Raw genomic sequence first — 218,983 nt, forward strand, 5'->3', positions numbered from 1 at the left:
GAAGGGGTGAAAAATACTGCAAATCTGGAGAACCTAAAGATACGTTATGCAAGTGTACTATTACAGGCGTTCTCTATTTCCACACAAGGTTAAGCGGCCTGGCTTAAGTAGTGGATAGTAGATCTAGCCATCCGAATTAGTGGGTCTTTTAAAACAGTGACTCTAAACACTAATGTTTAGCGTTTGCAATAACTCACATAATGCTGAAATTTGACAGCTCCTGTGAAAATAAGTCCTGTGTTTTATTTTATGTAATCTTTTATCCAAATTGACTGCCCTCAGTGTTGTCACAAATTAGAAATAAAGAAATTTTTTCTGGTAACGCACAAATTTTTATCATAGCAGATGAAATACTAGTATTGCAGTGAACGGGGGACGGACTGAGGAAAAATACACACCATCATGGCTGACAGCTTGTTGGTAGCATCTAATCGAATCACGGCTGTCGTCAGACCCGTTTGTAGATTGTAAATCTTAATATGGCTGCGTCCTCTAGTGAAGGTAAAGGCTTCTGGAGAACGATATAAAACATGCAGAAACTGTAACATTATCAGCATCCCTCATTGCACCTGAGGCATGTGTTAAATGTCACGTAAGCTTATCCATTTACGGTTTTCCAGATTGTGTGGTAGTTTGGGGGTCAATTGTCCACTTTATTGACGATGTCTGGCTATTTGTAGCCACCAGTCTGATCAGACGTTCGTATACCGGCCATCAACCAATATAGACGTTCAGGCTCGTTTCACCATGTGCTCTCGTGGTGTCAGGCCTAGTCTACACTTGTAAACATTTCCAAACATTTAATTACAAAAAACTGCAATAACCGAGTTAAATTTGCCAATGTTTTGCTACGAATTGGTTATACGTCCACATTAAGAATCGCGAGCAAACAGTCCAAACGATGCCAAATGAATGATGGCAATATTTTTCCAATATAAGTTTCCAATATTTTAAGAAAAGAATTGGATGGAAAACCTAGGCTATTTCCCTCCATTTATCAAAAAGAATGGATAGCCACAGAAAGAGAGAAATTTTTGGAACCTCAGCACCACTTACTGCAATTGCTATTTAGCGTGGCAGTAGCCACCAAAGCCAACAAAAGACTAGATGGTGCACAAACAGCATGGGTTCTTAAATTTTATTTATTTATTTGATTGGTGTTCTACCCCGTACTCAAGAATATTTCACTTATACGACGGTGGCCAGCATTATGGTGGGAGGAAACCGGGCACAGCCAGGGGGAAACTCGTGACCATCCGCAGGTTACTGGCAGGCGGGTTCTTAAAAGGAGACAGTATATGGTCTATTACCGCCTTTTTGAAGAACTCACGGCTCATCCCTGTCTTTGCAATCTTTTATTGTAGTATTTGTTTTTGTAGTAAGGATATTTTTCATAATCCTGAATTAATTTAACGGACTTCTCAAATGTCGATTCCCCTTCCTCGTTTTCAAGAAGATGCATGTTTTCAACAATATGCATGTTCAAACACCTCAACATGATAAGATCGAGAGACGCTTCTTAGGCAGTTTTTCCAAACATGAATCCGTAGCTAGAAGTGGGAATTGATCGCTGATAACTGGTAAACAATGTGCTGATGATATGGTTAGTGGTGTACTCTTCAGGTGACTCTTTGTTCTGATGCATGGTATGATACTATAACCAGAAAGCAAATGGCAGAAGATAGATCAAGAAATCTATATTAAATAGAGTATCGGTAGGTCTTTACTCATTACTTTTTATGGAGGAAAACCAGACGACCATTCAACATTTCTTTCCAAGCCACACATTTGTTTTCCGAAACATTCGTGTAAATTTTTTTTGCAGGATAATATATCAACTTTTTTCATAATATTATGCATCATCTGTTAACATGGTCAGTTCAAGTGTTTTAATAAAATTTTTCACGTTGATTTGAAAACAAAAGAAAACAAATGATATAACCTTAGTCATCTTAACGACCACAGAACTTTGTTCCGACGTGCTTTGGAACATGTAACTCTATAAATCAGCTTTTAATCTGGAATTCTTGCCACTCTGTTGAACTTCTAGTGTTAGAAAAACCGTAAACACAATGTCCCGTACGAATGTATCATATAGCTAGAAGGCAGAGCAGTCACCGCGTGACGTTTGAGGCAACAGATGCTATCCCAGTGGGTACAGAAATTGTTAGCGCCTGACTGGTTCACATTAATAAAATAGTGGCGCTTTCGATTTTCTCAAAGTTCATTTACTTTGAACTGCGACATCTTAGTTATACAACATCATAAACATAAAGAGGTAACGTTTTAATGTGAGATACTTTCAGATGTTATCCTCTCTTTTAAGTTCAGTCTGATGATGTATGCTATGGAAATAAATTCTGCGGAAATTTCATAGTCATTTCAGCAGGACAGGGTAGATACATGCACATACCCTTCTCTTTCTTTCTGACGACCATGTCCGAGCCATACTGGGACATGGTACCCTGGAACTTCCGTGTTATCGTCATCGTCGTCAGATCTATGACGTAAGCTTTACGTATTCCCGTCGTCAGGACGACCGAGGTCGTGTCTATCAGAGTGACGTCACAAGCCGTCATAGCAGAGTCCTGAAATCAGATTTGTAGAGCAACATTAGCTACAAATGATTTATTTATTTATTTGATGTTTTATGCTGTAATCAAGAATATTTCACTCACACGACGGCGACCAGAATTATGGTGAGAGGAAACCGGATAGAGCCCTGGGGAAACACATGACCATCGGGAGGTTGCTCGCAGACCTTCTCACGACCGGAGAGGAAACCAGCATGAGCTGGACTTGAACTCATAGGGATCACATTGGTGAGTAGCCCATGAGCCATTGTGCAGCCTTGGCACGCTAAACACTAGGTTACTAAGGTAGACAAATGTTTTGCAATCGGGTGAAAACTATGACTATTTTTTTGGAAGTATGAGTTAGCGTCATCTGCATTATTCAAGTGTGCACTACCTTATATTAGGATGGGTGTGTACCCTACCGATGACCATCATATATAACATATTACAAGGTGAAGTTTTATCAGTCAACAGTTCAGCCAACAATTTGCAGCGCCTCCTAGTGTTTGGTTTGGTAACAAATGACTCCGTGAAATAGGTTTTGTCCTATTAGCAATAGTCGCGAGTCAATAATTTCCTCTATGTAAGAATTATTAATATACTCCGTGTTAAATCTTGGTAAAATAAATGCATTCCTGTCTTTGATTTTTTTAAATTGTCAACCGATGATATGACCTGAATTAAGCGTGCTCGGTAATAAGAATTGGCTATATGGCAGAACATGAAAGGCGGTCAGCGAATGTTAGCTACCTCATTAATACCTATGGAACTGTGGTCGGGGCCTAACTAACTAAAGCTCTCTAATAATCAAGGAAACTGGACTCATCTGGATTACAGGAGCAAATCGCATTGCCAGACAGGTTGTGTTAGGTCGTAATGGATACTTAACCTACAAGACTCCTATGAAATTGAATATACGCCTACCCGAAATATCGCTGCTCAGTATGATGGCATATTGCCAAAACTGATCATTTTCACCAGATGCGACCGTTACCCAGATAACCCAAGAATAAATCATAAATTGCCTTTTTATGTAAGCTATGTGCAAATCAAAACATATGGTTCTATTAGTAATTTAGGATGTCATTTGTCATTTAGGATGTTTGGTCAATAGGCGTAGACCTAATACTGCCGTTCTCATTCCTCACGTTTCCGGGAAGATGGCTGGCGATACATATATGCACGCTTTACATCAGTTTAAGACAATTGGGTGTTACTTGTCCCTTGTTCGATTTTTCACCGGAAAACTTGGAACTACTGACATACATGTAGCTCACAAAATAAAGTCATATTCGTTTCCTTTCTTACAAACCAAATTTATTTACAGCTGTACAAAAGTCTCAGGAACGGACTTTCAAATTGTCTCTTTAAAAGTAATGAATGAAAAATCAGCATGTTTATTTTTGTGCCTACCGACAATAACCTGGCATTGCGAACAGGGCGTCTCTTGATGACGTCATAGACTTGGAGGTTTTCGTAATTAACGTCCTCTGACTGCACTAGGGCATAGCGGAAATTGGGAAGCGGTCGAATTTGTCTGAGGAACAGAAAAATATATTTAACTGGAATACGTGACTGTGCATACACAGATATTGTAATCATCTAAAATTTGTCTTCATCTAAATACCGAGCAACCAATTGTCAAATGAATGACACAATAGCATTTTGCAAGAGCTGTATCCTAAACTGTATGTTGATTACAACAACCAAAACTTCCAAAGCAATACTACAACAAGTACGCCACTGTGAGGCACACAGTTCACGTGTGTAACGCATGTGGGCTCGTGATGCTTAGTCTCACCACTGGTGTCCTTGCGCGGACCTACAATAGCAAGCATCAATAAAACTGTGCATCAATAATTAATAGAAAGAGTAGTTGAGAATAAGATTTTGTATTTTCTAACATCACACTCTGTGTCATCTGGCGTCGTTCAAGATTTCTGTACAAACTTTGCTAGTGGTGGCTGTGATGTAAATTGCACATTACACGCTTCATTCTTTGCCATGTGCTGTGAGGAGTATGACCATACAGTTGCTGATTGCAGCTATAAATGTACCTACCTGAACATGAACTCTGTGATCGCTCGAGTTTCTTCGCCGCTGTCTGCTTTCACGGAAAGAAACGTGAGCTCTTTGACCCTCTTTCCTGTGTTCGGAATATCCAGGTCGTCTGATGTGTCGTCGCTGAAAATGTCACTATTGTCGTTAATTAAATTCCATACCCTGACAGCGTTATCACTGGAGGCGGACACGACTGTCTTCAAGTCACGCGAGATGATATCAGTCACTTTGCATGGATGAACAAGTCTGTCTTTTAGTTTACCACTGACTAGATTCACACAGGTTAGCATGGAGCCGTTTGGGAAATATAATATTCTACCATCGGCTGTGAAGTTGAACTTTTGGAAAAGATCCGTGTTTCGTCCTGAAACAATAAACACATGCATGTTTCAAAGTACTTTGGGAGATTAAACCCTTTGAGCTTATTCACAAGGTGATACTAGGAATGAGTGAATTTGTGCATTGTTTGTTTCAAGTATATGCGTGAAATGCCTATGACTGTAAAAGCTTAGTGTTTCGAAGTTGAGTACAAGGCGAGGCATGCATTCTCTTGTGAGTTTAGGTAAGACCATGGGATTGGAGCTATCATTACTGTGCTCGACTTTGCTTTGTTAAAAGGTTAAAGTGGCTTGAAACTACAAGGGTTACTAACCTACACCATGTACACACCAGTACATTAAACGTCTGCTTTGTGAGACTGGCTTTATTTTACATCGGGAGTTCAATTTAGAAGCGATTCGTTTTAGTTAATTAATAGCTTTATTCTCTGGTACTGATATGCAAATATTGGCTTTGGTGAGCCTGACCTCTTTAATATTACTCCAAGGACGAAGTTAAGATAAGGCAATGCTAAAATGACTTGACCATTCTCCTAATTTTTGGGAGTGTTAATTAATTAAAAAAATTAAATAAAGTAGGTAAAGTAAGTAAATTAAATAAATTAAGTCACTAACACCTCGGCGAGGCTGATCCCCCCCGCCCACCTCCACTCACCCCCGATGACCCTGAGTGTGTTCAATGACACCAGGTCACAGATATAGATGTCATTCTCCATGGAACTCGAGAAAACAATGGTGGCCTGATCAGGGGATATGGCCAAGGCGTATATACAGACATTTTCGTGGTCTGTGGGATCCATCGGATCCAGCATGTCCCGGTTATGGAGAAACTCCCCGGATACAATGTCAGCCACCCGTAAGACTGGAGATCCGTATGTTGCGAGGGCAACCAAATGACCCTGGGCTGAAAATGAAGAGAGCTGATTTCAATCTACAGAAGGAAATAAAATACGGTTAAACTAATGTTTTAGAATCTTGGTGCATATTTTGTCCAGATCTTTTGTAAACATACCACATCAGTGCACAAAAATCAATGCAACTGTAGAGACATCAAACATTTCAATGCAGTGCTGCTATAGTCACGTGGTAGAAGATATGACGTCAATTCGCTGATTCGGACTTTCTTATGAAGAACAGGTCAACGACAAACAAAGGCAGCATGCACCATAACTGACTTTCATTGGAACAGCGTGGCTTGTACTCTGCAAGGCCTAGATTGCTCTCCTTTGAGACTTGTGTTTGCACTTTCTTACAGGATGATGCTGGCAATTTTCTGGACTTGAATAACACATTAACAGAAGTACTGGTTGATTAAGCATCCCCGAGCTCTGGTCCCTATTTTCGCGTTGCTGTTTACACAATGTGATGACAACACAGAGTACTTCTAGATAAGTGACTCTAATAATTGCAAGTAACATCAATGCATTTGTTTTACCAAATTCTGCTTACCCCATTGTGCAAGGGACATGGTGATTTGCTACGCTACCTAAGCATTTACTTGAACAGATAGAATAAACCTTTAACTGAAGGGAATTGACAAGAATCTGTATTTCAGCGGTTAGTGATCCGGTCGCTGTTTTGGTTTTACTCTCCATGCTGTGTCTTTGATATTATTAACATTCCCAGATTTACCGACTGCATCACTCAATTAGCTAAATCTCACTTGGCCTGCAGTATAAATCTAAGAACGTGAAAATGAAAACAGATTTCACTGCAAAACACAAGCAAAATTGTTACAACTGCAAAAGGTTTCATTTCAAAGTCATTTGTCTTCTTTTTGGCTTCCAACATTGCGACGAACTGTCAAATTTCCGACAAGAAATGCATAGCAGAATTTATGTTTTACCCATGCAATGCTGCATTTCATCGGATAGGATGGATTGCAGAATATCTGAAGTACCTCAAAGCATACAATTTGTTGCCCAGCCATGCTTTATTGCTAGAAAAATAATATCCCTTAGGAAAATGGAAATGATCACATTTATAGGGAAGGCTTTACACAGTTCAAATACAAAGCTGACTACCTGATATTGGGTCAAAGCACTGAAATTTCTCATCGCCCATAACTTGATTGTCAATCTGTAGGATTTTCTCCCCAGTCTCGGCCAGAAATACGTGGAGGGACTGGTCACATGGTACAACCAGTTTGTCTCGCAGATACCCGCAAGCCACGAAATTCTCCTGAGAGGTGTTTCCGTAGTTGTCCACGATGAAGAGCACCTGTCCCGTGTTAATGTGCAGCCCCAGGATGCTCAAGTCGCTGTTCACGGCGACGACCCTGTCCCCCGAGCAGATGAACAGATGTTCCGGAAAATGTACAACCTCCTCCGCCAACATGTGGAGAGTACCCTTATTTGCATCCCATACGCGAACTGATTCGTCATGAGATGCTGAGAACAACAACACGGATAATGGTTTGACAATGATTTGACTGACCGATTTTGATTGGTGTTTACGTTCTCACATATTTGTCATTATAAACAAAGGCTGTCATTGTAGATGGGGAGTAAAACACATGCTCCTTACGATCTTTCCCATGTGCGTGATGCACTTTTTGTGCTCAATCTGTATACAATGTTGGTGGAATGAAAATGAACTGTAACGGACTTTCTGTTAGACCAACATCCTTATTAGCAATCTCAACCCCGCGGTGCCACAAAGGCCCCCAAATAGGATTTGGAAGAATATTGGCGATTTGAAGGCTCGATTACTATAACGCCATACTAAAGAAGTTAACTTTATAAGATAGCGTTCGTTTTCATGGTTGGAGGAAATACTGGTCAACGACTTATCAGACTTGTCAACGGGTCGCCAATCGCCTGCTGTCACCGAGGCCCCATAAGAAGAGAGAGCTGGAGAATCTAAAATTTCCCTCTTCAAAAAAAAAAAAAACAAAAAAAAAAACAAAAAAAAACCGGGATTGAACCCCTAACCTCCCTTGAATACTGTCCAACCCATTGGAAGACAACCATCTTCAAAACTTTTCCACGTGACCACCCGTGCTTTAAAAATAAATGAACATATACATGCCCATACTAGTATTTATTTGTTTGCTTGGTGTTCTAGGTCGTACTTAAGAATATTTCACTTATGCGACGGCGGCCAGCATTATGATGGGAAGAAACTCACAACTACTAGCAATTAGCTGGAAGACCTTCCGACGTACGATATTGGTATTAGTTACGCCAAATTTTGTTTTATGACACAAAGGAGTTGTTATCTCCAAGACATTTTTTTTACGAATGTTAATGGGCCTCTCCGGAGTTATCGATTTAATCAAGCCTATACTTACCCGTAGCCACGTAGCGTCCGTCTGACGTCATGTCTAAACATGTCACTAACTGGGTGTGGCCAGCTAGACAATGCACTAGCTGACCACCGGGAGGAATGAGAATTTTCTTGTCTGGCATCAGGTATTTCACAGGAAGGTCACTCGGTTCACCTAAAATGATCTAATATGGTCAAATGCTTATATATATGTCATCTGTAGAGTAAAATAGAACTGCACGTATTTTTTTTTACTTTAGCTTAGTTTTACGCTGTACGCTCAAGAATATTTTACTTATACGACTGCGGCCAGCATTATGATGGGAACAAAACGGAGGACTTGAACTCACAGCGACTACATTGTTCAGTGTGTTACGCTTGAGCGCTAACCACCTCGTCAGAACTGCATGCACTATTGATCAAATCGTGAACGGTTAATGGTTACATCTGAAGTGTTTTGATTCATTTTTAGTGTATGTTCCTCATGATATGCTAGTTAATATGCTTATATTTGTCATTAGATGTTAATAGTGGAGAGAATATGAAATGATGCACACTTCACACGAAAGGATGAAAAAAGTTATACGTATGGTTTTCAATTTTTATCTTCTCGATTTTTCTTAAAAGTGAAAAGGACATCAGAAGCTAACATTTGTATGCTGATATTTAGGACTACATTTTGGCATAATCGATATCCAATACATTTATGCATGAATATGCTCTGAGGAAGGATGCGATGCAAGTCTAAATATTTATTGTTGCTCAAAAGTGGTCTTTTCCCCTAACAGATATGTTTAACCAGAATTAATTAATATTTTAATACAATCAGAAACATTTTCGCGATAAAGATTTAAAGGATGGGTGTGGGTATCAATAATAAATGTACACTTATAAACTAAATAAACTTATTTCGACTTGAGCTATGCACTTTTCATAGCGTTCCATATGTTCTTTAAGTCATTTTCTTCCTCCTTTTTATTAATTGCCTTTGTTGTAACACGACCAATGTGCCAAATTTAAACAATAATTTAAAAGCAACAGTATTTTAACACTAACGCCGTCCATGTGGAACATAAAGTATATTTCACAGGGTATCTGGAATATGCATATATCTACTTCAGGGATATGTTAGAGGAAATGAATGCTTTCGAATGAGAAAAATAGATGATCCTGGTTTTAATTCCCCATCAATAAAACGTATGTGAAATTAAAGGAAACCCACATATCAACAGTGTACTGGTATTTCTTAGCGTCCAAATTGTGTGCCACTTTTGACAGATCTGCACTTGATGGCGCATGAATACGAGAATATCATGTATAAGCTATTAGAGACTGATCTTTATTAAGCTGGATCCTTCTTATTAACCAGACGGTATATTGATGATCCGCTGACTTTAAATAGCCCTAATATACATGTAGCAAACGCTCTCAGAGAAACAGATCCACGCTTTTTTGTTTTAAAAGGGTCTAGAGACTGTCCAGATGGTGCATCTTACTTAGACCTGTATCTGTGCTAATACGACACCAGTTTCTTGTCACACAGCCTGTAGGACAAGCGGGATGGTTACAATTTACTCATTGGTAATCATAATTACTTAGATAGAGTGTAATATACCAGACGATATTCCATATGGCTTGCACATATTTCGCCTTCTGGCGATCGTTAGATCTTATGTGTGATGTTATTGCAAAACTGGCGAGTCGCCCAAAATTCTTAATTTTTGTGGCATAATCCCTTATTAGTAAATATGGACGGGATGTCTAGAATCTCCATGTATAGAATAAAATTGTCACAATAGATATACATAAGGATATAGTCGAACAGCGAGTCAGATACGTGTGTTTCATTGGCGAAAACTTACAAACTAGCATAGAACATGATTCTGGATCCTGAGTAAGTCTACACGTCTAAAGGAATTCTAGCGATATTCAAGCAGCATTAAAACCGTTGATTGCTTCCCAGGCGTCCTATTTGTTTATTTCTTTATTTGATGGTTGATACCACAAATCCTCGCTCTATGTATTATCTTAGTTTTTGATGGTTTCTCTGTTGGACTGTTTCTGGAAATTGCTCTTGTGATTATTGACCTGACACGGTCGTAATAGTGGACGATTGGTATACGAATATCTGTTAAAAGACCTAGGATATTGCCTTATCGGCGACATTATAGCCATGTAGTGGCCATATGAAGTAGATATGTAGGAACGAACGATTGTATGATTATGGCATATTACGCCATATATGTAGTTATTTATTTATCTTATTGGTGTTTTACGCCGTACTGAAGAATTTTTCAGTTATAGGACTGAAATATCAAAACTGTTAAATATGTTTTCTGAGATTATGTTATTGTTAGAAACTATTACATTATACATAACAGACTTGTTCTGTTATATGATATAACGACAGAACACTTTTGCTAGTTTAGTGGGATTATGTTGTAGCAACATGATCTATTCTAGCATTACTAAACAATTTCCTAACTTTATATAATCGTTCCTAATGTGTATGTACAAGCAATCCATTACCTCCTTCTCCGACGGAAATCGCCCAATCAGATGGCTCGGTAGCTGATTTTCATCGTACAGCAGAGCATTCTGGGAAAGCTGGAGGGCTTCCTGTACGAGTTTAATCTCTTCATCATGGGGGAATTTCTCCCGAGCCATGGAGAAATCTGCGAGGACGGAGCTGAAATACAAATAACAGTTGTGTGACAGGCCGTGAAATAAGAGGGATGTATCGTGTGAAATTGTCTAGTAAGTCATTCAATGCATTGCGGTGATTCATCGGTTAACGGCATGTCTATAACAGATCTTCATCGACTTAGCACCATCTGCGACCTACAGGTTTAATCACCAGGGAAATCAATCAAGAAGATTGGGGTTTCGGTTGCCAGAATGGTATAAAATAAACGATTTATCCTCATAAAGATTTAACGACCAGACATGAAGGGACAGGGAAACTTGTTGTGGGAATATTTCAGAAACAATTTCTATATTTCATCAAATCTTTTATATGTCTATCACTATGTATGACGAATGAAGTTACTCCGAAGGTGTTTTTTTTAAAAATTAACTGAATCATTTATCTGACTTGTTTTATGGACACCAAATCATCTATTTTTGACGGCGATCAGGTTTAAGAGTTGAGGAAACCAGACAGAGTCTTGGGGGAGGTGTGGAGGTTGGTGTGTTGATCACCGCATATCGTGTCGCCAAACTTCATTCTGTTCTTAGACATAGCGCTCAGGTGTTTTCAGCATAATTACACCCCGTTATATTTTGATATTTTGGTATACAAGCCCTAATGTGCGAAGTGTACCATACAAAGTGTTGCGGAAAGCGTAATGGATCTGATGTATTGAATATTACACATATATGTCCCAGTTTCTTTCATTATTAGAGACTGTTAACTTTATCATTCTCCAGGAAATTCTGTCTTCCCTTTAAACTTATACATGTATATCATGTTCAGAGACTGAAAAAACTCGTCTTTTGGTAATTTGACTTTTCATGTACCCTGCTAGGTGGGTTGGGAGGGTCCGCACAGTTTCCTTCACCGATATAACCGACTGGTATCTTGCATGTGGATTATTCCTGAATATGGCGTGAATAACCAGTTTAATTAATAGGTAATTATATATTCCTTTAAGTTCGCCAACGAAACTGATCGCTATCGTATAAGTGAAAATTCTTGAGTATGGAAAGCCTTTAACGCCAAAAAAACAAATAAATAAATACCCCTAAATAAGCTTAATGCGTGGTGATGTCTTACTTGAGAGAACAAGCCTTGAGTTTGGTCAGCAGGAACTCTAGGTTTATGAGCGTGGCTTTCTTCAGGATGTCCCTCTGACCGGCGTTGATCAGGTGATACGGCAGATTATTTAATTTGCGAAGGTTGTAGGAGGAAGAAAACTTTAATGGTTGAGCGCTAACCAGTCTGTCCGCCTTACTCGCACTGCCGGAGTCTGAGTAAGGTTTGGAAACTCCTTGGAAATCAACATAAACATTTATACTACTTTAAGGCTAGCCTGGTTAGCCGCTTACGACATATCGTAATCACGTTTAACTACAATTTTTTAAACACTTTTAACACAAACACAGAACTCTGTTACAGGTGAAACTGCGGACGGTACAAATACACGACTAATGTAAGCTCGTCTCAGTTCTCTAGCAGATGTTTAAGGTTTAAGCCACAAAAAATTTCATTTTATAAGACCGAAACCGCCAAGTTTTACGATTGTCACTTTGTGAAGCAATATCAAAAAAAGCAAATCGCACTGAAAGCATATGTGTTTAGCATTTATCACAAGGAATAGAGACCGGCAAAGTATCTGCTAGTAAATGACTCTGATCATACCTGCCCACGTGCCACGGAAGTATTCCGCCAGAGCCACGTGCATGTCACGTGATTTCGTCACGTGACTGCAGTAGCGCTCAAACGCTGCCTCGGAAAACTGTCTGTGAAACCATGTTATGACTCGCACCTCGTCTTCCCCTCTGACCGCTGTATAGAACAACGCATATTCCGTATAAATCATAACACTACTGTGGCTAAAGTGTGACTATATAACAAACCGATAAAATTCACAAATGGATTCATATTTCAACTATACATACTGTATATATAATTCTAAAGGAAAGTTCCTTAAGGCTCTTGTTTATTAAAAATAATGTTTCAATATATATATGGATTTATGGCATTTGTTGTGCGGGAGCATGTTTATTTCAGCATGTTCTACCTATATACGGCTCTATGTCGGCTCTCAGACGTACAAGCAGGTAAGGGGGCACCCGTCGAAGTGGCGGTGTCCAGTACTGGAACATTTCATTGAGAACACCTTCATCACATGATAGCACATCTTCGAGCTCTGTCTCCGTCAAACCTGTCTTCGCTGAAGAAATTAGATAATGCGAACGAATAAGTTGTTACAGTTAATATGCTTGGAATTAAAAAAAAACGAACACCTTTTTTAGCGTTACATTTACACTTGAGGTATTCAGTTTTCGATATTGTTTAAAAGTCTTCAAATCCGCAGGAGCAAATTGAGAATGTAGCTTTAGTTGTTAACTGGATTTATGCTTTTATGTCATACTTCTAAACAATTCAGATGATTACGCGACGAACAGCATAATGGTGAAGGAACCGACCAGGTAATTGGAAAAACTGTTTTAAAAACACAGTTGAAGTTACCTGCGACATCTTGATTTAACTAAGCAACACAATTTGTCAAGAATTTGCGGACATTAAAGGAGCCAGACTACAAAGTATTATCCCCAATACCAGCAAGGTCATGTGTTCATCACTCAGCTTACACAAGGTCAAATATCCCAGTGTCCTTGACATGAACAAAATCCCGTGTTTCTCCTCTAGTCGGGATAACAGAGCATTGATACTCTCCCGAACTGTAGTCTGGAGAACGGTGATCTCCGGTGGGTCATGTGACCGCCATCGTCGCGTTTCCTCGAAGCTAAGCTTGAGAAAAAGTGGAAGCTGGCATCTTTGAAAAGCGTTCATTAAAACATGACGCTGATTCGTCGTCAAGGTTCGTTTAGCCTCTTCCAACCAATTGTCGACAATTGATTTTGCTTCTGACGTATTCAGCTCCGGAATCATCACAAACTGTTTCTCGTCTGTGATTAGCACCTAGCGGACGACAAGCATATAAAAACAAGTAAAAAAAAAAAAAACAACCGTCAGAATAAATTTGTTTACGCCGGTTTCGCAAGAGTTTAATGGAGGCCTATTACGTGTTATGTAAAATTAGAAATTTAAACACAGAAGGCACCAATCTAGTGGGTGATATACTGGGTAAAAGTACAGAAGCATTTGGTATAAAATGTATTTGATTACAGACATCCCATAACTCTCTCAAAAATGCCAAGGTTACATCTTCCTCCGTGTTATGTTTGCTTCGTTTTAGCTTAGTTTTCTGACGAACCCATGACACTTGCGAAATAACCGGGTCTACAGGTATGCTAGACCCTGGCAGAGTTAATGTCCGTGGCAATATTCGTCAATTTCAAGTATGGCTGCCGCCCACGAAGATCTCAAGGAAATTTCTTTAACTATCACAGCATATGTCTCTGTTAACAACTGGCACATTTTTTTGGCACAAGAATATCGTGTATTAAATATATAATGGATATAAAATCCCATGTTTGTGCGACTGAGAGCCATTTATACATGACGCAACCATAGAGATAGTCCATTTAACATAACTTTAGAGATTTTTAGTTTTTCTTACACTGGAGCAAGTTGTACGCATTTACATGGGAACGTAAAGTTGACGACAGTTTTAAGAAAACATACCTTGAGATTGTCATAGCACTCTTCGTCTGGCAACGTCGAGACGACGACTTTGACGTGTGGTGGCAAATGGCGGGGGATCCAGTTCAGGTCTTTTGTCTCCCCACTCCAGTGAAGTTGATCCAAGGCGTCAAGGAAGATAACAACTGGACGGTCCGCACCCGCTTCGGATAGCCGCTTCTTCAGCATCTCGACCAAAGCCTTTGTTCTTTTGTGAGACTGATAAGGTTAGAACAAAAATGGACTTTTCGATTTGCTAATTGCTACCTGAAACATCTTTAACACCTTTTTTAAGCCTATCAACGTATTCGGAACACGCTGATCTATACGAAAAAAAACGGGGTATGTATATGGACGTATGTCTCCATGTTTATTTGAAAAAAAAAAGCGTTCAACGGAAGGCATTATCCCTAAAGAATTGTACATTGCACATGCCATACATACTGATGAATACAAAAAGCTACTTTCACGAAGCAAATGGTGTCCATGTTGGAAAGTACAGATTAACAAAAGCAGCTTTTTGAAGACATCACCTGTTATTGCAGATTCTGTTAAGAAAACCACAGTGCGTTAAATCGTGACAGTGTGTGAAATGTTACCACATATATGGACGTTGTCTTTGTGTGACTCAGGGAACAGTTCGTAAAAGCTTTTTGTGCATGTCTTCTGTCCATTCACATGGTGTAATGGAAATATCAATATGGAAATATGAAATTCTCTATTCCATTTAATAGACTGAAATCGACTACATTAGCATGCTGGTTCTCAAGTGACAGGTTGGTTTCACAAATGGGCACTATGTAAACAAAGACTTTAGGGTATTTCGTCACCTCATGTTCAAATTAATGTTTATATTATGAAAAATTAAGTCTTATACTTCAAATAAAAAGAATCTAACAGGCATTAGACTGTGCTCTAAAGCTTGTGTTAATGGGCCAGAGGACACGTTTTCCAGTGCATCCCTGTGAGACTGTGTTAAATGTAAAAAAATCTGGTCCACAAAATGATCTTTTTACTTCCGATCAATAAAACAAGGAAGGCTTTCCCCTAGAGAATATCTTGCGAATTTGGGCCAGAATCTAAAAGCCTTTACCTGAGTTGGAATAGATTTAGGTCGGAACACATGGTCCATCTGCTGAATCAAACTACGTAGGAGACTGGCCACATTTGAGCTGTCGGTTGTGGTTCCCAAACACCTGGGGGTAAAAGCAGAAGTGAATATGGAATGATGACATCAGTGACGCACGAGTACTCCAGAAATTGCAGCTTTTAGAGCCTTGCAGATGTTCAGTTAAATTTCAGTAATCAAACTGTTGACAGAAGAGGTGATGAAGTAGTACTTGATTGTATTCTGAAAGGGCAGATAAATTGGTTAGTTCTAGGATCCTCTTTGGCGCTGAAGATAAAATGTTTCCTCATGTGGGCATCGAAAACACGGCACGGCTCTTCAAATGTTTTACCGGTCTTCAAAAAAAAAAAATAATTTGTCGCCTACCTGATGAGAACAAAGGCTTTGGGAGTTAACCACTTTCGAGACAATTTAGCCGCCATTGCCATAATTGAACTCTTGCCACATCCTGATTCACCACATAGAACCAACGGAGATCGACTTTGACCTTGAATGTACTGTTTTATGGCCTACAAAAAGAAATGTTCATGAATTTCGCCCGGATATTTCGAAAGAAACTGTTACTGATGTACTTACAAACAATTCACATAACAGTGACCTGAGCTGCATTAGCCTATTTCTTTGACAACATGTAAACAATTAAGTAACAGGACGATTATAATAAAAGCCTTTGTCAAATACAGAAATTTTTAAATGAATGTGAACAGCAGTAAAAGTTGCGTTGCTCTGAATCAATTTAACACTGTCGCTACGTGACGGAACTAATTCTGAAGGCGACGTTAAATATCATGCAAACGAACAAACAAACGTTTCAAGGAAATGAAACTTACGTCAAGAGTATGAGTTCTCCCCCTGAAACTATTACACATTGTCTGGCACAAGAAAGCATGCTGGGAGACCTCAGTGTACAAATCGTCTTTTCTCTCCGAGGTGGGCTTCCTTTCCACTGCTGACCTAATCAACATTTTCATCGTTTGTTCGAATTCCTCACAAAGTTTGTTCATGTACTTCCGGTGATTTTCGTTGCGATCGGGGTCAATGCCTGCAAGATATTACAAGAACTGATCAACTGACGATCAATGCCTGTGAAATATTACGAGAACATGTCAACTGACCATCAATGTCTATGCGATATTACGGGAATTGATCAACTGGCAATCAATGCCTGTAAGATATTATGGGAATTGATCAACTGGTAATCAATGCCTGTGAGATATTATGGAAATTGATCAGCTGGCAATCAGTGCCTATGAGATATTACGAGAACCGATCATCTAGCAGTCAATGCCTGTGAGATATTACAATGCTAATAATGCATATTAGATATCACAAGAACTGATCAGCTGTGTGGCAGTACCTTTAAGATATAACCAGAACTCAGCAACTGACGATCAGTGCCTACGTGATATTACAAGAACTCATCAACAGTTTATGTGATGAGACTGCCCTTCGCAGGACGAATTCCACCCATGCTAAAATTAATATTGTAAACTCTTAATATACCTCTTATTCCGTAGACACAAATAGCCTATGCATGTATGAATTGAAAACGTTGAATTACTTCTCTTGACCGGCATTTCATGCTGTTTTTTTTTCGGTTTCAAGATGGTAGTCATTGCGTTATGGTGGAAGGGTGGATTACAACACATTAATCTGCTGGAACTGGATTTAAACATATGGCGTCATACGTCAATAGCTGATCGTCTTCCAAAAGAACAGAATAGACGGCTAAAAAATTTTCTTTACATGTACGTGTACATGTAATCATAAGGCCAGTCATGGGGATGCCTTTCAAAGGTGAGATGAAACCGTCTAACTTACCATATTCCGTCCAGGGAACCATGTATGTAAAGATGTGATCAGGAGGTAAGATCGGCTTCAGGACGTCCTCCTTAAGACGCTTGACTAGACCCCGAATCTCTCTATCCTTGACGAGATTCCCGGTATTGTCTGTGGAGGTAAATGAACAAGCGTTGGTTAGTAGTAACAAGGGTTTGACCTGTTGACTGATATTTAAAGCATGTTTTACTTATTGACGGCGGTCATTTTCTGAGGTTGGTGCTGGGGAAAGGACGGGAGGTCCGAAGTAAACGTCAGGCCTTTTGCAACAAAGCGACGAACTTTATCAGATCTGTCACCCACAGAGTGATATCAAAGTATAAAGCATATTGGTGGGTGGCAAGTGATTTTCAACAAACTTCATGTAAGAAGGCGTCAAGCGGTGCTATGTGTACGTCTATCGCATATTATTGTCGAGCTGGTCAAGTCAGTAAACAGTTAAGGCAGACGAATCTCAAAAATTCTCTGTTTGATACTGGGACTGAACCAAGATCTTGTATGACCGAGGATTCAAAGATAGCAAGTGAAGAGCGTATATGTGTTCCTCCTTTACTGTGGACCATGCTCCATCTTCATGGAAAGACCCGCAAGTAAAAATATTTTTTAACTCTAGGCCTCCGTCGTCCTGTTCCCTAGATGGTTTCAAGTGTACAGACGCTGAGGTGGAACAAGCTTCATAGGTCTTACATCTTCTTGGTGTTTATTTGAATATAACATGTTTGAGAAAAATACGTCCTGCATGTACAGTAAGCTTATTTATTTATTTGTTTATTTATTTATTTGGTGTTTTACGCCGTAATTCAAGAATATTTCACTTATACGACGCCGGAACGAAGCCGGGCAGAGCTCTGGGGAAACCCATGACCATCCGCATGTTGCTGCAGGCTTTCTGACTTACGGCCAGAGAGGAACTCCACACGAGCTTGACTTGAATTCACAGCGACCCCATTGGTGAGAATTGGTTATTGGCTATTGGGTCAACTACCTAGGCCACTGAGGAACCGTTTAAGTTATAAATGTAGTTGGCTTTAAGTGTATGTAATGTTTACTGGATGTTAGTGAACATTACCCTGTCACTCATCACTACTGTGGTGCATTTAATTTGCTTTGTACAGTAGTCGCTTTGTGATTTGGGGTTTCTTTGATTGATTGAAAATCGGACATATGTGTGTCTAAGTTTGTAGTCTTGTTAAAAGGAAGGCAATAATCATGTCTAGATTCAAAAATTCTATTTACTAGGAAGAGCTTCAACTTACTGGTAGTTATGTAGCTTGGAATATAGAAAACGTATTCTTCGGTGTATAAAATACTTTCAGTTTTAATTAAATTATGTTCACTACAATAAATTAAATTATCTTTTTATGCTATGGTTTAACACTGAATTGTTGAAATTTTTATTGCGACTATACTTATCACACACAAGGTAAACATCTTTACCTAAGAACTTGGCAAGTTCTGGTGTCTTTTCTTGGTTGTTGATGTCTCGTATGACACGATGGAACCAGACGCATCGGCTACCCATGTTACGCATTCCACCTATGGCATTCATGATTTCCTTCTCCGTGACTGTGAAATAAAAATGACTAGTGCTGGTCAAACAAATATGGACTTGAGTACTCAAGATGTGGGTTGTGGTGTTCTCAGGGATGTGGATTGTATTGCCTTTAGGAATATACACTGCAGTGTTGTCAGGAATGTGAATTGTGCGGTTCCCTGGGATGTGGGTTGTGGTGTTCTCAGGGATGTGGATTCTGGTGTTCTCAAGGATGTGGATTGTGGTGTTTTCAGGGATGTGGACTGCAGTGTTCTCAGGGATGTGGATTGTGGTGTTCTCATGGATGTGGATTGTGGTGTTCCCTGGAATGTGAGGAATGTGAATTGTGGTTTTTTCAGGGATGTGGATTTTGGTGTTTTCAAGGATGTGGATTAGGTGTTCTCAGGAGTGTGGGTTGTGGTATTCTCAGGGATGTGGACTGTGGTGTTCTCAGGGATGTGGATTGTGGTGTTATTAGGGATAGGATTGTGGTGTTTTCGGGGATTTGAATTGTGGTGTTCTCTTGGATGTGGATTGTTGTGTTATCAGAGATGTAGACTGCAGTGTTCTCAGGGTTGTGGATTGTGGCATTCTCGCGGATGTGAATTATGGTGTACTCTTGGATGTGGATTGTTGTATTTTCATGGATGTGGATTGTGGTGTTGTCAGGGATTTTGATTGTGGTGTTTTCAGGGATGTGCGTTGTGGTATTCTCAGGGATGTTGACTACAGTTTTCTTAGGGATGTGGGTTGTGGCGTTCTTCTTTGGGGGTGTGAATCGTGTTTTTCTCAGGGATTTGGACTGTGGTGTTCTCAGGGATTTGGACTGTGGTGTTCTCAGGGATGTGGATTGTAGTGTTGTCAGGGATGTGGATTGTAGTGTTGTCAGAGGTGTGGATTGTAGTGTTGTCAGGGATGTTGATTGTGGTGTGAATATATTATTATTTCAATTGGAAAACAAACTCCAATAGGCAGGCTAATGTTCCGGGTGCACTCCACACATTCTTCCACACATATATCAGTATATGACACAATATTTCAGAGTCTTTCTGGTAAGCCTACGGTCCATATGTCTGGTCTGTCGAAGGACTCACTTGATACTCTAATCATGTCTGCCTGTGTTTTTCCCAGAAGCTGGTCTGCTCCTCTGGTAAGCGCAGCCTGTATGCCCCGGCTCTCCGAGTGCCACTTTTTCCTCGCTGCCTCCCGTGTCTCTTCCTCCTTAGACAATGTGGCCAGATGGGTGCTTATAGGTTCCAGAATATAGCACGGTGGAACGATATTCTCGTCTTTCTTGTACCATCTATAAGGACATGTCAGAATACGGCGAATCCTTGTTTATAACAGTGTGTGCTAGACGAGAACAGTCAATTTGTACGTAAAAACATTATTTACAATCCTGAAAATGCACACATTATTAGACATCCACGACATGAAGTCAGTGATAAATCGCACTGCTTTGAAATACATTAGTGTTTTCGTCGATATGTTAGCCAGTTGAGTTTAACAACTTTGTTGTAGAAAGTCAAGGTCGGCTTTCGGCGAAGTGGGGTTTATGTAGATTTCCTAGAATTCTTGACCCTGTGTCCTTATGGGAGACTCCAGCTGGTTGTATAAGGCGATTGAAAATATATATTTTTCTAATACATTCTTATTCCCTTCCCACGTCCAGGAAGGACACAAACATGGGACACAGCCTCTGGCTAATTCGCTAAGCCTGAAAGACATCCCTTGACTTCGTGATAATAAATATTAACATTTCGCTTCGCCGTCAGATAGTTACAAAATTACAATGTTGCATCTGTGGATGAACTCAGATAGTTACACACTTACAATGTTGCATCTGTGGATGAACTCAGTTACACACTTACAACATTGCATCTATGGATGAAGTCAGACGCTAATATTTCTACTACACCATATGTCGCATAATCGATCAAACCCGCAGGAATTTGAACAGGAAGCAAGATCTGTTTACTTCATAAGGATTTGGTAATCTCTCTATTGAATCAGTAGGGTGCAGGATGAAAATAATTCAAATCGGCAACACGGTGTAAATGGCATAGCTTGTGTGATTCTACAGATGAGAACATGCATGACGTCATCGTTGCCAAATGTTCTTTCTCATTTCTTTTCAGATATTCGACACAGCATTTCCTCCAGTAAGCCTACCTAACACTACATCTGATACGTACAAGTCAATTTTATAGTAGGAAAAATTGATGTGCAAGTCGAATCCAGGATTTTGCACCAGTGAGGTCAATGCAGTCTGGTCAGTTTTTTCATATTTATAAGAAACCTTATTGAAGCAGTTCTGTATACACACATACGCGGACGAAAGAAAATGACGAATACAATTATATTCACGCTATATTCAGCATCTCTTAAAAATAACAAATGTAGTTTAAAATCTCGCCAAAGCAAAAATGCTTGACTTACATGCATGTATAAACTTACTTATGTATCATTGCTTCAATGCCGTCTTCTTCAGAGGCCAACCCTTGAACCAGGGCTTCAAACGTTTCCGCATCAATAGAACGGGGTAATGGTCTGTAGCCGTACTTGTGAGATAAGAATGTCTGTAAAATAACCGTTATGTAGCTACATTGTGTGTATACGACATGGTGGGAAATAATAAGGCTTTGCGGAAGGACAGAATGTTTAATGATGCAATGACCCGAATTTAGGATACTTGAAAATTATAAAATGAAAAGCAAGCGAAAAGCGCCAGTTTCTGGTAAACATCTGGTAATAGTCTGTAACCATAGATGAGTGGAGAGCCACCCAATAATATGACAGGAATACGCTTTGGACTTACAACTTTGAAAAACTTACAACAAAGAAGGGTCCGGTTGAAAGTTGTTTACACTGTTCGATTTCCTTAAGACACAGCTCCGTGGCCATGTGGCTGTCTGTGGCATGGTCTCTCACTCCCCACCTCATATCCACCACCTGGAATTCGTACCCAAGCTCGTGACAAAACGTCCTCAGCCTGGGGTACGCCGTCATACATAGCCTATTCCGCTCTTGATACGTGTCTGTCAAACAAAATCAAGAAACCAGTCACCACTGTGCCTGTTATAATCTAGGACGCATGCGCATTTAAAAAGCACACCCAGTAGTAAAAGCACAACCAGTGAAAACAACAACAACAGCAACATTTCCCCCTTTTAAGCTCATCGCCTTGCAGCTAAAACAATGAAAAAATATTAGGGTTATATTAATGAGTCAGCTTGGTGATGGGTGTCTTGCAGGCTTCAAGTAGACTGTCTTTCCTAGACTGTTCTGGTCTTAGTAAAACGTTTGTTAAATAAAACAGTGAAAAATAGGAATGTTTCTTGCTGAAGTTTGATACTAACACAAACATCTGCTGAGTAACACAGTGAAATACAAGGATCGTTATTCTAAGGGTGTGAGATAGGAATAAAATGAACGATCTTGATAAATCTTGTCGGCTTGTAGTGGGCCACCTTTCTTAGCCTGTTTTGTTCTGTTATGACAATATAATATTTTGAGTAATTCTAAGCAATTTCTTTGACTTAATTCTGCTTAAGCCATGGTGCTAGATGGCATGTAATGTGCAACTATTGGATAATTTACATGAACGTTGAGAATAAAGCCGTTATTGAGCTATATTGATCATATTCGACCGGTTACGTGCAACCATTTGCCAACTACTACAATGTGGTCGCTCCTCTGGTGTCGATTTCTGTATTTGAAGTCTTTGCATTAGTAAGTATCCTGTTAAACATAACAAATGACCATAGAAGATTTCTTGGGTACGGTTTGATGGCGTCATAGATTCCTTAAAGAACTTAATGCCCTACTCAAGTTTTCCTTTATACAATGGCTGTCAGTTTTATGTGTGAAAGAATCAGTGTCCGAAGTAAACCACGCGGCTTTGGTAAGTTACTGACTAACCATCCCATAATTCACGTATAAAAAGGTCGACTTCGGGAGCGGTAGATCCAGGGTCAGTCCTGGGTCGAGTCACACCTAAGACCTTAAAAGGAAGTTTTAACCTCGTCGCTTGGCGTTCAGCATGAAGTGATAGTGCAAAGACTGGTTGACCCGTATTAGTGTAATGGCTCGGGTGGGGCTGCTTACTTGCCTTCGGTAAGGCGTCTAAGTGATGCAGCACTAGATAAAAGAGCGGTGGAAATCCGTCCTGAAACAAGGAGGCACATTACATGCACTCTAAGGATTCTCTTCGTCGTCATATGACTGAAAAATTGTTAAGTACGACCTTAAACCCCAAGCACTCACTCACTCACGTACAGAAATGAACAACGTTGACTGCTTAGCGTCATAAAAGACAAACAAGCAGTGTGAAGCGGGAAATCTGCAAATGCTCTTTCCAGTATCTACAAATGCCCCTTTGAACCCGTATCTCACACTCGCGTGTGATATTGGAACACGCATGAAACAGCTTGGTACTGTATCTTACGTTATCGCGTCATTATTAATATTATAGGAAAGATTTACATAGATATACAAGGGATCAATAACGATTAAATGAAAGCTACAGGTGACTGACTGCATGGCCTACTGTATTTCTTGTCTAACTGGTCACAATCTTAATTGTATCATCAATGGAAATCATAGGTTAATTAAAAGAGAAGTTTTAAAACGAGACGTGGTAGCAAGTTCCAATCAAATAAATAATATTCAATATTTAAGTGAAACATTATTCAAGTAAAGCTTGCGATCACGAGCAAAACAATGGTTTTAGAAAGAGTTTTAATAACACTACTTCAATAAATAAAACGTATATCAATACAGGCCTAATGCAATGTTTCGCGCAATCAGTGTTATGGTAGGTTTACAGACTGAATTTAATACTGTTATATGTGCACTATTAATTATCCGACTACAGAACTATCAGAGTATTTATCACTTGATATCGTGAGATCTCGTGCGAGACTTACACGCTTAAAGTTTAAATAGCAAACGTTAGTCGAGAATCCCGCTGAACATTACACTGCTAACCTGCATCTTGCTGAACATTAGACTGCCAACTTACATCTGGCTCAACATTACACTGCCAACTTACATCTGGCTCAACAATACACTGCCAACTTGCATCTGGCTCAACATTACACTGCCAACTTGCATCTGGCTCAATAGTACACTGTCAACTTGCATCTGGCTCAACAGTAGACTGGCAACTTGCATCTGCCTCAACATTAGACTGCCGACTTGCATCTGGCTCAACATTAGACTGCCAGCTTGCATCTGGTTGCTCAATCCTAGTAACATACACCTACTCCACATTCGCAACAATGCTATGGTTTAACAAAGTACATCCCGCTTACTATAAGTTACATACTATATTAGTACCTTGAATAATTCATTGCAATCAATGCTCCGCCTAAACATTTCGACAAACTACTGTTGTCTTTGTACTCAATTATAGATCTAAAATGTTAGGCTAGTGTGCTGAAAAAGGCTACATCCGTGTTAAACCAAGTTTGAAAAAAGCTCTCTTTGATAATATTGTTCCTCAAGTTAATCTTTAAGAGAAAATACCTACATTCAAAACGATATAGCCCTTAAGAGAGAAGAAAACAAATATAATAGTAATAAATCAGATGAAAGAGGTTGAAAATGTATTTGCAAATATGGTCTTTAATATTCTTTTCGATGTTTTCTTTCAAAGGTTATTTGAAAATATTTTTGTATGGTGGGTATTTGGGATCACTTCTTGATATATAGCATTTTTACATAATAATAATGTAAATAAGGATCTGATGCATGTCTAATAAATTTATTTGAATGTAAATTTGTTTATATCTAAACACATTCATTCAATTTGAACAACGATAATATTTATGATTATATTAAAATATAAATATTGTCAAAATCCAGGTTGAACACATATTTCAGATGAAGAGACTAAACTCTGGTACAAATGTGTTTATTCAACATCTGTTACATCCTCATTATATCAAGAGGTGTCACCAATACCCACCATAAAAACATCATTTTCAAGTGTATTTTTCTTTTGAAAGAAAAAACTACTGAAGACGACTAACTAACTAAATAATTTAACTACATTTAAACTATGCAATTTAATATTCGCACACTTTCATCTGAACCTTGCGTAATTTTTATGTTTTCTCCACCTAAAAAAAGCGACGTATTTGTCCATGGAAATTGAGGGGTTAAATGAAGCATTTGAAAAATCGTACCGGGAATGTTTGGCGTACAGCAAGGCCAACTGGCTATGTAAAGTAAACAGGATGTTGTAATAACCTAGGCTGTGTTTAGCTACCTAGTTAATCTAAATTTGCCACATTTATGTTTGAAATGGCTATTTTAAGACTATTTTGAACATCAACATTAACAACGATTGGAAATAAATATGAAAGTACCTTTAGATTCGTGAATGAGACCAGCAGATGGAATACGTCCATTTTGGAGTTGGATTTGCAGTGAAGTCAATAGTGACGAAAATCACTTCCTACTGGTCGTGTTAAATATTCAGGAAGTATTCAGAACCATATTTCTGCTCGTTATCGCGAAGAACTGAATTTATGTGAAGAATTCTCCACGATAATCGTTTAATTTGCGGTTTTTTCCTTCTTATGTCAATTATGCAAACTGTGGGGCCATGTACTTCTCTCAGTCAATTAACAAAGAGAAATTCGCCAGAAATGACAAAATTAGATGTAGTAAAGGATGGTAATGTGAAACAGAAAGGCAAATTACTTGTGACCTCATTAAAAACGAATTTGATCTACTGGAGGAGTCTGGCTTGTGTTTTTTTTCCGTTGTCGTGTTTTTTTTCCGTTGTCGGTTTTTAGTAATAAAGTTTAGATATAAAGTTATGTATAGTTTTCCAGGGTTAAATTGACAAATTTTAGACCCATCAAATAAAAAGATAAATAAATAAATAAATAAGCAAACAAAATTTCCAGATTTTCAGACTAACCGGATAGGTTGACAAATATCCACCAATATCACGTTGCAAGGACATTCAACAAAAATTTCTCGTCGACGTGATCGTTTTTTTTTTTGCTACATGATTGATTTATTCTACGGAAACATTATAGTCATTGGAAGTTTGGTCTTACTTGAGCAACAGAAATGTCTCAAGACTTTCCGTTGACCTTTGAAAGGATCGATTTTGTTTCTTTTAAAAAAGGTAACGTGGCTGGAAAACAGAGGAAATTGGCCGCTGAAGATAATGGCCTGATAAATGCGCAGACGGGAACACACGGATATGAGAGTAAACACCTTTCAAAACGGGACATTGCCCAGATGAGATCGATACAAAAATAGACCATTCTGTTTTTTCTTCTTTTTTTACAATTAAGTCGGTATTGTAAATAATATATTTTCCGCGGATTGTCGATGGCGCTGATTTAAGAGATCATTACAAACAGGTATATGTGAAAAAAGCAAGGGGTTTCTGCAATCATAATGCTGACTGCCTTCGTATAGGTGAAATATTCTTGAGTGCGGCGTAAAATACCAATCAAATAAATACATATATAAATAAACAAAAGCAAGACACATTACAAACAAATTGCTTTGTCTGAAAATTATCGTTGAATAGATATTTGTGTTATGAAAATTCAACTTTAAACCATATTAATATATTAATCTGCTTTTAAGACACCATTGAAAACTACATCTTTTATTTTTCTGCGGGATGACTGGGCAGTTTTAACAGGCTACCATTCTGAGAAAGCAACACATTTTATAATGTAAATTGGAATTTGTTAGCAAAATGTAAAGATCCTGAGCGGCCCTTACATGTTACATTGTCAGGAGCATCAATATATTGGATATATACCCAGATACATTTTATGTGGGCTAAATGGCCAGGCTTTTGTAACCAATACAAACATTGTCAAGCTTGATATGCGAGTAGAGTCCCGAGCCCATAACTCACCAATGTTACCCACATTTTGTGTATTCTGGGCCCCGAAAATGTGGCATTAGGACATCCCTAAGGTTACCTTAAAGTCTTTCTGCAGAAGACATTGTCAATAGGGATAGAGTCATAAACAGCCCTGGCTTTGCTTAACCTACTATTTTCTTCTCAACAGAATCTCATTGCCACAGTGGTGTGATCAACAGAAGAAACAGTGGTCCATAAATGTAAACCACGACACACCTTTAAGCGGCGCATTTGACCATAAAAGTGAGGACAAAGCCATTAAATGTGGAAGATTGCTTCCGCGTTGATACAATTACCTATGATAAAAGGTATTTGCTTTTTTTAACCGGAGTTGCATCAACAACAGAAAATCGAACCTTTCGTTCGTATGTTCAAGCACGAGGACAAAGACAGAAAACAGAACTGTATTTGTGAATATTTTTATCGTAAATTTTTTTACTACAATACTTAATTATTATATGATATCATACATGGTGTATATGGTAGGATAAAACCATAAATCTAAAAACGATCGTGGTAATGAAAACAGAACCTAAGCAACCTTAATTGCATTTTCTGTTTATTCTGTCGGAAAACTAATGATATTAGTAAATCCCTGGAAGTGTCTTTCTTTCAACGTCAACTGTTTCTTTGAGTATTGTTTATGAATTATGATAGGGTTTTAACAAACTAGGCTAAAATTAAACTAAAACTAATTTAACTAAAATTTGCACCAACGCCTAAAATAATTACAATTGACAACATCTCCTTAACGTTTCAAAGCCTACCATCTGTGACCCCTTGAGCTACTGCAAGTCTAGCAGTAATGAATACAAAGAAATCACGTTTGATTTTAAAGTTAATACAGAGTGTATTGTGTAGTTTGTTTAAGAGAACAGAAGCTACAGCTTAAAGTTAAAGACAACTCAAGGGATGTTTGTCAGCACAAGTTTGCAATTGTATAGCGATTATCTCATTTCTGATATTTGTTTGTTCGGCATGGGAGTTATTAGGCCTATTGTTTTCTTTTTCTTTTTAAACTGAATTCTTGTTGACAGCGAAGAAGAACCATACAACCACCGTAAGATAAAAAAAACAAAAGATGGAGGGAACTTTACCTTTAGCCTTTTGTTTGCTGTTCCCTCGGCTTTGAATACAAACGGGTTGCCCTCGCTCAGTAATACATGTATAGAAGGGTCTTTGCCTGTCAAAGGGCGGTAATTTATTCTCTTTAAGGCCACTACATGCCCGAGTCCTCTCCATCACTCAAGTCTTGAACACGCGAGTAACACTAAAACATTTATGACAGGATGCAAACCACCCATGAATTAATCAGATAAATTATTATATACTCGGCAGACCGGAAACACTACTGATATATGTTTTAATCACCAGCCATAGCTCTTTTTATATAGGATTGTACTAATTTTCTAACAGTATGATTTTAATACTCGACTGAATTGTTCTGTAGCTCCTAATTTAGGCCCATTTTTGTCAGTTGTACAGAGACTACTTCAAAGCTCAGTTGAATTTTATACCTCTTTGAAAGTGCCAGTAATGTCTATAATATAACAGTAATTTGGCAACTTTGTGGGTGGAAAAATGATGGAGTCAGAACAGCTATTCAGAATCGGAGACTGAAAGGGTTTGAACGATACAGTGCCATTACAGGGAATAATCAATACAAAACGCCCAGATACGAATTTTCAACCCTCAGACTAAAACAGTACAGTTTGATTTAGTGATCTCAGTTTGCTGCCGATAAAAAGAACTTTGTTCTGCATGAGTTGGTCTTTGAATTTTCATTCCTCACGCTCCTTTCTCGGTGAAGAAAACTCGGAAATAGACAGTTATTGAGAATCTATCTATTTATCTATGGGTTGATAATGTATCCCGATCACGTCGACTATTGTATGGTGCTTAAAGCGGGTGGAATCGACTAGAGACTGGCGCTCAACAACCTAAGCCATCACACGGACCGAACAAAACTGTCTTGACCAATTCATCATTGTTTGCTCGGGGCCTCCGTTTCCGGTCTGGTGCCAGCTCCTCTGTGTTGTAAACTGCTTTTGCCGGACTCACCGAAGCAGCTGGCTTGATACACAAGCAGTTAGATAAAATCTCTTGAGAGTTCGGCATAAAAATGCAACTGACATACTCAAACAAGGACATTCAGAACGTTTTTAAAATTGATAAGGAACGTGTCAAGTCATCCTGCCAGAGAGCTGACCTTACCTACCTTGTTGAATCACCTATTGTCTGCCCATATTCGCCAATTAGACGACCATCTAACGATGGGGCGTCAGGACGGCGGAATACGACGCCTGAAGAATAACAAGTAGCTATGCCGGCAAATCGAGGGATCTTTCCTTCAGGGAATGTTACACATAATACATTCGGCTTAGATGCTAGGAGATGAATCTTCTAAATAGATTAAAGCAATGGAAATTACTTTTCCTTGATACCGTGGGTGGTTGCAATCACCGTGTGGGAATAAATGAAATTTGATATAATCTCATACACTGATAAATCAATGCCGGTGAAACCAGACAATCTTTACGTAGTGGCAAGGTTATTTCATATTATTGCTATTATTACTGTTTCAGATTCGTGCGTAAGTATATGCGCGGGCAATTTTCGGAATATTTCGCCAGGATTCAAGTTCAGGCTAATGCTTTTGCAACAGGGACCCATGTCCTGTTAAGTCTCAAACTCAACCAAACAATTATACAAGTAGAACACATTGGGATTTTTAAATTAGTTCAAACAATCATTAATATGTAACTAGAAGCCAGGAGTGTTCCTGGTTGAAGTTCAGCCAAACACTTTTGCAACAGGAACTCATGTACAGATTAGCACACTTTTGGAACTAGATGCCAAGGTGCTTTGTGTTCCAAGTTCGAACAGACCTTTATGCAACTAGGACAAATGAGGTTATCAGGTTCACTGTTGCTGATAATACATAAACTGGTCAATATATAAAAGTCTAATCCTACTGTTTGACAAACATTTTCCTGTTCATGGTACATTCCTTTTAAGTCTTGAGTCTGTGTGATTGCAATTGGAACTCATAGCAAGGATATATTCATTTGGTACCTATGGTACTTACAATATAGGACAATATATAAGGACGGAAAACTACAAAAGAAACTAATCTGTAACATCTGCGCATGAATTATACTAGTTTCTCTAGTCTTCAAAAAGCCGTTGTATAGGTAAACATATAGGCTGACATTGATCGAAGACGACTAAGCCTTTAAGTAGCTCGACAGACATCTGTCAGAAACGACGCCAACACTTTAAAGTTTTAATATTAAGTGTTGGGTGCCTAAAAATGATAGCATTTGTAGTATTATTACGGTACATGTGCAAATTGATATACACTCCAAAAATTAAAGTGTTAATATTAACAGAAAGTCTGTTGTTTGAGTGATGATAGAATGTATTCTGTTATTTTAACGTAATAATGTGTCACATTCAACATAATTTACAGTTAGTCTAATAGAATCTTTATGATGAATTAATTCAATATGTGTGTTATATTTAACAGAATAGTCTGTTGCAATAGCAGAATACATTCTATCATCACTCAGACAACAGACTTTATGTTAACATTAACAGATTGATTTTTTTAGTGTAGCACCAAATTCTCATCGATGCATGGTTGGTGACTCCATACCATAGATGATTACCGTAGCATGACGGAATATTTCATCTTCCAACAAGTCAAACAAGAAAAAATGTGTTTCTTTTTGAGTAGACAAGCATATAGAATCCACGTAAACTCTTATGTTGTTAAGGTGTCAGATGCATGGCGTCAGTGCAATCCAAAACAACCATCACAAAAATATGAAAGTCCTGTGCTGAAGATTTAGTGTTACAAGATGTAATAATGCGGGTAAGTGCGTTTCACGGGATAAATTCTAACGTTTCTGTCACCACTCTTCAAAATATAATGGAAGGGGATTAATTTCACATACATAGATACTTTCACATAAACACTCGGTACTCCTGTGCCATGTAGCGATTTACCAGAAGTAGAAAGTATAAAACACAAAAATCATCGTGGTTGAAACCTATATTTTCGCAGCCGAAGAATCCACGATGACACGGATAAAAACTACTGACATAGAACACATGTCATAAATACAGGTGCCTTACTTTGTCGCTGGAACAAACTGTAGACATCTGTTGTATTTACATACTACTGTTTAGAAAACAAATCGTAAGTACCACTAACCAAATATAGCAAGTTGTTCTTGTCAACTTATCCGAAATCTGATAAAACTACATCACCGTATACGGTCAAAATATTCAGCCCGTATCTTAGTTATCAGAGTTCAATTTTGTGTTGTCAAGGTTTGAACGATCACATTTACATAAGCAAAATCAAACTTCGTGCATATTCAATTAAGCCCTAATTAAAACATTAAGACACATCTGGCTATAACCTGCTTTCTTAAACTTTTAAGTGAGCGTTAAGTTTTAAAATTCAATTCATGTCAAATATGGCTTTGCTGAATGGACTCCACGCAGTGGCTTGTCTTTTACAGGACCTTACCAGTAAACGTACTGCTGGTGAAAATGCGGACAATCTTCGGATCAATGCAGCAGTCAATATCAAGGTTTCCTCTCAGTGTTTCTCGCCGTTTCTCCTCTTCGCCGTATGTAGTTTTCAGGGAAACCTCCTGGAAACGGGTATTGATTTTCTTGATTTTTACTCGCACTTCACTGTCGCTTGTTTCAATATCGGCCTCGTGAGGTGAGTCATTGCTGAAAGATCACAAAGAGAAAAGAGATTCGTCTTCATAATCATGTAAACGGACATCGGCGTGTTTTTTGCCCTGGGAAAGAAAAAAACCATTTAACTCGAGGAATGTTTATACGATTTCAAGATATACATATAATATATAAAAATGCACTTTAAACAGTTTGAAAGGGGAATGGTGTGATCTAGTTATAGAGAATTCGTAGAAGAAAGGTAAGTATTATCTGTTGTCTTTGCCATCACAAACTCCTAGTTGCGCTGTGTGACGCAGATATGCATGTCTTGAAATATAGAAGAGCACAGCATAGTGATTAAAACTAAAGCACGACCGATACTGTGATAGTTGGCAAATGGTCACAAATAACAGGTCAAATACAGCATCGTCAATTGTCCTCAGTTAAGGTTTTATTCTAACTGCTCATGTAACTGCTCCGACAGTGACAATTTATACGGCCATTAGCACAACAAAAATCGCAAAATTGAGTAAAAAATGCAGTGTTATTAAAAACGTCACTGAAGTTAAGTAGCAATCTGCAATGCATTCACCGTCTTATTGCCCATGGTTTTTAAGAATTACAACACAATAGCCTTTGAAATTCTCCAGGAAGCAGCCATGGCATTCTCAAATCACACTCTGACATTTGCCCAACGCTCATGTCTAGTGTTTAGAACACAGTAATTTGAGGCACTTTCAAAAAATATCTCCAGTACTTTCACGGCAAACCTTAACTTTCATTTGAGTGAGTAAGTGCGTGCTTAGGGTTTAACGTCGTTCTTATATTTAAGGACTAGAGATCACTTTTGTAGGGGACAGTCGTATGCCAGCCTTCAACGATAACGGATGTTCCGGGTTAATAATCGCAAGATCGCAAGATTTATTCATCGGAGATTTTGGCCACTCCATCCATATATCGGGTGGGCATAAAAAAATGGGCCGTACTTTGATGCTGTATTGCTCCATTATCCTTCGTTCAAACCCTTTCAAACTTCAGACATTCAAATAGCATGATTTTGTCAATATACTGACCAATTTCCAAGGTCATAACTTGAGCAGTCTGTGCACAGGGTTAAAATGAAAACACAGCCTCAAAAACGCATCTTCCAGTGACCCAGATTGCATCACCGCTCAGATGTCATGAGGGTCGCACGCAAAAATTCACCTAGGATGAACTAAAAGTACGCATCAAGGACTGCTGGAAAAATTACTTTTAAGGAGATTCGGGACTCAATCAGTTCATGGACGAAACGTTTGCGCGCCGTCTACCGAGAAGATGGAGGGCCAGTTGATCACCTTTTCAAGTAAAGCAAGGTAGAACATCATTTTGAAATGTCCGGAACGTACGTTTTTGACTTTTGGTTCCATGAACAGAAATTTTAAAGGATGAAATTGAAATTTGGTCTGTATACTTAGGACATAATGGCTTTTGAGTGTGTAAATTTTTGGAAGAGGAACGTAGGGTTTCGGAGATATTGAGTGTCAAACTACTGCCAATTTTTTTTGTCAACCGATATATATTATGAAGCCCTTTGACGAAACAACCAATGAAATGATGATACGAGTTATATTTTACATAGTCAAGGGAAAAAGCGTTAAAAATTAAAACGGAAGATATCATGTCCTGAAAGAAGATAATACTGAAATGCATAGATACTATTTTTGCGATTTTAATTTACCAGTACAGTTGAACAACAACAGCAACACACTAGTGTTTCCAAAATGTAACCCCGGTAGAGCTGCATGCACCAATCCAAATCAGGTTCAGATTTCAGAACTATCTGTGCTTATATTACCAGACTAGACTTACACTTTGGAGTAGCTTTGAGTTTAAGCCTGACCGATTTGAGTCGAAGGTTTAGATATTATTAGGTGGTTTTTACACTCCCGCTCCTAAATTACTCTAAATCAGGTATGGCGCGCAGATAACATTACGAAAGCCTTGTTCTTACCTGAAAGCGATATTTTTGCGGCGAAAATGTTGGAGTCTGACATACTTATGTTTTCCATTACTGTCAGGGGACATCAAAGAACCATCGGCTTTAGTAGACGCGCTACCCATTTTGGGTGTGAGGTTCAGTTGGAAATGTCTTCCGTATAGCCCTTTGGTTGTATTGGGACAAGAAAGAACATGGAAAATGACGTCTGTGCTAACACGTTAAGGCCAGCCTCACCATTAACCGGTAGTATTTTGTGCATTTTCAATGGTCCTGTGCTCTGAACTAATGCCTTCTTAATACAAACTGAGGTGGACTTAATCGCATTGACTTTGTGGCCTTGCACGAAGTTTTTCGTAACTGTGGCGTGCAAGATTATACCTTGGACGATCTGGTATTGTTTACCACCAAACCCTCGGTTTGTTCGTTCAGTCAAATGTCACGCTTTAGTGAGCAACTTAGGGCCTTCAGCCACCTACCCCACCGTTTTGAGATCAATAGTACTACCATACCTAGGTTAGAAACCTGTAAAGCCTTCTACATGTACACAACAGGGTTTACTTGCTAATCAATAGCGGGATATCCTACAATATTTTATGTAAGAAAGGGTGCATTATTTATTGAGTTGAGCTTTATGAAATAGGTAAAAGTTTAGTTGGATTTGTCGAGGCAGACAAAAGTAGAACTGACCTGATTATATCGTATTCAACCTGATGTTACTGTGAATGGTATTGCTTTATACTATAATGTTGTTTGTATGTTCCTGAAACGGTTTCGAAGTACATATATACTTATGCAATCAGGGTGTGAAGTCAACAACTGATTACGTACATACGTGTTTTATGATGTACTTCATTTACCCAGGTATGCACTCCCCGGGAAGGCATGGCTGACACGCGAGGCTTTTGATACATTACGACACAAAAGGAAAATGGAACAGAGAGAAAAGGGGAAGCAAAGAAACAATGGAAGCAATAAAAGAGAAAAAAACTTCTACCCATAGTGCATGATTCTTTTACCTGCAAGGAATACACGGGCTGCACTTACCTTTAACGAATACACGGGCTGCACTTATCTGCAAGGAATACACGGGCTGCACTTACCTGTAACGAATACAGGGGCTGCACTTATCTGTAAGGAATACACGGGCTGCACTTATCTGTAAGGAATACACTTATCATATGTACACTTGATGTCCAAAAACTCGCACAGACAATTTCCTGAAGCTTAAAACAAGACTATGGCAGACAATGGATTCTCTATCACCATAAAACCCAACAATGGGAAATGACTGAACCAGGGAATATTGGTAGATAAATATAAGCGTCAAGTCCGACATTCATATACCATTCGTATTCCTTAAAAGGCGTTCCAAGTCGATAATCGCAAGATCCATTTTCAAAACAACGTTTAACACTAACTCCCAAAGATACAGGTATGTAAGAAATTATACAAATAAGAAATAAAGCCGGTAACACACAAGAGAGAAGCGGTCATCAGTTTTCAATGATGCCGGGCAGACAATGAATATTCCAGGCATGAATTCCATATCCAAGTTCAAATTCGTAGTCCCTGAATGAGTTCCATGTCAAATAACAATTAAACAAGTATCTCAGACGCGCTTTAATTGCAACTGTTCATAAAGGCATCATGCTGATGTAATGAGCATGGCTACCTTTACGGCCCCTAGCCCCAGTTTAAGCGATAGTAGATACAGTTTGAAAATGACAAGCGTTACAGACCCTAAACGATCAGAATGTGGTTCAAAAGTAACGGACGATTACGTCTTTCCCGTTAATATGTAAAGATCTCATGCTACAAGAGGCGCCGTCTATGATGTTACACATGACATACAAGATAGAGCCACACAGGCTGTCTTACAGGTATGTAATATCCGCCACAACAGTGAACGTATAATATCGCCAATGAGTTACGACAATCCTTGAAATGACAGATGTACTTATATACTTGTTTTTCCATTCACCTGGCACATATTTATTTACCAAAAATGTGGGTGTTATCTGGCGGTGATGCTAAAGTCTCATCTGGCAGAAATATATAGGTGTGCTGGGTGGTAACATGAGGAGCTTTATTCCAGATGTGAGTGTTTTATTCAGGGTGTCCCAGAAGTCGCGCATCATCCTGATCTTCATTTTTTCCCTGTGTTTCAGATTTAATACTGATTTTAAAGTTTTTCCTTCTTTTAGAGTTAATTATGGCTAATAAAACTAACAGTAGAAGAAGGAGATGAATTGGTTTTTATGTTTGGAGGAGATGGGGCAACACACCGCTCTGGATGGTGCGCGATTTTTGGGACACCCTGTATATTCCCGTTAATGGTACATGAGTACTTTAGACCATACAGAAAGAGACGAAACCACACCATTTAGCCCAAATAATGTTGAAAGCAGCGACAAACTCGAACACAGACGACAAGAGCTACAGACGCTACCAAACCATCTTTCGGAACTGTCAATCAACAGTACGCGTATGACCAATCAGAATCAGTATTGTTACAAATGAATCTACCGGATGTCCAACATATTGGTTGCAAATGCTAAAACAACAGACAACACATGTATATGTGCGCCAAATAAAAGTTTAAAAATCAAGACTGCTATGATGTTGCATAATCAAGATACAAAAGTGTTATGTGCACAACTGCCGTCAGTTTTTAATTTAGCTTGCCACTGTTTACATATGCTGAGTTCAGGTGTTATGTGCACAACTGCTGTCAGCTTCTAAATTTAGCTTGCCACTGTTTACATATGCTGAGTTCAGGGCCTGCTGTCAGCCTCTGCCTTAGAATGTTCCGGATACCCTCAGTTCGGGGCCTGTTTGTTTACAACAAGTGTTCAAGAATTTTCTATTCTAGACAATTCCACCGGTCTATGTAAGACCTATGAAAGCAGGTCAAAGGAGGAGAAAGGAGAGTTATTGACAGTTTTGGATGCTTTCGCTGTGTGTTACTTTAGTAGGCCTTTTGTGCTGAATTTTGGTGTCTTTATAGCCTCTGGCTTTGTTATATCCTATCTCCGCCGAGCACCTGTTCAGTCTGAACTTGTATATTTAATTTGTGCTCTTGTGTACACAGTGCTTATTAGTACATGGACCCTGTTTGTGGAATTTTGTGTATATTTCGTCATACACTCAGTTATACTGTGGTTTTTCCCTCTTATGAATATTGCCTGTGTGTAATTTTTAAGCATTTTGGAATATATGCGTCCGTTTGGACTTCACACCATTGTACATGTGAGTACTTTGTATTTGTATAGATACTGCTATCCTTGCTTGTTAAACTTAACTACTTTAGTATTTGTAAAAGTCTTGTTATCTGTTTTTGTTAAACATAATAAATTGTTGTAAAATAAAATCTGCTGGTTTTGGTTACTCTTTTGTGCGGCTAAACTGTCGTGTATTTCGAAGAAGCCATCTCTTTATCATACAGACAGTTTGGGTCGTAACAAAAGTTTGAAAAATTATCGAGATATAAATTTTAAGATATATAAGTTTTCCAAAATTGCTCACATTTAGGACATCCAACGAGCCACCATGCTATCAAATTTAACCTATCAGATGCGAATTATATCCATAACCCTCGTGAACGTGGGATACGAGTCACCCAACGTCGTATTTCCGGGTTCTCTAACATGGCGTATCCGATAGCCTAGTAGGAATTCCAAATTAAAAGTTGAATTCAGTTACCAAGCACATCAGAACAAAATGTCTGTGGCTGTTTAGGTTTGTTTCTATCCCTCTTCCAAAATAACTAAGGTTATATTGTTTGTTGTCTTTTCTTTTCATCCTTAACGTCACAACTGCTTTCACCAAAAATGGAACGAAAAAGAAACTCTGGTGAGATATTTGGGTGACCGATCCAGCCATTTTCAGCAACATGTACCCTATCATCGGCAGGAAGGTTATCAAGTTACTACACGATATGCAACATCATGGAGCATGACGTGCCTGGCCATCACGAATCATGCATTCAATATTAAACTGTTACTCAAGATAACTCAGGCTAACGCAATGCAGCTTTACGTAATAGCGCTGCAATAATGCCCGTTTTAGAACGTTATACTATTTCCGTTCTTATGCCAAGTTTAGGTTTTCAATCCCATTATTGTCATTGTAAACATATAATAAGCAGGTAAGGTTGTCTTCATAATTATTTTATTCTCCATTTCCATCTGATTTGGTGATATAAAAAGCTGTGGTATAAATAGAGTCCTCGTAAAGCTAAAAAATAAAAATAAAACAACCTTACTGGGTTTTGATTCATTGCTTCCATGCAACGAGCTATTGTGTAACCGTCTATCATCTTGACGATCTGTTTAATTGTGTTTCATGCGTTCAAAAGAATTTTCTTTTGAGTAAAATGTTCGAAAATGAGAGAAAGAGAAACTGTTCCTCCTTTTATCCGATCACATTTTTTTCCTTCCATCAACCACGAGCTATGTCTTCTTCATTCTGTCGAAGAGAACGCCTGTTCCCTGTGAAATACAGTAAAGAAATAAGTGCCTTACAGGAATGTGGGCTTGCCCTGTGGAATGCAAGACGGGGACAGAATTCCTATATCCACCGGACTCAATACTCGGCATAAGCTTTGAAATATTTATACCTTGGTGGTAGACAGATGCGGACTATTTTTACGCTCTGTTCATCTGTTTTTTTTTACGTCTAGTTTACTTTTTATACGTACATGTATATGAGACAGGAAATACATTGCTCTGTTATCGATCCATATCAATTCATGCGCACAGCTCTGATATGCAACCTCCAAGTAAGTTGACTGTCCGAAGGAAACTAAGTCGTACCATGTAAATTCAGTTCTGCCGTACAGATCGTTGGGAATTACGCATACTTTATCATATATTTATTTATTGATTTATTTATTTGATTGGTGTTTTATGCCGTAATCTAGAATATTTCACTTATACGACGGCGGCCAGCATTAGGTTGGGAAGAAACCAGGCGGCGCCCGGGGAAAACCCACGACCATCCGCAGGTTACTAGCAGACCTTCTCATGTACCTTTATAATATATTATGGATAGAAAGAAGATCGTATTTGATTTTCCAGACTTACAATTCGCTTTCCATTTATCATATTGTTTACATGCAATGAACGAGCGAACATTACATTGTGGGAATCTTTGCTCTCCCTCATTTGAATGTTATCTCATCGGATGGACAGTTTCGTCCAGTGACGGATTTCCCTATAAAATTTTTGACTGGCATTATTTGGAAAGTATGAGCCCAGGACGTTTAGTTAGGAGACAAACGCAACTCATTTTTCATTTAGCTGAACCGACTAAACATTCTGAATTTCTTTTGGAGGTATGTCATTTTAAAAATTTGTAGCGAGACTTTCCGTGAATACATAGACATCAAGCATATCCTGAAAAGACACGTCCCTGAAAAGGCTCTGAGCCAATATATCATACATAACATGATTTGCCTTCAACTGCACTGGACTACCTGACTGCCGCCTAGTGCCTCTAAATGATATAGTAAGAGAGTATGATAGTAATTCAGGCATCTAATGGGGCAAAATATTATGAAACATTGTTTACACGACACGGCAGCAAACATCAAAGAACACATATTCGACGAAAACATTGGCTTTGTCGATTGACTGTGATCGGTGGTTTACCCCGAACACTTCCGTTACCTCTACCCTTAAAGTCTAAGTCGGGAAACTTATAGTGGGTAGTTCGCAAAACAAAAGTAAAACGAATAAATCTGATGATGTCACCTATAACTCAAACCTGTCTTTACTATTCAAAGGAAGAGTAAATGTAACTATTTCAAAAGAAGAGTAAAAGATACAACGTAAGGTTGAGTGATACGAGCAGCCATATGCAGCATGACTATGGAATCTTAAGATTTATTTAGTAACTCATTTTACTGCCGTTTAACGCCGTAAGAAAAACTCTTTAGCTTAAATATCTATTCACGGGGCGTTGGACAAATGGTTAAGGCGAAATGTGCCAGAGAGCTCACTTCAATCTCCAGGACGCACAAGGTTCGGAATCGGCTTTGTACATCTCCCCTCCCTGACTATTCGGGCGGTTGGGGCTACAATAAGCGGTCGACGACACTCTTGTGGCTGTTAGTAGAGTCTTACGCTCGATAAGCATCACTTGTCTTCCAGCCGAATGGCGTGCATATCTGTACGTCATATGGGAGTGAGTGAGTGCTTGTGGTTAAACGCCGTATTTAACAATTTTTCAGTCACATGTTATGTGCCTCCTTGTTGCAGGACGGATTTCCACCGCTCTTTTATCTAGTGCTGCTTCACTGAGACGACGTACTCAGTGAAAGAAAGATATATTTTGAGGTTGAAATTGGCAACTTTACTAAGGCAAGTAAGAAAAATCAATGCGCGAATGCAATTTACGCTATGCCTGCACAAAGACTGAAGGACCAATAACTTGCATTAAGTTATCATTCAAGATAATTACAAGCAGGCGATTTTTGGCCATATTTGCAAGAAACATCCAAGTTCGTCTATCCTGATGAATTACCGCAAAATTGTCCGCCTCTTCTAAAACGACGGTCATAGTACTCGAACCAGTAAAGATAATATTCTCACGCACTTGATATCGATCGTGTAATATGGACGATCTATGCAGTATTTTGATAAAGCGGGGTTTTAGCAAACGGTATCGCGCCAGCCGTTTCGAGGTTATCGACCGTACTGTTCTAAACCAATGCGGAAAGTCAGTATAGTGGAGAGTAGTGTCATCAGCAGCAGCCGGCGCGCTGGACCCGAGCCAGCTCCTACAACCAGCGCGTCGATTGGTAATGGGGGCGGCTTTGGCAGGGCAGAGCCCGACATAAAACAGTTTCTACTTGTGCTTGTCCAATACAGACTCACATCAACGAGGATGGTCTATATGGTCTGGCTTAGTTATCCTCCCTTGGCGAACTTGTGAAGCTCGTGAAGCAATCGATGTGAAATTGGGTGCTTTCAGCCCTGATTAATTTGATGGTAACTGACTGACTGTCCGCAACGACGAGGGCTCTTACCTTTGGACAGGCAATTTACTCTGTCCCGCTCTTTGAACCCTGATGCTCAAAATGTGACAAAAAAGAAGAATGCAGTGGCGTCATTGAATTCGTTGATTTTTTGTATGTCAGAGCAGAAGAGTGCATGTCGTCAGACGCGAAGGACTCTCTCGTGTAATGTGTACTGACTGTGCTATGTATCTTCGTGACACGCCAGGCTAGACTTGTGATGGATATACTCTGGCCAGTTCTCTGGTTTTTACTGATAAACTCTGCGAGGAGTAAACGGTCGGAGACAGGTAAGTTCCAATTTCATCTGGCAAATCTTACTCTCTTATTTAAAGTCTTTTAATCTGTCGCTCTATTGTATTGAATGTGAAATCAATGATATTCGGCCATTTTTCACTGAATCTTTTTAGTTCATTGTTCTTGGCAACCGGAGACCTACTGTTTTGACACAAGTGTGGAGAGACCAGCGAGTACTGAATTGCACTTTTTGTTCGAATACATCACCAGTTTTGTACAGATGCATAAAAATTCTCGTTCGGAAAAGTGAAAACCATTTATCTAAGTAATAAACGAACCGCCTCGGCATAGACTATTTAAGCATTGATGTATTTGAGTCTGTCATAACATCTGCATTTTTGCTTTGTTTTTGATGCCTTATCTGCTTACATCAGCAATGTGAATAAAACATTTCAGTAATTACCACATTGTGCTTGAAAGAAAACCATCACGCAAATTATCCAAACTGACCAAGAATTAGAATCAAATTAGCTATTTTTGTTGAACATCAGAGCAAAAATACAACTGAACAGCCATTAACTTCGATCAATATTTCATTTTCATTTTACTTTTTAACATACTGGAATTTTTAAACAAATATCTCCAATTATATTAAAGTTCCACCATGATAATTTTTGAGTTTGCAATTGCATCTTTATATTTGCAGCACTCAAAATGCAGTTTTCGGCCAAATGTTACTTGAAGTGTTTCTTTTTACAATTATATCCCAGTGGCAATGTCGTGTCAACGTACGGTTACAGTACAATGTAACTTTCAGACCAACTGGTGTATCGGACTAACTGATGTATCGAGTTGACATACTACCACATCTATACTACCATAAGTTATGTCCAACTTCAGGTTGTCCTAAAAACTGTGCACCTTCTTCTTGAAAAGAAATCTGTGAAAAATTTTGTCTTCCTAGAATCTAATCGTGGCTTTGATCTTGGTCAATTTGACGCCAGTGCGTTATGAAAGCCCAGAGCAATATACACGTAGAACGATTCTTGCCGTCGGTCTATATATGAGCGAAAACTTGAGGTGATCGAACAAAGACAAGGGGAGAAGCAGTATATAAACCTTTCGTTTATTTGGTCTGGATAACTCTTCGGACTTTCATGTACTTCCCGTCAACAGGGAGTATTGTGTGATGTTGTCGATCCACAGAGGAGTATTGTATTGTATTGTATTATATTGTACTGTATTGCATTGTATTTATTCATCAAAAGTATAATTAGAAAACATGTTTACAGAAAAGAAAGCATGACGGGAATAAATTCACAAAGGGCTTGATCTATCCCGAGGAAGTACAAGTATAAAAGATGGCGCTGGTTGTAAGAGAGTAAACGTTTTACATATTTAAGAAAAACACAAAGCAGTTTCACGTGCCAAAAGAAATGCTGTGATTCAGGGCTATGAGACATTTAAATGTTTGAAAATAAGTCAGAATTGTTCATCAAGTCATCTTTTATTTTGGACTTGAGTCAATAGATTTGAGAGAAATAGGTAGCCCGTTGCATTCCCCGGGGATCATATTTCGAGTTGATTAGAGAAGCGAGTTGGAAGACTGGAGGGGTCTAAATAGGTTAAGACCCTGTGTTCTGGTTGGATAATTGTGTATATCTGAGTGTATTCGAAATATGTTACGGCGGCTGAAGAGGATACTAGTCCAAAGACCAGGTTTTGTTAATGTTTAATGATATCCTGTCCAGTCAAGAGTCTTTTCGAGTTCAGCAGACATGGTAGTGACTGCTTCGTTTATATTTCTGGATGAGATACACACTCTTGTGTCGTCGGCGAATAATACATATTTCAACACAGTGGTGACATTAGTTATGTCGTTGATATAGCAAAGTATTATGTATTAATTAAGTAAACATATTTCATCACATCGTAACCACAAGTAAATATGTATCAACTAAGCAAACATCTTTCATCACATTGTAACCACAAGTAAATATGTATCAGTTAAGTAAACATCTTTCAGCACATCGTAACCACAAGTAAATATGTATCAATTAAATAAACATATTTTATCACATCGTAACCACAAGTAAATATGTATCAATTAAGTAAACATATTTCCATCGCATCCTAACCCCAAGTAAATATCTATCATCATATTAACCACAATAGGTAAACATATTTCATCAAATCGTAACCACAAGTAAATATCTATCATCATAGTAACCACAATAGGTAAACATATTTCATCAATAAGTAAACATATTTCATCAAATCGTAACCACAAATAAATATCTATCATCATAGTAACCACTGTTAAGAAGACAATCACATTATAACCACAAGTAAATATCTACCATCACATTAATCAGAAATAAATATCGTTCATCACATTATAACCACAAGTAAACATTTAGCGTCAAATTAACCACAAATAAACACCTAGCATCTCATTAACCACAAGTAAACATATAGATAGCGTCATTTTACGAAAAGTAAACATCTAACATCACATTATAACCACAAGTAAACATCTATCGTCATATTAACCACAAGTAAACATCTGGCATCGCATTAACCACAAATAAACATATATAGCATCAAATTAACCATCTATAACATCACAACATCTATGGCAACACAAAAAGCACACGTTACGTCACACTATCGGCAATAGTAAATGTAACGTCAACTAAAAATGCATCATTACATTAACGGTAAGTAAATATTAAAACAGTTAATACCCGTTCCTGATATTTCACTGACCATAAGTTGTGTATGTTTGCTGACCATCCCATGCATCGGAAAGAAAAAAAGTGGTCAGTGCAGTATTGGTCGTGGAATGTCAAGGGTCTGACTTGGTGGTACAGAACAGAGCTGTTCAATTTGGGATTAAGACATTCTATCTTAAGATATTCTATCTTAATCCGAACTTCAATACATGGGTTTGTAATATAATCTGGGAACAGAAAGCCAAACAGGACTCCAACTTTACTTCTTTCGTGCTTGTGTCCACATCAGATGTTCACAGGAAGCACCAGTCCACATCAGGTATATTACATTAGTCAAATCGGTCCTACTTATCCCGCACACCCTATGTTAGATATTTCCTTATATTGTTGTGGTATTCAAATGTGGATGAATTTGACAAATATATCAGGTTACTTTTAAACATCCATTTATTAAGTTATATGTGTGAGCACTCAGAGCGGATTGATGGATATTTTTGCAAATGTGCAGCCCAGAGCCATAATTGTAGACACCTGCAGTGTTCTCCACTATAACCAATCTTGCCTTAAATTTTGACTTTGAAAAGCCATTTTTACATGTGTGGTTTCACTCTTCCATATGCACTATCCACAAATCGATTCAGTCCTTCGATCCAAGCTAGCGGGCGGTATTTTACCTGGACGATAATCAGGGGTATGGTGTGATTGCGGGGATGCTCATGTAGGTGTTACAATGCATTAATCCACCAATCTCACTTTCCCGTCACACCACTTTCTTAACCTAGCTCTAACAAACAAAAATTGCCTGTAAATACGGCGTTAATGGGCCACATAACTGTGAATGACACCAATATGTCAACGTCAATCATCTTCGATGCTGAAAAACTTGTTTTCACTTTTTGCATCTATTAAACACCTCTCATGTTGAAAAATATGGAATATGTATCTTTAATTTAGCCCCTTGTGACTAAATCTTTTCAATCTTCTCCCCAGGGGCCCACGATCATCGTTTTGGTATGACGTCAAGGTAAAGAAATCCACGCGAATGCAGCTGCACTGTGTCATCGAAAACATGGCCAGTTTCTCACAAACATGTAAAAACAATATCTTTCGGAAATGGCAAACCATTTTTCGAACTGCCTTCTAAGAGAAAACCGGCACTGATAGCACAGTTGGTAGAGCGTACGATTCGGGAGAGGTAGATCCAGGGTCAATCCTGGGTCGGGTCTCACCTAAGACTTAAAAAGAGGAAGTTATAGCTTCCTCGCTTGGCGTTCAGCATTAAGGGATAGTACAACGACTGGTTGACCGTCTTTACATCAGCATAATTATTCAGGCGGGGCAGCGTACTTGCCTTCGGTAAATCCTCTCAGTGAAGAAGCAGTGGATAATAGAGCGGTGAAAATCCGTCCTGCAACAAGGAGGCACATTACACGTACACTCTATGGTCTCCTTTCGTCGTCATACGACTAAAAAATTGTTAAGTACGACATTAAACCACAAGCACTCACTCACTTGCTCACTCACTCATTCACTCGAAGAGAAAAAGCGCATTCATATATGAATTATTTACGCTCTGATATATAGGAGTTTGTACTGACACCCGTTTCTTTTTGAAACCTACATAATTTAAATCAGCAGTATAAACAAAAAAAGGGAGAAATTACATAACTGTGTTTAAAAGAAACAATTGTGCAATTCATAATTAATTAGTTAACAATTTAGAATCAAATTAGCTAGAGTAGTTAAGCATATATTGGTCGAGACAATCCGTCAAACAGAGCTGTTTAAACGAATAAGCTGTGCAATTATCTTTGGCCAATATTCCATTTTCACTTTACTTTTTAACAAGTTTGAATTTTGAATTAAATATAACCGCAGATGAATTTGATAACTATGTTAGATTGCTCTTAAATGTTCCTTTTATGAAGATTTAGAATGATGGATATTTCCGCAAACACACAGCCCGGGGCCATGGTTGTAAATAACTGTTGGCTAGTATAAACGATATCCCAATAGCTATAAATTTGACAAGGCCATTTTCACAGCTATGGCTTGTTTCATCAGCCATGCAGAAATCGATTCAGTCATCGATATTTGTCTATCACTCTCAGCCAGCCGACGGTATTTTACCTGGCAGATAATCAGCGGTATGATATCATCACGGGACCGTTCATCTAAGCGTTATAATTCATACCCCTGCTCTTCATTGATTAAACTCTCCATCTCACTTTTCCCGCAGTCTAATTTCTCAACCCAGCAATAGAGCTGTAACAAACCAAAATGCCGGTACAGGCTGTGTTCTTTGTCCGCATAAAAGACTGTGAATGACGCCACTCTGTTGACGACATGTCAACGGTTGAATAAAAGTACAAACACTAACGTGGACAATACTTTGTACCTCCAAGGAGATAGATCTGATTATTCGTCAATACAATGTAATCATCAAGAGCTTATTGAACATATCGTTTATCTTTGATGTTATGAAGACTTTTCGTTTCCCAGTTCGCCGTCCATTGACAGGGTGTCCTCCACGGTGTCATACTACACAGTATTATCGATGGAAGATCAAACTCAGATGTTATTAACCATACTCCTTACAGACCATGTGCCGCTCTCCACATCGCTTCACATCACTGCTACCACAAGAGTACCACTAGCGTGTTTAGGCCTAGCCTCACCTCCTGCGCGGAACTGCTTAATCAGCATTCATCAAATTGTCTCAGGTGTTGGTTGAAACAATGTTGTGGATACTTTAGATAAATAGAATGCATGTGCTTGTGTATATCATTAGAAACAAAAGTTGAGAAACAGTTTTTGTGTTTTCTGACATCAATTAATGTCTCATCACCATGACCCCAGTGACCTCGGCGTTGATCACGATTTCTGTACAAAATTTGCTAGTGGTGGCAGTTGCCAGGAAAATCATGTTAACAAATACGCTTAAGCACATGTAGCATGCAGTAAGCTTGTTGCTTACATGTTCTTCTGAAACATTTTTCCATTACCGGCACCGATGTGCCGTTGCGTTCGGTAAGTCGATTCAATGAAGAAGCACTGAATAACAGAGAGATGAAATCCGTCATGTTTAACGGAAGCACGTTACACGTACTTTTGTTACACAAGGATTCCTTCGTCGTCATCTAACTGAAAAACTGTTGGGGACAACATCAAACCCTGAGCACTCACTCAATCTTTTTTCGGCTTATGTTTAGCGTCTCGTAGGTTAACATTTCCACCGCTCACTCGAACAATATTTATGGTATTCAACCTTCACTGTGCAATATCCTCTATGTAACCTTTTACCACTGAACATAGTTTTAGATACTAGATAAAAGTAGCGACAAGCGTAACTGTTTTGGTGGGATTTTCCGTTTGTTTTTTTAAATGGCGGGAACATTCCACATATTGAAACTACAAGGATCGATCTATACATTCTTTGTTTGAGCAAGTCGTTGAACGAAAAACATTGTGCGATGAAAGAAAAACATGTATGATGAAAGAAAAACAAAAACAAAACCGTCTATTTCCTTGAGGTCTGCTGTCTTTGATTTCTAAACCCACTTTTCAGATACGTGATTGTAGAATTAGAAATATAAAATAATATGATATTATATTTATTATAACACCCTTCACGAAATGCTTTTCTTGGCGAAACGAGATGGCGGCAACAAATGGTTTGGATCATGTTTAAGAGGCAGCTTAAACATGCGTATAGTTATAACCAGTTTAAGCTGTGGTACATGTAGAGAATACACAAAGTGAAGCCATTAACTTCAACATCTGTGATATAAAAAGCAGTGATGTGTTTCAGTAAGCACTAAATGTACTGAAGGTCAATCATGTCGCCTGTTTCCTGTTTTGACTGTGTGGGAATTTGATTTACCCAAAGCATTTCACCAGCTCCATGCTCTCAAGACTTGGATGGGATCACATTTCCCCCACATGTGATACGTCTTTGTCCGTGAAACGTCATCTAATTTACAAACTCTCACCTGTGGCGACAGGCTTAGTTGAAACAGTTGCTTTGTTTTGTCTTACCAAAGAAAAAAAAGCCGAAGGTATAGCTTGCAAGGGAATATCTATTTTGAGGCTAAATACGGCATTGCGATCTCGGACTGAAGCTGAATGCGATTCCGTAAAGATATTACGGATCTGGTCTCGAGCGCCTAACTATAAATTTAATTCTTGAGTCGTGTAATTGACCATTATGTCAAGGATATGGGCGGGAAGTCTTTGTGATGTTTCAGGAAGTCGGGAGAAAACTACAATCCAACTATGTCTCTGTGGACAGCGGGTCGTGTTTCAGCGAAGCCATTACTTCAACATTATCCGAGCTTATTTAAGTCTTCCAGGGCTAGAGGTATCGTTAAACTGTCAGTCCATCCCTGTTTAATGCACACAATTACAAATGAATCATATTGTAATAAGGTTGTAAACATTCGCAAGTCTGGGATCAACTTCGTATTGTGAAGTTTTAGGAAAAAAATAATATTTATTTACTTATTTATTTGGTTGGTATCTTACGCCGTACCGAAGAATATTTCCCTTATACGACGGCGGGAATGGGGGGAACCTGGCAAGAGCCCCGGGGAAACCCATGACCATTCTCAGGTAGCTTACAGGCATTCACACGTAATAATAATAATAATAATAATAATAATAATGTCAAAATATGATTTAGGGTGCAAAATGTGATCAACATGCATGCAAGTACACTGTGGTATTTTAGTCCACAAGCTTTATAGAAGGAACTCTTACCCGCTATGATCACAGAACAGCAACTGTTCGTTTTATACTTGAAGTGTATATCATTAAGTGCAAGCGCACTTGCATATCTGTTAAATACCAATCAATCACTTGAATATCCACCGGAAAAGAAAATGTGACACATTAAAACAGTTTTCATGTTTTTGCTTCTCACACAGATACCTCTTGAATATCAATAAGCAGCTTCTGTATGGTGATTTAATTATTTATTTGACTGACCCTTAACGCCATACTGAAGTTTTTCTTTCTTTCTTTATTTATTTATTTGATTGTTGTTTTACGCCGAACTCAATAATATTTCACGTATACGACGGCGATCAGCATTATGGTCGATGAAACCGGACAGAGCCCGGGGAAAATCACACGACCATCTGCAGGCTGCTAGAACACCTTCGCACGTAAGGCAGGAGAGGAAGCCAATATGAGTTGGACTTGAACTCATAGCTACCGGATTAGCGAGAAGCTCCTAGTTCACTACGCCGCGCTGACACGCTAACCACCTCGACTATGGACGCCTGCACAAGTTTTTCACTTATAGATGTACGGTGGCTATCAGTTATTGGGTGGATGAAGTAGGTCAGCCCAGGATAAACCACTGACTTTTGGCATCTTACTGACGAACATTTTTACATGTGCGTGGTAATGTTAATGTTCTTAACATATGTTTTAATGTGAGTGGAACATGAGTGTGTTCATTCGGCCAAACTGAAAACTTAGCTCACATAAGAATACTTACTTCATGTCATATTTTGTAATTCTGCGCATTAGCTTCTGTCATGAACCTAACGAGATGTAGATATTACATGTTTTCAAGAGTTTTTGATTATAAGGAAGATACGAGGAGTGGAGCTTGTAAGATATTCTTCGATCAATAACACCAAATTAAAACAGGCTGTCGGTTCCTCCCACAATAATGCTGGCCGCCATCGTATAAATGAAATATCCTTGGTTACAGCGTAAAATGCCAATGCAATAAACAAATACATAGGTAAAATAGGTTGTCACAGAAATTTAATCAAGAATGTTGATATTAACGTTTACAGGATGTAGAATGATGTTGGCTGTGAAGAAAGAAGCGTTCGGTGAAATAAAAAAGATGATTCCGAGTGGAAAACATGGCTATTCCATGTCTGTCGTGTGTGTTTATGTAACATTTATGTCATATCTCCACCCACAAAGCAATCGTTGGAACTGTTGTTAAATAGTAGGCCAGATAGTATTGCTTTTCAAGAAGGCAGATCAAAGAGTTTATTTGAAAAGTATAAGATAGATCATTTGGAGAAATGTATCGACCTGCACATAACCATAAAAAATTTGTGCTAAGCTCACAGGACAGACTATATGTCACGAAATGATCTATTTTACCAAGTTGTAACGTTGTTTACAGCAAGTTCATGTATTCCTTTTGTTTCCTGCCCGCAACGTTTAGGGGAACAGGGATTACTGCTGTCTGTCATTTCCTCGTCCCGTCGTACAAACGGTACCTAGTCAATAACTCTAGAACCAGGTAAAGTGACATTAATAAACGAACTGTTGTGATTCGCTTTCAATGACGTGTTTAAGACAGTATGGCCACTGCGCCTATCTTTGTTTCACAGTTGATTAACTTTGTCTGGACAATATATAGATCGAGTTAGAACGCTGTTTCTGATTGGGAAAGTAGTATGAAGTCAGTAAAATTGGCGGCGGAAATTGGTTTTAAGCAAGGTGTATAAAACAACACGGCAACAGCGGCCTTGAACGCTGTGATGGTACTTTTGGACAGTGGTATAACATCTTTGAGAGAGGACCGTCATTGACGGTGTGCATGTGCCGTTCTTTGCGCAGTTGCCACAACCAGACAAGCTTGATCTTTGGAACCCGTACGCCGTACGTAGGCTTGCGTAGGCTTAGCCTCACGACTTCTGTTCACATGCGGAACTATTTAGTCAACATTCATCAATAAAATTGTTTTTGGTGTTGGTTAGAATCATGTCGTGCATACTTTTGTTAAAGATAAAGCATATGTATAACATATAATAGAAATAAAGGCTGGGGCAGAGTTTTGTGTTTTCTTACATCACTTACTGTCCCTTCACGGTAAACCAAGTAACCTGGGCGTTGTTCAAGATTTCTGTACAAAATTTGCTTGTGGTGAACAGTGGTCTGACATAAACGAGGGCATTTGCCTTCACAAGATATTGACCTAGAGTGGTTTTCGGCTGAGCACATGTACATAAAATAATATAACTTTTGTGGCCATATTGTTGTGCCTATCGTTCACCATGTAAAAAGTTTGTACTTTTAACAAATGGCATTCAGTCTGGGACAGTGGATGTCATCAATGAGCGGACAACTGTGTTTGCTGCCAATCGATGAGTGTAAAATTTACTGGCTGTTACGGCCATCTGCTATTTCCAGTCGTCATATTGTCGGCTGGGATAGATTTTCAACTAACGATATTTCAGGAATATTGTCATTCTGTGTTAGTGGTGTTTATCATCCACGTGAAAGTTAATATACACACCACACTATAATAGGATAATTGCACAGTTGTCATAGTGTATGTGAGTCAATGACAATCAACGCTGTCTCCTTCTGGAGTTTAATTCCGATTCGGGTCTTGCCCAAAGCATCAAAACTTACAACTGCCATATTTCCAAATTGGGAGCTTCCCTCGTTAGGGTTTCATGCTCGGCGTCTTCGTGATAACGCTCTAGCGACATTGATCGAACTACTTTTGAAAGAGACGATGAATTTCATGGATTTAAACTGCGCATATAGTTTGTGGCTCCATCATCTGAATGTATGTTTGATGTGGTAATAAGAATATCATGCGTGGTGATCATGCTAGTCTAGAGGTCTACTTACCTGGATGAAATTGACACACTTGAAGTGAAGGTTCATGGCTGTGTTATAATTTTAACTTTGTACATGATCCGTGGGTTGCTTTCCAATGAAACAAATACAACTTTGATTTCAATCATTTCTGGACAAGTGTGACATTATCTTTTACTCTGATGGTATGTGGAGGAAATTTTGCACGATATTTGACAATCCACACCAGTAGAATACAAACGAGCGATTTTCGGATGGTGTCTCGACGATTTCAATGCAGAAGAGAAATATAGTTATCTCATGCATATAAAGATATATACTGGTTTCATCTCATTTCGTTTTAAACTATAATTTGTTTGAAGAATTGTGCCTTCACATAGTAGCAATTTTAAAACATTTATTTATTTGATTGTTGTTTCATGCTCGCGAATTTTTACTTAAATGAAGAAGACCGGAGATTTGTATCCTTTCTTAAAGGCGATAAGGAGTTTTACGAGTTCTCCATTATAATCCAACCTGTTACCAGAACGCTTAATGGTTTATTTCTTCCGTTGATGGCCTAGTTTTTTCTTATCGCCCTGTTACGCCTGTCAGTAGGGTTTTGAAAACAACAGTTGATCTGACTAGGACACAACCACATCAACATGAGCTGTGGATCCGGAGAACGGGGGAATCATTTCCTACAATTACCCTCAAATACTGTTTGAAAATCGGTATCATTGTCAAATATACAGTTCGTGAGGACACACAGCTGCCACTGGCAGGTGTTGTATTGATTCATTCGCAGGTTTATCGGAGTTGGGTGCCAAGTGAAGGGCATTATAGCGCTTTCCAACTCCCATACAAACTATGCGTTCTTGGTTGGGTTTCTGCTCTTCTGCGCATCTTGGTTAACTGACAATGGCTCGCATGCCACGGATACACGGTCCATTGGGTGAGGCATGGAGAATGAAGCATTTTTTGATTTAGTTATACCGATGCCAGATTGTTCAAGAGGTGTGGTCTCCCCAATGTCTCATGCCATATCTTAATGTCCCAAGGGTGGCGCAACAGCCATTCATTGCCTTCTTATCGCATGCGCGAACTGTCAATAAATGATGTGCTAAAACATTGTTGTATGGCGAGGAGCAACCATTGTTTTACACGTTGAATAAATATTTATGTACATTCCTATTTTTAACACGAACTAACTTTTCAGATCATAATTCAGTTAAACATCTGGCAGTCCTAATGGTACAGGTTATTCCACTAATGGCTGATTTGTTTACGGAATATATGCCGTAAAGGTCTCTATACTCCTCTCCTTTGTTAACACAGCCATATTCACACTATTGTCTACGTTAACAAAGAGAATGTCTTCTTGTGGTGACTAATCATTCCAAAGAAGGCTCAATGTCAAGATAGCAAAGTGACCTAATTGGACGTTAAAGATACTGCAGAGTCAAACTGCCTCCGATTGGAGAATAGCTTAGATTACATTCGATTCACTACTGTGTCACACTGCATGACAGCTGATCAAATGAGATCCGGATGGCGGTGACCTCCTATAGCTTAACGTCATTCCGCTGTGTTAATGTAAGCTTTAACTAAAAAAAAAATAATCCGAAAAGCACGATTTTCTGCGTGTATTTAAAAACAAAGCCAAGCTCTTACAATCCGAGAAAATTACAGGCTCTACATCTTATCCTGCAAGGCTCATATCAATGATTAACATTTAGTCAAATGTATTAAGTGATATTTTGTTTACTCCACTGAGGCAAAGGCCAGTGCATTTATAGAGCTGCCTCACTGGGACGCTATGTCAACGTAACTAGACTTGACACTCAACCGGACCATATCATACTTACACCAGGTCGGTCAATATTTACGGATCGGGTCCATAAATGATACTTGCTGCTTCCCTTGGCTTTCAGCACAGACCCAAGAGCAAGGAAACAGAGCTGGTTGGCCTGATGTCAGTATAATGTGACTGGATGTGTCATGTCTTGTGCATTCGGCACAATACTTCACAGCGCCAGCACATTGGCGGCATGGACACGCCCCACCACAAGAAGACACAGTATAAGTGCATACATCCTATTGGCTCCTCGTCGTTATATGACTGAAACATTAGTAAGTACGACGTAAAACCCCAAGCATAAATACATACAATTGTTTACCTTCCTAAATTTTTATTAAAATCTCAGATCTACCCTTACTTGGGATTGAATCCAGGTCTCTGACTTACTGCGAGGCCACCCTGTCTGTATGATTAATATGGACAAACAAACCGAGACAGTGGGATTAACAAAGAAGGTAAGGTGAATGCTTCCTGAATGGGACTATTTGTCTTCTCCCTGAGCATTTTCGCAGCTATTATATATAGATTGCAAATACGCCATCATTTGCTTTGGATTAGCCTGTAACATATTGCCCTATTTATCATTGTGACTGTTGTCTACGTTCATGTAATACATGCACTTGTAGAACGTCATGAAGGCCTCAGGGTAATTAATAGGAAAATTGAACGGCGGTAGCGCTGCCGTCGCCCACCACTGAAACAGCTATGTGATGTATCCACGAATCGCATAGACACTTTTATTATTCACGATTAACTGAATTTAAAAACCTCTTATAGGCCTGTCTAGCACATCTTGAAAGCTTTTGCATTAAATAAATACATTTGACTGTCGCGGTCTTTTGATAACATGGTACAGATTTCAGACGAGGCCTGTTTGGGTGTCGGCTAAGCTGATTTGATGCGTACCGCATTACGACTCGCATTGTCTTTCTCATCATGATCCGTAAGTAACTGTGCCTCCCAATGCCCGTGAGAAATCGAAAGCACGGAATCCTAATGTAAACGACCCGTCTGGTAAATGATATACCGAATTCGTTAAGTAAAATAAAAGCTGTCTGGTACTATTTGCTTGACAGCCTATCAATCTGCTGTAGAGGTAAATCACTTGGGAAAACCAATTTTTCCTCGTTGCTCGAGAAGAAACTTTCAATATCAGGCACACAGTTTCAACCTGTTGTTTATGACAAGAATTGAAATCAATGCAATGGAAGAGTGTTACATCGTTTCAAACCCCACTGGACCTTATCTATGTTTACAACAGGGGATTATAATATTGCGATATAAGGATCGCATTAATTTAGGCGTGCGCATGTGAGAAAATTATGATCTATCACGACCCCTGAGATTGTAATCAACCCATATCTAGTTGTGAGGTAGATTTATACTTGCTGCGACACCACTGTAATCCCTACACAACACTCACTACACGCATGCGCAGATTTTCAGGCGACTGTGAACGAGATAAGCGATATTAATATTCTCTTTGTCACCATAAATAAAACGTTTGAAACCTTAAGTGGAGAAAACCGCTTTCAAATCGAAGTTTATATATGTTACTATAGCTTAATGAGCGGGATGCTGGTAATGATTTATCTCCAGGATTTACCACTAAATTGGTAGCTGGTTGCTAAACGCTTAATTTATTGGCTTGGCAAGCTGCCAAATTTGCGTCCTAAAGAGTCATTTTGTGACTTGCCAGTTCGGATAAGGAGACAGTAATGAAGATGCATATATGGAGACTAAACGGGTCTAGACATTAGCCGAGAAAATCAGAATGCATAACCCCAACTAAATGTGTAGATAAACCACAAGCAAACTGTGTACTGAATACATTCGCTCAAATGTACAGCGATAAGTGCCGAAGTAAATGAATGGAATTGATGGGTCTTGAGATGAAAATGGCCTCCTCTTTAATTTTGAGGAATTGAAGGCGTTTTGGCAATCTAACGAGACTGATTATGGTAACATTCGTAAAAGTTAGTTAAAGCAGATACGCACAGGTAACCGTCCTATATCACTATCGACCTGTCAGCACATTAGTATTTCTACAATCAGAAGTTGGAAGCTCTCTATCTGGGGTTTTACATAAAGAAATGAAAAGGTATCTGTGACTATTAACAAGATCTCTCAGATGGTCACAGCTGGCTCCATCGCCATATTGCAGCGTATTTTATAAGCAATCGTGACGCGCCTTATGTCTGTAAATTTATATATTGTTATATATTGATTTTGGTGACTTCGAGCACCAACGAAACCTCATGACTCTTTAAGCAAGACACTTCATTCGTTGTCAGAGGACCACTTTGTCTAACCATAATACCACAGGCTGAGATTTGAACCTTGCGAATATGTAGCATGCTGTGAAAGTGCCCGAGTAATGTCTCTATTGAAAACAGTCTAGCAAAAAAAGCTCAGTACTAATGTGACAGGATATTTACTGTGAATAGCACACGTACAAGGAAATTCCATAAACACTAATGCAAAAGAAGAGCTCTTTTGTTTCTGTATTTTCTTCAGTAAATGACATTACTTCACACACTAATAAGTCCAAAACCCATTTTATCATCATTTATCTGCAAGAATAATCAGATTTCTTCAATAAAATCAGTTCCATATATAAATTAAAATGATTTATTACTTCTTAACGTTACTTCCATCCTCTCTCTATTTTTATTAACAACTTAAAATGCTTTACAGTTATAATCTTATCGGTATTAAAGAGTGAAGCCTAAAAACTCATGCACTTGTGTCAGAATCGCCAAAGTCGGTATTTGATTGTTCAGTTTGACAGGTATCCAAGTTGTCAAGGACATTAACGCAATGCATCAAATTTCATTGTCAGTTTTCTAGATCCCTGCATCATGCTCACTCACAGCGCTTATACACTTGTGTGCTTGGAATAAAAAGAAGTATTGGTTTATGCATTTGAAAGTTCCAGCAGTAAAGATGGAATGGAAAAACGTTTGTTAATACGAACAAATAAAGTACAAACATTAAGTCTACCTCGTCTTCAAACTCGAGAGACAAAAGATATATAGGTATTGCATTTTTTTCCCACAGGCGCGTGGCAAACGCGCTGATCTTACTGGTAAACAAAGCTAATCAGTTGATGACATGGATTTCTTCTGCGACGACAACACTGTTAAAGCAAGCCAAAAACAAAATAAAAAGTATTAGACAATAAACTTCAGCACAGTCTAGAGCTGAAGACGTGACTCAACTCAACCCGACTGTTCTGTCCTACTCTCTGGTCAGAATCCTTTTCTCCCAAAGCTATGCCTTGTAGATAATAACTGAGCAGTCAATAACCTCCACTTTGGGAAATTGATTGTCACCGAAGGAGGACTTAATTGCATACAATCAAAACTACAATGGCCCCGAGGTTGCAATTAACTCACTAATACAACCACGTGAGCTTTGGGGGAAGAGATGGGCTTCCTACAGGCGTAATCGGTGGTGAAACATTCCCGTGTTGTAACTCATTTGAATTCCTTTTCTTCCTTGCATCGGATGATCAAACGGAAATGCCTGTGTATTCATGCAATTAATGCGGGGCTGAATCGCGGCGAGAAAAATTCGTAGTCATTTGAGTTAAATTCCAGTCCTGATGTACTCTTAAGGAATGACCATCCATTACTAAGTTACAGTGACGGCAGTATATTACACTAAGCCACATACGTAGATAGGTGGTTCGGAGACCTGTAATTCCTTAATGTGACTGACGGCCATTTAGACACGGTGATCTGGATGTTCCTGGGGTAATGTTCCTGGTTCATCTCGTCTGATCCTTGGTATCGTGTGCTCTGCAAACAGAACCCCAACCACGATGTCAGGCTGAGACAGATCTTAATTCCCTACAAAATGATGAATAGGTAGCGCTGGAAGCTTATCCCATCGGTGTTCTATCAACCCCATCGTCAGGCTTAACGTGGATATCAATCACAACTAAAACAGTCTGCGTGATGTCAAATCTTTAACATATTTTCACCAGTCACAGCTTCTTAACTTCTCCTTTGCCTTTCCCGAAGGATGTCAATACACCCGCTGGATCACGACGTGCATAGTAGCTGTATTGCTTATTTCATAAAACCGCCCTATCCTAAATATAAGCTGACACGAATTTTAATGATTTTCATCTTTCACACGGCGACTGTAAAATGTTTCGTTTCCATCTTGTTTGATCAAAAAGAAGATTCAAATAGGATTTTCACCATTTTACATTTGATTGGATCAGGTTGGCACACAGAAGGAGTAACGAACTGAATGGTACTAGTGTAAAATTGGTACGAATAAGTTCCCCAAAAAGATCCGTTTGAAAGTTTGAACGATCCTTCTACTCAAAATCCTGCGGAAAAAATCTCATTAGGGTGGCCACTAAAACAACACCAGTCTTGACGTTCCTCTATCCAGCTATACATAATGGTTACCCATGGGATTGTCCCAGTGTTTGATCTAAATCAATGATTAGGGCAGGTCTATGAATCACATCCAGCTGTCGGCATTGGCGTCTGACTGAGAGGCGAGCCTGATGAATTCTCCTTCCGATAACGAATGAGAAGTTGTCTAAGAGGAAGTAATCATCCTACAATAAATCTGGCCGCGTGGAAAGGTCTGTCCTCAAGGTACAGATGCAGGTTTTTTCCATCGGGCTCTGTACGATTTCTCACGCCATAATGCTGACCCACCATGATATATGTGAAATATTCTTGAGTACAGTATAAAACACCGATTAAATAAATAAATGCATAAATAAAACCATGGTGTCTTTGTTGTGACAGTGACTATAAAGCCATCTTTATTGCCGTTGCAAGGTGTGCCGGTGTCACCTCATTTGGACAGTGATTTGACATTTGAATCGCAAGATTCTATAATTAGCGAACAAACAACTTATCCAATGAAATCGACGCTCTATTTTTTTTACACTATCGTATATTTCTCATATTTAACAGTATCGGGTACGTGTTAATACATTTCTAACCTTTTTTTCTAATGACATTTCCTCCAACTGATTTGAGGGTGGATTCGGTATCACTTACACAATGGCTGAGGGTAATGTCATGAGAATATTTCATCAAAGTAATGAGAGAAGAAAGTAAGTGTTGTAAAATATAAATAAAAGTGCGAACTTACCGTAATAGTCAGAAGTAAATAATAGGAATTCAAACTATGCTGCCAAAGTGGTTTCTTTCTCACTATACAAGTTGACACATGGGTGCGTACTCGCTTCGATAAAATGGATTAAAAAATTCATTTTAGAACATTGTGAGTTTTGAAAAGTACATTTAGAAAACTTTTGTATCAGATAAACATATTCAGTTGTCAGTGTCTCTGATGTGTACCGTAACACAACTGTATGGTCTAGATATCCCATTGTGGTCTTCAAGTAACAGTGCTTCTAATGCACATGACAAGATCGACAGAACGACATTCTGTTGTACAAGTGTAAGGGTACCATTATCAGAGAGTAAAGATGAGAAAACACTAGGTTGTTTAACTCTCATATCAGCGATAGGCCTTGCACAAGGCCAAAGAACCACGAACACGGTTGAATAAGTTTAATACACACATTTGAACAATTCCGGCTTTCAAAGGCGAGTTAGTCCACTTAAAAATGGAATCCACAGCTAAGATGAATTCACCAGTCGAAGGACGACAGTCCGATAAGTGACAAGTTGTAGTGGGCACGGCATGCTGACGATGGTTGTTCCCTAACTGCCTGTGAAAGTGTAACTTCTCAGGGCGGACGGGTTGACAGTAACGCCCGTGATTCCGAGCTGGCGATGTAAGTTTCACTCCTCGGAAATATACACAAAGTCACCTTAGGGTACACCGGGATGAAATGTACGCATATATAAACATATTTAAAACATCGATACATATTTCGTTTAGAAAACATTTTGAACAACTGTTTACTTCAGGATCTTTTTAATAAGTTTTTGTGGGATTTTAGGCTCTCCAGAAATATGAAAAACTTGAAAGATGATTTGGTCTCAAAAACCCACCTGATGAAAAATGTTTTATTTTTGAGCACAATTTTCTATTGGTTTTTTTGCGTGACGCACACATTATTTATGATAAAGAACGCTTTAAGTAAACTAAATATTGTGGGCTACTATTTGTATAAAAGAAGGTTATCAGCCTTTGAGGTAAATCGAGCTGTAGAACGTTCTCCTGCTATTGTTTCCCCATGCTGTGAGAAAAATCCGTTGCGAAGGGTTCGGCTCCATAATCTGGTCGAGTTTCAATCCGTGATTAATCGCAGTAATGGAAATCGCTTCAATGTAAACGTGTTAAATCCTCGTGAAAATGAGGATGTGGCAAAGATTGCAAATAGTAAACGATAGGGAGATTATCATGTTGCTGCCTTTGGATTGAATTAGATTGATTGTAACCTATTGTGTTATGTGTTTGGCTGATAACCAGCTATTTTTACATTTATTTAAGAATACCCGGGCAATAGTTAATTGTGATGGATGTACACTTAAAAAATAATCTGTTAATTTTAACACAAAGTCTGTTGTCTGAGGGATGCTTCAGTGTACTCTGTTATTATAACATAATACTGTGTTATATTCAACATAATACCCCGTTAGTTTAAAAGAATCCTTACGTTCAATTAATCGAATATTTTGCAACATTTAACTGAATAATGTGTTGTGATAACAGAATAATTTCTGTCTCTTGTCTCTTTGAAAAAAAATCAAAAATATATGACTTTGCAACTGTGTTACCTCAAGTATAGGCCAAGGAATAGGCTTCTTGACAAACTAGGTTTATTTCCATCAAAGCATGATATCACAACACACGTTTTCGCGTTCATAAGGCAAGTATTCATATTTTAAAGAAGGGTGAGGTGATGGTGTGATAAGGGTTTTGAGCGACGATCGGAGCGATGGAGGGAGGGAGGGGGTTATGAGGGTTATGAATGGAGTAGGAAGTATTGGATAACGGCTGTTTTATTGCTGAAATGCACAACCTTTAAGTAATTGGGTGGTGCTTGACGTGTCTTGAGAGGAAAACAATAAGGCCCAAAACCTATAGTCTTGAAGAACTAGTGGACTTTTAATGATCCATCCAGGCTGGCGGTGTGAAGCTTTCGTAAGAGCCAAAAAGATGTTTGGGACACTTTGTCATACTTACAAGAGCTCTCCAAGCTGGCTCCAAGCGCCATGGTATACCATTTCAGTGAACTGAACGGTGTCCAGATATCGTGATAATTCCTTCTTTACTGAACAGCAGAAGCTCAAGGCCATCTTCATTTCATCGTTTGCGATTCCCAACGTCATCTACCTTGATTTACCGAGCAATACTACGTCTTTAATGTCCTGTGCTGACTACGAAATTTCTCTCATAACAATGGATTTACGGTCAAATCATGTTGCACTTTACAAAAGTCCACTGGCACATAAATAGTGAAAGTAATACGGCTGACGGTTTTAAATTCCCTTGCTTTATTCTATTCTCGATGAAAATATTGTTACTCGTTTAGCTGTGTATGAAGATCACTGAAGACCACTTGCCCTCTAGCAGCATGGTACATAAAAGACTACTGCATAGATAGTAAAACCGGAGCAGTGACGACAGTGTGGTAGTTTACAAACAGTAACTGTAAGCGACAACGTCCGGCTCCCTGAAAGTTGACAGCCAACTGCGGACTTGATATATATGTATGAACACACTTTTTCAGTACGGGCGCGTGGCCAGCGCGCTGATCAGACAGTCAAACAGGAACGCTCAATCGATAACAGTGATTTCCTATTCGACGACGGCACGGTAAAGCACAAACGCGGCTTGGATAAGAGATAAGATTCCTTAGGAGCCCGTCGTTCTTTCAGCGGAAGTGTCTAACTGAGGGAACTTGCTTAACAAAACGCTCAGTTTCACTAGTTACGTGTGACCATTTGCCAACTATCACACTACCATGGCAGTTCTGGGTTTACTCCTCATGCTGTAGGCTAGTTAGAGCTGTAACTGAGTGAGCAGCCCTGCTCAATAAGATGTACACTGAGAGAGGGTGGACTTCCTTTCACAGGTTAGACGCCGCTTAATATGAACCATAGCATAGCCCAAAAGAATCCCGCCAAATGTAACTAAAAATAACAAAAAGACAAATCCTACGCCCAAAGGAGAACATTCTCTTACACCGATTGTGAAATCGATTACAATTTAATCAAACACATTCACAAAGTTTTTTCGCTTTGAAACGAGATTTAAAACGCTTCTTTATATTCTAAGAGAATGACAAATAGATGCCTATTTAGTTAACATTTACCTACAGACAATGGCGCATTCAGATCGCGATTTTGGTCAAAAGACGACACATGTTGAACCAGTTTCCCAAACAATCAATAGCAATGAACTGACCAGAATCTCGTATTGCCCAAAGTCATGGTTGCTAGACAATTACTGGCAAGCCAGTGGCTTTCCCCATTAGGAGATGCATTGTCAGGTAATATCAAAACGACGACGTAATTATTTCACAACCACACGGCCTGTAGAGAAAAGATGGGCTATAGCCCTAGACGTAAGCAATGAAACATTCACTCGTTGTAAGTTATCTAATTCTTTTTCACCTGTACATTGCATGATCAATGCACAGTGCCCATTAAAGTCAGTCTGTAATAGTCGTGAAGTTCATATGCGAATGTTCAATCAGTCACAACGGTCTAGAGACCGTAGTGTACTGCACTGAAACAGATACGTCGACTTCCAGGTTTAATGGTCAGAAACCCTTAACGTGATTGGCGGCAATTTACGCAAGGTGACTTTATGGCCGGGGGTTATTTTCCCTGGTTCATGTTGTCTGCTCCGTGGTAACATGTGCCCCGCTAACAGAATACTAACCACGGTGTCATGCTGATATAGAGATTAGCACTGCAAGCTCATCCTGTCTCTCTCTGAATGTTATCGTGTGGCATCAGGGCTATCAGTCACAACTAAATGTCCCTGGCGCTTCTTGGTACGGAGGGATTGTTACTGGTTGACGTTGCTTATTATCTACTAATTTAACTTTCTGACGCCAATGTCTTTGACATAACCTGGTACTTAACCGTAAACCGAGTGCAAAACCTTATAACGTCATCAATCACAACTTTAACTACTTGTTAGCCTTTTCAGGAAGAGTTCGAGGTTATGCGATAGGTTATAATACTGCTTGTTTATGTTGCACTGCTACTTACATCCTAAAATATTTATTTATTTCATTGGTGAATTACACCATACTCAGCAATATTTCACTTATACGACGGCGATAATCCTAAAATAGGGTCAGCCCTACTGAACTCTAACAGCGCACTATTTACCCAAATCAGTAGTACCATTAATCAGTCGCTTCACTGTAATTACAGACTATTGCATTCTCAAGATGTTACACTCGATTGGCCTAGCACAGACGAACTTCCTTCATTGTTATAAAGTCAACAGCTTGAAATGAGAACGTAATGCGTATATCATTATGAGATTCTGAGATGTAGGACATGTAACAATCCTTTCGGGATTATACTACACACAGTCTGTCCGGATTGTGTGCCTACCATGTTAACTTACGCTGACTTTCCCTCGTTACAGTATGAAGAGATTGGTCAACACGGACTGGTGGCAGTTTCCCACTGGATAGGGTGGTGTGCTCACAGTGACAGAAAGTGGTACCGGAAACAAAATCGAATCAAAGTAGTTGACATTGCCGACGAAGATCTATAATCTTGTGGTGTCTGTGTACATATTGGTAAAGCTGATTCACTACCTACTTACGAGATGCCAACAGCCCATAGAAACATTTACTAAGCCATTTAAGTTGGCTTACATTCATTTATTTCCTATCTTATTCGTCCAGGATCCGTGACTGACGCGGTGCAATGACACATAAGCCTCTCACTTATGCGGTCGATGTAAGGTGCTGCTCATGCTGACTTCCTCTCCGGCTGTACGTGGGTAGGTCATGCAGCAGCCTGCGGATGTTGGTGTGTTTTCCCCCGGACTCTGCTCACTTTGCTTCCACCATAATGCTGGCCGCCGTCGTATAAGTGAAATATTCTTGAGTATGGCGTAAAACACCAACCAAATAAATAAATAAACATCTTACTCGTGAGTGTTTACTAAACATTTGCTTGTGTGGTCAGACATCATTAAACAGTTGCAATGACCTATTATACCACTGATTCCAGTTTAGAAATTTTTCTTTGATATATAAATTGTGCAAATTCTTTCGGATGGCAATAACCTGTCATGTCGTATTCGTTACGTTCTGACATTCCTCTAAATTCAGCATCTACATCCATAACGGCCCTAGACGATAACACATTTGAATGTAATCTAGCTATACGCATGGGAAAGCAATGTACGCTCTGTGCAACTCTGACTGTGGTGTACGTGCACTTGTTTTGTAGAACTTAACATCAATACGTTTATGGGTCTCCTTCTGCTTATAGATTCTAATCACTTGTTCAAGAGTGTGAGGACCCCATAATAAACGCTGTCACCACGAGCAAGTGTAATTGAGTGACGTATGGCGGACGGCAAAAGATGTTGCTCAGTTCATTATCTGGGCGAGGTGCTGACGTCTAAAGCATGCGTGTAATGGTACTTGTGTTTCGACCACTAACCATTGTGTTCCACACTGTACAGACTATGTCATGTAGGGTACTCTCAGATTCCCATATGGAATCCACCGATATCAGTCACTATATACATATAATAACTATGCAGTCTACACTGGTGCATTTTACGGGGATTAAAACTATATTAATGTATTATTTGTTACTGAACAAGGCACCAAAATACCCTGTAAATACACTCAAACAAAATTTTAATTTACACAGTTAAGTCCTCCTGTTTTTTTTCTTCGGCAGAAAAGAAACACTTTGAGGATAAACCACAAAAAATGCGAAGAATGGAGATAAAGAAATAAATCAAGCGATATTTACGGATTAAATTGAAATGACATTTATGGTCTGTGATGGATATTCCACCGACAAAATGGCATGGAGCATATCAGCTGTACAACACGTTTATCTTTTCATCAGATAATCAATGGCTTATCACCCACCTGCTTTTGGCGCAATAGTAAACAAGTAAAAAGAGCAGGGACCAAGCTTAGGTGAAGGTTACAGGTAATATGGGGTAATGTAGATTTGTGAGATTAAGGTGACGAAGGACATTGGGAAGGTCATCTGAATCAAAATCTAGTTTCTCAGGTGTGCTATCTCGTCTGGAAATACAGGCTGATTATCGCCTCCTCAGTGTGACGCGGATACTCAGGGGGAAGATCAGAGCGTAGTTCTCCAGATCTGACCATTGGCTTTTGGGAATCAACTCCGGATTGGCTATCCTGAAAGTAACGCTGTCAGGTATCAACACTGACTATGATTAACTTTATACTTGTTTCACAATAAAGACAACGGTGTCTTAATAGTCATGTTATGAGATCTGTATTCATTTTACACATGCTGGAATGATCGAGTTGAAGGCTCCTAAAAGCGGGACGTCCGAAGTTCAATTTCAAATCATGCAACGCAAATGTTTACCTATTGTCTTGATTGTAATTGCTCTACATTTTGGGGCATCTGCTCAGCTCCTTTAAGCCAACATATATGTAATTTTAACAGAGAACACACAGTTTTTAATTTCTCTCACTGACCGGCATTCTGACCGGCATCCTGAACAACATTCTGACCAGCATTCTGCCCGACATTCTGAACAACATTCTGACCGGCATTCTGATCGGCATTCTGCCCAGCATCCTGACCGGCATTCTGATCGGCATTCTGCCCAGCATCCTGGCCGGCATTCTGCCCAGCATTCTGACCGGCATTCTGATCGGCATTCTGCCCAGCATTCTGACCGGCATTCTGATCGGCATTCTGCCCAGCATCCTGACCGGCATTCTGATCGGCATCCTAACCAGCATTCTGACCAGCATTCTGATCGGCATTCTGCCCAGCACTCTGACCGGCATCCTCACCAGCTTTCTGACCGGCATCCTGACCGGCATTGTGCCCAGCATTCTAACCGGCATCCTGACCAGCATCCTGACCGGCTTTCTGACCGGCATTCTGACCAGCATTCTGCCCAGCATCCTGACCGGCTTTCTGACCGAGATTGTGACCAGCATTGTGATCGGAATTCTGACCGGCATCCTAACCAGCATTCTGACTGGCATTCTGAACGGCATTCTGACCAGTATCCTGATCGGCATCCTGACCGGCATTCTAACCAGCATTCTGACCGGCATCCTAACCAGCATCCTGGCCGGCATCCTAACCAGCATTCTGACCCACATCCTGACCAGTATTCTGATCGACATTCTGACCAACTTTCTGACCGGCATTCTGACCAGCATTCTGATCGGCATTCTGACCAGCATTTTGACCGCCATTCTGACCAGTATTCCGACCGGCATTCTGACCCGACACTATGACCAGCATTCTGGCGAGCATCGTGACCAGCATCCTGACCCGCATCCTGACCAGCATTCTAACCGGCATTCTGGCCGGCATTCTGGCCGGCATTCTAAGCAGCATTCTGATTAGCATTCTGATCGGCATTCTGACAAGCATTCTGACGGGCATCCTGGGCGGCATCCTGGGCGGCATCCTGGTCGGCTTTCTGATCGGCGTTCTAACCAGCATTCTAACCGGCATTCTAACCAGCATTCTGATCTCCATTCTAACCAGGATTCTGACCAGCATTCTGACCGGCATTTTGTCCGCCATCGTGGGCGGCAGCCTGATCGGCATCCTGACCAGCATTCTGACCGGCATTCTGACCAGCTTTCTGACCGACATTCTGACCAGCATTCTGACCAGCATTCTGACCGGCATTCTGATCGGCTTTCTGACCAACATTCTGATCTGCATTCTGATCGGCATTCTGCCCGGCATCCTGATTGGCATTCTGACCAACATTCTGACCGGCATTCTGTTCGTCATTCTGACCCAAGTCCTGGCCAGCATTCTAACCCGACATTCTGACCAGCATTCTAATCGTCATTTTGATCGGCATTCTGATCGGCATTCTGACCAGCATTCTGACCAGCATTCTGATCGGTATTCTAACCAGCATTCTGACCAGCATTCTGATCGGCATTCTGAACAGCATTCTGATCGGCATTCTGACCAGCACTCTGACCAGCATTCTGACCGGCATTCTGACCGGCATTCTAAATAGCATTCTGAACAGCCCTCTGAGCAGCATTCTGACCGGAATTCTGGCCAGTATTCTGACCGGAATTCTGACCAACATTCTGGCCGGCATTCTGACCAGAATTCTGACCGGCATCCTGACCAGCATTCTGACCAGCATTCTGACCCGCATCAGGGACAACATTACATCAGGGACAACCTGATAAAATAATTACATGTATATTTCTTTATTTTCTGAAATGAGGTTCTTCAAAGTCAGCGTTTTGCACTACTACGATAACTGCAAAATTTGCTTTAGATTATTTCATTCATAACAAGAAATTGTCAAAAAATTGTACACAATGCATCTAAGTTTTATCCGTAGGGACGACTCAACACAGTGCCTCAAGTCAATGTGTATAATGATCTTGTGGCCTCGCAATCATTAGACATACTGACCCGAAAGTTGTCTAACAAAAATCCCGTTGAAAAGCCTATTTACACGTGAACCAAAACATAATTAACCGTCAAACCCTGAAGCTACCTCGTCCTGAAATTGGCAGCCAGAGGCAAATGTATCATAAAGGTACTGAGAGATTTTGTCAGTGACACCAACATGATGATTAGACGGGCAGCAAAGGCTTATTAAGCGATGGTAAGGATTTCCCACACGTATCCAACGGCTACACTGCTAAAACACAAACACAGCTCAACAAGGAGAAGAAATACCATTCTCTAAAAGCCATCGCTCTCGTCTTCTCCAGCCAGTTGATATGGATACGATGTTCTAATGAGGTATCAACCTTTGGCTGGGGGATGTGCCTTTAAAAGGTATGAGTGTCACCTATATGTAGATAGAGTTGTAACTGAGCGGGTAGCTTGACTCATATACACGGAAAACGGAAAAACGGTAGGTTGACTGAGGTTATGTTATGACAATTTGATCAGGAAAATTCACACAGCTTTTTGGTTATATGTAGATTCATAAAGTTCACTTTACATGTGATTTAAAACGATAAATTTTACTCCCTGTCAATGCCTAATAATTGTCAATCTAGTCAAAGTTAATTTATGAAACAGTTTACACTCTATGCTGTACGGCATTACACCCATGCACTCACTCACTCTCTACGCAGTAGGTCTTTAATTGGCATGGCTCTTTGAGATGACAGCCTAATGATAATTGCAAAAAGCTACACAAAAAAATACAAAACGTAGTCTTCCGTGGAACAAAGTTGTTTTGCTGCACGGTTAGCCGTTTCTGTCAAAAGTGTTTTCTAATCAATGAAATTTTCACCTATATGTTCGAGGCTCATCTTGTCAGCTCCATGGTAACGTGAACCTGCAAACAGAATGTCAAAGGCTCGACCTAAACTGGCGATGACTCCAGGTGGCTTGTCGCTTCTGTCATTGCCCAAGGTTTAAATTTTTTTTACTGAAGAATTGCGAATTTTGTGTCGTAAAGAGTCATTTTGTGGAAGAAGTCATTGTTATTAAAGATCAGTTGTGTAACTTTATGACAAAGGGATTTTTTTGTCAATTTTGACATTGTAAATTATTCTTACTTGGATACCAGTATACCGAAGGGCCCTTTACATGACGTGTATATATCTCGCCTTGCACCATTTGTTAGGTCTAAATGAGGTAAATAGACAAGAGGCTGTTGTTCATCGTTTACGTATAACCATTTGCCACTTGTTAAAAAGTCATCGCTGCTCTGGCTTTACTCTCTATGCTGTTCGTCACGATTTCAACGAACGTCACAAACTGGTGTGTCAAGTTTATTCCATCAAATGCCTCCACTCTAAGTTTCTTCTGTTTTACAATGAGTAGAATTCTCATAATTGTGTCTAATTCGGCCTAATCCTGATCTAGGGGATGTATATTCGTTGTGTTGAATTAGATTGCAACGACCCCTTAAGTGGGATGCATGTTTTCATTATCGAAAACTTACTGGTATGAGCTAGCATTGGTACACGATTTCGATACTGATTTCATTCATTCGCCTGGGTCATTCCTTGTGTCTTTCCATCTTCACTGGAAAATATTATCTGCTTCCCATTGTATGAATATCGAAAACTTATTCGTATGAGCTAGCGTTGGTACACGATTTGGATACTGATTTCATTCATTCGCCTGGGTCATTCCTTGTGTCTTCCTTGTGTCTTTCCTTGTGTCTTTCCATCTTCACTGGAAAATATTATCTGCTTCTCCTTGTATGAATTCATCTCAATTTCGCACTTTACATGTACGTTCTTTGGTCCTTTGTGTTAAACGTTGTTTTGGGAATCGGTCTTGCGGTTATTGGCCTTCCGGTTATTTGTATATAAATGTTTATTTTGACGCCTAGATTAGAATTCATCTTTTCCAGAGAGGTTAGCGATATCATGTGTTGTGCGGTTGGAGCTGGTCAAGTTTGATGGGGATGTGTGTATGAATTGCTCTGTGGGATTGAAAGTGTGGCGAGGGTAGGGATGAAGGTTGTGGTTTATAATGGACGCGTATCGAGGGTAGGGTTACACGGTTATATGCGGGGCAGGCTTGAGATGAGAGTATTGGGGTTTGTCGCTAAAATGTAAGCGTTTAGATTCACGAATTACTTAAATTCACAGTCTTGTAATGAAAATGATTAGGCGAATAGCCCTTAATCAGACAGGATTAACCAAGCTGACTATGGGGACTTTCGTAAGAGCCAATTAGGGTAGAAACGTATAGGTATCTCTATCGACATGTGGACAGACTACAAGCAGAAGCTAGCAGCACTGTGCCTGGGCCTTCTGTGAAACACGAACAGGTAACTTGGACTCTTAGCAAGAGCTCTCAGATTATCCTAGCTGGCTTCACCGCCATGGCACACAGATTAATGTATTAATAGATTACCAGTATGTAAACGCACGTATCACGCCTTACATCTGTATGTTTACATTCTTGCTATCAATGCCAGATACAAAAGCCAAGATGATCCGACCTGCCCAGAACGCTGCTTTTTCTCAGTTACCTGAGAAATGAAATTAAATACTTTTTTCTTCCATATGTTCGCTTAGAAGACTAGCAAACCTCACGAATTTTCAATGATATTTTCATTTATTTCCAGGGGACAATTCTGTGTAATCATGACATTATAAAAGCGATGATAAGGGTCTGTCTGTACAGATGTTCAGGCGGTTCCTGTTCTACGTTTAACAGTTTGCCAAAAGAATGGCTAATGATTTTAGTGACACTTGACTAAGAACTGTTTAAGAAATATGCAGGGAAACTGCACTGTTGCGAAAGAAAAGAAAATGAATCTTTTTTGCAAGATGCTTATTGTTATGAGCAGCTTACATCTAATTTTACTGGGTGGCCATATACAATGCTAATATAAATCTGGTCTTGGAAAATCTGGTCTACAAAAATACAGGCATGTTAAAAATTTCGTGTCGCGAAAAAAAGTTGAACATCTGATTTAGAAGTGAACCAAACCAGCATAAAAACTATGGCTACTTTGACTTGAATTATGAAGCAGGTGCAGCATTGCCGAATGGCATCGAGATACTAAGAGATGTCAGTACAGGCGCGTAGACAGTGTACTGATCAGACGGGCAAACAAGACTAATCATCTCATAGCAAGGATTTCCCAGCGGCCCACGACACACGAACACTGCTAAACCTGGCCAAGAAATAATATTCTTCAGGAGACCGCCTTTGTTTGAGCGGAAGTGCCTTGGAATGACGAGCGGGCCAGTTAGTTGGAGCTGTAATTGAGTGGGTAGCCAGTTTGAATACGGCTTAAACTGATAGCGGAAAGAGGGCAGGCTTACTTACACCCCAGTTAACTATACGCCAAACTCCAAAGCTTGATAAGCAAATGTCTAGGGACAAGTGCACAATGCTAAATGCACCAAAAAAATTTCCCGCGTGACAAGTGAATAACCGCCACATTAAGAAACTGGTCGTTTGCATAGGAAGACTTTTAATTACACAGAATATAAACGACGATGTCATTTATGTTGATGTTAGTTGAATCATGGCTTTGGGGAACAATAGGTCCAGTTGAAGACATAAACGTCTGTGCAACATTTACTTGTTGAAGGTATGAAGTCTTTCTTCTTTGCAACTGATGATTGAAGGGAAGTGGCTATCTGTTCAAGCTTATAATTTGGGGTTGCCATGTAGCGAGACAAATCCTTAATCGCGTAAATTAATATATATCTACAAAGTTGTAGTGACTATAGCATATAATATACTGATACAGAGGGAGGCATGTTTTAAGACCTGTAATTCTGCACTGTGGTTGACAGTCTCACGGACATTTAATCACGGTGACTTTACCTTCCGAGGCTAATGGTCCCGGTTCATCTTTTCTGCTTCGTGGTAACTTGTTTCCTGCAAATGGAATACCGACAACTATGTCATGTTGAGATATAGTCTAATTCTGTATAAAGTGACGAATAATTGCCACTCCAAGCTCATCCAATCTCTCCCCCAACTGTATCGACTGACTTTACATAGCTATCAATCTCCACTTAACGCCCCCATTTTCTCCGTGGTACGGTGTTATTGAGCGACGTTGTTATTAAACGACGTTGTTATCTAGTGACGTTGTTATTAAGCGACGTCGTTTATTATCTACTAATGCAATTTCCCCGACATTAATCTGTCATGTACTGTTCGTACAAAACTTATAGCTGCCCCTTTACTGGTCAGAACATCTTAACAACTCCATTGCTTTCTCTGAAGGACGACAAGGTCAGGCACATGAGGATGTTACTGCTTGCATTCTGTAAATGACTTCAAAAGAAATAAACAAGATGAACCCAAAGACGATTAACCATACATCTGAAAGGGCGACTGTAACATTTTACACTGGCGTAATATTTGAGCAAATAGGTATTGGCAGTTAGGAGTCACATCATATTTTCTCTGATTTCAAATTATACAATCATACATTTCCCTAGTCAGGATCAGACAAAAACAGCATAACCAATGGAATAGACTGTCCATATACATAGTCTTTTGAATTTGTGACACTGAATCTACCCAAATCATGCCCCTACATGTTGAAGACATCCGGTCATTCTACCCCCAAAACGTGCTGATCATTTTAATCAAGATGGCGGCCACAGCGGCATAAACTTTGGGAGTTCTATCTGGCACCGGAAGCTATGCGCACTGGTGACAAATGGAAGAAACCACAGGTGTGTGAAGTTAATCAATACTGTCACCGCGAGATAATGTAATGGAGTTACATGAGCTTATGCCGAACGACATGAGGTGTTGCTGAGTTCATTATCTAGACGACAAACTGACGTGTGAGGTAACCGTATATAGTGCTTATTTCGACCACTAACCTGTGTATATACTATACAGTATACACAGACTACTACAGGCTACCATACTATACAGACTACTCTGTATTAGGTACTCTCAGCGTCCTTTAGATCGTCCTGCACAGTCTGTCATACAACGGAGGGGTTTGGCTTTGGTTTAAGTCGGTTTCTAGAGTTAATACGGTATACTGCTTTATTCTTTGTTAAGTGTTTCTTAACACTCTATACATGTATACTGAAATAAAATTTTGCTTAAAAACTTAGGTCTTCCGGTTTGTGGTCAATATTAACGGCTACGTTACCCGCAGCAAACATTTGTTTTAATCATGGCCTGGCCGAATCAGTGGAAATGTGTCATGCAACTAAAGGTTTGCGAACAGACAACACTAAAATTTTATTGTAAAAACATAATTTTACCGGTGAAATAAGTATTCTGTTTCACAATAACGATGCTCAAGGCGCGTTCACATACCCAAATCGAAGAAAACCTTAAGGAGATGCTAAAAACACATTAGAAAAATTGGTGATAATTTTATCTCTCAGGCCTCTCTTATGCTGAGCGCGGGTAATGAATGTACATACCTCTATTCGAGCTTAAGCTTTGTACGCAACTTACAATGCAGACCACCGAGCTTTGGGAACTTAGTGACGACTTTCCCACGTACAGATTTGCCTACCACATTGACGACGGTCGACAAGGGCGTTGAACAAGAGGAGGTATAAATTCTCTGTTCATGACAGGTATTGAACCTGCATCAGGCTGGAGTGGTACTTCTTATTACCACGTACCCGTAAGCCACGGCCTACTCTTTGCATTCTTTTTATGTAGTCTGCCTTTTTCTTATTTAAAATAAAAATGCTATAATTATTTAAAATTTTCTTGCAGAAAGAATAAATAATCATAACCTTGAATAAAATATAAATATATTTCCTCTATATATTTGTCATGATAATACTGAAATAGAGAGTCTTGAAATTCTTGAAGATACATCAACATTTATCCATTCCTCTTTACGTAGCAACACGCAAAAGCTTTTGATGACGAATCCTTTTTTCTTGAAATACAAACGCAACAACAACTTAGTCGCTTTAATTTGAATAACCCTTGGCTGTGTCTAAGCTGTACTTCAAGTTGAATGCTTTTTCTACAGACCTGTAGTGTTGATGAGGACACCAGGAAACAAGTCCGTCTCAATTGCTTGTAACAGGAAGTTCTTCGTGTCGATGATTCGTTTTACTTTATTCTGCACGAAAAAGAGAGTGTCATTTTGCTGCAGGTGGTTCATGCCTTCATGCGTGCTTTTTTGCAACAGCCGTTCGGAATGAAAATGTGAAGCAGGTTGTAAAACAAGATACTGATCAAGGTACAAAAGGTACAATAATTACAAAATGTTTGTGCACAAATGAAAAAAATATTTACTAAATAAATATTAGACTTTGTCAATACCTGCAGTGTGCAAGTATTAACCAGTCACAGAGCACAGATGTATTTGCCCCTGATTATTCCAAGATGACCGCCTTGGACAATGTCCATATATATCCCAGGCTGTGGGGAAAAAACCCAATTACGCACTCATTAATGCTTCCCGGGACAGAATTTGTAGCATGTTCGGGCACATGAACAGTTTTAAAGGACAAAGAAGGAATAGCACTAACTTTTTATCAAGCAGCTAGAAAGCCCCATGCAAATGTATGTCACTGTTGTTGAAAATCAGCTGAGATTTACAGACACGGTAAACAAAGAACAGAATGCACTTATAAACTTACATAAATTTATTTATCTAATCTATACACAGCCAATACTGAAGTGTTTTGAGTGTGTTTTCTATTATCAAAATAACGGTGAAACAGTGTACATCCACCTTCCATATAAGCATGTACCTCAGCTACACCTCAGCTGTACCTCAGATACACCTGAGGCATCATACTTTTTATTTAATATTTACAGGGTAAACCTCCGCAGAGGTGTACCATAGGTGTACCTCAGATACACCTTCAATACACCTCACACACACCTCAAGTATACCTTAGACACACATCAGTTTAGATTTGCTACACCCCAATGGTACACCTTAGATGTACTTCAAGTATACCTTCAATACACCTTATAAGGGTAAGGAATGATCCTTCCTTTCTGAGCTTCTCATTGCATGCAACTGAGAAACATGATTTCATTATCACAACTTTCTTACTAGCATGGTACACAATTCGATTACTGATTTAATTCTTTCGCCTCGGACATTCCTTGCGTCTTTCCATCATCTTTGAATACTGTTGATTGCCTCTTTGCAATGAATCCATTCTAATTACTTACTTGATATATATTTTCCTAGTTTTTTGGCGGTTTATGTTGAGCATTGTTAGGAAATTGATATTGCGATTACTGATCCGGGACGTCCATTTTGATTAACAACTGATATATGAATTATCTGTTTTACACCTGGACTGTTTCCTAATGAAATGAATATGTAAATTTTAACTCAGTCAAACTATATATCATAAAATATTTCCTCTGGCGTGACCTCCATTATGCTACTGAAACTTATGTCAGGAGCCTCTAACCAATACGGTCGATGCGAGTCCAAGTCCAGCTCATGCTGACTTCCTTTCCGGCCGTACGTCGGAAGGTCTGCGGATGGTCATGGGTTTCCCCGGGGTCTGACCTGTTTCCTCCAACCACAACGCTAACCGCCGTCGTATAAATAAAATTTTCTTGAGTGCGGCGTAAAACGCCAATCAAATAAATACAAAAGTCTCTTACTAACCTGAGTAAGAGGGTAGAGTGGGGTGCGTTGTCGTTAAATACTCTGGTATATTAGGCTATGCCAGTAATTGTAATATAACACAAGTTTGCATCGCATGTAAGTTACACGTGTAACTTGTGTATGTGTTCTGCTTTGAAAAACGATCTCCCCATTCAAAGTGGGCTGGAATGTCACCAGAAACCACAGGGTTATATCCTCCCCTTCCCCATTCCGGAACATGCCTGGTAGACAGGCTGCGGTAAATTAGACTACCCCACAGTAGTCTGATACCTACTTTAGTGCTAATCCACCAAGTCCTTTCGTCGCAATGCACTGTCTCATACTCAGGGCGCTATTTTTGTGTTACGCATAAGAACTTTTTTGGCTTATAGATTTATTCCTTAATGTTACCTGAGATACTAAACTGCACAACTGTAAAATGTTTCCTTAAGAGTTAGTGAGTCAGTGCTTGGGGTTTAACGTCGTACTTAACAATGTTTCAGTCATATGACGACGAAGGAATCCTCAGAGTGCATGTAATGTACCTCCTTGCAGGATGGATTTCCACCGCTCTTTCCTCTGGTGCTGCTCACGGAGACGCCTTACCGAAGGCAAGTAAGCCGCCCCGCCCGAACCATTATACTGATACGGGTCAACCAGCCGTTGAACTATCCCCTTAATGCTGAACCCGAAGCGCGGAAATTACAAGTTCCTCTTTTAAGGTCATAGGTGTGACAGGACCTAAGGTTTACCCTGGATCTACCGCTCCCGGAACGGATGCTCCACCAACTGTGCTATACATTTATATATTTATACATTTAAACTGGTGATAAAAAGTAAACGTATGTAAGTAAGATATTCTCAGTCTCAGTTTTTTGGTAATAATATATTTATTTCCGTTTTGAATGGCCATGTTCCAACGGTAATGGTTTTCGCACATTACGTGGCAGTTATAAAAAGAGCACATGATGTAGCTCCCATTATGAACGTGAGATTTATGAAAGAAGACATGGGCAGCTTTAATAGAAAAGAAAATTAGCAGCTACAGATAATCCCATATAAGAAATTACTGACATCATTATTGCGTTCACTAATCTACATACAATAATTGCGCGCTTTTATCGGCTCGTCCTGTACGGTAAATTAGTATTTTTCAATGATCTAGCTGAGGATCAATTGAGTATTTCTAGATTTATTAACGATTTTGGGTTCAACTAGAAGATCATTGTGCTAACCAGTTTACATGACAAACAGTGCAAAACACTACAGCATGGAGGGTAAAGCTAGAGGACTGACGAGGTGTGATTATTGGCAAATTGTAATTTGTCAGTTGACAGTTGCAAGGGTTCTGTTCTAACTGTTTATGTATGGGCATAAAGAGTATGGTAGTCCCATGTCATAAGCTAAGATCCATCAAGCACGAAGCGAAATTCCTTTAACGAAACTGCGCCGGGAATGTTGTCTTGTAAAAAGGGCCAAAGGGCTTTTCGTTTGAAGTGTCCTTAATCATGTCTGGAAAATGGTCTAGCGGCAACCTTCTTAGAAAGGGCAAGTCATCCTGACCCTATTGCCTCCGGTCTTAAGGGCGTCAGTCTTAAGGACCAGGTTTGGAAACTGTCGCCGTTTGCTACATCCTACTTCCGCTCATCGTGATCTGATTGCTGATGCAGGGGACACTTAAAACATCAAATGTGAACTGATCAACGCACTAACACATCATTCAGATCTGTTAAAAGTTTTCCCCGTTTAAGGAGGCGACTAACATTGGATAATGGTCCTTATTATAGCCCACGAAAAGTTTTTTGCGCAACAGCCAAGCGTATTAGCAAAAAACGTGTTGTTAGTGCTTTCATGTGCACCCTTGTCTCAAAAATCGTCTCTTTTACCCACCGCCACTCTATTTTATAAAATTTGTGTCCGTTAAATTAAGGTTTACAGTTAACATTTTAACATCACTAGACAGCTGGCACCCATATGTGCTGTATGGTGTTTAATTACATTTGTGTTGAATGCGACTTTATTGTCTTTGTTGTTATTGTATTCAGAATTTCTTTAAGATCTGTTCAGCTTTGTGGACAGCGTAGGCAACAGGACCGAGTTCCAGGTTGGCGACTGTAACAATTCCGAGGGGTTATTGTAGATTCTATAAGTTTGGAACATGGCTTACCGATCTCAGGGTTATCGGAAAATGTACATGGATATCGTTCTAATACAACAACAGGGTTAAAACTCGCAGGTATTTCAATACGTTATACACTTAAGGCTGCTCGTGTTTCCCTCCCCCAAAATACTTAATTAAGTTAAATGTTCTTGATTAGGGCGCTAAATATTCAGCTCAACGTAGATAGCGAACATATAGATCTATGTTTTTCCTGACAAACAAGCTCACTTCCTCTGCTGCGGATCGTTCATGTTGTTTACACAACATTTCGTTATCAAACAAACATAACACATACTCTCTTCAATTGCCATCTTTTGTGCAAACACATGTCTTTTTTTAATATTATTACTTGAAGTATTCTGGACATCGTGTACGCAGTTCACCATATCTGTGGTAAGTCCATTGTGTGAGTCCAGTAAAATTCATCTCTAGTTAGAGAGATAAATGGATATATTAACAGCCTTGAAGTTGTTGCACTCAAAAAATGAATCTGTTAATTTTAACATAAAGACTGTTGTCTGAGTGATGCTAGAATGTATTCTGTAATTATAAAACAACGTTATGTCGCTCATCTTTATGTTAAATCCATAGAACAGGTGTATTGTATGTAATAGAACAATCTGCTGCCATAACAAACTACTTTCTAGCATCACTGAGATAACAATGTTTCTGTTAAAACTTACAGATTAATTTTTTGAGTGTGACCTTTACATCGTCACTATCACTAGCACTCTAATTGTGTGGGTTATACTCTGTCCATATTAACTGAAGCATACTTAGACAAGTACAAGTAATCAAACAGGCTGGGCGAATGAATAATGTATAAGTAGTCCCGGGCACGTGTGTTCCCGTCTCTTAACACATCCTATGGGGCAGAAAGCTTCTCTATGAACCCAGGTGACCCGTGTCAAAGTGGCAAGATGCTCTTGTCTGGGTATGTTGAAATAGTAGATGATACAACAACTCTAAAGTAAGCGTTCACGAACCTTTCACAAAACCAAATAGGAACGGAACTTGATAAAATAAGGTACAAAGCAACAATTTAAAGCTAATGGGTGATTATTCATAGTTATGAACATCAATAACCTCACTACTATTTTCCTCTTTATATACTGGCCTACGGACAGAAGAAATTAAACTTCGTATATCATATAGCCTGACAGGAAACCCGTTTTAATCATGTTTATAGAGAGTCCACGATAGCACAACCACGATCAGCTGCATTAACCTGAACTTGTTGAAAAGGAATTGTATAAACTCCAATAAAAAAGAGTAAAGGGTGCAGAAAATCCAAGACCCTGATTAACCGACCATTGCAAGCTCTCTGTTAGGCTCTGTTTACATATGTAACCATTTTTCCCGTTTATCGGGTCACAATGCTCCTGTAAGCAGCTCTATGTCTTTGATCTGACAACATGATACCTATGTCGATACTCTTTTATGGACAAACAAAAGGAAATGAGTATTCCTAGGGTTACAAACGATTTCTGTTAAACCACAGGATCATTTCGCCACAACAGATTCTTCTACAAAAGGCTTGATTGGTTGAACTTTCCTTAATCATGTGCAGACGGTGAAATAACGTCAATGTCCTTGGAAGTCACGGTGATCTGAAAGCCTCCAGATTATGGACTGCCAGGTCTAGTTGCGGATGCCGTTTCCTGTAATCTGGGGCATCTGGCTGCTCAGGACTGATCCATACTTTGTCCATCGGTCATAGGCTATCCATTGATGTTAACGAATGTAGTTAGCGGGAGAACGTAACTTGGTTAATGGTCCCTGTTTGCCCAGGGCGTTAGTAATTGTCAGTAAAAGAACAAGGAAAACATCAGGCTTTTTCCCGACGCCGTACATCACCATGTATGTTTCTTTATTGCGCTTTAAGGGATACGTTTTATAATCAGTTTTGCTTACGCCATGGCGGTAGAAGACAATATTTTTCAAACATTTACATGAACGATAAAAATGAAACCCTAACTGGTGTTAACGGTTAGAAGAGAACGGATTGCTCCAGTTTCGTGTGCAATTCGTTCTCTCTATAGTCTTTTTACAATATGTTCCTATTTCGTACATGTACGTGTAGGACCTTTTGTGTAACAAGGGAACAAGTTAATTGTATAGCCCAGATGATTCATCGTTTATGTGGATTCTTTTTTTTCTCTTTCTTTCCATTTCTTTTCACACAAAACGTTTCAGTCCACCTTGCCTGATGGCTTGTCGTTTATAACGGACATTTTAATTTAATAGCATGAGAAGGCTTGTGTTCAGATGTGATTTGGACTTTAATATTTAATATCTAGATTCCTTTCCATTTATCTGATTATGGCATAGTTCTCAACCTAAATATGTGTAACATGATGTTCTCAATGCTATGTGCAATACACTGGCGTCTCCTCATATCAGCACATTGTCAACGTTACCATCTTCTCATTAAATGCGGAAAAAGATGCACGAAGTTTTTCTGATGTGATGGAAAAGTGATCTGAAAACATTTGCAACATACACATGCAACGAAACTAGTTAAAATGAGCATATGGATTAGCCAGGCACAAACGGCGAATCGTTAAACATTCCCCAGACAAGGTAAGCTCATATAATCTATCTGGGAGATACTTCGGATCTTAACAAACTCTCTTTAGTCCAGCTCGCCACAGAGTTCAAGATGATACACGTTTTATTTGAATGATACCATGGGGCAGTTCAATTTGCTACGTGTTGCATGCGTGGGTAATCACGCTCAAAGTTGAATGTGGTTTAAACAAAGGTTTCTCACCCCTCCCTCCCCCTCCCCCCAAAAAAGAAAGTTTCTCAAACACCACAATTAGTGAATAAGATACTTACATTAAATAAACACTTGATTCTGTCTATCACACTGTGAAGTCAAAAGTTACCCATTTGACCATAGTTGTGGAAAGTATTGGGAATTTATACCGCTTAGTAACAGAGTTTAAAAGATGGCTGTGTTTACACGGGGAACACCAACATAATACATCTGACCTTTACATTGACGCAATCACTGGCTCTCTCTACCTTTGTGGATTCTATGCTGTCTAAATCACTGTGTCACAATCAAAGCAGACAGGAGCAACTAACCAAGTATAAGTATCAGAAGGACTGATGTGATGTCACTTAACAAGCCCACAGGCGGCTTGCTTCTGTCTGAACTCATGGGCGCTTTGTGTTCTGTCTCTAAGCGTGGGTTTTCAGGAAGGATTCAGCAAGCTTCTTTTTAACTCTAAGAAATATCATTATATCAATGCCTTTAAAACGTTTGTAAATAAACCTTCTTCTACATCCAAAAACACAGTCTCGTACACTGACGCGTAAAGCGATAAGAATGGATAAGGTCTGGCAGCCAGCTGTCAAACAAGGGATATATTTCACCATTTATTGCGTTTATAATACAGCCTAGCAGTCACGATGTACCCAATGCGGTAATGAAGCCAGCACGTTTACCAAAGCCAACAATCCCCTTTACCACAAGGGAAGAATCTCCTCCCAATGTCAACTACTGCTTGACTAATTTAGAGCTACACATAAATAAACATTGCGTTATTTGTGAAGACATTAGGAGTTAGGAGGAAGGCAGAGGATGCTAATACCTGCGATAAGAACGAACGGGGTTCATTAGTCGTTCTCATACACAGCAGAAAATCTTAAAGAATAAATTAAAAACGTACAGCATACATAGAGAGTGAATATCAGATTAGCGACGATAGTGTGATAGGTGGCAAATGGTGACAGCTCTTGTCAAATTGCCTCAGTCAGGGCTTTATTCTGACAGTTCATGTAAACGCATAAACTGTAACAACTTACACCTAGCACCATGGCTTATGTTATCGTCTCTCAGACATTTTGCATATACGTTCACGCAGCATATATTTTATTATGTCTTTGTGTGCTGACTGTTACAACGATTTATCACATGATTCATTTGTAAACCGACATCTTGTGTGCTAAGTTTCTGTGTATTCTAACCATTTTCTATGAGCCGTGAGTGATAAAAGTAGTGGTTTTAAGTATTTGCAATCTCTTGAGAGAAAGTGAAACATCTTTTTATTTGACCAAGCCACATGCGACACATGATAAAGAGCAAAATGTTAATAGGAGTAGACAGACTCAAAATGTCAGAACTACTTTTTGCCGAAAACTTAAAACTTGGTGTCGCCTTATGTTTGAACGCTGGGATGATGTCAGATGGCAGCCGGGGCCTCACGCCGGGAAAGGTACGCGTTTGGTGTTCAGAAGTCGAATGAGATTACAACTTTTTAACATCAAGCTAATGTTCTGTATTCCATTTTTCGTGATGTGATATTGCGATCTACCTTTTATCAACACAATTTAGAAGGCTGCTTATCAAACTGTTCAAAGGACATTGCTGGCTCACGAAACCATTTAGCTTTTCTCGGGAGTCCGTTTCTCGGGAAGTTTCTTTAAGCACGTCCTAAATCTCTCCGACAAGAGTAACTTCTAAGACCTTTTAGTCACTTAGTTTTAAACTGTAACTGAAACTCTAAAATGTTTTATTCACTTGACAACGCAAATCCCAGACAAATTTTAGTACTGGTTACAAGTTAAGATGGTTAAGACTGGCAGAGAATTCAATTCATCTAACGTTCTATATGATTAATACTGTCAGGCAATGGAACGTAGATCTACAAAATTAGAAATGCGATCTACAGCACTCAACTATATGTCAGTCCTCGCATGTCGCCCATGATTAAACGATCATTAGCTAGTGCAGATCGTGAACACACTGTGGCTTACACAATAATTAGTCATCAAAGATAGCGCAACACTTACTCTGGAAATACCATATTTCGTGCATCAAATACCATGTTTATTGTATTCGTGTTTAATACACCAAATACCATGTTTAATGTATTCGTATTTAGTGCACCAAACACAATGTTTAGTGCACCAAATACCATGTCTCGTGCACCAAATACCATGTTTAATGTATTCGTGTTTAGTGCATCAAACACAATGTTTAGTGCACCAAATACCATGTCTCGTGCACCAAATACCATGTTTAATGTATTCGTATTTAGAGCACCAAACACAATGTTTAGTACACCAAATACCATGTCTCGTGCACCAAATACCATGTTTAATGTATTCGTATTTAGTGAACCAAACACAATGTTTAGTGCACCAAACACGGATATTAAATAAACAGGTGATTCCGGCAATTATTCCTCGCAGCACTCTCAGCAGCACATTTACACAGCTGACCACATTTATGGTGGGTGATTTCCGTTAGTCTAATATAATTCCCCTCTCTAGTTAACAAGATAAAAGGCGCCTTCTCTCTTGGAAACAGGTACAAGACAGCTGACCTTTACATCGCCTTTATCACGGGCACTCTAACTTTATGAGTTCTCACCGAGGTTCACTTGGATAATCAAACTAGATGGGAAAATTAACGACGTATAGGTAGTTCGAGGCATTGATGTCCCCCCGTGTCCTAACAAGCCCTAGCGGGGTTTACTTCTCAGTGAACTCACATGACCGCACGCAAAGTGGCAAGGCAGTATATGTTCCTGCCTGGGCAATTTTGTGTCTGTAAGAAATATGATATAAAAACGTACGCTGTAATTTTATGACTTGAAACGATAATTGAATCTTCCACATAATCCAATAGAATTTTGGTTAAATAAAACAATTGGAATTTAACGTATGATAATTTTACATCCAATTTCCCAAATGGCGATGAATGAATGAAAGAAATGAAACTTTGTTCATGTAATGTGTGATGATGGCATAATTAGCCAGTTTGACAGCCTCAGTTAAGGAACATTTGGGCTTAGTGCTCTGTTCATTTTTCTATATACATGCATGTAGTCGAGTTACCATGCAACAGTGTATTCCCCTTTGATTTTACTATGTGATGAGTATCGTAACTGTAAACCATCCCGACATTGGAGGTAGACAAAATCAGCTGACAATTCCAGAGTTTACAAATGGTTTGGGCTAAACTGCAGGATCAATTGGTCAATCAGACTTTCGGAATAATGTGATGTCTAATTTGTCTTACCTAGAAGTATGTGTACGAGAGTGACCAGTATTTGAACATTGTCAGCTTTACAAACTTTTTCTAATTACAGAGGTGTCATAGTTTTTCTGGAGTGATGGAATGTTGATTGAAAATATTTTAAACGTATGCAAGCAACGAAACTCGTTACAAGTTGCATTTGTTTTAGCGCATTATAGAAGGCAAATCGTTACACATTCAGTGTGGTTGAGACTCCGAACAGTGTTTGTTGTCACACAATATATGTGACCAATACAGCGTGACTGTTCAAAATCGTGACAGTTTATATCTGGGTTAGCCCACCAGGGAATTCAGTTCGTTGCGTGTTCTATTTGATTTAGCCCAAGTGACAGTGCAAGTCGTTACACGTAGTGCGTAATGCCAGTTATAATATTTGGCAGTTCAGTCCATTCTGTGTTGGATGTGGTTTCACGCTCTTCAGCCCACGTTAAGTATAGTTTAAGACAACAGTTCCTCCTGGAGCAACTGGATAAATCAGGTGGCTAAAGATTGCATGGCATTCAGTCACCTTCATGGTTACAGGTTGAATGTGGTATAGAGAATAATTTATCACAAACCAAACCTTTCTGCACAATGCCATATTTGGTGAACGAAATACTAGATGACACCATCTTTTTCATCAAAATACCATCTTTAGTGAACAAATTACAGCCATCAAGAAAAACCATGATTCTGATGATCATTACGTGATAGAAGTTACACAGTTCTTGATAGTGTACTCTGTGAATATAATAGAATTCACCTTTATAGGTAGAAGGATAAGAGGATGTCAAATTCTTTAGGCGTGGAATACTGTGGAAGCCGATTATCGGATCATCACTTCGTGCCATTGCCGGAGGGTATGTTCGTACGTTGATGGGTGTCCATAGAATAGAGAAATAACACAGTTGACTTCATACGGACACTTTAGCTTGTATACTTTTGTCCTTATCGCTAAAGGCTCCCATAGATAATCAAACCAGACTGGAATAATTAACAAAGTACAAATACATGGAGTCCGAGGTACTGATGTATGTCAACAGGCTGTGGAACTGTTTTCAGAAAAGCCGTGTGGGTTCATAAACCTATACAAACCGTAGTAACAACAGAGCTTGATAAAATCACGTGCTAAATGATAACTGCTCTGTGATGTAAGACAATTTAATAGTGCCACACGGTGACGTCACATCAGATTTTCAAATTCGATAAAATGGGTAAACCTCTGGTCGCGTAATGTGCATTAGTGCGAACAAAATATAGCCAACATGAAACATAAAAGATTTAATCAGATTCATAGAGAGTTCAAAGAGAGATAAACCGCACAAACCTAGATTTCGTGAATGGAAACGTGGTAGGCTGTAATAAACTGTCAAAAATACCAGATTTCGGACAAGAAAGATCTGAATTCATTACTCAGTTCACTATATGCCACATGCTTTACCACTGTGTGGGTTTATCGCACAGTCCTGACATGCGGAGTTTCTCTCTGTTTTTGATTTGGCTATTGGCCAGTGTAAACACAAACCATGTCGATAATCGTGCTACGGGGTAGGCTGGAGACATAGTCAACCGAGTATTACTGGATATAATAACGTCCTGTTAAACTACATGGTTATTTGGCAATGAAGTTGCTCAGAACAATAATTTTCCAAGAAGGCAGGATCTATTATTGGCAATTATTGGCTGAACGATTCTTCGAGAAAACTGCAACGACAGAACTGATTGTCCTAAGGTGGACGTTGCTTTAATGAAATCTGGGCAATGATCTTTGAAATGGCGAGTCAGGCTGATTCCCATACCAGCTTATCCGTCAGTGGTGTTCGGGTGGTGTTCACTTTTTTCTAACTCCACATCTCTGATCTGAGAAATTAGGACATTTATAAAATTGATTATAGTCTACACATCATTTATATACACTTTATGTTCTCTTACGTTACCGAAGCGACTTAACGTGTTTAGTACGGTGCGCATAATTAATAATTGTGGATGCCGGAGTCAGCAAAATAAAGGGTTGGTATTTTTCAAACGCCCTATCGAACAATGGATGTACTCAGATGCATTGTTTTATTTGTTAGTTGGTTGATCAAAAGATTTTTGTGCAGCAAATACTCATTTTACTGTTATCAACTAATTCATCTACTGGTTCCGCGAAACCACTTTTCCATATAATACGGTCCGCTTCGGGACCGGTAGATCCAGGATCAATCCTTGATCGAGTCACACCTAAGACTTTAAAAGAGGAAGTTGTAACTTCCTCGCTTGGCGTTCAGCATGAAGAGGATAGTGCAACGACTGGTTGACCCGTATCAGTATAATGGCTCGGGCGGGGCGGCTTATTTTTGCCTTCGGTAAGTCGTCTCAGTGAAGCAGCACTGAATAAAAGAGCGGTGGAAATCCGTCCTGTAACAAGGAGGCACATTACACGTACATGCACCCTAATGATTCCTTCGTCGTCATATGACTGAAAAATTGTTGAGTACGACGTTAAACCCCAAGCACTCACTCCATATAATACGCATTTTCTTTTGGGTAGCTTTAAGCTAGTGGATAATTCACTGGAGTTTGCGTGTTGTTAAGCCATCTTCAGGCGAATAGATATTTACAGATTGGAAGTGGTACGGAGAATAAAAATCACAAACTGAACGTTTCTCCATAAATACCATACTTGGTGAACAAAATACACACGCCCAGAAATGTAAACCAATGAATATTATTAATTGAATTTACACAGTTGTTGTAGGCGAATTCTATTACTCTAATAGAATTCACCTCTTTCATGTCCATAGTCATATTTCATAGGATAGAACCGCGCGAGGAAGAGAGGTATTAACTTTTGACAATAAACAGAAAGACAAGTGACCTTGTGATAAACAGAAAAATAAGTGACCTTGTGTTTCTGACAAGTGAGGATATATTGGTACAGGAAGAGTTCCAGCTCAATTTTTTTGTCACGAAGACAAATCATACCTATAAACAGCTCGTTTAAAAGGTGTGTATAAGCACCCTTCGCGATACCCATTAGAAATAGAGTCTGGTAAGATGCCATGCAAAGCACTAATTGGATGGCATCCTGCAGCTGTACCAGCAGTAAACAATTCATTTTTCCTATCAAGGATTGTGCCTATAATACAGCCTAGGACGCACAATGTAACAAATACTCTAATGAAGAAACCATGTTTACCACAGCCAGCAATCTTCTGACGAGCACCTCCACCATGTCCCCAAACTGATAAATCTCCACACAGTGCTTGTGTAACGAGCACGTCCTGCATGTCTCCTAATTTATAAGCTTCCATACAATGCCTGCAACAAGTACATCAACCATGTCCTAAAAGTGACAAATCTCCGCACAGTGCCAGTGTAAAGAGCACTTCCACCATGTCTCCTAGCAGATAAATCTCCACACAGTGCCAGTGTAAAGAGCACTTCCACCATGTCTCCTAGCAGATAAATCTCCGCACAGTGCCAGTGTAAAGAGCACTTCCACCATGTCTCCTAGCAGATAAACCTCCGCACAGTGCCAGTGTAAAGAGCACTTCCACCATGTCTGCTAGCAGATAAATCTCCGCACAGTGCCAGTGTAAAGAGCACTTCCACCATGTCTCCTAGCAGATAAATCTCCACACAGTGCCAGTGTAAAGAGGACTTCCACCATGTCTCCTAGCAGATAAATCTCCGCACAGTGCCAGTGTAAAGAGCACTTCCACCATGTCTCCTAGCAGATAAATCTCCGCACAGTGCCAGTGTAAAGAGCACTTCCACCATGTCTCCTAGCAGATAAATCTCCGCACAGTGCCAGTGTAAAGAGCACTTCCACCATGTCTCTTAGCAGATAAATCTCCGCACAGTGCCAGTGTAAGGAGCACTTTCACCATGTCTGCTAGCAGATAAATCTCCGCACAGTGCCAGTCTAAAGAGCACTTTCACCATGTTCCCTAACTGACAAATCTCCGCACAGTGCCAGTGTAAGGAGCACTTTCACCATTATGTCCCCTAACGCATAAATCTCCGCACACCTCCACCATGTCCCCTAACGCATAAATCTGCGCACAATGTAAATGTAAGGAACACCTCCACCATGTCCCCGAACGGATAAATCTCCGCACACCTCCACCATGTCCCCTAACGCATAAATCTCCGCACACTGCCAGTTTAATGATCATCTTCACCATGTCCCCGAACGGATAAATCTCCGCACACTGCCAGTGTAAAGAGAACCTACACAGTCTTGAAAGAAAGTGAAGGGACTCACAGTGGCGTGTTACGTTAATAACGAATGTTTTTGTTTAGAAGGAGAAATGTATTAATTAACTTGAGCCCATGGAATAAGTTGGGTATATTTATTACTTCTATTTAGTGCACTTAAGTTTCACTTATACTTATAAGATTTTGCCACAAAATGCCACAAGTCGTGAAAGGTATCGTGTTCAAATGAGTTTTTTTTACTATCTATGATGTGTGTTTTTGTATTGTAGAGATTGTTTCTTAACTTTCCATGTTATAAGATTTTTACGGCATACTGTTTCTTTTAAGTGCTACAGTTTTTCAGAGCAAGTCCTTAATGTCTCATACATGCGGAACTTTTATGACTTATTATTGACTTATCCAGAGTATTTCAAATCTGATAGCCTTGATCATCAGTGCTTTCAAGAAATAACAACAGGTAAAGTTGCCTTCTATGGCTTTTGACGTTGAAAGCTGTGTGCCTTGGGCGTACATGAAGATTGCGGTGCTATCATAATTATGAACAACATAAATCTGGCTCAGATCTGACAGTATGGAAGTCATTAAATTCTGACACAAAAACTGGGGCATCGTTAAACATTAAAGTTTGGATCTGCACGTATACATGCTTTATAATTGCAGTGCGGCTACAATCATGAACATCATTAAGGTATACACGTATCAACTCGGATTACGTTCCGGGATAAACCGTACGTTCTCGGTTCCATCGGAGTACATCGCGGCCCTTCATAATGCGTCAGACTTTAAAACCACTGTTTCGATCTTCAATAAATCAAGCTAGGCACCACGTGCCATACAATTTTATATTCCTCCGCTTCCTGGCTGATGTAGCGGGTACGCGGAAAGTTAACAGACCATTTACGTTATTCAGTTAGATACCTGCTCAAGATGGCCAAGGATTTATGGGAATAAAAAATTTCATATGTGCCAATCAAATCACTGTATATTATTTTGATGACAGTACCTAAACACGTGGCAGACCAACTTAAGAAGGTGATCGAAAGACCCGTTTTGCCGTTTATGTCTCTACTAATAGAGGAAGTGAAAAGTTTTTGTATTGTAACATTAAAGTGTTTGTATTGTAACATTATTATATTGTTGCTGTTTTGAATTGTATGTCCATGGTGGACCAAGACATTAAAAGTAGCTATACGTGAGGTGTACGGCTTGATACATTGTAGATCTGTCAGCTTTGGAAGGCAGCGAAAGGGCCACTGAATTGTAACTGGTGTTGGTGGTCAAATGCGAATATCGGGTGGGGGAGTTTTCGTTGGTTGACCTTTTATGAGGTTTTAGTAAGCCGTTAATATATTCACTGTTTACCTATCGCCTGATATGTACATTTAGGCCTATATTACATCAAATGTGACTTGGAAATTTCAACATTTTTGTAAATATTTTGTAAATCTTTATCAGGTTACAATTGACTTAATTGTTTTGTACTGAATTACGTGTAATTGAATAAATTTATCACTATCACAACGGTTCTCCAACTTGTATATTATCCTGTGGATGAAAGTGGTAAAACGCTTATGTAAGGGCTAACAATGATGCATACAAAATAAATGGCTTGACATGAAAACCGTTTATCTAGCTTTAATCAGAGTTCACGGTTGAATATTGACGATAAGCTACATTAAACTAATCTTCGTGAAAGAAAACACAGTTGTCTTTAATAAACTGCAGAAAATCCCAGATATCTGCTATGTGACAACTGACCCCATTATTCAGTGTACTATATCCTACATATTTATCTACTTCTCGCGTTCGTCGGCCCTTGTTATCACTACACAACTGTCTCTCTTTGATCTGGCTGACGTAAGACGTAAGCCATTGATGATAAATCATGCTAATAATCATGTATTGACGTAGGATGGAGACAAAAGCAACTCAGCATTTTGGAATGGTTCCTGATAAAACAATATCATTTGGAAAATCAGTCTTCCTAATAAAGCACGATCTATCAATGACGAAGCTTGACGAAGATTCTTTGAGAAAAACGCGACTCAAGAGTTATGTTTCCAAAGGGCTCGCTTGTTTGAAGTTGTAATAATGAAGTCTGAAGAATGCTCTTACGTCAATGCTCTTTGAAATGATTAGTCAGACTGACCCGATATGCACCATCTGCTGCCAGATTTGGAGGCAGCCAGCAATAGGATGTCAGATTAAGGGCTGGCAGTTTTGGGGCGCTGTTACCGTTTTTCCATTCTTTCTCCAGAACATAGTCTGAGAAATCTGGACACTTAGAAGCCATCCATGCTCTTCATATCATTCACATCCATTAAAATTTTCTAGTGACTTTTCAAGTTTAAAGTGGCCAAGAGGGCTAGTAACTGTCGATCCGAATGCAGCCTGATAATACGGGTTAATTTTTGCCGACGCACTTCGAAACCATGTACGTCACTTTAAATGTACCTTTAGTTTATAGTTCGTACCTCCAAAGATTTTTGTGTTGCTAACAAGCGTCTTACTTTTTGTGGATTAATTCAGCCGTTAGTGCTTTTATGTGAAATGTTTCCTCATAAATCGCCTCTGTTTTTACGCGCCATTACTTTCCCCTGATAATCGTTTCGTGAGGCGTCTATTAAACGAAGAGTTACTTTTGACATTTTAACATCACCAAATGACTGGCTCTCGGCCATGGATTACACAGTTGACCACAATTGTTGTAGGTAAATTCTGCAACTTAATTTATCCCAGAGAGTACACCACATTTATGTGTGGAATACAGGAATATTACAATTGACCTTTATATCGCCATGAACACGGATACTCCAGCTTTATGAGTTCTAAATATTACCTATCATTTAGAGCATCAAACCAGATGGAAGGAATTACGGGATTAGAAGTAGTTCGTTGCATTAATGCGCCCTCCTCTTAACAAGACTGTGGGCTGTTTGCTTCTCTGCAAACTTGGATAACCGCGGTCAAAGTGGGAAGACGCCCTGAGTTCCGGACATGTGTGGACATAGCAGAAATGGAAGGGTTTCAACCGACTTCTATCTGTCACAAGAAAAAAAAGCATGGCGTTAATCTGTAATCGTTCATCCATTCATTGTGGTAAACAGCGGTTTTAAAAAGTGTGTACAAGTTCCTCCCACGAAAATCAGTGGATACAGAATAAGGTCAAATGACCGCAAAGCGAGAACTGGACGGTGCTTTCGAGATGTAGCTTAAGTTAAGCAATTAATACAACCCACCATGCATCAGGCTCATAGTACAGACGAGCAGTGCACGCGATCGATGTTTACCAAAAACCAAACTCCTTGTGCGAAATCAAACACCAACATATCCCGTGAGATAAAAACTAAGCACGATTTCCACCACTGGTTGCATTCCGCCTACACATAAATAAACATGACCCTATTCTCCGTGATAATGAGGACGCACTGCACATAAATAAACATGACCCTATTCCCTGTGATAATGAGGACGTATTGCACATAAATAAACATGACCCTATTCTCTATGACAATGAGGACGTACTGCACAGAAATAAACATAACCCTATTCTCTGTAACAATGAGGACGTACTGCACAGAAATAAACATAACCCTACTCTTTGTGACAATGAGGTCGTACTGCACAGAAATAAACATGACCCTATTCTCTGTGACAATGAGGACGTACTGCACATAAATAAACATGACCCTATTCTCTGTGACAATGAGGACGTACTGCACAGAAATAAACATAACCCTACTCTTTGTGACAATGAGGTCGTACTGCACAGAAATAAACATGACCCTATTCTCTGTGACAATGAGGACGTACTGCACATAAATAAACATGACCCTATTCTCTGTGACAATGAGGACGTACTGCACAGAAATAAACATAACCCTATTCTCTGTGACAATGAGGTCGTACTGCACAGAAATAAACATGACCCTATTCGCTGTGACAATGAGGACCCTCTGACTTATTGACCACTTCACTGGTATTAACCACTCGCTTATGAATTATTTATATTCACTAGCTAGCAGATTTTTTTTCAAAACCAGTCTGAATTCAATCTGTGTTCAGGCGAACCTTGTGGAAAAAATTCTGTAGCCATATAAATGATTAGCTTTTAGATGGTTTTATCTGAAAAATACACTACAATAACAGTGCAATGTATGTTTACGATTTGTAATTCAAGGTGACCCTTCACATGTTTATGATGCTTATCAAATTCTACGATTGACTACTGTTTTTCGACGTACTCGAGGATATTTCACTTATTATGGTGGGAGGAAACCGGACAGATCTCCGGGAAAACCCACAACCATTCACAGGTTACTGGCAAACCTTTCCAATTACGGACGGAGGGAAAGTCAGCATGAGATGAATTTGAAATCCCAGCGATATCGTTGGTTAAAGTCTCCTAGGTTATTACGCCGCGCTGGCTCGGCCTAATACCACCTCGGCCACGGAGGCCACTGAGATTCTATGAATGAATGAGTGCATGGGTTTAGCGTCGTACCTAATTTTTCAGTCATATGACGACGAAGGAGTCCTTAGATTGCATATAGTGTGCCCCTTGTTGCAGGACGAATTTCCACCGCTCTGGGGTAAACCTCCGACCTTTGGCAAGTTTGGCTTGTCTATCAAGTTTATCAATCAAGTAAGCCACCCCACCCGAACAATTAAATTGATACGGGTTAACCACTATTCCCTGAATGCTGAACGCCAAGCGAGGAAGTTATAACTTCATCTTTTAAGAGGTCTGAGGTGTGACCGGACCCAGGATTGACCCTGGATCTACTGCCCCCTAAGCGGACGCTCTACCAACTGATCTATCGGGGCCAGTCAAATGACTTACTGATAGTAATATGATAACATATACATTTGAACATGAAACATCCTTCACGGACCTGATCGGGCACTGCTGCATATTGTCCGCATTCTGGACGGAACTTGGATTGTACAACAACAGTATTTATGTAGAACATTTCACAACGATACATCCCACAATTCTTGAGTTTGCTAATGTTAGCTCTTTTTCTGTTGATTCTAGAGATTTCCTGAGCAGTCAGTAATGTCAGCTGTATCATCACCGGTAGACGTGTTTACACTGTTCTCTTCCCAGCCTCTTTGGAATAGTGCCACAACGATCTAATGCATATCCCCCGAGCCAATCAATAAACACGTCATACGGAACACGTGACGGCCTGTGAATATTGTTGTGTGCTTCGAGAAAATGATTAATCAGCTCGAACCCACAATTTACGTGTGATGTACATATACACGTATGTCTTGCTCTTTTAGCAATCAGATTTACTTATTTATTTATTTACGATTGTTGTTTAACGCCGTAGACAAGGATTTTCACTTATATGATGGTGGTCAGCTTTATGTGTGGAGGAAACCACATTGACTGGGGTAAACCGCCCACCTTTGGCAAGTTACGGAGCAACTGTTCTCCCACCATAATGCAGGCCGCGGTTTTCTTGAGTACAGCGTAAAACATGAATCAAATAAATAAGGAAATAAAAAGTTAAATCAGCTATACTGTCTATAGACAGTTTCGAACAACCGTCAAGCTTTCGAAAAAAATAAACTGGGGCTGAACATTGACGAGTTCATCATTGAGTTTAGCTAGAAAGCTGCAACAACGAAAGACAGAGTCAAATACAAAATACTACTATATGGGAAATAAAACCAAAGCAGCAACGACATGGTGATATTTGTCAAACAGTCACACGTAACCCCTGAAATCAGTCCTCAAGGCTTTTGATCTTCAAGGTTCATTTTCTTTCCTATGTTGCCTTACGATCTACTATAATCATGAAGGATAAAACACCGAGAGAAACAAAGCAAATAAGCTTACAAAAGCAGTCGTAGGATAAGATGTGTCGCATTGAAGGTTACAGTTGGCGTACCCTATCAATGTTTTGTGAGGCATGGCGTGGGGACTTTTATTGTGGTGGTACTTTGGCTACCTTATGACGTTGCTTCATGACATAGTTCATGAACGCGAAAGTTTTCGACAGTACTATGTCAGATCTGAGAGATAGTGAGCTCCCCATGATAAAACATCTTGTCTTAATGAAGTCGGTGGACATGCATATGGACAACCTTTCGGTGTGATCTCTATGTGCAAGGTATCATACGTGGTCAGTGTTTTATTCCCATAAGTGCTTTCACCTTATGACTAGCACAGACAATGTGTAGATACCGCCATAATCAAGTACATGTAACTGCTCCATATACAGCGTCTTTTAAATCTGATAACTTCTGGCCATGGGAACTTTCGAGCGCAAATCAGGCGTATATAAGGCCAGTTCAAAATACAAGCAATAAAATTAGGAATCTTGCAATCTGCCAGTACATGTGTATTCCAAGAGAATGCAACACCTCATCGTTGAACTACCTGGACTCCATATGCCCATGATATTCAAAGTCGAGTGTTATGACAACCCGAAATACATGCCAGACCTGTGTCATTATCTTGTCCGTAAACGAACGAAAATCTGGCTCAAAACTTCTACGTCTGAAGATTCCCTCTGGAAACGCAGTGGGAGGCAAGCTCAGCCTGACAGATCTTAGCACATCTTCAAAAGACAATGGTTTTTGTTAGACAGGGGACATGTATTGGTGTGGGTGCCAGGTGCGTTGACCTTTACACTAATTGCACAAAATACGGCCCAAGACCGGGTGTAAGTGAATACCAAATTCAGGCATGCTGATGTTTTCATTCGCTAAAAACCATAAACATTAAGTACTTCAAAATTCGAATGGTTATATGAAAGAAATCTTTAAGTCGAACACGTTTATACATAGGATCTGCTGACATTCTGGACTACAGTTTCTCACAAAGATTGAAACCTCAACAGGTTCATCATTAGGCGCTTTAAAAGACAGACCATTGCGATTTTTAAACGTTAAGGGTTGAGGAAAAATTACAAATGCCAGAATTTGATTACTTGTTTTTCAGTATGTTTAACCTTGTAGAACAAGTTTGCAACAATAGGATAAAAGTCACAACAAGATACGTTTTGTGTGGGGTGTGGTTGTGTGGCTAATATCTGTATATTAAATTAAAGGTTGTGCAGGCGTCAAACCGGATTTCGGATTTGTTCCGGACATAAACTGGACATTACCTTACTGGCTTCCCTCCAGGTATTTTGTCGTCCTAAACAACGGACAAGATTGGGCAGAGATGTTTTCTTAAAACTCATTTATTATTTATCATAGAGTCAGCACTATTACCCATTCCCGCTAGCAATGGAATGGCTAATGTATGGGGTAGAAGAGCTTGCGCTTGAAGATATATTTGAGAGCTGGTATTTGTCCAGCCCTGTGATGTTTTTATAGCTATATATCTCACCATCGGGCTACTTGTTAATCCTTACATATCAAGTCGACTCTATATATCAGTCTGATATGTGATGTAGGGGGGAGATAGCCTAGTGTCATAGTCTATATAATAGCGTGTACACGAAGGTCAAGACTTATTTTTACTCCATTAGCGTCACAGATATTTCCAACCCTTTCATTTCTCACCCAAAGCCTGGAATTACCCAGTTAACACCAGGCGATGGTTACATTTCAGTAAGGCATAATGATTGTACACATATCGAGAAAGAAGTAACCGATATGCATTTCAGTATAACTGAACTCCGATATGTTAAAAGGCATTAGTATCTCTGTTGTTTAGACTTTCTTTTCATATACAGCTTCATATTATTTTAACAGTCTCCATGTTTTTAGACTGAAATCTGTCCCTTTTTCACTGCACTCGGTCAGCTTTTTATGTAGAGTAGCCTAGTTATAGTGATATAATTCTTAAGGGATGCTTTGAGCGCTTGGAATAAAAGTGAAATTGAGATACTCACGTAGTTTTGCCTGGGAGTTCTGTGATTAACATTGCCGCCTAAAGGAGCGCCTTTCATTTAAGGTGTGTCTGCGTGACTATATCTCACAACCAACGCTTTCTCTTCAGCGCTGAGCCAAATCTTACAATACAGAATTTGAAACGTGTTACGACATAAACTGTCAATATTATAAAGAGATGGCTTGTTCGTAATACACGACAGTTTAGCCGCACAAAAAAGTAACCAAAACCAGCAGATTTTATTTTTCAACAATTTATTAGGTTTAACAAGAACAGATAACAAGACTTATAGAAATACTAAAGTACTTAAGTTTAACAAGAATGGATAACAATATCTATACAAATACTAAAGTACTTACATGTACAATTGTGTCAAGTCCAAATGGACGCATATACTCCACAATGCTGAAAACCACAAAGGCACAAATGCACAGAGGCAATATTCACAAGAGGGAAAATCCACAGTATAATTGAGTGTATGAAGAAATATACACAAAATTCCACAGACAAGGTCCGTGTACTAATAAGCACTGTGTACACAAGAGCACAAATTAAATATACAAGTTCAGACTGAACAAGTGCTCAGTGGAGATATGATATAACAAAGTCAGAGGCTATAAAGACACCAAAATTCATCACAAAAGTCCTACTAAGGTAACACACAGCGAAATTATCCAAAACTCTCAAAAATTCTCCTTTCTCCTTTCTCGTCCTTTGACTTGCTTTCATAGGTCTTATATAGACTGGTGGAATTTTCTAGAATAAGAAAATTCTTGAACACTTGTTGTAAACAAACAGGCCCCGAACTGAGCGTATTCTGGAACATTCTAAGGCAGAGGCAGACAGCAGGCCCTAAACTCAGGATATGTAAACAGTGGCAAGCTAAATTTAGAAGCTAACGGCAGTCGTTCACATAACAAACGCAACGCATTGAAGGAGCTCATTGAATAGCGTAAGTCCAGACCATGTTGGCTTTCTGACAGGTGATACGATGGAAGATCTACCAGTAGCCTGCTGATGGTCGTAGGTTTCCCCGAGCTCTGTCTGATTACGTCCCCCGTCGTATAAGTGACATATTCTTGAGTATGACGTAAAAACCACTGGAATATGAATGAATGCTGAAGCTCTAAATGTAAGGTGAATCAATTCAACGTATAAACAATATACAACATGTGCAGATTTGTTAACGACCTTCTTACAGTATTAATACAGAGTCCTGAACACTTGACGATTTAACGATTGTCAACCGTCTGTTTTGTAGTGAACATCCCCGGCTCGTTCTGTGGGGCGGTGCTGGGTGAGATCTCCGGGGCGGACGTTAGGAGCACTCACCATCCTAGCAGTCCCAGTTGTTCGGTTACGCTGGACGCAGGCAACAACCAGTACTCCGCAGGCAAAAAGTTCATGGTCATTTTTTGATACTGTCAGCTTCAAAGATTGTGGTGTTAGTCTGTCCTTCTTTGACTCAGGGGATATTACAAGAAATCTCATGGTAGGTTACTTTAATCAGTCTAAAGTTTACTGAAATTAAAATTAAAATGCCTTTCCATGGCATTAAAAATTATTGTCCACTACATATATATATATGTATATGTTGGCTTTCTGACAGGTGATACGATGGAAAATACGATTTATCGTTTATCTTTTCACTCACTAATTCAAACAAACGTTGTATTCCAGGCCAAACTAACCTGCAACTCTCCCATTCCGCCACCCTGCTTACTTCCGGCCGATTTTTGACCCTTCATTTGAGAACAGCAGACACCAGAGAGGATATTCTTTCCGCATAACTGTGACGTCATTCAGCGAGCGTAAGTTTATCGACATAACGCACCGATAATGAGCAGATGACTCACGGAACGTGCCGATATTAGAAAGAAAAATCACAAAAAAGACAACGCTAAGTTATTTCCTAGTGAGGTGGTGTTCTTGGTGTGTTTACTTGCATATATAACTTTATTATGATGTGTGGTGATAGTTATTCATGAAATATGTTCAGAATTGAACATTGGACAATTGGTTTTGTACATGTATTGTACATGTATGGCAGTACAATTGCATAAGAACAACTGGCATCTGGACACTGTTGCCTTTCTGCTGGATATGTCAAAACAAAATAACATCTTGGAAGCCAAATGCCTCCTCCTCAGAACGAGTTAAAATAATGACGCCCTTTGAAAAAAAAAACATTCAAGCCAAATCAGAAAAATATGATATGCATAATGGCTGTGTGTCAAAACCGTTTTTCTTGATACTACAATTTCCCAATATGTGACAAACAATGTTACGGTTATATATTTCAGAAACCTGTGATGATTTTCGATGTGCTAATGGCTATTGTATAGACAGCGATTTAATGTGTGACAAAATAGACCATTGTCAAGACGGAAGTGACGAAACGCCATATTATCCTGCTGAATGTTCGTGTGAGTTGAGTTCTTTTAACTTTTGTTTGTAAATTTTCAAATAAAAAACTTTGAACTTTGAAACAAAAAATTAAGATTTGAAAAACAAGCTCCACTTTTGTAAAAAAAAAAACACAACTTATGAAAAGGCGCATTTCTTACTTCAAAATTGATAAATTTTTTGACCAAAATCAGATGGATTATTTCAGAAGTGGCCACTGTTTATTTCAAATATGGTTTCTAAAAGCTCGGATCACACTTCAAAAGAAAGATAATATTTCACCTTACCATATTAATAGTTCTGAATTTTTTTTAACCAATGTTAGTTATAATACATGCTGTTAGTGCTCGAGTTCTGACTTTTGTTTAAAGTGAACATGAAGTCTGCCACTATGTATACATATAAAAAAGGATATGGGACAGTTATTACAGAAAAAAACGTAAAGAAAGTCTATAAAGGTTTGAAAGCCGAAAAGTTCAGAAGTTCAGCATTGGGGATATGGCACTGACGGACCATTCACTCCGAGTAGCCAAGTTGTAAAAGCCCTTATGAACTTAGCCAATCACTAGCGCTGAAAGCGTCACGTGGTAATTGGCTGTCATGTCCAAAAAACCTAATAGCTCTCGATTGTCAGCGTGCTTTCTTACAGTGGATAAATGCAATAAATCGAACTTTGCGGTTAGTTTAAGTGTTAAACTGATGCATTCTGAACAACGCATTTATGGACAGGGAACTGAGAAAGGCTGCCCGTGTCACAATGCCTACACGTTGGCCAGGAGACTTCAGTAACTTGTCAGGGTGAGCTGGCAAGAAAACTGCCTCTGCAGAGTCATTGCGTGAATAAATCAGAAGGTCCTGCTATTGTCAGTAAATTCCCCGATGTCGGTACAGCCAGCTAGGCTTAATGCAGGACAGGGAAGAGCAGGGCTGCTGAAACACGACGCTTGTGCCCACGACCAGACCGAGAGCTAGGCTAAAAGAAACATTGACCCTTTGAAAACGTGACAAAACTGATACTCTTTGGTTGGGTACGGGAGAGCTCCTAGGCATTGTAACGTCACTCCACATAGCTATAACATGGCAAAATGGCGTCACCAAGTGACAATCATTTGCTATTTATTTTGTTGATAAGCCGTGTAGAATTTTAAAAATATTTTTAGAAAATTTCTGGAATTCTCCTTTATTAATTAATTCATCCTTAGTGGCTGACTTTATGTTCACGTTAATGTTGATGTATAAATGACCTGGGTTTATGTGCGGTTCCGGTTAAATATGGTTTGATTACACAGATTTCACGCTTTCATGTCTGTTCTCGAGACTATTCGGATGGTAGTATAATCACTAAAAGTTGGCATTTTGACGGTCTCCAACCTCTGGTAAGCCATGGTCTCTCAATACCTCCATGGCTGACAGCTGCAGCCTCACTGTGCTGGCATGCCATAAATATACAAGCCGAGTTTGTCAGTATAGTCCCCCGCCATACAGCCAAGGATATATGCCTAACGATAATCAATCTTGTCTCCGTTTTGCGAAATTGTGTCCGACTGGATATATGTCTTACTATAGACTTCAACAGTTTATAACCCTAAGGACATAGAATGATAAACTGTTGCACTGCAGGTAAAAGTGGAAGATCTAAATCAAGCATGATTTATTGTTATCGCCTTCTTGTCTGATATATGTATAGACTATTCTTGGCATTCCAGCTTGGACGCATGTGTCTACAACTGCGTATTACGTGTTCCGGTTCGGAGTGGGCGCCATTGTCGGCCTTGTTGCCACCGTCACCATTTCCTGCGTTGTCGTCACGGCGGTGTTCCTTATGTGGTACCGACGAAAGGTCAATGAGTACAGACAACTGATTCAGCTAACCGAACCAGGTAGAGGATCGATTTCCCCAGGCATAGTACAAATAAGCGCATCAATCTGTCTACACTGTGACAAATATACAAAGTGCAAACTTCTAAGTGTTTCGCGATAAGCTAATGTCAGATTGTTGTTTCCGACGCCTTTTGTTCGAGTGATCATTGATTTTCAATACTTCACGTCTGGAGCCGTACAAAAAATTCATATTCCAGAGTCGACGTCGCCTAATTAAGTTTATGGTTGTGGGCCTGAGGATTCTAATAAACATGGTAAAAAGATAGTATTTGTTTATCCTACTTAGGCCACGTAAGTCCGGGAAGATTGGGGGGGGGGGGGGGGGCATGAATGGTCAATGAGCACCGTAGACATGGTAGAAGTTGAACAACGCATGGGCCAAAAAGCAAGAAAGGCGAATCAATATTCTGCGCGAAGTATGTTGCACTTGTACACAAAGACATTATGTACATTAGTTAAACAGAATGGAGGCAACAGTTTGAATAAGAGCACTTAAATCCTTTTTACCGGACACACTCCACGTACAGCTTCTAACTAACTTCGTGTCGAAAGAGCCAATTAATTCCATTTTCGACCCTGTGGCAAACCGTGATTTCAAACATACAGGAAATAAAGAAAAGTCATGCGCTGTGTATAAGCCAGCATCGGTAAGTGGGCAGATCTGCAGCAACCTAGGACGGGTTTTTTTCCAGCCATAATGCTGGCAATCGGCGTGTAAGAGAAATATTCCCATGCACAGCTTGAAATACTAACCAAGTAATTAAACAAATAAATATGAGCCAGTATCCTGTATTCATTTGATTTATATATTTGGTATTTTACGCCTTACTCAGGAATATTTCACTTATACGACGGTGGCTAGCATTAAGCACTGGGAGGAAACTGGGCAGAGCCCGGTGAAAACCCATGACCATCGGCAGGTTGACGCCAAAACCTTCCTATGTACGACCGGGGAGTAAGCCAGCATTTAGTATAAGACGTTGCAACCACCACGACAAGATATGTTGAAAGCATATTTATTTGGACAGTAGATTTTACTGCACTCTTGTTCATTGGACCACGGTGACAGTAAGCGGTGTTCATGTGGCCACATATGGCATGCAAGTCTATAGTTCATACGTGGATAAACTCATGTTGTTTGGGGGTGGGGTGTTAAGGCATTTATGTGTTAATGGAAACGATTCGTCGTTAGTATCAAAAGCTTTAATATTATTATACTATTAATATTAAGTCTGGAAATAAAGAACCTACAGTGCAAAGGTTGATAAGGAGTATAGCTGGTCTGGTAAGTCACTATTAGTGGCTTCTTCTCAAGATTTGGTTTTTAATACAGTACTAGGTGTAAACCAACGACCTTTGGCAATATACTGATTAATTTTCCCACGTGTGGTCTACAGATTTGCACACCAAATTGGGGAGAAGACAAGTGGTCTTCAACGCACTTTAGACGCGATTGGCTGTATCAGCATCGCTGACCACTTACTGTCACGAAGGTCCACAGACATCGAGACCGAGGGAATTTGACCTATAGGCAAATTCCCTGCACGTTGTACGTAGTACCGATTGAAAGGCCCGACGATTGAAATGCTAGCACATTTATAACTCCTTGTCAATCATTCAATCAAAATGTCGAAGATGTGTCTTAATCGCTTTGTATTTAATGGGAAAGATAGATAGATAGATGAATCTGTCATTTGATATTTGATGTTTCCACAGCTTACTCGTTACAAGCCTACCCACAAAGCGACGATAGTCCACTGTCGGATACCCCGCCCTCCATGTACCCAGTGCCCGGAAGTGCCATGGGACCACCCAGTAAGCTTATACTAAAATCTGTCCTCATTTGTGCAGGAGATTTGCAGGATTTCTGTTGATGGCGGATTTACGTCAGAAGATGTGTCAGGTACCCTGCGAGATGTGGTGGCTCCATCCGGGACTTGCCCGACTGCCGTTGTTCGAATCAAGTATAATTTAGTACCTTGTACCAAAAATCAAACGGATAAGTAAATTAAAACACAAATGTAAGTCTGCTATATGCTGACACCATGGGAGTATCCAGTAGGATTACACCTGGATCATATCATTATGAACTTGGGCACATTTCACTAAGCCATTTCTGACTTTAGTCAAAATTTGGATTTTAAAGCTTAATTTTGGGCGAAAATAAATTTAAATCTTTCACCACTCCATTCATGTTACCATCAGACAAGTGTCCAAATTTAAACTTTCAGTATAAAAATGTAAGAACTGTGACCTGATTTTTAACTTCAGCCTAGTCAGAAATGCTTTTGTGGAATCGGCCCCTGAAACCTGAGCTAATACGTTGTTCTGAATTAAGCATCAAAGATTAGTAAGACTAGTTTACTGATGAATGGACTGGTTGGTTTGCCACACTGTTTACACCAGAGATACGATATTATTTGCAATGTTTTTAAATAAGGAATGCTTATCATGTTATTGTTTTGCTGCACTTATGCATGCTTATCCCTGTCATCGAAATGCATACTTGATTGCTTTAACTACCTCGAAATTGAAGAGCAGCTTATTTTGTTTTCTGAATAAATCAGTTGCTATGAGGTTTTTGGCACATGCACTCTCTAGTGCTAATCTGCTACATGCCGTCAGGAGGTTTGCTATACAAAGTAATATTTTAAAACCCCAATACACGCAGTTTGAGCCACTCAGTTTCAAAGTTTAGTGTATTTGTCTGACCTAAACAGATGTTAAGCATCCCCCAGCATGTGAATGTTTCGTATTTGCTTTAGCTAGACAATATAAATAGATGAATCAATTTCATGAGGCAAACAAAGTGCTTCAATCAAAAAAAATTACCACTTGCTCCCGCATATACATATGTTTTCCAGTAGATAGTAACGTGTACTGATGAGATGACATGTCCTGGCACTATAATATAAAACACTAGCAGGGCGAGTAAAACCAGGCCATTGATGACAGTGTCACAGTTCGTAAATGATCTCATCCAAAAAGTGACAGCTGGTAAATGATCCCATCTAAGAAGTGAGATTTGGTCTGTTGCCAGTGTACTTCAGGTAGAGTTTCAACTCTAAAGCGCACGTTTTAGCAACTTACAAAGCCCCTATGGTACTGTGGATTAAGCATAGTTAAGTTAAAAACACAATTTACTGTTTAGCATTATTCAAGCAAGCAATAACATGAAAACATTGCGTTTCTAATTTTAGCGTATTCTGGAGAAACCATAACGGACTATGGGTCTACGGCGAATATACCATTGATTGAAGAAACGTCTTTTAACGGTTGTAAAGTGTAAAGTCTTGTCGCTTCTCTTCTCCACTGGCCGCACTAGAGAATTAGGCAAAGCTCCTCTCCCGTTTTCACTGTAACAGACAACAGATTATTTGACTGTGTCATATATCGTGGAACCTTGAAACGCGTAGCAGATGCTGATGGCTGTAGAAAGTCTGGGACGATTGCTCCACTAAGCGTCCACGTTCTTCTCGTCGGTGGGTCGAATACGTGGACAGCATACTAACATGGCGGCGAGGTACGCGGTTCACTGTGAACCAGTGGATACAATGGTAAGCCTATACAAGTACAACAATGTGGTAACAGTATTCCGATCTTCACTGCCCTGATGAAGACAGAGCTGTTTTTGTCCGATGACTTTTGAAACGAATTATATTAATTGCGAAATTTTCGTATTCCGGTTGACCGTATGAAAAGATTTCTTTGATTGAGTGTGATAAGTACAATAATTCAGCAAGGACAGTTTTGAGGAGGTATATGATGATGACAAATCACTTAACATGAAATCGAGGTCACAGACAGATTTTGTTTCAGAAAGAACGTCTCAGAACAACTAGGAACAGTCATCAACTGGGGTACTAAAATGAAATGTATTAAACACTGGGAAATAGCAGCACAGCTTCATCCATGGCTTGTCATACAGACATGGATACTGCTGTTATACTTTGTGGAAGTTATTTTTGGAATGGAGTGGTGTGAAAATATTCCTTCCGGTGAGAAGAACAGTTTATAAGAATTGGGACGAAACATTTACAAACCAATCTACAATCATAGCAGATGTTTTAGAATGGACAACATTGGGCAAAGACTAAAAAAGCATCTGTAACTGGTTTATTGAACAACGGGAAGCAGTAACGCTCAGTAACCTGTGGTTGATTTCGAGAATCGATAATACTGATCAACGGATAGCAGCTGACTATCACTGGTCCTTTTCGAACTAAAACTCATCAACGTGGAAGAGTACTTGACATTTTTTCTAAATTTTGTGACTGTTTTTTTTTTAAATTTACAGTGTGAAAATATTCCTGTCAGTGACAATGGCACGTAGTAAGGACCAGGAAGGTCCTTACTACGTGAAGTTTGGAAGTAGTGTACAGTGACAACTATTTTTCTTCCAGAGTGAACACCACTTAAAACGGATAACAGTCATCCATTGCTGGTGTTTTAAAATGGATCATCATGGATCAACATGAAACAGTTCTTGGCAGTCGTTGATGGCTAGATTTTTTCATTGGATAAACCACAAGCATGGTAAACCGTTCTCACTTCTAGGTCTAATGCCAAAGGTTTGAGAATGGGGTATCTGGTTATAGTCGTATTTAGTTCGTAGTTAGAGCTTTGTTGGTGCCGTTTTAAGCTGTCTGGGCTGAAGTAACAATTAAAATGCAAACGTCCACCTGTATGTTTGTTAAGAAGCAAAAACAGGAGGGTGGGAGGGGTGGCATCATTCACATTATTAACCCACGTTTGATGGGTTGAATTGTTATTTTGCAGGAAACAAACAGGAAGAAAAATGTATTGTTCAGCATATATATATGTAACACACGCGACAAGCTTTGTGCTTGTTCAGAACATCTCGTTTCAGATCATTCCAAAGAAACACTCTACTTGCATTTGTGCCCGTTGATCAAAACGGAATGTAAAAATCTTTCCTTTTGTTTTATATAAAAAAAGTTTCTATGCTGGCCAACTGTACCTGTGATTATTCTCACGAAGTTGATGTACTTTTGTAAATACTGTGAATAAAATACACCGGACAAACTACGTGGTTGTCTGCTATGAGTGTTTGGTTGAATTAAAGAGTGAGTGAGTGAGTGCTTGGGGTTTAACGTCGTAATCAACAATTTTTCAGTCATATGACGACGAAGGAATCATTAGAGTGCATGTACGTGTAATGTGCCTCCTTGTTGCAGGACGGATTTCCACTACTCTTTTATTTAGTGCTGCTTTACTGAGACGACTTACCGAAGGCAAGTAAGCCGCCCCGCCCGAGCCATTATACTGATACGGGTCAACCAGTCGTTGCACTATCCCCTTCATGTTGAACGCCAAGTTACAACTTCCTCTTTCTTATGTGTGACTCGATCAAGGATTGATCCTGTATCTACCCGTTGAATTAAAGAAGTTTGTACATATGACACCATGTTTGTTTCATAAATGTTCTTGAAGACGGCCAAGGGACATTTTGCATGATGTATGCAGTAGTATTTCGACCATATGTATATGCTATTTCCAATGTGCGTATGGCCTTCGTGACAGAAGGTGATCAACGACACTTGTGTGACCTTCGTAACAGTAGGCGGTCAACGACACTTGTGTGACCTTCGAGACAGGAAGCGGTCGACGACACTCGTGTGACTTTCGTGACAGTAAACGGTCGACGACACTCGTATTACCGTTCACACAGTGTGACATTCCAGCTTCTCGCCCACCAATATCACAATGGCGTGCATATCACAAGTGAGAAAGTCTGTCAGTAACTTGCCAAAAGTCGGTGGTTTACTCCGGTACTCCGATTTTATCCAAATTGACCGCCATCGTATAAGAATGGTGTGAAACAAAGTCAATTAACATTGATAACGAGACTGTCACAAGCCGGTCCCAGTGCTGATAAAGTTATGATGCTATCACACTGGAACACTACCACATCCATTATTTTCCTCATGATGAACCATTAGCCGATTACCATGAGTCAATAGATTTCTTTAGATAAGTGATGTATAAATGATTGGCTATAGCTGCTATGCTCAATTAAACAGGTAAAAATTGCGTTTAGAAAGCGCGATTTGTCGTATGAACCCGTCGAATTCGAATATACTGGAAAGAATATGGAACAGACGTTTAGTCGTACGATTTGTTAAATGTGGCAAAAAGATCTTCAACTTTACGAGCTAATACAACGAATTGCAACGTGTAAACGGAGCTTTCTAAGAAGTTCGATTCCCCCAGGTCTGGTTTTCTCTAGTTCCCAGCGCAGTTTTCGTTTCTTTTTTATTTGTTTTTGTTTCTTTTTTTGCGCGCGAAAAGTGAATATGTGACAATAATAGAGATTTTCCCTCAATATAATCGGTGTCATCCATTTTGGTGTTGATGCGATTTTTCAAATGGAAAACCTTTGTCTGAAGCCACTGTAGTTATGGGTACATGATTTCTGGACATTGTGATCCTCGTAATCCTCATGTAACAACAACTACAAGTCTCGTGCGCGCTGATCAAAAGCCAAAGCTTCGTAACTGGTACACTTCCTTACTTTGGCACCGAACACCTGGAATGAGTCAAGACCAGGTCAGTTCGGTGTTAGTATCCTGATGGGAGTAACACTGCGTCATGTCTAGACCGTCCCGGTGAAATTGCCAAAAGACAAGGCAAAGAGTTTACAAAAGTTATTGCCAAAAATAACTGGGGATTACATTCCCTCCCGAACCAGTAAAGGGTTATTGTTCTCGATGATACCCATTACTATAAACGACCAGTGCTTCTTAGAAGAAGATTTGGCCAACAACAGCAACGCAAATCGGGCCATTGTTTGAGACAAGTCATTTGTGTGACTTTCATGGACCATGCCGTCGGTTCTTTTTAAGGGAATCGCCATGCATGCATTGTTTAAGGCTAGTCAAACACATGAGTTTTATATTATACTTCACAAATTAAACATAGTTTGCCATACACCCACACTACCCCTCCCCCTCCCATATATTGAGGGGTGGGGGTGTTGAAAAAACCTACTATCACTTTATGTTGGGAGCTTTAAAAAAAGGCTTGACCTTCAAACTATGTATTACAGCCCAACATACACGAGATAAAAAATGCTAAACCTGATATTTCTGCTCAGCCAATCAAAGGATTACAGTGACCCCTCATAGTACACGGATAGCCTTACCTCGGGTAAGTGATTTGAATATCAAAGACCACTCCAATGAACTGGGGCTCGAACTCCCTACAAAGAAGTTTTTACTACCTTAGCTCAACATTTGCTCAGCCTATCGCAGGGTTGCAATTTGCCACCCATAGTACATGGAAGGTCAAAAGCAGTTCGCGATTTGCATATCAAAGACCACTGTCCACAATAACATCTTTTACCATTTCAACGATTTACAACTCTATAACATACGAAGTCACTGCTCTACAATCTTTACGCATAGGACAAATAATTATATTTGTGAGAGTATAATAATTGTACCTTTCTTTTTGATTTAATGGCAAGACCTTAGCACTGTCTAATTAAAGAATAATACCTGTGTATGGCAGTGTGATTCTACTTTATTTTGGTTTAGAGGTCTGTATTTGAACATATCGCCTCACTTGAACATTTTGCAATTTTACAAACTGCTCAACCGGACGAGCTACCGGTGCTCTCTGAATGCCTTTGTTGAACATATAAAACTGTGATGTTTTAGTATACATAGTCATTTTGGAATTTACTTTCGTACTAATTTAAAAATGGGAAAAGTGGAGGCCACGCCTGTTTTTAAAATGAGCCAATTTTCTCCAGATTGCCTGTTCATCTGCTTTTACTGGTAATGGCCTGCAATAAGGATCGTGACACGCACCTTCGTGACAAGCACCGTTGTCCCAGGCAACATCACATCAACAGCATTAAGTGCAAGGTTCAACAAGAGTTCAAAAACAGACAAATAAAGTTTTAGCGATTTGGAATTATTCACTATATCACAGGGCAACCCTATTATCAATCCCTATATACCACTGATTATGGCCCGATAAGCGTGGTCTAGTAATTACTATTACTAGATCACGCTTATCTCCGGATGTGTTTACAGGTTATAATCGCTCCAGATAATCCTTCTTGCAGTGAAGGAGAATCTTCAACCTGGACTCTTCCACATCAGCTACTTGCACGCCAACTTCGTGCTACAAGAGCTGTGACAATTGGACGACGACAAGTATCCAAAGCTGGAGGAAAATCCAATAAATTATTAACTCCATAAGCTACTGGCACAGGCTAAACCCTGAAACACACGCCACATCTAGGCCAACAGTGGGGAGAATAGAGAGATAAACGTCCACTGGGGGTCGTATGGGCGGGAGGCTCGAAGAATAACAACATACACAAGGGGAGGGGGAACCGATTGTGAACGACTGGTGGGGTAGCAGATGTAGATATTAGCCATTATAGTCCTTCCTTTGTCATCCTACTAGCTATATTTTATTAGCTTTGCTAAACCCAATAAACATACTGAAGTTGTAATTTCAGTTGGATTTTTGGTCACTAAAATGCGCAATTTTCTTTTTTTGTATCGTTTGTGTTCTTTATCATACTATATTTATTGCAGTTCCAAAACGCTCTTAGCGGATTTCCAGCAGGAAACAAAACCACGAAACGTAAGTTGGAGATTAAAGTATTCATTGGAATACAACACCAATGTTTCCTGACGCAATAAACTCTTTCTATACACGCATAAACAGCTCCTCAGTTGGCATTCCCTGTTGGAAGATAGAGAACGACTGGCGAACAATCCATTAATACACAGCTCCCAACGAGAGATGACCAGGGTATATCATCAACAAACAGCTTGTGATTATTGCACCAGAGCTTAGTTTGAATAGATTTCTCAGATTTTACAATAAATTGGTAATTTGTCTTTTATACACTGGGGTTTTTTTTCAGAAAAGTTAGTAAAGTGCTTCCATCTAATTTGTTTGTATGAAATATAATATTTTTTTTATTACACTGTGCATATAGTGTCAATAGCCTAACTTAGGTCAGTTCCACTGCCACCGACTCATCATACAGAAAAGATTACAAGGGGATTTTAATTGATTTGAAACGTACTGTAGGAAAACAAATCACCCATGCAGAATGCAACATCAAGCAACATCGTCCACATTACGGTCGAATTCTAAAAATGGTATGGCGGAGTTTGAAATTTCCAGAGGAAGTGATATTTAGATTTCAAGTTACGGGTCAGACTGACCCTTGCAATCAATACAGTCGTAAACGTGTAAACGTTGACTCCGGCCCGATAAAATGATCGAATTGACGACAACCGAATCGATTAACTTTCAGACATTTCCGTTTCATTCCTGTCATTTTCCATAATATCGATACCAATAAACGTGCCATAAATCCAGCTGGCTTAATCGTAATAGATTTTCTAGCGGAATCACTGCACTGTGTCGCAGTTTGGAACTGCACTGTTTTCCAACGTATTTGTATGAAGCCTTTGAAATGGCGATTTCTGTTCCATGAGGCTGTAGTGCGCCAAGTCTATCAAGCAAACAAAAATTCTAAACTTAGTTTGGATTAGGGCATGGAAACAGGAATTTGTCTGCTGCGTGTTTATGTAATTGAACTTAGATAGTACCAGATACAGTCTCGATTTGCATGGTTTGCGCAAGAAAGGAAAAAAATCGAATCGACTTCTTTCTCAACGTATAAACTGTTCTCCACAGTGACTTACCAGGATTAAAGCGTGAAGGCCTGTAACAAGCCAAATGGAGATATTTAATTGAACCAAAAATGACCATCACAAGTTTTTTTCACATGCCTCCTTATTGAGTCGATCTCAGTGTTTATGAGGGATGATATCGATTGATTTGGTTGCATAGCGCTCGCAAATCGCAAATTTATCATACAGTCAGAGAAGGACAAATTCAGCGATAGATGCATCCTATACTGGAGAAATGTTGGACGCAATCCAACAATATGGATGTGTGATTTAGAGCGTCTGACGCGAACCAGGAGGTTCGGATCAACCCAAGCCACGCCATCAAACGCTCTGGCTAAAACTTTAAAATTGCAGTATACTGGACGGTCAGCAAAATCTGACTGGGTGGGCTGGCCTGTTTGGTATCCCCAGCATGGCATTACATTGAAGCAATGATATAAATATGGCGCATTTGAGATTAAAAGGTGAAAATAAAGTTGCACGGACGTCTTATTGACATCCTGTAGAACGGACCTGTAGAACATTTAGACTGATACGCAAAATCATCGTGTAATCACAATTTTACTCTACTTATACAGGAACATGCTTTTCCGGGTTAGAACGAAAAAGTCAAAGGGCAGACAACCTACAAATCCCATAAACAGATCTGTAAGTTATCTCCCATCAACAGTTGAGACTTGCAGGCCTTATACACTTTTTGTATGCCCTTTATCAAAGGACGGGACGGCTGATGGTGTGGCGCCTTGGCCCGCTTGTCGCAGCTATTTCTCCACTTAATTCCTATATACAGTGTAAATATTTTTGTAGATGCGTAAATACACAGGTGATACACAGATACATAGATACGATGTGTATCACAGTTGTTCATGTCCATGGTTGCCATGGTATCCAGATTGCTATTTCCCTAATATCTGTACTATATAGATAGGTATGAACTTCGTGTCCCAGGTACAAACACAATTCTCTTTCATACATGGTTTTAATTTTTATGTATACATTTTTATGGTTGCCATGTGACTGTATTGTCATTTTCCTGATATCTACTATAAATAGGGTTCCAAAAAAGAAAAAAGCATTTGTAAGCTTTCACAAAATGAATGTACTTTAATTCAAATGGCACAATTTCACAAATGGGTGTTTTTTTTAATTTTAATTCTTTATTTATTTAACGAGGATTTCTCACATCCTAATAGCTACAACGGAGATCTCCTTATTTGAATTAAAGTACATTCATTTTGTGAAAGCTTACAAATGTTTTTTCTTTTTTGGCACCCTATTTATAGTAGATATCAGGAAACGGTCACTATGGCAACCGTAAATATATATATATATATATATATATATATATATATATATATATATATATATATATATATATATATATATATATATATATATATATATATATATAGTCGCAACCTGCGACTTATGCGTTTTCGTTTTGGGAGACTATAGATAGGGGTTTGAACTTCAATTTCGAGCTACACCTCAATATTTGTTTTGCATTTGCTATTTTAGTTTTTGGTTGATACACAAATACAGAGATGCTGAGGTCTTGCAGTTTTCCGTGGTTGCTATTCTAAAAAAATAATCTATTAAATTTAACTTTGAGTCTATGGTTTTAGTGATGCTAGAATATATTGTGTTATTCTAGCAGGATATTGTGTTAAACATAACATAGCTAGTGTATTAATTCGACATTAAGGTTGCTTGAGACTAAGAGGACACTATGTTGAACATCACACGTTCATGTGTCATAACAACAGAATACATTCTAGCATAACTCACACAGCAGGCTTTCTGTTAAAGTTAACAGATTTTTTTCAAGTCTATGATAGATCGATTGCTCATCTCTACCGTTTATCTACAATAAAAGCAAAAAAAAATTACTTAGGTGTTTATTGCGTTCACCTGAACTCCTGTATGTCTTTTCGTCAATTTCTTAATCAGCTGTATGGTACATTCGATCAGGCAGCCGTCCACATTTATCCTCTTCCAGGAAATCCCAGACTGACGCATGCATTTCGGTAACGTCGTGTTATTTTTATGTTAACAGGACAAACAAACGCATTAATACCTCGATATGTTGCATGAAGTCAAAGTCTAATATTCTCTAATTTGTAAACTTTTAGCCTGGACTCGGAGTTAAAGTGGTAACACGATGTACGAATCAAATGTCTTTCCGGTTCATGTGCTTGAGATTGACCGACACCACAACCTCATACTGTGACGCCGGGAGGGGAGTATGTGTTGTGAGTACGGTACAGGATAAATGTGTATCACTGCAGACATAAGAATGGCGAACAGCATGGAGGTGGTACTATTTCAGCTGGTGGCCTTAAATGTTTGGGTAATGGTTGCACTGAAAAGAGCTCCAGATACGTATGGAGAATCTACAGAACTTCTGACAGTAAGCAAACCAGATATTTTCACAGTCAAATATCTTTGCAATTAGATTATATTTAATTGATGTTGATCGTTTTCTTGCTTTACGAAACAAAAGTGCCACAAAACAAAATTATCAGCATTGTTAAAATGTAAACGGAAATTCTAGGACAAGGTTTCTGCGTTTATCTTAATTTGCCGGACAATACTTTCATTACTATGTTATAAGAAGTAAAATAATAATTTAATTAAAGGGATAATCTAAGAATGTGTTTAATGTGATGTAAAGGTCCTCTAGCTCTGTGTTAAGAGACACGATAGTCTACCATGCTCATATACACTCCACATTATATGTACAGGCTTTTGAAAACTCACTGAAAGGTACAAAATATAAGAAATGCATTTTCATTTCAAAAATTGTTTGCTGAAAGGAAATGATCTTTTTCTGTATATGTGGGAAGGTCTGTCAGCAACCTGCGGATGGTGGTGGGTTTCGCCTGGGCTCTGCCGGGTTTCCTCTCACTATAATACTGGCCGCGGTCGTATAAGTGAAATATTCTTGAGCACAGCGTAAAACACCAATCAAGTAAATAAATAAATAAATAAATAAATAAATAAATAAATAAATAAATAAATAAATAAATAAATAAATAAATAAATATTCCATAATGGAAGCTCTTTATAAAAAAAAATAAACTGGTATCTTTTGACACAGCAATCCGGCGAAGTCTTTGCGCCTTTGGATGAAGTCTTAACGCCATCAGATAACATGCTGGATAGCTCGAAAGAAATGTTTGTTGCCTCAGATGACATGTTGTCCACGAACAAGGGCGCCTTTGTGTTTTGGCCAGACGGTACCGAAGGATCGGGTTCAGGTAAGGCGTCCCGAAAACTTTTAATAATTCCCAACCTTTATAGAGCTTAACTTCTCATTTCAGGTCTATCATCTGTGTAAATGTGGTCATTTCTCCGAGAGACCATTTGTTTTGTAATTGAATTTGCCACATTTGTTGTAGTAATGCATAAGTAGTGGTGTGAGCAGGTCTATACACCCTTACATTATGGCACACCTATTTCTCTACTAACACGTAGGCGACTATTTGCCAAAAAAAAAAAAAATAATTTTAACATTAAATTTATGAGAATGTAAACTTTGAATGTTGCACAAGTAATCCAACACGCCTGGAATAAATTTATAGATAAATACATTATATATTTTATAAACTATGATCAGTTTACATGGTTACGTGAGTAATAAAATACACATTAGCATGGTTTTCTCTTGAAGGGAATAACTTTAAAATAAGCATCACTATTTATATCATTGGTATATAACATCAGAGTGCTGACAGACGAATACAATATCCATACCGAAAGTGGCAAATTCAAGGAAAGAAGAAAGTACAACCATATTTTGCATTATTTCACACTGGACATATTCTACAAATAAGCCATAGATTTGTATGCACGCTCTGGAAAAAGCCGTTTACATGTAATTGGCATTCACCAACAGATGTATCGGGGGGGGGGTGTATTAGCAATAATAATAGAAATAGAAATAGTAATAGTAATAATAATAATAATAGTAATAATAATAATAATAATAATAATAATAATAATAATAAAGGTATCCATGAAATGTAGTATTGCTTTTTAACTTAATGGGTTCTGCATCGGTTCGACATAACTTAGAAACCGTCCGATATGTTTCAGAAAACCCCAGACAGGATCGGTTGTTTCGAGACTGTGCTGAGCCGCAAATACCTTGTTCCCACGTGTGCTATCAACTCACCACAGAAACGCAGATCTGTGACTGTTACTCTGGCTATATTCTTACACCTGACGGTCACACGTGTAGAGGTCAGTACTGATGTTTAAACCTTACACCTGTCGGTCACACGTGTAGAGGTCAGTGCTGATGTTTAAACCTCACACCTGTCGGTCACACCTGTACTCAAATCTGACGGTTACACCTGTAGAAGTCAGTACTAATAATCTCACATCTGATGGTCACATCTGTACAGGCCAGTACTAATCTTACAACCTCACACCTGACGGTCACACCTGTAGAGGGCAGCACTAATCTGATAACCTCACTGCCTGTCACGCTTGCAAAGGTGAAGTGTTACATTTGGAAAGGTCACATCAGCCATCAGATACATGTTTAGAATGAATGATGGTGACTTAACTCCTCTTTGGCAGTTTTTCATTCTTATCGTGGCGACATTTAGATGACAGCTCGCTTAAGACAGCGAGATATACAAACGTAATTTTGTGACAGAATTCGATTGCGCCAAAGGAGTGGCCACAGCATTTCTTAACAATACGAATGCAGTTATTACGGAAATCTAGATCCTTCAGATGACAGAGAAATACTTGTACTTTGTCACAAAGATATTTTTAATTTCGTGTAGACTGTATAAGACATAGTACATATAGATACGACGGAAACAGTTAATTCTTGTGTGACAAAACATTGGTTGCTACCACAAGATATGTTATTGTTTCCCTCCCCAGATTTTGACGAATGCGCGGCCGGACTGTGTGGGGATAATGGAGATTGCATCAACACCCCGGGCTCGTTTGTCTGCATCTGTTATGAAGGCTACAGTATTGGGTCTGATAATATGTGTACAGGTGAGCTGGTCACGAAGCCCTTGTCTCCAGGAACACCTGTCTTCTGGAACACCTTTTAAGGATGTCAAGTGTTCATGAAATTATTTATCTATGTGATTGTAGTGTAAAGTCATATAGAAGAGTTTTTAACTTATGACGGCCAGTTTGTCATTATATTTGGAGTAACGGTATACGTAAGATTGCGTATATTACGTTTAATTTGCAGATGATGACGAATGTGGGATTTACGTCGAAATCTGTGATATCAACAGGACGTGCATAAATGTACCAGGGTCATACCACTGTCAATGTAACACGGGACTGGAAGAGACCCCTGACGGCTGCCAAGGTAAATTACCGCATCGGATATTAGGCCTACTGCGACCGTATATAGTGCTAAAAGGTATCAAATCAATAATTTAAACATAACTTTTAATTTGAAAACTATCTTGAACATTCCATTATTTAAACTTACATAAAATCACACATTATCTGTTTAGTAAGAAGTCGTAAAAGTGACATGTATGGTTAGAAAAAATTGTAATTAGAAAAAAAATTAACAACACAACCTTTAAAGCTCGAGTCGTTCCCTCAACTTACTAAAGATCCCGCGCGCACGGCTTAAAAAAGACCTCGAGAACACGAGATAAGTGACCAATAGAAATGCACAATTATATCGTGCGCACGAGATCTTTGTTGAGTCGTGCGGACCACTTAACGAAGATCTTGTGAGCACGAGATAATTGCTATGTCGTGCGTACGTTATTTTCAAAATTCTGTTATTATTTAATATCATACTCTGAGTATGATAGAGAACGAGTGGGTGTATGTTCTGTATATCGAAATGAATTTTGACTTTATGATTTCAGACAAAGACGAATGTTCCCTTAACCAGTGTGGACTTTACGCTAACTGCACAAATACTTTGGGCTCGTACCGTTGCACCTGCTTTACCGGATACGTTTGGACGGATGGGATGTATTGCGCAGGTGCAGTTAACAGGACATTGTCGTAGTTCAAGGAGAAGCAGGCCAGAATTGTGTTTTTTTTTCTTCAAATTTTCAAGAACAGAATTATAAACAGAAAGCCATATATATTCAAAGTTTAATTATATTTCATACATCGTTTGCTACAGGTGATATTCATTTATTAAAGGCAAAGAAAACATTAAAATGAAGCATATATATGCTCGGTTGGAAAAATTTAAAAAAAAATTAATCAAACTGATTTTGTGGACAGCCTTTAATTGTCTTTTATATGAAATATACTTCGTGTTAGTCTTTTCTTTAAGGGGAGACTACTGAGTTAAGCTATGTGTTATGTCATATTCAAAGATCATGTTAATGGGGATTTTCCTATCGGCTATGTGAATGTGACTTATAGGCTGTGAGCCACTTGTTTATACATGACTTACTATGTTAATCTCCCTGAATAGACGAAAGTCTATAGGTAACCAGAAAGCTCCAGAAAGTATCCTGTTCAAAGAAATACCAGAAGTGTAGTCTGCTGGACAAGGAATTATTTAGATATGTCACTTAAACTTTTTTTGGTGGTATCAGATTTTAACGAATGTGGAGGCCGAGATGTCTGTGACGATACGGAAGTGTGTATCAATTATCCGGGTTCCTACGTTTGCGCATGTCAAAGTGGGTCGCGCAGAACAGATTCTGGCTGTGAAGGTAAGGAGAGAAATATCGGTAATCAAGTGCACGTTATAACACTCGTATTTATTTTTTCGAAGACTGTCTAGGACGAGACGTGAAAACTTAATAAAATAAATATTTGGATATTGAGATGAGTTATCTTTTCTGAGGTAAGGCTGGAAGGAAGGGCGTCTAGTACATTCGCGGCTGCCATTTTCATGTATTTCAGTGTATACAGTTGTATTTTTTATAATGACAATAAAGCAACTGCACATAGTGTTTAAACAAACTGGCAAGTATATAACAGGGTACACCAATTGCTGTTCTTGGGTTGTGGACATGTGACTGAGTCGATTTTCGTCGAGATTCTTCCATCACATCCATAGGAAGAATCTAGCTAGATTAGGGAATTACTTCATTAAAATAACCGTTGATGTGGTTGTCAACCATTATATCGGCACAATCAACGTCTAACTTAATTGAACAGATACGTGCTATATGTTAGCAAAATCACATATGTTTGATTAACTAGAGACTGATAATTCTGTTTATACATTGTCCTTTCAATAGTTATTTGAGTTCCTCTTCCTGTTTCAGATATTGATGAATGTCTCGATTTCCCTTGCCCTAAGAATGTAACCTGCACGAATCTGCTAGGCGGGTACAGCTGTGATTGCTTGGACGGCTTTGGGTTTGTGGGCGGCTCCTGTCAAGGTACCAGTTCCTGTAAACACTGACACTCGTACATGCATCACGACATAACATAGCTGTCCTGCTGGCGATACAAGAAGTGATAAACGAAATGAGAGCACTTATGTCATAAATGTGGAATTATTTAAACGCTCAGTAGGCACATTGATATACGTTGCAATGTGTGACTCACATATATCTTCACACATGTGGGCTGTCTTGATAATAAACTCTGCTCCTTTCCGGTCGTATGTGGGAAGGTCTCCAGCAACCTGCGGATGGTTGTGATTTCCCACTGGCTCTGCCGGGTTTCCTTCTACCATAATGTTGACCGCCGTCGTATAAGTGAAATATTCTTTAGTATGGCGTAAAACACCAATCAAGTAAATAAATAAATAAATAAATAAATTTACATTATCTCACTTCATTCTAAGGTTTACTTTGTACTAAATATTTTTTTTTTTGACTGGACTCAAGAATATTTTCCCTAAACGACGAAACCCGTCAGATCCCGGGGAAAACCCACGAACATCAGGATGCGGGCAGACCTTACAATGTAGGGCCGGAGAGGAAGCCAGCATGAGTTGAACTTGAACTCACAGCGAGCGCATTGGTGAGAGGTTCTTGGGTCATTGCGCTGTGCCGGTACGCTATCCAACTCGGCCACGGCGACCGTTTTTTTTTTCTATTCAGTGTTTATCTTTTATTGCATGTTTATCTAGTGTCACTTGTTTATCTTTATAGATGTGGATGAGTGTGAACAAAAGAGTGCGTGCCCTCCTGACCGCGCATGCGTGAATAACCACGGTTCCTTTAGTTGTCCGTGTCGGGAAGGCTTCACAGGGAACGACACACACTGCTTGGGTAGGTTTAAACTAAGATCTGGGTAGATGCGCGTTGACATCCGGGTTGTAGAGAGTTGGTAGGGTAGATGTGCTTTGGCATTTGGGTTGACGTCTGGGTAGGTGTGAGTTGACGTGGGATGTGGTGAGTTGACATCTGGGTAGATGTGGATGACATGTGAGGTGTAGTGAGTTGATATCTGGATTGACGTCTAGGTAGATGTGAGTTGACATCTGGGTAGATGTGGTTGGCTTGTGGGATGTAGTGAGTTGACATCTAGGTAGATACGTTTGACATCTGGAATGTAGTAAGTTGATGTCTTGGTAGACGTGAGTTGACATCTGAGTTGAAGTGGATTGACATATAAGTAGATGTAGTTGACATCTGGGATGTAGTGAGCTGATGTATTGGTAGATGTGAGTTGACATCTGGGTTGAAGTGAGTTGACATCTGGGTAGGTGTGAGTTGACATTTGGGATGTAGTGAGTTGATATATTGGTTGAAGTGGGTTGACATCCGGGTAGGTTTGAGTTGACATCTGGGTAGATGTGAGTTGACATCTGGGTAGATGTGAGATGACACCTGGGTTGAAATCTAGGTAGATGTGTGCTGACATCTGGCTTGACATCTAGGTAGATGTGAGTTCACATCTGTGTTGGTGTGAGTTCACATCTGGGTAGGTGTGAGTTCCCATCTTGGTAGGTGTGAGGTCACATCTTGGTAGGTGTAAACACATAATAAGAAATGTATAAATTTTACCTCTTTTATCTCCCTGCCATCTTAATTATATCACCGTTATAGGAAAAGTAACACTTAAAACGGAGTTAGGCATAGGCGGCACTGATACATGTACAGCAGTCGCTATTTTTAGCTTCTGTTTCTATGCAGTGTTCAAAGAGATCTAGTTTATTCTGTTGTTTCACGCAGATGTCGACGAATGCATCAACGCACGTTCCGCATGTGACAAGCATGCGCATTGCGGGAATGTTATGGGATCGTACTTTTGCCAGTGTAACAAAGGATACAGCGGAACTGGACTAGTATGCTACGGTAAGGGATTTCTCTCATCTTTAACGAACGGGGTATATATTTAAATAATTCTCGGGATAAAAGCGATATTTACAAATAACGCATTACTTTTTTTTCTAGTTCAACCTTACTGTGTACGGATACACCGTATTAACGTATAATAAATATTGTAATTTCACGGTGAAATCAGTAATATGACTTTTGTTTTATGCATGCTTATAAAATAAACAATCAATGAAATGCAGAAAGGATGGTTAAGGTTTAACACTTCAACCACAATATTTCAGCAGTATTGTGGCTAATAAAGATGAAAATGGATGCCTTTTCCCGCACAATGGTTACCCCCATCCAACCTGAACTGACCTTCGTCCTCTTGGCGTGCATGAGTTATGCGTCATTTTGATACCCACAAGACGTCATCACAATGGCGCGAATAAAGAATGATTTCTTTATTTATTTATTTGATTGGTGTTTTACGCCGTACTCAAGAATATTTCACTCAACGGCGGCCAGCAATATGGAGGGAGGAAAGCGGGCAGGGCCCGGGGGAAACCAGTGACCATCCGCAGGTTGCTGGGAGACCTTCCCACGATACGACCAGAGAGAAAGCCAACATGAGCTGGACTTGAACTCACAGCGACTGCATTGGTGAGAGACTCCTGGGTCATTACGCTGCAATACAAAATGAAAGCAATAGCCTACAGAGCGCAGGCTCACATTACGCTCGTACTTAAGGCGGGAAAGGTTTCTCATGACGTCAGCTATAAGTCAGTGCCCACTTTTATATCTATACTGAAAAAGTTCTGTCCCCCCGGATCACGAAGCGGTCTTAAATTTAAGTCAAGAGTTCAATCTTTAAACTTGGACTCTTCCTTTCCATTCTTTTTGTTCCATTTGTTTCTACGTTGAGTCTACGTTGTCAAACAATAGTTTGACCTTGTTACATAAGAAACAAGAATTTTAAAGTAAACTGAAATGTTCACTCAAGTCTAAGATCGTTTATTGATCTTGGAACCTGATCTAAAGACGTTTATCTTTACAGACATAGACGAGTGCCGTTTATGGAATGGCGGCTGTGAACAGCTATGTGTAAATATACCCGGAAGCTTTTACTGTGACTGCCGAGAAGGTTACGCTGTCAGGGGAGAGGAAGCGTGTAAAGGTTTGTGATACAGCACTGTGATTTCATTCTTGCTATTCCAGAGTTCATCTCCTCAGACTTTTTCGTCTTTGGTCGGTGATTGAAGCTCTGTTCAGATACGTGTAACACGTTTTGACTGATAAAGTGTCAGAGGGAACGACCAGAATTCCGTCTAAGTGTGAAAGACAGACTTGTGGTAACATGATCACGCAAAATTGATTTAAAAATTACATTTGACGAGAAAATGTGTGCTGAAGGATTTCATTTGATAACCGAGTTATTAGGTCAAACTGGTCGTTGTACTGAACGATGTCAAGGGATCGCCTGTAGCGAAGCGAAAAAGTGACGCTGACATTAAGGTGTGTAACTTAAACTCTTATTTGGTATTTGATCGAGTCCATAAATACAACAGCTTTTCAGTGCCAAACACTTCACCAATCCTTACATGCACTAGATATTTCGCTGTGCAGATTGCTGTGGCATACCACGAGTAAGGTTCTGCTAGCGAGCTCACTTTCAGTAGACATACATGTAGCTGATCCCCTATCCACGTTAGCAAGTGAAAATCTCAAGTTTGTGATGCAGTTGAAGATACGTATTTTGGACAAATTTACCCAGGGTTTGATTACTAAATTTTGTCCAAAACGGAAAAAAAACACGTTGATTATGTATTCGAGTTTCCTTTACAAGATGTAGACGAGTGCTTGGAGAAAAATGGAGGATGTGACCAGGCCTGTCTTAACACCGTAGGGTCACACACCTGTAGCTGTTCTGGTGGCTTTCAACTTAACCTGGATAACCACACATGCTCAGGTGAGTCTGTTTGTTTTCCTGCAGACTGGTGTGGCTTATTGGCCATGTTAATTTAAATATTAATGTTTGCCAAGCATCAGTTTTGATCAAGAAAAGTAACAGTTTCCAAGGTGCGTCACCTTCTTCTTACACGTACAAGTTGTGATCCTGCAGAGATGTTTTTTCTGAAGAACTGGTTCTCAGTAAGCTTGCTTGTAAAACAAGATGTTACATAATATCAGTTTGGAAATATCACCATCGTAATCAGTATTTAGTAGCGTACTGAGAGTCCGAATGTTTCGCATTACAACGAAGTTCTTTGAATGTCCATATCATTTGCAAACTGTTATGTTGCCGTCGATGATGACTTCATACAGTTGAGAATACTTGTTTTATATTTACATGTATTTTCAGATAAAAACGAATGTCAGATAATGAATGGAGGGTGCCACTCGCTCTGCATCAATACAGATGGAAGCTATCACTGCGCATGCCCGGAAAACCAGGTTATCTCAGATGACAATGTCACGTGCAAAGGTAATGTAATACACTAGCTGACTTATATAGCTGACTTGTAAGACTTATAACAGATGCATTGATAAACATTATGTTTATCGCGTATATAACTCCATATTTCTAAATGATAGTCTCTTTTACTCATTTCAGACATCACTAGTTGCAAATCCCATAATGGCGGCTGTGATCACATTTGTACAGAATTATCTCCACTTGGATTTAAGTGTGACTGTTTCAGTGGCTACAAACTACGCGAAGATGGACGGTCATGTGAAGGTATGTTTCGATTTTGTTGCTTGCTGTATGAAACGTCTCTAATATTTAGATCCATAATTTTTTTACGTCATCGACAAAGACATTCCTAAAATACCCAATAATAATTTCATTGTTGAAATCTGAAACATTCCTTGAGAATAATGCAAGTTTTAAAAAATCTGAATATGATCTAAGCTGCTTGCTATCTTGGAAATTTGTTTTTTTTTTTTTTTTTTGTTCCATAGTGACTGCACCCACATAAGCTCAGTCCACGGGCAGTTCATTTGATAGTGAAGTGCTTAGTGAGTTATGTGCCTTAACACTAGAGCGAATGATGACCCGATTCAAATGTTAATCAACGAGTAAATATAACTGCGGAAATGGGTGTAAATGTAGATGATTATTAAGAAATTGAATTTCTTTTCTCAGATATCGACGAATGTGCAACTGTCAATGGTGGATGTGAACATACTTGCTTGAATGATCTCGGTGGTTATACCTGCGCATGTCGGACCGGATATGACGTATCGCCTAGCAACAAGTACAAATGTCATGGTGAAGATAGAAACAAAGTGTAATATAGTAATTGAGGAATTAATTTTCAGCTTCCTGTTATAATATACATACATGAAACAAAATAGTTTGCTGCTGGCATTTTCACTCTTTTCCTTATTTCCTCAGCAAAATGCAAATGCTCTTTGCACCTCTGTCTTTAAATTTTTGTCTTGTGGACTTCTGCTGCCTCATGATTTACATGTAGTTATGTGGGTTACCTGTGTGCCGTGAAAATTACGACTATATAAACGTTCAGATGTTGGAATAATGTGGATGTGTGTTACAGCACTGTGTGAGCCGAAATGTGGAAACTCTGGAGTATGCAGAGCTCCAAACAAGTGCGCATGTCCTGCGGGATATCCGGGACCCGGATGTTCTGGTAAGTTTTGTTAACAACCTCATGTTTTCAAATTTGTTGAATAATTTAATTTATTGATTTATTTATTTATTTGATTTTTAACATTTGATGTTTTACGCCACACTCAAGAATATTTCACTTATTCGATGGCAGCGAACATTACGGTGGGAAGAAACTGGGCAGAGCCCGGGGGAAACCCACGACCATCGGCGGGATGCTGGTAAATGATTCAAACACATGAAGATATGAAACGTATGGAATTTAACGTGTATTTCAATATAGTCCATTTCTAAGTCGGTGTATGCAAACTAACCGCTTAATTATGTCTCTTGAAGAGTACTCAGCTACAGTCCACTCGTTTTACGTGTTAGACAAATTCATGCAAAACGGCATAACACTGATAAATTTTACTCCGCTCTTAATATGACCAATTCACAGCTTAGTTGAGACCATAGAGCAATTTCGCCTTATCTTTTATATTACCATTTGGTCTTATGAAACTAAACAATAATCGTGGGTTTCCCTGGGCTATGCCCGGTTTCCTTCTAACATAATGCTAGTCACCGTCATATAAGTGATATATTCTTCAATTCGGCGTAAAACTCCAGTAAATAAATATTCTGGAATAATATTTGTAAGTTCAAAGGGATATATGGGAAAGGTTTAAGACTGACGTGACTCTAGACACAGTATTCAACAATAAAACTGTGTTTATGCCCATTCATGTTACAGTATATATATAGTTTATCTTTGGAACAGAATGACGATTCGACCTATTGTGTATATTCTGTTAATATTCCTATCATTGGCAGCGATGTGCTCTCCCCCTTGTACCCATGGAGGCACGTGTTTAAGGTGGAACAAGTGTGTTTGTCCCCGGGGCTACACTGGCACCGGATGCCTTACAGGTAATGTGTTCGAGCTTTGGTGTGTTGATATTTAGGAGAAAAAATATACTTTATGTGAAAGACAGCCCTGTACAGAGACGAGCTACCTTTGTGTAAGGAAAACAAGAAATCCGATGTCATCCAAGATCGTTATAAAAATGACGGATGTATTGAAGACAAGTCTTAAAGAAAAAGGTGTCTATCAGATTTAAGTTTCAAGAGAAGTTAATAGCTCTAGATCAGAGCTTACGTGAGATTTATAAAGGGAGATAACTACATATACTAGTTTTTGCATAAACCCCATCACAGCCGTGCTGTAATTATTTGTTTCGTCCTTATTTTGTATTCGATTAACTAAATAATAATTCACAAAAGGTACTATCAGAAGCCATGACGCGGTAATTATCATCCGAAGTACACGTGATACATGTTACAATGTTCATAAGTAAATACTCCTAGTTCTGTTAGTAGCTGAGCTGGAATAATTCTGTTGGCTGTTGCAGCTGTGTGCTCACCTGGTTGTCAGAACGGAGGGAAATGCGTCGCCCCGGATGTCTGTCACTGTACTGTTCGGTACACGGGCGATCGCTGCCAAACAGGTGCGCTGATAGAGACACTTCTGTACTTCTTTCCTCAGTATTATTCTGCTTGTCCCTAAGCAAGCGACGACATTGATGTGGTCGTCTGCGCGGTCTAAAGATGGTTGAAATTGACTTTGTTTTCCACCAATATGGTGTGGCAAAATTTCTCAGTAACTTGATAAAGATCAATGGTTTACTCCGGGCACTCCGGTTTCCTCAACTCTTAAAACTGGCCGCCATGGTATAAGTTCACAAACTGATCAGACCGGTCGTGTCAGCCACATTGTTCTATTGTAAGTTAAGCACTCTTCAATGCCGCATAAAACGCCAGTTGTATAAATCTGCAAGATAAAAGAATAGAATGTTCATAATACTGAAGTATATGACTGGGAATTTTGAAACTGTCCATACAAAGGCAAAGATTATGTTCTGACAGATTTTATTCTTATACATATCGCACCATTGGATATTTCAGTACCATACATTGCTTCAAACATAAACTTTGTTTGATAACATTCACAGCTAGCTGCATCCCACCTTGCCAAAATGGCGGCTTGTGTTCGACGAACAATGCGTGTATTTGTCAAGAGGGATATCGTGGACTCCGATGTGAGAAATGTGAGTATTTCCAAAGACTTTTCTCACCATATCATGTGTAATGTGTAATCCTGAAAAACGATGACATCGTATGATCTGTTAACTTCTAATAAGGTATTGCTTCTAATATGCAAACTACAATCATCAGCTTCTACAGCTTGTGCCCGACCTTGCTTGAACGGTGGACGTTGTGAAGAGGAGACCGGATGTGTTTGTCGACCTGGATATGTGGGCTCTCGATGCCAGATAGGTGCGATTCCTTAATTAAACTAAAAGTTTTTTCAAATTAATGTTCTCAAACTAAACTTACCAGGCCCTCGTAATGATTCTATAAAAAATGGCACCCAGCTTCAAAGTGCAATTGCCATTACCTACAGAACCCTCAAAGAGACATTTTCATCCATTATATGTATGCTATAGGTTTTACGTCACACTTCAACTTTTCGGTGATTTGTCGCATTATAATGACACCTAGCCAGCCAATCCTGTTTCTTGTTCCAACCTTTCAGTGCTGGCCGCCAAGCGAGGCAACAACAAGTATCGTTTTTGAAGTCTGTGATATGGCCTAAACCGGGTTTTATCGCGGATCTCCCGACTTTCAGCTGACGCTCTGACCATTACACCACCGAAGTGGCGTCAGTGGACAGCATGGCCCATTTATTTGGTTTATTTCTTTACTTGATTGCTGGTTTACGCCGTACTCAAGAATATTTCTCTTATACGACGGCGGTCAGCATTATGGTGGGACAATACCCCGGTAAGCCCATGCCCCTATTGAAGTGTAACTCTACTTTTTAATTCAATCATTGACTACTGTAATTATTTGTTGAATCATTGCATTGGCCAAATGTAATTGTTGAAATGTCGACTTTCTGATCTGCTTCAGATCACATTAAAACATCATGTTGCTTCTTTAGTTGGAGGTCAATATATTGATATTTCCAGTAATGACTACGGAACATGAACATGAAAAGATCATGACTTTGAATGACCAGTATGACCCTTTCATCACTCTGTGTATGGTTCAACGTTTGCTCGACATTTATCAAGGTGTTGTTTCTCATTTTAAGCACTGCGTGTTGAGTGTCGTCCTCCGTGTATAAATGGCGGCACGTGTCACCGTGGCAACCGATGTGAATGTGTTCCTGGAACTAGTGGATACCGATGTGAAGAACGGTACTTCAACATACAAAATTAAATGTCACATTTAAATGTAACTGAAGCCTCTTTCAAAGAAAAGAAACCCTGGAAGACGTCGAATCTAAAAAAGCAGAAATTTTTAAGATCTCTACAGGAATTGTATACGAATTGTATTCAATTGAGCATGGCGGCGAACTTATCATTTAGGTGGATCCTGGTTCACATTAATGCATTATTGCAACCCAGAGAGACGTGCAACTATTGCTTTTTCTGTCTTGTGATACAGTTTCTTTAACAAAACATTTTCTTGACATTTGTTCTAATGGGACTATGGGCAATGGGTTTTGCCATCATGGATTTTTCATCGGAAAATCATCGTTTCTTTCAAAGCCAATGCATCAGGTATTCATGATCTGAGTAGTTGGACACAGTTTACACTACAACTGCGGGTTTTCTTTGTGACGTTTTATTTTCAGACAGTGTTCCATCGTAACATTTCAAAAGCCATTTAGACTAGGTCGTCGCAAAGCTGTGGCGGAGATGTATACGGTACCGTGTGGGAGGTTTGGTTGGGAAGAGTGTACAGCTTACAGGTATACTTGAACATTTCTTAAACTGTCAAAAACACTGTCATCAGTAATCGTCTTTTTTAAGTAATATCACTGTCAAGAAATAAAAATTTTCAGTCACCCGGAGGTTTAATGTGCTCAGTCATCTTACCTTACCCAAAGATAATATTCTGCTCCATGCCAGTTTTAGCTATCATGAGCATCTCTATAGTAAGATAATTTGCAAATAGCCGCACGTAATGGGTAAAATCCGACATCGTCTCAGTTTACCTCGTTTAGGGTTTTGTTCTAACTATTCTATAACTATTTACTCCAGTTTGTTGACATCGTATAATTTAACATGTGTTTTCTGAAGCTGTTTTCTGAACTTCGGGCAAAACGACACGAACTCCTATAATGTAATGTCGCAGCTATTGTTTATCACTCTCTAAAGTGAGTGGAATTTTCGGACAATACACATAATCTTTTGATCCTTTAAACAACAGAATAAATAGATCATTTTGGAGTTTTGTTGAATTTTAAATTTGTTTCACTCTTCCAATTTTAGGCTGGTTCAAAAACATGTCTATGTGACAAGTTATCGTGTTGGATACAAGCGAGAGTGCTGATTCCCCTCTAAAAAAGGAAAGTATTCACCAGTTGCAATTCGCGGAGTGGAGAAAAGACAAAAGGAGGAAGAATGTGACAGTGATGTTCTAGAGGCATCCTATTAAATATTGTTCATTTTGCCAAGAAGCATAGTCTACAAGGTTCACACACGCAGATTATGTAGACAAAATATCAAAGGGGAAAACGGTTTTATTTTGTGTTTATGCATATTTTGTGTGTAAAACCGAACGGTGGAAATTGTGGAATGTACGTCAAAGAGTAATACAAACGATCGAACACTTGTAACAACAATGACGACTAGCTTTTATCAGCCGTTACAGGGATTGATGCATACACACCGTTCTTTTACCAAAAGAATTGCAAGATAGACTGTTGTACTCAAAATTTACATTGCGGTATTGGATATTGTTTTGTGAAAACGAAAGAAAAAAAAATCCCTAATATATCTCTCAAATATGAATCATTGACATACTACAGGCATAAATATATGACATTTACATTATTCACTTGATTAATTGGGAGAACGCTTGTTTCGTTTCCTTATATGGGGAATTTACAAGATGGGGTTGCTTACATTAGACATTTGTATGATTCACCTTTTTGCCTGTAAAACATTTGCATAGCAGGTTTGATCATATGATGCATTGGTTTGATATATGTAAACTTGAGTACATATACATCTGCTTCGTAGGTTTGCTTATATAAAAAAATTTACTTCATAGACTTGCCCATACGAGACATTTTCAAGACAGATATGTCTATTTTTATGATGTGATTGGTGGGTTTGCTTAATGAAAATCCTTAGGTTTGTTACACTTGTTTCCTTGGTTTCTTTATGAGACATTAGCATGGCGCGTTTGTCTATAAGAGACATTTGGGTAAATGTTGATAAACGAAAAGACGCGTGTTTGGTTTGTTTGTCTAATTGAGTTTTTTACATGGTAGATGTGTTTTATGGGGCATTTACATAATAGGTCTGTTTATGTGGGCATTTGTATAGTAGCTTTGTTTAATTCAAACATTTGCGTTGTAGACTTGGTTGTGTGAGACATTTGTATTCAAGGTTTGTTTTTATGAGACACCTGTATGTTAGGTTATGAGGTTATTATCTTTGTTTATATTTGGTATCTGAATAAAAGCGTGAAAATGTCAGACAAAAATCATAAATGATGTTGACTAAGGCCGTCGGGATTTTATATGGTAGCTGACAGCATCCGTTTAGACCGTGGCAAGTTGTATTGAAACGGTGACCTCCGCGGTGTCGCGGGAGACGCTGGGGGCGCTAGGCGGTATTATCTTGGTTTATATAATATAATATAAATATAATATCACAGCATACTAAGTGTTAACAAGGGCTTAGCATGTCGGATCTCTGTAACCGGAAACATTCCGTACGCTGTGACGTTACAAATCTTGACGGAATCAAGATTCTTCCGCCCCCCCCCCCCCCCTCCTCCGCTTCTCGGTACTTGAATTACAATTCTTACACATTTGAGAATTTTTTTTCTAAACGCACACTCTCCTGGCTAAAAGCACCCTGGATGTAAGGCATGGTGTTACGTCTATCTTTACGGCGCTCGGTATACACCCCTTCAGACTGGTATTATTCCACTGTATTTCCTCTTTTAAGTAAATAAATTATACACAAAAAATAATAATAATAAATATTTATTTTCTTTTAAACACAGGTTCACTCACAGTTTCATTCAAATAGACAATATCTAATTAGGTATACTAATTAAGCACTCAAGTGCTCATATACGTGGCGTGTCTGACGTACAGCTTTTGACAGAATTGTGTTCCGTCGGATGTGTCTATCTTGACTCCATCGACTTGATGTCAGCTACAGAAGAATGGGAAGTAACATAGGCTGTACATCGGTCATTATCGATTCCCTTGTCTCGGAAGGCCGCAACAGAATGACAGTAACTAGAAGTTCTGGCCAACTCACTCGCAGGGGGAAATTGGAAAATTCCACTTAAACCAGGGCTGGACCCTGGTGAAAACATCGGCGAAAAGGGAACAGGTGGACATGCGAAATCAGACGGAGTTTCACCACTCAGGTCAAGCTGACATTTGCTCTGTACACTTTGTGCCAGTGAGGTGGGCATCATAAAAGAAGCAGGTCGTTTCTTGGTATATTCTCCGGTAGACTGGTGGTAAGAGCGTGTATTCTTTCTTCGAAATCGGGCTCTACGGTTCTGAAACCACACCTGAAAAAAATACAATACGAACGGTTGGAAAAGAGATAATCCAAAAAATGAAATTAATTCGACATTTTTAATGAATTAGAGATACCAGCCCCAATGTATAAAGTGTTCTTACCCGCACATTGGCCTCGGTAAGGCAGAGTTGTTGTGAGAGATACTCCCGGTCCATTCTGCCTGGGTAATGGTTCTCCTCGAACTTCTGTTCTAGAATCTCCAACTGTTCGGCGGTGAATCGGATTCGTTTGTGGATTTTGGGTGTCAGCTCGGGTGCGGAGAAGGGAGCTACAGGGTAGGACACTGGGAAGAGATATCTAGCCCCGCTGTTGTAAGGATCAGACGGAGGTGTGAACCGTAATGGTAAAGGATGGACAACTGGAAAGTAATGTCTAGCCGAGATCTGGTTCTGATGATAGAAGAGGCGAGAGGCCTGTAGCATATCCATTTTGGTAAATAACTGGAGTTGTGTGTTCCACAAGAAAATGGTAATGTTGTCATTTATGATAAGTGCTGAATTTAAATAGTTTGTCATCTGCAAAGTAGAATTCTGATTGGTGCTTTATATGAAATATCCCACTGATAGCTAAATAACAGAAACTCTGTGTTTTCTTCCTACGGATTATCGGATTAGTGTAATCCACCTCTGGAACCGCGTTTTTTTTCTGACATATGTGAAAGACACCATCAAAGATACGAGGGTCTTGGAAGACACTCTCAATGATTTGGCTATGTAAAGAATTGCTCTCAAAGATATAAAAAAACATTGATGGGTGGAGTTACAGAAAGACAGAAATGGTGGACAATAGATAAATGGTTTGTTTAAGTCTTACATACAGTATTGTTTTTCGTTGAAAATGTTTGTGGTATCATGCTTATGATTTACTGTTGCTCTCTCTTTGCTTTATCTGGATACGTTAAACAACAGGAAACCTTTTGTACAGAAAACAAATTCTTAGAAAAACATTGTTCCGGTTTTTTAAAAAAGTTTTTACTTTTGGTGTAAATGCTAAACCAAAAGCTGATGCATCCTTTAATCACAGTCAGATTTGGGGTTTTTAATATTACAAATATGAAGGGCGTTTGCTCTATATGTCGCAACTACCTTTGGCAAGAAGAGGAAATCAAATCACAGTAGCTGTTATTGTGTGGGAAGAATTTGTGCTTCAGTCTTCAGTTACAGTGAATCTATTTCTATCTATGCGTTTGTTTGGGATTTGATTTAGTGGGGGATCAAGAACACAGAAAGCTAAGTATATTCGCTAGTACACGCAAGAAAATTTAAATTTGGACTCTTTGAGAAATATGGACCTTTTAACCTGAAGTAAAAATACTCAGTGTAATGGTTTTATACCTGCTCTAACTGAAGCCTTAATTTAAATATGCTATGTAACCCTTTAGGTCAATAACCGAGCAGATCCCTCGTGTGTCACCAAAGAGATTATTAATTTGTACATAATTTTATTTCATGAAGGCATTAGTTAAAGTCTTAACCGTCCATTTTATTCAAGGGGTGATGAAAATAATGACCGTGTGATTATCAGCTGATTTCATGTCTCCTGTATAACTTTGTTCTATACAAGTTCAAAGAAGACACTCTCAAAGACCAAGAATCTTTAGGGAGGTCACAGAAATGTTGAACAGCAGCCTTTTGATGAGAGATTAGCTGGTGTCGAGCGTATTTTGTGCCCAGGGATTATAGACAGCTATCTACTTGTGAATTTTTTTTTTAGAAATGTGAGAAAGACACCCTCAAACACACGAGGGTTTAAAAACAATATTCCAAAAATTGAAAATGCTGACGAACACTCTTGAAGACCTTACAGTCTTTGGCGGAATCACAGAAGATAAGATAAAAAATGGCTTTTTTAAGATTGGTACAGAACATTCTTTGTATGTGTGAGTGTTAGGTGCAGTAAATATGGCATGTTTAAGTGATGCCTTAGGTTTGTATAAGTAAATACAGTGTGTAAAAGGCAACAGTTTCAAAAATTTAAATCATTCATTATATTTATCGGGACAAACTTTGATCTCAATGTCTGCCATTTCTTGTATAAGAAGACAAAACCAAAACCTAAGTGTGGCATAAAAAATTAAATACGATGATTATTCTTCCGTGTTAGATGAGATAGGTTCTACGTGAACACGATACAGATGCATCCATATTATACATTCGTGAAGATCTTTTCTCTGATACTACTTCAAGTGTTACGTTTTGGATTTGCCGGAACAAGTTATTCTTTTAAAGACTAGAAGACTCCTGTGCCTTTATTGAGTCCTATTCCAGACTGACAAGTTTCCATTCTCTCCTATCTTCTTTCATTGTCTTGCAAGATTTACTATAACTGGACACTCTGGATATTGTATGCAGGCTACTGACCATTATAAGATATATCTTTGAACGCTAATTGAAATATAGACGCTCAAGCCTTATCGAAGTTCAAGGAAAATGACGATTGCATTCTACTGTCATTGTATTTTAATATACAGCTTCAGATATTACATATGCATATATCATTCTACGTGAGTTGTGTTTTATATTTTCAACACTAGAATGTTTCAGTGTAATGATACGCACATTTTCTAAGGAATAAGGGAATTATTGTATCTAAAAGATATCTACAGTTCATTCGTTGTGCACATATTGTACCAGTGTGTATATACTGCACATACGTGTATTGGTTCATATTATTTGTAAAGGTTTCGTTTCAAATTTCACATGTGTTTAAACACAGAAAACCTCTGAAGCCGAAAATCTATAAATGTTAATGTAAAAGTATGTATGCTTGTTTTTTTTGGCTATAAATAGTTTAATTGGGGTCAAAGTGAGTAATGATGTCGCAAATACCAGAACATCAAAGAAAATGGGAGCATCTCTTAAGTGCAAATCACTGCAGGTGGCGTTATTGCTGCAACCAATCAAATGACAAGATGTCAAATCCAAATCGTACTTATAATGTAAGCAGCAAACATGTGAGACATACCAGACCTCAGATATTCTGCTAGCTGTCATCGAAAGCTCTAAACTGGAGAAATAATGGATATTGTGTCTGCAGCTCGCATCCTGTATTACCGGAATACTAACACACAGCAGCGATATGCAAACAGAAGGACATCTCCAGAAACTCCAGCCGTGCCAAGGTTGTACACTCGAACACTTTTACGGCAACAGGAATTAGAGATCCTAAAACTTGTGTTTGCGGCATGTCATTACCCAGATAAGGTGGTTGTTGAGAGTCTTTCGCAACAACTGAATGTCCCTACGTCTCGTATACAGGTACTATTTATATTAATCTAGATATATTATGTTAATTACCGACAAAATTATGGGGGTGAAAACAATTACCTTTGCAATTTTGTCTGCGAAAATACGATAGACGCCATTATATTAATCAAAGGTTCCTTCGCAATTTATTTTGTAGTCAATTCCAGGGGACGGGGCGTACAAAATTATTTCACATTTGACTAAACTTGTATCTTGTTTGCTTTTGCAGGCATGGTTTATTAAACGGAGAGCAGCTCGTCGACGCAAGGAAATATCTTACATTGGAAGCAGAAACAACGTGGCCATAGAAAATTTGGAACGACCAGCCCCTGTTGTAGAGTCACACCAGAGACAAGCAAACACCGATACTAAGGGACAAGACATGATGATAATGGCCACTCAAGGAATACAAGACCCCGGTCAGCTTTCGGAGCCCTATTCCAGATTGCCAATGACTCCCTTCTATCCAATCTACTCCCGTGGTTTTCCCACTCCTCCGACAATGACTATGGCTGGACACTCTGTACACTGGCTCCCCATGCAATACCCACACCAGCCCCAGTCAGGTTACAATGCCATTTCCTGCTCGACTCCAGACATATATTCTATGGAAAGACGTTAATCATTAGTGTTTTTGTGTGCAAAGAGTGTGCGAAGAAATGTAATGACAGGCCTGATAATAAGGCTACTCTTGTTCCTGTTGGAACCATAATAAATATCTTGGTGTATGGATTGAAGTTATTTATTTTTGTTATTCTTCATCCGCCGTGGTGACATTATAACAAACATTATGTCGCTACACGTATTTTCAGGATTACACAAGGATGACACAATTCGGGTTTTACGGTAAAAGCGATATCCGCCATGTAGTAGTGATTATTCAAGACGAGAGGCCGATATAATAAATACATTTTCCTAGTTTAAAAGTGTAATTTACCCCATAAAAGTTTTCTTTGAGCAATACTGTGAATTAGATACACTCATTTTATCACAAGCATAGTCTAGCGCTTATTGGGTGGTGCATGACAATTTTTGTCAATGTCAATGGTACTAATAAACAAATAGGACAATAACACAAAAATCTGATCAATAAAGATGCAATATTTTGCAAAGTATAGACCTACAAATGAATCATTGGAAAGGATCCGTTGCGACTAGATAGGAAATCGTCCCACTAAACGTACTATAGGTATAAATATATGAATGAATGAATGATTATGGCTTTACGCCACATCGGCAATTTTTCAGCCATATCGTGGCGAATAAATATATGACATTTGCATTATGCGATTGCTTAACTGGTAGAATGCATGTTTTGTCTGCTTATACGTGGTGCGTACATGATTTAGTTGTTCAAGTTTAGTTGTGTACATGATCTAGACATTTGTATAAATAAACTTTTTTGCCTGTAACACATTTGCATAGCATGTTTGATCATACGAAACATTGGTTTGGTACATATTCTGCTTCGTATGTTTGCTTATATTAATGTGTTCATAGGGTTGTCTACACGAGACATTTTCAAGCCTGGCATGTATATTTGAGCCACCTACTTGTTATGTATACTGATATGACGTGATTGGTTGGTTTGCATAATGAAACATCAACAGGTTTGTTGCATTTGTTTCCTTGGTTTCTTTATGAGACATTAGCATGGCGCGTTTGTCTATGAGAGACATTTGGGTAAATGTTGATAAACGATAAGACGTGTGTTTGGTTTGTTTGTCTAATTGAGCTTTTTACATGGTAGATGTGTTTTATGGGGCATTTACATAATAGGTCTGTTTATGTGGGCAATTGTATAGTAGCTTTGTTTAATTCAAACATTTGAATTTTATGAGACACTTGTATGTTAGGTTATGAGACGTTTCCGTACTATCTTTGTTTATATTTGTTATCTGAATAAAAGCTTGAAAATGTCAGACAAAAGTCACAAATGATGTTGACTAAGGCCGTCGGGATTTTTATATGGTAGCTGAATTTGGTAAATGTTGCATTGTAGATTTGGTTGTGTTAGACATTTGAATTCAAGAATTGTTTATGTGAGACACTTACATGTTAGCTTATCGTCTTTGTTTATAAACTGACGGCCAAAAGAAACTTTACAAAGAGTTCAAATCAATTTATTTTGCCAAAGCAAAAAACAGGGTGACTGGAGTTTAACATATTGAAAAGACCAATGACTTCAGATATTGAAAGTCTTGAGGAAGAACTGACAAAGCAGCCCTCAAATCATTCTACAAGTGAACAAACAGAGCAGGGGTAGAAAATAGCCATTACATCTTTGTTAACCATGGGCAGAGTAAAAAAAAGTTGATTATTTTTAAAATCAGATTATTTTCAAAACAAATCAATATCGCGTGCAGCGACCCCTTGCTTCAATGCTTCCAAAAACTCTCTAACGCATAGAAAAAGTCAGTCGTCTGATGACGTGGGATTCAATAGACAGTTTTTGTTGGTTGGCCGCAAGGTGTGGCCGTTGTCTTACTCGACGACCCATGATATCCCAAAGGTGTTCTATGGGGGACATATCTGGGGAACGTGCTGGTCACGGCAAGACGTTGACGTCGTTGGCTTCCAGGAAGTTCTGCACAACTCGAGCTGTATGGGGTCTGGCGTTGTCATACTGGTACAGGACACCACGCAAAACAACAGGACGTAGGATTTCACCCAAATAACGTTGAGCTGTTAGGTTCCCGTAGATGATGACCAGTGGTGTCCGTTCCTCTCCACAAATCCCACCCCACACCATCACGCTGCCGCCACCAAATGGTACCACCTCCTCGACGCATGATGCAGCCGTTCGTTCGCCTCTTCGACGGTAAACTCACTGTCCGCCATCGGCTCGAAAAAAGGCAGAAGCGGCTTTCATCCGTGAAAGCAACTCGTTGCTAATCACGTCGCTGCCAACGGCGTACCATTCGAGCCCATTGCAACCTCTGGTGACGATGTCCGACAACTGACCTCTGAATGGTGGATAGGCCCTAATTCCGTGAGCCATAAGTCTCCTGGGCACGGTCTGCCGACTGACCCGGTGACCTAAGGCATTGATTGACGATGACGTCACTGTCAGGACACGGTTCCTCAGGTGTAAGAAGCACAGGTATTCGTCTTCTCTGGGCGTATTTAGCCTAGGCCTGCCTGTTCTTGGCCTGTCCGATCACTGCCCTGTCTGTCTGTGACGTTGCATTAAGTTTGACATAGTTACACGAGAGCAGTGTAATGTGGGCATGGGTGGCTCCTATGGATACCATACCCATGGCCCTCTCGCGTGGTTCTGGAGTCAATCCAGGCATTACTTTGGTCGCTATAAGTCAGTGTGCAAGTCCGGCACACTGTGTGTAACGTTTTTATACACTTATTACATGTGCAGTTGCGACCATTAATGGATCACGTGATTCTTCAACTTTTTTCGTTGTCTCCAAAAAAGTTCGTGTGGGTGTATATGACGCTTGTCGCACATGGGAATATGCTTCAAACAATGTTTACCTACAATAATTTGCTGAAAAGGCTGGTTAAATTTAACTCACGCAGTCGTAAAGCTTCTTTTGGCCGTCATTTTCTTTGGTATCTGCATAAAAGCTTGAAAATGTCAGACAAAATCATAAATGATGTTGACTAAGACTGTGGGAATTTTTATATGGTAGCTGATAGTGTCCATCTAGACCTTGACCAGCTTTATTACAATGGTGACCTCCACGGGGTCGCGGAAGAGGCCGGAGGTGCTAAACGGTATTATCTGGGTATATCTAATATAATATAAAGACAAATATAATATCACAGCATACTCCCACTGATAACTAAATAACAGAAAATCTGGTGTCATGGGCAGCTGCCTACGGATTATCGGATTACTGTAATCCACCTCTGGAACCGCGTTTTTTACTGACATGTGTGAAAGACACCATCAAAGATACGAAGGTCTTGGAAGACACTGTCAATGATTTGGCTATGTAAAGAATTGTTCTCAAAAATCTAAAAAAAAAAGCATTGATGGGTGGAGTTACAGAAAGATAAAAATGGTGGATAATAGATATATGGCTTGTTTAAGTATTACATAGAGTGTTCTATGTTTTTCATTGGAGCTTTTTGTAGTATCATGTTTATGATTTACTGTTGCTCTCTCTTTGCTTTATCTGGATTAGTTAACATGAAACATTTTTCTAAGAAAACAAATTCTAGAAAAACATTGCCTCGACCTAATTTTTTACATTTGGTGTAAATGCTAAACCAAAGAGCCATGCACCCTTTAATCACAGTCAAAATTTGTCAAAAGCCACGGCTACAAAATTGAAGCATATAATCCAGCGACAGTCGAATGTTTAGATCAGCCTCAGTGGTGCTTAGATTTATTTCCATTTGTTTCAGAATTGAGCATGAATCAAGTTGTACAACAATCCTATTGTAATTTTGTAAACATTTAATAGGGATCATAAATCACCAGCACAACTCCTCTGTAGGTTACGACCTGAACCAGGAATACCCAGCCGTGCATCTGCAGCTAGGATACTGAAACAGGGTTACTGGAGTTCCTTGTAAATGATATAGCAGGCCTGCTATATCAACAGTTCAAACGGTGATTCTCTTTTACTATGTCCATTTTCCGAGAAAACTGAATTCATCACTTGGTACTTCATTGCGGAAGTGCACAACTTTCATCTGCCTAGACTACTATGCGGAAAACACCTTCGACGTTAGAAAGCTAGAGTAAACGTGACGTCACCTTGCTCTCGAAATGGTGATGTGCTGAAGCTGTGTCAATGCGAAGCTTCACTAATCTTTTACTGGGTTGAAAAAAAATGCAAGTAATTATTTAATTCCGGTTTAAGGGACTTTCAATGGTAGTCTTTCAATGAACATAAACGTTAGTCATGTGCTGTGTTTCACTTTACCTTAAGTATTTTTATTTTTGCAGGCATGGTTATCAACAGAAGAACAGCTCATCTTCGAAAAGAAAAATCAACGCAGTCATGGGAAATTTAGCACAAACAACCCTTGTAATGCCACCCCTGAGACAAAGAAACACAGATGCGGAAGGACAAGATATGGTGCTAATGTCCACTCATATGGAATATGGGGATTTGGACATTCCCAATGTGTTGACGCAGTCCATGTTGATTTCCCTGTATGCTAATAAGAGAAACACCGTTATATGTGTCATATGGCGAACTGGGTAGGCATCATGTACGCTTGGTGATCAAAAGAAGAATTATTTCATTTGGGGTAGAATAATATATGGTTTAAATCAGGGTAAACTGCCTTCCTAATACCATTATACAAGGCTCTATTTTTTGATTATATGAGTAATTTCTATAATCATAAATGAATAGATAAATGAGATTAAATTCATCTGTGGAGAAACTGGTATGGTTTTCATTTTGATTACCCAAATTTTAGATCCCTAGATGGCCTAAAAAATTCAAGAAATTTTAACAGGCCAATTTCTTCAGACTCATAGGGAATCTACATTAGCATCACCTAAAGGCATATTTTATCGACAAATTAAAAAGAAATTGCAACTAGAACATTACATATACGTTTTATCTGACCCTCTGCGGATAGCTTATACAAAATTTCGAATGTCATACCACGAATTACCTGTTAAAACCGGTAGATTTTAAACATTCCTAACAATGATGGATTTTGTACTCTCCATTGCCCTGTTTTAAAAGTTGTTCACCCCGGGATATTATATACGTTATCCGGCAATGTAAAAATTAAGTGGGTTGATGTGTAAATTTATCCATTTCATTACCACTTATTTTTTTCATGCTGTACATACGTATGTACACTTCTGTTTTCTATGTAGCGGCCTGCTGTATATTTCTCTGACTTTACCTTTACATACGTTTATTCATTGGTTTAAATGTATTGAGAGGATGATCTGTACTACCTGCATCGTCTGTGGTAACTCATTCTTGGTCACGTGTGAAACTTCTATCTTCATATGCCACATGTATGTGTCCCGAGAGTAAATAAAGTTTAAGCCTAAGCCTTTCGTGACACCCAAGGATTCTCCCTGGTTATTTACCACGGAGTTACACAGCATATTTAAACTAATACTTTATTTGAAACAGACATAATACCATAACAATGATTACTATTTATTTGAGGTTAAATATTTCGCTTTTTTTCTTTGCAATGGATTTCCTCATGCTTAACCAATCCAGACAAAGCACAGGCAGAGCATCACCAAACCATAAACATGACACCACAAACAGTTTCATCGAAAAAGAATACACTATATAATACTTAAACAAATCGTTTATCTCTTATCCACTATATTTGTCTTTCTATAACTAAACCAGTGAATGTTCCTTAGATCTTTGAGAGCAGTTGTTTACGTCGCCAAGCCATCGAGAGTGTCTTCCAAGACTTTCCTGTCTTTGAGAGTGTCCTTTACACATACCACCAGAAAAAAACGCGGTTCCAGAGGCGGATTACAGTAATCCGATAATCCGTAGGCAGAAAAAACACCGCCCACTACACCCGAGTCCTTGTTATTTAGCTATCAGCGGGAGACTCTGCACAAAGCACCAATAAGAAATCTGTTTGCTGACCGCATACTATTTAAATCTAACTCAAGCCGTAAATGACAGTATTACCATTTCCTTCCAGAAGACACACCTTGAAAACTCCAATTATTAAACAAGATGGATATGCCACAGGCCGCTCCCCTCTCTTACTACCAGTGCGAGATCTCGGCCAGACATCGCCTTCCAGTTGTCCATCCTTTACCATTACGGTTCATACCTCAGCCTAATCCTTACATAATTGGCGCAACACATTTCTTCCCATTCTCCTACCCATTACGAACTGTATCTGGACCTCATGTGGAACCTAAGTCCCACACTCGAGTGCGATTCACCGCCGAACAGTTGGAGATTCTAGAACAGCAGTTCGAGGAGAACCATTACCCAGGTAGAGTGGACCGGGAGTATCTCTCACAACAACTCTGCCTTACCGAGGCCAATGTCCGGGTAAGAACGCTTAATGCATTGGGGCTGGTGTCTGTTCTATTAAGAATGTCTCATTAAAGTTTATCAATCATTTTATCTGTTTTCTCATCGTTCGTATTGTATTTTTCCAGGTGTGGTTTCAGAACCGGAGAGCCCGTCTTCGACGAAGTAATAAATGTTCTGACCTTCGGGTTACCGGACAAAACATCAAGAAACAATCTTCTCCTTTGGTGATGCCCACCCCACTGACACAAAGTCCTGAGCGCAAATGCCAGCTTGACCTGAATGTCGTAAGTCCATCTCATTTAGCACGTCCACCTGTTCCCTTTTCCCCGTTGTTTTCACCCGGATGCAGTCCTAGTTTTAGTCGAATGTTCAAATTCCCCCCGACATCTGATTTGGATAGAACTTCTGCTCACTGCTATTCTGCTGCGGCTTTCCCAGACAAAGGAATCGATGATGGCCGATGTACAACCTACGCCTCTTCCCATTCTGTGTCTGACATGAAGACCATGGAGTCAAGATAGAGAGAAGCGACCGGAACACAAGTCTGCCACGTGTTACTAATCAGAGTTTCCAGACTCTGGGAAGTGCTATCATAATTTATCGGTATGTTATTTATACATGGAAATATGTGAGTGTGGTTTGAAATACAACTTACTTGAATAAATTCCAACATGAGCTGTATAAGCTAAATTATCTCAGATGTGTGTTATTATCAATAACCTCACCTTGTATTGTTCTCATTTAAAAACACTAATACAATGGAATAAAATGAGTGAGAATTTAGAAATAGCTAGAGGTAAATATACAGGGATTACGTAAAAGGACTCATTGTTGAATGTGGTAAAATGTTCATGATTAACCTGATCCTGAAATTAAATCTGAAGGTTGCTTGTAAAGCAATATGCAATTGCATTTATATAGTTACCTAGCAGATGTGTCTTGCGAATTGAAAAAAGTTATCTCCAAGTGATTTGGATAATCATGATCAGTTTAAAGCATTGGTCATACTTGTGTGTCGTAGATCTTAATTTGTATGTGTGGACCAGCTTCAAGATGTATGTATGGAGTCCTGGTAAGTTAACTCTGCGGCAATACAATAGACTGGGTAACGGGACCAAGGCATGTACCAGCAGTGTCTAAACAACTGCGGAAGCAACCGATTGGTACAAAATGACATCAGCAAATAAACATTTATGAGTTTTGTTGGGATTTGTTCTTATCATCTCTCGCCATATACATATACTATGTACAAGTAAGTACATGTATATAAGATAAATCCAAGTTAAATCTAAGTTAAACTGAATGACGATAATATTTATGGCGACAAAATATTTTCCGTTTTTTTTTTTTACTTTATACTTTTATTTTTTACATGTAAAATAAGGTTCATTTTGACACATGTCCAGGTAAACGCAAAGTGCGCATAGTTTTACTCATGACAGAAACCGTTCCAAACTCTTTTTTTGTATCGAAGACTGACGAAGAGAAAAATACATGTAGGATGCACAAAAAAAACAGGCAATATGGTAGCAACAAACAGGAAACATCAACTGTATTTGTGTGTAAAAATGTACTTTATTTATTGACATTTTTATTTTATTCTCGTTTAACGTTATACCCATGCATTTTTATGCTCTCGTCGCCATTAGGTGGAGCGTATTATCTTATAACCATTTTGTCCTTCTGTCCGTCCGTATCCGTGTATCTCCAAGTATATATCTCCAATTATTTTCCATGTGCAGTTTTAATTTTTGTTTTATACATAGGTACTGATTTGATGATAAGTCGCGACTCACATATGTCCATTTCCTCGGTTGTCATGGTAACCAGGTCGCCATTTTCCCTATATATACTTTATAAATAGATATGATATCATGTCCAGGCAACAACTCTAACTGTCTTCCACACAGAGGTTTAATTTTTGGTAGATACATAGATTCACAGATGGCGATATGTTGTCGCTAACACGTGTCCATTTCTGTGGTCGTCATGGCAAACAGATTGCTATTTACCTGATATCTACTATATAGTCAGACCTGGAATACTTTTCCAGGCCACAACTTGTTTTCCATATTCAATTTTTATTCTTGGTGGATACTTAGTTATACAGAGGTGACGATGTGTGGGGACTCACATTTATCCATTTTCAACGTTATAATGGTAATCACTTTGCCACATGCCCTACATGTGTCATATAAATAGGTATGGCTTCACTGGCAAAGACATATGGCAACTTAGATGTTATCATGTCTGTGATTATCGGGGGAACCTGGTAGACAGTTTTCCTATCTGCAGCGTGTAAATTTAATAGGTCTGACTCCGATTTTATCATTGCATATGTAGATTGGATTTTTTATGCATACATGCATATGGAGGTGACGATGTATATTTGGATTTCCGTGGCTGTAATCTTTGTGATTCATTTCGAAGCTCTTTTTAAGTAGCGGAATTGAACTTTTACCAGCTTGAAACGGATATCGTTTGATTTGTACATACAGGTCAATAGGCGACTCGTGGCCGTAATGTTGACATGGGGGTGGGGAGGTAGGCGCGACTCGTGCTCGTGATATTGACATGCAGGCGAGGAAGTATTCAGGACATATGAGATACATGCACTCATGGATAAGTAAAGGCACGTGGCATGACTCTGCATATAACACTTGTCTTGAGACATTCATCACGTGCAAGTATCATAAACAAGCAGTGATAACAGTTGAGTTATAGGGTAGGGTTGTCTATAGTAAATGAAGAAAATTGTGATACACACAATCTAAACCGCATTCTTCAGTTGGGCCACTGCTTCAACAGCATAACGTCTGAGTGGCAGTATGGCACTCTCTATTATCACACCTTTACTACTGTTGCTGGGCGTTGTGTATGGACAGCGGGAAAGATATAAGGGGTAAGTGTCGAATCTTAGACAGGTTAACAACTTAGCCACAACTTTTGTCTCATTGCATTCAAATGAATTAAAATACTTGTTTCAGCATTATCATGAACACTTGTTTTCGTAAGTGTTCTAACAGGAAATCTTAAGTTTTCACGTACGCGTCATTTCCAAAGACAGATTTAATTGTTCTGTTTGGCATAATCTATGCGTGGAAACAGACATTCGTATAACAATCGTCAGTCAATATGGACGTTCCCGGCCAATAATCACAAGACCAATTCCCAAAACGACTTTTAACACAAACTACCAAGGATCTAAGAAAGTACGAAAATAGGACAGAGCCATGCCAACAGAAGCAGCCACCAGTTTTCAGTGTTGTTAGAAAGACGCAATGTATGTTTGAGGCGAATGGGTGAAATCCGTATGCAAATATATCCGACGTAGCGGTCTAATTCAACACGATGAATACAACCAATAGTGCGGTACAATTTGCACCCATTGGGATACCTATACACTGTTGATGTATGGTTTCCCCCGAATTTCACATAGATATTATTAATAACAAATTCAAGCAACTCAACATCGAAATATCCCATGAACGGTAACCTTTGTATGTAGTGGAACAAAAGAAGGCTTTGTTTCCTTTGACGTTTACCTAGCAGTGACCCGTTTTATTGAACATCGATACAGTTAGGGATGAAATTTTATCTGTTTAATCTGTGAGAGGAATAGTAGTAGTAGTAGTATATATATATACATATATATATATATATATATATATATATATATATATATATATATATATATATATATATATATATATATATATATATATTGATATAGATATAGATATAGATATAGATATATACATAGAAAATAACAGAAAAATGATATAGAACACAGTTATCACAGAAAAAGATGTAAAAAAATCTATAAAGTTTTGAAAGCCGAGAAGATGAAGTTCAGCATTGTGGATATGGCACTAACGGACAATTCACTCCGGGTAGCCATGTTGTAGAAGCCGTTATGGACTTGGCCAATCACTAGCGCTGAAAACGCCTTGTGATAATTGACCGTCACGTCAGACATATTAGCTCTCGATTGTCAGAGTGATTTCTTATAGTGGGTAGTGTTGCGACACAAACTGTATTATAAAGAGATGGCTTGTTCGAAATACACGACAGTTTAGCTGCACAAAAAAGTAACCAAAACCAGCAGATTTTATTTTACAACAATTTATTAGGTTTAACAAAAACAGATAACACGACTTTACAAATACTAAAGTACTTAAGTTTAACAAGAAAGGATAGCAGTATCTATACAAATACTACTTACATGTACAACGGTGTCAAGTCCAAACGGACGCATATATTCCACAATGCTTAAAAATTGCACAGAGGCAATATTCATAAGAGGGAAAATCTACAGTATAACTGAGTGTATGAAGAAATATACACAAAATTCCACAGACAGGGTCCATGCACTAATAAGCACTGTGTACACAAGAGCACAAATTAAATATACAAGTTCAGACTGAACAAGTGCTCGGTGGAGATATGATATAACAAAGCCAGAGGCTATAAAGACACCAAAATTCAGCACAAAAGGCCTACTAAAGTAACACACATCGAAAGCATCCAAAACTCTCAATAATTCTCCTTTCTTTTCTTTTGACCTGCTTTCATAGGTCTAATACAGACTGGTGGAATTTTCAAGAATAAGAAAATTCTTGAACACTTATTGTTAACAAACAGGCCCCAAACTGAGCGTATTCTGGAACATTCTAAGGCAGAGGCAGACAGCAGGCCCTGAACTCAGCATATGTAAACAGTGGCAAGCTAAATTTAGAGGCTAACGGCAGTCGTTCACATAACAATAGACAGACATCAATGCAATAAATTGGATTCTGCGGTTAGTTTAAGTGTTAAACTGATGCATTTTGAATTACACATGTATGAACAGAGAACTGAGAAATGCTGCCCGTGTCACAATGCGTAGGTGTTGCCTGAATTTTTGTCCTTGCCCAACCGTACTTTTTCTAAAATGACTCTACTTCTTGTTGTCCCTTCGTTATGGGAGTAGGTACAAGTCTGGTGGTGCAGCTTCTTTATCCCGCACAATACAGATTAACACGGATTAACGCGAATGCAAATTTTTTCTCTCGATTGAGGAGATTATCTCTTTTAATTTATGGTTGCGAATTTATGTATATAATCTGTCCATAACATTGTCTTCAGCAAACAACGAAAACAACAGGTAAACACTTTCACTACAAGTGTACGGCTAATGCACGATACTGATCAGTACCATTCTGTACTACACGGCAGCCGTATCGTGTAGTAGCTGTGCGGAGGCTGCCTACCGAAAGGTTATTGGCTACACTGTGTCGTATATATCCACTGGCATGGAACAGTAGCGACCCTAACGGTAAGTCATCATATGCATCAGGGAAGCTAAAGTACAGCATGCTTTGTTGAGTACTTTATGTTTACCCTCATTTTTATACAGGCACCAAGTATGGCGATTAACTCCGAAATCTCTGACACAACTTGAATATCTGGACAATCTTAGACAAAAATCGCACACTAAAGAGGTATGTGAAATTCTACACATAGTGTCTATTATTTATTTATTTATTTATTTAATGATTTTGGTCCGAGTGTTTAGCGCTCTAGAACAGCACAATGACCCAAAAACATCTCACCAATGCCATCACTGTTAATTTAAGTGCAACTTATGCTGGCTTCCTCTTCGATTGTACATGGGAAGGTTTGTCAGAAGCAGCCTGCGGATGGTCGTGGGTTTCCCCCAATCTCCTCTCACCATGTTTCTTGGTGTTCAAGTTGGGTTCAAGGAAACCTAACGTTGAAGTCAATCGTTAGGTTTTTGGTCATCGGAATATCTTCTTCCCAAGCTTACGTTATCATTGTGCACCTGTACTTACATGTAACTTTTTGAGCAATGGAGTTCATTTATATCAGACGACGCAACTTGTTTCGTGGTGTCACTATATTACTATTGGTTTGATATGAAGTTACAATTTAAATATGCACCCATAATCAGGGCTGCAGTTCACTTAAATGATCCCTTACCATTTTTTTTCACTTAGGTCAAAATGGGATTAAATATGACTGCCACAAGAAAATCTGCATGCTTACCTTCTGATCACAATTAGGTAGACTTCTGGAAGGACCCGTCGTCAGTTGGAAGACCTGTTGTACTGAGAGTTCCATCTAAAAGACGGAATGAGATTTACATCGAACTCGGACTTCAAGGATTTGTTCCCGAAGTTACCATCAAGGACCTGCAACAAAACATCGACGAAGAAGAGTCCCTGTATACACAAAATTCCTTTGCTGATTTAAAGGACTTTGACTACAGCAAATATCACCCACTATCTGAGGTAAGTCACTACATGTATGTGGTAAATTATCTTGTTTGTATAATTTATGCATCATTCTTTGTGCCTTTGCGACAATAAGATGTCCCTATCACCTCTATGATAACTATTAGCAAAATTGCATACTTTAACCGAAAAGAACAAGTTATCACATTACCAAATATGACTAAAAAACTAGTTATTTCGATAGGTTTTTTAAAATCCTTAAAAGAAAAACTTAAAAGATTAAAAAGTACAGACCAGAGTCTGCCTAAATTCCAGGCGTAACTACTGCAGACAGTGCCATACCATTTAGAATATACTAAGGCAATATTCGGCTGCGGCTTAAATAAAAAAACTACAAAATGGAAAGTAAAAACTAGAGCAGCGACGACGGTACATTTATGACGGTTGGTTGATGACCATAATTAACAAGCCTCTTGTTAAATTACCTGTTAAGGTTTTAGTCATGTAAATGTATAGATAGCAGCAACAAATACTACCCCTGACACCACGACTGACGCAGAATTAGGTAAATAATTATGCAGTTTATGTCAATAGGAACTTGGATAATAACTTGAATAGGATAATGTAGATGTCACTGGTTTAGAATTACTCATGTGCTGCGAAGTTTTCACTTTTACTAAACAATGACATCTTATTGATTTAACAAAGCTTACTCTATTTCAGGTGAACGCGTGGATGGAACAGATCGCTGCAAAATACCCAGAACGTGTAACACTGTTTAACATCTCCAGCTCTTACGAAGGCAGGACCATTAGAGCTATGAAGGTGAGTTCTTCTACTGCAGTGGCCGATTTGTTGCAGCGTCCTCCTCGCTTGCGGGTTACCGGGAAAGTGTAAAGAACAAGAAAAAAAAAACACACATTACACGCATTATTAGAGAGTGTAATCTCCTGCGCGCACCTACCCATGTTACCATTTGTCTACATATACTGGCAAGATTGTGAGCTGCTTACCGAAGACAAAAAATAGCATGTGTTAGCAAGGCAGCGGTTTGCTGCGTGGCACAGAATGACTGCATGGGTTTGCTTCACCACAGATTGCTAATGGAGATCTCGTCCATTCAGCGGAGAGAACTTTCCCTTTGTTTTCACTATTGATTCGAAATCAGACTCATACTTGTATGTGGATGTATCTGTGGTGAACGTATGTTCACGAGACACAAATGTTAACGAGTTTGTTTGGTGGTCAGATTGTAGGCAAAGCCACTGGTTCTAAAAAACCTGGTTTCTTTTTTGACGGAGGAATCCACGCACGGGAATGGATATCGCCAGCCACGGTTATCTACATGGCAGCCCAGGTAAGATCACACTCGCCTGGTACAACTGGCCTTAATACTGAACAAGTGTTTAACCCTCTTTTCAGACATGTTCCCCAGCATAAATAAGTATGTACAATGTGAAGCTTCGGTTTCGCATTTTATGACGCATGCTGCCTGTAACAGTTAGACAGGTTTGTCATTTTTGTGTACTGCTACGTCATCACTTTGTGAGATTTCTGTGACGTATTCGCAACGGACATCAGCCACCATACACGTCAGTACAGATACGAAAATATATGAGGTAGTTTTACATTATATTCTGCTATGAATAGTGAGGAAACTATTCTTTTACCTCTGTTTCCATGAATACATTTGAGCCAGTTTGTTAATAAAAATGAATAATAAAACATAAATTCTGAAAATCAAAACAGGCACCCGGAGCCTATTAGGACGGAAACAAGTCCAACGGTAACAGTTATCGTACCTCACTTCGCATCTATATCCGTGTAAGAAGACCTGCAAAACTATTCTGTTTTCTTTTGTTCTTTGTTTGTTTGTTTTTTTTTTGTCAAGCATACGGTTTGATTTTTGATGAGGTATAGATTTATCACCTTCTGCGCACATTCGTTGAGAAATATGATCGACACTGTGATGGGTAACGGGGAAAATAAACTAAAAGAGCCTTCATCTTTCTCGACCTCTAAGTAGAAAATGTCGAACAGAGAGGGGATTAACCTTAAGAATTTCTTAAAACTGTAGTGTTGCATTTTTGACCCACATTTTCAGCTGATTGAGCAGTATGGGAAGAATCGCAGCATAACAGAAGTCGTCGACGCACTGGACTGGTTCATACTTCCGGTCTTCAACGTGGACGGTTATAACTACACGTGGACAACGGTAGGTCGTTTTGCTATCCTTTCAGTTGTGACGCGTATTAAACAGTTTAGCTCGATATGTGCACAAATGATTGACGAAGCGTTTAATAAAATTACTTTTGTAAGGTGTGATATTGCTCATTTGTTTAAATTTTGTGTTCATTCCAAAACTGTCGTAAACATTTAGAATCTAAACTAATACAAAATATTAAAGACTATATCATAGAAATTGAACCCAGAGCATAGTGTGGCATCGTTAGTTGACAAATGGTCAATTGTGTTACCGACGAAATGCGGCCTCTTGTCAATTTATTCAACCTATTTACGTATATGCCTAAAAGGTAGACGCCCCTTAGCATCATGGTTTAAGCAGAATTAGGTAAAAAATGTAATGATGTTGACTGCGTTTATTAGACCTCACTGGTCTAAAATTACCTGAACTAGCCTCACAGTCAAAGTGACTTTCAAGTATATATGTAGTATTGGTTTGTACTGGCCGCTCCATTCCTAAGAATGAAGTGCTTCACTACAAGGCAAACATGATTTGTTCTATTCATTAAAAGTGATTTTTGCTGGCATTCATTTTATGTTGCAGAACAGAATGTGGCGGAAAACTCGGTCAAAACATTTCAATTGTTATGGAGTTGATCCGAACAGGAACTGGGACTGGGAATGGTGCAGTAAGTAACCTTGTAATTTACCATAAATAATGAGCATTATTTCGCTTTGTCATTATTTCAAATGTACAAAAACTTGAAAGAAGAATAACAGAAATGCTAACAAAAACAGCACAAGACAAATTTGGTATACCTCCATTTGTCACCGGACTCGGATTATTAGTTAAGCAAAATCGTCTCAGAATCTCAGAGCTGTCCCACAAGCATGGATCTACTGGGAGTTCCATTACATCGATTCCGCTCATTAGTAGAACAGGAAATGGTACGAATCCTTACACTAGTTCTACGATAAGAACATAATCTTACGAAACTCTAAAATCGTCACAAGCATTGTTTGGCACCTCAAATTGGTACACCTGTCCTTAAAGGCTGGTTGGATACAGTCATCTATTTTATTTTAGAAAACTCAAAATTGAAATTATATCCTAACAGATTCCAAAGTATGAATTAAAAAACAATGCATCATTTCACTTACAGAGCAAGGTGCTAGTAAAGACCCTTGTTCCGACTCCTACTGTGGTCCCAGTCCATTCTCCGAATCCGAAGTGAAGGGCGTGGCTGATTTCTTGAACGCCGTACCAGGAAGGTTCAGGGCGTACATAGACTTCCACAGTTTCTCTCAGTTATGGATGACACCATGGGGCTACACAAAAGATCTTCCCCCAGACTTTCCTCTACAGGTAAAGTTACAATCGATTTCTTTTAACTTTATGCCCACATTCAGCTCTCTGTAACATACTCATTATCAAGAATGCCTCAGTGACACGTAACACGACAAGCTCTACAGGTGTTAGACGTCAATGGCATCGCAAGGAAAATGGAGTTAGAATACTTTTAATTCATAACGTTAAACTCCCACAAGCATGTTTTTGACATCCAGATCTCACTGCTCCATCCAGACGTCATAATTATTAAAAACAAACGAGGGCATGCTTGATAATGGGCAGTGTCGAGTATGTTTTGACACCAGTTACCTCAACTGTGACCCACTCTAGTACATACCCTGTTTCTGACAGTTCCACATGTGAAATAGAGAAATATAACATTTTATCATTTTATCAAGTTATTTTGTCTCTTATAGCTACATGATCTCATGGCAATATGTCAGTAATTTGAATTTAGGAAATTTTGTTTTGATTTGAGAAAGTCGCATAGACTTTGTTACTGCGTGCAGTTAATTGTAATTGCAGCTTTTGTAAAACAAATGTATCTCCACTCCTTTTATTATTATTAAAAAAAGTATATAAGCAGGACTTTATTTACATTGACATGGACGTCCAACATATCGGCGTGTAGAGCTTAAGGTGTTACTGATGACAGGCAATAAGGTAGCGAGGATGAGTTAATTACGGATAGCTGAATGTAAGCAACAATGTAAAAGAAACATACTGTGAACATCAAGATACCGATGGATGGCTTCAGCGCGATATTATCAGATTATATTAGCCCATCATTAGGCCTGTGATTGAATTGGCAAACAAAATGAATGGTGATACTAACGCAGCCTGTGTATCTCCAAATATGCCTCTTCTTGATCACATCTGAATCGCATAATTTGAGGTGAATATCATTTGACTATGAAGACTATAGCATAGAGAGAAAAATCCAAGCGTCACATCTGAATGGCATAGTTTGAGGTAAATATCCTTTGACTATGAAGACTAGCATAGAGAGAAAAATCAAAGCGTCACATCTGAATCGCATAATTTGAGATGAATATCCTTTGACTATGAAGACTAGCATAGAGAGAAAAATCAAAGCGTCACATCTGAATCGCATGATTTGAGGTGAATATCCTTTGACTATGAAGACTACAGCATGGAGAGAAATATCAAAGCGCCACATCTGAATCGCATAATTTGAGGTAAATATCCTTTGACTATAAAGACTATAGGATAGAGAGAAAAATCAAAGTGTCACATCTGAATCGCATAATTTGAGGTGGATATCCCTTGACTATGAAGACTAGCACAGAGAGAAAAAATCGAGAGTCGTGTACAGTGTGATAGCTGGCAAATGTTCATATGTAACCGGTGAATTACGGCCTCTTGTCAGTTAACTTCCGTTGAGGTTTTATTCTAACTGTTCAAGAAAGTGGTCACACGTAACCGGTGAAATACGGCATCTTGTTAGTTCACTTCGGTTAATATTTTATTCTAACTGTTGAAGCAAATGCTCACACGTAACAGGTGAAATACGGCCTCTTGTTAGTTCACTTGGTGTTAATATTTTATTCTACCTGTCGAAGCAAATGCTCACACGTAACAGGTGAAATACGGCATCTTGTTAGTTCACTTGGGTTAGGGTTATATTCTAACTGTGACAGGCGTACTATCGGTTCGGGGCATTTCGCACATTAGAGACCTCATATATTTATGATATCTGTATAAATATGTGGTCTCGACTTATTGGTTTTCTTGCTAAATTTACGAAGGACCGTACTTTCCTGTTTCAGAACGCATGCTCAGCGGCTGCTGTCGATGCCTTAACAGCTGTGCACGGGACCAAGTACAAGTATGGGACTCTCGCCAGAGTCATCTGTGAGTATATACTACATTATGGTTTAAATAGCCAACAGACAATGACATATGTGTTAATCACATATTGACACGTTTAACACATTCTACACGTTCTAGGTCACCAAGTCCTGAACCTTGCGTTTTTATCAGGTACCTCATAATAAAGTCACTTATTTGGTTCTGAAACATTTTCTTTACAAATACAGAATATGTTACAACTTAACTGATTGTTAATTGAGAAACAGGTTAGGTCTACATTTGTATTCTTGTGGAGAGAGTGAAATGCTGAATATGCATGTAGAATTTATTATACATGTATAAATGATACTTTGTAGATATATCCAGTGGGAGTAGCGCTGATTGGACGTACGGTGCCGCGAAAATTAAGTATTCCACAGGAGTGGAGCTTAGGGATACTGGAAAGTACGGCTTCCTCCTACCGGCCGACCAGATCATTCCGTCAGGAGAGGAAACTTTGCAAGGATTACTAGCCATGGCGAAATTTATAGTGAATAACCCGTAAAAAGTTACGTGAATTGATTCAGTTGCAATAGTACTCCGAGCATTGTTATAATTTTTGTGTTGAAATAAAGTAATTGTGTTCAGTGCTGTGCCCTATGGCTTTGCGTTACAAAATTGTAATTGCTTCAAAACGACACGGCACATACGACGTGTCATTTCGTTGGATTTGATTTATTTATTTATTTGATTGGTGTTTTACGCCGTACTCAAGAATATTTCACTTATACGACGGCGGCCACCATTATGATGGGAGGAAACCGGGCATAGCCACGACCATCCGCAGGTTTCTGGCAGACCTTCCCACTTACTCGTTGGAATTAATTAGTCGCATAAAAATAGTTTGAGAAATACTATTTCGTATAACCGCCTTCACAAGCTGCGATTTGTCGATTTCTACAAATCGTATTTCATAGCCATCTTTCTAATTTTATTGTGTTACGCGCCGGTCAGTCAGTAACTAATGGTACAGTGTTGATGATTTACCCCAAAAGGCTTTTCTCCACCCATAAAAACTGATAGTATAAGTAAAGAAATTCTTGAGCATGGCGTTAAATAAGGATTAGGGAAAAAAACAAAAACAAGCCAGTATTCAGCTGCTGCACATCATTCAGGCAGCGCTGTCAGCACATCACAAGTTTTGTAATGGGTCGGTATATGAATGCACGGCGTACACATATAGGTACAGACTAACTTCCACCGAGATGTGAGTTGATAGATTGATCCAGAAGATACTATGTCAGAGATCAAAGCTTATCCTTTGTAGGTGGACTACATGTGAGCGTATGAGGTCAGGTGATTTACATGAACAAGTTTCCAATAATTCACCCACATATAGCAGCATGTGTCTATAGTCTTCCAGCGAGCTGTATATATATGGTCACTACTCATATTTTCACCCATTGTCAGTAGAACGAAGGATAAGTGGGATTTAAACGGCTATCACCGGTTATTGTAAAGGGTACGGGTTGAGTCATATTATCAACGTTAAGGTACAAATATATGGGAAGGAGATATACCTGCTGATTACTTCCTTCATATTTGTATTCATCCATTCATTCACTACGGTGGCATTTATAAGCGCTAAAGCAACGAGCAAGTAGCAAGTGGTGCTGGATAAAGAAAGGTTAGGATCTTAATGAGTACATAAATGGTGTTGTTTAAGATTCTTTACCGTGTTTACCGGAGATCGAATCCGGACTGACCCCGAGATAAACCACCTGAATTTGGCATTTTCTTGCACAAACTTATCACAGCTCCATCGACCACTCATTGTTACTAAGGTCCCATAAACAACGAGTGAAGGGAAATGTCTAAATTCCCTGCCCTAGCGGCGGATGTATGGGTTGACAGTCGTGCTGCTTACAACTGAGCCTCATCGTACTCCGCCATACTTTACGGTACACGACAGAATATCAGATCATAATCAATGACAAAAAAAGTTAATTTATTGTGAAACAATATAAAAATAATTTATTGATGAAAATGGCCCATGGACAAATAACGTGACAAATGTTCGTCCCCGGAAATTCATACTTTCAAAAAAATACAGGAGCAGATAACCTATTGATGGATGATATGACACTAAAATAACTGCAGTCTGGTGGTTAATAAACGAATATAAAAGACACTAAAAAGAATTAGTTCCAATAACAAGAAGGATAATAGAAAGAAGAAACACATAGCACATGTGTCTTTGGCGGTTTTAAGTTGCAATAGGCATAGGTGTATAGGTTATACATACATGTACTTATGACACATTTATAAACTGCATGTAATAATGACCCTCAGGTCTTGAGAGATATGTAGTTGAAATTCACTTACAAACCCTAAAACCTGCAAGGAGGTCCAAGAGGAACATATTATATGGTAGCTATATCAGACTGGGATATTATCATAAGCCACGTGCACCGTCATTCCGTTACTTATTAACCACATATCACATGGCCAAAGTCAATGGTTTGACGATGTCTGTACTAACAGATAACGGCTTACCTCAAGTCAGTCAAATGAGGGAGGGTCAGGTCAGCGTATAAACATCAGGTGGGATATGTTTAGTGATCATGCGGGAAGAGGCCTAGCCGGCAGAGCAAACAGATTTGTTCATACGTTCAACCAGGCAGCATGAGGGGTCTGTTGACGATATTGGCGTACGTCCTGGCGTTCGTGACGTTAACGCTAGGTGAACGTATTAGATATGACGGGTAAGTGTTTAGGCATAGAGCACTTGCCAAAGAATCGACTTAGAATTAAAATCGTGTCAGTTTATATTAAAATAGAAAAACATGAGAAAAAAATGAACTGTTTGGACATATGTGTTTGAAATAAAATAAATAGCTTCACTTGATTGCAGCTCGGAACGGCAAACTGCAAAACAGTTGCAAGTGAATATGTCTTGATATTTAAATTATCTTTCTCCAAAGCCACCAAATATGGCGAGTGATTCCTACTTCTCGAATCCAGCTGGATTTTCTGGGCATTCTGAAGGAAGAGTCACAAAAGTTTCAGGTAATAAGAAGACGACTTTCTACAAGGGCCTTAAAAAGATATATAACAAATGCATTGTTTGCAAAAACCCCTGTGTTGGCGGTTAATTTGAGCAAAGTGTTAAGAAAATAAATAGCGGAGTGGAGCTTAAAGGCATAACCCCATTGGAAAAGATACTGGTCAAATGTTAAGCATCTCATAAATACAGCATATTCGGATGTAACATAGTACACATTGTTGTTCCTTCGCATCCACACGATCAGTGTCCAAACACTGTACAATGTTGATTGTTCATTTCGTAAAATGTTCAGAGACTTACACGTATTCTGATTTGACATCTAATAGTGTCTTCTATATTCTACAACAGAGATCATGTATTTTTTGTTACGAATCCTGGCATCGAGGCGTTGATGAAGCTGGCTAGGTGGGTGCGAAGCAGGAACGACAATCTTGGAAAAGAATAACTCTACGTGTAACATTTCAGTTGGACTTCTGGAAAGAACCATCGGCTCTTCACAGACCAGTGGTGTTCAAAATACCTCCAAGCAAGCGTAATGAGATTTACATCCGACTCGGACTCCAGGGTCTGGTTCCAGAAGTTACGTTAAAAGACCTGCAGAAGAACATTGAAAAGGAAGACGCTCTCTATACTCAGAAGTCCTTTAATGGGTTGGAGAATTTCGACTACAGCAAGTACCATCCTTTGTCTGATGTAAGAAACTTTTTAGAATAGGTTTGATTTTTGATGTTATCCTTGTCCGATGGTAGGTCTGTAACTTTATGTGTGCAATGGACCATTCATCTCAGACACAGTCGTGTGCACACACTTGTAAAATTTCCCATATATTTAGAGTTTTAAATCTTCAGAAAAGACAATATACACAGGTACCGGAAATAGAATTACGAAAAAGTCTCACGCCACTTGACTACCGTTCCTTGAGATTATTGACCAGGAGCGTCCACCTTGGTCGACTGCTGGTATACGAATGTCTGTTTCGACATCTCGATTCTCGTGTTCAGAAGAGTAGCTCTTGTTCAGTGAGTGTCTTGACTTAATGGAGAAGAAAATTTAAATATCAATCAAATACCATTGAAGAGAGTATACATTTCCTCGCAGGAGCATGCCATAAAAAATTCTAATATGTACCTCAAGGTGATAAATTATAAATAAAGTCCGTGCCAACCGCTCTGGGCGACTCCATTTTGCATAAGAACTAGTCCTGAAGTCTTCTGTGTTAGGAAGAGAATTGCCGTCGGAAACCGCCGAAGTACAGTTCGTACTTTACCAGTTGAACTCTTCCTCACAGAAGGTAGCGAACGGTACAGTAGTTTTCCGCTTGACAATCGGGAAACCGGAATGTCGGACGTAGGTTCCGAGTTTACACGAACAAGCTGACAGTTTTAAGGACTCTCATTGGCTGAGAGGCAACACACCTCCAGCATAAAATACAGGGTGTTAAAGATGGAGGACGTGATGGACTCAGGGATTTATGCCACGTTTGCCGTAAATTTTCTTCTCCCTTAATTTTCTGATGTGCATATACGTTACTATACTACAGGTGAATGCGTGGATGGAACAGATGGCAAACAGTTACTCAAACCGTGTCGAACTATTCAACATTTCCAGCTCTTATGAAGGAAGGACAATTACAGCCATGAAGGTACATAAAATGTAGGCTTTCGGTAATCTGTTTTCTCACACTATATTCCACCAAGAAGTGGCTTTTGGCAAATGACCAACAAGCCATAAATTATGTATGTATATAGCCACATTTGATAGCTGTAACGTGTTTCACCCCCGTTAATTCTGAGCTCATAACTTTGCTCGTACCCAAGTGTTTATAGGCCTATTGTTACTTGAAAGTCATTGTTATCGAAACAATAGAAATTTATCAGAACATGGCTAAAAGTATCTTTGAAAATCAGTGTTTAAAATGTTGTTCATATTAGAATCACTTAAGATGTATTGAAATGAGCGTTGATATCTGGACACAGGTTTAACCAGAAGAGAAGCATTAGCCCCACTGAAGTAGCCAAACATTAGCATATATAATCACAGCCTGTTGGCTTTTTAATTGTTAAATTCGCCATCGAGCAAAATATTCTTTGTGTGGAATAAATCAACAAAGGGATTGACAAAACTGTTAAACATATGTTTAAACGTTATTGTTCCTATTGTTCTCAGATAACGGGTGCAAACAGCAGCGATTCAAGGCCTGGTTTTTTCTTCAACGGAGGAATTCACGCTAGGGAATGGATATCCCCTGCCACTGTTATCTACATGGCCGCCCAGGTATTTGCCCCACCTGACACATTACTATCAACGAATCATAAACATGTCAGTTTGAAATTAATTTCACAGAACTCCATGTACAAATTTTCTCCCTTTCCAACACAAATTTGCAGCTGAGAAATTTTACAATGAATATATCAAAGCAGCTCTGCAATAGCACCTAGACCCTGTACAACATACCTGATTTCAGGCTATAAGGTAAACACGAACAGCGATGTGTGAATAAGTGTTTGTTTAATGGATCACTTTCTGTTTAACGTTGCTTGCAATATTGTTTAGATCACGACAAGACCCTGTCTCCGTGTGGCATGTCATTTAATGCCAACATTTTTATTGTGTTGCTTCTCTTGAACGCCATTACACAAAACATGATGCTTCACATTACACTAACAACTGGGAGTCCAGTACTGGGCATATCAACTCAATTGCTCCGTGTCAAAGAATTAATATTAATCTTCATGCAGTACATGTATTGCGTCTTATCCGTATATCACAGGAATGCTAAATATCATAATCTATATATTAACATATATAGCACTGTTTTTCTCCAACTACTAAGTCATCACAGATAAACAAAGTAATGCCAAAAAAAAATGCAATTGAACGATGTCAATAATTTGATTTTCCATAAAGTAAATCACAAGAGGTACTGGGCTGACTTAATAAATGTCAAAATATTGACATCTTCTAAATGCATTTCTTTATAGTTTGTTTTATTATTGTGTCAAGGCAAATCATGCAGTGGGTCGTGTATAGACGCCATTGAAAATTCGAAAACACAGAGCCACATGTGTAGGTTTAAACTATAAATGGTTACATAGATCTCTACATGTGGTGTCATAGAGAGCTGCAGACATTCGCCCGTTGAGTTCATTGAAATTGTTTATGTCAACATGAACATAATATCACAATGAAATAATAGTACAGACATTGATTGCATAAATCGGTTATATCAAATATTAACTCAGTTTTCTTCCATTGCTTTACGTCAGCTAATCGAGCAGTACGGCAAGAATCAGGAAATAACAGACCTACTGGATGAAATTGACTGGTATATACTGCCGGTTTTTAATGTGGATGGTTACGAATATACTTGGACAAAGGTGGGTGGGAAATCTGCTATACTTATATGTATATGGGACAAAGAAATATAGTTATCACCTAACAGAAAAAGGAAAATTTGCCACATTCCTCGAAAAATTCCTTGAAAATTTCGACTAACGCAACTAGTGCGTAAATGATACAGGCTGTATCCACCACAGTCGCTCGGGCCCTGATCAATCAGGTCACAGGCTTGAATCCAGCTTATGCTTTTTCGACTGCGGTTTTATGTTAGAGGGTTTGCAAGGTATATACATGTATGTATAAATGGCAAAGAGTGGTGCTTGAGATTACTATATACCATCCACCCGGATTTCACCATGTATAAATCTAACCGCCGTTGATCATATGACTAAATTCCTTAGTGTAGCACTTCAGTGCGCAATAAACATCAATCAAATATATAAATCAAGTAAATGAACACAGAGTATATCTTTCTCTGCCTTGCACTTTGCGTCATAGTTCAAAATGACATCGGAGCTAAAATGCAACCGTCCGTTTTTAAACGTAGGATCGCAACTGGCGGAAGACTCGCTCCAAACATTTTCTGTGCCATGGGGTTGACCCTAACCGCAACTGGGACTGGGAATGGTGTAGTAAGTGCAAACTTCATGCTACGATAAAGAACTCCTCCACAGTATGTAAAACAAGAGCAGCGAAAACTGTGCGATAATTGGCAAATGGTCACACGTAACCGGTGAATATATCAATTCAAACCTCACCGAAATGGAAACGTTCTGATGTGGATGGAAGCTTCTAATTATATTTGGACAAGGTGTGTGTCGTCAATTTCTAAGGCGGCTACTTGGACCGCAGAGAAAAGCCTAAAATAAAACCTCTAGTGTAATGCTAAATTTCATTTTCGTTTATTCCAACGTTTTGATAAAACTTTTTGCACAAAGTGTTTTTAAATAAACTTTCTGTTACTTTCAAACTTATTTAGAACAGTAAAATTTACCTGTTTGTGGTTGTTAAACATTAGCTGCTTTATGAAATTATACAGTATTTGTGTAGTCTATTTACTATTTCGAGTGCTTTTAATTATAATGTCATAATTTAGACATATCATATGTAGTTTATTTATTGTCTATTCTTGAAGGTTTTCCAATGCACAACAAAAGAAAAACTCTGTAATATAACTGAAATGTCAATTCAGTAATAGGATTTATGAAAATGCAAAACTTTTTTTTTAATTTGTAATTTGTTTGTGTCCACAGAAAATGGTGCTAGCAAAGACCCCTGTTCAGATACGTACTGTGGACCGAGGCCGTTTTCAGAGTCAGAGGTGAAAGGCGTGGCTGATTTCCTGAATTCTGTACCAGGGCGGTTCCGGGCTTACATCGACTTCCACAGTTTCTCTCAACTTTGGATGACACCATGGGGATATACTACAGCTCTCCCCCCGGAGTTCCCAGTCCAGGTTGGTACAAATGTATAACGTGAAAATAATTTAAACTTTTTCCAATCCAGTATAATTTATGTCGAGCAATCCAAACCACTTTTGAATACCACTTCTCTAAATAAAGAAACAAGGTTCATAGTTGGCCGGGTGATATAAAGATTTCTCCGGGAACTTGACTATATCATTTGACCAAGGTACATCCATGATGTTTGAGTCCTTTGAGTTCCTGGTTGCGGTTATCAGTAAATCATGCACTATTCATGTAAAGTATTCAAATGTTATTTATATTTGACAGGATAAATGCTCCACGACAGCTACTGATGCGCTGACCGCTGTACACGGCACCGAATACAAACATGGGAACATAGCCAGTACTATATGTAAGTGGTCGGTGAGGTACCAAACACAAGCTTGAAAACGTAGTCAGCACTGTCTGTAAATAAGTTATATGGAACCCAAAACAAGTATAGAAACATAACCAGTGGTATCTGTAAGCACCAAACACAAACATGGAAAGATAGCCAGCATTATCTGTACATGACTTAGGCCTATAGGCCTACGGAATCGGAAACAAATATGGAACAGGACCAGTGGTATCCGGAAGTGACTAACTAGGGCATCAAACAAAATCTTGCAAACATAACCATTAATGTCTATACGTATATAAAATAATTACAGCATCTAAAACAAAACAGAGCAGCGATAACGGTGTGACAGCTGGCAAATGGCCGCACGTAACTGGTGAAATACGCCTTCTTGTGAAACCGTCTCTGTTAGTGTTTCATTCTATAGATCTAGCCAAAGAAAGCTGGCTTAAACCGGTGGTACATGTCATGTGGCATTAGATTTAAATAACTTTTTACTTGTGAAGAAACTATTTTAAACGTAAGAGACGCGTAGCCTTCAATCCCCACCCTCCCATGCAGCCAATAAGCCGTTGTTACTCGTCGACACTGCATGTAATATAATTAAAGACGTACAGTATAGAGCGTAAGACCAAGCAGTCACGACAGTGTGATAGCTGCCAAATGGTTAGGCAGCCTCTTGTCAGTTTACCTCAGTCAGGGTTTTATTCTGACTGTTCATGTAAATGCTCAAATAGTAGCAATTTGCAGGCGCCCTAGCACCATGGCTTCAGGAGAATTACGTAAAAAAAATGCAGTGATGTTAATCGCAATTTATTAGACGTCACTGGGTTTTTTTTGTTTTGTTTTTTAGACACTGCCAGTGGAAGCAGCGCAGACTGGGCGTTTGGAGCGGCCAAAATACTTTACTCTACTGCTGTGGAACTACGGGATACTGGAGAGTACGGCTTCCTTCTACCGGCAGACCAGATCATTCCGTCAGGGGAAGAAACTCTGCAAGGGTTACTGGCCATGGCAAAGTTCATTTTGAACAATCCCTAGAACACAGCTATGTTAAACATTAATAAAGTATTTATCAGACTTTGTTGATGTAATCGAAATAGCAGATTGCCTACGTCACGTCAAATTTAATTTTAGGGGGAACGAAACAGATTGCGTTCTTCAGTTTACATACAATATTGTGTTTAATGGATTGCATGCCAAACATAAGAATCTCATGCCTATTTTGGGGTTGAATGAATGATTATGGCTTAACGCCACATCGGCAATATTTCAGCCATATCGTGGCGACCATTTTGGGGTTGAAGTGAATGCAGTATTCAACACGTTTTCACTTATATGTACTTCACTGGTGTTTTCCCCTGAAGTCAAGAATATTTCACTGATACGACGGCGGCCAGGATTATGGTAGAAGGAAACCCACGACCATCCCCAAGTTGCTGACAGACCTTCCCACGTAAAGCCGAAAAGGAAACCACCATGCGCTGGGCTTGAACTAACAGCGACCGCATTGGTGAGAGGCTCCTAGACCATTGCGCGGCGCTGGCGTACTAACCCTTCAGTCACGGAGGCCTCTTGTTTTCACTTTTAAGACGGCCGTCAGGTAAATACTGCCTCAGGAAACCGGAGTGCCCGTAGTATATGTCCACCCTTCGTCAGATATACAGTACAAGTAATCAGAGTGCCCAGATTGAACTGGAATGCCCGGAGTAATCCACCGCCTTTCTCCAGGCTTGAGGGAAACTGGAATACCCAGAGTAATCCACCGCTCTTCTCCAGGCATGAGGGAAACTGGAATACCCGGAGTAATCCACCGCTCTTCTCCAGGAATGAGGGAAACTGGAATGCCCTGGGTTATTCACCACTCTTCTCCAGGAATAAGGGAAACTGGAATACCCGGAGTAATCCACCGCTCTTCTCCAGGCATGAGGGAAACCGGAATGCCCGGAGTAATCCACCGCTCTTCTCCAGGAATGAGGGAAACTAGAATGCCCGGGGTTATCCACCGCTCTTCTCCAGGCATGAGGGAAACCGGAATGCCTGGAGTAATCCACAGCTCTTCCCCAGACATGAAGGAAACTGGAGTGCCGGGAGTAATCTACCGCTCTTCTCCAAGAATGAGGGAAACTGGAGTGCCGGAAATTATCCACCGCTCTTCTCCAAAAATGAAGGAAACTGATATGCCGAGAGTAATCCACCGCTCTTGAACAGTTATGGTGTAAGCCAGAATACCCGATGTAGGCCACGGCTCTTGGCCAGTTATGGGGGTTTAAATATATTAAATATTTCGAAACTAAGTAAGGGAATCATACCAAAATTACTCCAATTGAAGGTGCTTCATCTCACCACTTTGTCGCAAACAGTGATTTCGTTCTAGTTTAAATAGCAGACGAAAATTTGCTATTATTTGCATAGCGTTTATTTCAACAGAAGATTGATGTTAAGTTCAACATTAGATACAAAGTAAACACAAGGGTATAAACGTATGACAACAATAATTGTAGTCCATGCAAGAACGCCATTTTATTTCACATAAGTTTGCAATCAAATGCATGAGTTGCAATTAAATGACAAAAATAATATATTTTTATCCTACGCTTGCAAGTAACAAGTTTTGTATAGTAAACGTCCATAATATCACATCTGTCCTAGATAAAAACTGAAAATCGAAAAGAATTTAACAGAATCTGTCTAATCAGAATATCTCGTCCATTCAGTTTGAATGAAATGTCAACAGGTAGACAGGTTGGTATGCATAAAACATTTTCACTTTTGACCGTTATGTGTCCAGATTTTATCAGGTAGAATTCTTGACAATCTTCATGTTCATATTAAACTTATTCACTTGATATTTAAGAGGCTACATCTGAGATTCCTCAGTCAAAAATCAATCAGTTCTAATCCAATCGAATTCTTGTATATCCCAAATAATTACCTTCCACAAAATTTCAGGCTGCTCTGGGCACGTGTTACCGGTCAAAAGTGGTACTAGAGTTCATAAAATTTCTAAAGCGGGTCACACCATAGCTTTCTCAAACTTATTAAAAATCATTTGAACATAGTAATTAGCAGAGAAATGCGTCTGGTAACCAATGAAAAGCAATAACTTGAGAAAACTCGATTGGATTACCAAATATAGATTTTTGGGGTCAAAAATCTCAAATATAGCTTCTTCAATATGCTACACACATCCTATGTAAAATAAAATTACCTCATATTTATATATCATGTAATATATCGTGCACAACATGCACGTAAGGTGGGGTGAAAGGATTTCTGTCTAACATGTCGTGACAGAAGCACACCATACTTCCACTTGCAATTTTAGCAGGTACTAATGAAAAGCACAGGCACACCTTTTATATATTATACCACAGTAGGCCTACACGAATAGGGGATTTTATAAGAACACGCGCAAAGCTAGTAAAGTTCATTTGATCTTCATATTGCTCAGAAGACAATAAACGGAGGTATCACAAAGTAAAGAATAACATGAAGAAGAACAGAAACACGAGATAATAATTATGGTCAAGTCAGCAAGTGATTCCAATAATTCTACATGGATAAAAAACGTTTCCAACCAATTAGAACCATGCACCAGAAGGTAGAGCGAGACCTGGACACGTGCAATTCCCTTAAGAACCCATGTCACAGTTGATGGGTATACTCTTCAACGATTTGATTGATTGATGTTTTATGCCGCACTCAAGAATATTTCACTTGTAGGACGGTGGCCAGCAGTGTATGGTGGGAGGAAGCCGGGTGGTGGGAAACTACGACCACCCGCAGTTTGCTGGAAGACCTTACGACCGGACGGGAGGCCAGCATGAACTGCATTTGAATTCACAGCGATCGCATTGGTGAGAGGCCCCTGGGTTACTGTGCTGTGCCAGCACGCTAACCACAAGGCCACGGAGGTCCATAATCCACAATGGGTCGGCAACGAAACGTTACCTGTATGTTATTGTTCATGCAGGTTAATTTACGTATTTCATCAAATCAAACATAATCAAGATTTTTGTCTACTTTCGAAACAATTCGGTTCCAAATAAAATCTGATAATTGATATTCATTCATTCATTTATTTATTGGATAAGCCTTTTACGTCAAGGACCAGATCTTTCATCAGCTGGACCCAGACCAGGTTTAGGGTTGCAGGAATCCGGTTGTCCTGAAAAAGCCGCCATATCTAGCCAGGATTACGTGGCACACGTACGTTGTCTGTTCTTAGATGCGACAAACTACAATCTATAAATAATACATAGTATCTATAAGTCACTTTGTCTGTCTACGGTCCGTATGTCAAATTCTTAGCTGTGACAAATCCCCCTCTCTGTCCGTCTGTTTGTCGATCGGTCAAATTTGAGACCACCTCCTATCTTAACATAATTCCCTTTAACATGGGTAACTCACTTAAGGCTTTAGCGTAGGACATGTTGGTGGTCGCTGCATGATATTGCTAATTTGCAAAGGAATACTAAATTAAGGACTTATTTGCCAGAACCGACTGAATTGGTCTCATATAAACTCATTACAAAGTGCATCTATTCCTCTAAGAATTATATCACAATATGATGGACACAGTTTCATTCTTTACGGCCAGGATATCTTCTTTTGAATGTAAACGGCTAACAAGATAAAGCCTTTATGCAAAATAGTTGTTGGTATAATAGACATGTGATTTACAGTTGGTGCTAACAGAATAGATAAATGGCATACCATAATACCATAATAACTGTAAGCATAACATAGTCATATGATTTAGGCCTGGCATCAACCTGCGGATGGTCGTGTGTTTTCTAGGGCTCTGTCCGGTTTCCTCATATCATAATGATGGCCGCCGTCGTATAAGTGAAATATTCTTGAGAACAGCGTCAAACACCAATCAAATAAACAAATAAATACGATTTACTATTAGTGCACACAAAACATAGACAAACGGCAGTTAAAGTAAATGCCATGTTATGCCATTTATGATGGATGTTAGCAGAATAGACAAATTGCACACTATCATGACAACAGCTTTAAGCATAACATAGTCATATGATTTACTATTAGTGTGCACAAAACATAGAGTAAATGCCATCTTATGCCATTTACGATTGATGTTAATAGAATTCACAATGTTTTTCAATAAAATATACATATGATGAACACTTTATACATGATACACCAGAAAAGGCATACAATTTAAAAAAAAGGTTTATATATGTATGAATACATGTATGTACAAAGAGTAAAATACAGTGATACATTTGTTTATTTATTCATTTAATTGATGTTAATACGGTAAACTAATATATATATATATATATATATATATATATATATATATATATATATATATAACTGCCCTAATAATAGAACGATCGATATGCATCAGAAAACACTGATAAATGGACATGTCGATAATATATAATTCAAAAATGGCTAAGTAAGCCACCAAATTAAGATTAAAGTATGCCACATTTGGTGGCAAACAGATAGTCACGTGAAGATCCGTAAGTCCAGCGTTTGTGCTGACTACCAGAGTTCCAAAAAAGTAATGATCGACGACGAATATGACAAACTCACAGTACTTTATACTATTAATTAATTAACTTTAATACTATTAATACATTAATGCTACTAAGAGAAAAAATATCCAAGAAACAAGATAAGTTGCAATTCAATTTCTTTTCCTTTGACATACTCAGTGAGGAGCCTTGCTGATAAAAAAAATGGCTGAACTTGTTTCCCTTTCTTCAAACAAAACCCGCAACAACGCCTTGGTAAGGTGAAGGTGTAGGTATAGTTAACAAACAAAACTTATCACATTTGCAAAATGATAACTGCAACCTGTAGCAGTGGGAAAAATATCAAATATCATTTTATATATATCAGAATCTTTTATAAATATCAAATATCATTTTATATATAATATTCTTCCCAAACCTCACTTATTTTTGCCACTCATATTCATATGTGACCTACATCATTATTAAAGGTACATACTTGAAATTTTTAAGGTTATTATGAATTTGGCTCCTTGTCAACAGTTACATAAGAAGTTTAATAAAATGTCTTGTAACAGAATAACAGTATATATATGCTGTAACAATATAGCACCATTTAATGGAATGTGATAGAATTTCTCTTTCTCTCCATTATGGAAGACATACTTGACTTTGATATGGTCTGATGGTCACTACAGCCCTGTTCCCTAACTCTAGCCACTCAATGTTGAGCGCCAAGTGTGGAAGCGACAAGTACCCTTTTTCTACTTGGCTACTACCCGACCCAGATTTGAACTCTAATCTCCCAAGGTGACGCTCTAACCACTAAGCTACCGACGTTAACTGTTTAATCACTAGGCAACCAAAGCGGCTTGCTTAACTGGTAAATCGTGTACTAAACCTGCCCACTGAGATATATTCTCTGCAACTGATTCTTACAGGCATTTTCTTAAAGAGAATGTCAAGGCACATCAAAGCAATGTTTGTTTTATACATCACATTTACCAATATTTATTTATTTATGTGAAATATGAATGAATTAGCTCTACAAGGCTACATGTAGGAGCTCACTATGTTTATCAGGAAGTAGACCTTGAGCACCACAGGTAAAACAACCTAACAGGGCATTCCTGCACCCAGAAAGGAGGGCAGTTTTTGGCCACATTAGAGCCTTTGTACCCAAAGAAATGAGCACAGTGATCAGCCATATTTTGGGCATGTGAATTTGAGAATTGTTATTTTCTGCATTTACTGCTACAAAATGCAGATTATGGCTCATGAGATTCTGGATTGAAATATTTTCTACCAATCAGAGGCTCCACTTCCAATGCAGGCTACCATGGTGATGTGATGCCATTCTTGTATTTCCTGCTACTGTATGATGTATATGTGGTAGGAACAACCTTCACCTCTTCTTGCACTTTACGTTATTTTGGGCCAGCAAGTGCTTTAAAAGTTAACAGAGACTTTACAGTTTAACCTTGCACACTATTAGCTATATGTATGGAGTAGTGACTCTTTTTAGTAATTATATTAGGCCTATATTTTTGAGGGTGTCTTCTGACAAATTAATTCTACATGTACAGTAGTGAAATTTTTTTCACTTTGCAGGATGTCGGAGAAGTCGCACACCATCCAGGTTGAGGTTGAATGCTTGAGCTATAGAGCAGTGTGTTGCCCTATCTCTTTCAAACATAAAAACCAATTCAACTCTTTCTTCTACTGTTAGTTTAATAGGCATAATTAACTCTGAAAAGAGAGAAAAAAATTTAAAATCAGTATTAAATTTGAAACACAGAAAAAAAATGAAAATGAGAATGGTGCACGACTTCTGAGACACTCTGTAGTGCAGGTGAAGGGCTTGCTAATCCACATATTTGGCGAATGACTAGGTACTGGTACTTGTATCTGTACTTGCTGCTCCACAGACCTGATGAAATATTAAGTGCTGGATGTACTGTACATGCTGCTCTGCAATGAATAACTATATGTAGGCATCTGTATTGTAGGAGCAGCGCTTGCTGCTCCACAGGCATGGTGAATAACTAGGTACATGTAGGTGCAGAGCTTGCTTCTCCACAGACCTGGTGAATAACTTGGTGCATGTAGGTGCAGAACTTGCTGCTCCACAGACCTGGTGAATAACTAGGTACATGTATTCTAGGTTTTGAGCTTGCTGCCCCACAGATCTGGTGAATAACCAGGTACATGTAAGAATAGTGCTTGCTGCTCCACAGACCTGGTGAGTAACTGGGTATATGTATTGTAGGTGCAGAACTTGTTGCCCCACAAACCTGGTGAGTAACTGGGTACATGTATTGTAGGTGCAGAACTTGTTGCCCCACAGACCTGGTGAACAATTGGATACATGTATTGTAGGTGCAGAACTTGCTGCCCCAGAGACCTAGTGAAAAACTAGACAGATGTATTGTAGGAGTAGTGCTTCCTGCTGAACAGACCTGGTGAATAATTAGATAAATGTATTGTACACCTGTAGGTGTAGTGCTTGCTGCTCAACAGACCTGGTGAATAATTAGATACATGCATTGTAGGTGCAGAACTTGCTGCTCCACAGACCTGGTGAATAATTGGATACATGTATTGAAGGTGCAGAACTGCTGCTCCACAGACCTAGTGAGTAACTAGAAACATGTATTGTAGGTGTAGAGCTTGCTGCTCCACAGGCCTGGTGAATAACTAGGTACATATATTGTAGGTGCAGAACTCGCTGCTCCACAGACCTGGTGAATAACTAGGTACATATATTGTAGGTGCAGAACTCGCTGCTCCACAACCCTGGTGAATAACTCGGTACATGTATTGTGGGAGTGGTGCTTTTAGTTCAAACCATCCTGATAATTTGACAGATCTGGTGAATCAAACAGCAGGCACTCATGAATCACTCAGTGGTATAGAGTCATACTTGTTGCTGCCAAGCTTACTTCGGGGAGGACGTGTGATAAAGCTACTTTCCTCCTCAATTTGACTTTTCTCCCCACTAGAATCCTCCCCGTCCCCCTCATTTGCACTCTCTTCAGACACGGCATGCCGGTAAACCCGCTTGCTTCGTGAACGCCGTCTCTTACTGCACACGCACTGAGCACAGACCAGTGAGATGTTGAGGACAATGCTGCAAGCTGCCAGGATACTGATCAGGATGATGCTAATGAGGCACAGTCTACAACAACAACAACAGCACATTTTGATTAGCCTAAATAGAGCACGAAAAAGCCAAATGGCAAGTTGTATCCTTCTAACCAAGTACCCTAATTCTCCAACCTTTTCAACCACCTCTAAACCAATACTCTGAAACATTCTGAGAGAACTCTGGATGTAGAGAAAAAATCTGCACAGATTTATGAAGCTTGCTTCTTTAGTGACACGAGTAAATCCTTATCAGATCATTTATTTCATAATAAATGCAGACATATATTCCACTATGCTTTAAGAGGTTGAAAAAGTCAAGGACACAGTATTTTTATTTATACTCTGTATATTAAGCTGTGATGTATTTGCCTTTATTGGAGATCTAATATACAAACTTTGGATCTGAAATAAAGTCCAATAGAGAGACATATCCTTTTCTTTGCTTAAATGTTTAATACTGCTTTCAGTATTATTTTAGAAAACATCAATTAATAAAAGTTGTTTAACCTTGGATACTCAATGAAAAGGTTTAGACCGTCATGCAGAATCAACAACTTCCTTTTCCCTTGTTCATGTTTCTCTTGTTCCTAGCTGACTAACACACCACTGACTAAATATCTGCACACCAAAAAGTTAGCCATATCCTAATAAACTAACTACTGTATCAATATTGGTGAGAAATTACCTGTACTGCTCTGGCTGATCAACCACCAGGTGTCGCTCTGCAATCATCTGACTCATCAAACATGTAGCAGCTACATGTAGAAATAACAAAACATTGTTGTGGGTATGTGACAGACAAGAGTGTATGGAAATACTTTTTATTGCAATTATTTTCTTTAACCCTTAGATATATTGGCAAAATTACAAAGAATGAATATTCTGTTTAAATAAGGGATTGAAGAAAGGGCGTGAATTACAAAAAAAATTTTGATGAAGATCCTTTACTCCCAGTGATACCTGGAATTACATAATTGCTTACTTCTTGTTGACACACTACACATACAACCATGTACAATCATGTGGTTTGTTCTATTAATGAGCACTGAATTTTTACACTTTCTTTTGTTCACATATTAAAGACAAAAAACACACTAAAATGAAGTACATATATTATATATATCAGATGAAAGACCATCAAAATCTGTCCAGAAAAATAGTCTGATTTATTTTCTTTCTGCCTCTACAGTTATCTGTTGGGTCCTAAAAGATATTGGTGAAGTCACAGCCATATTTTTGGCATGAAATAGTTTGTTTCAAGGTCCATTCGTGAGTGCATTCATATTTCTGTACATTTGTACTGGTACCAATACGTTCAGAAAAGGCCATCACAGAATCTAAAGTTTCAAATGCATTTTACTACAGTGTAGGTCCAAAAATTTTTGTTAAAAATAAATCAAAAATCCTTTCCTAGACAATGTTCATAGGACTATGAAATATTCCTAATTAAGGTGTGACACAACAGTCAAATAAATGAATAACATGTAATAAATTTAGAAGAAATCTCTTGATTAGCCAGGGAAAAGCACTGAACAATCAAAGAATGTTATACATGTGGAACCATGATTTACCTGTCAGGAGGCTTGTTTTGTTGAGTGAGTATTGGCAGCTGCCGGTGATGGGATCACAGGTACAGTCATTAGGGCAATAACATTCCCCGATACATTGACGGCCAAAATAACCGTACGGGCATTCTGACAAAATGATGGTCATAATGACAATACACATTATTACAGAGTATTACATTTCATGTATATATATATTGAACTGAACACAAAATCTCTTACATGCATGTGTAATACAGTTATGAAACATTACCTGTCATATAAAACTGCCACACAGCCCTGGTGTAAATTTAAATAAGAATAAAAAAAGTTATTTTAATCATTACTAAATGAAAAAAGGAAAAAAAAAGGATCAACTCTTTTTCATTTGTATGTAAATGTATCTACTTTTTCTTTTGTACATTTATATATTTTTGTACAAAACAAACAAAAAAATATATATATATATACATATCTATGAACAGTACATAGAGTCAACTGTGGAAAGGAACCTGAAATGATCGGAATAAATACTGTGAGAACTCCTTCTATCGTGTTCATACAGTAAGTCACTCTGTTCGAGACCTGAACAAGGAAATTCCACGTATACATGTACACGTGTGAGCGTACAATATCCATGTGGCAGGTTTGGTGAGGAATGTGGCTGCTTCATCTTACATTGTATGCATCCTTATTACCAAAATACACTGTGTAAAATTCTCCGTTATAAAGAAACTCAGCCATAGGCTGATTCCACAATACTAAAGTCTGACTTTAAGTCAAAAATTTGGAATAGGATTTTAGGGCTAATTTTCTAGAACATCAAATGTGCCAAAATTTCAGCTTTCAGCGCCAAAAACTAAGCATTATGGGGAGGTCTTAAATATTGTGAATTTGTGAAGTATTTCCCAGTTAACTAATGTCGGCTGCAGGTCTTACCTTTATCACAGTGTGCACCAGTATACCCTGGCGGACAGTCACACACTCCAGTGATGGAGTTACAAGAGGCTCCGTGCTCACACTTACAGCGCTCAGAGCACTGCAGACCATACTGTCCCTGGGGACAGCTAGTGTCACAGGTCTTACCCAGCCAGCCTTTATCACACTTACATCCTCCTGTAATACAAACACATGATTGCACTGTTAACAAGGGTTAAGAGAAACCTGTACAAATAGCTCAGTGCTGTGATTTGTTTATTTATTTGATTTGTGTTTTATGCCATACTCAAGAATATTTCACTGATGTGATGGCAGCCAGCATTGTAGTGGGAGAAAATCAGACAAAGTCCGGAAGAACTCAGTGGTTAGAGTAACTGTCACACATTATCCCTACCAAGTGAACAAACGAGTCCAATCAGCCATTATAAAGGTTGCTGAACAAAATGCCCTAGTAATCCAGTGCTACTTTCAACTTTCTACACAAAAAATTGCAGCAAGGCTACCAAAGAGCTCACCTGTAGGAGACACGTGAATGCAAATATACCTCAAGTATACTTAAACATTTGGATTCTAATACACAAAAAAAGGTGCAAACGTCAGGAACTTTTTTACATGTATGCAGAATCTCAGCTTATTACATTCATTACGGGACTTTTTAAGATACACCACCTTTACATGTAACACTTGCCTTGTTGACATTGCTTTTATCTGTTATTGGATGTTGACGGCAATGATGTCGCTGACTACAGTACGACATAAGTAACCTCTCTAGTTTGTACGGGTGAGCTCACAAGCAACAAATAATTGCAACCAATGCATATTATTATTATTATTATTATGCATTTATTAATTTAGTGATTCTTTTCATTCTACTGACATTTTACACCATTTTACACCATACTCAAGAACATTTCATACGTTGGCTCAAACATTTCACGTTGTGTTTTACCATGACGTCACTCACCTGAGGTACACTCTCCATGGTCATGGCAGTTGTGTGGACAAATAAGACGATCACAGGCTTGACCCTCCCAGTACTCCTCACACTCACACTGACCCAGGACACACTGACCGTGGTCACTGCAGTTGACTGGTGAGCAATCTGGTTGGTGGACACAGACAATGGTGGAAACTTTCCTGGCACAGCGATACTCTTTGTCATGTTTGCTAAAAACACAATATATATATATATATGATTGAATCTGAAATTTAAATGTAGACTGTTGTTGTCTAAGATGCTACCTATATATATAGGTCAATATGTTCATACACACTGTACCTACACATACATGACCAATTCTGCATATTTCAACTGGGCATTGTCTGTTGGGCTTCTATTCACACACTTACCAGGTGTCTGTGGGGTAGTTGGCTAGGGTTCCATTCTCACACTTACCAGGTGTCTGTGGGGTAGTTGGCCAAGGTTCCATTCTCACACTTACCAGGTGTCTGTGGAGAAGTTAGCTAGGGCTCCATTCTCACACTTACCAGGTGTCTGTGGGGTAGTTGGCTAGGGTTCCATTCTCACACTTACCAGGTGTCTGTGGGGTAGTTGGCCAAGGTTCCATTCTCACACTTACCAGGTGTCTGTGGGGTAGTTAGCTAGGGCTCCATTCTCACACTTACCAAGTGTCTGTGGGGTCGTTGGCTAGGGTTCTGTTCTCACACTTACCAGGTGTCTGTGGGGTAGTTGGCCAAGGTTCCATTCTCACACTTGCTGGTGTCTTTGGGGTAGTTAGCCAGGGTTCCATTCTCACACTTACCTGGTGTCTTTGGAGTAGCTGATCAGGGTTCTATTCTCACACTTACTGGGTGTCTGAGGGGCAGCTGATTAGGGTTCTATTCTCATACTCACTAGGTGTCTGTGGGGTAGTTGGCCAGGGTTCCATCCTCACACTTACCTGTGTCTATGGGCTAGTTGGCCAGTTGGCTGTGAGGTTGTTGGCCAGGGTCCATTCTCACACTTACCAGGTGTCTGTGGGGTAGATGGCCATGGTTCCATCCTAGGGTTCCTAAGCTAGGGTTCCTTTCTCACACTTACCAGGTGTATGTGAGGTAGTTGGCTAGGGTTCCATTCTCACACTTACCTGGTGTCTGTGGGGTAGTTAGCTTGGGTGCCTTTCTCACACTTACCAGGTATCTGTGGGGTAGTTAGCTTGGGTTTCATTCTCACACTTACCATCTGTGGGGTAGTTGGCCAAGGTTCCATTCTCACACTTATCTGTGAGGTAGCTGGGTAGGGTTCTGTTCTCACACTTACCAGGTGTCTGCAGGGTAGTTGGCTAGGGTTCCATTCTCACACTTACCAGGTGTCTGTGAGGTTGTTGGCCAGGGTCCATTCTCACACTTACCAGGTGCCTGTGGGGTAGTTAGCTAGGGTTCCTTTCCCACACTTACCAGGTGTATGTGAGGTAGTTGGCCAGGGTTCCATTCTCACACTTACCTGGTGTCTGTGGGGTAGTTAGCTAGGGTGCCTTTCTCACACTTACCAGGTGTCTTTGGGGTAGTTGGCCAAGGTTCCATTCTCACACTTACAGGTGTCTGTGGGGTGGTTGGCTAGGGTTCAATTCTCTAACTTACCAGATATCTGTGGGGTAGTTAGCTAGGGTTCCATTCTCACACTTACCAGATATCTGTGGGGTAGTTAGCTAGGGTTCCATTCACAACAAAAGTGGCTGATCCACCTCCATCCAGGTTAATGGCATTAACCACACCCAGTGTAAGCAGGAAGTCCACCATCTCCCACATGGTCATTCTGGAATGTACACAAGTCAAACTTCAAGAATCATCATAAACGTCACAAAAACCTTCATGAATATTAAACATATTAAATAATGGGGGTACCAGTATTTATCCCATAATTTGCCTGTGTCAGTGATATAAAAACAGTGGTGTGAATATATAAATAAACCACAATTTTGATTGATAACTTGAACTTTTATCGACAAGCCTATCCAGTGAAAAAGTGAACTGCATACTGGACTAGTTCTATTGTTTGTTGCTGTGAAAAAAAAAAACAAAACAAAAAAAAAACACAAACAAGCTAGAGATCACTTACTACACCATGACAGGAGTTTCTTGGTACCAAATGATTATGTTTTTTGCACACTGGATAGGCATAACATTTATCTTCACGAAATGTGAAAAGTGGCAAAGGTTGGTGAAAGGAAATGAAGTGCTTCATGCAGTGCACCTAAAACAAGGTACAAGTTCAACTCTCATGCCTCAGTGTCAGATTTTCCTTGCAGTTAAACACCTACAAACTTACCAGAGTAGTTGTCTTGAGCGTATGAACTGGTCTGCAACTGATGCACCTCAATCAAGATTATGTTTGGATCTAGTCCCTTCTATTTGACACATCCAACACAATAATTGGTCCCACTGTGACAACTGGATTTTAAGTTCCAAGAAGATTAGTAAGACCAGCAAATAAGTTTTGAGGTGAATTGTTCACATTAAAAGCCTAAATTTAAATATTTCGTTCAGCATGTAAGTCATCCTCCCACCCTGTAAGTCATCGGGTGACGTCAGTTGTCATAGAGAAATGACCTAGATTTAGGTCACAATTTTGGAGCCATATGTTTAGATAAATAAGCTATTTTGACTGCTGATATTTTTGAAACAAATTAAAGCTCGTCATCTTAACGTAAACTAAACAAATGTGCTATGTTTTCTGTTCACAAAAATCATAAATTTCCACAATATTTTCTAGAACTATATTATTTGAAATGTGTGGTTCGATTCCAACCATTTCAAATTTATCAATATCAGAACGCATCTCACATACTTGTCAAAACAAACAGACGTTGTCTTCTCTATCAACCACCTAAAACCATTGACAATAAATTATGGGATAAATAAGATATGCAATTCATGACCCATTACATCAAATTTATTGCATTTGTGATGTAATTTTCATTTGTTCCAAGCCTTTGGCAGTGGGACAAATGAAAATTACACCTCTCGTTCAATAAAACTGATGTTATGGATCACTCTTTGCACATCCTCTGTATATTTTATAAGGTACTATAAAGACACATGAACATGCAGGTGAGATTCCCACATAAAACTGAAAAGTCTGATTCTGTGACAATTAATTTTTCTAGAGTCCGATGTTTCCACTGTTCTTGGTGCCTTGCTGGAAATAAGTGGTCAATGGTGGTCTTTTGAACATGAAGTTTTGCATGAAGAGTTTGCTGGTATAACTCTCCAACATTCAGTGGTTTACTTCGGGCATTCTCGTTAAATTCACCCACAAAAGTGACCACCATATTAGAAGTGAAAAGATCTTGAGTATGGCATTAAACAAAAGTATTAGTAAATAAATTTTAATTGAACTCTCATTATCTCATTTTTCATGCATGTAGCTAGGCTATAGAGCTTCCAGGGGTTTTTTTTGCAGGGGGATGGGGGGGGGGGGGCAGGGATTGGGTGGCTAAAATGGAAGAAGTCTACTTGTCAAAAGATTACAGGAGGGACATACATGTGCGGGTATTATTTGTGTATTATATGTTTTCTTCTCTTCTTGAGACTCTAGGTCACAAAATCATAGCCAGTTACTTAAAACAGTTCAAAATTCCTGACATTTTGGACTACATATCAGCATCACCTACATGAAGGTAGCAAGTACAAGCAGGATTGTACATTTGTTTTTACACTCAATCTAGCACAGAATCCAGGTCAGCAAATTGGCTGGGACCAAACTATGACTTGAATCAACAACCTTAGAAACCCAAATGCCATGCAATACAATATGAACTTTGACGCATAACTTTGTCATGAGTCACTGAAGTCCTTGGTGTAGAATGACCTCAACAAACCTCAGGAAGATCCCAATTTACAGGGCTGCCATACATACCCATTAGTTTTGGTTTGGCCATACATACCCATTACTGTGGGTTTGGCCATACATACCCATTACTGTGGGTTTGGCCATACATACCCATTACTGTGGGTTTTGCCATACATACCCATTACTGTGGGTTTGGCCATACATATCCATTACTGTGGGTTTGGCCATACATACCCATTACTGTGGGTTTGGCCATACATACCTATTACTGTGGGTTTGGCCATACATACCCATTACTGTGGGTTTTGCCATACATACCTATTACTGTGGGTTTGGCCATACATACCCATTACTGTGGGTTTGGCCATACATATCCATTACTGTGGGTTTGGCCATACATACCCATTACTGTGGGTTTGGCCATAAATACCCATTACTGTGGGTTTGGCCATACATACCCATTACTGTGGGTTTTGCCATAGATACCCATTACTGTGAGTTTGGCCATACATACCCATTACTATGGGTTTGGCCATACATACCCATTATTGTGGGTTTGGCCATACATACCCATTACTGTGGGTTTGGCCATACATACCCATTACTGTGGGTTTGGCCATACATACCCATTACTGTGAGTTTGGCCATACATACCCATTACTGTGGGTTTTGCCATCCATCTGTACAATGATCACACGACCATCCTTGTCCACACCTATCACAGTCCGGGCAGAGTTAACATCTGCAAATGTCTGCAATGTTCCTGTGTAGATATAAAAGGCATAGGTTTATTAAGCACTTTATGTAAACTGAAAAATGGCATCAATTTTATCATCAGAGTAATCTGTGTTTTTGTTCAACAATACAGCGTATGTTAACAACTGAGATCGAAAGGTGTCATATGCTGTATATGTACACAAACATACATTTACATTTAGTGATTGTCCCACCATGATGGCTGCAGTGGTATAAGAGAAATATTCTTGAAATTAGCGAAAAACACCGATCAAATAAATAAACGTTCAATGATTTCACCTGATATACACACACACCTAATGACTCTCCATTGTCATATGAATGAAAATTTTTTAAGTACGATGTAAAAACCCATGCATACATACATTCTATAAAATGGAATGCATAAAATATATACATGCCCAAACAGCGCTTCAACACAGGGAAATAGCATTCATCTCCTGCATGGATCAGGCCTGTATCACACAGACACAGCACCTGTATCACACAGACACAGCACCTGTATCACACAGACACAGCACTTGTATCACACAGCACTTGTATCACACAGACACAGCACTTGCATCACACAGGCACAGCACTTGTATCACACAGGCACAGCACCTGTATCACACAGACACAGCACCTGTATCACACAGACACAGCACTTGTATCACACAGGCACAGCACTTGTATCACACAGGCACAGCACTGGTATCACACAGGCACAACACTGGTATCACACAGACACAGCACTGGTATCACACAGACACAGCACCTGTATTCACAAGTACCTGCTCCCTCTGTGTCTTCACATTCCAGGTATATGCCCTCAGAGAGGTGTCTACATGTATCTCCAACCTTTATCACACAGAAATGACAGACACAGCACCTGTATTCACCTCTTTTCTCACACACCAAGTATACGCCCTCACAGAGGTGTCTACGTGTGTCTCCAACCTTTATCACACAGACATGACAAACACAGCACCTGTATTCACCTGTTTTCTCACACACCAGGTATATAATCACACAGAGGTGTCTACATGTACCGCTATCATTTATCACACAGAAATGACAGACATAGCACCTGTATTTACCTGTTTTCTCACACACCAGGTATATAATCACACAGAGGTGTCTACATGTATCTCTATCATTTATCACACAGACATGACAGACACAGCACCTGTATTCACCTGTTTCCTCATACACCAGGTATACCTCACTGAGGTGTCTCTCTACATCCTATGTCACACAGACACACCACCTGTATTTACTTGTTTCCTCACACACCAGGTATTTACCCTCACTGAGGTGTCTCTCTACATCCTATGTCACACAGACACCCCACCTGTATTTACCTGTTTCCTCACACACCAGGTATTTACCCTCACTGAGGTGTCTCTCTACATCTTATGTCACAGACACACCACCTGTATTCACCTCTTTCCTCATACACCAGGTATGCCCCACTGAGGTGTCTCTCTATATCCTATATCACACAGACACACCACCTGTATTTACCTGTTTCCTCACACACCAGGTATTTACCCTCACTGAGGTGTCTCTCTACATCCTATATCACACAGACACAGCACCTGTATTAACCTGTTTCCTCATACACCAGGTATTTACCCTCACTGAGGTGTCTCTCTACATCCTATATCACACAGACACACCACCTGTATTTACCTGTTTCCTCACACACCAGGTATTTACCCTCACTGAGGTGTCTCTCTACATCCTATATCACACAGACACAGCACCTGTATTAACCTGTTTCCTCACACACCAGGTATTTACCCTCATTGAGGTGTCTCTCTACATCCTACATCACACAGACACACCACCTGTATTTACCTGTTTCCTCTGTGTCTTCACATTCCAGGTATATACTCTCATTTAGGTGGCTCTCTCCATCTCGTATCACCCAAAACACTCCACCCACAAGTTGTAAAAAATCCGTCTCCAATAGGAAGGATTCAGATAGATATCTTTTGGAAATATAATGTGACTAATAATTATAAAGCAATCAACACATTCCAAAATACCTTAAAACTTGCTCAAGACAATATGACAACAGCCCTACCATATGTATGTAAGGGAATGGTTTGATAGAATAATAAATACAAACATTTCCATGAAAAAGACACATGATGAATCATGGAATTATTAACATAGAAGGGGATATATACAGCACTAGGACTCTTAATGTAGACAAAGCATAAAATATACATGTAAAATAATATAATATATTATCTTTACATACATGTACTTATGATTCACTCACCCAAAAAATAAACTTCCATTTTTTAAAATTCCAAAATGAGCATTTTGAATTCCTCCAGAGTCCTGCACAAGTCTTCCATCACTGACAACATTTCCTGAAAATTAACACCTTTTTATATCTCACAAAAGAAATCTAGTTACAACTCATACAAAACTAAAAGGGTCCTCACTCCTCCGTGGCTCAGGTAGTTAGCCAGTGCAATGATCCGAAAGCCTCTAACCAATGCGGACGCTTTGAGATTAAGCGTAGCACATACCGGCTTCCTTCCTGGCTCTACATGGGAAGGTTGTTGAAACCTGCAGATGGCCGTGGGTTTCCCCCGGACTCTGAACCGTTATTTCCTACCATAATGCTGGCGGTCATTGTATAAGTGAAATATTCTTGACCACAGCATAAAACACCAATGAAATAAATAAATAAATACAAATATCAACAGCACAAAATTCGAAATTAAAAACAGGAGGCATAATCAATCAAATTTACTTTACAAAATGTGTCTATTAATGGATGGCCGTGATACGGATGAAATATTGCTGACATGGTGTTAAACCATTGTCATTCATTATATTATTGGAATTTTGAAAATGTCCATTGATATGAAGTAAATTGCAATAATATATCTGAAACCTGACAAAAAAAAATTTTAAAGACATTCTACTGAATTTTACAACATTCCTTACCAAGGCATTCCCCTGTTTTTGTATTGAAGAACCCTGCATTAATTGCAACTAGACAGTTTCTCTGCTCAGCACTTTTGATCACCGTTGCTCGCTCTGCGCCTCCTTTCTGACAGGTTCCCTGATGAAGTGGCTCTAACACTGCAACTGTCTGCACAGGATTGTTAACAAATGTCACGTGACCATGTACACGACGCTTATTCCAGTATTCTCCTACTTCCTTAACAACAAGTTTTGTGTTTGCAATTGGAAGAGTAATCTCCCTTGATAGGAGTCCATGTGGAGCCACAAAAGAATAGGTTGAATTCCCATACTTTATTTTCTGGCATTCTCGAATGTGGCGATTTCCATGTCTAGGTCCATGATGGAATTTGTAGGGTGACAAGATATCCATGCCTTCCATAGGATCTCTGAAATTGGCATGAAAAAATAAGTTTTAGGTGCCAACATGGAAAGGAAAACTGTTATTAAAAAAAAAACCAAAAAAAAAACAATCACTTTAGGTATTTGAAAGTCAAACTGGAACATATCTGCGTCCCATATAAATTATGTCAACACATGTCACTATATCCCTAGTTAATATGGTAATCCTATATACTACTATAGGAAAAGACTCTTTGCGTTTCTATGACCCTTACATGACACAAGAGTCACATAGCAATCCCACTTACATGCATATGTGTACATCAGATTACAGCTCTCCTAAGTGCATATGATATACCATTATGTCAGAACATGTCTTTATGTAGGTCTCTACTGATCTCAACCACATCAACAGCTGGAATCTGGAGCAAAAGTTACAGCTGAAACACTTAGTCATTAATGAAAATAAAAACTAAAAACATGTCTTTTTTTCTAGTCTTGTATAAAATATTGGGCATTGTGTTCAACCTAAAGCAAGTTGACCAGCAAAATTGGATCACCATGCACGTTAAGTTGTAGAAATTGGTTTGCTTTAATTATGAAAACTACTTCAGTCACAATTCAAATGCTATGCTTGTATATTAATGACAGAATACAGTGCCACGTGTGTTTCATTGATTTGTGGTCATAATTTGTAGGCCTAAACTTTAAATTACCCAAGTTCCAAATTTTAATTGTGTCTAATTTATCAGTTAGTCTCAACATTCCAAGAATGCCACCTATTCCAGGCTAATTTTAAGGGGAGTGAAGAACCGAGTAAGTCAAGTCGAATAAATACACACAATCTAGTATACTTACTCGACTGATCCAAGAGGTTCATTTCGGACGCGATTCGTGTTGTCAGCATCATGGAGTGCCCCATTTCCGTGGCACAGATTAACCACAGTATTTAGCCACAACACCAGGAATGTCAGCTGTCTTGGCGCATTTCGTAATGTGACCATGTCAAGTGCGTTCGAGAAGAGATACATAACAGTGCATGGCTAAAATATATGACGTTCAAAGCGTGTCAAGTCAATAAAACTAGAAAACACTTTCATTATTCCGCCTGACATTGACACGTCTGTCTTTTCCTTCGAACGCAGAAGATGTACTTCCGGACGTCTGCTACAACTCGGCAACATGAACTGGTTGTCTTCGTTGTAGTTTTGGATTTGAAGGAGCTTATGCTAAATCCATTGGCTTAAAGAAAGTCTCTCTGTTTTAAGTGTGTTTTTAGCCGCTTAGGTATGTTCCTGTGTGATGTATTTGAGTGTTAAGAAAGTGTACAAGGGTTTCCAAGTAAAAGAAAATGGCGTCAAGTGTACGCAGTGCGTTAGCAAACTTTTCTAACACACACTGTGTGACTTTATCTGTCAGAGCGTGTGATACAAACTGCAGTCGGAAAAATGTCCACAGGAAATTGCGAGAGTGTTTACTACGTGGACAACAGTGTAGAAGCGTTCACAGCTCGAAGCAGACTGTTCAAAGCACCTCTGCATATTGTGCAGAGTTAGTGAGGTAAGCATAGATAGGTACGAGTACACGCAGTGATTCATCTTGGACTGGGACGATGACAGTACTTTACTGGATGCATGTACAGGAATGTACCTTGGTAAACAGACATGCTGATGGAAGTAGAATCAGATGACTCTGTCTATCAGCATAAGAAGAAGTGCATTACTTCGTCAATTGTTAGCATAGATTATCACAGAAAGACATGACGTATATTAGCTCCACGAGTGAAGCTGACAGCTGATGTAACAATGTACTAACATAATGAGCAGCTCAGCTTCAACCACTCCTCGGATGAAATCACAGGTATTGGAAGAAGAAAATCTTACTTGTTGACAGAAAACTTTGGAAATGCGTTAAAACAAGCATTGACATGCTATATTCAAACCAGTCGCAGCATTTCTGTGTCTTAATCATTTTGTAGTTTCCAGTCAATGTAAATCCATGTCTTTTCACTGCCAGGGTCTCCATCTCAGGGGAACGAAAGCCGGCATAACCCTGCAGTCTCCAGTAATGTCACATGACACAGGGGAAGTTTATTTTGCACGCAGAATGAGACGAAAATGTTCGCAGACTGTTTGGACCGATAGTTTATCTACTATTCAAGTTTTCATGTTCACTGTGTTCTTCAAAACTGTCCAAGTTATCCACAAAGGTGGATATTTACAATGATAAACCATATAGTGACTTTCATTCAGTTATACACATAGTGTGTCATGATAACTTTTTACAGGTCCTGCTGTGCTTTGAAAATCGTGGATTCTATTAAAACTTTACAAAGACATGTAAGTCATATTGATTTTATTGAAGCTGTAAATTTGAATGTATTTTGTTTTTTCAGAAAATATGACTATGAAAATTTTCTTGCGACTCTTCTTTACCCAAAGACATACAGGTCAGCAGCTTTTGCAATTAGGTCACTGAATGTAGAAATAGCTCAGGTAAGTGCATATATGTGTCTTCTTCTTGTGAAATCTGGCTGAGGTGGGGTGTATTTTGCAGGATTATGAGACTACTAGATAGATCAGATCATGTTGGATTAAATCATTTTACCCTTGATTAAAAGATTACCAATAAAAGATCCCCAGAAATTTGTCCCTTCTGGAATAGGAATAAAAAAGTTGATGTGCCATCAAAGTTAGATACTGTCGGGATGGCTCATAAAGCCCACCATAGTTTTCAAATATCTGAATGCCTTTCAGCACTCTTAAACACTCTTATAGTTTTAAATTGTCTGTATGATGAACCTTACTTCACATTTTAGCTTTCTTCCTTTAAGCTTGGCACAGGACATTTGTCATTCCTGTGTGGGGTGTCATGTGTGGTGCCTTCTGCCATGTCTGCATGGTAAAACTAATGCCAGCATGCTGTTCAAAGGGACACCATTCTAATATGACCAAACTAAAGATAAACGTTACAGTGTATGTTAAACACAAGCAAATAAACAAATTATGTTGGATTATTTTTAATCAGATTTTAACATGGAAGTAGAACTGAAAGGGAGTCTTTAAATAATGCATGTATTATATACATGTTTTACTATTAAACGATGTTTATTGTTTAAGGTACGAGATGTTATAACAGATAAAAACATTGGTGTCATGAGAATGCAGTTCTGGAAAGAAGCTATTGATTCTATTTACCAGGTAATGTTTTCTAAATAATTGTCAGAGTTCTGTCAAGTTGACTCAGGCTTAAAATACATGTGTAAATGGGGGACCATTAGCCTTAACAGCTGAATAGTTCAAGTTCTGGTTGGTTGGCTTGCTTGCTGCTCATCAGACCTTTGATGAGTTAAGGTATGTGACTAAATCTAGCAAGCTCTCTCACTGCTTTGGCTTTCTTGAAGTCATGAGGTTTGTCTGGTAGTTGATCACTGCCCTGTCATGACTGTACTGCATGCACTTCTGATTGCCATCACATAGGTTAAAATGTTTTTGAGTACAGCATTATTAGCGGCAATCAAATAAATATATGTGTATTTATCCTCTATTGTCTTTTTTAATCTTTTTTCAGGGAACACCAAGGCAAACTCCTGTGTGTATAGAAATGGCTAAGGTAAACAAATATCTTTGACATGTGTGTAACATCTCTTCAATTATTAAACACAATTTTAATTATTTAATATCAGAAGCACTGAACACTACAGCCACTTCTGTTAAATTACAGGAACTTCTTTGCATTTATGCATCTCCAAAGTTTGTATTTGAAAGAAATAAATAAAACATGAACTTCCTCTGAATAAGTGAGAAATATAGGAGATAAGTGCTGACATTAGCTTGACCTAGACATTCCATCTCGGCTTACGTACATGCACATGTATATGTAGTAGCTCCAGCCTCAACTCTCCTCACCATTTGTGTACTCTTTAGAAATAGAAATAATGAGATGTTTTAGGAGGAATTGTTTTGATTGTTTATTTATTTATTTGATACAAGAATATTTCGCTTATGCGAAGGCGACCAGCATTATGGTGGGAGAAAACCGGGCAGAGCCCGGTTAAAGCCCACAACCATCCGCAGATTGCTGGCAGACCTTCCCATGTAGGGGCCAGAAAAGAAGCCAGCTGAGCTAGACTTGAACTCACAGTGACCACACTGGTGAGAGACTCTTGGGTCATTACACTGTGTTAGCGCGATTACCAACTAAGCCACGGAGGCATTGTGTTTGAGGTACGCTGAAAGATTGAACTACATGTATACTTATAGAAACTATTTCCCTACCACCTGTGATATAGCAAGTTGTTTCAGTTCTGGCTTTACTTGAGACTTTCATTTTAATTTTTGTGTCATCTTGAATTTCCATCAGGCTGTTGAAGATCACAAGCTTTCCAAACAGTGGATAACTCGTCTGATTGAGAGCAGAGTGAGTATAATTATCTTCACTTATTTAGCTTGGATAGTAAATTTGTTCCAGTGGATTCCCGATCTCTCACTGCTTGTGGTGCATGGTGTTACAGTAAGTGGTTCAGGATACCGATAATGCTGTTTGCGTAGTCTAATATTTGTTGAAAACCACCCTTATGGTCTAGTGGGAAACTTACAGTCACTTGCCAAATGTTGGTGGTTTTATTGCACCATGCAGGAACACTGGTATTTTCCACCCATAAAACTGACAGCTTCTTCTTGAGTATGACTTTTAAACAACTATCAAATCAAAACAATATAACACACTGAGCTGAAAAAGATAATGGTTGAACTGCATGTGTGTACATGTATGTAACCAGGTTGTTGCAATCGAGTGAACCTGATCGAGGCTTAATTCATGTAAACATGCAACAACTGGAACATGCAGTTACAATGCATATACGTTATGAAGATTGAAGCAGACTTAATTTGAAAGCTTAGAAAACAACATTAACGACATTTTTGAAGTTCATGAATGTAGCTGTTGTTGTCCTATTCTTGCTGAGGATATATGGTTTATAACATTATATCGTTATACATGTATATCAAGTATATGACTCTCCATAATAACGTGTATCTGTATGAGTCTTATTATATTATTTGTAAATAATTTTTGATTACTGGTATATGATGTTTATAAAAAAATCATGAATAAATTTGTACCAGTATTTGTTTGTTTGTTTGCTTTTTATGGACAGAGAGCAAAAAACTTATATTAATGGTGCACTGAATCTTAAACGTTATACAGGCATGTTTATATTATAAGTGTAGTATGATTAATTTATAGTTTCAGATTTATTTGTAAAATTAAGCTTTTAATGTGGTTAAATAGCTGAATTCTCAATTATGCTGTGTGGTGTTTTGGTCTTTGAGTATGTTTGTCATTCTTTTATTGCAATTGTTCACATCTGGATCTGTATTCGATTGGAAATGAAAGCTTTCCTGTAAATATTCCTGTATGGTTTGTGAAGACAGAGAATCTATCAGATGCACCATTCAGAAACAAGGAACACATGGAGGCTTACTGCGAAAATACTGTCTCATCAGTCCTGTATCTCCTTCTTCAGGCAGCAGGTATATGCACAGTGTATGCTTTATAGAGGCTTGTCTGATTTATAAAGGACGGAGAAAAAAAGGAATTCTGAGAATTTTAAGTAAACTGTATGTGTGTCTACCAAGCTGCCAGAGAGTACATTTCAGAATATGCAGTGTGTGTCATCATGCAGTCACTTGGTAGGACAATGTTTAGGGGTTTTGTGACATTTATGGTTAGATGTCAGCAATAAATGTTGTATTGACTTCCTAAAGTGTGCAGTAATTCAATCCACCATTGTGGAAGGAACAACAAAAAAATGATTTCTGTGACCCAATCTGTCAGTCTGAAATTGACACCCTATATACTGGCCATGTTTTAGAAAAAGTAACATCATTGTATCTGATGTTAAATCACTTCTATAACACCTCCTCTGAAACGCAAACTCTGTAGCGCTGTTCACTTCATAGTTACATCGAATACCAGTAAACCTTAACGTATTATGAACTGAAAATATCTCTTATCTACTTAGCAGCACTCTTCACTAAACACTCAGTGTTAGGACCTTTCATGGCTTTTAATTCAGTTAAAGTCACTCATCCTCTGATCACTGTGGGCTCCACACTAGTTTTGACTCTATGTCTTTAATGGAGGAAGTTTGTTACATACGTTGTACTCTCTGTGCTATGTCTGGTTTAATCCACCTATGAACCTTACCACTGTATTATGAGTGAAATATTCCTGAGATTATTGTTTTAAAACTTAGCAGATTATAAAATTATAATCAAAGGTTTCTTGTTAAAAATACTTCTATTAACACATACGTGTATATTTTGTACATAATTTTGTTTCCTATTAGAACTGACTGTCTCCTATTAGAATGATTATTTCAAATATTTAATGTGAAGTTTCTTAAATTAAAAATTCTTAAGTGTGTATGATGTACCAAAAATAGTCAATTTTCTTAAAAACTTCAGGTGTAAAGAGCATCCATGCAGACCATGCAGCCAGCCATATAGGTAAAGCCCATGGCATAGTGACACTGTTGAGAGCCACACCCTTTAATGCCAATAGAGAGAGGGTCTACCTACCTACAGATGTTCTTCTACAGGTAAGTTAATATAGCTTTGCCTTACTGAAATCACAATCTCAAAACGTACATGAAAGTGGGGTTTTCCAGGCATCATGCGTTTTCATGTGTTTTCTGTGTAGTGTTTATCCATATCTCTAATCTCCTTTGTCTGTAAATATGATGACTAAGTTGTACATTTTTCTTGATTCTGAGAGTTCTGTTATTCAAATAGAAGGGTGTTTTGATGTTTTGTTGGAAGGTAGTATGATATCTTACAGGGAAAATGTAAGTTTCAGCAGTCAAAGATACAGTATTCTGTTTGCCTCTATTTATAAAGCATGAACTTTTTGGAGCAAATTTTAGGTCATTTACTATAAATGTAACTTGTAGATTGGAGCTAGTGTTTCAATTCACATTTGTCAAATTTTAATGCATGTATTTTTTTAGATATCTTTCAGTGGATATCATAATTGTAACTATATCTCTTCTTTTTTGTAACCTGAGTTTGCATGGGTACTTTCTGTAATTATTTCTTTTTTTTTATGTTTGCATTATTTTCTATGAAAATACTTTCTTTTCCGTACATCAACAGCATTGTGTGTCTCAGCAGTCGTTTGTGCGAGGTTTGAAAGATCAGCCTGTGAGGGATGTGGTGTTTGATATCGCCAGCATAGCTAATCGTCATTTAGAAACTGTGAGTGTAACAGAGAAAATATTAAAGTATGAAACATGAGATTGACACTGTAATAGCTCTACAGTTGGTTTGGAATGTAACATCTCATTAATAAGTATCAGACAAACAATATTTAATGATTATTACAAATAAATGAAGTATGAATGATGTACTTTTGATGATTTATTGTGTTTACATATTTGTCTTGTTAACAGTTGTTTGTTAATAAGAGAAATCATCTATAAATATGTACACCAGACTTTCAAATTTGAAAACTGGACAAAGAGGTGGGTTTTTTTTTTTTATTAAAGCAGTTGAGATGCTGGTGACCTTGAATTGTCACAAACAAGAGGGGCTGGTTCAGTCCAGTCTTAGACATGTTAGATAGGGGATTTTTATAATTTCCATCCTCTCATAATGCCTTGGCCATCGGGCAACAGTAATAGCAGTTGGATGACTTTTTTATAGGGGGTTCCTTAAAATACATGAATTTTGTTAAAAAGCACTTTCTCCCATTCACTACCAATCTTGATGTACATCAAGCTTGCTTTGCTGACAAAAAACAAAAGAAAGTTCGCCATGGTTTCACCAAAAGACTATCCGGTATTTAAACTCGGGTACTTTTAGCTTAATAGTGAAATTTTTCAGAATGAAGCTGTATAAATAATACAGCCATACATATAGTTTGTCGGCAATAATTCATGTAGAATAATTCTCATGGTCATTAGTATGGGAATAAATACCTTCAGTTGACACCATGTGCTGATTTAATCCCTTATTATTGTAATACATTTACTCACATATTGTATTGCAGGCTAGATCGTTTAAGACTGATGTACCGAGGGAAGCTTTGCCAGTGTTTTACAATACAGTAAGTACATGTATATTGAGTCACATTTTTACCCTGGATGGGAATTCGGACTAATCAAGAAAATTGTACTTGGCAGATTCTAATTGTGTTCTGCATATTTTATTGAATACATATCTTAAAAAATGATTTTTATTTGTCATCGTTGCCCTCAGTTTTATTTATTCATTTATTTATTTCATTGGTGTTTTACGCTATACTCAAGAATATTTCACTTACACTACGGCGGCCAGCATTATGGCGGGAGGAAACCAGACAGAACGTACCATGTCCCCCTCAGTTTTACATAGATTATTTGAAATAGTGATAATTCTTCAAAGAAATTAACAGTTTCACTGATAGCCGTCTGAGATATTTAGTTGAAATTTGACACATATATGTTTAGTAAACTGTAATACTGGAGACCTTCGAGTTCAATGATTATTTATGAATTTTTGAAGGAAATATGGTGAATATATTGACATGTTAAGGTTTGATGATGATTTATGAATTTATTGTTGATTTGTACTGTTTTCATTTTATTAAGAATTTCTCGCGATATTTCACAAAATATGTTGCAAAGATGTCCTCACTTTTTATTGCTTCTCCTTATTTTGATACGTATCTTTGCAAGTTTGGTAGCCATCTTTATCATTATATTGCACACAACAAGATCAAATTTTCCTGTTATAAAGCTCTGAGAACCAATAAGGACTATGTATTGTGCAGCTATGTTTTCTGCTTTCCTTTTATTACTTGACCTGAAAATAGGACAAGAGGGTCATATGATCTGTGCGTGAAATACTTTATATTACTTGTGTGTCCAAGAATTTTCATAAAGATCTGCCCATGTACCCTATCTGTGTTAATAGGTGATGTGTGACCGGTATTTGAAGATGATCCAGGCGGTAGATTTTGATGTGTTTCACCCAAGCCTTCAGCAGAGGAATCATCTTCTGCCTCTTCATTTATGGATGAGGAAACTTAAACGGACATACTGATACAGTTGTGCAATACCTGCTTTTGTGTGTTTATTTGTAATCCTCATACAATACATAAAATGAATGTTTTCTACTATGCAAGTCTTATGGCATTATTGGAGTTCTCCAGGATGAATATTTGATTGGCTCTTTCGTTTGAGTGTTGACCGAAGTGGAACAAAAGTTGGATTTTACATGAAAGTGGCTAGATTGATTGGTTGTCGATTCAACGTTTTTGTAAACTCAGTTTAAATTTTAAAAACATGACAACTTTTAATTGAACCTTGGGGTGGAAGTATTGTATGCTATTTTGCATGCATATGAATTTACATATTTATAATGCTGTTCTCACTTGGGAAATAACCAAGATGAAGACCTCTAGATCAATACCTTCCCCTTCCTCCTCCTTAAAACTAATTTTCCACGGATACAATTGCATTGGACAGATCATTGAAAAGGATGTGTTAGGAAGTGAGTACGACAGTAGATGAATCCATGACAAAACTTACCAAATCGTGGACAAGCATTTTATGACCAATAGCAATCATTCTGTAACCAGTGGTAATAATTCATTGACCATTGGTAATCATTCCTTGACCAATGGCAAGCATTTCTTGACCAATGGCAGTCATCGCTTGACTAATGACACAGAGGTTTTCCATTTTCAGAGGTGACGTTGTGTTTCTGTTACGGCAACCATAGGAGGTCTCACTCATTATAGACTTTACTCCTACAATTTTGTCAGTGTGAACTTCTTGAGTTTCTATTTGAAGTCATATATTTCCCAACAGCAACATCATAAATATCAATTTTTTTTTTTTCATAACTAAGCATACATGTACAAAACCAGCTTTCATTGTGAAACATGCATTAAACAAGTGTGAAGTTATTCAGTTTATTGAGTAACGAACTATATAGCACGAACTAATAATATAAAGAAATGCTGGTGGTAATAAAATATTTAATATGCAGCAGAAAAGTAACAAACTTAGAAAACTTAGGACATCGTGATTGATAATACTTTGGATAAATTCTGTATAATAAACGAATAAAAAGTCAGAATGCTTTCATTCAGTGCCAAAAAAAGTGTGCGTTTTTATTAAAATTTACATGGGGAGTAAAAAAGGTGGGGTGGGGGAGGGGGTAACTTTAATCAGTATCTTCAAAAGGCCATCACATCCCTAACTGTTCTCCACAGAGTATTTATGTCTATGAAATAAGATTTATCCGTTATACAACAGTCTTTGGAGAACATCTAATAGACAGACCTATCATAATATATCACATAAATATACATTGTATAACAGTAGGACTAAACATAATACTTAACATTTAAATATCTCGATCGGGGCAATTAATTTGCGTCAAGTCATTCACAGAATAAAGTGATGTAGAAGTGCAGAAGTAAATTCTTCGCAATACATGGTAAGTATATATTCAGACGAGAAATAAACATGAATAAGGCCCATGAAGTAGGTTACTTGTAGTTAAATACATATATGTATATTAATATTTTTACTAAAAAAAAGGGTTAGCAAAGTTAGGATTAGGATTTTTTAAAATGTAGGAGGAAAAATTATATTTGACATGTATCAAGCTTCAACGTGAGCAGTGCAACAATAGGAATACTTTGATGTACAGGTATATATATGTCTCATCCACAGTTTGAGTGCATATAATACAAGCTTAGTAGAAACCATGAACATCACATGTGCATTGCTTAATTTATTATTTTTATTGCTTAAACTTACCAGATTTTCTGGTAAGAATTCTCTGGATTAGGATTAACAACACATGAAAATTTCCATATTGCATGTCCTTCATCGATGGAAACAGAAACTCCACGCCTTCTTTTTACTATAAAGACAGTGCAGGGGGAATATAACACCAGATCGACGACGACAGTGCAATCGCAGGCATTAGGTCACATATAACCATTAAAATCCAGTTTCTTGTCTGTTTGCCTCCGTTAAGTTTATTCTCACTGTTCACTTAAATTCTTAAAGAACAGCGACTTACACACCCCATAACATCATGGCTTAAGCAGGAAATGTTTGTCACACTGACTTCAGTACATGTAGTTTAGACCTGACTGGTACAGAATTACTAAAATGCTTTGTTGTCATCACATTTAATAAGCAAGTAGCGTGAAAACAATGCAAAGGGAAGCCTCCTATCTTGAGGAAAAGAGAGAAAGAAACCTGAGTTGAAAAACCTGAGTAGCTGCAATGTACACATTGAAGGGAAGTTACCTGAGTAACAATTCTGCTCATCCGAACAAAAAAGGTTGACCGCAGCTTTCGTCGAGTCCAGTTTAGTATTACAGTACTCTTATTATCCCCCAAAGTAGGGTCACTCTTTGGTGACGTCAGCATTCCATTCTTCAAGTTCAAAATGCGAACACTGATGAATTCACATGCGATGGTCAACGTCGTAGGCAAGAAAATGCTCAGTCCGTTACGTTTTGTGGATTTTTACAGTCTTGCCGACTTTTGAATCTTTGGCTTGTGCATAAAACGAAATGGTCCTGTGTAATTGGGCGTTCCCACTTCAAGTAGGTATGGGAAACCCTATCCAAAACACTAAAGGCTTGGAAGTTCTTCCTCGATTTGGTATGAAGCACTTTGATGGCACTTTTCCAGAGCAAGTCATTCTGTTAAATCCCATTGGTACATGTGAGACTGCATCCAAACCATTCAGCTCAACATTATTTGGAAAAAGGTATGGGAATGGTAATTTTGAAAGTTTACTGAAAATGGTCGATCTCCGGGCTTAATAAATGTTTGATAACCAAATATATGCATGTCTTCTACAATGTAATATGTTGCAACTGTTAAAAATCAAACACTTGACATGTGACTCCGGACAAAGGCTGGTTTATCTACAGTATACGCTGGTAACCATGAATACCGCATTTCTTGAAGGCGAAGGCGTAAGCAGCGAAGATCAGCATACATAAGATGGCCAGAGATACCAAAGCCACTGCAGCGAAAAAGCCAGCGCTCAAACCACAGTTGACTGTTTCGTCGGAATTGTCACCACAGTTATTGTAACCATCACATGCTAAGGTGTCCGCTACACATCGCTTGTTGTCACACTGAAATGAGCTCTCGTCGCACAAACCTGCAATGGACAAGAGTGCACGGTCATATTCCGTACATATGTGGCGGAGATCTCCTTGGCTGAGCTGCCTAACGGGTGCATGTATATACCCACGCTGTAGATGAAACAATTAATGCAGGAATTTGAGGAGACCATTTTACTTTATGCAGAAGAAATGAACCTCTAAGGAACGTCATATTTCTTCATAGGTATATTGTCTCAATCAGACTCGAAAACCCGTCCACTGAAAGGAAAATGCGAAAAAAAGTAAAAAATAAAAACCGGTTTTCTTTTAACAACATCAAAGCACATTGTACCCAAAGGAGCAGCGTGTGTTATATACGTACCTGTATAGAAGGGTGTGACGAGTATGTGGAAGTCCTCACAGTCGGCCTCTTGTCCACTTACGAACCGTGTGAGCATGCCGTTTCTGCTGGTGATGAATGTCTTCTCCGGGACACGGCGTCCACATACCACTGACAATATGGAGCAGGGTATACATGGAACTCTATTAAAGTTTGCTGCATTACACAGGTGTATTATCCTCTAGTTGGCACAGTTGGTGGGGAGGACATAACAGCGCCACCCACCACCCCCATCACCCCCACCCCACCCGTGCATCCCGGTGACCTCTTCTGTGAGGTCCACTTTGCTAAAATGTTCGCCAAAAATGTTCATACTTCATGTAATTAACAGGCAAAATGCAAGGATGGAAATATTGTGAATATTTCAGCAGCTTAGGTGCATATCAATTAGACCTACCGGTACCTTAAATATTTATTCTGATATAGTGGAATTAGTCATGTGATGAATTCCACAGGTTATATAACGCTCACAAAGAGTTTAGGTAAATGTCTAATTCATTAGGCACATATTTATTGCATGCAGTAGATTGCAATTGGTCACTTGCCTCAAATTTGAAGGATGTAGCGCCGAGCCATAATCATAAATTCAAATTTGAAAGATGTGTCGCCAAGCCATAATCATTCATTCAAATCTGAAGGGTGTGGCACCAAGCCATATTCATTCATTCAAACCTGAAGGGTGTGGCGCTAAGCCATAATTATTCATTCTAATTTGAAGGATGTGGCGCTAAGCCATAATTATCCATTCAAATTTGAAGGCTGTGGCGTTAAGCCATAATCATTCATTCAAATTTAAAGGCTGTGGCGTTAAGCCATTATTATTCATTCAAATTTGAAGGACATGGCGTTAAGCCATAACCATTCATTCAAATTTAAAGGTTGTGGCGCTAAGCCATAAATATTCATTCAAATTTGAAGGACATGGCGTTAAGCCATGCTCATTCATTCAAATTTAAAGGCTGTGGCGCTTAGCCATAATTATTCATTCAAATTTGAAGGACGTGGCGTTAAGCCATGATCATTCATTCAAATCTGAAGGCTTGTTATGTACATGTATAATGTAAAAACCACACCACAGATCCACTTTAGCAAATGGTTAACTGCATATACTCGCTACAGAGGATATGATGGCAAGTTCAGACGATGTGATTTGTCGTAACCGTAAAGAAAAGTGGAATAAAAAGATTGTAAACAAGTTACAAAATTCTCCAACAACCTTAAAACCCAGGTGTACATAAATGTACATATATGCATATAATATTCTCTATTCGGTAATCCTTACCGACCAGTGGGTTTCCGTTCTTATGCCTGTCCTTGAACAGCTCCATCCTGTCGGTGTGACAGTTTGTTGAATTGCGTATGTTGATCTTGAGGAACCGGACCATCATCTTGCGGTTGAGCTCGTTGTAAAGCACGGCCGAGCAGTCGAGGTTTGGGGCGAAGGTCAGCATTGACTTGAGCTTGAGGTGAACTGCATCCCTTACCTTCACAGACAGCCCGCAATGAGCGTCCAGGTACTCTGTAAACAGTTGGTAGGATCTTGTTTGATGTGTATACCTGCGTTTTGGTACGTGAAGAAAATATTGTCCGGAAAAAATCCTCACCACCAATGAACTTCACTGTTATTTCTGTTTCTAGACGCGTTTATTCGTTTTCATTATTAACACTAAATTAAAAAATTTAATTCTTGAAAAATTTTGAGCACTGAAATCTATAAAAATCAATAACTGCTGTAGACTGTCAATATGCAAATGTAAAATTCTTCTTCTCTAGCTCTGCTTCCTACCACCATAATGCTGCCCGTCGCAGAATAAGTGTAATATTTGAGTGCGGCGGAAAACACCAATCAAATAAATAAAATTCTTGTATATCTGTAAACAGACAACAACGTTGTAAACTAAGAAGTTTACAATTCATGAGCAATGCATAAAAGTATAAACAGAGCGCTGATCTCACGTGAAGGGTGGCTCATTTGCTTAGCGGAGCGTAATGACCCAGGAGCCTTTCACCAATGTGGGCGCTATGAGTTCGTCCAGCTCGTGCTGGCTTCCTCTCTGACCGTACGTGGGAAGGTTTCCCAGAAACCTGCGGATGGTCGTGTGTTTCTCCCGGGCTGTGCCCGGTTTCCTCCCACCATAATGCTGGCTGCTGTCGCATGAGTGAAAACATTCTTGAATATGGCGTAAAACACAAGCCAAATAAATAAATAAATCAAATCACATAAGGGAGGTGGCACGAAAACCAGTATTTCAACCAAAAAGTGTTCCAGAAGTATACATCAAACTATTGAATTTAGATTTGTAGGCCTATTCGGAATTCAATAAAATGAAATGCTTTAGCATCTGACCAAAAAGGGTTATGAGAGGAACATGGAGAAGGTAATATAAATTTTTGGCATAAATACTTACTAAACAGAACTCTGATTGGTTTATTATATACTTGCATGTACAATAGCTTTTGTATTGGGTTTATCTGTCGGGAAAATGGTGCTAATTATTACACAGCTGTTCATCATGTACATCTAGCAGATGAGAGTTTAATTTGTCAATATATATAACCTGGATAATCTATATAGAAGAAACCCAGAATGACAATGATACATGTCAAGATGTATGTCAATGCGGTTTTCACACACATTTGTTTACGAGCTGCTCGACATGAGGTAACTGACCATCTATCGTGTCTGTTTATTAATAAGCCGTGGTGTAAACCTTTTAAGAGGCAAAACGTTTTCACCACGGAGAAAATGCTTACATTCTGGACAAAACGTTTCCACGGCGAAAAAAAAAGGATTTTTGCTGGTTTTAGTTGAGTTTGTTACTTTGTGTAAAATGTTTTTGCTTCTGCGTTAATTTCAACTGCCGATAAAAGGTTTACACCACGGAGAAAACGTTTGTACCGCGGAGAAATGGTTTACACCGCGTTTCACTGTTTTTCGAAGTTTATAACTGAGTTAATAGGTCAATTTTGTCCTAAATATTTTTGTGTTTGCGTTAAATCCCTTTTCCATATACTTTAAATTCTTTGTTGGTAATAATAGTCTTTCATTAGAAAACCTTGAACGACGGTAAATCGTTAGAAATTGTTAAAACTTGCGAATGGCACTAACTCCGTAGAGAAGGGTCCATCGGCTGATGATTTTCATCTGACAGATTATCTTCATCTTGAATACATATTTTTTGTTCGGTTTCATTAATGTATCTGTCATTTTAAATATTGTACCATTGTACACTGTACATGTATCTTGAACTATTCAATCCACTTCAGGAATATTCTTAATTTATAGTATACGGATAGCTATGTACACAGGAGTCGCTCGGAATTGCCAAAAGCTCAAAGGATGCATGAAAAGGTACTAATAATAAAACAAAGTGTATGGTTTTAAAGAAAATGAAGAACGGTATGCCAAAAATTGGGAAAAAAAATCTTTTTTGAGGCATATTTTATATTTCATAATAACCTGATTTGGGAATTTCGTAAATAACGTCATCAGAGAACATACTTGAAATGCGGGACCCGATTATGCTCCCAACAAAATTGTTTTAAGAGCTATCTGTTGATGCCACCACAGCAGGCTACTTGTTAACCGGCCTGAGAAAAAATAGTTTAAGCCATTTCCACGCCCCAAGAAGAATGAATGAATGAATGCTTGGGGTTCAACGTCGTACTTAACAATTTTTCAGTCATATAACGACCAGGAGTCATTAAGTGTGTGTACATATACTATGTCTTCCTTTGTCTGAGAGAACCCATGCCGTTGAAGTGTTGCCGCCACTGAAGTATCATGCCAAAGACACCAGATCTGACACCCCGCCGTTACACTGACACTGCGCCCACCAGTCCTGTTTCCTTGCTCTAACCTCGCAGTGCTGAGCGCCAAGCGAGGCACGCCCCACGTAGAAAGCTGAGAAGCATTTATATACTTTTATATGTTAGGCCACATCAAACAGGCCTACCACGTATTATGAGATAAAAACCAAGCGTTTGATGTATCCTTTAAGCTGCAAATTTTGCAAAAGGATCACGTAATACAATAATTATTGCTCTTGCATTTCCCTTCACGTGCTTTTTTTAGTTCAAATTGAGCGTCAAATGGAGCATACTCTGGTAGTCCAGCGAACCACTCCATCATATAACTGAGTGGTATTATTAGGTCGATTGCAAGAAACAGAGTTCTAAAATAATTTACTATACTAATGGGTAAAAATGATTAAGTAATTAATAATGTCGAAAAGCCTTACCTAAGTCCAACGTAAAAACGGGAGCCGTACAGAAGAAAGCGATCCCATGTAGGATGAGGAGGAGAACCCTGCCCCCGATGTTAACCATGTCTGTCTAACACGGGTCACGGCCCCACCCTCAATAAAGTCATAATTCGACGCTGAACACCTTTTCTCGTCGCGCAGGAAAACAGTTGTACTAGTTTGAGGTAGTTTGTGTCAATATTGATATGGCTATGCCGCTGATGATATGATTTTACGTCCTCTGGACTTTCATCTGGGGTCAGTTAACAGTATCAAGTTCTAAGTGGATCGCTGTATACTAACATGAACACAAGTACATGACCATTGCAGAGTGATTAATATGTAGGCCTACCGGTAGCCCTATATCAGTTTTATCAACAACACCAAACAAAATGTTGTTGTTGCTTTTATTAAAGGAAAAGAAAACATAAAAATGATACGAAGCTCAAATGAAGATGCGCGAAAACTTATTTGTAAATATAGTCTTTAACAGTTTTTCGATTTTTTTCTTTCCTTAGAAAAGAGTAGTTGAAAATATTGTCGTAGGCTATGGTGGGTATTTGAGACTATCTGTATCGTCTTTACATACTAATGTTCTAAATAAGGATATGATACATGTGTAATAAATTTACTTGAATGTAAATTTGTTGTTTATATCCACCTGAATTTAATCTGAATTATGATAATAGTTATGAATATATTAAAAACATAAACAGGGACTATAATCAAATTCCAGGATGAACAAATTTGTTAGCTGAAGATACCAAATTCTAATACATCTGAACTTTTCTCCACCTTTAAGAGAAAATAAAGTTATTTTAAAACATTATCAACACGCGCAAAATCAAGATTCAAAAAGAGCGTATGTAGGCTACCTGTAACATCCGGTCAGGTCGTCAATAAATAGGCTTTGGCCAAGAAGCAGTAGGCCTATAGCGTATAATTTCTACACAGCGCATCTGCCCTCCCACAAACAATTTTAAACTCATCGAATATTTTAAATGAAAAATTTTGACTATTTTTACCACATGCATACAGTCCTACACAATATGTGACTCCGTTTTATATTTCTGACTTGACAAACAGTGATATTGCCATGTCTGTTACTCCTACCTCTCAAGAACAACAACATGCGCCCTGGATAAGACTCAAAACAGCATAAATTTAGTACGGAGGAAAGCCAGGCACATGTACAATATCAAAAGCATCTATCCCAGTAAGCCTTTCTGTCATGGCAAAGTGCCGCTGTTCCAAGACGATGTTTAAAAACTGTCCGATATACGATTTGTTCCTGATTGCAAACTACAAGTACGCGCATGCGCATTTTCCCTCCATTTCCCCTCTATATTCCGGGAGCATCAATTTACGCATGTCAACATTCAATTGTCCTGTTTTACATTATAAATTTATCTGCTAAGGAAAGGTATGATAGAAGTCTTTTATATACTAAAAAGTGTGTCGAAACAGCGTGCAAACGTTAAGTCATTGTCCTACATTGTATTCCACTTGTAAACACATTAGCGTGTCATTTTCTGGACTGCAAGGGCCTAATGCATATCTAACCATTGGGCGGATCTATAAGACGCTGTTGGTCTCCAACCTGGAATGTTTTCCTTTACCCACAAAACCTGATCACCTTTATATAAGTAAAATGTTGTTAAGTTAATATCCGATAAAGGAATAAAAAGATAAAGGTATATGCTGTATGATTTGAAGTACTCCTTGACCGTGAAATCAATGATAGTTGAGGGAACGCCCCCCTTTTCAACTTACCGACATTCATAGGGAATGTTGATATTTTGCCTGAACAATCTACACAGGATGTAGGCCTATAATGGAAATCTTTAATCTATATGTCGGTCAGTCTATTTGGGACATTGTGTAAAGTGTTATAAAATCACCAGTCATGTCAGCGTATGAAACAGCAAAATTCATGATCTACTTCGAACACACTACATGCATGATGTGGTATGTACATGTACGTAAATAATACGTTAAGACAAAGCAGCAACTTTGTGTTGACCCATAAAACTCTCTAATCACATTAGAATAGATATACCCATATATGGAACCTACCTCTGGATTTTTGCCCTCAAATGTCCCAACCGCAACATGACAAATCCTTGATGATGCAGCGAGGTGCTGCTTGAATTCAACTGTTGCTGGTTCGGCTACGACTTCAAGTCAAGAAATTCTTTTCCGTGTCTACTAAATTGCGGGATTTCGCTAGGCTGTGCCCAGCATTTTTAAACCTCAAATTTGAGCGAGGTCGTAGGCCTATAATTGAAATATCCCCTTGTAAATCGTCAAAAAAAACACACATGGTATTTAAATAAATAAACAAAATCAAAACCCACAGACCACCATAACAAGACATTAGTGCTGTTAACTCTTTAACCCGTCTTACTACTTTGATATAGGCAAACACCTGCATCACACAACGATTGGCCTTTCTCAGGAGATTCGCATGATCTCAACTAATGTCCTTTTCTTCAAACGTATACGGAATTAGAAACTTGCTCCCAGATTTATTTCCGCCATCGTTTACTGATACCGAGCTGTTTACTCTTTTTATGATCATGAAAATAGGTCTGGAGTGTCTGCCTCGAAGTCGGGAGACCCCGGGAGTAAACCGGGGTCGGCTTTGAAAATGGTACTTATTACTGCCTCGCTTGGCGCTCAGCACTGAGAGGTTAGAGCAAGGAAACATGACTGGTTGGATCGGCATGACCAGTATCCATGTGTCCAGTATAATGTGAGTGGGTGGGATGTTGTATGTGGTGTCTGCGGCATGATACTTCAGTGGCGGCAGACCCATGGCGACATAGACACCCGCCCTGCCACAAAACGACACAGTATATGCACACACACACACACACACACCTAATAACTCCTCTTCGTCATATGACTGAAAAACTGTTAAGTACGAAGTTAAATCCCGAGCCCACACACATACATTCTATTTGAACAAAATACAAAACTCTACAAAAAGTTTCTGTGATGAATTTCTCAAGTCTCAAAGTTGACATGAACAATTCCCCTACAAACTCAGCATCCCTACATGTACCTCTATCCTGACTCCAGTAACGTCGACTTAAACTATATAGGTAAATAAATCTAGACAGTCATGAAAGTCAACCAAAAATCTCAGATTCTCTGCAGCAACTCTAACCAATCTTGTAAACGTCTATCTGAACAAAGCGACCACCCCACCATAAGCTCATTTCTTGTGCAATCGTTCGCCAGTCTCATGACATGCGTGCAAATCCCATCTACATCTATCTAAAGAATTTCCGCAACTAACTCAGTTTCTCTGCTGTCAACTCTATCAAGTCTCAAGAAAGTCTTTCTGAACACTCACACCCACGAAAGTCACTTAGCTCGGTAGTCTCATTTCACTGTGATTGAAACGCTCTGCTTAACGTATGTCAGATACTAATTCATACCCATTCAGGTCAAACCAACAGCAAAAAAATACCACCTCACACACATGTACAAGCCTTATTGAGCGACGATTAAGTAAGTAGGCTACCGGTACATAAGTAAACAGATCTTTGCAATCCTGGCTGATTTTGAAGTCGACTACGAGCAGTTGCTATCAGGAAGATATTGCACAAATCACGCATGTGATTTCCCCGAAGCTGTGACGTCAGCTTGCACTATCCACGTGATGTGTGCTCACCCCGGAATAGCCTACCACCAGTTATGGCATAGTGTACAGTGAATCGACGAGAACTGATGTCTTTGTGGCCGAAGACATAATACATTATACAGTTTATGTTGAGGAAAAGTAGTTAGGTTAGAACCGTTGTCTCATAAGTCTGTGGGCTGACAGCTGATTGGGCCTTTAAGTACTTAGTGACGTAAGACAATCGGTCTGGTTTTGTGCTTATTTGTGACAGAAGGATGATGGATCGATCCGGGTTGTTTCCCCTTGTTCTTTTGACAGTGTTGGCCTCCAGGATCGCCGCCTACGATTACAGCCAATGTGAGTTCAAGTGTTTTCAGCACTATAAATGTTATAATTTCCCCAGAAACACCTTGACCAAAATGACAAATGCTCCCAGAAAGCTGACTTTTTCTACTGTAACATGTCCAAAAACCATCATATGATGTCCACGATATTTTCCAGGTAATTTAGCTGGAGTATATTTACCAGCGTTCTATCACCATAAGATCATCAAATTAAGAGAAAGATCATGCCATGACTGGATAGCAATATTCATACATACATCCATCACCATTTATTTGGTATCTGTCTGACCATTATTTGTCTTATTTTTACCTAGTGCTAGGGAATTTCGCCACTTACACCACACTCCTTAAAGCGCATGCGCCGCTGTCTGTGTTCACCTACATCAGTGCGACCACTACCATTTTGTAGAAAAAACCTTGAACAACGCCGTTTTAACAGGTATCATGATGATTATGCAGAACGTGATGTCAGAAAACACAAACACTCTGCCTTAATCTTTCTTTCTAATAATATTTTATATAGTATCCATGCAATCTCTTTATCTATATTACTCACAACATGATTCTAATCATCACCTGAAACAATTTTGTCAAACAGTTCTGTGCAAGGACATCCGTGATGAGGCTAAGCGTAAAACAAGCCTACGTGAGTTGTACTGGCTCCAAAAGTCAAACTTGCCTTGTTGCGGTGGCAGTGATGAAAAGCGAGCGTGGACAGTGGTACATGCGCTGTAAGGAGTATGCAGCACACTCATCTTAAGAAATGATCAATGCGTGTACTTTGCAATACATTTGAATGGGTGTCGTATGTAGGCTAAAGGTCAGTCGGCTCAACACTTATCTGGGCACGATTTCTTCACCAAGACTTGATTACTCATGGGCCTATTATTGGGCCTACATGTACTATTAACGTTCGACAAAAGCGAACTGCGTGTATATTTTATGAGAATGATCAAACTACACTAGAGCTTTGACTCGAACCTAATACAAAAAAATCTTGGTAGAATTATGGAATTAAAATGTATCGAGGCATGTTTGAGCGAGCATTTGCTGGGTAATTACATGTAACTCCGCCCACTTCATTAGCACTTGGGCAGTAACATCGCGTTTTGGAGTCCATTTTCTGCTGACCATATAAAAACTGCAGCGCTTAACTATAGAAATCTTGTTAGATAACAGATATTTTTGAGAACAACATGAAACACCAAGTAAGTTAAAACAAATATATTTTTAACTTCACGATGTGAGAAATTGTGTTTTTTATAGGGGTTTTTTCTTGACCCTCAGGCAATCCTTACGAGGACTTGCTTCCAGTTAGGAGAAAGAGAAGGGCATATGTTTGTTGGCTCCCTGGAGTTCAGTGTCGTTTTGGAATATGATTTCTGTCATAGTACGACGTGGCTCTTTTTTCCGGCGAACTCCAGTGCCTCTTGTGAAGGCAAGAGGCTCCACAAAGCAAGAATATAAAAAAATTATAACATAGAGATTAAAACCAGGGCAGCACGATGACAGTATGATAATTGGCGAATAGTCACTCGTAACCAGTGAAATAAGGCCTCTTGACAGTTACAGAGGGATTGCCTTTTCTGTTAAGTGGAATGAAGCGATGCATCAAGGTTGTCAGATTGTATGCCGCTTGATCCAACTCTGGAATCCAAAATCTAGATCTTCGACTGGCGTGTTTTATATTTAACCTGAAAAGATAAAACACAGTTTACCAACAACTTGCAATGACAGAAAATATTCAGGTCCTGATTAATTGGTTGGTTACTTTCTTAATATTTTTCGCCCTTGATATTGGATTTTTTCTTGGATTTGAGCTGAATAACCCTCAATGAATTTTTCAGAAATACAAGTAGATCTCTAGAGACTGACGAGTAGTTTCTTTGTTTGAATTTGGTTTCAGGTCAGTCTGTTTCAACATTATGTTTGGTGTTAATATGGTTATCTGTCGAATTAACAAATGCTGTTTTCCTATTAAATTCGTGCATGCTAACCCTTATATATAACCCTTCCTTTCAGACGATCTTAGCAGCATGTGCGGTGGCGGACTACTGTTTTCTAACATGGGCGCTATCATCGTTAAACTGGACACAAGTGGACTACGTCCTAACATTAACTGTTCAGTCAGCTACTCAACGGGCAGACATCGCCGGATAACAGTGCGATTCAGTTCCATGAACCTACCCGGTAATTTTGATTGTTGGGAAAACAAAGTGGATCTGTACGACGGCAAACTCCTGCCACAAAACCGCATGACAGGTAAGACTGTACTCTTTTTCTCGTCATTTGTTTTGTGAAAAATTTACTTATACCCCAAACACAGTAAACGGCTCGCTGGAATACTGGATAGCTAGCTTAACTGATGGGACACGGATTAGGTTTCGTAACCAGAAGTCTATTTTAGACACCAACAATAACCTGAGACAGTTGTAACTACCAAGGTAATGTATGTCACTGTATATAATGCTGTTAGCTGTTAAAGTAATGTATGTCACGGTATATAATGCTGCTAGTTACCAAGGCAATGTGTGTCACAGTATATAATGCTGCTAGCTACCAAGGTAACGTGTATCACGGTATATTATGCTGTTAGCTACTAAAGTAATGTATGTCACGGTATATAATGCTGTTAGTTACCAAGGTAACGTGTGTCACAGTATATAATGCTGCTAGCTACCAAGGTAACGTGTGTCACGGTATATAATACTGTTAGCTACTAAGGTAATGTATGTAAAGGTATATAATGCTGTCCTGGTTGCAATCTTGTTAGCGTTATTATTAAAGCAAATGTACGCTTTTGTATTTTATAAATGTATTTATTCATTAATGTTCTTAGCGTTTAATGCACACAACTTTGAGCACAGAAACAATGCCTGCATTGATACGCGTAATCTGTCTTGTTTCGCTTCATGGTCCACTTTGTGTCATGTTTTACAATTTGTGACGCCAGTTAATAACATACATGTTCCTGACTCTCGTGTCTTCAGGACCAAATGGTCTGTGCGGATATGACGTGGACAGGACGTACACAACGACAGGAGAGAGAATCTACATACAGTTCCGCAGTCACGTGGGCTACGAGGGAAGAGGCTTCACCATTTACCTGACGGACTTTTATTCAAGTAATGCCACGGCTTCTTCCCTCACACCATATACTGGCATGTCAACCCATGCAAGTTTCTAAGTTTGCAGAGTTAAAAGCCACATATCACATTCGATCTGCCTAATCAGTGCTCGTTACGTGTCTGTCAGTTCTCAATTGGACACAACTTATTCTTTTTGTATTATCTTTTTCTTCATCTAACTTTTTTCGTCATCTAACCTAATCGATTTGCCCTTCAGCTAGCAGTCAAAGAGTCAAACATGGTGTCATTATACCAATAAAACAACTATGCAAATAATACCACCCCATAATCAAATCCCACATAATATATTATCATTGTTAAACAAAATGTGGGTCTGTCAGCAACCTGTGGAGGGCTGCGAGTTTCCCCAGTGCTCTGCTCGGTTTCGGCTTCGGCTTCCACCATAATGCTGGTCGCCGTCGTATGAGTGAAGTATTCTTGAGTACGCGTAAAGCACCAATCAAATGAATAAACAACTGAAGCGACTATGTATATGTGTGTTATTCGCAGATGGCCCTTGCCGTACTGGCGAGTTCCAGTGTGACAACGGATGGTGCATTGACGGGTTCTTGCGTTGTGATGGTTGGGACAATTGTGAAGACAGATCGGACGAGAGTGCGTCACGTGGGTGTGATCTGCACTACCTCTTCACCCCGTGGGTCATTGCAGTCTTGTCTCTACTGGGCCTCCTCTTTTTGGGCATTTGTCTCGCTTTGATCACTGTGGTCTCCAGGAGAGTTTCAAGAAGGAGCAGCTACACGCAGATCAAACATTAGCACTTCTTTACGCGCACTTAGCTGCATGTACCAGGCAATATATAGCATTTGTCACTACCAGACAGGTTGTATTTATCAGATTTGCTAGATGTTCTTTAGGAAGTGGATTTTTAATAACAGTATGGTGTATTGAGAAAGTGTAAACATTAATAACATTAATCCTGTGAATTAAAATTCACTTTCTAAACGACAACTACCAGTTAGACACTGTCAGTCACAGAGCATTGTTATTTCTGAACATCAGAAGAGTAATACGTGTTGGAGGTAAAGTCTACCGGTCAGCTTCTTCTTATCTTGTGGGAATATTATTTTTCCGTTGGTTGAGTGGTCTAGACGGTTGACACGTATTTTTAGCTATTTGCAAGGTGCCTCTCTGAGGTCGTTGGTTTCGAATCCGGCAGTGGTCTCAGCCAAATTTCACAATTAGATCTGTGTTATACTTACAGATAGTGTAATCCCTATTAACAATAATACCGTATATATACAGTATAATTGTTACCCACAAGCACACGCCTAACACTCTAACGAACACCAATCCAGATAGTGTTATCCCTATTAACGTTAATACTGTATATATACAGTATAATTGTTACCCACACGCACACGCCTAAAATACTAACAAACACTAATACAGATCCACAATATCATGATTTACATCTTTTTTTACATTTTTTTACTACAACACGTAGCTATTTACAAACTGTCAAAACTTAATCATCACGTAAACACAACACTTTTATTGAAACTGAAGTTGTCGTTGTTAAATTCCATGTAACTAAATTAAATGTTGTTCAGTGTATGCCTTATGTATTTAATCCCTTTCCTGCTTTACTCTCAGTTTTATTTCAGTTCCAACATTCCCATGACCTATGTTGTACCAGATGAAGTGTATGCTTATGTTAACCACTGAATTGTCAGGCCCATGCATTTCTTGTATGGGTTTTGTCAGCCCTATAAATTAATGCAATGTTTTACGGAAATTTAGGGCCTGCCAAGCCTATGAATAACTGTAATAAAGAGCGTAATTTCCGTACGGTCACACCTTATCTCATGTGTTGGTTGTATGTCTTATCTTCAGGAAGTATCAGGCTATATGAATTTGACCGTTATATCTGGGGTAAATCATACAGCTGGACCAAGACGATATAGCCTACGCATGTAGATGTACAAGTGCCACTTTTCCTTGATTGCATGAAGTAATTGAGGGATATAGCTTGAAATACTTTCTACGCTGTACGTAAAACTGGAGAAAGTTCGCAGTTTTGAAGATTTTATCAGTGTCAAATTCTGTACATATAGGCCTACATTCAGATTCATCCTATCTACGTGGGTAATCGTGTAACAGTTGCCTTCTGCAAACACTTGTTGGCCTCCTTACATGTAAACCTACAAGCATTGTAGCTCAGTCCAGTACCGTACTGTATCCGGTCGTAGCAATGGCGGATTCAAAGTGGTGGTGGGGGTGGGGTGGAGGGGGCAACGATTTTCAGGAAAAAAAATGAAAAATTCTATAGGCCTGCTGCATGGAGATGCTTCAAAATAAATTATCGGTCAGCGCTAAGTCAGTCCAGCTTTCTCTTTTTTCCCCTGTAGATTTCCCGATTTATCATCATTCACAGAATACTAACCATCTCCGTACGATTTGTCATACTAAATGGTAATAAAATGGTTAAATTAGATAAATTAAAATTAAAATTTCGTACGAGCTACAGACAGCGATGTGCGTCTATATTACTGATACCATCAACATCACTTAGGCGACCGGGGCCGTCAGTTACCCTTCATGTGCCTGTTCAGAAAGTGTGTCAGTCATCGGCTGGGATTGATGTATAAACACGAGGTCAATACATAAATGAAAGAAGAAAACATTCCTGTTACGTAGGCCAACATGCTTTTTGGCAAAAAAAAAGTGTTGCGGGCCTAGCCTACATAATAAATAATGGCAACTTCAGTGATGGAAATTAATTTCACGAAACTAAATTTCTGTGTGTGAAGTCAAACTTTAGGGGCATAGGCCTAGTAACTAGGGAAAATTATTTCTTATTGATTACAATCATTTAAATCATATTTTCTGCACACATCAAGGTCAGTAGCTGCTGCATTTCAAAGTCGTCTCAGGGGTTTCCCCGGCAGGCGGCGCTCAGAATCTGAGGTCAGCTAGGACAAAGGACGTTCCTCATTCGCTGCATTCAAGTGATACCGGTACAGAAATTTGTCAGATTGCTTTGTGCCATTCTCCTTTGGAAGTTAAATGCATGTACATGATTATCATTACATAATTATTATCTACAGTTTAATCTTCGAATGCGTGAAAAGATATTTTCATCTTTTTTTCTTATTTGTAGCGTAAGTTAATCAGCTGTTCCAGGGGTGCACACCTGGATTTTTATTAGATCCACACATGATGATGTACAAATCTTTGTCTTGGAAATCTTCCTGAGAACAACTGGATCAACTGTTCCACGGCGCTATTCTTAATCAATGCACGAGACCAAATTAATTTCAACTTTGATATTTTGTGTACAAATGTTCTGTTTAACCCACAACAACCGCTATGGATACTTATGACAATCTCAAAATTTCAGCCACCTTTTAACAGTATTCATTATAGAAAGTCGTAGCGCCTCAGCATGGATCACTAAAAAAAGTCTGACATTTTTTGGACAAATATTGGGTATGATTAATACATGCTATATAAACCTGTGGAAAATAAGAAAACAATAAAATAGAAATAAAAAAAATCATGCATTGATAGCAAACAAAGTAAAACAGCTAAGCCCAATAACACAACAGAAAAAACAAAATATATCAAAACAGAAAACAATTCTCATTTTTCAGCTGTGTGGAGCCAGTCACAACGGCACCAACTAAAAGGAGGCCATGCCATGCAGAGAATCAGTCTGAGAATCAGTCGGCTGCAAGTTGCAATAGTGGCAGTTCCGTGTGTGAAGAAAGTGTTTGTGCCAGAACCATCTTTTACCTTTCCGACGACCAAATATGGTGCAGACAACAGATCATTCCAGTATCGATGACTGACACATTATGACGGACTTACATATTCGCTTATTTAGTGAGGATGTGAGGGTGGGGCTTATTGCCTGTATTGTGTCCTCTTTTCTTCGGCTGCTTCCATGGGAAATACAGTCAACTGATCAGAGAACCATTCCCCAACTGGAAAAAGGCCACTGAAAGATATGACGAACACTTCCAGAACAAATAACATATTTCCGGAACAGAATTGTGCACTTAGGGATCACAGAGATGATGAAAAGCATGACATTGGGGATGGCAATGCTGGAAACTTTTGAGTGTTTTTTCAATACAGAATCAATGGTGGAGACAACGAATTAAAAGAACACTTTGAAAATGCCCCAAGAAAATCGAAAATTGTTGCAGATATAAAGGAGGCGGTGGGGGGCGGCGATTTTTCACCCTTTCTGCTGACGACGTTGAAGATGTGTCCAAGAGCAGTTGTCTGCGACGTTGCGCTTCGTTGATGCGTCTGACAACATTGGAGAGGACTTTGTCGGATTTCTTGATGTTAACGAAGGTACCGCAGGTGAACACCTGGCTGAGGCTCTGTTGAATTTTATATCTGATTTGGACCTTGACCGGACAAAAATGAGAGATCAGTGTTACGATGGTGCAGAAAACATGGCCGGTAAGACAAAAGGAGATGGTGCTCGAGTAAAGTCAATACCCAAAAGCATTGCCCTCCTGGTGTACAGCTCATCAGCTTAATCGGTGTGTGTGGTGCAAGCATGTACCATACCATGTATTCGAAACATGATATCGGATGTTAATGAAACTGTTAATTTCTTCGAATGGTCACCAGCAAAGCAATTCGTGCTGGAGAGGTACATTGACGAACTCCTGGATCAACAGAAGAAAACAAAACTGCAGGAGTTGTGTAGGACACAAAGGGTGGAGAGCCATGACTCACTGAAAATATTTATTGACGTTCTTCCTGCCATTGTTTTACAGGAAGTAAGTGACAGCGTTGCAGACTTCCATACTGAGCTGTATAAGAATGCCACTGAACTTTTGGAGTTGCTCGACGTTGACCCTGCCAAGCCAAGGACATGCACAAACCAAACGAAAGGAACAATATACCTGTAAAGAATGTGGGAGAATACTTCAGGAAAGCAGTCACAGTCCCTTTTCTCGACTACTTGCGTAATGAAATGGACAGTGGCTTTATAACACTTCATGGCCGGGCTGCCAGTGGTCTACAGCTGGTGCCAGCATGCATGGACTCGAAGCCACAGCACACAGACTTTGATTACTTTGCTGATGATATACCATATATTGATGCGTTTGATGCTGAGCTGCATCGGTATTTCTGGTTTCTCACACAAACAACCAAGGAGGATACCGTTGCCAAATTTGTTTAATGAAGTTTACAGGACATGGTCCCCAGGATCACTTTGTTTCTCATGGGTTTATTTTTAGTATTCTAGCAATGTTCTCTGCTTTTCCTTGAACGTAGTGATTTTACATGAATTATAAGTTAGCATGTGGGCACGGCCGAGTGGATGGAATATGAGACTTCTCACCCAAAGATCATGAGTTCGCTACCCGGGTTGGTAACAGGAAATCCCCCCCCCCCCCCCACCACCACCCAGGCTGTTCAGTGCTTATTTGTGGCCTTGGTGGCAAGATGGGTTATAACGCTTTAATACCATTAAAATGGACTTCTTTCATTAGGGGGCTGGCGGCATTATTAAATCCATGACAATCAATAAATAAGTCATTTTTTAAAAATGATTCATTCAGGGTTCTTTCAGCTTTTATTTGCAAATCAAACTCTACTCGCTTAGGGTGTGTCTTATGGTGCTTGTAACAGATAGAAAAAATTGTAGAGGGTAGGGTGAGAGATAACTATTGAACCATTTGACTTAAATATAATTTTAAAAAAAACCTTGTACGACCCTCCCCCTGCAGGAGAGGGTCAGTCTTCGTCTCCCACCTCCTGTGCGATAGACGTCTCGCTAGAAATCTGCCCCATTTCCTCCCCTGGCAGAGGCGCCTCTGGCTCCCCTACTGCGTAGGCCCGCTACTTTCGATGATGTCGTTTTATAAATGATTCACAACCGTAATGGTCATTGTCCAGATTGCACATCGTCAAGTTTGATCTGACGCTCTCCTCCTGGCAGGAAATGTCAACAATTTGCATACTACGAATATCTTATGACATATCTCGCCATTGCTATTATTCCCTGTAGAGTTTCCTCCCCTGAAGGAATGATCTGGTTGGCCGGTAGAAGAAAGCCATATTTTCCAGTGTCTCGAAGTTCAACTGTGACTGCATAGGGAATTTTCGCCACACCGTATGCCCAGTCCATTCCTGCACCACTGATAACATCTGTGACAGAACAAAGGACATACATTCTGCTGAACTTCGAAGTTTCCGTAAACAGGTGAGGCTACTTGAATGTGACAAAGGCTAAATATAGACAGTGCTTTAAGCTTATAACATAGAGGTACATTAGGTTATACATCGATCTTCATGACTATATGGACATACATAATATCCACGATGTATTTAATGAAGAGACAGAACAATATTGAAGTAAGCGTGACCATGCAGATATACTGTATCGTTTATTGAATGTAATAGCACTTTCACTGATGTTTTTAGCGTTTTTAAAATTGGAATTAAGAATGAATATAAACGTTTAAGTTAAATATTCAAAAAATACACTACAATAAAACTTCACATTACAGATAACCAACATCTTGTTTTAGGTACCGGTAAATTACATAAACTATTTTAACCCTCAGCTCCTATTACACTTCATGAAGAATATGTGATTTTGTTGGGTAAAACGGTGGATAGAGCTTTAAATGTCCCTCGCATATCTTGTAGGATACGTGTATATATACTGACATCGCTAATGACTGTACATATAAGTGAAATCCTCGGCAGAGTAGGGCTATTACATACAATTTATATAGTTTCAAGTTAGTTAATCTTAAATATGAACTTTATAATTTTAAATCACCCGAGAACACTATAAATAGTATTTTCCAGGATCATACTCACACAGTGTGAGTGCGGTTGTTCCTTGGCGATACTTTGTCCCGTGTACAGCTGTTATGGCTCTTACCGCCTCATTAGAACATAATCTCTGTCAAATAGGTAGTTGCATTAGTTCAAAACTGAGACACATCTTGAAACTACACATCAGCTAAATAGCAAATAGGTGTTTGGTATGTTTTTATGTTCTTGTTTCAGGTGCACTACAACGGTCATATGTGGTCTTTAACACCTGTATTTATATTTTTATCATACTTGTACCGCAGAAAGCATTCCACACCGAACACCACTTTCGATGCATGTGAAATACTGTCAATCATTACCTGGAAAATGAACCACCGTGGAAATGCTCGTGAGTGACCCCACGGGCTTAACCAGATCTGCAGGAAACCATGGAAATCAACATAGGCTTTAAACCGCCCAGGGACCGCAGCCAGGAAGTCTGCCACACCTTTTACCTCTGGCTCTGACGTGACACTTGGTCCACAATATATGGGCGAGCAAGGATCTTTGGATGCACCTTTTTCTGCCAAACGTGTAAACAAAGAAAAGAATGATATACGTTTACCTAATTAATAACCAACGTTATATTTGTTGAAAAAGCAGGATGCAAAATAAATATTATATTTATTATTATTTATTACCCTATAGATCATCCGGCATCATATTGGTACAGGGGTATATTCTTTGAGAAAGTTAGGTGAACCAATGGTAAATTCATCCTCCTGCCTGCATGTAGACTATTTTAGATGCGATGAGCCATGTTGTTGTTTCTCTCATGTTTAAAGTGCACAAAATCGCACATCGATATTTTTTCTTCGACAGTTTTTACAAAATAAATGGAAATTTAGTAAACATTTATCTAGACTTTAGTTTCCAAGTATTTAGTGTAAATCAAACATAGGAAAACACTAACCGCACCATTTCCAGTCCCAGTTCCTGTTAGGATCCACGCCGACACAGGTTTCGTTATTTTGTCGTGATCGGGTTTTCCTCCACAGTCGATCCTTGGAGAAGTCGGAACAAGCTCCTTACTCTAATCATTTTCAAACACTTTTACAAATAAATGATGATTTTTTCCTGAATTAACGTACACGGAAAATATGTTTCTGAATTTTTTTTTCTCTGAAGGAAAGGCCGACTGTTGCAGATATTCAAGATAACATCACCAAGTAGTTTTAATATTTCGAAGTAAGAAAAACAAGAATAATTCAAGCTAGCATGTACTTGTAAGTACATGCATAGTTTGTCATTTCAACTTCACCATGGTTTCATTTCATGCAAAACACTTGTACTTAATTGCATGAGCAAAAATGTTCGTCCCAAAATAAGACAAATGGCAGGTCAAGTATAAAGTGTAAACAACCACCTGGTACCTTACCGTTGTCCAGGTGTAGGTGTAGCCATCCACGTTAAATACCGGAAGTATCACCCATTCCATGGAGTCCACCAGCTGTGTTACAGCTGTATTATTTCCGTATTGCTCAATTAGCTGTAAAATACCAAGTCCATGACGGGAAAAACAAAACGCAGCCAAAACAGTGTTATAGTTGAATGTGGAGACGAATGAAATACCACGCCAGACCATATACTCATATTATTTACTCATCTTGTTTGTAAATTGTGCCAAGCATACAGTGGTTTCTGTTGTGGCCAAATAATATTTTGTTCACTGAGTAAGAATGATTCCACCTTAAAATGGAATTTGGTTATGGAAAAGAGCGCGCTGGAAAAGAAATAACAGTTTTGCGGCATTTATTTTGCATTTTAAAGCCAAACTGAAAAGATTTGATAAAAATCAGTGAAACTTCTAACTTTTTAATTTCAAGTCAAGATTAACAGTGTATATATATTAGACAGAGCTACATGATTTCATTTATAAAATCGCTACATTAGTGTTTACTTCCACAAAAAATATCAAGTTCAAACAAATGAAGAATGAGTTCACGGCACAGTCATCATACCACATTTAGATTAGCAGAGTTTACTTTGGCACTGCATGTATATATAATAGATAACTTTCTTGTCACCTTTTGATATCATATGCTGACACAGTACGAGGATATGCATTTGCGACATTTTCATTCATGTGCCCCAAGGAGCAATTTGTACCTGACCGGCTATGTAGATGAGAGTTGCAGGTGCTATCCACTCCCGAGCATGCATTCCAGCGCTGAGGAAAAACCCAGGTTTTCTGGAACGTCTGCTGACACCCGTTATCTGTAGGTTTACACACAGTGGCAGTAGTCTACAGTTTGTACGCACAAGTCACTGTGTTAAACATTGTGGTCAGATATTCCCAAGAAGCTAGTGCATGTACACGATAGCCAACTGTTGCTGTAAATCAACAGTTTATTAAACATTCTTACTTCAACCCATTTCAAACATTATAACCTGCCATGTATAGGCGAAGGCGTATCCTATGATTAGATCTACAGGTATATACATGGTTTTTGCTTTTCGAACGGCTCCCGATTCCACCCCTGTAATTAAATATAGATGTTGCAAACACAGGAGGCTGTATGTCGGTGAACATGAATTGTCCAGATGGTTGAAATTGTTTTCAACTTCCCCTCATAATATCTTGAGTTTCTTTGTAACAAAACAAATCAATGACTACAATAATGACTGTCTCACCACTTAACTCCCTACAGGTATATTGTAATTTTACAGGTCAAGAACAGACAGTGTGATTCGTACATCCACTGTCCCTTGCATTTCAGTATGCGTTGCGATGCAAAATACACTGTGCTGGCGGATGGGCTTGATGTGGAGTGTAACTCTGACATCGACTAGAACGAAGTGTTGGGAGAGTTACGGAGAATAACTGCTTCTAATGTGTCGAATCGACGGTAAGCATTAAATCTTCCCTGCCGTCAACCTAGTGGCCCCCATAATCAACGACATGTAACCTGTTCGGAGTCTCGCCGAACCGAAAGCAGTCCATGACAAGCGCACAAATTCTCAAAGTAAATATATTTTCAGACGCTACACTCACTGTGAGCGTAAGCCGTTTGTAAACATTAGAAACGCAGACGCTACACCCGAGTGGGTGTAGTCTCTGAAAATGTATTTATTTTGTCAATTTGTGCGGTTGTCATGGATCGTTTTTGGTTCTTCGCGTCTCAGAACAGGTTAGTTAATAGTGGGACTACTCGGTTGACATGGATTTACGCCAGGGAAGATTTAATGCGCCTGTGAAGATGTCGTAAATGTGGCTTACCGTCCATCCAACACATAAGAATCATTTATTCTCCGTAACTCTCCCTCTCTTGGTCGATTTCAGAGTTACATTCCGCAACTAGCCGATGAGTTAAAGCGCCCGCTTCTCAAATGGCAGACTCAGGTTCACTTTCAAATCGGCTCCTTACATCTTTTCTCTTCTGCCTCAGGACATTGCAAGTACTGGCACTCCAGGTCCCAGTATCTGGTATCTTCGACGTGGCGTTCTATTTATGTATAAATACACCTGAACAGGTCTGCTGCGACTAGGCGTCGAATTATTAAACGATAAGCAAACGAAGCAATTGCGCGGAGGAGGCACTCGTCTACACCATAGATACGTACTTTCATAGCCATGATGTTTCGGCCTTCGTATGATTTCGAGATGTTGAACAGAGACGCCAGATTGGGAAAGTCCGATGCCATATTTGTCATCCACTCGTTAACCTGTAAAACAGACAAGACGTTCTCAGTTGCTTGCTTCACGAAGCTCAAGGGAAACCCACTGCTTCAGGAGTGAGCTTTTTCTAGTTTCTGCGGAGTTATCTCCCCGATATATTTGATTGTTACTTTCATAATTTCATAATCACTAAGTTTTCATTCATGCCATGACGATCATGCAGTTTAATGGGTGGTCGAAACTGGAGGACCCGGCTAAAACCACCGACAATTGGAAAGTTACTGATAAACTTTCCCACAAGTGATGTACAGATATGCACGCCACATTGGTGGAAGGAAAAGTAGTCTTAACGTTAGCCTAAGCGAACAGCCACACTGGCATCTTATAGACAGCATAGTGTCACCAAGGTCCCCAAGCAGTGAGAGCGAAAGAATCTACAATAAAAGACCATGTCCAAGCCCGACGTATGATAAATAAGTATGTACCTCCCGGGTATGCTGTGCTAGACATGTGACAAGACACGGTAATAAAGAAAAGTCACTGAAACAGTAGATATAAGCCTACAAATCTATACCTCCGCAGTATTGCTTTGTATTGGCGCCTTCATTTTGTAGATGTGCAATGTTTAAATTCTGCATCTGTCCCAAAGCCCAAGGATAGAATCGAACACTACCTCTTGTAGTGTATGACATCTTCTATGAATCTATTTAAATGTATAGGACAGGCACCATAAAAATGCACTAAAATGGAGTTCTAAACCACTGAAGTCAACTACTTGTACGCAGGACTTTAAGGATAACGAACCTCATCTAGTGCATGATATCTGCCGTAATCGAACCTTGCAGCTTGAGTGTGTAAGTCCTGGTCCAGTGAGACTGGCTCGAGTTCAATGGCTCTCTGTACGTCAGCGATGGTCACTTCAGGAAGCATTCCACGCAATACCAGCTGTTTCCACGTCTCAGACCGTCGACTCGGCGGTACGCGGACTATTGCAGGTGACCCTGGGCTTCTAGCATCGCTCCAAAAGTCTAACTGAAAACAAAGCCGATATATTTATTAAAACTGCTATTAGTCTAGTGATTTTTTTGCCTTGTATTTTTCCATTTTATGTGATCCCTGTGCTATGACAGGAAGGTAAACTCATTTACGAACCTTACATCCTGATCGTAAACACGAGACACCCATTTACTAATCTAAGGCCTTGATCGCATACATAAGAGACACCCATTTAGGAACCCCATGCCCTGGTCGTAAAGTCAAAATACACATTTAAGAACCCAACCTCGTGATCGTAAACCTGATACACCTGTTTGCGAACCCGACGCCCTGATCGTATACCCGAGATACCATTTACCAACCCGACGCCCTGATCGTAAACCCGAGACACCCATTTACCAACCCGATGCCCTGATTGTAAACCCGAGACACCCATTTACTAACCCGACGCCCTGATCGTAAACCCGAGACACCCATTTACTAACCCGGCGCCCTGATCGTAAACTCGAGACACCCATTTACCACCCGACGCCCTGATCGTAAACCCGAGACACCCATTTACTAACCCGGCGCCCTGATCGTAATCCCGAGACACCCATTTACCACCCGACGCCCTGATCGTAAACCCGAGACACCCATTTACTAACCCGGCGCCCTGATCGTAAACTCGAGACACTTATTTACCAACCCGACGTCCTGGTCGTAAACCCGAAACACCCATTTACCAACCCGACGCTCTGATTGTAGACGTATGACCATCAACTTGCAAATACGACACTTTGATCCTTAACTCCAGCTCCGGAGTTCCGGAGTGAACAAAAACCTGCGCTCCCACTTACGAGTTTAAAGCTTTGATGTCTAGGTCGCAGAGTATCATTGCAATGGTTTTATGGAACCATGGAACTGGAAATGACTTGATTATTGCATAGTCTCTCTCCATCGTTCAGTGGTGATGGTTTCTATATTCTCTTTCGATGTTACTGTATACCAAATGTCTAAAGGAGAACATTCGTGTACCTGGAGTTTGTGAGCTTGATCCTGAAGGTAAACCAGGTACTCGAGCTGCGAGCGAGTTCGGGGCCTCACTGTCCAAACTTCGTGGCTGTAATTTAGTAGCACATACAAGGGATTAACACCAGGAATATCTATCCTTTTATGGTCAATATAGCAATTTCTGGAATGCCCTGTTCAAAGAAGTTACTCAATAACGGCTGTAAAACTAACCGGATTTATGCTACAGTGTGATGAATAGTTGAAATACACACAGCTATATAAGATACACATGTATATACTGTTAAGTGGAGAACTTAGTTATTTCTTCATTTCACCCTAGGGGCCTCCGTGGCTCAGTCGGTTAGCGCGCTAGCCCAGCGTAATGACCCAGAAGCCTCTCACCAATGCGGTCGCTGTGAGTTCAAGACCAGCTCATGCTGCCTTCCTCTCCGGCCGTACGTGGGAAGGTCTGCCAGCAACCTGCGGATGGTCGTGGGTTTCCCCCGGGCTCTGCCCGGTTTCCACCCACCATAATGCTGGCCGCCGTCGTATAAGTGAAATATTCTTGAGTACGGCGTAAAACACCAATCAAAAAAAAAAATCAATCATTTCACCCTGTGTGATACGATGAAAAAAGAAATACTTGCAGGTACCTGTAAAAAATGTATATAATTGTGTGCCTATCCATGATGATATCTAACAAAAGTCAGTAAACTCTATTCAGGAATAAAAAGTCAGAAATAGAAAAAAATGTTTTCTGTTGAGAGGGAAAATAAAGGTGTTAATTTTTGGGGGGGGGGGGGGGAGGGGGTGTTTTTTTTTAAGTCAATCACTCTGCCAAAGGGCAAAAACTGCAATTTTTTTGAAAATTCTGAAGATTTAAAACCTATTAACAGTGACAGTTTATCCCTCGTTCATCTCAGCATCCACAGTGTCACCGCGCATGCGCCTCAGGTGCGTTGCTTTTATTATAAAAAAGTACTAAAACAAGTAAACCAGCCTGAAGTGAAACAAGTGGAGACAATATTCTGTTTTACAGCCCTATTGCCTGAACAACTCTATGCTTGCAAACCCAAACGAGACATACATGTATATATGAAAGTCAAAAGAAAAACAAAAATTAAAATTCTAAAGCTTGAAAAAAATTCTCATGAGAAGATTTAAAGAAAAAATACATCATCGCCAAAGGGCAGACACAAGAATTATCATGGTTATGTTAAAAGCCAAACTTAAAAATATTCACAATGACCCATTTATTGCTTGAATGGTTCTCGTATGGTTTGATATATACTCCGTGTTCAAGTGCAAACTGAAAACTTTTTAAATATTTCGCATTGTTGCACTGTTCTTAACGCACTGTCTTAATTTACAGTTAGCATTTTTGTTTTCCATCGATGAGTATATTTTCTCAGCTGATCTTGTATGCAGGCACGATCTAAATGTCAAATCAAATCAAGTATCGCAATTATGATCCATTACGCACTTCTGATGTTATTAAGCGAGAATATTTCGCTGTATTTCGCCATGATAAGAAAATATACGAATGCATAGATACATACGCCATCACAATTCGTAACCTTACCCGTTATATTTATCCTGCATCCCGTCCACTCCTGGTAAACAAGTTAAAAGTACAGCCAGAAACGAGGCCACGGAAGCAGACTGTAACATACTGAATTTTGGCACTGTCAGTCTCTGACATATCAGAAGATTGGTCCTACTCGTATATGTAGCTCCAGTACGTTAATGCTACAGAGGTTACAATCAATATGGCCGACTAGTCCGCATACTCCTTCCAGCGCACGCTCCGCTGTCTTCGCTCGCTCAATACATCACTGCCAACACTAACAAACTTTATACAGAAACGGTGATGACGCATCCAATTATATCACAAAACCACAAAGCTGGAAACTTCATTAGGGTTCATTACATAGACAGCTGAAAACTATTCGTAAAAAGACGTTCATTCACATTTTTTTTTAGATTTTTAAAAACATATTTAAATGAATGTAAATGTTTGAATTCTCTGGTGGGTTTTATGAACCATAGGCATGTACATTATTAGGTACCATTGGGTCACAACAAGTATTTCCCACTTTAAATTCCCGCTTTTGATGCTGGAATATAGTTTTTATTATCCACAAGTAAAAAATACCTCAGATGTTGTTCTCCAAAAGTCCGTCTGTAGTGAATGTAAAGAATAAAGGTGATATGAGGTCATGAATACACTGACATTGGCAGTGTTGTCCATGAAACCTAATATAAAACCAATGCCATTTTAGTTAAAGTTAATACCTTAGCTCCTAATAAACTTTTGAAAAACATGGGCCAAGAAGTTTTGTGACGTTGCGTTGCGTGGCTAACAGGACAGATGGGGATGCTAGGTAGTGGCGGTCGATTGCTATTTATTCTGTTGATAGGCATTGCAGATTTTTAAAAACATTTTTACAACACTATCGGGAATGAATTCAAGTTTGCAGCTGACTTTCTGTTCACTTTAATGATAAGGCATCAAGCTCGAGGTGGTCTGAATGCTATTGAAATCATCAAAAAACCGTACAGCGAAAAGTAATGTGGAAATGTTTGTTCGTCTGATTGTTTGATTGGTGTTTATGTCGTTTTCACTTTTATTTCGGTCATATCAGGACGTATTTATAGTGCTGTCTCAGTGGAACACCATGCCGAAGATACCAGACACTATGATACCAGATATTCGAGTCCAACGCAATCCAACAAATTATGATCGATTACTATAGTTCTATCATTAAATTCACCAAATGTTAGAAATTAAGCACATTGATTGGTAAGGATGGCTCTGTTGACAGAGATTCTGTCAAACACATTTATTTGGGCAAATTGTTGAGGTATCGCTTAACATTTGCACAAATAAAGATCATTTGCAAGTTGTGTCATTCGCGATGATACTTTTATCCACATTGCATCATCGTTGATTGTTGAAACTAATTTAGGCCAAACATACATGAATATTCTTCGATGCCACAAATGCCTTTCTTTGCAGAAAAAAAAAGAAATGAGCAGTAAGTAAGGACTGTTACCTCATGCGTTACTAGCACACTGCTATTACTAAGATAGCTCAAGCATTTAGCTATTGTTATGCCTTCTTGTCTATGCATCCAAAGGCCTGGCCAGTGACTGTTATAATTTCCCTGTATGTATGCTATACCTGTGTAGGCCCAGTCAATGACTTCTGTATTTACTTTCACAGCATGTATTATACGCCATACCCGTAAGGACCCAGGCTGTGTTATAGGTGGCAAGCCGATGTCCACTGTGCGCAGTATAAAAATTGTAAGGCCGTGTTGTGACTAACGGATCTATGTTTGATATGCAATACAGGTATAGGTGCCAAATTAGTGACTAGGGTCCTTTGTCCCATAGGTTGAACTTGTAGGGGCTCAATCTGTGGACATTGTTCGAACAACCAATGCATGCAGGAGCCCATTCAGTGACTGCTGTAAACTGTGCGTACAAAGAATATATGGACGAGCCCAATCAGTGACTGCTGTAAACTGTGCGTACAGAGAATATACGGAGGAGCCCTATCAGTGACTGCTGTACACTGTGCGTACGGAGAATATACGGAGGAACCCAATCAGTGACTGCTGTAAACTGTGCGTACAAAGAATATATGGAGGAGCCCAATCAGTGACGCCTACAAACTGTGCGTACAGAGAATATATGGAGGAGCCCAATCAGTGACTGCTGTACACTGTGCGTACAGAGAATATATGCAGCGGCCCAATCAGTGATGGCTGTACATTGTTCGCACAGAGAATACATACAAGGACCCAGTCGTTGACTACTGTACATTTTTCGTACAGAAAATAGATACAAGAGCCCAATCAGTGACTCCCGTACATTTTTGTTACGGAGACTACATGTACGGACCCAATCGGTGACTGCTCTACATTGTTCGTACAGAGAATACATACAGGGGCCCAATCAGTGACTCCCGTACATTTTTGTTACGGAGACTACATGTACGGAACCAATCGGTGACTGCTGTACATTGTTCGTACGGAACATACATACAGGGGACTAATCAGTGACTACTGTACATTGTTCGTACAGAGAATACATGTAGGGGACTTATCAGTGATTGATGTGCACGCTGTGACAGTAACTGTTACAGGCGGCGAGTGACAACTACTGCATCGGTTCATATATTACTTTTGTCAGCGATTTAAAAGCAAAACTGAGCAGAATGAAGTATTTGCTTCTTGGTCTTATGATTTAATGTCAAATATGCATGGATATAGGTTGGTATTTGAATTTCAACAATACATAAGGATAGTATGGTGAGACATGATAAGATGTAACATTAGTAGAACACCACGTGTGGGTTTATGTAACGAAAGGAGAAAAACAGCACATGAACGCTGTCAGGAGGCGTCTGTTCGATGTCAGGGGTGATCAGTGTTTACCAACCCAACGATTACTTCGAGAATGACTATCGGGCTATTTTAAGTAAACCAGTCATACGGTTTGCGATAGGACTGAAATTAATCTCGAAAAAGCAAACTTTAATGGAAGACTCAGAAAGGTAATCGCAGTGATACCGCAGTTATGTCGTAACTCAAAGGAGAACTCTGCAGTATTCATGTCCAACATGTACTGTACTTAAGCATTTGCATGTGCCTTTATTAAGGACCAGCGTTAAGTATGAGTCGTCACCTGATTAAGTCCATATGTTTTGCATCCGAAGAACCCCAAAACTGTCAAATTGTCTGTCCTGTGTGTGAGTCAGTATTGAGAAACATGGCAACACGTC

The 218,983-nt window shown here is 39.1% G+C and overlaps 12 protein-coding genes across 13 annotated transcripts; 8 read left to right on the forward strand and 4 right to left on the reverse strand.

Moving 5' to 3' along the window:
- The first annotated feature begins 40,814 nt into the window (after positions 1-40,814).
- On the forward strand, positions 40,815-103,020 carry LOC135475915 (uncharacterized). Its single transcript, XM_064755876.1, has 7 exons — positions 40,815-40,953; positions 95,751-95,981; positions 96,170-96,300; positions 96,793-96,915; positions 98,602-98,775; positions 100,493-100,591; positions 101,977-103,020. Exons 4-7 carry the CDS (start codon positions 96,846-96,848, stop codon positions 102,063-102,065), a joined length of 432 nt encoding a protein of 143 aa, XP_064611946.1. The 5' UTR covers positions 40,815-40,953; positions 95,751-95,981; positions 96,170-96,300; positions 96,793-96,845; the 3' UTR covers positions 102,066-103,020.
- Positions 103,021-110,764: 7,744 nt separating this feature from the next.
- LOC135475661 (fibrillin-3-like) lies at positions 110,765-126,437 on the forward strand. The gene is made up of 23 exons (XM_064755593.1): positions 110,765-110,878; positions 111,569-111,728; positions 112,567-112,713; positions 113,371-113,490; positions 113,696-113,818; positions 114,339-114,458; positions 115,029-115,148; positions 115,710-115,826; positions 116,547-116,666; positions 117,573-117,695; positions 118,717-118,836; positions 119,506-119,628; positions 120,022-120,144; positions 120,274-120,399; positions 120,808-120,933; positions 121,220-121,312; positions 122,104-122,199; positions 122,682-122,777; positions 123,282-123,377; positions 123,505-123,606; positions 124,427-124,532; positions 124,973-125,089; positions 125,613-126,437. Exons 1-23 carry the CDS (start codon positions 110,765-110,767, stop codon positions 125,671-125,673), a joined length of 2,649 nt encoding a protein of 882 aa, XP_064611663.1. The 3' UTR covers positions 125,674-126,437.
- Positions 126,438-127,488: 1,051 nt separating this feature from the next.
- LOC135475662 (paired mesoderm homeobox protein 2A-like) lies at positions 127,489-128,326 on the reverse strand. The gene is made up of 2 exons (XM_064755594.1): positions 128,000-128,326; positions 127,489-127,887 (listed from the first exon to the last, which is right to left on the reverse strand). Exons 1-2 carry the CDS (start codon positions 128,324-128,326, stop codon positions 127,489-127,491), a joined length of 726 nt encoding a protein of 241 aa, XP_064611664.1.
- Positions 128,327-130,915: 2,589 nt separating this feature from the next.
- LOC135475664 (homeobox protein Mix.1-like) lies at positions 130,916-136,320 on the forward strand. Its single transcript, XM_064755595.1, has 4 exons — positions 130,916-131,155; positions 131,373-131,562; positions 134,791-134,875; positions 136,059-136,320. The coding sequence occupies exons 1-4, from the start codon at positions 130,916-130,918 to the stop codon at positions 136,318-136,320; spliced, it is 777 nt and encodes a 258-aa protein (XP_064611665.1).
- A 1,476-nt stretch (positions 136,321-137,796) lies between these two features.
- On the forward strand, positions 137,797-138,629 carry LOC135475665 (retina and anterior neural fold homeobox protein 2-like). Its single transcript, XM_064755596.1, has 2 exons — positions 137,797-138,123; positions 138,234-138,629. The coding sequence occupies exons 1-2, from the start codon at positions 137,797-137,799 to the stop codon at positions 138,627-138,629; spliced, it is 723 nt and encodes a 240-aa protein (XP_064611666.1).
- Positions 138,630-140,882: 2,253 nt separating this feature from the next.
- LOC135475898 (carboxypeptidase B-like) lies at positions 140,883-150,256 on the forward strand. Its single transcript, XM_064755848.1, has 10 exons — positions 140,883-141,010; positions 143,507-143,591; positions 144,174-144,401; positions 145,068-145,169; positions 145,594-145,701; positions 146,449-146,559; positions 147,133-147,217; positions 147,692-147,894; positions 149,670-149,754; positions 150,069-150,256. Exons 1-10 carry the CDS (start codon positions 140,937-140,939, stop codon positions 150,254-150,256), a joined length of 1,269 nt encoding a protein of 422 aa, XP_064611918.1. The 5' UTR covers positions 140,883-140,936.
- A 2,075-nt stretch (positions 150,257-152,331) lies between these two features.
- On the forward strand, positions 152,332-158,941 carry LOC135475843 (carboxypeptidase B-like). The gene is made up of 10 exons (XM_064755783.1): positions 152,332-152,456; positions 152,676-152,760; positions 153,224-153,451; positions 154,299-154,400; positions 154,925-155,032; positions 156,025-156,135; positions 156,645-156,729; positions 157,351-157,553; positions 157,831-157,915; positions 158,754-158,941. The coding sequence occupies exons 1-10, from the start codon at positions 152,377-152,379 to the stop codon at positions 158,939-158,941; spliced, it is 1,275 nt and encodes a 424-aa protein (XP_064611853.1). The 5' UTR covers positions 152,332-152,376.
- Positions 158,942-166,132: 7,191 nt separating this feature from the next.
- On the reverse strand, positions 166,133-179,012 carry LOC135474847 (N-acetylglucosamine-1-phosphodiester alpha-N-acetylglucosaminidase-like). The gene is made up of 11 exons (XM_064754462.1): positions 178,744-179,012; positions 177,526-177,932; positions 176,846-176,939; positions 176,416-176,549; positions 174,472-174,580; positions 171,652-171,780; positions 169,990-170,192; positions 169,026-169,202; positions 168,114-168,236; positions 167,228-167,297; positions 166,133-166,573 (listed from the first exon to the last, which is right to left on the reverse strand). Exons 1-11 carry the CDS (start codon positions 178,914-178,916, stop codon positions 166,288-166,290), a joined length of 1,905 nt encoding a protein of 634 aa, XP_064610532.1. The 5' UTR covers positions 178,917-179,012; the 3' UTR covers positions 166,133-166,287.
- Positions 179,013-179,038: 26 nt separating this feature from the next.
- Positions 179,039-188,179, forward strand: LOC135474848 (NADH dehydrogenase (ubiquinone) complex I, assembly factor 6-like). 2 transcript variants are annotated; one of them, XM_064754465.1, is made up of 11 exons: positions 179,039-179,445; positions 180,281-180,380; positions 181,005-181,085; positions 181,456-181,497; positions 182,248-182,304; positions 183,317-183,419; positions 184,356-184,489; positions 185,043-185,144; positions 185,938-185,994; positions 186,843-187,007; positions 187,602-188,179. In XM_064754465.1, the coding sequence occupies exons 1-10, from the start codon at positions 179,237-179,239 to the stop codon at positions 186,969-186,971; spliced, it is 1,014 nt and encodes a 337-aa protein (XP_064610535.1). In that variant the 5' UTR covers positions 179,039-179,236; the 3' UTR covers positions 186,972-187,007; positions 187,602-188,179. The 2 variants fall into 2 exon arrangements, with proteins under 2 accessions (XP_064610535.1, XP_064610533.1); XM_064754463.1 differs by lacking the exon at positions 187,602-188,179 and having other exon boundaries at positions 186,843-187,151.
- An 870-nt stretch (positions 188,180-189,049) lies between these two features.
- On the reverse strand, positions 189,050-194,746 carry LOC135475666 (membrane frizzled-related protein-like). The gene is made up of 4 exons (XM_064755597.1): positions 194,659-194,746; positions 191,700-191,936; positions 190,400-190,528; positions 189,050-190,073 (listed from the first exon to the last, which is right to left on the reverse strand). The coding sequence occupies exons 1-4, from the start codon at positions 194,744-194,746 to the stop codon at positions 189,832-189,834; spliced, it is 696 nt and encodes a 231-aa protein (XP_064611667.1). The 3' UTR covers positions 189,050-189,831.
- A 3,609-nt stretch (positions 194,747-198,355) lies between these two features.
- On the forward strand, positions 198,356-203,576 carry LOC135475545 (suppressor of tumorigenicity 14 protein homolog). Its single transcript, XM_064755470.1, has 4 exons — positions 198,356-198,649; positions 200,659-200,898; positions 201,627-201,761; positions 202,275-203,576. Exons 1-4 carry the CDS (start codon positions 198,568-198,570, stop codon positions 202,538-202,540), a joined length of 723 nt encoding a protein of 240 aa, XP_064611540.1. The 5' UTR covers positions 198,356-198,567; the 3' UTR covers positions 202,541-203,576.
- Positions 203,577-207,599: 4,023 nt separating this feature from the next.
- Positions 207,600-213,797, reverse strand: LOC135475667 (carboxypeptidase B-like). Its single transcript, XM_064755598.1, has 8 exons — positions 213,765-213,797; positions 213,041-213,234; positions 210,693-210,828; positions 209,962-210,072; positions 209,497-209,587; positions 208,904-209,106; positions 208,587-208,671; positions 207,600-207,905 (listed from the first exon to the last, which is right to left on the reverse strand). Exons 1-8 carry the CDS (start codon positions 213,795-213,797, stop codon positions 207,718-207,720), a joined length of 1,041 nt encoding a protein of 346 aa, XP_064611668.1. The 3' UTR covers positions 207,600-207,717.
- Positions 213,798-218,983: the final 5,186 nt, after the last annotated feature.

Source organism: Liolophura sinensis, chromosome 9 (assembly GCF_032854445.1).
Source record: "Liolophura sinensis isolate JHLJ2023 chromosome 9, CUHK_Ljap_v2, whole genome shotgun sequence".
Classification (NCBI taxonomy): Eukaryota; Metazoa; Mollusca; class Polyplacophora; order Chitonida; family Chitonidae; genus Liolophura; species Liolophura sinensis.

What these genes read in the sequence shown, in the direction of transcription:
- LOC135475662 (XM_064755594.1), bottom strand. Translation starts at nt 128,326, where the DNA reads ATGGATATGCTACAGGCCTCTCGCCTCTTCTATCATCAGAACCAGATC. An exon ending in TTACCGAGGCCAATGTGCGG is followed by an intron (nt 127,888 to 127,999) that starts GTAAGAACACTT and finishes TATTTTTTTCAG; the next exon opens with GTGTGGTTTCAGAACCGTAG.
- LOC135474848 (XM_064754465.1), top strand. Translation starts at nt 179,237, where the DNA reads ATGGCGTCAAGTGTACGCAGTGCGTTAGCAAACTTTTCTAACACACAC. An exon ending in TGAATGTAGAAATAGCTCAG is followed by an intron (nt 180,381 to 181,004) that starts GTAAGTGCATAT and finishes TTATTGTTTAAG; the next exon opens with GTACGAGATGTTATAACAGA. An exon ending in CTACAGATGTTCTTCTACAG is followed by an intron (nt 184,490 to 185,042) that starts GTAAGTTAATAT and finishes GTACATCAACAG; the next exon opens with CATTGTGTGTCTCAGCAGTC.
- LOC135475664 (XM_064755595.1), top strand. Translation starts at nt 130,916, where the DNA reads ATGGATATTGTGTCTGCAGCTCGCATCCTGTATTACCGGAATACTAAC. An exon ending in TCCCTACGTCTCGTATACAG is followed by an intron (nt 131,156 to 131,372) that starts GTACTATTTATA and finishes TTGCTTTTGCAG; the next exon opens with GCATGGTTTATTAAACGGAG. An exon ending in GAGGCCGGAGGTGCTAAACG is followed by an intron (nt 134,876 to 136,058) that starts GTATTATCTGGG and finishes TTATTTTTGCAG; the next exon opens with GCATGGTTATCAACAGAAGA.
- LOC135475666 (XM_064755597.1), bottom strand. Translation starts at nt 194,746, where the DNA reads ATGGTTAACATCGGGGGCAGGGTTCTCCTCCTCATCCTACATGGGATC. An exon ending in GAACGGAAACCCACTGGTCG is followed by an intron (nt 190,529 to 191,699) that starts GTAAGGATTACC and finishes CCATATTGTCAG; the next exon opens with TGGTATGTGGACGCCGTGTC. An exon ending in CGTCACACCCTTCTATACAG is followed by an intron (nt 190,074 to 190,399) that starts GTACGTATATAA and finishes TGTCCATTGCAG; the next exon opens with GTTTGTGCGACGAGAGCTCA.
- LOC135475915 (XM_064755876.1), top strand. Translation starts at nt 96,846, where the DNA reads ATGTGTGACAAAATAGACCATTGTCAAGACGGAAGTGACGAAACGCCA. An exon ending in TTATCCTGCTGAATGTTCGT is followed by an intron (nt 96,916 to 98,601) that starts GTGAGTTGAGTT and finishes TTGGCATTCCAG; the next exon opens with CTTGGACGCATGTGTCTACA. An exon ending in GATTCAGCTAACCGAACCAG is followed by an intron (nt 98,776 to 100,492) that starts GTAGAGGATCGA and finishes ATGTTTCCACAG; the next exon opens with CTTACTCGTTACAAGCCTAC.
- LOC135475545 (XM_064755470.1), top strand. Translation starts at nt 198,568, where the DNA reads ATGATGGATCGATCCGGGTTGTTTCCCCTTGTTCTTTTGACAGTGTTG. An exon ending in GCCACAAAACCGCATGACAG is followed by an intron (nt 200,899 to 201,626) that starts GTAAGACTGTAC and finishes TCGTGTCTTCAG; the next exon opens with GACCAAATGGTCTGTGCGGA. An exon ending in CCTGACGGACTTTTATTCAA is followed by an intron (nt 201,762 to 202,274) that starts GTAATGCCACGG and finishes TGTTATTCGCAG; the next exon opens with ATGGCCCTTGCCGTACTGGC.
- LOC135475843 (XM_064755783.1), top strand. Translation starts at nt 152,377, where the DNA reads ATGAGGGGTCTGTTGACGATATTGGCGTACGTCCTGGCGTTCGTGACG. An exon ending in AAGAGTCACAAAAGTTTCAG is followed by an intron (nt 152,761 to 153,223) that starts GTAATAAGAAGA and finishes GTAACATTTCAG; the next exon opens with TTGGACTTCTGGAAAGAACC. An exon ending in CTGGGACTGGGAATGGTGTA is followed by an intron (nt 156,730 to 157,350) that starts GTAAGTGCAAAC and finishes TTGTGTCCACAG; the next exon opens with AAAATGGTGCTAGCAAAGAC.
- LOC135474847 (XM_064754462.1), bottom strand. Translation starts at nt 178,916, where the DNA reads ATGTATCTCTTCTCGAACGCACTTGACATGGTCACATTACGAAATGCG. An exon ending in TGAAGACACAGAGGAAACAG is followed by an intron (nt 174,581 to 176,415) that starts GTAAATACAGGT and finishes ATATCTACACAG; the next exon opens with GAACATTGCAGACATTTGCA. An exon ending in GGCAAAACCCACAGTAATGG is followed by an intron (nt 171,781 to 174,471) that starts GTATGTATGGCC and finishes TGTACATTCCAG; the next exon opens with AATGACCATGTGGGAGATGG.
- LOC135475665 (XM_064755596.1), top strand. Translation starts at nt 137,797, where the DNA reads ATGGATATGCCACAGGCCGCTCCCCTCTCTTACTACCAGTGCGAGATC. An exon ending in TTACCGAGGCCAATGTCCGG is followed by an intron (nt 138,124 to 138,233) that starts GTAAGAACGCTT and finishes GTATTTTTCCAG; the next exon opens with GTGTGGTTTCAGAACCGGAG.
- LOC135475667 (XM_064755598.1), bottom strand. Translation starts at nt 213,797, where the DNA reads ATGGGTGTCTCGGGATTACGATCAGGGCGCCGG. An exon ending in CTGGGACTGGAAATGGTGCG is followed by an intron (nt 209,107 to 209,496) that starts GTTAGTGTTTTC and finishes CACGTTTGGCAG; the next exon opens with AAAAAGGTGCATCCAAAGAT. An exon ending in CACGGTGGTTCATTTTCCAG is followed by an intron (nt 208,672 to 208,903) that starts GTAATGATTGAC and finishes CCTATTTGACAG; the next exon opens with AGATTATGTTCTAATGAGGC.
- LOC135475898 (XM_064755848.1), top strand. Translation starts at nt 140,937, where the DNA reads ATGGCACTCTCTATTATCACACCTTTACTACTGTTGCTGGGCGTTGTG. An exon ending in AAAAATCGCACACTAAAGAG is followed by an intron (nt 143,592 to 144,173) that starts GTATGTGAAATT and finishes GATCACAATTAG; the next exon opens with GTAGACTTCTGGAAGGACCC. An exon ending in TTATCTACATGGCAGCCCAG is followed by an intron (nt 145,702 to 146,448) that starts GTAAGATCACAC and finishes CCACATTTTCAG; the next exon opens with CTGATTGAGCAGTATGGGAA.
- LOC135475661 (XM_064755593.1), top strand. Translation starts at nt 110,765, where the DNA reads ATGGCGAACAGCATGGAGGTGGTACTATTTCAGCTGGTGGCCTTAAAT. An exon ending in TCCGGGACCCGGATGTTCTG is followed by an intron (nt 121,313 to 122,103) that starts GTAAGTTTTGTT and finishes TATCATTGGCAG; the next exon opens with CGATGTGCTCTCCCCCTTGT. An exon ending in GGATACCGATGTGAAGAACG is followed by an intron (nt 124,533 to 124,972) that starts GTACTTCAACAT and finishes TTTTATTTTCAG; the next exon opens with ACAGTGTTCCATCGTAACAT.